The following is a 232,590-nucleotide window of genomic DNA, read 5'->3' on the forward strand; positions in this document are numbered from 1 at the left end:
TATTCAAATATTGTTTCCCATCAATTTCGAACACGAGGCACGTTTGTCATTTGCGTCTTCGTATTGCAAAAAAAAATTTAAAATTGGGACTTGGTCGAGCACACATTGGCCACACACGTGTCTCTTTGAAAAGCCGGCTCGGCTCCTCATTCAGCAACCTGTTCGGCGGGTGATTGACTTTTCCCTCGGCGCCCCTCCAGCAGATGAAGGAACAGAGCTTAAACCTGTTACTGTCCGCTTCTCACCTGGATCATAAGAGCTCCTGCTCAGAGCATGCAAACCAATATCCTCCCATTCTTCGCACCAGCCGCCCAGGATTCACAGCAATAGCTTTCCACAAAGACCGGGCCGCTGTGCCGTCCTTGTTATCTTATTGAGTTACCTGTAGCTAAGCTCTGAGCGAGCACACACAATGGCAGGCAGTTAATGACAGCGCAGGGCCTAACCCCTCGTCCCCGGCCTTTTCCCGAGCCTCATTTCCGCGCGGCGGCTGCCATTTCACAGCTGTTAGCCACAGACTCTCTTTGTCATGATTAAGGACAAATTAATAGATGCCTCCTGGTAATCAGCTTTCATTAGGGCTGTCAACCCGTCAGTGGTGTTCACTCAGTGCACTGGACACGGGATGATCACCTCCCAGTCGAGAGGCGCTGCAGCTGGCTGGAGCGCCGGCTGGAGCGCTGACTGTGCCCGCTGCCTCTCAGCTGCCGTATTTGTGCGCTCGGTGTGGCTAAAGTGTGGGTAACCAGTGCATTAGCACGCTCCTTCGTGGCACAAGTGCTTGTAGTTGGTGCATTAACGGTGCTCCGTGTGGAGCTGCGAGATGGAGGTCATCGTGGGAATGACATAAAGAGTAGTCTTTCTGCTGGGTGTAATTGGCCCCAGCATGCTGAAAATGGACTGTGAAATGTAAGGGGGGGTCAAATAATTGATTTTCCCCCGAATGCAGAATCCAGGGCAGGGCTGTTTAGTGAGTAATTTACAAGAGCAGTTCAGCCCGGGCTGACTGGCATATCTGTTGAAAGTTCCCAGGGGCACGGCGAGAGATAACACACACCTGAGACCCCGGAGCAGATGGACAGCAGTCACTGTGCTACTCAGAGGGCAGAGAGGATCCACATCAAACTTACCTGCACACACCGCTGTATGCAGAGGGGATATAAGGGCACGCACACACACACACACACACACACACACACACACACACACACAGGACGATGGACACAGTCTATTGTATGTAGAAATAGAGTCTTTCCTCTCTCTCTGTCCATCTCTCCCTCCCTCTCTCCCTCCCTCCCTCTCTCTCTCTCTCTCTCTCTCTCTCTCTCTCTCTCTGCAGCATTTCTGGAATTGATGAAATAAACTCATCAGACTTCCAGCAAGTTTGGCATTGTGCGAGAGAGCTGAAGTCATTTCAGTATGTAGATTTCAGACTTAAACCCATAACCGTGTTGCGTGGTGCATGACCACCCCCACCTGCTGGAGAGAGAAGGCTGGGGTGTGCATGATGGGATAGGGACGTCTGTAAGACAGGATATTGCCTGGCCCTCTGCATGTTTAGTGATTTTTTTTCCCCCTCCACCACAGCCTAAAGGAATTAAGACAATAGCCTTATGTCAGATAGCGTAATCTAGTGACAAAATGGCATTTTATTTGCTGTGCCAGCGACGGGCTCTAATACACGTGTAAGCTAATTGAGGAGAAGCAGCCGCTTATAGCCATCTGCATAGGTTAAATTGGTTTCATCTTTGAATTTGGAGAATTTCTTGTTAAGTAAAAAAAAAAGATGAGCGACGATCGTCGAGACCCGTGACATCTGTAATTTGAATTTATGGAAAACGCAATGATTAACTATTGTTGTATTGTACCGGAAAGTCATCGTTGTCAAAAATGTAGATGAGCTGCGGAGAGCTCACGTATTGTGCTTGTCAAAAGCAGGCATTTGTATGCCACACAGTCCGCACTCTTCAATTTTCTTAAGCATCTTGGTAAATTGCACCAAACAATTTTCAAGATCAATTCCAGCGTCGAAAAAACAATGCACACAAATCCCAATCTTCAACCCACATTGTGCTGAAGAGGGCCCCTGTGTTTGCATGAAGGTAATTACAGTGGGATTTGATGTTGTGGTGTGCCCAGAATTCTCCAGCTTTAGATCAGGCTCAGGGTGCTCCACCCCATTAATACTCCATATGGGGAACCCAGCTGTGATCAGAATTGGAAGAGCGGGAGGGGAAATCGATTTCATTTGCAGGATTATTGATGTAACCGAGATGCCGTTTGTATGAAACATAAAGTCTCATTTCAGAGGTTATGGATAAAACTGGATTGAGGGGCTGGCTGTTTGTTTTATTCAATGAAACATTACAGAAAACAGAGAAGTCAATATACACACTGCTGTACGCACCTCACCCGCATTGCACCACATTAAAGCCTCGGAGGGAGTTGCTCATATCTTTCAGCCTATACTGACACAGACGACCGCATACATACGGAGCACATGTGGAGAATCTATGCATTAAAGATGGAGAAATCAATGTGTAGAGAAATTTAAGTTTAGTAGATCGTTAATGGGGAGAAATAATAAAAAAATAAAGTGCTGTATTGCACTGCGGGAGGTTAAGAAAAAAAAAGAGGGGGTTCAAAGCAACACATAATGTTGGCAGTAAGAACTCACTGGCATTGAGCCTTTTTCACCCCTTTGCCAAACTTCCCCGTCCACCTGTTCCCTACATTTTTTAAGAGGCTTTATAAGTGAGGCTGATGTACTGGCGAGGTGCTCCCCCATATATTAAAACCAGTATCAGACTTTCCCAGGGTTCGGATGGCCCAACAGCTGGATCTTTCAAGTCAATCCATCCCTCTCTCCTAGTATTCCTCCTCCGTTTCTTCCTCCTCTGTGCCCAGGACGAGACCATTGTAGTTCCCACAAGTATAACAGCAGCAGTTGGAGCGACGGCGAGCCAGATGGGAGCGCTTTTTTTTCTTTTTCTTTCTGGGTTCACAGCATTCCTCTGATGACAACAGCGGGGTCAAGCCAAGGTAAGGTTTTCTATAAAACATTTGCACCTTTTAATTGAACTTCACGCACAAAGAGAGAAATTCTGTGTCACACAAAGACGGTTAATACGTAAACCGCTGTCTGTAAAGTTCACATAAAGTTCTTTTCCATCAAAGAGATTTTTTTTTAACAACTGGTCCTGGTCATCGAATGAAGGGATGGAGATGTTTGCGGGTAAAGTCTTCTTCCCCGACTCACTGTCCTCGTTGGGAGCAGATGTTCCGAGTGTTGGAGTGTCAGTGATGGGCAGTGTAAAAACAGGCTTACACATGTCACCATATTACGACGAGAAGAGGAAGTATGTCATCGGCCAGCTGGCTCTGATATGTGCTGCAGCGTTGTGTGGAGAAAAAAAATAGAGTTTAAAAACTGCAGGGTGGAGCCAAAACCTCCAATCTGGCTGGAGTTGCCCACCCCGGTTCTCTAGTTTTGGATTTGGAGCACACAATAAAAACCTCCAGCGGAGTTGCAAGTTTTTGTACATAAGTCGTTAAATTTTCCACAAGCAGAGGACGCACACGGTTTTGTTTTCAGTGACAATAATTACGGGGTTTAACAGTCGAGAAATGGGCTCGTTGCAGATGATAAAGGAAATTCCAGAATTCCATCGTAGAGCGTTTTGTATTTTGACAGAGTGAAAGCTGAGCCAAGTCAAGAAAAAAAAAAGAAAAACGAGAACATGCCAATTTTGAGCGGCGTGTCTGTGAGGGGCCGTTGTTTTGATATGTGCCTGTGTGGAGCGAGAGGGGAAAGTGGGCCCCTGTCTGGGAGAAAGGGCTGAAGCTCTGTTATGGAGCTTAGGTCTCCATCTATCCTAATAAAAAACACTTAAGCCAAACAGCCCCCTCTTGCTCTCCCTGTGTCTGATCCTGGGAGCTACCTGCAGGCCCTCCACAGAGCACATTTAATAACGGCCTCCACCCAGAGCGACGGGCAGTCCGTATACGACTCCGGGCTGGAGGCAGCAGCACGGTATTCTGGGAAGGGACCAAACGTGAAGGGTGTGGTCCCGTCTGTTTCACAAACCGCTGAAGTGTTTCCAATAATGATATTTTTTGACATTTTTCCAAAACTACTAAAAATGTAGCCATATTTAAACTGACACATTTGTGTTTACCCCCCCTCCCCCCTCCTTTTGCTCTTTCTCACCCAGGCTTTTCAAGACGCCGCTCTCTGATGGTGTTTATGGAAGCAGTTCGAAGTGGTTTTCCTTTGCCACCGTAATCCCTGTTCTGTTCCACACAGACCCTGGTGTGAATGAGCGGGGAGCGTAATGAAAGACTTGTGCTTTCGAAGGTGTTAAACCGGAATAAAAAGTGGCGTTTTTTATTTGTTTTTGCCTCGTGTTTGATTCTTGGTAACGCAGACAATCAACAGGGTAGAGGAGTTAAGTGCATTATAAATTACTGAGAGGGAGCCACCTCGCTCTTGGAGCTCATCCTGATGCTGCTGCTGCCACTTTGGGTTATGTGAGGAGTAAAGTACTTTAGCACAGACCGTGGAGCTGCTCCACAGCACTCCTTTGCATATCAAATAAACAGCAGGGCATGATGGCGGTGCCAACCCAGACAGCTATGTTATATGTGGCGATGCACATGCAGATGCCTGCAAAGGTGCCATTGATGTGTGTTGAATATCTCCTGCGATACAGATCATTGTGACATGCTGGCTGAGGTAGACGCGTGTGTGGAGTCCTGAAGAGACGTTTCATAATGGGGAGCTTTACCTTCGGGCTGAAATGTTTGATTTAAAGCATCACAGGTGAATTAAAACCCATTCATAGAGAATATAATTTGTTGTTTTACACATTTCATATTAAGACTAAAACAGGTTCCTGATCATTCATGTTTTTTTAATTACATTTGGTTAATAAATAGATGTATTTCAGTGCATTTACAGTAAAAATATATATACATATACATAAAAAAGATCAGGATTTCCATGCTGCGATTCCATGTTTATGGTGCCCTTTTCTGTGTCCTCAATCCGCAAGGAAAAGATCCATGACTCTTATTTTCATCACAAAGCGTTCCAGAGTCCAGCAAACAAACTGTTGTATGGATGTACTATTGATTTCACATTCACACGTCCGGACTTAAAGGGACTATGGGATTGCCCGTGAATCCCAAATCTGTGTGCTACTCACAGTCTGTCAAGTTGACATCCACTCTCTTCTGTAAACTGGCAAGATTATTCACTCAACAGGATCTCTCTCCCTTTCATCCTGCGAACTACAGGCCAATGCGGCCGCTGACAGCCAAGTGATAGCATACAGATGGAAATGAAGGCGAGCGGGGGAATGGTGCTGTTTGTCAAACACTCGGGGAGAGCTTCTGGGTTCAGGCTGCTGCTGCTGCTGCTGCTGCTGCTCCTCCGACTCTGACTTCGCTTGCTGTGAGGTTTCAGCACCCGAAATATAACACATGTTGTATGTAGGCTGGAGTCAGAACTCTAAAGGATCTGATTACCACAAGATATGTTGTAGTGTCATCAAAGTGATGGAGAGAATCTCACTTTTTACCACAACGCTTCCGCTTGCTGTCCCATACACTTCCTTATAAGCGACGATAAAGCGAGATGCTACAGTGCCGGTGGTTTTTTCGGCACAAAGGGCTGATGTATGCACAAGAATGTATTTTCTCCCTCGGACACCCTCCGTTCTCTCCTTTATGAACAATCCGTTGTGAGCCAAGGAAGAAGAACTCACAGTCCGCTGAAGGGATGTCATTCACGTCACGTATTTGTGGAAGAAAATGACATACAGACACTACATTGATAGCAATCAACGACTAAACTGGTCTGAAAAACAGATATGAGCCGTGTGTGCTGTGAAATATAAACTCCCCTTTCCTTGGGCAACAGATAAGATGCATTCTTCCATGTTGCAGGCGATACAAAGAATGCATTCTGCCTCTTCAATCACAGCATTGGCTCCTGCAAGGAGATGGTTATTGTGCTCTCTGTAACAATTCACAGTCACCGCGGATGAAACCAATTTGAGCTCCTTTCAAGATAATGCAAATAAATATCAGCACTGATTTACCTGTTTTTTTATTCACAACTCCCCCCCCCCCTCTCCCCGCTCCCTTATCAGCACACAGAGCATTTCTCTTTTTTCTTGAGGGGTCGAATGAAAGGTCCCTCTTTTCTTGAGAATCAAGGCAGAGGAGAAGCCTGGTCCAGGACTGATTCATGTCGCACATACTGGTGGGATGTTATGCATGGATAATTGATTGTCGAAGCAGCATGGCCACTGTTGGATCTTGATGGTGCTGCCGAAATGTCACCTTACTGATGTTACAGCGGCGCCGATATTAAAAAGGCCGGTCTCAAAGGCTTCCATCTGAGCGCGCTCCTCTCCCACTGCGTCTGAGAGAGACAGCGCTGTTTGTCAGGCTTCTATTTCAGAGAGACAGATCTTGCATTTGCAACCTTATCTGCACAGGACAGTGCACCCACTTCCAGAAGTGTATTGAACATTTCCAATCATAGGGATATATCACTCTGCTTTTAAAGTGGATATCAAAAGTGTAGGAATAGTGAGGGGAAGAAAAATAAATAAATAAACAGACAAAATTGAGATTGCATAGGATTTATTTATTGGCGGTTTGTCTCCTCCAAAAAGCCTAAAAATTACACTCGGAGCTGCAAATACCCCTTCCACAACAATAAAGAAGCCATCATTTTTATGGGAATGTTTTCATACCAATTTGAAGAACTTTAAAAGAAAAATTGTCTGGAAACGTTTCAGACATTAAGTCAGATAATGCATTTATGCATTTATATAAAAAAGTAGGAGATTAAATGAGTAGAATCCGGTAAAATTTCAGAGTTGGGATAGTGTACGGAAAGCAGGGGCTGGTAAACTGTGTTAATCTATAAAGGCTTATGCAGGTAAAAATAGACTACACCTGCATGTCTTTTTAACGCCATAAATCGTTGCAGAGGGAGGCTATTGAGCATCCATTTCCATTACCAAGGAATGGAAAAAGGATATTTTATCATCGGTTTTCGGAGTGGCTGGTCCATTGTTCAAAGAATGAAGCATATTGCTGCCATCAATTCAGGGGCCTGAGCGGGAAAAAGCCTGAACAGAATCCGAAATGTGTTGCCGAATTTGTTGCATCATGAATTATGCTCAGTTGTAAATACATGAAGTTATGCGACATAAGAATACAACTGCTTTACTCGAGGTATGATACATTCATGAACCGGTATTTAAAGGCACAATAAGTAGGATTCTCATATTTTTTTTTAAACTATGTATCGGTGTTGTAGTACTTGAGATGGGTCTCGGTCTCGAGACCACTTTTTGAAGCCAGAAGAACACAAATGCGGGACATCACTCAGTTGCCTGTGCATTGTCTGATTTATTTATTAACATCATTATTGTATTTTGTAATAGAAAACATCTCAACTCAGTCCCGACCTCGTCTCAACCCCTCAAAGACTCATTCTGGTCTTGGTCATAACGTGGTCTCCACTTAGGTGGTCTTGACTGCATTGCAATGTATAGACTCATATAAAAACGATCCTTCTGACCCACTAAAAGTGGTCAGAAGGTGGTGTCTGTATCTGCAGAGACTCTGCCCTCTGCCAGGATTTGATCTTTTCTTCTGGGCATCAAAACCTATAAAAATCCAGGAGGAGGCTATAAAAATGGCGGATGCTGTGGCGAAAAAAAAAAAAATGCAAATATAACAAGGCGAACCGCCAAGGGGACGAAGCCCGTTCCAAAACCAGAGTGAATCTGGGGTTGGCGAGCAGCGTAACCCTTGTTGAGCTGGGAGGAGGGGCCAACTTTGTGTTTACAAACTGCAAACGACAGATCCTACTCATTGTGTCTTTAACTGTGTTTCGTGAGAAGTTCTTAATTTCTTTTTTTTTAAATCATGTTGTTCTGTTGTTTTTTTGTAAGTTCCTAAGCAAAGGTTTAAGGTTTAATTTTTTTCGATACATTTTTTAACCAAAAGTATTCAGGAAAATAATATAACAATGTTTTTAAGTATTGGATTCCCATTGTTAAAGGGATAACAGTTCCTATATATGTTCCTCTCTGACATACTGAAACCATTCAGAACTCAGGGCTTCCCCCATAATCAAGTGTGAATGAACATGTAAACTTAGCCAAGTATTAGCAGAACTTGGCCTGTCCTTCCGCACGCAGCAGTTCATGCTGCTGTGTGAATCCTGGTCGGCGTGACAGAGGTAAAAACAGCTTGAAGAGTGAAGAGGACCCAAAACAGACAGGCGGGAACAGACCATACAGTTTGGCAGAGGGCGGCAGCTGAAAAACGGGGGAAAAGGAGCATTAATAGCAACCATATGTCTGCATATTCCGGGGTCTCCAGAGTAAATTTCATTACCCGACGCACAAAGTGGACCATCTAAAAGGCGTGTGTAACGTGGCCTGAGACAGCTACCGTGTGAAACGCAGAGGCCGTTGTGTGTGAGAGCCGCGGCCTGATCTGTCACGCTGGGGTTTTTTAAAAGGAAAAACGGGGGGTAGCAGCTGTTTGGTTCACCTGTCCTGTCCTGTACACGGCTCTCCATCAAACCCGACGCTACTGTCCTCACGGCCCCGCCGTCCTGCTCCTCCACAGTAATCTCCGATGTAACACTCCCGTCTAACGTGACGACATTTACAAGACCACAGCTCCTCCGTTTATCAGACGTGTACAATTATATGGTGTTCAATTTAAATAAGCATACTGGTTATAGTGGGGGAGATATCCATAAACACGCCGCAGAGGCCTTTAACCTGCCTGTGCTCCGTGTCCAACCATGTTTTTCCACTGGACGGGGATAAGTCAGCACAGGAAGACACATGTTGCTCCGTAGGCTAAACTACATGGTCATGCTTTTATTCGTTATCATTTTCAACCACCTACTAGTCGAAAAAGTTACAACTTTTTTTTTTGTCTTAAGTTCACTGTGGGAAAGTCTTTAGTGAAAAATATGCACAGCACGGGTATAAGATTGAATTAAATTTAACTGTTTGCACATATGTTCCCTTGTTTTAAGGGGGAAAGTTACTACAGCACTGCTTAAGCCATGGATTATCTGTCTGCGTCCTCTGCCTCTTTAGCATCAACATGAATTCACCCACTCAGAGTCTATCACACATCCACAGAGCTCCCTGAGAGAGAGCGGACCTTAGGGAAGCCCAAGCATGGGGGGGTGGGGGGGGGACCTCGACAGAGCCGAGTGGAGCCGAGCAGGGTTGCGGTTGAGCCCATGGGCATGGCCCTCTCACTCTCTGGCAACCACTTTGTTAGGCACACAACACTAATCCTCCTTGTGTCTTTATTGCCCTCTGTGTAGAGGAGCAGGCCGGGGCTGGGACTGGGGGGTGGCGGTGGGGATGGGAGGGGGGGGATCACCGCTGCAGGGCCAGTATCATCAGCATTCCTGTTTGAAGATAGGCCACGCTGTACGGCATTAAGGCATCTAATAGAGGCAAGCTGAGAGCGAAACACACTGATACTCACTGAGACAGAGGGGGGAGAATAAAGGAAAAGGAGAGTCACTTTTGCCCCCGTAGAATGGCACGGGTGGGGGCATAATTTAAAAGGATAGGCAGATTATTGCAACTAGAAATGACTGTGAGGCACTTTTGGTTGGTGTTGTCAAACACACTCAATAATCTTAACAACACGTTAATGTGTCGCCTTCATTTGTAAGACTGCCTCTGTAGCTCAAAACAATTTGTCATGCGTTGGATCTCATTTTGAGTAATTCTAAAGCATTTAAGACGAATGGATGGTGAGACATATACTTCCAAACGCATCTTTGTTCAGTTTATCTCGTGGGTTGACAATATATACCTGAAATATATCTGAAAACTTTTGATGGTTTGATAAACAAGAGAACTGATTGCCTTTGTTGCAGCTTCACAAAGTCAACTTTTGTTTTGTGTCATTTTCTTTCTATAATTTGCAGAGATTAATGTTGAAAAATGTTCTCACACACGTGGCCTTGCATTGAGAACTAGCCATACTCAACTGGCGCCATCTTGTGTCTGTACGGGGCTGCTGACTGCCGACACAGGTGCATAAAATTCAATGTCACCTTCCCCCCCCCCCCACACCCCCGGATCTCCTCACCATCCCCCAGCTGTCACCTGAGCGCCTGGCATCATAAGGTAATAGCATCAAGATGCAATCAAGATTATATGCTTGTCACTCATTCCATGCGCTCAGTGGCTTACAATGTGTGAAACAGACACAAGATAAAGCCGGTGCACAGATGGGAAGATAAAATGCTTCTAAATATTCATCAGTGTTCTGACTGCAGCGATGTAAGCCCTGAATTCTGCCATTAGATCACTGGGAAAGAGAGAGTAAGCGGTTAGCAAAGGCTCGGCCCAGAATGAGTTGAAATGTGGCAATGCAAAGAATAAATAAAGGAGAAAAAAAACATCTAAAAATTGTAATCTATCCCCGTAGAAGCAAATTTTCTGTAACCACTTTTGAATTTTGTGGCAGCCGTCCTTACTGGGGATCTGAAACAGGGTTGGTAGCTGTATATCTCAAATGAACAGAGTCTCTGCTTGTAAGCTACATCCATATTAGCAGTTTATTTCCATGTTTACACCGTTTCATATTCTTTGCAATAGTAACAGGATTACTTTGTGACAAACGGTAATTTGCGGAATTCCCTCATTTCAGTTTGAGGATTTTCTTTTTCCTCTGTCCCCCGTCTTATAAAGAAATGTTTCTGTATCCGTCTCCCCGGAGGTTTGATTCCAGAAGCCCTTCAGGTTTTCGAGCAGACCTCTGTGAAGGGCCAGATAAAGCAGAGCAAGGCCTGGTGGTGCGGGCATGAGGGAGCACGAGAGAAATAATAATATGCAAAGGAATCCACTAATGTGCACCCTTTTACTCAACAAGCCAATCTCAAATATCCCAAGAAGAACATACTGCACCACATGCACAATATACGCTAAATGATCATTCTGTACCATGCACAACATATGGCCCAAACGTTTCTATACTATCCTTACATGCAAAACTGAGCTTTAAGAGCTAAACATTCCCCAAAGCATGCAGTGTTTTAGCCTTTTTAAAGGATAGTTTGACATTGTTTTACATTTAAAGGACCAAAAACAAATGCGTTCGTTTGTTTCCCTTTTCAGCCATGGATGAATATGCATGTGTGAGTATTCGTGGCATCGTTGTGTATGTGGGACTGATTGACTGAATAAACTACAGTGTGTTTATCATGATAAATACATCCAGTGCAACACTGTAGCTCATGTGTTTTTAGTTCTTGGACAGCAGTGGTCATCTACAACACAGTTATATTAGGCTTTGGCTATACAGACAATATGTGTTGGTCTGATTTGTTGACAATAGTTAAGATATCGGAAATTCCCAGACATATTCATTGTTTTCCAGGCATTGTTTTGACCTAAAGAATTGAAACTTGAGATGAGAAGTTGAAGCCCTGTGCAAATAGTTCTATCATTGTCAGTTAATAGTCAGACCCTTTGTTTTCATCGTCATTCACAATGTATATCGTCACTTTGAAATACTTCCTCAGTGTGATCCTGCACTTTAAGATTACGCACTGAAAGGAATTAGCAAATAAACATAAGTGAATTAATGTATGGAAATTATCTTGAGTGCCACCGCGGGTCTGGTTCAGTTGATCCCCAGCTGCATATGTTGGTAATCACCGCTGCCTCTTGGATTCACTCACAGGCACGCAATAAACAACCTGCTGCCAGCACCCCCTACGCTTCTGTCTAATCTGCCGTTTCACTGGGCTCTAGTTTGTCGCACAAATATGAAAGTGGATCTCAGCAGCAGAATGCACAGAGGCACATTAACTAGGATGGGTGCCTGCATGCTAAAGCCCCAGACATTAAGTCTGGGATTTACACTGGAATACGGTTCCCTAACTGTCTTAAGAGTTTGGTGCAGAAGTTCTCCGACAGATCATGAAGAACTTGGTGAACTCGGTGACCTGCTGCCTGGTGTTGTTTTCAAAACCACGATCATTATGTTGCTCAATTAGCTGTCTGATTAACTGGCATTAACTGTGCATGATTTCTTTTAAAAATAGAAAGAAGAAGAAGAAAAAGAAGAAGTAGAAAACAAGAAGAAGACAAGGCTGTGTCTCCACAATGTCCTATTAACATTTTCTTTGGCTTTAAGACAGTCAACATTACTGTTTAATGCAAACTTCTTTCTCAAATTCCCCTCGACATCTCCTCGAGAATCTTTGGTGAATGTCTCCACCTACTGGAGGAAAGAGTGTAGTGTCTCTTATTTAAGGCCTTTGCTTTTGATTCCTGCTTGTAGTTGAACTATCTCTGGCAAGAAAAGGGTTGTTTCCAGAGGTATAGTTTATATGTATATATATAGATGTCCACTACTTACTTTATTACTTTATTAAAAAACACTGAAATTGACAAGGCTGTCAGTTAACTTTGCCCTGTAAAAAAAAAAAAATTGTATTACTGCATGGAGATACTTTGCTGGATAAACCATTAGCTTGTTATATTTCTGCCTGGAAAGATCCAATAATAACAATGACAATAATAATTATAATAATAATAACTGTCAACTTGTGTTGGATGGTTGAGCTCTCAGTTTTGAAGCATTTTACATTTGTATTTGCAGGTGTAAGTTATTTGTATTCGTGTTACAGTCCACGTTCCTTTGGTTCATACATTGGTTTAAACCTCGAAAGTATTTTAGGTAAGACATCATCACGCGTTCTGTTACTAGTGTAGCATACACATAAAAGTGGACAAAGGGGCACCGTCATTGAAAGGGGGGATAGAGGGACGAGGCCTGGCAACCCACCTGCTGTCAAAAACGTCACTGCATTGCTTCTGGAAGTTGCACATTGAAGTTAGCGTCTTTGCGCCTGACCGGAGTGTAACTGCAAGCTAACCATGGCAGGCAAGAGGGCGTTAGTGATCCTGGCTGCAGGTGCAGAGGAGATGGAGACGGTCATCCCCGTGGACATCATGCGTAGAGCCGGGGTACGTTCACTTCCTATACGCTAGCTAGCCAGCTAGCTACCTAACTAGCTACCCGATCAACAGTGTTTAGCTAGCTAGCTTGGGTTTAACATGCACGTTAGCTACTCCTTCAGCCAGTCCACAGCAATATCACGACTTTTAAGTTTTATTAAGCACAACAGGCTTATTAAGACACATCGAAACCACAGTGTCAAGTTGCATTTGTAAAATAAAAAGATAAACTTTACCGAACCAACAAGAGCTATATCGTTACTGACGCTACATGATGTTATAATAATAATAATATTTTTTATAATTATAATAATAATTGTATAACGATGTTCAATAGGTTATTTGAGTCACAACCTTTAAAGTGAGTGCAGGCAGAGGCCAAGTTAAATGTCAAAGTCCAACGTCATTTTCTGCCATTTGATAGCCTTCAAAATAAAAGTCTCCATCAGCCAGGATGCCATGTCATGCCTTCTAAACTAATGCTGTACTTTTTTTTTTGCATTACCTACCTAAATATGTAGATTGCAGTGACGGTCGCAGGACTGACGGGCAAAGAGCCAGTCCAGTGCAGCAGAAACGTTGTCATTTGTCCCGATGCCAGCCTGGAGGAGGCCCGCACACAGGTTGGGCTCAGCGTCCGCCTACAGCAATGTCATTACACGTTAATACGGCAGCTTACAGCCACATTCACTGTTTGGTAATGTATGTATTAAACACCAAGACACATTCTTTGTATGTGATAGCTAGGCAAAAAACCTGTTTCTGATACTGATTCTGAAAACTGTCAGTTTCTCAACTCTATTGTGGTTTGTCTCCCAGGGCCCGTACGATGTGGTGCTTCTGCCAGGAGGAATGCCAGGGGCCCTGCATCTGGCAGAGGTGAGCTATATTTACAAACAAGCGGATGATATCATGTGCACATGAGCGAAAGTAACATTCTCCTCCTGCTCACTTCCATTCTATGCGAGCTAAGAGGCGAGCAATTCTACATCTTCACATTCACGTGGAGTTTAACTTCAAACTTTATGCACAAATATCGCCTGGACAGGGGATGGTCAATCACCTGCATTTTGTATTCATCATAGTAAGAAGGTGATTGAGAAATTTTGATTTATTTATTTATTATTTCAGGACAATGCACATTAATTAACTTATACAAAAGTACACGTAAATGTTCCAGATTATAGCCCAGGGGCTAATTTCCATCTGTAGTCCAAATTAGGCAGGTTGATGTACAGAAAAAACAGGAGATAAACATAGTAAAACTAGCTATACAAAACGGCAAGAAACAGAAAAAAAGAAAAAACAGGACAATTCATTAGTATGTTTAGAGGTGGTTACATGGTTGATTAGCTCTTAGGGCCTTAGCGTGGCTCTTGAAAGTGGCCAGAGTGGGACATTCCCTTATAGTTGGTGGTATTGTATTCCATAATGCACTACCTTTAATAGATAGTGCATTATGGCTGAATGAGGTTTTCCTAAAAGGAACCTCAACGTCCCTGTTTTTAGTGTTTTGAGGACCTTTAACTTTTACGTTACTCAAGTTAAGATGTGTTTGTAAGTAACTGCAGTATATAATGCTGAAAACACAATTTTGTAAGCTGAGTGTCATGTATTCATATGTTGCATTTATATTTATATTATTTTATTTTTCGATGATAAATAATAAATGACTGCCTTGTGCCTAGTGCATGCTGGGATTGGCAGCAGCCCTTTTATGACCCTGAAGAGGATGTGTGGGTGTAGAAAGTGGATGGAAGGAAAAATGAATGATCCTAAAAGCAATATCAGAATGTGTCAACATGTTTGAGTGCATATTTAGGTGTATATATATATATATACTCACATTTGGGGGCTTCAGAATTGAGAGCATCTGGTAGATGAGATCTGGCAAAGACCATGTTTAGTTGAAATATCGCGACTGTTCTTGTTTAATAAATCTTCGGTTGTATTTAAACATTGATGGGTTATTTTGGATGTGTTTAAAACATTGCCTTGCTGTGTTAAAAAAACATTGCCAATTTGTGTCAATGAGGCTTCAGTCGGCATACACTGTGCAATCCTGCAATGGCCTGCAAATGACTCCCAGTGCATCTGGTTTGCATGCTCTCTTGCAGTCTCCTGCTGTGAAGGAGGTGCTGAAGGATCAAGATGGCAGAAAAGGGCTGATTGCAGCCATCTGTGCAGGTACAGTTTGTGAAAACAAACCAGAGTCATGATTACACAGTAGCGACCTGTAATAGTGATTCCTTTCCATGGGTTGAAGTTTTAATATGACCTCAGATGTGACCATCATGTTCTTGCTTTGAACAAATAGATGTAAATTACCCAATCTACAGTTTATTCGGATGCTTATAGTAATGGAGCAGTACATGTACTGCAAATCAGACCCGTTTGACAAATCCAATGATATAAATGGATAAATCATGCTGGGCTATGCTATTATGAGGTCTGTACACATGCTAAATGTATGTGTGATATTGTGCTTTTAAATCACCAACCTAATGTTGTGTCAGTCGCTTGCAAATAGAATTGAATTTGCAAGTAGTTTTTATATGGCACTGGATTTGTGGGTGTTTTGGTAACCGGATGTCCCCTTGAAAGACTTAATCATATACCTTAACAGCATTGTGGAAGATATACAGTTGAAAAAAAATATGCCTCATTCAAACATGGTCATGTCTGACCCCTTTTTGAAATTTGAAAATTAAAGGGTGGATGAGGGTTTGATAAATGACTGTCCTTGAGTGAACCTCCATGCAGCGACATTTAATTTGACAGCCTCGGTATGCAGAGAAAGGACACTGGAAGGACATTTTGAATAGGGTCGGGGACCAATGCGGCAGAGTGGATTGAAGGATGTCCTAGAAAATTACTGAAATCCTCGACGGAATATATACAGTTTAATGAACCTGCCAGGAAGCAAAACCTATTATTCTGCCCTAACATGAAAGTTATTATCTTGACATGTGGGGGGGGGGAAAGTCAGTTGGAAAAAAGGACTTAATTGAAATACAGAATATTAACGAGTGCTAAAAAAAAACTAGCAGGATGAGTATACGATTGTATTTTTCCCTTTTGAGGTAATAGTTATTGCATGCATGCTCGAAAAAAATAGATTGGATAATTTTTAGGATTCATGAGAGAATAGGAAGATGGTCATCATCGCTGTTCTTTCCCCGTCTGCCTCGCTGTCTGACTCTGATGCTCAGAAGGTCCCTCTCTCCCAGACTGGCGTCCTCTGGGTGTGGACTTGCCGTAACAGGAGTAGCTTGGCTTTAACTGGCAGTCTGCTGTTCTGCCAGGGGAAAGTGTAATGTTTAGACTGCATGGGAAGGCAGCCAAGGAGCATAATCAATAACTTTCTATTTATTAACGGCTTTTTGGATGAGCTCACTGCAGTGGTAGGACGATGCCAAAGTTAATGCAGCAGTAGACAATGTCTCTCAGCCTCTCCCCTTTTTACTCTGTTGCCAATGTACTGCAGAGTCTTTGGAGAGAGGCTGGAAATGTACACTGTCTGTGTATTCTTAGAAACAGTGCCACAGGAACATCACCATAGGAACACCATGCTGTGTACTAATTGCAATTCCTAATGTTAAAAGCAGTATTGTCTTTTGATTTGGTGTTTAGTGTGAGGGAAGTGATTCAGGGATACAGTATTTTACTCCCCACCATTCTGTAACTTTTTTTAAACTACATAAACTGGAGTGACGCAGGCGGCAGAACAAGTGTCACCTCATCACAGGAAGCAGTTAAATACTTTGCCCTTCTGCAGGTCCCACTGCTCTTCTGGCACATGGCATCGGGTACGGCAGCACCGTCACTACACATCCTGCCATGAAGAAGAAGATGATGGCTGGAGGTAAAGAAAAAACAGAACACTTGAAACCATCTTGCAGAGGGATCACACCTGCCACTACGCCAAATCGGATTGCGGTGTACCGAGGGGGGCGCCAGTGCCCCTTCGCCACTTCCTATCCTCCTACTTTTGGCAAACAATACCCATCTTGTGACTAACATTTGCAGCTCTCACTCGGAACAGGAGGAGGTGTAATAATTTGTAAAGGGCAGCAGATGGTGCTGTGCTAACTCTTTCTCGCCTATAAAAAAATAATTTGAATTTGACAGAACATACTAGAAATGGGTCAGTTTAACTGCTGATAGATTATCTCTCTGTAAGGGCTTGTATTACAGTGTGATGTCTGATATGTGAATTACAGCCTATAGCTTGTGTTGTCATGGTATGATTTTCCTTATGGTATTTCTCTTTGTCTTTTTTTAGACCACTATAAATATTCAGAGGCTCGAGTACAGAAGGATGGACATTACATCACCAGCCGTGGGCCAGGAACCAGTTTCGAGTTTGCCCTGACTGTCGTAGAGGAACTTATGGGGGCTGAGGTCGCAGCTCAAGTCAAGGCTCCTCTTATGATGAAAGACTGACTGTAGCCGTGTGTTCACTTACATCCTGCACGCAGCACTGCCCGCTATAGGATTTTTTGCACTACTGAGGCAGCTAATCCAATATAGCTGGCACAAAGAGTCAAATTCACTAATGACAAATCATTCTCCCCCTGGGACATAAGGATGTTTTTGTTCTGGTAGGTAATTGTCTCCCTTTGTCTTTCTGGGTTGACAATGAAAAGGCACCCATTTGTTTCTTTAACAAAGAAATACAATATGAACTCGCAGGCATCCAAATTAGATTAAATTGATTTTGTTTATTATGTGACAGTTTTCCACAAATTGCTCTTTATTTCTGACTGCTTTAATTGTTTCACTTGACATTAAAACATGAATGTGCTGGGAAATAAAACTGCGTTTGTCTTAATCTACTGGAGGTCACTGTGACTTGTTTTCACACATCTGCAGTTGTTGAAACCTAAATATAGGCTGCATCGTGCAATGTATTGCGAGGACTGCTTGGAACGCGGGAAGCCGAATCCGAATAGATTGGCAGGTGGTCCGTCCAATAGGAAGCCTTAGCCCGGCTGCGGTTGTATCCCAACTGGCGAATGGCAGCTCGCCCGCAACCAGCTGGGCGGGGCTCCGACGCAGCGCGTGGTAGTTGTGTCAGAGCAACAAAATCCAGAAGGTCTTCACATAGTCGAGAGAAGGAAGAGAAGGATTTCGGCAAAGGTAAGACTGTTTTTGCGTTCTCCGGCGTCGTGTTGGCTGTTTACAATTCACAACAATGGTGGTGTTCTTCAGGAATGGGTTTCAATGAGGGCTAATTCGCTGTAATTAACGTTGGCAAACAGTTTACTCAACGTTAAGCGCGGTAACTAACGTCTGCCTGGTGTCGAAGACGGCGTTGTAACGTAGCAGATAAGCGTTTTAACACGGACACAAGTTACGTCGTGAAAACCCCGTTAGCACTTCAGGAGTCATTTGACGTGATTAGCTCGTTAAGTGTGTCGAGGGTTTGACGTCAAGTTCGCTGCGATAATCAATGGCTGGATGGACGTCAGCGTTTCAAGCCGCCCGGGCAGAGTAACGTTCGAGTGAGGTAACGTTCGCTCGCGCGCCACGTTACACGTCGACAGCTGTAAAGACGCGTTCGGCACTGAACTTAAAAAAACACCACTGTGTCTTCACGTTTAGAGGTCGAAACCCGCAGCTCTCCATCCTCCATCCAGCCACAGTGAGACTGATGCTGCGGACACTGACCGGTGCCAACAGTACGGCAGAGGCCAGGTTAATTCCTCCATCAGTCGTCACCGTGACAACGAGCAAAGGTGCCGTAAATGATAACGCTAGAAAGCATTTGTGTGTGTTTTGCATACATTATACTACATTGAAATGTCATTATAGTGAAGTTAAGGTTGGAATAGGTGTAATTATTTCAATCAGAAACAGATTTATTACCAAAGAGGAATTTGTCTTGGTGAATAAGGTGCATACATTGTACATACACATACAATAATAAACAAACAATGACTATGATGTATGCAATATAAACAAATGGGCACATAAAGATGTATCCTCATAAGATGAGCAGTTGTGTTTCTCAATAATCTAAGCAGAGCACTATCTAAATTGACTGGAAGCCTGTCGGAGATCGTGATCTAATTTGCGTTTGAGCACTTATGACAGGAAGTACCAGAGGTGTGACAGTCCCCCTCTTTCACTTTGCAGAGAGACAGGAAACGCAAAGCGCTTTTCTGGTACACTGCATTTTCAATTGCTGGAAGAACCGCCTCTTTTCTTAGCAAAGCATGCAGAACCACAGCAAGTCAAGGGGTCGTCGTAATGAGTGGCTCCGTTCCCATCACAGTTTACCGAGAAAGCATGGCTTCAAACCTTCAACATGATTAGTGTGTGCATCTGTGTGTGTGGGGGTGACTGATATCTCTGCACTACTCTGCAAGAAGGTTTAGGATTATTTGATAGTCTTCAACCTCTTATGCCTGTCATGTTGAGCCAACATGTGTACTTTGGCTATTAGGTTTTTTATTGCTGTTTTAAGATAAAGAACCAATCAATGCCACTTCCTGGAAGACAAACGGCAATGCTTAAATAGTGTCTCGATGACACATTTTATAGCACAGTCTTGTAAATGCTGTGTTTTTTCAGTTGGATATTTCTGGAATGCTAACATTTTGCACTGTTGCACATAACATGTTAGAATTATTCTGCTTGAGCAGCTGTACAGTAAAGAGCTTGAGGCTTGGCTCCCTATTTCTGGATGGGGCAGGGGAAGGGGGTGGTGGGGGGGAGGGGGAGTCTGAAGTCACTGTGACTGAGTCATTGGTTTAGCTAATGATGCAATTAGAGAGCTGCACTTTGCATCTCCCGAATAGATCCCCGACTTACATTGGCCTGCATACAATGAAGCCTGAATTAGCTTCCCTGAGTTGCTTTGGCAGACACGTTTCAAAAGGTCATTGAAAATTTGCAAGCAATGGGATTTCATCAAACTTCAATATTTTTTGTGTCATCAGCAATGAATGAATGGATAGATTTGTCGATCTCTGGCTCTCTCTCTCACTTCACCCAATGTGGAATCTGAATAAGAAGTACGAGATTGTATAGTTTGACTGTAGGTCAGTGATTCCTATTCTCACTTATGGAATATAATAGACATTTTATGCCAAACGACAGGATAAGCAGTTGATGATGGATGGATTTTATGCCAAACTGGGCTTTAAAGTTTGCATGATTTACTCATGCAACATATTCTGATGTCATTGTGCCATTAGTATAATGAAACGGAGTCACACCTTCGTCATTATGAAACTGATACTGAAGAAGGTGACTTTGTGAATGATGCTGTACTATCTGGGTTTTACTCCCTAAAATATTTAAGGTTTTGTTTTAAGCAAACATGTAACCCGAATAAATTACCCTGGGAGAACTTGTTTGCCAGAGTTTATTGCTCTGATGGTACTGTTGGTTTATTGTTAGAAGGACAAAAAAACTTTAGATTCTTTTTAATCTGGAACATTTTCAGTTACTGAGAAATGCTGAGCTTGGCTGTGCAAATTAACACTCACATTTCTGTTAATAGGTTGTCTACAATGCTCTTGTAATTAGTGTTTCCATAAACAAAATAGGGCTCCAGGGCTATATGTGGGCACCAGCTTGCAAGCTTTAAATCTTAATACATCTGTTTTTATGTATCGGATTAACTGGATCTGTATTTTCACGACCAATACTGATTGAGTCATTGCTTTCTGCATTTTATTGTCCGTCAGGTAAATTACCCTGGAATGGCAAATCATTAGAATATGTCACATCTGCTGTCTAATGTCAGTGGCTGTATGGCATACCTGAATTTGCTTGTCCACTGTATGTTAATAAAGGTGAGAAGATATACAGACAAGTGCAGATGCTGTGCAGTCCCATGGTGACCAACTGTTTGACGAAGCTCCTTCAATCCTGGGATAGTTGGTAATCATTCATACCCTGCATTGTCAAGAAAAACAGATCCACTAGGGACCCACTGAAAGCAATATTTGCTACTATCCTGTCCACATAATATTATATTCCTGCAGTCTGGTGGTGCTTTAGTGTAGCACAATTTTTTGTTGAAGTTTTGCAATGTATCGTTTAGGGATGTCCCGATCCAGCTTTTTGCACTTCCGATCCGATACCGATATTGTAGCTTTTAGTTCCAAGCATGTATTAAAGATTAAAAATGCCGGTTGATGGAAATTATCCAAAATTAGGGGCTGGAAAAATATGGCTGGAAAATGATGAGCATCACATTAATAGCTACAGATACTGTAAAACACTATAACGACATATGAGTGCATATATTGTCTTATTTTATCAAGTAAAATATAAGTTATAGGTTTACTCAACAGCCTAATAGTTCATAGAAATTCAGGTAGAAATAGGTTAACTCAGAGTTCCACAGCTTATCAAAAACAATCCTCCCCCCACAGGGGGTCCCTTGCTTTGCATTCACACTGCTCCAGCCCAAACCGGCTTCAGCCCGTACACACGTCATCACGTCCTAATACTACACACACAATATGGCTTGATGTTGTTTTGAAGGAGTGCATATATTTATCGACAACACTCGACCTGCATCAGCGCATGTGCGCACGAGCGGATCTGTGCGAGCAGGCAGCGCGGAAGCCGGTCCGGTGCCGGTCCGGTCCCGCTCACACCACGAGTCTGAAGAGTGCAACAGCTTATCAAAATACAGTGTCAACTCCGTGTTTCAAAGTAGAAAGCGACATCGTGGTGGTTTAACGAGGCGGAACGGCATCAGAACAAGCGCGTAAAGTACGAAGAAGAACGTAGCGGGAGCGCGCGGCGAGGATTGTTGTGGCTGCGCGTCTTGCGGAGCAAGTCTACTGTGCTGCGCGGAGGCGCTCCTAATGTAAATGATTATTGATTTATGAATGAATTGATAGGTGGCTTATTTTTGGCATATTGATTTTATGGCCTGTACAATGGTAGGGGAAACACTGGACATGCACACAAGTCCGTCTTGTTGTTGTTTAGTGGATGCTGGACAGGTCGCGAGGTGTGCGCTAGGTGTGCTGGAAAACGCGGACCGGATTTTGGGGGAAAACAGAAAAAAAATGGAATGGATTACTACATCGGTGCGCTGGAAAACAAGGACCGGAGTTTAAAGGAGTCATCACCTGGAAATCGCAATTTCTCTTGTTAAAACATGCATATCTGTGTTTGACCTCAGTTGAAACTTGCCTGAAAGGCTGGAGTTTGAAAGTGGCGCCGTTTTTTCGCTTCTGCTCTTTTTCCGAACAGGAATAGCACACAAGGGTGTGCATTCCTAAAGCACGAGATTTTGATTCTGCGCCTTCGGTGACGTCACCGTGGCGGCTACTTGCATAAGCCCACCCCTCTTTCACCACCCAACCCCGCCCCGTCCGCTACCTGAAATCGCCGAAGCGCCGCCATTATGTTTTGGAGTCTGCATGCAGGCAAGCCCCCCCGGCTCTGTCCTTCCTGCGGCGAATCAACGCGCGCCTCATTACATATTATACAATGCACATCCGGACCAGTCAAAACCTCGCGCGTAATCTCGCGTGATAAAATCGCGGTACGAAAAAGGGTCAGAACAAGCTCAATGTTTGATTAAAATTTTTTTTTTTTTTTTCTAATAAGTTTTACGAATTGATCCAAAGCGATCCAAGGGGGGCTGGATACGTATAAAACCAGGTGATGACTCCTTTAAAAAAAAAACTGGATCGGGAGTCCGGATCGGGATTTTCCCGTGCAGGCCGATCCGATATCGATATGCATTTTTTGCTAATATCGGCGGCCGATCCGATCCAAATATCGGATCGGGACATCCCTAGTATCGTTGTTATATTTCTATGGCATTACCTTTTTTTTTTGCTTCTAGATATGAGATGTGAGACTAGCTCAAGGCTAGTATTGGACTGTGTATTGGAGTCCAACACTATAGCAGTAGCATGTCATCATCACCTCTTCTGTTGTCAGTCTTGCAGACATCAGTCAATACTGCATCTTTACTCTGACATACCAGTCTGGAGCTTATCTAGGATTGTGTGGCTTTTTATGTTTTACCAGAAGTTACAGACTAATTCTTCAGAGCCTGTAATTTTGTTTACTTAATGCCTGTCACTTGCTCTGTTCCTTCTGGTAATCCCAGTGGGACTGTACTGCTAAAAGCCTAATGGCCTTCTACTCGGCAATACCCAGAGGACCTCAGAGTCAACTCAATATCGGGCGCAGTGTAACCCAATGCATGTAAACAGTTAAGTGTTGTATTTATAATAATTTGCAATCTAGTTCTGTTTATCCATTAATCCATCCATCCATCATCTACCGCTTATCCTGTATTCAGGGTCGCGGGGGTCTGGAGCTGATCCCAGCTGTCATTGGGCGAAGGCAGGGTACACCTGGACAGGTCACCAGTCCATTGCAGAACATGTAGAGACAGACAACCATTCACACTCACATTCACACCTATGTGCAATTCATCAATGAACCTATCCCCATCCTGCATGTCTTTGGACTGTCAGAGGAAGCCGGAGAACCTGGAGAGAACCCACGCTTACACGGGGAGAATATGCCAACTCCACACAGAAGGAACCCGAGCCCGACCCGGGAATCAAACCCAGGGAGGCGACAGTGCTACCCACTACACCACCATGTAGCCTATCCATTAATCATTGTATATCATTTGTAGGGAAGTAAAAAAAAATAGGATCATGTAAATTGCTTAAAATATATACGTTATCAATTGTTATTGATCCAATGTTTAATTTACCCAATTGATTTTTAATTGAAAGTGAATAATTGTGGTTTCATATATACTAAAACAACTATGTTGAGCAGTACTAGCCCATTTACAATGAATAAACCCCAAGCTTGTTTCATATTAAAACAAATGTGTGGTGAGGGGGTCAAAACTAGTTTTCACTTGAGGTAATGCAGTATTGCTGTGTGCACACTGCTGTCAAAGAAAATCCAATAGTGTGAAATATTTAAGTCGAAATAAATTCTCCTCATCTCCTTGAGTGATTGCAGACTCTTGTAAAAGGAGTGGTTAGCAATAAATCAGGAGAGGCACTGATGAAGCAGTGTTTTTAGATGCCTGCATCATTCTGCGCCAACCGTAATAGTGTACAGGCTCCACCGCTTTAAACACATGGTGCAGTTCCAGTAAAGTGAAACATATATGTATCTGTGTTAGTTGAGACAGAAATATGTTGTTGGATATGAACATTTCACATTATTTACCTCTAGTTCCAGTATAAACCAGTTAAACTTCAGTGGTCTGGAGCTCCTCCTCCTGTCTCGATTTACCAGCTAATTTTGACTTCACAACAACAGCTGTACAGTGTACACTAATGTAGTCCTACGTTAAAATAATAATTCTGTTTGAATATAGTTTTTCTGACGGTGATTAGCTTTGGATTAAAAAAATAAATGCCTCACAATTGACCTTTTACTGTAATAGTTTACTAGGGTGTTTTGTCACCAGTTTTTATATCATTAATCAAAGCAGGTCGACCGCAAAGTATCTGAAACGGATCCGGCTTTATACCTTAATCTGCCACAGATAGAGTTTCTGATTCTGAAGGTTGCCGTTGACCATTTCAATCGTCAACAATTTTTGTCAACACTTTCTGTACACACCATGACCTTGAACAGGCATGGTTGAGTGTGAAGAAATGAAGGCTGGAGGTTGCCGTACATTGTTGTAAAATTACAGTTTGGTATGTTTTTGGGTTCTCAACCCACACCTAGCAAAGGCAACAGGGAGGTTTGTGTTAAAATGAATGGCCGGGTTCTTTCTTCCTCCCAGCTGGTCCTGAGGAAGGCAAACACTCAAACAGCTGGCATGATCACAGGAGGATCACCGATGCCTTATGCAGCTGTCTGGCAAAGCTTCACAGTGTCTCACGCGGAATACAGGCCTACCACATTTGCCATATGTATGACAGCGCTATCCCTCACACCATTCAGTATGAAGATGGTGTCATTGGTAGGACATTTTGGAAGGCTATTTTTGGGAGTGTGTTTACGGTTGTCTGTGGGACTATGGAAACAGTGAATTTTTTAGCAGTCTTCACGGCCATGTGCATTTTTTTTTGTAACAGATGGTGCAAGATCAGTCACCCAGCATCATTTATCCAGTTCTTACAAGGCAAAATGATATGCTTTACATGTAGTAAGTGGGTGAGGATCTCTTGCTGTGGCCCTGTCTGGCAGGCCGCGCTTGGTGTCATGATTCTGGAGCGAGCTGTGGAGCCATAGACTGGCTGGAAGCAGAGGTTGGAGATGCCGTGACTGAGCTTGAGCTCACAGAGAAAGGCCAGGGACGGTGGTGCGCAACAGTGAAGCTGTAGCTGTCCCCTCAGGCTCTGGGCAACACACACATGCAGAGTGAGGCAAATTCATCAATACAGATCTAAAGGAAAGTGATCCAAACACAACACTGGCAATATATACATAAAAATGTAAAACTTGGGCTTTGCGAAGGCGCCATCTCTGAGCTCAACTACCTAGCTCCATTATTCATCTGTTCAGTTATCTGAAAGCAATCCGGAAAAACAATTTGAACACATCTTCAACTGTTCACGTATTTAACTGTTCTTTACAATATTGTATATTATGTATTTAAAATCAAAAGATGACAAAGTACCATGAATTGACTGTTTCTCTTCTCTCTTCTAATAACCCTCTTTTATACAGAGAAGAAAGTTTAGCAGAGCATAAACTTTTGTCTCACATTTTTGTGTCGTCAGTTCTTTATATATATCAAGCTATTTCGAGCAAATAACATCCGATAACTCACGATGGCCGATCGATCGGAGCATCCTAATCGCCACCTCTCTTCCTGCCCCACACTCTTTCTATCTCTTGCTCTTACTCTTCAATCTATTTAGGAGTAGTCAGTTAGTCGATTACAAAAATGTTGTTTAAATATCGATAACATTAACGGAATTTTCCATCCCTGCATTTTCAGAGCAGTGCTTTCATAGCCCATTGATTTGTGTTAGCATCACTTTCAACGAAGCGAGGTGGGGTCACTTTCACAGACATCGCAGTACTAAATCTAATAACAATACTTTTATTTATAAAGTACTTTTCAAAATAAGTTGCAAAGTGCTCCACATACAATTTAAAAAACACAGTAAGGTAACGTTTAATAAAAGATAATAATACAATAGTAGAATCAGTAAAAAGCAAGTCTGAAGTTTTTAAAAGTGACAAAAAAGAAGATGTCTTCGCTTTCCTGATCTCCTCTGGCAGGTGATTCGACAAATGAGGGACTGAACAGAAAAGGCCTGGTGAACTTAAGTTTTAAGGTTTTACAGAAGAATGGCCTAGAGTTACCTACCAGAAGATCTCCGGTTGCATTCAGGCTCATGAGGTCAACTATATATTCTGGCTTAGCCTCTACAAGCCTTTAACTTATTTTAAAATACACTCCAATGAAGTGATTTTGAAACTGGTGTGATGTGTTCTCTCCTGGTGGACTGTATGAGACTTGAAACGACTGCATTGCAGTAATCAAATGCATTAATTACCATTTTTAAGTTCTTGGCAGATAAAAATGAATTGATTTTTGACATTTTTCTGAATTGTAAAATACATGATTAGATAACAGAATGAATATGCTGGTTGAAGTTGAGGGGGTTGTCGTAGATACATACTACTGTAAGGATGCACAGTAGTATGCATTATGTAACAAGTTACATACAAGTAATTCACTTGACCCCTCCCCTGCCACAGTGAACATATACTGCCATACTCAAAGACACTACAGCACCTACAGGACCTGCTTGTCAGAGCTTGAACCAGGTCCTGACAGAATTCTGTGGATGCAGTGTCGATCACATACTGTGCATAATGGCAAAGAGGATTTACGGGTGTTTGCATAAAGCTTTGCAACATAATGCACCCCCCCTCCACTCGGAGCTATAGCCAGCTTGCTGAGCCATGTTCATGAGTCAATCAACTTTGAGTCACTTTCAATGGAAACCACGCATCTCATAGTGCAAGAAAGGGGTGTCATGTCGTTGTATCCACCCTACTTCTCTTTTTCCATTTGCAGCTCACTTCGATTCACTGAATGCATGCGTTCTCAAATGCTGACAGTGCAAAGGGAGGTGTGTGTGTGTGTGTGTGTGTGTGTGTGTGTGTGTGTGTGTGTGTGTGTGTGTGTGTGTGTGTGTGTGTGTGTGTGTGTGTGTGTGTGTGTGTGTGTGTGTGTGTGTGTGTGTGTGTGTGTGTATGCGTGTGTGCGTGTGCACGCAGAGCAAAGAGGGAGGGGCATTTCCTTTCAGTGCATCTGCTCTTCTCAGTGACTCTCCAAGCTCACACACTATTCTGTCTCTTCTCTCCCATCTTTCTTTCTTTCTGCCCGTTTCCCCATTCCTGCTCTGTCTGTCTTGTGTCACTTTTTTTCTCTCTCTTTCTTCTATTTCTGTCTTTCTCATGTCAGACACACATGCTCATCTCACTCCGGCACGTAATTCTAGTCACACAGGATCGCACATTCACCAGTCGTGTATCAGTCTTCCTCCCTCTTCTCTCTCTGCTCAATCTCTTGGATATTGGCTGCTGGTCCTCCCATCATAGCTACTGTATTCTGCATTTACTCCAGGGTTGTGCTCACTGCGTCAGGAATCAGCAGCAGACTGAGGTGGGTGTTTGAGCATCATCATCGCTAGGTCTGAGGCTACATGTCTTTGGTATCTCTCTCTCTGTCACATCCTCCTCTCTCTCTCTCTCACCCCCTTCTCTTCCTGCTTTTTCTCACTTTGCTCTGTTAGTGAGTCGGGATGATCATGCTTGTCTCCTATAAGGGAGTAAATGCCATAGTATTTGTGTGCAGCAGAATTTAACATAGTCACACACTGTGCTGGTAGCATATCTATCTCTCCAGATCTCTCTGACTGTCACAGAGATGTCAGTGCGGTTGATAGTACTGCTGCTGCTACTGCATTGAAAACAGTCTTTGCATACATTATTTCACTGGCATGTATCCCCCCCCCCCTCTCTTCTGCCTCTACTCCATTCCTCTTCTCTGTCTGAATGTCTGTCATGTTTTATGCATGTCCTGTCCTTTTGAATTCTTGCCAGAGACTTGGCCATGCTGTTGGCTTTATAAAGACCTACCTTAAAATAGTCAGGGTGAAAGACTTTTGCAGGCTTTCGGATAAATACACATGCACCTGAACACAGGAGGTTCAATTCCTTTTCACCTTACCTGCCCCACTGCTGCTGCTGCTGCAGTTCCATCTGTTGCAGTTGCCACAGCCAGGGACACCCTGCAGCTAGGCTGTGTGTGTGTGTGTGTGTGTGTGTGTGTGTGTGTGTGTGTGTGTGTGTGTGTGTGTGTGTGTGTGTGTGTGTGTGTGTGTGTGTGTGTGTGTGTGTGTGTGTGTGTGTGTGTGTGTGTGTGTGTGTGTGTGTGTGGCCGAATGTGTTGCCGTGTTATTTAAATAGTGTTTTTGTGCGTGGGTGTTGCTGTGGCTGATTGTTGAGGGTCAGTATCTCTGCATGCATGCGTCTGCTCTTGCACTCTTGTATACGGTGTGTGTGCGTGCTTGCCTATGGGCTCTCGTCCAAGAGGAGAGCACAGGAGAGGCAGGCTTGCAGGGTTTTTACTTTGGTGCAGTAAGCTGTTGAATGCTCTCAAACGAGCTAAAAAAGGGCAGCTCCGTGTGCTGGTGTGTCCTTTCACATCGATATTGCTGAATGCATGGCTTTTCTGAAATGTCTGCACTTCATATGTCCTTGAGAAGGCAACGATTGCTGTTGTTGTTAATACACATTTTATTCTGTTTGTTGTCTTTTATTTTTGGGAAAGGCACTAATGAGGCCCAACAAACAACTGTTCATAACAGCACTTAACACATCCAATGACAACAGGATAGAAAGATTCATCTGGGATTTGCAGAAGTGCTTTGGTTCATGCCCAATAGTTGTTATGCAGGAAACCAAGGATACACTTGATGTGGCAATTATGCTGGGTATGCTGATTTTAAAGTGAGCCACAGACGCATCTTTTTAACAGTAACTGAACCATGAAGTTTGTATTTTTCTGGGGAATTGACAACTTTAGTATAAAAACTATTAACTAACTGTGCTGCTGTTATTGTTCATCTCAAAATAAGTCGCATTGTGAGGGTAGATGTGAGCAGATACTACAGGACAGACAATTCATTCTTACAGTGTATCATCCATCATTCTTGGCGATATATTGATAAATATTGATGTTGTGAAACTTGAAATGTCTGCATTTATCTTTTAATTATCATATTGTGATATTGTGCTCTTCTGGCCCGGTTGTCCTTTGTAATTTAAGAAGCAACTCAATCCAGTAATTTCCTAACGATGTCTTTGTTCGTATTTTTCTCACAGAAGACATGAAACAGCCAATATTGAGAAGGTGAAGTGCAATTGTTAATCATCTATCAACATTTTTTGCAGATTTTCTGTCGATCAACAATTACTACTATGATTTGACAGATTTGTGTTTCCTCTAAGCATAAAAAGGCTGAGTAACTCACATATAATTCTAAATGGGCCCCTTCCTATTCCCCGTTGCAACATTTGTTCTGACAGGAAGTAAACTCAGACATAAGAGGTGGCCCTACCAACAGAATATAAATGAAAAGGTCTATAGATGGCTATGATGGTTAAAGTGGATGTGTGTCAGTTTTGCATGTGACATTTAGCCTCAGCCCTGTCAGAAATGAAGGCCCTGACCATCTGTAGTTTTTATACAGCTTGGTCCGGGGGTGTTTCCTAAACCGAGCTCAGTAACCATTCTGCAGTTGAGGTTTCGCAGCCTGCCTAGCTTCATTAGCCCTGTTTTGGCGCTCTCAAGGGGCATCACACACAAAAAAGGCACACAGGCATAGGCGCACATACACACACCCAAGAACTGGATGAATTTATCACACATTTGTTCAGCAGGTGTGTTATCCTCCTCCTTAGTTCACATATTTTTCACTTAGGACAAGATAGAAGACTGGTTATATAGGACTTGATAGGAGCTAAACGTTGCTAAAACCTAAATAATGCCGTTTGTGATCTTCTGACTAATTTGAAGTGGGCGGAGCTCAGTTGGAAAAAAGGCGATGTCATGTACTTCTGTGCATCAATCAGGATTTGGCATTATTTAAATCAGGTTGTGATGACTGTTGCAGAGTTTGCTTCTGGTACCAGGCTGCTACACCCACACTGACATAATGAAGCAGCTTAGCTGAGTTTTTATAATGACCCATTTTTAATAAGTAAATATTAACTAAGGAGCTTATTTTTCTTGAATAATTTTGGCGTCAGTTACGATCTGGTTGTATTGGATAGTTTTTAGACATCAAAGTAAGACTTTTGACTAAACTGAATGTTTTTTTCCGTTTAAACACTGCAGTTATGACTGTGTTGTCATTAACATTCTAGTTCTCAGGCGAGGCAGACAGCTGAAGTTTGGTTCCAGTTATGATGGATTACCTTTTTGTTATTACTGAGAAACATTGACTCTCTGGCTTATAAATGAGTCATTTCTATGAGATGTAATGTCTCACCAAAGGAGAGCGTAGGCCTACAGAGTGCACAGAGTTCAGATGTCAGAACTTGGCAAGTTTATGACAGGAGTCCACAATCCCAAGGACAGGAGGACAAGGTACGATCAACTTGCATCTGGGACAGCAGCATTCCTCCTGACACCACTAGCGCAGCGTGCCTCTGGCGATTACACCTCCATCACCTGATGTTGGATAAGGAGGAGGACTAAGGGGAGATGGAAGGCAAGCCTTGCAGATTTTGCAGAACGCCTTTTCGTCTCTGCACCACAGGCAGTACGTGCAGTAGAACGATGCCTGGCCTCCCAGTGCCGACTTTTGCCGGCGGACTGCCCGCGCTGCAGTGACACACAACTTGGTTGAGAATCATCAGTTTCTCCTGAATGAATTACACCCCAGGCACATGTTTTTGGAAATGAAAACAAAGCTTTTGTCCACTCATACCCTCCCACACACATCTATCTGTGTCCATGTTTCTCTTTCTGCTACTACGTTCCAAACAACGTGAAATGGGATGAAATATGACTGGTGTGGCTAGCTATTTGCCAAATCTCATTTGATTGGATGAATTTAACAAGTAACGTAAAATAAACAAACTATAACTACTATAACTATAAGGGGCACTCTGTATGTAGGTTTTGATGTTAACAAAAGTGACATTTTGTTGATCCATCCAGTTGTTAGGATCCAGTCTTTAATAGGATCTTCCTTGCTGCACCCTTCCACTAGGGATGGGACGCTATGCATTTGTTCCAATCCGAGAATAAAGTTTATGGTTAAAGTGTTTTGAGCTCTGCTGAAATTCGCCTTCACATGACATTTTTAGTGTTCTGCCTGCACTCCATAAACAAGCCTAAGCTATAGCCTAGTTCAGGAATTATCAACAGGTCAGTCTTTTGATCATTACAGAACCAGGCATACTTTATTTATCCTTCTGATTTTGGAGGAGGCCCGCCTCCGCTTTAAAGCAAGCAAATCTTTGACATGCAACCAAAGACGGAGTGAGCTACTGTCTGCATAGCCTCCTTCTAAGTGCTGACTACAAACATCACAGGCTGATGGTCTTGAATAGCACAGTGCACATTTTCACACATTCAGGCTACTTTTCGAGCACTTGCGTGCGGGTGTCAGTGGTGATTTGTGACTGTAGACAAAGCAACAAAGACCAAAGCGCTTTGATCATGATACATTGCAACACAATGCGGAGAGCCCCTGTAAATTATGGCAACAACATTGCAGGTGTAAATAACGATTTGGGGCTGACTGTTGCTGTTGTTGACAAGTCTAACTTATGAGATGACGTGCTGTTCGTGATAGCTGAGTTATTGGGGTCATGTGTGTATTTGCTGCAAACAATAATACAAATATTAGAATGCATCCATCTGAAGCTTTAGCACAGTGTGCTTCATGTTTTTCCTTCTTATTATTGACTGCTACATTAAAGGGTCTGGACTGTATTGTCCATTTAGAATGCCGATCACTAACTTGCTTCCAACATTTGCGTTAAAGGATGTGTTAAAGTGGACACTTATGTGTCTATATCCCTTTAAAATAAACAAATGATTATTTCCTTAATGTCTTGAAACTGGTTATTTTTTTCTAACAAATCAATCAACAAAAGGTAGTCTAGAAAATTTTTAATCAGGTCTTCAAAATGTTAATCCTGTCTATCTCAGTCCAATAACTCAAATGTAGTAAATGTACTGTGATATGAGTAAAGAACAGCCCCCACATTGGAGAAGCCAGAACCAGCAACACTTTGGGATTTATGAGCACACGACCTCTCGTACACAGAAAAGACAGATAGACTCACATGGCTGAGTTGATATAACAATAATAGAGTAGCCACAACTGACCTCAGGGAAATGCACATGGATGTTACAGCACTGCTATGAGCAGTATTTCACAGCTCTCCACGTTGCCTGCTGTTAGCCTCACAGTTTACCAAGGTTAATGTAACAGTACAGCTGACACACAGGATCAAAACAAGTACTATTACCTTAATACATGGTAGCCCTCTCCTCGCAGAGCGTAGCTGCTGTTGCCCCGGGGACACAGAATTCAGTTGGTAAACAAACACTTGAACTTCCACAATGATTGTCTCTGACACAGACTATGGACAGACCAACGGCCATGAATAACCAGTGTGACAGTAACCCTTTATGCCTCAAAAAAACATGAGCTATTCTCACGTTCGACTGCAGAAGAACTATGGCTTTGTATGGGTCGTATGATGTAATGTTTTTTCCCAGAAAAGCAAAAAAAGGACTAGAATATTGGTGTCAATCATCCTTCTGTCTTCCTATGGAAACTCAAATAGCTAGTGGCTACTATGTTAACGCATGCTTAGATGGATCCATACACTAGTCACTTGCATGTACCCATTAAGTTTGTCCTACTTGCGATGGAAGGCTGTATTTTCTATGCTTGCTGCGCTGCGACTCCCATGTTGGCTCAGATTATGTTTGAAGGCAACTCTCCGCATCCATAACGCACATAAAAACAAGCCAGTTACTAGTTGTTGGAGAGGCGAGAGGTCTGTGTTTACAATAGGCCTATTCAGTCATGCTACATGTAGACTAACTTTATCAACCAATTAGCAGCAGTGCCCTCTGGAGTACAAATGCTACAGTCACAAAGATGAGGGAATGATGTTCCCACTCTGGAGCCACTTTAAGGAGCTGTGCTTTGTTAGAAAAGAGCAGCTGCATAAGTGTCCTGAGGTGGTATGTGTGTGTGTAAAGTAACCCAGCCAAGTCATCCATGACTGAACCTACATAAATATAGGCACGTAATGCAAATAAACAGGAAGATTTTCCCTGTAGTCTGCATGTAATTCCATGGTTGCAGCGATGGCTGAAGGAGGACGTAAAGCAGCAGAGCGTCACTGCCTCACAGCTAGGGGTGTAACGGTACACAAAAATCTCGGTTCGGTACGTACCTCGGTTTTGAGGTCACGGTTCGGTTCATTTTCGGTACAGTAAGAAAACAAAATGCAAAATATAAATGTGCTAGTTGTTTATTACTTTTGTGCTTTTAACAGTAGGAACATGCACTGGAGCTAGAATGCTGCTCAAAAATATAAATACAAGTATTTAAAATATTTATTTAAAAAATAAAAATAAATAAAAATAACAGACTGTTTCTTTAAAAAAAATTCTCCATCTGATGTGCAAAATTGAACAGTTGCAACACTAAATAGTTTCAAGTTGTTGCTCAGATTAAATAACATGAATAAGGCTCAGACTGTTTTTTAAAAAACAAATCTTTTCTCCATCTGATGTGCAAAATTGAACAGGGCAGGGAGAGGCTGTTTAAATGCGGTGGGGAGCTGTGTTTGCACTAAAGGCGGGTCCACACCGGACCGAAAATCGGCGTCTTTGAGAGAGTAGGCGTCCGTGACATGAGTCTCCTTGGTGTGGTCGCTCGAATCGGCCCACGTCGGCGTTCATTTCAGCCGATTCAAATGTGTAATCCGCCATTCGAGTCGGCCATATTAAGTAGCCCGACTTCATTTACCGACGCGAGTCGGGCAGTCGGTGCGGTGTGGACCCGCCTTAACGCTACGCTCGTCTTTCTCCTCGTAGCGATGTTCACGTGGGGGTGGTGCCGTTTCAAATGCGTCAACAGGTTTGACGTGTTGCCAGAAACATACCCGACCTCACATGAACAATGTCGGCAAACCGCTTTGCCGAAGTGTTCCCAAACGGGAGACCTTAATGTCGCGGGAGGGTCCTCCAACTCTGGCGTGTTGCCAATGCTAGCGGCATTAGCCATGACGTCCGCTACTACTGCTGTTTATTGTGTCGCGGTGTGCGCAACTGCGCATGTGCGGCTGCAGCACGCTCCACAAATGCGGTCCTCTACTTAATATGTCCGTATGGAAACTCGTTCGGTACGCCTCCGTTCCGAACCGAGCACCCCGTACCGAAACGGTTCAATACAAATACATGTACCGTTACACCCCTACTCACAGCTGATATCCACAGTAAAGGCCGCATCTTCTCTGGCTGGCATTTTAAAGTCTGCATGAGTCACACCCGTAATGTTAGACAGACAGATTGTCCTCCACAAATAATTTCTAAGGCACAGACGGCACCGAGCTGGATTTATAATCTAGCCTGTCGTCTAATTGTGTGTCTACGTTGACATCATACTGTTGTTTACTCTTTATCTGTGTAGCGACGTGCCAAACACTAATCCACATCCTTTGATTGCGAGTATGCTCAGATTAGGGATGCGTGATTAGTTGAGTAAACATTGCTACCCTCGTTAGTTGGCACCAGACATATTAGTCACCCAAATATTGATAAGCTTTGATGATATCAGTTTGTTTTTGGTGTAATCTGTTATCATGTTGCAGTGCACATCTCTGTCAGCGCTGAGCGCCTCCAACTACACATAAGAACATACACTGAGCAAAGTCAGCTGACAGCAGAGCAGAGAGGCCACAGTGGAGACGATAGTGTGAACCAGGTGAAGTTAAAATAAACTACTTTAAAAAACAAAAAATGCGCTGAAACTTTTTTTTATTTTGAATCATCACATACATAACTAAATTAAATATAACCCCTGCACTTAACCTGTCCTGAGCATTTTAAGAGCAGTGTCCCGCTGTAAAGTGCAGAGGGAGCAACTTGGTTCTCCACTTCAGCTGTGAGAACATCTCCTCAATCAATTGTATTTATTCAAATGTCTTGCCAAGACAAAATCTTACAGAATTACATTTGATAACGTTATATTTGACCTTTGCTGAGGTTTCATCTACGATAAGTATAATGACAGGAAATTGTGGAATAACAATATGTAATGTATGTGCCGCAGAACTAAGGTGGCTGTTTTTATTATTCATTTTAATTATTAATTTATATTAATTTACCTGCACACAAATCTAATCAATCAAGTTCTGTGTGTGTGTGTGTGTGTGTGGGTGTGTGTGGGTGTGGGTGAGTACATTGGTCATCCTTGCTACACTGAGTGGGGAAAAGGATGGACTGTGAGTGAGGACTGTGGGTGAGTGGGTGGTTTTACTGTGTAAATTGCCAGTCCGTCACAATGTCTCTGGTTAATACTGTGATCCATTGACAGCCTATGGGGGTATTGCAGTGCAGTGGACAGAGGAAGATGGGCATTTTTGCAGGAGGAACACGTAACCATTGGTGGGAAGTGTGATTTTATTGTTCTCGTGTGAGTGAATGGGTGAATGTCAGTCATTGCTGTAAAGCGCTTTGGACAAAACCGCTATATTAATGAGGCCATTTACCATTTTTATATGTTTTCCTTTTTAATATGCAGTCACAGATTCACCCAACTGAACACTTTCAATTTGCTCATTTTTATTTATGTGATCTGCCCCACATTTCCCTCTGATATTATATCTAGGGCAAAAATCCCCAAATAACCTTTCAGCATACTGTTATTCATGTAGTCTGAGAAAAAAAAAATAGACTTTTGCACCTCCTTTTGGCTCTATATTCAGGCTTTAGAAAGTCTAGCCTGCGATAGAGTTTTGGTCAATCAGTCAGTTAATTTCAGAGAGGGCGTTCGTATTGGCGAATGTCCCTCCATATGGTAAAAACCTGATCTAATGGTGTATTCTTGCTTGCCGCCAATTGCCAAAAAGTGCAATGAAGGTTTTTGATACTAAAACACAGCATGGGTATTTCCATGGTGTTCATCAAGGGCTTGGTGTTTTAATGTGGTATTTTGGAGAGCTGTTTCATTATTTCTATCGTGGCAAAGAAATGGTTTAATTTACAATTCTAAGTAGCAAATGGGGTCAACCCAAAACCTGCTTCAACAAATTTATGTATACCTTAAAAAAACAAAAAATGGACTTATGGTGAAGAGGGGTCTTACTAGCACATCGATTAAAATCGATATGCCAAAAAATTTGGTCATGGATTAGTTACGATGTTATGTTCCATGACATGAGCTGCTGCAACGTCTCTGTGTGGGCAGTAAACCAGCCAATGCCAAAGCTTTTGTAGCTCACGTCATGAATTACAGGAAATAACACCGTCTCTAATGGACAGATATGATCCGTCGGTTTCCTCTCATGTTTTGTGATGGATCAATGAAGCTGGCAGCCCGGGCTGTCCTTATAAAGCTATAGACCATTCCAACGGTATTGCATTATTTGGCAACATCTTGGGTCCATGTTTACTTACGGTCAGATTATGTTATTAACATACAGTGCAAGAGGAAATAAGCTTGAACACATTTGAAATATTTATGCTTACCACTGTGAAATTGTCGCACAGTTGTTTTGCTTGATAAAGCTAAGACCCGGCTAAATTGATTCATCACAACACAGATGTAAGAAGTAGGAAATGGAATTAAATACAAAATAATTTAACTGAAATTGCACATGCATGTTATTCACACTCATTCACACCGTTTATACAGCTATAACATTAGCTTCTGTATGATCCACAATGATCATTTCTTCAAACATTCATACAGGATATGTTCCCAGTCAAGTTTAAAGCATTACCACAGGAGAAGAGAGCAGGGAAGTGAAGGTTTTCGCATTGTTCTAGGTAAAGCACTGCTGTTCTGCGGCATGGGGCCTCCCTGGACTAGCCTGCTCTCCAGTGCCTACTCAGCATTTTCTCCAAAGCATCTGCTCAACTAGAGTTTTCTCTTCTCCTCCTCCTTTTCCCATTCCTTATTTTTCACTTTTTTCTCTCCTTTCCTCTCCTACTCCTCTGAAGGTCTGTGTTACTTGCCGCAGGCTGCTTCTCCTGGGGCCGCTCACAGTCTGTTCCAAGAGCTGCCCGGCAGTCACTGCATCCGGGTTTCATTAGGAACTCTGGACCATACTCGCCGTTTTCCCCGCCAGCATCCATCAGTAGCACCCCAAAGGAGATGATTGAATCCTGTATGGCTGGAAAATAGAATAGTAGAGGCACCAAGATCTTGTGTACAACAAAGTGAAGACATTAGGAAGATGCGTAAAATACCTCGTGAATTATTGAATAATCTATTTAAATGATCAGTATAATTATGGAGAACCAGCAACAGAAGTATTAAATGACTCCTATCTGCTGCAATGGCTCTGTTCCATCTGCACAGACTCCAAGGAATGCTTAGGTGACATGTTAACTACATTTAAAATCTTTGGTTTTGTGTTTGAGTAAGGGTTTTAGGGCAGTACTAAAATGTCACCTGGTATTTGTCTGTATTTACTGATTTTAGAAGCTCAGCTTCCAGTCTGTAGCCACTAGAGAAGACAGCATCCACAGTTCTATCCATTGCCTTTGTGGACAAAACTGATGCAGTTTTCATATTATAGTACATATTGTATATTCTTACTTTGGCTACAGCAGCACAAAAAGTGAGGGCATTGAGTAATGTTACTGTATGTGCTGCGCTGAATTGATTTACTATTAATATAGTTTTACTGATCTGCTGCTGTCCTCTTGATCCTCTCTATGTCTGACTGGATTTAGATGTATTGATCGCCTTCACCACTCCGTGCACCCCTGCCTTGCTATGTTTTGAATCAACTTAATGAGTTCTGCTTACCTATGCACAACTAAATATTTAACTCTGTGCAGCCTGCCCAAGCCTATGAGTCATTACGTGTGCAGTGATGCAGATAGAACTGATAGTGACGCATTTGAACAAGGGTAAAACAAACTGGGTAAGCTATGAAGGAATCTAGGGTGTAAAGCATAGAGAAAGTTATGTGTAGTGGAAGAATTTGGCAGGCAAACTGTATTATTCATATTTTTTTCATTTTTGAATGGGTGCTTACAGTTGTGCTTTTAACAGGCATGACAATCTGCCAGAGAGGCAAGGGCACAGTTCATAGTGGTGCTTTAAATGTCCCATACTATGAAAATCACGTTTTTTCTGGTCTCTACACCAAACTGGTCCTCCCTGAGCCTGTCAACTCCCAGAATGAGGGGAAAACAAGCGACTCCTGCATGGTCTCTGCAGCCTATCCGCTGGTACAACGGCGCCTACGGGCTGTTCAGATTCAGCTCCTGTCGTTACGTAATGAAGGGAGCCATTTGCATAGACCGAACTCCTCTGCACGATGATAGGAGATATCCCAGAGGGGGCGTTCATCACGAGATGAAGTTCAGTGTGTCCTGCGGTGAGACAGCAGTGAGATAGCGGTGTTTCACAATGTCATCGCTCAGAGCTAGACACGCAAATTGCTCTGTTGTTGGTTGTACAAATCAACATAAGTGCTTATATTCCGTCCCAGCTACAGAAGAACAGAAGAGACAGTGGTTCCGGTTCATTTTTAATGCCAGTGTGCCGGCTACGGTTCATGTTAGCTTGTATGTGTGTGCTAACCACTTCACATCGGGCTGCTTCAGTAACGAGGGTCAGTACAAAGCTGGCTTTGCCTCGACACTGACCCTCGTAGGGATCTGTCCCAACCATACGGGACCCAGCAACTTCACCTGAGACACATAGGGGACACATAGGGGAGCCATAGCATCCACGGTAAACATTGGCGCATGCTGCCGCTAGCATAAGCAGCATCGTCTCCGTCTCTCCCCAAATAGGCGATGACAGACGGAGCTCATTAGCATTTAAAGGTACAGACACAGAACCAGCTTGTTCTCAGCAGAGCTCATTTGAGCAACTTTTAGACACCTGAAATTCAGGACCATGGATGGGTTTGGGGCAATGCATATCGAATACAGTGTTGTTGGACTTCTGACAGCTGTGTGGAATTGATGAAAAACAGTCTAATAGGGAACTTTTAAAGTGTGATGGGAGTGGTCTGAAAGCACTATCTATTGAAGTTACCAGGTCTGAGCACACGGTAAAGAAGTCAAAGCTCCTCACTCGTTGTCCAGTCTATATGGACACTTTCAGTACCATTTGCCACGTGTAGGGTTGTGAAGCCGGCATAAAGACAGAAACACTTCTAAAATTGTATTTCCTTTATTTGTCTTTGAGTTCAGAGGGAGAGCTGGGATGGACCCAGAACAAGAGTAAGGTCTCATATTTCTACTGCAGTGAGTTGCTCTGTGCTCCTGGTACACTGCAGCATCTTCTCTCCCTGCAGTGCCAGCAAAGACTTCATTTCAGCTTCACAGGCTCAAGTTAGCGGCACAGTCTCTTGGCAATTGGCTATATAATATATTTACCTCATTCAATTCCTACTACAGATGGTGTGTAACCCTGATTTGTGTTTGTAAGGGGTATTATTTTGTTTGTTAGCTTCTGTAGCACCATGTTTTAATGTTGAGGGGTTGATGATAAATCAGCAGAAGAGTATAAAGGAAATGTTCAGCAAGGACATAGAGGTTGCTGATTCATCTGTATGCTGTCAGTGATACAGGCGACCTGGGACCATACGTCTCATACTGTATAACAACCAGGTAGAGGAGGATATGTACTCCACTTCATGAGGATACATCATGAAGGTTGCCATGTTTTTGCCTAATTTTTGAGGTAGGTTTTTGTACAATTTGAAAAACTAATGGAACAGGATCAAAATGAGCAAAAAGCATTATCTGACCAAAAAATGTACGCAGGCATAAACTGCCCAACAGGCCACACCTGACTACTGCATCATTGAATGGCTATTGATGGGGTGGGAAAACAGACCAAAGATCAAATAAAAATGTGAGGATTACAACCTCAATGTAAAATCCCCTACATTAGCCCTTTGCAGCTGAACTCTAAGCTATGAATGCCCAGTCCCAGCAGCTGGTGATGGGTATGGCTTAAAGTTTGACCATAATGTCATAAACCACTGTGTATTAAATGGCAGCAGCTGTCCAAGAATTTAATTATTCTGACAGCAGAGCTCTCAGTTGTGCTTTTAACTTCTTTTACTGGGGGGATTTGTATCAGAAGTTCGCTATATAAATAGGCTATTTATGCAAATTGCTTTTTTTTTCTCTGTTGGCATCCAGTGACCTGCAATGTTTTTGTTATGAAGGGCCCTTCACCACTTATCAGAGGAGACCATTTATCAAACCACAGACTGTCTGATGATGAGAGTAAAGTTGGCGCAGCAACATGAATTCACTTCTTTACATGTTTTTGACTTTCATCCTTTTGATAAATTCATCAGAAGAGGAGATTCCGTCTCAGTCCTCTTTGTATCCTGACGGAAAATGAGGCTGGGTTGACTTCTCTCTGCCTGACTGATCTCCCATGTAGGATATCCCCGGCAGTTCTCGTCTGTTAGCCTGTCTCCCTCTACCGCAGCCATCTGCTCAGGTCCGTGTGTTTTCGGCAGCTGCCAACATACTACACAACACCGTGCTGTGCTTTCCAGGCCAGCACTGCCTGCCTGCTCGCCTTGCTCACGTAAGCCCTGTCTCAAGAGGGAATTCACTCAGGCTGGGCGTAGGTGGATTTATGGACAAAAAGCATGAAGAGCAGCCTTTTGTGACTCAATTTTGCATTTTGTTTGGAAGAGATTTAGGTGTAAGAGACGGGTTTAATCGAGGCTATGAAGCTGCAAGTTTTTCAATGCTTCCACTTGTCAGGTAGGACATGGCACCATCTCCCCTCTCAGCCAGTCTTTTCTCTGACTGTCCCTAACCAACTGAAATAAAAGTGGACTGGTACAATTCATGGGCTTGAACACCAGGAGGTCAGAAGTCAGTGAAAGTAGTAGAAAACAGTTTTGTGTTCTGGTGAGCATGTGGGCAGCACTGTTGTTTTGTTGGTAGGTCTGTGAGCAGGGAATTGTATTAGGCATTACAGCCCGATTGCATTTTTGAACCGACACTATGCTCCGATAGAACAAAAAAAAGTGTACCCCTACGTGCACGTAGACCCTGTTGTTTGTTTTGCAAAAAAACGACAGCGCCTGGATCATCCTGTCCAATCAGCACGCAGGGCTGTGTTCGTCCACACAGAGCCCCTCCCCCCTTGGGTCGTACCACTATCACAGGGGGGAGGCGGAGGGAAGTAGCAACAAGCTTCCAATTCCTGGGTTAAAAACCGAAACGAGGAGGTCGAAAACAACCAAGGAAAAAAAAACACCGGTGGAAAATAAGGAAAAAAAGAAAGATTGCGACGGTGCCCGCGATAAAACCAGAGTCAACATCGGACCCGCGTTTCTAAGGTGGCGTGATCTAAGGGATTTCAAAGGGCACGAAGTCGAGGGGGAGGAGCTCGGTGGTCGTGGGGGAGGAGCGTGAGAGTTGTAAACATTCAAAATCTGACAGAGTGACCTCGATCCACCGGACTTGCCGACTGGGACTTTAACAGTTCACAACAAAATTAATCATGTAGTGTTTTAACCCAAATTACATGAACAGACATAAATTCCCACAAATTCAGTTAATGAAATTAGGATCTCTACTTAACGGGACATTTGATAATATTGGACAATATCATTTTGATAATTAAGTATTATTTATTAAGTACTGCAAGTATGTTCATTTTTCATTTAAATGTAGGTGTTGGTGTGGGCAGGCTGGTAATAACAACAAGGTGCCAGTGAGAAGATAAAATACAGGAAGTCCATTTAATGCCTCATCAGATGCCTTGACACGGATGGATTCTCTGTTCCTGATGAAGCCAATTTAGTTTGTACAGTTCTTAATGTAATAAATAAGAATCGTTAACAGGAGCAGATGACATATTTGTTGTTTCTGAACAGCAACAACAGTGATACTTTTTTAATGTTGAATGTTATAACTGCCTAATCAACACACAGGGAACAGGAAGGTTCTGCTCTTGCGTTAACTCCTTTCTCTCTTCACTGTTCCTTGCTCTCTCTGTCTTTTTCTCTCTCTCCCTTTCTCTTTCTCTCTCTGCGCTGTTTTAATCTGCAAAGTGCACCTTGGACCATTAGTGCAGTAAATCTGAGCCCTTCTAACTTCAGCCAGGACGAGTTTGAGTTTACCGCATTGCTGCAGTCAGCAGCAGCAGCAGCAGCAGCAGCAGCAACTCCATCTGCAGCTCACTACAGGCATCTCTGTGAAAGGCTGGTGCATTGCTCTACCGTGTGCCAGAGTCTGTGATCAGGTGTAAACACAATGTTTTGTACAGCCTGCAATTAGGCTAATACAGCTGATAACCTACTACATTAAGCTGCAGAATGGGCGAAAGTAGGCACTGGAGCCTTCGGGCCCCATGTGGTTGTTTTCCTAATTTAACGTGCACTAATTGCCTTATTGGACAGGTCAGGTTGTACGCTACCGTTCACTTCAAAAGCACTTCACTGTAGGATTTTTGTTCTCTAATGTACTGGGGCTGGCAATAGCCTTATTCAAAATGGGTTGGCTGTTGAACAATAACTGTTTTTCATCTGACATCGGAGAACAAAAAGGCCTCAAATGCAACTTCAACACAACATGCATGAGTTGTGTGTTGTTATGTTTGTGAATTAGCTTTTTTAAATCGTGTCTTCAACTTGGACCTATGCGTCATGACTTTGCTGTCTAAAAATTCAGCTTCCCTGTCCCCTTATCTTTTTATAGTGTGGGGCTGCCAGCGGTGGTTTGTGCTTGTGTGTGTGTGTGAGATTGTGTGTCATTAAATTAGTGGATAGTTTGAGCGCTGTGTTTCTAGGTATTTTACTCCTGTCCCTAAGCCACAGTGTCATGATCATTTCATACTTGTTTAATAGAATCAAATGCAATATTAGAGCCTAAAGCTGGACGACAAGACATTGTAGTGACACGGACTCTATTAGGGACAGGGACTTTCTGGATCGCATTGCAGTCTGTGCTGTCAGCAGTTCTGAGGGTGAGGCCGGTCCACGCCATGCCCAAAGTCACTACTGACATCCGAAGTTGAAAGATAAAAACTACATGACTTCTTGCCGATCTATCCCCAATTTCACAATGGCCAGTCCGCCCTATCACTTTATTAATGCTGTGGTCTACAAAATAAATCCAAGAAGATTTAATCAAAGATGCATGTTTTATCCAATCAATAATCCAATCTGCATCAAAGACAGATAATCAGGCAGCTTTTGCTGTGCTCTGTAGTAGATCTACCACCATGCATTTTACCCGTTGGGGTCATGCCATCGTAATCACCTGATATCACAAGTCTGACTGGTGTCTCATCATGTCGTGATTGAAATGGATGGGCAGTGAGTGTAAAATAAGTCCTTGGGATTATGGGGACACCTTATTTGCAGCCTGGGAAATTGATGGGAAGGGAAAGTCACCTTCATGTTATCATTACAATGTCTGTCATGAGCCATGACTCACGTGAGCGCAGCCACTGGTGAAATAGCGCAGCGTGAGCGGCTCAGCTCCCAGCTTTGTCAGGGTGACATAGATGCCACTCTCTCTGCGGCTCGCCTCGTTTGATTTTATTCACTATATTGAAATGGGCTAAAACATCAGCAGCACCCCTCCCCCTCCCTCTCAAGCCAAGCTATTGCCTTGAAATGTCCCGATGTGGTATTTTACATGTGTGGTAACGGCTTCTGTGTATACCTAACCAACCCGACCCTCATTTATGCCCAGCTCTGCCTGCCATAGCCCTCTCTACAGCAGTGGCCTGCTTCTTGAGCAGACACTTTTAATTATTCATAGAATCAAGTCGCTTTTTGCAGTGGATCAGCTGCGGTTTATATTCATACACAAACATGAAGAGAATACAGGACGATGAAGTAGGATCAAGATCTTTTTATATGAGATCTTGTCGTGGGACCAGAGAGTTTATCTGTCTTGTGATCACACCTCTTTCTAAATATATAGTTGTTATTCTAGACTGGTCTGCCAGCCGTTACAGTGAAGATGTTAAAATCTTAAACTAATAGCTGTGGTTAACTCCAGAGGTCACATTGGTCTGATTTATTCATTCAGCTCATGTCCACAGATTGAGGACATGACTCCATCTAGTGGTGGAGGCATGTAGCAGTCCTTTAGGAAAAGGTGATACAATGTCAAATAACTTACCCGTCTTCTTCTACACTATAATTTTTGATTCATGGTTTACATTTTATATTTAGGTTAATTTACAGAATTGCCTTTCTGCTACATTTTAAATTTGCAGCAGTCTTGCGGTCTTGTCCCTTATGAGGTTGGCTAATAGACTTTCTGGTCTGGACATCCTGCACTACCCTTGCACTACCCTTTGCTTAGGTTTGAGCTCCACCTTGCTTTAGACTGAGTGGCCACTGATCAACCGAATGGCTGATTGTTTCATTCCAGGGTCAATGCAGAGCTCTGTCACCCCTTTGCTGTGGGAGGTTGGGCGTGCCATTGTTCAATTACCCTCTTATGCTCCGGGCCTTATCTGGGCCATGTATTATTGTCAAATAAGCATGATATTTTAATTGGCAGTCTTTCAGTGTTAGCGGTCGAAAATGCTTGACTGATTACTGTAGCCAAAAGTAAGCTGGAAATTGTGGTCAGTTAATAATATGAAAGCATAATATATAATAGCATAATATGTTGTGGCCTTCCTTTTTGCCTCTTGTCTTCTTCAGTCTATAAATTCATCACCATGACACATAATCTCACACTATGGAGAATTAATGGGTGAAAATTATTACGTTTGACCACAATTCTTGCACCCAGGTGTCAAATCTGTTTTGTATGGCATATATTATATTGTATATTAAGAATAATATGGTGTGTTGTTGAAATGATGGTTGATAAATAAATGGTAACTAAACTAAACAACTTAAATTTTGGGAATCACAGGTTATATTGTTGCAGAAAAAACTCCCCACCACCAACTGACATGAGCGTACTCTCTCTCCTTCCCAGAGGCCCTGATTGGTGATCGTCTGTAGGTCCTGAGGTCTCGGTGAAAGAACACCACCCCCGGCAGGCTGGCCACATCCCCTCCCTCCTGCCTCCATGTATCCTGAATCTACCACAGACTCCCCCGCTCGCCTCTCCCTCCGACAGACTGGCTCGCCGGGCATGATCTACAGGTGAGTTGATGGGTGTTTATTGAGTGCACAGACAACACATTTCTGTTACTTGTGTACCAATTAACAGACTTTTTGGATTTTACATGAGAAATGATTTAATAAGCACATTATCATGCTAGTTCTTCTGCACTTTGCCAAGTTGCTTGTTTGGTAAATGCAACACTCTAACTTATTTTCTTGTATCTGGTGTGCAAAACTGTTTCAATAGAAAGAAAAAGATCTTAACAGCCTGCAATTCAATTATTATTGGTGAACTATTTATAGGAAGTGTGCTGTGATCTCGACAAGCCAAACCGACTATAAAAGAGTTTAAGTGCAACCAAGAACAAGTACACCAAGTATCATTGTGTCACACATACCCATACACACACTTTCTCTATGTCACATCCTGATTGATGTTTATTCCTTGAAGATTTCACTATTGCTTGTCTTATCATAACCTTTATAAAACCTTTACCAAACCCTGCTGAAGACACAAACCATTGAGAGTGTGAATGCATTGGGGACAACCAATGCACTTGCTGTCCCTAACTGGTTGTCTGAAACGGTCCCAGAGATTGCGACATTATGACAGCATATTTCATGTTCACTTGACTATCCTGCACTCTCATGTTTAACCAGCATGTGGTGCCAGAGACCCATCAGCTTAAAAGGCATCTGTTTCACTCTCCTTCTCAAGTAGCTTTTTGGCTGCGTTTCATATCGCCTCCCTTATGTCCAGATGGGGTGCAGTGGCTGCCAGCTGTAGGTTTTCTGATACTTTATTAAAGCTATTGACTACTCTTGTCTTTTATAGACTTAAGTAACATAACAATAAAAGTGGATGAGAGTCTGACTTTCCACTCACTGGTATTTGGAACACAGTACAGCAGCCCGTTCCCAGTGCATCAATACCATTTAGAATGTTCGATGCTTGCAAGTCGATGCACAACCCTGCTATTAAACTAAAAGCTTCAAATGGTTTGCTCCCTTATTCAAAGTTCTTCTTATCTTAAAACATCAAATATTGCTGCATTTGTGATGGTTGATTTGAGCAACCTATAATGCCTGGGTAACATGAACAACCTGGGAGACCTGTCACATATTGATAGTGAAAGTAATGTTATATTATATTATTTTGTTATTTTTTTCCTGATTTGTACTCTTTGTATAACCATTTTGAATTAGCTTAGTTTAATAAGCACATTTTACTTTTCAAGTTATTTGAGGAAAGCAAAACAAATTAAAAAAGGGCAAAGGGAATGGATGTCTAATTTTTCCTATTAAAACAGAGATGCAGGTGGAAGATGTAACTATTAATTTGCCAAGATGAGTTATTTATAGTCTTGAGTCAATTCTATTTGATCTTTTTTGTTATAACCAGTAACTGTGCAGTGTGCTTGGAAATGGATTCATCAAAATGATCAGAATATCTTTATTCATATTCTCAAGGATCTCAAAGATCACAGCTTGTGTTGTTGGCACACACTTAATTTCAAAACTGTGAATAGGCTGCTCTTAGGCTAGTGTCTGTACCTTACAGACAAGCATTAAAAGAAAATACAATATCTTCTAATGTCTATGTAAATTGTAACAATATCTTAAATCATTCTAAATGTTTGATAACCGTTTTACCCCCTCAGTTTTATCAAGTATAAGACCTGTATCCAGAGTAAACAGGGATATCCATTTTTGTTTAGTCTACAAATTGCACGTTTCTAATACTAGTTTCTAATACAGTACTTTCCATTTCCTACTGTATGCTTCATCATTTTGTCGCATCTTTGGCAAACAGTCAACATTTTATGTCACTTTAATGTCTGTCTCAAATTTCCCTCACTCCTCACTTCTTCCTTTTCCCGCTTATATTAATGAAAGCTTTCCTGTTTCCTCCTTTCCCCTCATGTCTTCAGCGCTCGTTATGGGAGCCCCAAACGACAGCTGCAGTTTTACAGGTACCTGTCTGTCTCCTCTGCCAATCACTGTCTTGTTGTGGCAAAGCGGGGTTTTCTAAGCGAAGTATTTTCTTTCATACATGTTTTTTTAATTTGAGTGTGTCTAGAGTATGTCTTTTTTATATATATGTGTGGAATGCATTTATAACATTGTTTCCTTTGTTTCATTTCAATATAATAACCTTGCTAAGATTTGCTGTTCTGTCTTTTAAAACCATACATCCATTAGTGAACCTCTGCAGCATAGATAACACTTATCATCTGATATTCAGCTGGCGAGGCACTATCCAGCTTGAACCTGATAGGGGTGATGATGGATTTTGTTGCAGGGTTGCTGACGAAAACCTTTGAATCAACAATAACTGTCTGAGTTTTAGCGTTTTGTCTCTGTTTCTTTCCGCAGTGACACTCGAGACACCCACTGTTCTTGTCAAACTTCAACATGTGACTAAGGAGCTCCTTACAGAACTGATTTCTAGACACTTTTTATTGTCTTTTACTTTGGCATGATAAGCAGATAAACATTCTCTTGTATTCAGCATTTCTATATTTAACCACAAAACCAGTCAGTATTAGTTATGAGATGAGTACACACTCCACCAGTAGTGTGCATTTTTAGATGGTCAGTCTTTCTGCTGCTTTAGAGTAGGATCATGTTTTTGTCTGATATCAAGCCTTATTCTGCTGATCCAGTTATAAAAAAAAAAAACCCTGACTATGTGGAAGTGCTTGTAATGAGCTCACTATCGGATTTTTATCTTGGCGCCTTGCACATTTCTGTCCTTTTTTTAAAGTGCAAACCATCCCACTAGCGACTCCCCTGGCCTGTGTGAGAGGGATCGATGAAGCCCCCTATCTCTGTCTGTCTATCACTCTGACAGCTTAACAGGCTGATGCTGGGAAAGGAAGTTTTATTCTTTCTGTCATCTCAACATTGTCAGGCATAAAGTGTCTAGTGTCTAGCACACTTACTGCTACTCAAGAGGATGCAAATTAAATTAAAAAGTCTACGATCACGTTGACAATATTTGGCAGTATCTTTATGGTGTGTTTTTTTTCCAGTTTTGCTTTATTCTCCAGCACGAGATGTAGATTCGGTCTGTCAGCCACGGTATATGCAGAGCCATGTGTGTTTGTCTTTGTGACGTCTGCGCTAACAATGCATTATTGAAGTATATCCGGCGTTGGCTATCATTAAACTATTTTACGGTCGTCAGGGGAGGGAAATGCTTTCTGACGGTGAAGGTTGTTGACTTCTTGCCTCTATATGTCCCATGTGTATGGGCTATGGATAAATGAATAGCATAAAAGAAGAAGCAAGTGCTTCATTTAATCCTCCACAGTTGTCTTAGGTATATGTACAGTTTAGAGTCCTTTCAGCTCATATTTCAATCTCTTGAGCTTGCTGATATTTGAATACGTAATGTCTACTATGAATGCCACAAGTTGTCTCAGAGAACTAGGTCGCACCAGTGTGGTAAATTATGAAATTAGTTTTGCTCCTATCATAATGGCCGTCTCAAAGCAGGAGATCATGGGGGCAACGACAGCATATCTAAACAGACGCGCTATTTTTATAATGTACGCTATGAGCACGAGATTGGGTGGATGAAATATAGTGAGGTGTGGTGATTATTATCATTAATCATTCTTTACAGGGGCACCACTGTTCTCATGTCCTTTAAACCAGCCAACTTAGCTCACCAGATGGAGAAGTCGTGAGTAGGAAAACCTTGGGGTTGGATTGGTAGTGAAGAGAGAGTATCAGCAGGTCTTAAAAAGCATTGAACTACATTTCCTCAAAAAAGGCATTCAAAGGTGTAAAAGATGTTCAATTTAATTTTCAAAAGTCTCTTGCCTGCCGTTGAGAGTTAGTTCTGAAATGTCTGTGTATCTGATTGTGGACTGTGAGTAGATGTTGCACACTTATGAACTAAAAGTAGGATTGTTTCGACAACAAACAGTCACTTCTGCTGTCTACAGTAAAAAGGAAGTGTAGCAGAAAATTGTAAATTAATTAAATGAAATGAATTAATCATTTTGAATAGGTTAATCCATCCATTAATTGTGGCTGGATCCAGGTTGTGCTTATTTTATTAAATATATTATTAAGAATTCTATAATGGTGGAAATTACTGAAAGGAATTGATTATAATAAGTCAGTTGAGGTCATATCTTCTATACTGTTTCCGCATCATACTTTCATACAGTGAAACAGGCTTTAAATTGCATGTGATGTGGTGTTTTTTAAAGTTGTTTCACTTGGCGAACCCTGCAGAAATGAAGGAGCGGCAGCGGCGTGTGTATGCACTGCAACAAAAATATGCAGCGTAAGGCAGATGATGTGCTTTTAGTGTACATTTGAGCTATTGATATGGATTACTTAGTACTGCAAAATATGTCTGAAGGCAGTGGCTGTAATTGTATACATTTATATGAATTATACAGATGTACAGATGTTTTAGTAATTGTGGGAATGAGATCATGATTAAATGAATTTGATGTAAGTACACTGGATTCTTAACATTGACCCTTCAAGGTCAGACTCAAACACAAAGCTACGTTGTTAGAGAGACGCAGCGAGGCGTGCTTATCTGGTGTGGTTTTCATAATCCTTTGTTTAGAAAGTAATTGAACATGCTTGGTGGTTTACTTCTTCAGTGTGCGTGTGTGTGTGTGTGTGTGTGCGTACCCTGCTTTATACTGTGTACGTTTGTGTGTGTTTCATGTGCACACAACACTCAGGGCCTGATTACTGTCCAGCTCTAAGTATTCTTTCCTGTGGAACAACAATCAGAAGCTTTTAGTGCAAAAGCTTTGGTGAATAATTCAGGGCTGATATTATTTGCTGCGGTTTGCAGAAACAAGGCGGGCCACTAAACGACATAAATGGATTTCTTCCACGAGATCTCCCAGGGAGGGGAGGAGGCGAGGTGTTGGTTGTGGTGATAGAGTATGGGCCAAGTGGTGAGGGGAGGGAAGGATGCACTCTCTTATTCACTAATTGGTTTAGACGCTTCCTAGTAAGACACTCCCAGTTTGGGTGGGCCCGCTTCATCACTGTCTGCAGTGTGTGTTTATAAGAGCAGAGTGGCACCTCACAACCTCGCTCATGAGCCGACCCCCAAGAAATCGGGTGAGTTCGAGAAAAAATTTGCTCTCATGACCACATCGGGAGTTTGTGTGTGAGGGGTAGGCAGGGTGAGGAGGACTGTGTGTGGATGCATGCTGCCTAGCTTGCCTCTGTCTCTAAGCGAGGAAACCAACTGTACGAGAGATTAATTTGTGGGAGAGATCAAAGTCATGGCATGATGGCGTCAGCGGTTTGACTATTTTTTTTTTCTTCCATGTTAGAACTACAGACAGGTACTGTTTTCAGAGATTGAGATTTTGTTTAATACAACTTAAAGTCTTACTTTTAAGTGGAGGTTTGATGTCAGTGTTATGGTATCTGTGTGCTGTTTGTGCAGGGAAGGAAAGTGTTGTTCATGTGTTTGTGAATATATTTTTATAGGATCAACACAAGTAATCTAAACAGTTTGTCAAATTAATACAATTTCCTTATTCTCGGTTAGTTATAAAGAAGGAACTTCCTTAAGATTAATTGACAGTGACAGTGATTTAAAAAAGTGATACTTCTTGATGGGATTGTTATATAAGTTGTATTTTTATTTTAGTGATTAGTCAAGTTACCGTTGTTAAATTGCTCCTGTAAATCTCACTTTAAGTAATTGGATCGATCCGTTATATTGGGCCAGAAAGCGTCTTGTGTCATGTTAATATTCAGTGAATAATTTGTCTATAATCTCACAATCTGCTATAGTATGCTATAATGAGATATAACTAAGAAAGAGATTTCCTGTAATGTAATGTAGTTTCAGCGTGTGAACTTTTCCAGAATTTTCTTTAAATGCATTTAATTAAATTAAAATGTTAAATTTAATTGTTACACTTTTCGCTCCATTTATATATACTATATTTGTATTTAAATCACATCCCTTGCAGGTCAAAGTCTGATATATATTAATAATGTATCTAATAACGAATATAAAATTGCAGTCTCACTGTCATACAGTACATTGCCTTTATCAAGAATGTGGCGTTGTTGCTGGTACTCAGTAGTGCATTCAGCATTAAGTTGCATTCTTGTAGTGATGGTGGGGATGTCACAGTGCTGCCCTCTGTTGATTAAATTCAGCACAACACTCTGTAGACCTGCATCTTAAAGCTTAAATCTCCTGGAAACTCCTGAACCTGAAATAAAGTCCAACTCTACATTAAAGATCCATGACAAGTGCATATCGTACAGTTGTTTAGGGATCATTTTTCCCCTGTGCCCTTCTGTGAGAGCTACTCTCAGAAAGTTTGTCTCTTGGCTCTCCTCTCTTAGTCCAGTTAGAATCAGAAGTGAGACCCGGTTATCCCCCTGCTTGGTGCATGCTTTGAATGCTTACCCTTAGCAGATAGCATGTGCCCTCTTCGATCCTGCTCCTTGATCACCAGCAAGTCACCTGAATGCTCCCTATCAGTGTAACCCTGCCATTGTGTACCTGTCAGGGGGGGGTGGTGCGGGGCTATCGTGTGCGACTCTGATTACAGGATGCATGGCCGGGTGCTGCCCCAAGGAGGAGAGCTGTTTTTTTTATGGGAGCAGGTGCTATTTAAGGAGGTGGCTGTGCTCTGCTGGCTCCTCGCTCCGCCCGTGTCCTTACTTGTGTCCCTACTTCAGTCTTCACTGCACGGGTCGCCTGTGCATCACAAGGAGGAGGAGAAGTTGGGAGGGGGCGGGGGGGCATGTTTGCGGGAGGGTACGCAGGTGGCCCCGTGGGGCCGCCCGGCAGGCGCAAGTCCAGTTATTGTCCTCCTGAAAACCTGCAGATCCCCAAACCGGCAGTGCCAAGCAGTGTTCGAAAGAGCAGCAGCAGCGGCAGCGGAAAGATGCTGTCTATGTCATACAGCGAGAGCATCCGGAGCGGGATCAACCGCTACCACTCAGACCAGGGGCTGAATCAGCCGCCGGCCAAGCCCCCCGACCCGGCTGAGCTGCGGAGACTCCGGGAACAGAGAGTCGCCGCTCAGATTAAGAACATGGAGGACTTCCTTAAGATGAATGGCCTGGCCCTGGAGGAGTGTGTGTCCTATCAGACAGGCATGAAGTACAGGTAAGAGAGGGGCAGAGCTACTCCTGAGACCTGGACAGTGGTGGGGCTGAGACCCTGCAGGTTAGAGCAGCCTCGTGGTTGAGGGAGGTTCGATACTTGAGGGTCTACTCAACAGGTGTGTGCCTTCATATCCTGTTTTGGTTGAACCTCAAAAAATCACTATTTGTACCTTCTTTCCGTTGATTTTATTTCGTTAAATGCCGTCATCAGAAACAGATATACAGTCAGGAACGTATTTATCTGCTTTCTTTGTTACTATCAGCATCTTGCTCTGTCCTCTGGTTGTACTGCACTCATGCAAAGGTACAGGGGCTCAGGTTTTATTTTAATCATCTAGGTCGGTGGCATATTTGCCCAACTACATGGGAAGGACAGAGTGCTCCATAAGGAGTTAGCTGACCACTTAAAATCTCGCTCAGACTTTCTTTGCTTTACCCCCTTGATCACGAAGATGCTCTCCTTTTGTAAGATGAAGATGCTTTCCTGTTTACTGTACAGAGAATTCTAACCCAACAAACAGAAATACCTCCTTTCTGTGTGTTCAAAGTAGAGGTCAGGAGATGTCAATAACAAGCATATAAATAATAGTACATTAGATAGTGTGTGTGATTTTTTATAATATTTTAATATATGTCTAAATATTGTCTTTTTTCTGTCTTATTTGAATATTGCAATTGAAGGTGTGGAGCATGCATTATTGGTGTAAATAGTGCCCAACTACATGGGAAGGACAGACTACTCCATACCGTCGCCAACTAGCCAAGCTTTAGTTTAGAAGTCAAAGGTCAAGACTTAGGTTTATCTGTATATGTATATATATTTTATATCCCCAAAGATTACTTATAGATTCACTTACAACAAGTATGAAATGCACTGTCAAGGCAGAACAAGAGATTTGAAACATTTACTCATTTTGTCTGTCGTCAACACAATGACCGCAAACCAAAAAGCCTATTTTATGGGCTGTTGCTGTTCAAAGGACTGATCCAGTGCAGCCGGCTGAGCGTCTGTTCTGTTGGCTAATGAAGCCTGTTAAACTGATGTTGTCGTTGTCATACACATGGATAGCTTTCCTCACACACAGGCATGGCGGCTGTTGTTTTTGTGACTAGAACGCAGGTATGGTCGGCTGCTGTTACCACGTCTGGGGTGACCAAGTTCTACTGCGGTCTGCAGGCAGTGTTGTGTGTCACCTCCGTGCTGGCACGTTAACTCGGCTGTAGTTGCGTAAAGCTCAGTCACCGGCCCATGACGACCTGGGTGCAGCTGGTACGTGTGTAGAAGAGGAGTTTAATATTGCAAAGGGCATGTGGTTCTTTATTTACCTCGCAGAGAAACCATCAAGATGACCAAATATCACTAACAATGAATCTTTTTTTTCCCTCAGTTTGATCTGATGGACCTTGTAGGATACATAAGTGATTTATGTTATTTCTTTGCGGTGTTGCATTGAACCATTGGTATCGGTTTACCACAGATAGTAGCTCATCTAATGGAGGATGTCCCGTCCGGATCCTCCGTTTCTTGTGTCGTGATCTCCTGCAATCCTGTAATTAGTGCTGCAATTGGGTCAGCAAGTACATGTGAACTCTGACTGAAACTCATCATTATTTCAGGTGTTTGGTCAGGAAGACGTTCCAGCATTGCCACTAAGCTGCATTTAACCATTCTTGGCGCTGACAGCATCATTTCCCAACCAAGTAGTATGAAAATACTTGTCCCAGCTCTAATTAGAGTATAATCAAGAGTACTTGAATAACATATGAGTAATAGTTTTTTATGTAATACTCTTATTCTAGGCGGTGTGAATTTTCCTAATCATGTAGTTTTAAGATTATAAATATTGTGTAATGAAGGAAAATGAAATCTCTTTTCCCATTGTGTTGCCCTTGAAACACAATACTCCTACCCAGCAGGCCCATCTGGACACCGGGAAACTTTCCCTAATGTCCGTGTCCTCCCACCTGACCGAGCCAGGCAGCAGATGAAGGAGCCACAGTTCAGTGAGGCGAGACAGGAAACCTTGTGTCTCCTGTGAGCTATATGGAGAAGTATAGATTTCTGGAGTGACTTAACACTAATGGACATGGTAATGATCTCCACTTAGACATACGTGCAAAACGACGTTTGACCACAAGTGTTCCTCAGTGCCTCTCCTGCTCATTGTGATAAAATCATGTAAACGTACACATATACACATTATAACTTGCATCCTTTGAATAAAAAAAAGGGCTTTTCACCTTCATGTAATGGAATGCATCTGAATTAGTCAAGACATGGCCACTAGAGGACAGAAGAAGATCAAAAGCTGTGACGTGCACAGTCAGCACCACATTATAGGCTCATTGACAAAATCAGAGGATCATTAGCATTTTTGTGTATTTTAAGGCTACCTGATGAATGTAAGTAAGTCCACTATTCTCTCTTATTTTTCTGAATTAGATAAAACATATTTAGCAGTGAGGTCATTTTGTCAGTCAATTTGTAGGCTTCAAAGCGAAAACAGTTTGCTAAGAAAAAAGGATAAAATGATTTGTAGAGCTTCAATGTTGGTTGTTAATTGTCTGTGATTTTTTAGCAGTTTGACTTCTGTAATGCAGTCATTTTATTCATTGTTAGTTGGGGGGGGGGGAGATCAATTAAGGTTAGGGTTATAACTTTATGTTATTATCTGCTGATCATTTAGTTGAATAAATCAGAGCTCAGTCCAGAAACAAAATTTTGTTTCAATCAGATAAAAATTAAAGAAGCAGCGCATCCTCATATTCCAGCTCCAACACAAGTTTAGCAAACAGAAATTCTAAAATAAATCTATATTGATCTCTTCAGTTTCTCAACAGAACAAAAATATATATAGTTTATAAATAGCTGGGGTTTCAACCTGTCTGTTCAGTGATCTGACGAACACGTTCACAGCTTGCAGAATGTACTGTATATTACATCCACTCAGTATGAGGGGCATCTCCTTTTGATGAGTTCTCTGTTAATAACGGCTAGTCTCCACTAGATGGAGTCAATGCTCCACTTTAAAGGTTGGTACACTTACCAAAGGCCTCCCACTGCACAGCGCCATAATGCATTCACTGAACATAACACATCGCTCTATGCACTCCTACACTGCTGAACATCCTGGCCAACTGGTTTTAATATTTATCCGTTTCTACTGAGCTTAGCCGGATATTGAAGCTGAACCAGCTGGTGTCTAAAACCATGTAAAACAGCAGTCCTGTCACCAGGTGGCAGGAGGCAGCATGAGGGCTGTCCCATTTCTCTATCCCAGGCTATATATATCGTTATTATATTGATTTTGTGACATGAGACCTGATATTCAGATATTAGCGTAATATGGCATAAAAAATGTCTTTTCCTGGTTTAAAGGCCGCCACTGGCGATTTGAATTACATGAACTTACCAGACTATTCTAACAGTATTTGTATTTACCCACATAGACATTATATCCAGTCATTACTGATGGATTATTTATCCAAAAATCAATATTGATACAGTTGCAATGTTAAAAGAGATATTTGGTGAAATATGGTAGATTTTCTCCATGCTGTGTAGTCGACCCCACTTCAAAGCATCATTCAGATGTGTTTGTGTGTTTGTGTCTGATTTACGTCTCCCTCCTTCTTACTTTCTTACTTACACAGACATTACCAATCTCTTTCAATTATTTCTCATTAAACACACACACACACACACAAAGCTTTTGAGTAGGAAATCTAAACCGAGTCACTCTAAACTGTAAAAAAAAGAAAAGAAGAAATCTCAGTCTCAGCAGCACTGCAGCGTGTGTGTCAGCCTGTGACGTTTTGCTTCGGGCGATTCCCTACTCAGAGCTAAATTTAGCAACAGACTTGAATCCACAGCTGCAGCTGGATAATGCAGCTGAAAGAGCTGCAACCTAACCTGTGAAGCCACTGTTCTACCTCAAGCCCACTGCCTCGCAGTCTCGCCGCATCCAAGAGATCTGCTGAAGCGTTTCTGCTTCTTCTTTGTCACAGGAGTGGGAGATGATGTTTAGGCGTTTGGATAGACATTTGGTCTCCAGCAGTGACCTCTCCAGTTCCTCTCTAGTCTGAAGGCCTGTCAAAGTGTTGTAGTCAGAGATGTTGTGTGGGCACAAGAGGTGGGAATGCCAGGGATTACACAATTCTATTTGGTGTTCATTGTTGTATTTAAGTCTCTTATTGCTGGCAGCTTAACAAGATTGTCCTCATGATCACAGTTCAAGGGTTGGTACGTTGTTTTTCATTCCATGAATAGCCATGTGTATAATTTTCCCTTTAATTATTCCAGAAGAGGACAATTGCCACAATTGGTTGTTGTCATCATTTGTTAATTAGGATGTTGATTGCTGATTCATAAGCCTTTATTTTTGGTTGTGTCACACCATAGTTTATACTTTATACTTTGTTAGTTGCTGTTGCTTTTACTTGACATGTTTCAAGTGAGTTCTTGAGGAATCTGTCTTTCAAATGCTGCCCCTTCCACTGATTTCTATTTATAGCCATCCCAACTACTAAAGCATCTCTTTCACTGTAAAGCTTAGTTTATATTGCATGATATATTATGGTGTGCCCCACAGTGCATTTTAGAGTTAAATATGTCGATCTAATGCACTTTGAGAGGCTGGACCTTTGAAAAACGTACATTTTGGGCTCTAGCAAACAACATAATCATAAACACAAGAGAAGAAAAGCCACATTTGCTCTCCCAAGTCTAATAGTGGTGGTGCAGCTGCTCCTTTGCTCAGGAGGCCGATGAATATTGCTCTTCCTCACATGTACTTTCATGCCTGTCTGCATTAACCGTGTGTTTTTTCTTTATGTCTGAAAGAGTGTATGTCTGTGCGTGTCACTGGAGGCTGTAGGGGATTGCTGTGTACTTTATGACTACCCGGTAGTGACAGGAGGTAGGAGGCCCTCTCCACTGTCCTCACCCTTTTAGAGACTCAGGCTTTAGAATTGTGCTGTTGTCGCTTTGGATCCCATGAAAGTTTTTTACTTAAACATTCAGCACATATTTCCTAAACTGTCAAGTACAATCTCTAAATAAAATGTGAATTTATTTTTTTCTTTCGGTTTGCTTTCCAAGGGGAAATGTCTATTGCTTTCCTTCTCTCTTGTTATTTAACATCAGTTCCGCATCACTGTTGAATTTGTCAGGAATCCTCCCTTGAGTTATATTTTCTATGTTGCTTATTATAATACATTGCAATTTATCCTTAAGTAACAGAAAATATAATGGATAAAAGTGTTAATATGCAGTAAAGTAAATGTGGTTAGGGAATATTTAACCAAAGTGTTTCTTATTCACATTTCTGAGGCTGTCCTGCTGAAGAATGAAAGTTCACCGAAGCTTTTAGTACATTTCTGTGGTTTTGGGGTCACTCTTGCAAATTTAATGCACGGGGAAGTTTTCTATTTCACGCTTGACTGACCTTTTCAAAAAAGCAGCTAAACCAGCAGTTTTGTCTCCTTTCTTTTCTTCACATTGCTCGTGGCACCTTAGTATCAGCTGATGGAATATTGATCTTTTTTGAGCTGTTTACCCTCCTATGGTCTTTATTTGGTTTTATAATTAAGAAAAGACTACTTTTAACCTATTTTCTAACACTTTTCCTGTCGTTTCATATTTTCTGTCTCTCATTTCCCTTCTTGGTTTCTAATGTATAGCATGTTATAATATATTCTATTTAATATTTCCTTTCAGATCGTTCCTTTGTGTTTTTTATAAGGCATTGGGTCGTAGTGTTGGTATATATTGTCAGTATAATAGCCAGCAGGGTAAAGGTATGGACTGGTCTGACCTCGCTCTCAGCATGTCTGGATAAGGGATTTACAAATGGCAGTCTGATCACATTATAGACCCGCTGTCCTGTTTCTATAATTGTACAGCTAGAGGCCGTTCAGGGTGATAATCAGTAGCCGGGAAATAAATAGGAACCATCTGTTTCATAAACATAACTTGTTTGACAGGACCATCTGAAGCTTATGATCAAAAGGCATTTGCTAGAAAGCGACGGGTCATACGCTGTAATAGATCCGTGTTGATCTTCAGAGCTGTGACTTGTCAAGGGCGTCACAATACAAGTAGATCTCCATCAAGCATTTAGGGTGACGTTGAGTATTTTTGGTATTTAAGAAAGACAAAAGTGGCAGCAGCACTGTAGATAGGTCTGTATAGCAATGACAACGGAGATGAACACCCAACACTGAACTAATACAGGAGCAAGCAGCCACATCTTCCCACTGAAATGCATGCAATAGAAAGCATATCTGCCTAGCAACGCTCCTCTGTGTGAAGCTTAGGTATGACAAATGCACAAAGGCAGGCGGGCGGATCTCCCGTTGAACAGGACAGATTATTCTGCTTCCTCCACTCTCCCTTTTAGTCAGAAAGTGAGCGTGCTCCCTCCGACTGTGTAACTCAGCCCTGCTTGGTGGTTTTAGAACACCGTGTTACACAAGCCGGGATGCTGAAATTCCCTACATGGCTGTTTTATAATGGTCAACATATTTACTTAAACTCATACTGTGCTTTTATTCCATCGCATATATCAGAAACATGTTTTTAGATATTCACCCGGCTACATGGAAGCCATGAAATACACAATAAACATTACAGATGTGTTGTTTATAGTCACTATTTATGTATTTATTAATTTTAAAATCACATATAATCTCTATTATAGCTGAAGCTGAAAGGGACTGTACTGACACCGTTACATAATAACGGGGGATTCCTATCTGCTGCCTTTGATTGTCTCAGCTCTCCCGCTCCGTTAGATGTGTCAGCGGGGACAGCTGACACGGCATCTCCTCCTGAGCCCTGCTGTCTGCAGGGAATCTGTCACATTCACTGGAGAATTATGAATCGTAGCACTCGCCGCTCACAGATGTGACCTGGGTCTCTCTGTTTCCTCAGGAATTCCCAGAAAAATAGAGATAGTATTTAGCCTTTGTGAAACCCTTATTTTTAACATTCTTTGTGACCACTATTTAAACCTTCAATACCTCCAGTTTTTTATTTGTTTATTTTTACAGATTAGATCCTTCAGTTTAAATTGTTTTAATTATTTAGCTATTTGACAAAAAAGGACAGAAACTAAACAAAATGTCGATGCTAAGATCACCTACACACAACAATGTGGTAACATATTTTTCTCCTTCAGTTAGCCTTTAGAAATGTTCCGACCAAGCCTCGGGATGCATCAAGCTGCTAGAAAATCATTACCACATCTGTCGATCAACGCCGTCAATCTGTCTGCCCTCACATCACTTTCCATTAACTCTCTTAAGCACTTTCACCCACTCACTTACACACACACACACATACACACACACACACACACACACACACACACACTCACTTACACACAAACACACACATACACACAAACACACACATACAGACCCACACACACATACAGACCCACACATACACACACACATACACACACACACACACACACACACACACACCCACTCACTTACACACAAACACACACATACAGACCCACACACACACACACACCCACTCACTTACACACAAACACACACACACACACACATATACAGACCCACTCACTTACACACACACACCCACACCCACATATATACACACACACACAAACATACAGACCCACACATACACACACACACATACAGACCCAAACATATACACACACACACACAGACCCACACACACATACAGACCCACACATACACACACACACACACATACAGACCCACACATACACACACACACACACACACACATACACACATATATATACACACACACACACAAACACACACACATACAGACCCACACATATACACACACACACACAGACCCACACACACATACAGACCCACACATACACACACACACACACATACAGACCCACACATACACACACACACACACACACACATACACACATATATATACACACACACACACAAACACACACACATACAGACCCACACATACACACGCACACACACAGACCCACACACACATACAGACCCACACACACACACACACACACACACAGACAGACCCATATATACACACACACACACACATACACACATATATATACACACACACACAAACACCACTCCTATCTCAGGGATGCTATTCCTTTCACTCAAATCCTCCCTAATGTTGTTCAATTAAACCCCAGTAAGTGGAACTTAAACTGCCATTGGACAACTGGCCAACAGTTACACATGATACAGCTGTGGTCCTCTACAGCCGGGTACACACTGCACTAACGGTCAGCGCCTGCCACAAACAACATTGGCCTGATGCCCGTGGATACGCAGTTTCTAAAGTTAACGGTAAGCCGAGCTAGACTCTTTTTTTTTTAAGATGTAATACCTCTGTTTAATTGCAGAAGATCTCTGCAATCGTACCCACAGAGGGCAGAAAGTCGGTGCTTGCTAAACTAGCTCAGACAGATCCGGCTTCGGACCCTACAGCAACTCTGCATGCCAGTTCATGTGGCAGTCTGAGCTTGATGGAGGTACCCAGACTGCCCCTGAGAACAAATTAGTAAATGACCGCATGAGACACTCGTGAATATCACGTTTGGGAATCCTTTTCCCCTTTCAGTAGCTAAGGGCGTTCTTTGTTTTTTGGCTCACTGTGTAGGATTGATTCAGAGAGCCAGTGACTATTTTTGGAGCTAATGCTGCCGATGTGGTGAAAGGGTCCCTCCTTGTGACGTTGCCCCACTCTACCTCTCTGGTCAGAGTAGCTTCTCACGCTAACGTTAATGGTGGAAATACAGTCGTTACCTTCAACTCTTCCCCAGCTGCGTAGCTGCAGTATGTGGGCTGTAAGTTGGGATGGGTCAGCTGTCCAAGGAAAACCTCCTGCACAGCCAGGACGGACTACTGGGGCTTCATTACGGCATGGCTTCATTGATCGGCAATCCTTCTTCCCAATCAAGGCAGCGTTAGCAGAACAAAACCAATCATCTTAAGTGTGTTTCTGCAGCCTTTCTAGTATTGCTAATAAGAGATGTAGGTTTATCAATAAGTGAGATGCATTCCCGCAGCTTCTTATTACACAGTGTCCTTGTGTGTGACTATGTGGTGAATTTTAATGTGAGTTTTGGTCCCTTCATTTTCTCCTTGTCCTTGTGCACACCCCCTGAAACCGAGAGTGAATTTCCCTCAGCTGCAGTCGTGATCGCAGAAACACACGTTCAGCCGTACGTCTCCAGCTTCGCTCTCCTCTTCCTCCCCCGCACATTGAATGAAGTGCAGGGTCCGGGCCCTATCTGCTTCTCTGCATTCACTCACACTGATTGATTGTCTGAGAGGGGTTTTAGCAGCTCAGTAGATTTTGGGATAAACCACAAATCAGGTACTTAATCAAAGCGAGGAGATGAAGGCCATGACTCAAGGGAGGACATTGTGATCATATGTGGAGTGGGAGGAGATGGATTTCTTTTCTTTACACTGAGATTTGTTCAGCAGCGTCTCTCTAACTGCCAGCCACTGAATCCAGCTCTTGACAATGGTAACTGATAGGATTTGGTTTTCAGGTATTGTTCAATTGTGTCCCTTTGCACTGTTACAAAAAGTACTTTTATGGTAGAAGAACAGTCACGCATTGGGTTGAGTCACCCTACTGTGGGCACCCTGAGCACATTGTCATTAATTAGCAATTTAACAGTGGCACTCCAAGGCATTATGTAAAGATCAGAGTTTCATATTCGTAACTCAGCATCCTTTATGACCGATTTATCTCGCGACTCGCAATGAATAGAGGCTAATTTCAAATTTGCTCCAGCAGACTCTCATGAATGAAGACTCTTCACTCAATAATGGCATTGAGAAGAGAAGTCTCGATGAAAGAGTGCATGAAAAGACTAAATGAGACGGTAAATGTGTGGGCATTGTTCAGATTGACTTTGACTCTGGGATCACCAGCAGGCCAGGAGGCGACGTGTCCTTCGCCACGCGGTTTGAAGTGTCGTGCAAATGAAAACTTCATTGATGAAATTAACACGGAGGGAGTTTATAGAGCGAGATCTGAGTGTCACGCAGATGAGAGGGCTTCCCTTCAGCATTGTCACGACTGCGCTGCATGAGTGTTTAGTTAGCTTTCTCGCAAAAGAGATAAAATATGTTCCACTAGTCATGTTTGCACTATAAGCAGTAGGTGTGGACCTTTGAAATCTGTCAGGCAGCAACGCCTGCTAACATTGTGGTTTCTCAAAGAGAACCATGCACGTCACCATGCAGTGATAAAGGTGCCAGTCATCTTTAATGATCGCCTTTTTCTGTTTATCAAGTTTTTTGGTCCCTTTTTGTTATCCAGATACAATCAGAGTGGATTAAAAGCATGCTGTCAATCTTAAGGATGTTGGCAGATGTGCCCGTTGTGAATTATTACATCTTAGAATGTATGGCAGACATGGTTTATTGGATTGAGCACATTTATTGTTCACTCTGTTGGCATATTTTGTAGCAGTTTATAGCCCCTGGTGTAGCTGGTGTTGTGTAATTCATATTGTATATATTTTTGCAGGGCTGTTAAAGTGAAGATTATACATAAAAACCGTAGCAGTGTGGTTTGCATCTGGTGAGGCCAGTCAGTCAGCTGGACAAAATGCCACAAGGAGCAATACTTGAAAAATGGTTTTTCCATGGATCCATTTGGCTGATGGATCACTAGTCTGTCGGATGATGCATGCTTGTATTGATTGCTGTACCTTGCACTGCACAACAGTCAATAATTGGGTAGATTTTCAGATGCAGATAAATCAAGGGTCAACAAAGGATTAATATGGTTTATTATGACAAGAAATCAGTCGTCACATGGTTTCAGTAGCCATGAAAAGCTGTGGCAGGATTGTAAAATTCTGAAAAATATACTGTAGGATGAAGGTTGTACTTAAATAAATATATTTTATTTTACTCCATTGCTTAAATATCATAAGGTGTGCAGTTGTTCGGATATCTAGCTGGGGCTGCGGGATTTTTGTCAGGCTTATTTTGTGGGGTTTTCATGTGCAGCGTGAGCTCCTGTCCTCAGCCTCTCCCACTCTTCAGCACCTTCCCTATGTCACGACTCCTGGGGGCCCTGGAGCAAAGCCGAGTGGATCGCAGCATCACGTTTCCCAGCACTGGCAAGGGAGCGCGTGCACCGTACCCCCGGTGATAAAGGGACGCCGGGTCAGACTGCTGTCACGCTCAACTGCTTTGTTGAAATGAGCCGAGGGTGAATGACATGAGCCCCAAATGTGTTTCTCTTCACTCCGACCCAAAGTGCAGGAAATTACGGTGCAAAGGTGAAAGGAGTCCATACATCCCACCCATACGCTGCTTCGGCTGCCACTGTGGGGGTGATATACAGATTCATGATGGTTCAGGGGCTTCCTTCTAAACCCCTCCCACACTTATTTAGAGGAAGGGGCATTCGGGCAGTCTTGAGCTCTCGGCACACGTTGTGAAATTTAAATCAGGTTTTAGTTGAATTAAACCACCTTTCCCCTCAGGCTTCTATTTAAGTCCAGGAGACCAAAGGTCATAGCACCGAGAATAGAGCTGCCAGTTAGCAACAGCCTGTTTGCTGGATTCCTGTGATGGAGGTCGCTACTGTGACTGCTGTACAATGCACGTCTGCTCCTGATGGCATCTCTTTTAATTATCTCCTTGGCATACTAGCTGGTCCACTCAGATAAGCGTCACTATTATATTACTGGGAGCGTGTGTCTAATCTACTGTCTCTTCAATCTGCAGCCACTGTTGCGTTTAGTCCAATTACCGTGGTGTTTACTTTCAACCTCCGACCGTTATCAGATTTTTACGACTCACCTCTTCACAGTATGCTTGCCTTGTTCATTAGATGAGTATCCCATAACCGTTTATAGCAGATGTTATACAGTAGCGTCCAGACACTGTATCCTACAACATCATTTCTTTTTTCTCAGTTGAATAATTTGCAAGCTCGGATAATTCAATTTAACCACAAGGAAAAAAGCAGCATAGACAAATGCAGCGTCTCAGTTAAGTCTCAGACAGCCGTGCCTTTCACATATATTGTCACAGATAAAGTTACATAATGAATATTTCATGGGCAGTTGAACATGCCCACGTGAGAGCCCCCTTTTCTGGGACCATAGGCTATTGGAAGGTCCCGACCAGTGTGCATTCAGCTTCCCCCTTTAATAAAAATACATTATCACACTGCAGGGCAACAGATGGACAAAGAAGAGCACAACAATGCACTACCCTTTTCTTAAGAGTGCCTCGCAGCACATTTGAATGCCTTGCTCTCTCGGGCTGCTGTGGCTCTCTGAATATTCCTCGTCATAGCTTCTCTTCATAACCCTCCCACCACATGTCCTCCCTCCCTCTCTCTCTCTCTCTCCTCCCATCTCTTGCCTGTACACACCATGCAGCTTTACGCTGAGCACAAGGCATACAGATGTAAGTTTGGTCCAGGCAACGTCCAGAGCTGGCAAGTGAATATGAGGTTGCCCTTTTGCTAACATGCAGTAGTATCCGGTAGACTTTTTTTGCAGCCAGCGCTACTGTCAAGGCGGACTCGGAAGGGGAGATGAAAACCTCCTGGAACTGTGTGTTCGTGTTTTATTCTCTCCGTCCCTTTGTGTGGATCTATGCGTTTCCACTCTTAAAGCTTGGCAGCGAGAGGTGTTATCTCTAGCACGGAGCTCAGCTTTAAAGGGAAATTGCAAGACTCTAAATCTGGCTGTCGGACTGATGAGCTTCTGATTAAAAGATAAAGTGAGAAGAGGACACCCGGCTGAATCGAGGGAAAAACGAGCTCTGCTTTTTTCTTTTTTTTTAAGTCATTTTGATCATTTAGATTTGTCTTTTATTTCTCACTTTGTGCTGGACTTGCGTTTTCTGTGTCTGAAGCCTGCGGTGATTGCACATTTGTTTCTCACCCCAGCGGAGACAGAGATGCTGTAATGTTGTGCTTGGATTTGGACTTCCTTTGAGCGGATTTTGTTTTCACCTGATCAGCGATCCTTCACTGTTTGAATCTATTCTGATCTGCCCTCCCACCCTATCCCTCTTTTTTTCCCGACTGAACATTGTATGCTTAGTCACTTTAGCGACTGGGCAGTGATTTCTAACGGGGGCACTTTGTGCGAGGCTAGATTCGGAGTAGTTGCCTACCGCAGACTGAACTTTCTCACGATCTTTCAGGACCTCCCGGGAGTTTTTCTTACCTGATTTAACCAAAGGAAAGTAAAAAGAGTATCTGCAACTGGGACAGCCAGCCAAAAGCCAGGATGCAGGTGTCATTAGTGTGCACGGACCACCGTGGGGGGGTGAGCCGCACCACGGAGGACCGGCTAAACCGACAGAATGCCAACAGCCCCAACACGGGCACCCGCAGCAAGTTCAGAGCCGTGGCGATGGTGGCTCGCAGCCTCGGACAACTCTCTGTTCAGAGCGTGCCTTCCTCCAGTGAGCAAAGCATGAGGACTGGCATGAAGTATAGGTAGGGCATGTCAACTGTTAACTGGTTGCTATAAATTATGCCCCCAAACCTTTCAGACCTATAAGAAGATTTGAATTGATCTTGAACTCAGGATTTGTTTCCCCCTGCTAAATTAGATTTTGAATAATCGAATTCTTCTTGGCTCGGGCGACAACACATCAGAGAAAAGACTGCCCTTTTGTCAAAATTGCTATTTTACACCAGTGTTTCTTCCTTATTCATTCCTGTTAGAATTGCCAAACCCTACCTAAAATTTTAATATTGATGACTGTAACTAATTAACCTCCCCAAACTCCCATGAAAAATAGCAAGAGCCCAAACGGAAAGATTTGCAATTTGATCCAATCTTTGTATTCAAGTGGAAAAACCCAGCGGCTGGCATGTTATCTAAATTAATGTTAGTGGCCATTGATGTCTAATCTGTTTGCAGTGCTTGGTTGTCACTCTGGCAAAGAACAAAGTATAGTAATCTGCATTTGTTCAGCTTAAAAGGGGAAACTAATTTGTATTTTTTCCCCTTAATTTAGTCTCTCCAGTGCAAGAATCCTGTTATCATCATAAAGCATTTTTGTATCTGTAATTTTGAATTCCACGTGGCAGGGGCTTATATCTTTTAACTAATAGCAGAAATATTAAAATCACATATTTTCAATCATTGACTCAATGGAACAACCATTTATCTCATATTAAAGGCCGTCCCTGATATGCAAACACTTTACATAATGATAGCTTTTGCCCATAACATTGTATGTTGACATTGATTATGTTTCTGCCCGTTCAATCAGTTGATTACTGATTACTGCTCGATTGTAGTATTTTCACTTCTGTTGCTTTTACTCTGAATTAAAGGTAAATAATGGGTTTAAAATGTAATTCAAATGAAATGATAGAACCTCAATATATCTAGGAACCAAAGGGACATGAAGACAAATGACTGTGTTTTATCTACCACACATTTCACTTGAAGTTATACTGAGAGAAAAACATCTATCACAAATGCAAATGTCTTCTATTTGTGTGTTTGAAGAAGCAGAGTATACAGTGGAATATCTTTAAATCCATATTTAATCACTGAGGGTAGAAGAGTGAATAGCAAATGTAACAGCAGCGGAGGAAACCCAATCTGTAGGCAGCGTTCACATTACTTTTAGTGTAGTAAGGTACAGCACTTTATGATCTGCAGCAAGCTGTGCATTTATACTAAGTCGCCGTCAGCAGTTATTTGGCAATAATGAAAATGTATTTCTCAAACCTCACATTGCATAACATTAAAATGAAACGACTCGGTTTTACTGTAGGTGAAAGTGCGTGATTGTCACAGTGGAGAGGGGAAGATGGACAGACAGAAGCAGGAGAGAGAAACAGATGATAATGTTAACATGAACTGTTTCTGAAAATGGGGGGGGGGTAGATATTTTCTTGCACATAATGCACAATTTGTGTCCAAGTATTTAATGTAACCTACTATAAAAGTACTGATTTCAAAATACTCAAGTAAAAATACAAACAAATTATCATCAATATATACCAAAAGTTTGTAGAATGGCTAATTTCAGAATTATATAAATTATATTGGATTATAATTATTGATGCATTAATAACCTTTTATCTTTTAAAATCATGTTGTAAAACAAAGTATAGACATGTTTTTTTGTTGCAGGATTAAATATTATTTGCATGTTGTCTGAGGAATTAGGATTGGGCATTCACTTGAGGAAACAGATTAGCCATCCTCACTACCGTTGTCTGAAGGAACATCACAATCCTTTGCGTCCGATTTGCTAGAGGCAGCCTCACCATGTTGGCGCACTGTCATTATTGAGGCTAATGATATTGAATGAGTAAAAACATTTTCAGCTCGCGGGGCCAGCGGCTGTTTGTGTCTCTTTTTCTTTTCTTTCTTTTTTTTTTTAACTTTGGCAATGAAGTACATAACTGGCTTTGGGTTTGTGAACCCAACTTGCATCTGATGTAAGATGAAAGTAATGTATGCCTGAATGCAACGTGAGGCTGAAAGATGCATGCACCAAGGCTACTGCACTGTTTGGTTTAGAAGAGATGTGAGTGAAAGGGAAGAAAGGCGAGTGAAAGAAAGAAAGGAGAGTGCTAAGGTTATGTTGGTGTAGGCAGTGTGCCCAAGAGGAAGTTCAGTAGGCTGGAGTGATCTGTGCTCATGTCACTGTGTATCTTTCAAACGTGTCTCCCCGAGTATAAGCTTGCAAGCCTTTTAACATGGCCATGCATTTATCTCTTCATCCTTGAGCACAAAGATCTTTTTGCCCCCGTTAAAGTCAGAGTTTTTTCCCATTTTGACAGCAGAAGGTTCACAGTTTTATAACCGTCCCCCAAAAGAATAGAGTTAAAAGCTTATCCACCCAGCAAAACTTTCCACCATAATCCACACAGCAGAGTCGCAGAGTGAAATTCAGATCAGCCTCATTTACATACAGTCCACCCGGTTTCCTTGAATGGCAGCCTTGAGCTTGAATCAAGTCCGTCAGACTTCATCCGTGGGAAGGATGCAGGTTAGCTGGGGAGTGACCTCCCCCGCGGGGCCGAGGAAACCTTTAAAGTGAGGCTCTTTTCGAGGTGTACGGAGGGATTGCGGCAGCTTTAGCGGGCTGCCTTCATCGCAGACTGAGCCGTTCTGTAATGTGACACCGGGCCCCGCGCGATACGACTGGTTAAAATCATCAAGCTTGTCTGTGAGAGCCTGCACCTCCTCCGAGGAATGATTAAATGGCTTCAGTCAGGACTGAATTAATGATGCACACAAAATGGCTTATGATTATGTAAAGTAGTCTTGCTCAGGGAATGGAAGAATATCTGTGGGATTGAGAAAGCAGTGCAGGTGGAGAGTCAATCCCATAAAGCCCCTGTTTTTCACAGTATCAGCTCTTCTCTCAAGCAACCACATTTAGGAAGGGTCTAGAGTCACGTTTTTATGAGGGGCCACTTTTATTAACTTAAGCGTAGCAAATAAACTGCTGCAAAGTAATGCTGAGGGTGAATAACTGAATCATTTTTCTGGCTGGGATGCATTTTTGTGCAGACTAGGAGCTCAAAATACACTGCTGCGGACAACATTTGTGCTTATGGAGGATTTTTAAATGTTTTTTTCCGTCAACGCATGATCTTGTTCTTTGTCACAGTTTGTGTCATCTCCTCACACTTGTGCTGTGTTGCACTCAGTATCGTTTACTGCAGTGGCCATCTAAATCAGAGCTGACTCACCTCCTCCCCTGGTGTAAATCTACAAGTAACCCGCCTCAGCCAAGACTGTCAGTAGGATTCCTCACATCTCTCAAGGTCCACTTTTGGTTGTAAAGTTGACAGTGAATCACAGCCAAAGTAAATAGCTCCTGGCAGTGTTGTGTAAGCGGATGGCATTTAAATCCCTCCGCCGTGTCGTGTGAAGCTCTGATGTATCATTATAAATCGCAGAGATAAGACGCTACTTAAAAAAAAAAAAGAAGCCTGTCTGACCAGTTCTGTTTTCTTGAGTGCACCTTCAAGTGTGTTGATGTAACAGACGTCAGACAGGATTGAGTGCAGAAGGTCAAAGATTTTGAAACATCTCCACAGCAATGATCAGTACAGGTTTCACATTTCATCTGCATTTAAATCAAATCCTGAACAGAAATTGTATTATTAGCTGTAACTGCAGTAGTGAAATTGGTTATCCTTAACTATAGGAATGATGAAGAAAGGTGAAACTGAGCATCGCTTTTTTTTTTTCAATATTTTGTTACACGGATGCAAAAGCATGCACCACTCAGGCTTTGGGTGACAAAAGCTGTGGGTGTGAGATTCGGGGCGTCATGAGTGTGGGTGCATGCTGGGATGTTTTCCTGCATTCTGAGGGCTCTTCACGAGCGGAGCCAGCTTTCCACAGCCTGCACTCCCCCTTGAAATATGAATCACAAATAGGCGGTGGTAGTTGAACAGAACACGCATACAGGAGCCACTCTGATGTAAACACTGAGACTCATCCGCAGCAAAGACTTCAGGCCCACGGTAGCCACTCCGGTACCAATCTTAAATGTGCACAGCACACTCGCCATCTGTTTGCTCTGGGCACTGTGGAGGGGAAATGCCAAACAGAGGGATGGTTCATTTATTGATGTAGGCCTGCATTTCACTGTGTGCGTGTTAGTGTGGAAGAAAGCGAGTGAGATGGGAGGGGTCGTTGTGAAATATGTTTGCTTATGTGTCCATTAAGAGTGTCTGCATGTCAGACACACTTGTGTTATGTTGAAAGAGAAAACGAAGACAGCTGCTTTCTTTCTTTGCCTCACTTATAGCTTAATTAAAACGTGTGTGTGTGTGTGTGTGTGTGTGTGTGTGTGTGTGTGTGTGTGTGTGTGTGTGTGTGTGTGTGTGTGTGTGTGTGTGTGTGTGTGTGCACCACTTATTTCTTTCTGCATGGGATTTCCTTAAATGCTCTAGAAATAGCCCTGATTAATCATTTCTGTTGTGCACTGCCAAGTAGAGGCTAGCCCTGTATTCACCAACTATCTGAGCTCCAGTCGGTTCGTTTGAACTGTTTCATAATTTATGCGTGCAGGGATTTTTATTTAACCATCTCATAATGCTTTAGTCCAAAGCTGTATATGGTTATTATAAAGCTGCCACGCTATGCTGCTATTCTGCGGGTTTTCAAATGAGTGCTGAATCAACAGACTGGTTTTGACAACAAAATTTGCGTTAAGCTTCACTTTCTGCATGAGCACTTGAACTGCGTGTTATGTAATGTGTGATTGAGGAAGTAATGTAGCACAAATAGAAGTGATGCTGTACTGTAGCAGGAGACCGGATCTTTAGCTTACTTCTGAAAGTAACAGAGGGGAGGCGAGCAGGGGAAAATCCCATCTACCCTGCAGCATCATGCTCAGTCATGTGTAGCATGAATATTTAACCTCAACAGTTTTTTAATTAGGCAGATGGCAGCAGGCAGTTTGCTCTAAATCGATTCAGTAACCAACTACTTTTCATCAGCGAGATGGTGTCTTCCAAGCTAATTAGAGCTAGTTAGTATTCTTTGACACAGTACAGCTTCCAATGCATTAATTACATTTTGTTTGCTACCTTTTTAAAGATATTTACTTTTCCCCCTATCATATTTTGATTTATAAAATACATTTATTCTGTTGGCATTGTCAGTGAATTGAGTCTTGCGGTATCCATATCAATTTAAAAGCATGTCAGGATGTTGGAGCACAGCTCAGTGTGACATTAAAGATACAGTATTAAAACCATTGCTAAGACTCTGAATCCCCCAGGTTATAGGAAGTTTTTTCCTTGTTCCTCTCAAGCGTATAGCAGAAGATTTTCCATCCCTGTGGGCACCGATAGATTTAGCCACAGACAAGAGCCTTTGGAAACGCCTGAGTTAAGGGAAAAAAAACAAAACAAATTCAGCTCCAAGAAAACGCTTTGAGCCAACAATCTGTTTATGCCCATGTAAAAAAATAAACTATTGACATCTTTAAAATCCCAGTGAAAGGGAAGAGCGTATTCAGCTTTTGTAACATATGTGACATATTCCCCAGTGAAACAGAATATTTGAGGGGTGTACATTCACATGAGGGATTTAAATAGAATCCTGAGCATTTGATTGGAGTGCTGAGAGTCGATATGGAGCTGCAGAGGACCGCGGCGCCACACACGCCTGCCTTGTCACTAAAAGTTGCAGGTTGATTGATGGATTCTGGCTGCTGTGCAGTACGTATGAAGTTGGTCGCATACTGACAAATGAAATTGCTTTGGATGTGTTCTCCGGCTGCTGTCCAATACCAGTATACTGTGTACAGTTCACTGGCAACCTCTAGTAGTGAAAAGTGAAGCCAAGACTGGAGTGCCTTTTAACTTGCATTCTTCCCAATAGCCAGCAAAGGGCAGGTGCCTTTAATAGAAGTGTATGTGGAAATTACCCTTCTTCTCACCTAATTTTATTACTTTATTTTATGTATTATTTAAAAACACAGACACATCGGCATAGCAACATGCTATAACACTGCTATAACATTTCAATTAGTGAGCTGAGATGCTGGTAGATCTAGTTTGGACAGAGCAAGACTAGACCGTACATCCAGTCTTTGTGGTGAGCTAAATCGTTCCCTTTATCGAGGATTTTCTCAACTAAGTTTTGGCAAGAAAACAAATTGCTGTATTTCCCAACAACACTTTAACTCAGGGAAAATTCTTCCCCTCCAGTCACAACTCATAACTCCGCAAATCCATCTTGGGCTGAAACAAGAATTTCAGAGTTTTTTTGTTGTTTTGTTTTAAGCTACCAAAAAAGGTCATCCAGCTGGCAGCAAGTGAACGGAGGCTCACGGCAGAATGCTGTAGGATTTGCACAATGACTCTCACTACCATTCATGCTTCACACCACTGAAGTGAGTTGAGAAGCCTTTTCAGAGCAAAGTAGCTTAACACCGTTCCTTCTCTTACTTATTGCCCTGTCAGGACATTTCTAATTCAGTATTTTTCAGCGTCGCTCCTTCCTTAAAGTGGAATGAATATTACATAAACCTGAATGGAGGAGGAAACCACCTGCAGCCAACACGAGCTCGTGGCAACCGGTCTGTGTGTTTTTCTGAAGTCGAAGCCACGTGTTGGGTTGTATTAATAGTTCCGCTCAGTGAACATATCTCTCAACACGTTCCTCTTTACAGCTCTGTGACCTTGTTTCCCCATTCATCACCCTGTGCTGTCCTGTCCAGTACGCTGACTTCACATTGACACACAACCACATCATGGATGTGTGAACCACTGGGTTGCAGCGCGTTACGTTCCTTTTATGGAGGCTGACATTTATTTGCTGTAGCCTTTTCAGGTGGCCATATTTTTAATAGTTTGACAACAACATCGGGAGACATCCTGCCCAACATCTCAAGACATCTCAAGACAACCCTGACTGTAGTGGAGGAAATGTCAAGGGAATGATGCATGTCATCGTGTCTGTCAGGATTTTTTAGATTGTCTTGACTGGTCTGAAAGGGAGTGAAGAGTGCGTATCAGTCATGGGAAATGACACTTTGATAGAGACCTTGATAAATGTTATGTCCTCTAACTGTTTGTCTTTGTTTGGCTAGTAAAATGTTTTTCACAACCCAAGGTTTGGGGGAAAAAGGCTGAGGCAAGAGACAATAATTGCAATAACAAACAATCCATCAATAATAAATGCCTGAAAGGTTGCTCTCTGGCTCTGATATGCCCCGCCCCTTTTGACCTTGACGGAAAATATCCTACACTATTTTCCACACGTCGGTTTCCATCAGCGGTGTCCGAAGTTGTCAGCAGAGCTGATTGATTGACTTAAACAAGCATTCATTATGTCCAGCTGAAGTGAAATGCAAACCTGTGTGTAAACAAACCCTCGAATAGATCTCCGAGCTACCCTTAATCAAATAAACATACCAAAATGAAAACCCCTTCCCTTGCCCACTTGGGTTTCAGGCTGTCGGGATCAGAAGGCTAATGTTAACCCGGAGAAAGGTTTCCTCGTATTTCAAAGCAAACAACCCGGACTGGACATGTGCAATGGTCACCCCGTGTCTCATCAGGCTTTGTCCCTGCGGCTGCAGAGCCGCTGCCGTCCTGTTCTCTGCCTGTCTCCTTCATTATTGAGGAGGGTGTCAGAGAGATGACTTCACTGTTGTGGTTCACGTCTGCTGAGGCTCAGCGGGAACCTGACCCCTGCCTGCTTACAGGGCCTGGCAGAGGGTCATTGCAGCAGTGCACAGTGCGGCATTCAAGGCCGGTCTTGTAAAATATAGAAGACAGCAATATGCTGACAAAGGGACATCCTTACAATGAGAACAATGGCAAGGGCAGCGCGGTGTATTCTGATATCCCGGTTACTTATTTTCAGGGTAGGAGAGTGCTTAAATATACTAGTACTGAATGTGCAGTATTCATGTTTAAAGCATGCTTATGCAACACTTAGTAAGCTATGCTTTGTGATAAGCCCCAATGTACGCTGATGAAAATGGCTCAAATGCATACGCTTGCTCCTAGTTTATCTCATTACACAGGTTTACCATGCATCTTGCTTTGTGGACGTGCTTGTGCACCATGTATTAACATAGTGAGCAACATTAATTCATTTAATCACATTAGGAGTTTTAAATCTGGAAGAGTGCAAGACTCCAAGGGCTGAATGTACAGTTGCACTCTACAGTTTTAGAGACAAACTCTAGGAAAAGGATGCAGTCGAGCAGAATGTCAAATGCCTCAGTCGACCATTAAAAACACTCTGGCAAATATGCTTCAGTAGCAATTTCGGTCAGTACACTGCTTTTGGTTTCGTTATCTCTGTGAGGTTGAGCAGCAGCAGCCCCCCCCCCCCCCCCCCAACCACCCAAGGGGGTATTTTACTCATGCAATTAAGAGGCAGTTAATTGTAGATAAGCTCCAGTGGCTTGCCAGAGGGGACTTGTGTTAACCTTGTCTCCGTGGTGCACCGTCAGGGCACGTGGTCCCAGTGGATGCTGTTATTCTCTCCCTTGTCCCTCGCGATGACTGACTGTATTTGCTTATAAGTCAGCTGGCTCCTATAAGTGATGTCATCGTGCTCTCGGGTTCAGACTCTAACAAGATTACAGACTCAACTGACCAAATCAGATCGTTTTAATGAGGTTTTTGTTGTGAATAAACTTGACCCAACTTCTTAACTTGCAAAATACGACTTGATATGATTTCATTATTTTTCAATATCACACAATCTCACGGAAACTCTGAGGGCTTAAGGTTGACCTATGATGTGATTTGATATATTTTGGATCAGGAAACAAAAAATGTAAATGACTGGAGGGACTCTGCCTGCTTCCATGGTGGTTCAGTGAAGAAGAAATAATTATGTTGGATGATGAAGTGAACATTTTACCAGATTGACTTTTCCAAAATAGACATTACAGAGAGCCTTTTTTGTATCACTACAACTGAAATGTAGCCCGCTTAAAGAAGATGTGAAAGTGCTGAGATTTCATAATTCATATACCCATATTTATTTTTAAATGCATTTGTCAGGTTTTTTGGGACTCTGTGTTCAGGCCACATTGAATGAAGTGTTTTGTTCGTCAGCACAGCAATTCAGCAATCTTATCATGGCCTCACAAAACCCCCACCCACACACACACACACACACACACACACACACACACACACACAGTCCCGCTCACACATGCATTCCCAAGCAGTCATATAACACACACATCTGCACACACAGCCACCTATCCTCTGACTCCTTTTCATTTAAACTGTATTTCTATATAAAAACATATTAGATATATCCTCCCACATGCTCACTTTGACTCCTGCAGATGTTACATCACCTCTGATGCCACATTTCTTTTATCTCTTTACACTGACAGCTTATCTCTTGAAATAGGTTGACCAGAGGTAGCACACCTCTTTTTCTTTATTTAATTATTTGTTAAATCAGTGATATCTGATGCAACAGAACTAGTATGGTTTGAAGGTATATCCTAACTTCCTGGGGAACAGAAAACAACAAATTCAATCAGATTTCAGCATTGCCTTTTAACTAGAAGCCATAGATGCCTTAAACACGTTCAAAAGCTTCCACAAAAGAACCAAAGTGCCAACCAAAGCTGTGATTGTCAGCGGAGGGGTCTGTCTGCACTGCGATAGGCTCAGAGATGCCAGCTTTAGGAGTTGCTGTGAGGGGCCAGGCTCCCGCGTTGCTGTGGGAGGATTTTAGTCGGATGGCGGCTGAGAGATCCTGGTGGGCTTTGAGAAATTTCACTGGATTTCATGGCGCGCTTGCTTAAGACCCTCTTCCTCTCTCCAACTTTCCCCTGACATTTTACTGCACATGTTACTGCTCTTCCTTACACATCCAGTATACAAACCCCTGTTCTTCTCTGCTTTCACGACTTTAACCTTCCACTGCAGTACGAGGTTTTCCTCACATTACAGAACAGCTGTAGGGTTGTTTATTTATTCATCACTCAATCAAAATTCAAAAAGAGGCTAAAAGTTCTACTCTGATGGTCGTCGTCACCGCCGGAGAGCAAATGTCACCAATCACTGCCAGCTGGGTGCTGCATTAATGCTAATGTAATTCTCTCTGTTTTGACAGAAACCTTGGGAAGTCGGGTCTGCGGGTGTCATGCCTTGGATTAGGTGAGAATACACTATGTGCAGTACGACGTTGTGCAGAACATATAGTATAGTTCACTTGCTCATCCGTGTACACCTGTGTTTATGTACTTACACTCTGACCCCGCCTCCCTGTCGCCCTCCACAGGAACCTGGGTGACATTCGGTGGACAGATAACGGATGAGGTGAGAGCAGATGGATTTTGTCATCCTCCATCGGTCAAAGCTTCGGGAAAGAAAACCCTTCACATGATTCTGCGTTGCTCAAGAAGCCTATTTTTACTGAGAGTGAAAACATGCTGTCAGAGAGAGCCAGCCACAGAATAAACACAAGTTATGGGAAAGCAACGGTCTTCTTTAGCCTGTAAAGGGGGGTTTAATAATTGAAAAGTCTTAACACCTCACATCAGTGGTGTCTCACCCCTCTCTGTTCCCCCTAATCTCTCAACAGATGGCAGAGCAGCTGATGACTCTGGCCTATGAAAATGGCATCAATCTGTTTGACACAGCGGAGGTCTACGCTGCTGGGAAGTGAGTATATCCTGTCGACAGGTCACTGAGCAGTGAGCAGTAACACTAAATATTAATGAAAACCATAAAAGCACCAGGTAGAGATTAATAGAGGTATGGAAAGGTTCTCCAGTCCACCATGTATAGACCTGCATTTGAGATGCATAATCCTGACCGTAGTTTAATTTCAGCTCAGCGCGAGTCTTTAAAATGTTTTGTTGTCAGGTCCTCTCGCCTTTTCGACCCCGTCCTCTGATCTCTGTTTGCTAACACACACGTGGAGCAGAGACTCGACCCTCAGCAGGCCGCTAACTTGTTGCTCTCATTACCAATAGTAGCTGCTCGTTGTCAACAACGGATGAAAAAAGACCGTGCGGTAAAAGTAAACCGAGGTGTTTTGTCGGGACATGCAGTGACTTAACACAGCTCTTCTACTCTGACTTGGTGTAAGTCCACTAGCTGATAGTGCCGAGGACCTAACTTCAGTGTAAAAAGGCATGACTAAATGGTCACTCCGATACTGTAAAATTATGAATTTTTTAAAGCACTTTCTAAATAAAAAGGGAGCTCAGATTAATTTTATTAATTGATGAAAAAGTGTGCAGAAATGTAGAACATTGAGGATGTAATACACTGAGTTGAGATGAACTGTGCATTCAAGTCTTTGAAGTGAAGATTGACACGTCTATAATATAGTACTCACAGCTGCCTTGCTTGAGTGCCACGTGCTAGTGTGATTCACAGTGGTGCGCATGCAGACGTTAAGGGCATAAGAGAGGATGTAAATACTACACTGCTACATCCAGTTAAGTTGTGTTGTCTATAATAGTAAATATGTACAACAGTAATAAATAAAAAACAACACCTTGGATCTGAAATTAGGGTCGTCCTTTTCATCAACACCATGTCATTGCTGCATCCATACGGGTTCAGATATTCATAGTCATGGTCTAAATTTACAGTGTTGATATTTTTAACCTCAGAAAGCAGCCGTGTACTGGATGCAGCGATGCTTCAAATTCCACCGTGGATTAATCTGGCTTTATAGTAACTTTAAAAATAATCTACGGGATTATCCTTTGCAAACACTATCTGTCATTAACAGCACCAAGTCCCATTTTTTTTAAATCCTCCCAAGAATAGCCTATTGCCATTATCTCACCACAGTGTCACAGGAGAGAAAATCAAAGTAAAACAAAAGGAAAACATGCAGCCGGTCTCAGTGGTTTTCCTCTCATCGAACGCCTCAGCAGCTGTTGTCTGCTCAACGTCGTCACTACATTATCCTGGGGGGCTTTTCAGCAATCTATTTCCCTTGTTGTTCAGGACGGGGGGGCCAGAAAATAGTTTATCTCTGACTCTGACTTTAATCTTCGCACCTAAATAGCATAAAACCGACATCGGTTTGACAGAAAGGACAAATCTGTTAGACACGTGCAAATGTTGTGACAGCGCGTCACACACTTGAGTATGTGTTGCACAGGTGTTAATCCTGATAACTTGCACCGCAAAGCAGCGAAGGGGAGCTTATATTACACACATACACACGGGAGTAGAAACAAATCACACACTTTGCATCCCAGAATGGGAAAAAAAAAAAAAAAAAAGAACAGCTTTCATGTGAAGTCCTTGGTTCTGGCTTACTGCAATTCTTTCATCAGTCAGCCTTATAGAACATAAAGTGGTTGCTCTGTACAGTCGGCTGCTGTGATGTTGATTCTCTGTTGCCGGCGTGGACGGATAAACACGGTCTGTACACCGTGCACGCGCTCCTCGTTGGGCTCCACGCATGGCAGTCGGCGGTTCATGTGACAAGCTTGTTCCAGCCCGACAAAAGAGAAAATGTCATACAGCATTCAGCACATTGATATCTAGATATTAATTGTGATTCCCAACCAGCGAATCCATTCCAATATTGCAGGCTATTGTATCTCAGAAGTATAAATACAAATATGTAATTGCACAAATAAACATCTTCTGTTTATCCCGTTTAGCTGCCGTTATCGGCAAACACATATGGCAGCAAAAAGTATGCAATTAATTGGCAGAACAGAATTTCTTCATTTTTTTTTTTCAGGCTTAGACGTTTTGCTCATTGCGTGATATTGTGTGAGACCAGTGACAAATTGGGAGCATAATTGCAGAGAAATCTAATATTATATATGCACGAATAATGCGGCATTATGTTGTTGGCCATGAGTCATAACATGGACTTGGTGCGGGAATAAAGACCTAATTACTGGATAGATGAGGGAAGTAGACTTGCTCAAGGCACGCTACCTTATGTTTGGGCTCTCGGATTACTCACATTCAGAAGGGCAACACCGTGCGCTGTGTGGGTGTTCGCAGAGACACACACACACACACACTATTATGCACAGAGACACACACATTATTGCATCAGTGCTCGTTGTTTAAAAAGCTGTGGGTCCAGCTGGCAACGTCTGAAACGGCTAACAGTAGTTCAGCTCCTTCTGTACTCGGGCTGCTTGTTGGATCAGCAGACCGTAGCAGTATTCTTTCATAATGACAGACGAGAGGAACAAAAGTAAATAAATCCAAACACATATGCAGTGTTTAATATTAAAGCATGACCCGCAACAATATCATGTTGCACCCTCGATAAATATGTTCTTTTCATAATTAATTTCTTATTCTTCACAAGCTTTGTTATTATATTTGGTATTGCTATTAATCCGGTATAAACTCATGTTCTGTACTGTTTATACATAAATAAGGCCTGTCTGGTGACATTTAACTGCATGACTCAGCAGAATGTGTGAAGAATCACGTAGAAAAATATATTTCAGTTAAACTCCAATAAATTGTCCAGTTGGTGAACAGAAATGTACAGGGTGGTGTTGGAGGGAGATGACGGTAACTCTGCAATCTGCATATAATTTGCTTGATTTAATCTGTAAAATACCAAAAAAAAGTATAAAATATCCACCGAATACCTTGGAAAAAGTCCAAAACACCAAAAATATTCAGAAAAAGTTTAAACTAGTGGATGTTTTGCAGCTTTGCTGAGAGCATTTCTTAAAAATGGATTATGGCACTAAAGTATTCCTTCCTCTCCTTCAGTAACTGATCATTTATCCAGGCGTGGTCACTTCTCTTGTCTGTCTCAGCCACCTGTATGTCTGCTTTAGCTGATGAATCGCTGTCTGATTACCACGGTCACCAGTCAGACTGGCTGGAGCACTAATGTGCTGTGTCATAGGTGAGATGAATTATGGTCCTTGTAGGTTCCAACAACACCTCTGACTCTCAACAAAACGTCATTTATTTGAAGACTGCATCGATTAGAGCAGCTGGCTTTATCCGTCAACATGAAATGTGGTCCGTCACATTGTTTCACCTCCAAGCAGCATACCGAAAACGACAAATAATGAGTCACGGGGTGAGAGAACCGGCGAGGCATCCTACTGACTGGTCTGTGCCGACCCCTAATGAGCCCCATGTTGATCATAATGTCACTCATTAGCACCCCTGTAGCTGCTAATGAGTGGCATAGTGGTGGCTCCACAGCACAGCTGGTCTCAGACTCCGCTAACTCTCTGACCTGGAAGATAATTCCCACGCACCGGTCGTAAACAGATGTCTCTTTTTTTAAGGTGGTACAGTATGCGTGCGGAGTCGGGTCCGCTTTCTTTAATTTAAAATGCTTCCTCGGAGAGGCAGGCGTTGATTTAATCTTCTCTCCGTCTGCTTCGCAGGGCAGAGGTGGTGCTGGGAAACATCATAAAGAAGAAAGGATGGAGGTATTTTTTTTTTTTAATTTCCGCCCCAGCCAGCCTCCTTAATCTTGTGCCATCAGCTTCCTTGTACATATTGTGTGGCTGTGTGAACTGGAACAGTAAGGTAGGAAGATGTAAGGTTAATGTGGGCGGCCGTGCCCACACGCCTGTGTCCCTCCTCAAAGACGCTGAATAATGGATGAACTCCTAGTGCCTTGGTCGGCCCTGGATTGGCACTTCTATAGCTCTGTGTCAGTTTATACACCTACAGACATTCATTCACTGGCGCGACTCGAGTTCAGACACAGTCAGACTTCCTGTAGCATGTGGTAATGTAGAAACACACGATTGCCAAATTGTGCTTTTCTGTTAATACATATAATCTTAGGTTTGTGCAGACGTCACCAGCTCCTACGTAGGCTTTTTTTTATTCTCTGTTTGGCAGATGTTGTAACAGATGTGCTTTCATTTTCCATTTTCAGACGTTCAAGTCTGGTGATAACAACAAAGATCTTCTGGGGTGGAAAGTAAGTTTCATCCGGCTGCTTCTTGGAATGAGAAACGATCCGCTTGTGTAATTTTCCTGCGTGACGCTCCTGGTAATGGGGTCATGTGTCATCCTGATCTGTTGTCGGGTCCTTTCAATAAAACATTTATTAAAGGACGTGTGCTATTATATGACTGCGGAGAGGGTCGGCCCAGGGAGTTTTCAATTAATCGTTTAAAATATTTTTTTTTTTTTTGCAGAGCGGAGACTGAAAGAGGTTTATCCCGAAAACACATTATAGAAGGTAAGTAAGAGCGCCACAGGTTATTGGGTTTACCGCTGACACTGCAGCAACTAAATACTTCCTAATTAGATGCTTTGGCTTTTAGGGGCATCAAAGGGCTTTTTTTTTATAATAATAATAATTGACACAGTTGGGGCTGCCAAGAAAACTTTAGGGTACAATTAATAGTTTGAGAATTGAGATTGAGTTTTTTCAAAGAACATAATGATGTAGTGTAACAGAGTTTAAATGCTCTTTGAATGCTCTGTTACAGCAGCACAACAGAGACCCTCCATTACTTACCGTGGTGCTTATTTCTAGGTTTAAAGGCTTCTCTAGAAAGACTGCAGTTAGACTACGTGGACGTGGTTTTTGCAAACAGACCGGACCCTAACACACCTATGGAAGGTAAGTCTTCTGTTGTTGCTACTTTTATTGCTTTAATCACCTGTGTTTTCTTTCTCACACACCCTGATTAACTTATGTTTTGTCATATTGCACACACTTTTTCCAAAAAGTGCCTCTCAGGAAGACTGAGCTACACAAACCTCTTGTAACGAACGTATCTATTTTTAAATGCTGCGTGTTGTCTTGGTGATTCCACCTCCACAGTCAGAATGAGGATATATATACTGCTGCTGGAGACCTTTAAATGGCAGAGCGCTAACTGTGTGTGGGCTCAGCTGGTCGCATAGTTTGCATCTGCTCCAGTGTCGAAGTTTCCCTTTGGGTTGGAGTTCGGTCAGAGGTCATCCTCCTGCCTCCAGTCGAATGCTCCACTGGCTCCGGCTCTTTCACCACGCCTTCGTATTTTGTGGGTCAGAAGGAGCCGCCGCTGTTTGATGTAAACGTCGAGGCAATTCTTTTTGCTAATCTGCCCTTTTAAAGATTGCAGTTCACACACGGACAGCTCCGAGCCCGTGTCTTCAAAGCAGCGGCGGTAGTCAGACCATCTGGTGTGTTTTATTCTGGAAGAAACTACGGTTCAGTCTGCAGGCTGAAGAAGTGGTGACCTGCTGTTTTTTGTCAGTTTACAGAAAAACCCTCTTAAGCCAAGACAGCCACTAGATGCTGGGAGGGCTGATTCGGTTGTCAGAGACTTTTAAGAAGCGGCGCATCAGCGAGGTGGATGGCTGGATGGAGGATTATTGAGGGTCAACACACCCGTTTTATTGTCCTCTGGTGCTCCTGATCTCGTCGCTTGATCGTTATCTAGTGTGCTTGGTATTTTGCCGTTTTATGTAGCGCTACTTTGACCACCGCAGAGACGGAAATGAAAGTCAGGCAGTCACACGGGGTAGATATATCTGTAAAATGAAACTCCTATCTGATGGCTTCACAGAATAACAAGAGATAATCTGTTTAACTCTCAGTCGACACTTTGATGAAAAGTAACATAATCGCTGATTTATTTTTTAATTTTTGATAGAACCAAACATAAGCTGTGTGGAAGTGAGTGGGATCATTCTTTTATGTGTAAAACAACATCAGGCTTGACTTAAAGATTGATTAATACATTTTTACAACAAAATATAATACAGATACATGTACTAAACTGTTAACTATTAAAATAATGGCAGGCTATACAATCGTAATTATATCAAATATCGGTATCGCTGCATCGCTACGTTAACGCATGCTGCAGAAGAAAAAACCCCAAACATCTGGATTTTTTCATCAATGCCATTCAAGTGTGCCTTGTCATGAATAGGTATAATTCTCATCAGAATGAATCACGCAGCATTCCTGTTAACATAATCAGCTTTCCTACTTCCCTCCTGAATGACTCAGTCTGTGTTGATTGATATCAAATGCATTTATTCTATAAATACAGAGCAGCTCAGATACACACAGACTCCCAGCTTCATCAGCTTTGATGTTTTTAACAGTCTTGTGTGTTTTTGACTCCAGAAACCGTTCGAGCAATGACCCATGTGATAAACCAAGGCATGGCCATGTACTGGGGAACGTCCCGCTGGAGCCCGATGGAGATAATGGTGAGACTCAAATAATGAAAATAATCAGGGATGCATAGAGTAAATACTGTATTCATTTCCAACATGACACAGCAGCCTTTGTCTTTCATCACAGAGATTTTAATTTATTTCTGACCTTGGTATGTTACCTGTTCCTGATCTTCATTTATTTATTATGACTTCCTGTACTCTGCCTTTTTAAACACTTTGTCATGACATTGTTTTTGGCATATCATTTATGTGATGCAATAAACAGCTTTATGAATACACGTTGTTTTCACAGCAATATAAAATATATACAACCTGCAAGTTAAAATTACCTGTTTAACTTACTCTAAGCAGCTGAGAATTCTTTTATCAATAAATAATAAATACATTTGTTTTTTATTTCCCTTATCATTTGAATTGTGTGTTTTTATGCAAACAACAAACAAACAAAGTGAAAGGACAACATTTAGATAATTTGATGGTTTATACAGACTTTGAATTGGTTGGAATGATTTTTCAGGTGGTGGGGGAACAAAAACAATGTGTGTCTGCCATTGTGACTGTATACTCTGACCTTTGTGACATGTTTTATGGCATACTATGACTTTTCCTGACATTTCTCATGGCATAGCCTACTATTCTATGACATTTGAATGACTTTTATGACGTTCTGCTGTATATGAGCCCACTTCTCCTTTCGTACATGTTTTCCTTTAGGAAGCCTACTCTGTGGCGCGACAGTTCAACCAGATTCCTCCCATCTGCGAGCAGGCCGAGTACCACATGTTCCAGAGAGAGAAGGTGGAGGTGCAGCTCCCCGAGCTCTTCCATAAGATAGGTGAGCAGTGATGGATTTGGGGCTTCGGTTGAAGTCTTCTCAGGCCACGGGTGAACTGCTTCAGAGATCCAGGATTTTAACTTGTGCAGCAACGACCTAGTGTTTAGTTGTCCAAGGACGAAATAAGAGCTACATGTCTCCGATGGCGTCATGATGACCCCATGTTTTTCTCTCAGGCGTGGGAGCCATGACGTGGTCGCCACTGGCCTGTGGGATCATCTCAGGGAAATATGACGGCCGGGTGCCTCCCTACTCTCGGGCCTCTCTGAAGGTACTCAAACCTTCTTTATCTGATCCTCTGTCACCGTTGTGTGTCTCCCTACTGGTTGCTGGTTTGTTTGTGTGTTTGTTTGTTTGTTGTGTGTCTTTCAGGTCCCGTAACTCTGTGCACACCTCACGCATCTCTGTGTTCAGTGCCGCGTGCACCGGGCACGTCTTCCCCAGCCGTGCTGCTCCACAACGTTTGCCAGCTGATGTTAGCTGAATGCATTTTGGCATCCACACATATAAACATACAAACAGACCATTGTTATTAAAATGGTCTTTTTATTTGACACATTTTATTTATGGATACTTTGATGTTTTAAACTAAAACGAAATAATTTAATTGGTAATGAAATAGTAGGTGAAGCAATACAGCATTATTTCAGTGAACTCACATTTTTGATTTAAGCACAAAGGAACATCAATGAGGAGGAGTTTTAATTTTTTGATTCAGTGAGCAGTAATAAACCCAGTGGAGTATTTCATGAGGCAGATTAACTTCAGTTTTCATTAGAACAATTATGTTTTGGGGGGGGGGGGGAAGAGAGAATTTGAGCACAAAGCGCAGCGTTAGCTCTAACAGCAGCTAACACCTGCCTGGATGTGTCTCTGCAGCGGAGCGGCATGTTGTGTGTCTGTGGGATTCTGTGTCCGTGACTGTGGAGTAGAACGCCAGTTTGGTGTTGTGATCTCGTTTGGGTGACTTGTGTGCTGTTTGGTTCAGTGTTGCCTGTGGATGTTTGTGGTGGATTCCTCTTACTGGTTTCTAATTTGTTAGTTAATCATGATATATATTATATATATATATATCCTTGATGCTATGTGTAAAGATTTTCACTCAGCTGAGCACAAACCTTCAGTAAATGACAGTAATAGTCAGGTTAAATGGAGATGTTTGTGACTTTGTAATAATAAAACTGAACTAAAACCTCTGCCTTTCAGTAACTGTAGCTCTAGCCACGTTTCCCCCGGCTGAGGTGTAGACGGCAGGAGACAGAGTCACGTGTTTAAAAACGGGCCCTGGTGACACCGGAGCCGCCGCGGCGCGGCCGGGTGTGAGCAGGGCGGCGTTTTTGAGCAGGTGTGCTGTGTTTTCGACAGGGTTACCAGTGGTTGAAGGACAAGATCTTGAGCGAGGAGGGCCGGCGTCAGCAGGCGAAGTTGAAAGAGCTGCAGGCAATCGCGGAGCGGCTGGGCTGCACTCTGCCCCAACTCGCCATCGGTACGCAGATAAACTCTGCCGCTCTCTCTCTTTCTGTCTGTCTGTCCGTCCCTCTGCCTCGGACGGGCCGAGGTCAACGCCGCTCTGGCAGCCGTCTGGTGGTGTGTGTGTGTGTGTGTGTGTGTGTGTGTGTGTGTGTGTGTGTGTGTGTGTGTGTGTGTGTGTGTGTGTGTGTGTGTGTGTCTCTGTGTGTGTGTGTGTGTGTGTGTGTGTGTGTGTGTGTGTGTGTGTGTGTGTGTGTGTGTGTGACTACTAGTTTTTTAAAAAAAGCACTTAATCAGAAAAAGGTAACAAGAAATTGAGTAATAGTAAATATTGTATATTAAATGGACTTAAACTCATCTATAACCTTTCTCATTGTGACCAACATTAATAATAATAATAATAATAATAATAATAATAATAATAATAAATGGAACTTATATAATGCCTTTCAAGGATCCCAAGGATGCCTGGAGCATACAGAATGTCCTTGAATACAACACAAGAGTAATGTGAATATCAACATATGGAATGTTTACAGTATATATTTATATACACGCAGGCCCGTGGTGTTAACTGGTATTCAACAGTTTCCAGTGTCAGCGTTAAAATAGCATCCCAGCACATAAATCCAGCGGGTGACCGATATCGACTCACCGCCGGGCAGGGAAGTGAGAATGTGCAAACCTCAAAGCTGGCGCTCCAGCGAGGGTCGTTAAAGCGTCAGACGTTAGCGACGCGGGGCGAGTAAATCTGGGTCTCCCTCTCCATCTCCACGCCCATCGCGGTAGATTTTTCACCCTCCCAGTGATGCGGCGTCGTAGATCAGGTTTCACGGCCCATTAGTGGACACACTCATCTCCCCCAATTACCATAAATCCTTCCAGCGCTCCTGAAGGCAGCGCGGGAGATTTATCGTCCGTGGTGTAGTCCTCTACATCACCGTGGCACTCACGTATTGAGTAAGAAGGATATAACAGTGATGGACTCCTTCCTGCCTCGGCCCGGTTCTGCTGGAGCAGCTGGTAGATTCAGGTGGTGGTCGTGACGTAATGGATGTTGATGGATGTCGGCGGCCCGAGGAAAGAGCCCGACTTGAGTGGAAGAACTCCAATCGTGGTTTTCTGACCATATTTTCATGTCGCTCGAAGATTTGCTGAGCATCATAATCCCACTATTTTTACAGCTGAATTCTACACCCCATCAGGCTGTAATCTGTTTACAAGCATATTTTCCAAAAGCATGCGCTTGTGTTGCATAACGCGGCTCACAATTATGAAAACACACCACACAAAGGATTGTGTTTGTGTCTCATTTCAGAGACAGATCACAAAATACAACCTGTTTCATCCTTACGATGCAGTGTTAAAGTCTACAGAAGGGTCAGTTTGAGGTACTTGTACTTCCATTTGATTCTACTTTGTACTTATACTACGCTGCATTTCAGGGGGAATTATTGGCGTTTTCGCTCCACAACATTAAGTTCACATGGGGGGGGAGCACCGATGTGCCGGATTGGCAATTAACGGATTAAACGGCTCATAATTCAGCCACAACATGACTGATTAATACAGATTCTTTGTCATTTTTAATTCTGTGCTGCTTATTCAGTCTTGGCACGCTGCCAACTGGCGTTATAAGAACCACAGAAAGTCTCCAGTTATCTGTTTAAAAATCATCGCAGCGAGCTCCACGCAGAGACAGATTTCACATTTAGGAAAAGGAACTGGTACATGGCCTTTATTAAGTAGTTAAACCTCCTTTCAACCATCTATGACCTTCAATACTTACATTTTAATCCAAGAATATATAAATATATAATATAATAATCATAAAATAAAATATGACATGAGTTTTTCTGATAATACATCTGCATTTTAAGCAGCCATGTTGCTTGTAGTGGAATAATTTAATATTGTGACGTGCAGGCGGTCTGTATGCGTCTCCTTCCACCACGTTGTGTGTGATGTAAGCTGTAATTTAATTTTATGTTCATAATTTAATGTTGCAGTAGCTGCCATGTTTTATCAGACTAGTGTGTTTGTGTGTGTGATTCTATTAGTGTGTGTGTGTGTGTGTGTGTGTGTGTGTGTGTGTGTGTGTGTGTGTGTGTGTGTGTGTGTGTGTGTGTGATTCTATTATTGTGTGTGTGTGTGTGTGTGTGTGTGTGTGTGTGTGTGTGTTTCTATGAGAGTGTGTTTGTGTTTCTACTGGAGTGTGTGTGTGTGTTTCTATGAGAGTGTGTGTTTGTGTTTCTACTGGAGTGTGTGTGTGTGTGTGTGTGTGTGTGTCTGTGTGTGTGTTTCTATGAGAGTGTGTGTTTGTGTTTCTACTGGAGTGTGTGTGTGTGTGTGTGTGTGTGTGTGTGTGTCTGTGTGTGTGTTTCTATGAGAGTGTGTGTTTGTGTTTCTACTGGAGTGTGTGTGTGTGTGTGTGTGTGTGTGTGTGTGTTTCTACTGGAGTGAGCGTGTGTTTCTATGAGTGTGTGTGTGTGTTTCTACTGGAGTGTGTGTGTGTGTGTGTGTGTGTGTGTTTCTACTGGAGTGTGTGTGTGTGTGTGTGTGTGTGTGTGTGTGTGTGTGTGTGTGTGTGTGTGTGTGTGTGTGTGTGTTTCTACTGGAGTGAGTGTGTGTGTGTGTTTCTATGAGAGTGTGTGTGTGTGTGTGTTTCTACTGGAGTGTGTGTGTGTGTGTGTGTGTGTGTGTGTGTGTGTGTGTGTGTGTGTGTGTGTGTTTCTACTGGAGTGTGTGTGTGTGTGTGTGTGTGTTTCTATGAGAGTGTGTGTGTGTGTTTCTACTGGAGTGTGTGTGTGTGTGTGTTTCTTTCTACTGGAGTGTGTGTGTGTGTGTGTGTGTGTGTGTGTGTGTGTTTCTATGAGAGTGTGTGTCATGTGTGTGTGTGTGTGTGTGTGTGTGTTTCTATGAGAGTGTGTGTGTGTGTGTGTTTCTACTGGAGTGTGTGTGTGTGTGTGTTTCTACTGGAGTGTGTGTGTGTGTGTGTGTATGTGTGTGTGTGTGTGTGTGTTTCTACTGGAGTGTGTGTGTGTGTTTCTACTGGAGTGTGTGTGTGTGTGTGTGTGTGTGTGTGTGTTTTTCTACTGGAGTGTGTGTGTGTGTGTGTTTCTACTGGAGTGTGTGTGTGTGTGTGTGTGTGTGTTTTTCTACTGGAGTGTGTGTGAGTGTGTGTTTCTATGAGAGTGTGTGTGTGTGTGTGTGTGTGTGTGTTTCTATGAGAGTGTGTGTGTGTTTCTACTGGAGTGTGTGTGTGTTTCTATGAGTGTGTGTGTGTGTGTTTCTATGAGAGTGTGTGTCATGCCTGTGCTGGTCTCCTGCAGCGTGGTGCCTACGGAACGAGGGGGTGAGCTCCGTGCTTTTAGGGGCGTCGAGCACCGACCAGCTGATGGAGAACATCGGAGCCATTCAGGTGAGAATGATTCCTCTGCGTGTTCGTTTCCCTGCAGAGCCAGTCGGCGGCCTCGTTTGTGACATGTGACCTGAGCGCTTTCATAACGGCCGTATTCATGCTTTACAATCTGTAGCAGCAGCTTGCTCTCGTGGGGACGGCTCGGCCTCTCGGGCAGTTTGCCGCTGAACGCTCGGGTGCTTTACTGTACGAGTTAATAAGGTCAGCGGAGGATCGTTCGCCGGGGGGATCGGAGACGAGCTCGCAGCCATTTCTTCTTTCTTCTCCTGATAACATTCACTCTTTTTAATGGGGTTTTCAGACCGGCGGGGGTTTTACTTCCTCTCCTCACATTATGTCTGGCCTGCAGTAAAGAGCACACTCTCCTCTCCTGACGCTTTGTGTTTCAGTGTGCACTGTGTGTCTCCTCGGCCGAGGCAAATTTGATATTTCAGCTTTTGAAATGCTACGCTCGCATGACCAAAGGGCTCTGCAGTTTCCCCTTTTACTGGGAATTTACTGTGACACATTCTTTATCTTCAAAAAGGGAGAGAACAAATTATTATTATTATTTTATATTCTCCAGGTGTTTACTTTGCAGTTTTCTGGATTCCTGTAGAAACACGGCCGTCTGCTGCTTTTACTTCAAGTTTTTCTTCACCAAAAGATATAAAGCATAGGTGTTTAAAACAACCCAAAAGATGAATATGTATGTGCAATTAACAGTTAAAGCAGCAGATCAGCTTTATAACTGTTCTAACTGGTGTTTTTTGGGAGCAACGAGCTAGAAGCTGCAGATCGGACGGCACAACCACCGAACTGACGCCTTCATCGCTCCCGTCTCTCTCTCTCCCGCAGGTTCTTCCAAAGTTGTCGTCGTCCATCAACCACGAGGTGGACAGCATCCTGGGCAACAAGCCGTACAGTAAAAAGGACTACCGCTCCTAACGGGCGGCGCGGCCCCGCCGGCAGGGCTGCACCCGGGCTGCCACCGCTGCAGCAGCGCCCCACCTGCCTGATCCTCTGTTTGCTTGAGCTTTTACTGAGTGAGACCCTGGCGCATGAGTCTGGCTCACCGAGGCCACCCAGGGCGCCTCATTTAGAGTTACAGGGATAAGATAAGGAAAGGGGGGGGGAAAAAATACTGTCACCTCCACCGGAAACAGGAAGAACGACAAACGTGGAAGAGAGATTAGGGAAACGCGCTCATACCTAAATCAGTTATACATTCAATTCAGCTGAACGTATTCAAACAACCGTAGATACAAATACCTTTTTAAAAAAAGCACACGCTTGCTTGGCAGCCAGATTTAAACATTTTTGTTGCTTTTTTTTATTTTTTATTCTAAAACAGAATGCAACTAAAAGGAAGATTAAGTTCATACTGTACAAATATACGAGAACTACTCGGTTGCACATGTACCATAGCCATGCATTTGTTCCTTGGCCTGTTCTGTTTACAAAACACCCGTGTACTGTACGAGTCCGTCAGCGGTCTCTTCTGTCCGTGTCGTGGTCGGTGTGTGAGCCTCCTTCGTGGGCTCCAACAATCAGCACTTTAGTATTGTCAGTATCGCTGTTGGGTGGGTTGAGGGGAGGTACAGTCGTCTGAGCTCACAGCCATCGCACTATAGATTCATATCTTCTCCTGAGAATCCCCTCTTCTCCTCATCCTCCTGCTGTCTCAGCCAGGAGGATGCGATGAAGCTCCTCCTCCGTCCTGACCGTAGGCCGATGTGTGTCGACTGGCCTGCCTCCGAGGAGGTTATCTATTGGCTCGACCCAGACGTCTGCAGGCGAGTTAAATCCAACGCAGCGTCGTCCTTCCCTGCGTGGCAGGAAGTGGTCATATCCCTTCTGCTCCGCATCTCACGGGAACGTCTCCTTGATCAAACGTTTTGCTCGAGTATTTTTTTGCCTTATTTACAGTTGCATCCGACTATGCTGTGGGTTTTGTTGGCGTAGACGAGCAGCTCGGCGGCTGCCCCGTTTGGCCGACCGATTCCGTGTCCCCCCCGTAAATACTGGAACGGCGAACTGGTGGGAAGTGACATCGGGAGGCGTCGTGTTCAGCCAATCGGTGGGCGGCAGCAGCTCAGGGAACAGAGCAGGTGGTTTTTTGTTGTGCGTTGGCGTGCGCGCGGTCAGGAGGCTGAATTTCCTCGTCTGTCTTTCTTTCATGTTTGGACACTGTGTCGGACATCTTAGTGGCTCGAGCCAAAGATCTTCTTCTTCTTCTTCTTCATCTTCATCTCTCTTCGATGACACACACCGAGTGTTTCACTCTCACGTCCCACAAGACTATCAAACTCATCTTGGCGCATGTGCTGTCCAGCTTGTTATCTATCTATGGTACGGACGTTACTCCACACACACACAGATATATATATACACACACACACACACACACACACACACACACACACACACACTTGACCATACTGTTATACTACTTAATACGTCCTTCATATACACGATGCATAAGTACAGCTACCTGCTTTTAGGATCGGTAAGGTTCGTTTCAGGCGACACTCGGGCCTGAGGCGTTCAGAATTATAACTGCAGAATGTGACGCCACCCTATATCACCCTTTCTCCTTTGGGTGCTCTCTTACTGTGATTAAAGCACAAGTGGATAGCATGTGATGCATGGGCCCCCTTTTTTAGCCAGCCTGAAGCACCTACGGGGACGAGTAAGGTGACGCTACTCTGCTTACTAACGCGCGTAGGTAACTCAAATCTTTACTAACAGCCGATTTAAACTATCGATTCTTAGCCGAAAATAAGTAAGTACTCATTTAGAAAACTCATAGTAGAGCGAGTGACGACGTGAATGAGGCGTTAAAGTGGGGATGATCAGAGTAAACGTTACTGTGTGGGCGAGGTCTGCTTCGTTACTCCTCCTCAGTGATTTTAAACAGCGGCAAAGTGATTATATTGCTATTGATCCGGTGTGTGTGTGTGTGTGTGTGTGTGTGTGTGTGTGTGTGGGTACAGGGAGAGGGGAGACCATTAAACTATTCCCTGGCTTTAGCCCGTTGTATTAGTTGATCCCTGTATTCGTTTGATTTGCTGTGTGTCTGATTGTTTTCTCAGAAGAAGTGAGACAAAAAAAACAAAGCAAAGAACATTGAGTTAGCGTGTGGAGTTCCTGTGTCTTAATATTTTCATCTGCAGGGAGCGGGGAGGACGTTCTAGACTAAAAGGTCGACATTTTGGGAAATGCACTGATTTCTTACTGAAAGGTAAAATCTTAAAAAAAAAAAAAAAGATCGATGCTGCCAGCAGCTTAGCGTAAAACTGGAAACGGAGACGGCTGTCTGACCACCTGATCCACCTCCCCGCCCCTCTCAAGCTCACAATCCCTGTTGGATCTGGTTTAATTCATACTAAACTGTTAGGATGCTAACTCTTTATAGGGAGGGAGCAAACTTACACACATTTTGTCCCGTAAAACAGCGATGTGACGCGTTTCTGTCGATGAAACCCCGATGTCTTGACTAGAGAGCTCTAGAGGTGCTGCTGGGTGGACTGGGTTCCCTTCGTACGCCGCCAAACTAGCTTTCATCCCACTCCTTCCTTAATGCTAAGCTAGTTAGCCTGCTGCTGGCAGTAGCTTCATTCGTTGTGTGTGTGTGTGTAAAGGTTATTGATCTTCTCATCTAAATCTATATTAACTTGCCCTTTAAACGGTGTCGCTGTGCGTTCTGTTCGCCCGTCGGTGTTATTTCACAGCGTGCTGACCCAACAAAGATCCTAAACGCTTTCTGCACATTGTAGAAAGGACTCGTTGATGTTTTCAGGCTGAAGTGTAGTAAGTCATGCTTTAAAGAGGTCGTCGTTCATCCGCCGTTCTGACCACGGGCTCAGAAGTGAAACGCGCCCACAGATGGATGGAGCTTCTTTCACAGAAGGCTCTACAGAGAATATATTTTTTATGTTTTAGCCTTTGATGCAAGTAGAGAGACTCAAAAGAAGAGTTTTTATTTCTGTTTTTCCATCACGCTGCATTTTTCATATCAGTATTGTATCGACTTTAAGACAAAAAGAAGCAATTTCTTTGTGTTGTGTATGTGAGGAATGCAACTGAATTCACTCTGAAGATGACGTCGTGAGAGAGAGCCTGCTATCTCCTGTACATAGTTTGACCCTTGTATATATTTTTGGTTGTGATCACCTCTGCCTTTTCTTTGTTTTTTTTGTTGTTTTCTTTTGCAGGCGTTGCTATCTGCACTGTGCTTGACTCGGAATTTAGACAGGATGTACAGCTTTGACCTTCAATGAAAAAAAAAAGATAAAAATAAGAATGGTAAACAAATCTTTCACGTGTCTGTCTTTGTTTGTTTGAGTGTAAAATATCATTCTGGGTTTTTTATTGGACTGGAAGTCTCTTTTATCCAGTGGAAAACAAAGAAAGCATTTTAAACTTAGTCAATTCAATTGTATACAACTGTGAGAAAATATAAATATGAAGCGATTTATACACAATTAAAAAGAAAAATATTTAGACTCTTAACCTTAAAGAAGGTACAAATACATCTTTACTTAGCTGGAATTTTACAGTTCAATATGACTGTCTATTAAGGCGCACTTAAAGGGAATTTTCTGCACTGTACAGTAAAGCACCATCGGACTAAGGGTACAACTTCATATCGTAATAAAATCATAGTACAGCCAGGTAATGAAATATGCTTCCAAAAACTGAGGTTGCCTCATATCTTTTGCAACTTTTCCTTTTCAACACAGTACCTGCAAAAGGTGTTTCAAGGACAAAATATTAAACACAAAATACCAAAAGTGCAGTGAACCCAACCACAATCTCCTGACTGCACTCTGCTGGTGAAGTTGTTGAGGAGGATTTTAATCCTGAAGAGGTTTGATGTTCCACTTCGACCACAGCTCAGGCCGACGGTTCAGAGGACACAAAAACAACAACAAAAAACATCCTCCAGCTCAGACCCGAACATGAAACGGCGGTTCTCATCAGAGAGTCTGTTTCCGTGAAGGTCTACCAGCTGACTGCTACAACTTCCTGTCACCTCAAACGTGGGCTGATCCGGTCCAGGTCGTAGTTGGACTCTTCCAGCTCGGCTGCAGCACTATGACGACTTGTCCCTGCTGTTGGAGGCGATGTGTGGAGGTCCACCTGAGGAAACACACATTTGATATTTGGTGAGGACAAAGAGACACAGGAGCAGCTGGCTGCTCTGTAGGATCTGAACGCCGTCAGCACTTTGAACTAGTTATTTCACAGTCAGCTGAAATGTCTCCTGTTCTGAGTCAGACCGGCTCGCCGCCTGCTGCCCACGTGGACGTAACCACGAAGTGAGTCACGTGATGAGACAGCAGGGACGCGTGTGTCACCGCCATTACCTTCTTGACAGGAGAGTCCGATCCAGCTGTGCAGGCAGGCACAGCGGCCGTTGCGTCGGTCGCACTGCGAGCCGTTGTCACAGCCGCAGGTCTCGGAGCAGTCCGGTCCGTAGCGGTTCGCTCTGCAGGCTGGTAAATATACAGAGGCAGGTTAACGAGACCACGTCCAACGTGAAGTCCATCAGATGAACTGAGAGGTATGCTAAGGAAACAGATTGCTTGGTTTATGCAACTTGAGAGCCAGCTACAGCAAAACTGTAAGGAAAAATGGAAGTCATTACATTTTTTTTTTTACTTTTTTTATAACTTGTTTCCACAAACTATATTTTATACTTTATTCCTTGTTTCGAAATACTATTCCATTATTTTTTTTGCCATACTATGCTACTTTTTTCTGACTTTTTCCAAAATACTATACTTCAGACTTTTTTATAACTTTTTTTCGACATACTATATTGACATTTTTATTACTTTTTCCACATGCTATGTTGACTTTTTTTTTAATGATTTTTTCAACATACTTTGACTTGTTGATGACTTTTTCCACATACTATATTGACTTTTTTATGACTTTTTCCACATACTATATCGACATTTTTATGACTTTTTCAACATACTATATCGACATTTTTATGACTTTTTCAACATACTATATTGACTTTTTTATGACTTCCCACATACTATATCGACTTTTTTATGACTTTTTCAACATACTATATTTACTTTTTTATGACTTCCCACATACTATATTGATTTTTTTATGACTTTTTCCACATACTATATAGACATTTTTATGACTTTTTCAACATACTATATAGACATTTTTATGACTTTTTCCACATACTATGTTGACTTTTTTTTATGACTTTTTCCACATACTATATAGACTTTTTTATGACTTTTTCAACATACTATATAGACATTTTTATGACTTTTTCCACATACTATGTTGACTTTTTTTTATGACTTTTTCCACATACTATATTGACTTTTTATGACTTTTTCCACATACTATATAGACATTTTTATGACTTTTTCCACATACTATGTTGACTTTTTTTTATGACTTTCCACTATATTCTGATTTTTTATGACTTTTTCCACATACTATATTGATTTTTTATGACTTTTTCCACATACTATATTGACTTTTTATGACTTTTTCCACATACTATATAGACATTTTTATGACTTTTTCCACATACTATATTGACTTTTTTATGACTTTTTCAACATACTATATAGACATTTTTATGACTTTTTCCACATACTATATTTACTTTTTTTAATGACTTTCCACTATATTCTGATTTTTTTATGACTTTTTCCACATACTATATTGACTTTTTTATGACTTTTTCCACATACTATATAGACATTTTTATGACTTTTTCCACATACTATATAGACTTTTTCCACATACTATATAGACATTTTTATGACTTTTTCCACATACTATGTTGACTTTTTTTTATGACTTTTTCCACATACTATATTGACTTTTTATGACTTTTTCCACATACTATATAGACATTTTTATGACTTTTTCCACATACTATGTTGACTTTTTTTTATGACTTTCCACTATATTCTGATTTTTTATGACTTTTTCCACATACTATATTGATTTTTTATGACTTTTTCCACATACTATATTGACTTTTTATGACTTTTTCCACATACTATATAGACATTTTTATGACTTTTTCCACATACTATATTGACTTTTTTATGACTTTTTCAACATACTATATAGACATTTTTATGACTTTTTCCACATACTATATTTACTTTTTTTAATGACTTTCCACTATATTCTGATTTTTTTATGACTTTTTCCACATACTATATTGACTTTTTTATGACTTTTTCCACATACTATATAGACATTTTTATGACTTTTTCCACATACTATATAGACTTTTTCCACATACTATATTGACTTTTTTATGACTTTTTCCACATACTATATTGACTTTTTTATGACTTTTTCCACATACTATATTGACTTTTTTATGACTTTTTCCACATACTATATTGACTTTTTATGACTTTTTCCACATACTATATTGACTTTTTATGACTTTTTCCACATACTATATTGACTTTTTTATGACTTTTTCAACATACTATATAGACATTTTTAAGACTTTTTCCACATACTATATAGACATTTTTATGACTTTTTCCACATACTATATTTACTTTTTTATGACTTTATCAACATACTATATTTACTTTTTTAAGACTTTTTCCACATACTATATTTACTTTTTTTAATGACTTTCCACTATATTCTGATTTTTTTATGACTTTATCAACATACTATATTTACTTTTTTATGACTTTATCAACATACTAAATTTACTTTTTTATGACTTTTTCCACATACTATATTGACTTTTTTTATGACTTTTTCCACATACTATATTGACTTTTTATGACTTTTTCCACATACTATATTGACTTTTTATGACTTTTTCCACATACTATATAGACATTTTTATGACTTTTTCCACATACTATATTGACTTTTTATGACTTTTTCCACATACTATATTTACTTTTTTATGACTTTTTTCACATACTATGTTGACTTTTTTTTATGACTTTTTCCACATACTATATAGACTTTTTCCACATACTATATTGACTTTTTTATGACTTTTTCAACATACTATTTAGACATTTTTATGACTTTTTCCACATACTATATTTACTTTTTTTAATGACTTTCCACTATATTCTGATTTTTTATGACTTTTTCCACATACTATATTGATTTTTTTATGACTTTTTCCACATACTATATTGACTTTTTATGACTTTTTCCACATACTATATAGACTTTTTCCACATACTATATTTACTTTTTTATGACTTTTTCAACATACTATATAGACATTTTTATGACTTTTTCCACATACTATATTTACTTTTTTTAATGACTTTCCACTATATTCTGATTTTTTTATGACTTTTTCCACATACTATATTGACTTTTTTATGACTTTTTCCACATACTATATAGACATTTTTATGACTTTTTCCACATACTATATTGACTTTTTATGACTTTTTCCACATACTATATAGACTTTTTCCACATACTATATTTACTTTTTTATGACTTTTTCAACATACTATATAGACATTTTTATGACTTTTTCCACATACTATATTTACTTTTTTTAATGACTTTCCACTATATTCTGATTTTTTTATGACTTTTTCCACATACTATATTGACTTTTTTATGACTTTTTCCACATACTATATAGACATTTTTAGGACTTTTTCCACATACTATATAGACATTTTTATGACTTTTTCCACATACTATGTTGACTTTTTTTTATGACTTTCCACTATATTCTGATTTTTTATGACTTTTTCCACATACTATATTGATTTTTTATGACTTTTTCCACATACTATATTGACTTTTTATGACTTTTTCCACATACTATATAGACATTTTTATGACTTTTTCCACATACTATATTGACTTTTTTATGACTTTTTCAACATACTATATAGACATTTTTATGACTTTTTCCACATACTATATTTACTTTTTTTAATGACTTTCCACTATATTCTGATTTTTTTATGACTTTTTCCACATACTATATTGACTTTTTTATGACTTTTTCCACATACTATATAGACATTTTTATGACTTTTTCCACATACTATATAGACTTTTTCCACATACTATATTGACTTTTTTATGACTTTTTCCACATACTATATTGACTTTTTTATGACTTTTTCCACATACTATATTGACTTTTTTATGACTTTTTCCACATACTATATTGACTTTTTATGACTTTTTCCACATACTATATTGACTTTTTATGACTTTTTCCACATACTATATTGACTTTTTTATGACTTTTTCAACATACTATATAGACATTTTTAAGACTTTTTCCACATACTATATAGACATTTTTATGACTTTTTCCACATACTATATTTACTTTTTTATGACTTTATCAACATACTATATTTACTTTTTTAAGACTTTTTCCACATACTATATTTACTTTTTTTAATGACTTTCCACTATATTCTGATTTTTTTATGACTTTATCAACATACTATATTTACTTTTTTATGACTTTATCAACATACTAAATTTACTTTTTTATGACTTTTTCCACATACTATATTGACTTTTTTTATGACTTTTTCCACATACTATATTGACTTTTTATGACTTTTTCCACATACTATATTGACTTTTTATGACTTTTTCCACATACTATATAGACATTTTTATGACTTTTTCCACATACTATATTGACTTTTTATGACTTTTTCCACATACTATATTTACTTTTTTATGACTTTTTTCACATACTATGTTGACTTTTTTTTATGACTTTTTCCACATACTATATAGACTTTTTCCACATACTATATTGACTTTTTTATGACTTTTTCAACATACTATTTAGACATTTTTATGACTTTTTCCACATACTATATTTACTTTTTTTAATGACTTTCCACTATATTCTGATTTTTTATGACTTTTTCCACATACTATATTGATTTTTTTATGACTTTTTCCACATACTATATTGACTTTTTATGACTTTTTCCACATACTATATAGACTTTTTCCACATACTATATTTACTTTTTTATGACTTTTTCAACATACTATATAGACATTTTTATGACTTTTTCCACATACTATATTTACTTTTTTTAATGACTTTCCACTATATTCTGATTTTTTTATGACTTTTTCCACATACTATATTGACTTTTTTATGACTTTTTCCACATACTATATAGACATTTTTAGGACTTTTTCCACATACTATATAGACTTTTTCCACATACTATATTGACTTTTTTATGACTTTTTCCACATACTATATTGACTTTTTATGACCTTTTCCACATACTATATTGACTTTTTATGACTTTTTCCACATACTATATTGACTTTTTTATGACTTTTTCAACATACTATATAGACATTTTTAAGACTTTTTCCACATACTATATAGACATTTTTATGACTTTTTCCACATACTATATTGACTTTTTTATGACTTTATCAACATACTATATTTACTTTTTTAAGACTTTTTCCACATACTATATTTACTTTTTTTAATGACTTTCCACTATATTCTGATTTTTTTATGACTTTATCAACATACTATATTTACTTTTTTATGACTTTATCAACATACTAAATTGACTTTTTATGACTTTTTCCACATACTATATTTACTTTTTTATGACTTTTTCCACATACTATGTTGACTTTTTTTTATGACTTTTTCCACATACTATATAGACTTTTTCCACATACTATATTGACTTTTTTATGACTTTTTCAACATACTATATAGACATTTTTATGACTTTTTCCACATACTATATTTACTTTTTTTAATGACTTTCCACTATATTCTGATTTTTTATGACTTTTTCCACATACTATATTGATTTTTTTATGACTTTTTCAACATACTATATAGACATTTTTATGACTTTTTCCACATACTATATTTACTTTTTTTAATGACTTTCCACTATATTCTGATTTTTTTATGACTTTTTCCACATACTATATTGACTTTTTTATGACTTTTTCCACATACTATATAGACATTTTTATGACTTTTTCCACATACTATATAGACTTTTTCCACATACTATATTGACTTTTTTATGACTTTTTCCACATACTATATTGACTTTTTTATGACTTTTTCCACATACTATATTGACTTTTTATGACTTTTTCCACATACTATATTTACTTTTTTATGACTTTTTCAACATACTATATAGACATTTTTAAGACTTTTTCCACATGCTATATAGACATTTTTATGACTTTTTCCACATACTATATTGACTTTTTTATGACTTTATCAACATACTATATTTACTTTTTTAAGACTTTTTCCACATACTATATTTACTTTTTTTAATGACTTTCCACTATATTCTGATTTTTTTATGACTTTATCAACATACTATATTTACTTTTTTATGACTTTATCAACATACTAAATTGACTTTTTTATGACTTTTTCCACACACTATATTGACTTTTTTTATGACTTTTTCCACATACTATATTGACTTTTTATGACTTTTTCCACATACTATATTGACTTTTTCCACATACTATATTGACTTTTTATGACTTTTTCCACATACTATATAGACATTTCTATGACTTTTTCCACATACTATATTGACTTTTTATGACTTTTTCCACATACTATATTTACTTTTTTATGACTTTTTCCACATACTATATAGACTTTTTCCACATACTATATTGACTTTTTTATGACTTTTTCAACATACTATATAGACATTTTTATGACTTTTTCCACATACTATATTTACTTTTTTTAATGACTTTCCACTATATTCTGATTTTTTATGACTTTTTCCACATACTATATTGATTTTTTTATGACTTTTTCCACATACTATATTGACTTTTTATGACTTTTTCCACATACTATATAGACATTTTTATGACTTTTTCCACGTACTATATAGACTTTTTCCACATACTATATTTACTTTTTTATGACTTTTTCAACTTACTATATAGACATTTTTATGACTTTTTCCACATACTATATTGACTTTTTATGACTTTTTCCACATACTATATTTACTTTTTTATGACTTTTTTCACATACTATGTTGACTTTTTTTTATGACTTTTTCCACATACTATATAGACTTTTTCCACATACTATATTGACTTTTTTATGACTTTTTCAACATACTATATAGACATTTTTAAGACTTTTTCCACATACTATATTTACTTTTTTTAATGACTTTCCACTATATTCTGATTTTTTTATGACTTTATCAACATACTAAATTGACTTTTTTATGACTTTTTCCACATACTATATTTACTTTTTTTTATGACTTTTTCCACATACTATATTGACTTTTTATGACTTTTTCCACATACTATATTGACTTTTTCCACATACTATATTGACTTTTTATGACTTTTTCCACATACTATATAGACATTTTTATGACTTTTTCCACATACTATATTGACTTTTTATGACTTTTTCCACATACTATGTTGACTTTTTTTTATGACTTTTTCCACATACTATATAGACTTTTTCCACATACTATATTTACTTTTTTATGACTTTTTCCACATACTATATTTACTTTTTTATGACTTTTTCCACATACTATGTTGACTTTTTTTTATGACTTTTTCCACATACTATATAGACTTTTTCCACATACTATATTGACTTTTTTATGACTTTTTCCACATACTATATAGACATTTTTATGACTTTTTCCACATACTATATTGACTTTTTATTACTTTTTCCACATACTATATTGACTTTTTTATGACTTTTTCCACATACTATATTGACTTATTATGACTTTTTCAACATACTAAACCATTACTTTTTTTGACATTCTATACTACTTTTTTGAGTTTTTGCAGTCGTGAAAAAAGTCAGTGTGCGTTGTCAGAGTTGTAAAAAAAAAAGACAAGAAGATTACCAATGTCACATCGGAGTCCAGTCTTCCCCGAGGAGCAGAGGCATCTTCCCGTCACGGGATCACATGCAGCGTCGTCCTCACAGTCACACACCTTGGCACAACCATGACCGTAGCTTCCCTGTTTACACACTGAGGGGGGGGAAACGTTTTCAAACGGGGCATGCATCAGGCTTTCATAAACCTGTGGTCGTGAACAGTGATTTGACAGACCTCTGTGGCAGCGAGCTCCCTGGTATCCCGGAGGACAGATGCACTGACCCGACGCTGGGTGACAGGAGGCTCCATTCATACAGTCGCACTGCAACCGGCACAGCAGGCCGTGGAGACCAGGAGGGCAGGCTGAGGACGAGGGATTCATGTCACCAGATATAAAGCAGACACACCTTTATGGTTTCAAATTCACCCACTGGATTAATTATTGTTGTTCATAACAAGCATGTTCCCTCAAGAGGAAGGATTCCTCAAGAGAAATATATAGTTACTTTTTTTTAAAGGCTACATAATTTCACACAAACTCTGTAGTTTCTAAACAATAAAACATGAGTATTTACTGTATTTATTTAGGACTGTCTTTAGATTTACTCAGAATAAACTATAGCAGCCATTTTCATTATAATGAAGGACATTTCACTTAGTGAATTGTGTCGCTCATTGAGGTGTTTTTAATAGATTTTGGAAGACAATGGAGCTCAAGGCCAAGAAGGAATAAGATATATCAGCGTGTAGCTTAAAAGAGTTGTTAGAATCATTCAATCTTTTTTTGTCTTTATGATGACTCTTTAATAGGATATTACTACATTGTGACCTTTATCATATCATTTTAACTTCATACAGCTATTACATTTGTATAACTTTTGCATACAATACTTTTTTATAACATATACTATGATTTTTTTAAGAAAGTATGGTATTATACTCAGGCTTTTTGCATGATTTTTTTTATGGCATTCTAAACTTGGCATACTATGCTGACATGTTTTATGGCAAAATAATAATTTTTCAGAAATTTTTATGGCTAGCATGACTGACATTTTTATGACTTCCTTTGAATGTTTTAATGATATGCTATACGATGACAGTTTTATGACGTACTATATATTATACATTTATGATAAAGCTTTCTTAAAACTTGGAATGCAAACTCAGGGCTGAAAAAAGGTGGCAGAAGTTTTTCTTAATAAATGGTGCATTCTGGCCAAGATTTTGTATCCCTGGCAAAAGCACCAATTTTGGAATAAAAAATTAAACATTTTCTCATGATATGCTTGCATACTAATGGGGTATATTAATCCTTAAGACGCCTCTGTCTCTGTGTGTGTTCAGTTCTCACCGTGTTCACACAGATGTCCATAGTATCCTGGACCACACTGACACGCCCCCGTCGCTCTGTCACAAGTGCCGTTGTTTTGACAGTTACATTTCAGCTGGCAGTTGGCACCGAATCTGCCCACAGGACATTCTGGGAGACAGACACAGGATGGCACAGTCAACAGAGAAAAAAACCTAACGATCAGCATGTATGTGATAATGAAATCAGACACAAGATACATGCAAGCGTGTCACCTGTATCGCAGTAGGAGCCGGTCCAGCCCAGACTGCAGGTGCAGTTCCCCGTCACAGAGTCACACACTCCACCATTACTGCAGTTACAGTGTTGAGAACAGTCGGCCCCAAACCAGCCTGGAGGGCAGCCTGAGGCAGGAAACACTCTTAGAATTAAAACATTCTGCTTCTTTGTCAAAACAGAGCAAAACACAAGATGACAAGAAAGTTGTTTTGACTCAAATTCTTCCCGCTGTCAGATATCAGGAGTTGTTTTCATCCCATTCAGCTATTCACTGCCCTTCATTTTTGTACAAATTATACAGACATGAAAATTGCCCGGCCGACATAATCCATCACAGTGAGCATATAATCCCGATGACACTAATAAAAACCTAGAGAGTGGAGCTAGACTTTGAAAGGAACAAAGGGCCTCTTCTCAGAAACCTGAGGTTGTCCACACACTCATAGAGGTCAAGAGGTCACAGATGAAACAGATAGCGGTGCATGGAGGGTTGGTTCACTATTCACAAGCAGGGACACACACTTTGCAGGTTGTAGCAGTGTGGTGGAGTTGAAGAGATTAAGCACAGTAACTATAATAAACCTGATAACACACACACACATTAAATTCACCATCTCACATGAATCCTACTCTTACACTATTTTTCTAGGACAGAAAAATGACACGTAGTATAAAATTCCTGCTGTACTTGCTCTGGAGTGTGATATCCTTCATTTTTACTTACTTTCTATTCCGGTTATTGAACAAGATTCATATGGGAGACAAAGCTCTCACTATAAAGCGTTTTACATCACACTTTGAGGAGCTTCGTGTGGAATATAGAATATTCCGGTGCAGGTTATTGCAGCATCATTAAATAGCACATCAAAGTGTATGAACACACCGTGTCCACAGCCCTCTCCTCTTCGTCCGGGGATGCACTCACAGTGGCCGGTGACCGGGTCGTTCTGGGCTCCGTCCCCACACAGCACCACCCGTGCACAGTCGAGTCCGTAGCGGCCCGCTGGACACGCTGCAGCCGAGACACACACCGGATACTTGTCATCCCACGCTATCATTTATTACTGAATCACTGAAACTATTGCAGTTATGGACTCACTGATGTTGCAGCGTGCGCCTATAAATCCTGCTGGACATTTGCAGGCTCCGGTGGAAGGAATGCACGTCCCTCCATTTTCACACTGGCACTCGCTTTCACAGTTTGGACCATAACGACCTTCTCTGCAAACTGAAAATACAACGGAAACAGCAGAGAATTAGTACGTTTTAAAAGCTTTTATTTCAGTTTAGTGTGATATGTCCAAGTTATAAGTACGTACTTTGGTCACATCTGGGGCCATGGAAACCTGGAGCGCAGTAACATGATCCAGACACCGGGTGGCAGAGCTGGTTTGTCTCTGAACACTGGCAGACCTGGTTACAATTCTGTCCAAATGTTCCTGGGAGACAAGCTGAGGGAGGAGGAGGTCCACATGAATAGTTGTTAGAGATGTTCTTTGTCTTTCATGTATTATTTATGTGTCAATGTGTTTCATTTCATTTAAAAAAAAAAACTGGTCATAAAAGTGCCTTCACATTCTTAATGTTAGAGGTTGGTCCTGCAGCACTTACTCTGCTCACAGCCATTTCCTGTGAATCCAGGGGGGCAGCCGCAGTCTCCAGAGACGTGGTGGCAGGATGTGCCCTGAGCACAGCCGCAGTGTTGCATGCAACCCTCTCCAAACATACCTGGCAGACATGCTGAGAGGAAACAGGCAAAACAATAAATTATATTTATAGTAACATTTTGAAATACATTGTGTTCTGCACATTCACATCCTACTTGTAGATTCATTTTATAAATGTATCTTTAAATCATTTGTTAGTATATTCAATCAATTTTAATAGTTAAATTAAATATACAAATTATTAATTTGCCACAGAGGGCTTTAAAATCTGATCAACATTCCCAACACTCTCTATTCTATATATCATCATCATCCTTTAAGCCTCAACTAGTGGGAGAAAAGAGAGACAGGATCACGCTTCCCAAACAGACATGTACGGAAGAGGATAAGGGCCACATGTGAATTTTGTTTTTGAGTTCTGACTTTAAAGTCAGAATTCTGAAATTAAAGTCAAAATTCTGAGAATAAAGTCAGAATTCTGAGATTAAAGTCAGAATTCTGAGATTAAAGTCAGAATTCTGAGAATAAAGTAAGAATTCAGAGGAAAAAAAAGTCAGAATTCTGAGATTAAAGTCAGAATTCTGAGAATAAAGTAAGAATTCAGAGGAAAAAAAGTCAGAATTCTGAGATTAAAGTCAGAATTCTGAGATTAAAATCAGAATTCTGAGAATAAAGTAAGAATTCCGAGAAAAAAAGTCAGAATTCTGAGATTAAAGTCTTATTCTCAGAATTCCGACTTTAAAGTCAGAACTCAAAAACAAAATTCACATGTGGCCCTAATCCTCTTCCGTAGACATGTGTCATGTATTCACAGTAGAATTACAACTTAGAGAAACATAATGACAATATCAAGTAAATAAGGGCAGAACACATGAGAAACAAGTTTTAGCAGAAATGTTTAAGGATTCTCTGATGCTGCCCATGCAAGCAGAAAATGTACCGGGGTCGTTATCTAAGTAGCAGGACATATTCTGTCCAGCAGGGGCTGCAAGATCACCACAATGTCTGCAGGTTTGTACCTTTGTCACAGAGTTTTCCTCTCCACCCGGGTGGACACTGGCACTCTCCAGTGACGTGGTGGCATGAAGCCCCGTGCCCACACTGACATCTCTCCTCACAGCCAACCCCAAACAGGTCTGGTTCACATGCTGAGCGAAAAAAATAGAGGTTATAATTAACAATAATACACAATATTGCCAGTCTGTGGAGCAGTTCTCACGAGGTCAAAGTTTCTGTTGGTTCATTAGTTTTGCTTCACTTGTGCAGGAGAGACTTACTGGCTCACCTTTCTCACACAGCTCTCCAATCCAACCGCCGCTGCAGCTGCACCGTCCAGTCTGTCTGTCACACTGGCCGCCGTTCTCACATTCACACTGCTGCTGGCAGTCTGCCCCGAACCGGCCCGCCACACACTCTGTACAAACATCCAGCAGCATGCACAGGCAGGAACACACGTGAGACAAGAAAACCCAAACAGAGACACCGTGGAACCTGCGTTGTCATATTTCTGCAACATAACGTATAGTTGGACAAAGTATAGAGTTGTAAATCAGAGGTTAGAGGGCAAAGACATTCCAGCAACTGGATTAGAGGTTTCCTGAGCATGAAGAGGGGGCCGGGCCGGGCACAGCTCGACAGCGAAAGGTTGTAACAGGCACAGTGTGTGACGCGGAGCTCGGTGGGAGAACGAGTAGGAATGCCATCGTCGACTTTTACAGACCAGACTTCGTCTGTGGTGCAGAAACAAACTCTGCCAGCAAATAACCAGTCTATGAGCAAAAACAAATGAGCTAAGGCAGCAGATTGAAGTTGGACTGATGTATTTCCTGAGCACAAAAAACAACCACAGGCCACTGTTTGAAATGTTCACTTCAGGGCTCAGGTAATGTTATTCTTCAGCGCTGCTGTCCAGACTAACCAGCATCATTATGGCTTTGCAAGACGAGGCCAAAATCAGCAAATTTGTATAGCTGGGGCAAACAAAGTGTGTGTGTGTATACTGTATATAAATATGGATTTATTATCAGACTACCAGGGTAAATGGTAACTGTTTATAAATCAGTGTGTGTATTTATTTTGGCTCCATTCCGATATGTTTGTCCTGTTTAATTCAGTATGAGTTGAAGATCTATTCCCAGATCTGAGTATGTTATTATAAATGGTGGCCAAATGTCCAAATATAACATGAAATAAACGAGAACTTTCCCTAAATTACTCTTTCTGGAGGCGGTTTTGTTGTCACACATGTGGAGACTCTCACTAACAGCGTCTGAGTCTTACCCAGTTCACAGGCTGTGCCCATCCATCCCCTGGCACATGTACATTTTCCGCTGGTCTTGTTACAGGTGGCTCCATTCTGACACAAGCAGCGCTGCCGACAGTCCGCTCCATAAAACCCGTCAGGGCATTCTGGGGAAAAAGACGCACGGACAAAACGGTCTTGTGACGCCCTCATTGAGCAGTCAAATTGATGATTACTTATCTGTGTGTGTTGTGTTCACTCACCGTCTGTGCAGTTGGGTCCGGTCCAGCCGGGCATGCACACACACTGTCCGCCGGCCGGGTGGCAGATGCCATCGTTACGGCAGCTACAGGTTTGGTTACATCCTTCCCCATAGAAACCGGTTGGGCACGCTGCCAGGAGAGGGACAAACAATATCATTACCTCCTGGTGAACTTTGCTGATCAAAAGTGGAAATTCCAGTGTCTGGTAAGTGATACAGGTCGTAGCATGGGGAACATCAAGTCGGCGCTTTCTCATGTGCGACTGAGCTGGATTTCCCCAGATAACTATGAAATCAAGCGTATTTTTGTTCCACTGTGAGTCAGCTCTACGAAGATGTTTTTTTTTGCTGCTATGCGCCTCTAAACTTCATAACTGTCCGTTGTGCACACGTCACTCACTCAGGTTGCAGAACGAACCGATCCAGCCAGCAGGACAGGAACAGACGCCGCTGACGTGGTCGCAGCTCCCGCCGTTCAGACACAAACATTTGTGCTGGCAGTCAAGTCCGTAGAAACCCTGAGGACACGCTGAGGAACGGACGCAGATGTGAAGACGACTTGTTCGTAGCGTATACCATATACATATGTGAAGGAGCTTCTCTTACGCTTTTCACAGAAGGTTCCGGTCCATCCCATCCGGCAGGTGCAAGCTCCGCTCACGTGGTCACACAGCGCGTTGTTGTCACACTGACACCGATGGCGACAACCCAGACCAAACATACCTGATGGGCACTCTGAGGGAAAATCACACACACATATATGCACTTACAGACTCCTGATAATGTTTTATAAAAGGTTGGTTGTAAGATGACACATTTCCACAATACAAAATAAGTACCGAACAAAAACTAAACAAAAATATTAAAGCTGCTGTGTGTCGGATTTGATATAGTTACTTTAGTGCCCTCTGGTGGTAGCACCAAGAATAACACTGTGCAGAATGACGGCAACACAAACTGCCAATCAATTAATGGACTGAAATCACATTCCATTTTTCTAAAATAATAAAGGTTGCACAAGTGATATTTTGGTTCTTTCATGTCACGTGACACATTTCTTATGTGCATTTTTTTTCTTGCAAAATCTTGAAACATGCTGTGATCAAAAAATTGTACACGTATGAAGTTAATATCATGACCGATTGGTTATATGATCAAACATGACTACATACTCTGGTGGCAGTGTGCTCCCGTGGAACCAGCCTCACAGTTGCACTGGCCCGTCACCGCATCACAGCTGCCGTCCCCGTTCCTGCAGTCGCATGTTTCTGCACAGTCGGCCCCCCAGTGGCCAGCATCACAGGCTGCAACAGAAACGTCACCTTCCAGTGTCGGACGTAACCACGGACACGCTTTGCTGATTTGCAAAATCAGCGTGCATGCATGCTTTTCAGCATTAGGAGCTGTTCGGCGATAACAAATCTTTTCCAGTGCTCTTACCTTTCCTGCAGTTGTGTCCAGTCCAGCCAGGAGCGCAGGTACACCGCCCACTCACTGGATCACAGCGGGCATTGTTCTCACACACGCACTTCATTTGGCATCCTTGACCGAAACGTCCGCTTGGGCATGCTGCACAAAGGGAGAAAAAAAACAACCCTAAACCATCAGGACTAATCTACGAGAATTTACTCCACTTGTTTGAAAGCAACGTTCCCATGAAAGCTTTGGTTCTGTGATTCAGCCGTCAAACGAGGCTTTAAGAGCCAGAGGTTGTTTGAATGGAATTATCCTTGTTCTTCCCAGTGAATTATGTCTGATGGGTTTCAGCTTAAGACCTCAGAGGAAAAACTGCCACTCTGTCTTCTGACATGTTGCTCTATTTCTTGTCCAAACTGCACCGCTGCGAGGTTTCCATATTCCATCGCTCTCAGCTGATTGAAGGTTTTAATGCACGTTGCTGTGGAAACCGAAAATGCACACTGTTCCTACTCACAGCTCTGGCAGACTCTGCCCATGAACCCTGGAGGACAGTTGCATGACCCGTTGTGTTTGTCACACGCGCCTCCATTCTCACAAGCTGGGCAGATTTCTGTGCAGCCTGGACCCCAGAAACCTTCCGAACACACTGGAGGAAAAAGATGTTTCATTAATGTTATCACCTAAAATGTGTGGTTATTTATATTCAGCTGTATGAAAGTCTGCACTCACAGTTCTCACAGTGCTTTCCTGACGTTCCCGCTGGACACTTGCATTGTCCCGTCACTTTGTCACATGGGGCGCCGGTGCAGTTACAAGGCTGTACGCAGCCCGTCCCGAACCTTCCCTCTGGACAGTCTGAAACACAGGACGCACCGCAGAAGCTTGTTTTAACACACGGACAACAATGTGAGTGAGGAAAGAGTGTTCTCTGGAACGCCACCAACCCTGATCACAGTTCTCTCCATGACGACCAGGAGGGCATTTTCGTTGGCACCCTCCAGTCACATGATCACATGACACTTCTGGTGGACAGGAGCACTTCTTCTCACAGCCAGCTCCATAAGTACCCGGGTCACACTCTAGAGACAGAACAGGACAGAGCATCACCATTGTGTTAACGCCATGGTAACATAACTGTAGTGTGAGAGAAAGGAAATCATCCTCCTCTCCTTTTAAGTCTCTAAGTGGCTCGGAGATCTTTGTTTTCTGTCTTTATGGAGAGGGGATTTGGTTCTGCTACACTGACTAATACTACATCTTTTTACCATAAAGAACATGGAAAGTCATTGTATCAAGGGTGGAGGTTGATGAGCGGAGCATTGTGACAGTGGGCTCACCTTCCTTGCAGGTGTTGCCCTGGTAACCTGATTTACAGACACAGGAGCCATGGCGACGGTGACACTCCTGAGTGTTCTTCTGGACACACCGACACTCCTCAGAGCAGCCGGCGCCAAAGGTCCATTTAGGACAAGCTGAAGAAGAAGAAACGAGAAGGGATAAAAAAAAGGAGGAGAAGATGATTTCACAGTAATTCACAGAAATAAATATGATACGACACAAGCTTTTTTAATGCATATGGATACTTGCAAGAAATGCTTTTATAATCTAGGGTTGCCGACAGGTGAATAGAAGGGTGAGACTGGTAAATGTAGGACAGTGGGACTTACGGAGGTGGCAGAAGCGTCCGTAGAGGCCAGGATCACACAGACAGGCTCCGTAGGTCCGGTGGCAGCGCCCGTTATTGGCACAATTGCACTTCTTATTGCACTGCTTCCCATAGTAGCCCTTAGGACAGCCTGCACACAGGAAACAATCTTCAAACATGTCTTTCTGACGATGGGAGGTTAGGTTTGGGTTAAGGGACAAAATACTTGTGTCTGGGACAAATGGGGACAACTCACCATCCTGGCACACGTCCCCACTGACCCCGGGCGGACAGCGGCAGCTCCCTGTGACCGGATCACAGCTGGCACCATTTTTACACTTAGAGGGGAAGGAGCAGTTTTTCCCAAAATATCCCTCGGAGCATGCTGTGTGATTGAAAAAGAAAAAAGGTCTATAACGGCTAAAAACGTAGCAGTGTGCATTTGTATTAATGTATGCTCAGTCAGTCCTCACTTTGGTTGCAGACGACGCCCATCCACCCATCGGGACAATCGCAGCCATTCTTCCACGGATTACATTTTCCACCGTTGGAACAGTCGTCGCATGTCAAACTGCAGTCGTTGCCAAACGTGTCATCCAAACACACTGGAAACAACAATGAAGGACACTCAAGTTCACACTGATCTTTATCACACACATCCAACTGAGTCATGACAGTTGAAGGACGGTGAAGGATTGATTATTATATCTTTCGATATTCATTTGTTCAGTAACTCCCTCATACTTTTAGGGCAGAACATCTCCTCATTGGATGTGAGAGGCTATGAATATGTTCAATATTGACAGAGATAATAAATTTCAGTGAGCGTAGTTAGCCAGTAGGCTGAAGGCTATTGGAAATCAGCATCGATGAAAAGTATTGCACACTGGCTCCAAACCACAAGTGTATTTGTACTGACAACAGTTCCGTCCCAGTGGAATATTTTTGGCAGGTCAATAAAACATAATATATCTAAATTTGTTTTGCAGGTGTTCTCTCAACGTTCGGCGACGTAACATTAAACGTTAAATGTTCTGCTGTTGTCAAAAGAGTCCAACCTTGGGCAACAGAAAACAGAGCCTTTGACTTCCTGTTACTGGCTGCCAGGACATATAAGCCTCAGCATTCCTGCCAAAGAAGCTGTGGTGTTACAGTATGTACAGACAGTCTGGGCGCATGAAGCACAGTCATTAACCCCCGACATGTGGTCTGTTCCTGCCTGCACTAAATGAGTCTGTCACACAGCTTCACCTCCCAGGAGTCAAGTATTCAGATGTGAGGTTCCTCCTCATGACAATGAGTCGTCAATAGTTTGGCAAGTCACCGAATTTCTCTGCCAGGTTGCTCTCGGCCCTCAGCTCCCCCTCGTCGTCTTCGTAGTCGTCGTAGCGCTCCAGGGGTTGGTTGTAGTCGTGCATCAAGGTGAGCAACGGTCGGATGAGAGGCAACTCGATGGCGCCCCCGCTGGACAGGGCTTCAATTGCTTCTTCTAGAGCTGTGGATGGGTAGAAAGTAGGAGGAGCACTTGAATGTCATGGTTAGTAGGGCATTAGTCATTAAAGCAGCATAATCCCCCACCATGAGTCATGATGAGTCCACGACGAGTGCCATTTTTATGACTTGCCGAGATATACATCCTTATGTGGACTCTATATCCTACTATTGCAGCTCCCTGCTCAAATGTTCAGGCTGTATCATAATTCATACTACTGGAAATTATTCCAAACACTGTCGGATGTTTTTGGGGAGGTGATGAAGGCCTTATCCTTTGATTTCCATAGCCGGTGTCTCAGGAGAGGACGGTCCTCTTTGAAGAGCTCCTTACAAGATCTTGACCTTTGATGATGATGTTAGTATGCAGGCCAGTTCTGCACACTAGTACACTGAATGTTGGTATTATGTGTCCTTTGTATTGAACGTAACCGTAAAATTAAAAGCCAATAAACTCGGCTTTGAACAGTTGATTTTCCGTTGGCGTGTTTCTGGTGTGCTTTCATGTTGATACTCACGGATGCAGGATTGCCGGTCCTCGTCCAGGCGGAAGCCCCGGCGGCAGAAGCACTGAAAGGAACCGGCACTGTTCTGGCAAGTGTGATCGCAACCGCCGTTAGAAGCCAGACACTCGTCTACATCTAAACAACACAAGACACAACACAGACTCAAAACACGTCGGCCACATCAAGATGAGAGACGCCAGGGCATTTTAACAGAGCAGCTCCAGATCTACACGTCAGACTTGGTTGTGTTGACATCTTCAGAGGCAGACTGGAACTCATCCACATTCCAGCCACATTATGACTACGGTAAAAACATACCGTCACAGTTACATCCGGCCGAGTTGAGTCTGTAGCCTGCGGAGCAGTAGCATTCATAACCCCCGGGGTAGTTGGTGCAGTCCTGCTCACAGCAGGAGCTCTGCTCTGCACACTCATTGATGTCTGCCAAACACAACAACCAGGGAGACTCACATTAGGAACCGCCTGTGGTGACGTGCTTCCCTGCTCATTGACAGAAACCTTTTACATGATCGTGAATTAAACAGGTTTAATATTAAAACCACCCTGACCAAAGCATAATAGATTAGAGACCCACTATGCCCCATAGTCACAAAATATTATTTTGTATTTAATCTGCATGTGTGGGGCTGTGTAGAGGTATTTTTTTTTACTGGATTGTCTGTTATCTAGTTGTATTTAGACATCATGTACACTGAGCTGTCCTTTGCAGTAATAACAGAATGCATTTTTGAAAAAATATATATTATAAATATATATATATATATATATATTTAATAACAAGCTATAGTTAGTAGATTAGATGTTTTGTACTGAACATATGTCTTCACCAAACACCAATTTACTCTTCCACAAACACATAAAACACTAATAATTCAAAATATATAATACATTCACAAATACAACACATTCAATCCTGGAATGTAATGGTGAATAATTGGTGATGTAATGATTATGCCTTATAATTTGTTATAGGCAGCTTACCAGCACAGGTTTTGAAGTCGTCGTCTAGCCTGTAACCATGGTTACAGGAGCAAACAGGCCCATTCGTTGAGTGTTGGCAGTGGTGCGAGCAGCCGCCGTTGTTGTTCTCGCAGCTGTTCACGATCTCCATCTCGATTCCTTTTTAGTTCGCAGTGAGAGAACGTGTGTTAATAAAAAGGACTAGAATATCCTGTAGCGGCTAAATAACAATATGAAGGGTTTAAACTGACTGTAACAGTGTTTTCCATCAGATCCCAGCTCATAGGCAGCGTTGCACACACAGGCGTAAGAGCCCAGTGTGTTGTGGCAGCCGTGAGCACAGTTGGTCGTTTCTATCTCACACTCATCGATATCTGTGACAAAAAAAGGGGGTTAAAAAGACTAAATGTGGTGTGCAAAGGTTCTTTTTATATTTCATGTTTGCACTCCAACTTTCACACTCTTTTAACTCTGTGTCGGTCGATACAGACAATGGAAACGTTGACAGTTTTCGCTTCATTTTTCTTTTCTTTTCTGGAGCTTTTAACTGTATTACACGGTTTTTGTCACACGAGGACCCACTTTTATTTTGGGACAAATGGTTTTTTGCCTTGTGGCCTTTTTCTCTTCTCCAGGCACCTTGGAAATAGGTGAAGCTGTGCCAGAAATCCCCACTGTGCTTGTATAGCAGTGTGATGGCCACAGTCACGCATGGTAACGGCCAGCAATAGTAATAGTGTCCACACTCTCACCTCATTACTTTTTTAAATACAGTCAGCCACACCCTATAAAGTAATTTTCACATTGAAGTACGCACTTTATTTTATATGTAATCCATTTATTTACTTTTAGCCATAAACTGTTAAAATGAAGTGCACGCATTCTCACATTGTATTAATCCATATTTCTTTGTCCTTTGAGTTACCATGCTTGTGGAGAGGATATTACGTTATTGGTTTGTATTGTTTTGCATTATTGGGGTAAATAAAAACCCTATTTTTCTAACAAAACTCCACTTTTCTTCATTGCCTCAGTGCTTGATGGAAAGAAGATGTTCAAACTCTTTAAAATGCTCAGAAATATTAATGTTGAACTTCTACAGTTGCCTGCCAGTTTTTACTCCATGTCAACCAGTAAACTTAATCTGCTGAGGAAAAGAGTGTGATATGATTAAAAGCTCATGAGCAGCTACTAAATGTTATTAATATTGTTTTGTAAACCATTTTCTCTTCAGTGTCTCAATTGTCTTCACTTCGTTGACTCTGAGCTACATCAATCTTCATGATAATGGTACTATTCTTGTCACCGGTCCATTTACCTTCACAGGTTTTGCCGTCTTCAGCCAGGATATAACCAGCTTTACAGTCACAGTGAGCTCTCCCTCCATCAACCCGACACTCGTGCATACAGCCTCCATTCTGATCTGCACAGGGATTCTGCACTGCAACCCAAAAAGCACACACACACACACTCATAAGCATAAATCTTGGTGGAGAAAACTGTAAAACGTGACATCTTAATGCAGAGCAGGAGGAGAGCTTTAAATTCACGCTGCCATCCTGCACCTCGACCTCATCTCTTTTTTGTTCTCCCTGCATATTTGTGTGTGTTTGACTTGTGTAAGCCTGTCCAGCATCTGGGATGAGAACCTTCAGCTCTGCAAAAATTAGAGGAAGCTGTTCTCAGCCAACAATTACAAAGTAAAAGCATCTGAGAGACAGCCATTTAAAATACATATTTGTCTGATTTCACGACGCGAGAGAACCGTGCTCCACGGCCTCAGAGATCACAGATTAAAAGAAGTAAGGACATCAAAATACTAATTTGAGGGAGGATGAATGAATGAGCAGACTGCAGAGATTCACTCCCATGGTTGACAGTTAATCCTGCTGCAGCACAGACATCCTGTCAGATAATTACAACTGGCAGCACATGCAGAAAATGCGTTTTTAATGTTATGATCGAATCACACTTTCACTTCAAACACTTTTTTCCCCCCAAAGTGCTCCGTGTTATTGCCAGTTTTTCTCCAGTCACCGATCCATGTACGATTCCTTCCTTTTTGCCTTGTGCCTTGGGTTAATGTGTGTTTATTGTTGCCTTCCACCAGAGTTTGGACACTCACATGTACAATGCTTGCCATCCTCTGCCAGCACGTAATTTGCCTTGCAGCGACAGCGGAAATGAGCAGCAGACTGCTGCACACAGTATTGTTCACATCCTCCGTTGCTGATGGCACACGAGTGGACCGCTAAAAAGGCAAAACAAAAGAAAAACTTTTCAGACAAGACAAACGGCGAGAGCAACTTAACGGGACAGAAAGAGTCATAGGGAACGAGGAAAATCTGCCACATTTTCAGAAAATAATCAATCCAAATCCCAGATTAATGTTGCCTTTTCTGACATTTGATTTGACTGCAACAGCACATCCACAGTAATACTTCTCAGAGAGGTCACGACCACCGCTCTGACATTCCTACAATCACCGAATACCTCAGAGAATTGCTTTGCTCTGAGTCACAAGAGATCCATCACCACAAAAGAGCCAAAAATCACAGAAACATTTGAATGGCAGGACCTCTGTGGTGGACAACGCTCGTCCACTGATGAGATCGAGGGCAGAGCCAGCTCAATCATACTCCCTCCGTCTGCATCACTCTTTTTTTTTTTCATAGCAACAGATGAAACCCTGGTAGTCTGGCCCGGACTCGATCCCTTCAGAGAAAACAACAGGTTGAGGCCGAACAGCCGGTCCGTTCTCAGAGGCGGTGTTTTTCATACTCGAAGGCAGGAGTCAAGATCCATCCATCACGAGTACACGTCAAACCCAAGAGAGCTTTCCAACTCAAATATTATTCAGCCACACGCTAAGTGTGTGGGATACATCTGACCTGCGCTGGAAGATAAAGAGCTGGATAAGACAAGCAGAGCGGAGGTTGAATTGATTTGAGGACATCTGGTATGCGCTGTCCTTTTTCAGTATGTATTTGGTCACGCTGTGCATAATGCAAAGAAAAGAACATAAAGAACCTTTCATTCACTTGTTATAAAGTACGTTTTCAGAGTTGATTTCAGCACTTGATCCTTTTGTGAACATGAACAAACTTTGCAGGTTGCCTCTAGACTGTCAGCAGACGGAGAAGCAGCCTCACAGTTTAAGCTTCACCTGGGAGTCGGTTGAGATGTGCGCTATGATTACTGGTGCAATCAGTCGTTTCTTCATGCAGCAGCTGCTACACAAGGGCCTCGCAGGGACAGTTGGGTCCCAGCTACAGTGTCTGCCATATAAGACACGAAACAACTTTGCTGTGTGAAGCCAAGAAACACGTAATGAGTTCCACTCTTAATGCCAGGACACTCTGTATACATTCCTGACTTCAGAAGGTTTATACTCTTTTCACTATCAGCTATTTCTGAAAAGTCTAATATATGAAGCTTTTGTGAGAGTTAAAATAACACACAAGAAGAATTGAATGGAGAATGTGTATGCAGTTCCTGGATGAGATGCCATTTACTGGACTGAACTAAACCAACGCCACCAAGTTCCACCACAGACTGTCCAGGAGTCCACTGATGCCCTGATCCAGGTCTGGGAGGAGATCCTCCAGATCCTCCAGATCCGCTGACTGATCAGGAGCAGCCCAGGCATCGTGGGGAGCCTCATCAGGCATGAGGGGACCATACACACTGCTGAGTCACATCCTGAGTTGCTGTGATTGAATTCAAGCAAGTTGAATCAGCCTGTGGTTTTATTCTTTGATTTGTGGTGTGATTTTGATTCCAGCCCTCAATGGGTTCATGATTTTCTGTTTATCAAATGTAAATCAGTAAAGACTTTCAACTTGAATAATTCATTCATCAAGATCTGATGTGTGGTTTGATTGTCTCCTTCATTTTTTTGGAGCGGTGCTGATGGGAATTCAAAACAAGACTGTAACTTTGTGTGGCTTTGCCAGCAAACGCTGAATCATCGTGTTTTTTTGTCGGAATCATCTGCAACATAATGAACGTGGTTGATATGATTAAGTGCCCACGTCAAAAAGACCATGTGGCTAAACTTCAATTAAATAATGAACAAAAAAATAAAAACTCACAGTTTCAGCAGACTAGTTCCACCGAAAACAGCGTTTCGTTATTTATGTGAGTTTGAACAAGTGGGGACAGTGAAGGGCAAACTTTGTAGGATTCTAACTGGATTAAAGGAAAGACAAAACTTCACATCAAGCTTCCAGTGTAGAAATATTTCAGTATGTAGACTCTTTTTTCCCCCCAGTTTGTACAACGTAAGCACCGCCACATAGCTGTAATGTTCCTTACCGAGGCAGGTGCGCCCGTCCACGTGCAAACGGGAGCCTGGGTGGCATTCACAGTAGTAGGAGCCCCTGGTGTTAACACATCTGTGCTGGCAGCCTCCATTATGGACCTGGCACTCAACAATATCTGTGGCCACGGAGGGAGAAAATAAAAAGACAGAAGCAGACAGAAGGAGAGAGACAGGGGAGAAATTAGTGCAATTTTGACTAAATCCTCTCATTATGGGGAGAAAATTGGTCAAAGAATAAAGCCCAGATGAGCTGCCAAGCTGAGGAAGGAATTTAACGCAGGTTTTAGGATAAAGATGTACTCGGAGAGGAATGGAGATGATGGATGAGAAGGGTACGTATTCTACAAGTGCATTGCAGCTCACACAAACAAATCCCCCATGTGGTAGCAACTACTGGGCATTTAAACCCACATTTAAATTCCTTTGCGTCAGGGTCCCTTGGGTGCAGCAAACATATGGAAACCTAAATCAGAGGATGCTAAACATACACATTCCTCTTAGTCAAGCGTTGAGATTATAAACAAATAAAAGAAAGTGTCTGGGAAAGTGATGGTGAGGGAAACATGACTTCCTCGCCATGTGACCAGATTTGAATGAAAGATTCTTTATTTTAGGAGTTCCACGGAGACCCCCAGTGAGATCAGAGCTGGTCTACGAAGCCCAGCTCTGTTTGGACTTCTGCTTAACAGCCCGTCTGCTGCCATCAGGGAAATAAGGATTCAAGCCCACCTCACCTCCAGTTACAAGGTACCCGTTTGTTTCAACGTTACTATAGTTATCGTGGTAACTGGAAATGTGGCTGAATAAAAGAAGTGATGTGATGCATTTAAAAAGGTGAGTGTGAATTATTTTGGCGTCTATAAAATCAGCCAGCACATCATAAAAGACTATTAGTCGGCCCCAAGTTAAACGGCTGGTTGGGAGACGTGTTGTTCAGTCTAGTCTCGACTCCAGGCGGCGATTTCCTACAAGAAACTATTTAAAGAATCCCAGTGAATAAGAGCTAGTTTTCTCAACCAGTTGAATCATTTGATTTGTTAAGGTAGAGTCTAACTTTTATTCAATCGTCTCTTTTGTTTTCTGTGTGTTGTTTTGTCTCACTTCCTGACCACACATGTGTCTTTGGGAACTGTGTTGTAAACAAGGCACTAAACAGTTCAGTATTAAACAGAAACAACAAACATAAATGATTTCTCAACATTCTTCACAGTAGAAAAACAAATAAAATAAAGTCTTGTAAACTTTGCTTGGTATGACCATTTGAAAATATATACATCCGCCTTTATATCTCGTCTGTGGTTTTTTTCCCACAATGGAAAGGCAATCCTGCAAAGAATAAGCTATAAAGATAATGGAAGGATAAATATTATTTTTCTAAATTATTGTATCGGCAGCATCACATTTTTGGCACTTATTGGCACTTATTTGGTAATAAAAGTGAACGGAAACATGATAAGCTGAAAGATGCTGAAACTCTCCATAGGGCTGAGGTTAACTGCACAGTTCATCATTAGTGAGCCCTTTAACATTATATATACGATATCAGTTTAACATACAATACATTTTTTTAGCAGTTTCTCGTCAGACTCTCCAAAGCCAGAAGACTCCTTAGACGAAAACAGTCATTTTCTTTGTGTAATTGCGTGACTTTGGTTGTACAGTTACGCAAACAAATGTGTTCGATTGAGTCAGAGGTAGATCAGCAACTAATCAAAGGAGTCTGGTGGCTTTGAAGAGAGCATAAATGACTGCTTCGGTTCCCCGTCGGGAAAAGACAGTGAGAGCAAGGTAATATAATAATATTCTAGCGTTCATTCAAAATAAATTTGATTTTTCTATGTGGGAAAAATAAAGTTTTTATGGCTCAAATCCACAGCCGTACATTAAATAATAACCCGTTCTGGCACTCCTGTCTACTTCTCCAGTCTTGGGGGGCTCTGAATGTCCTCTACTCTTGGTATTAGTAACTCATACCACCCCACTTCAAAAAATCCAAACAATCCTTTTAAAGTCAGATTTCTTGTGGCCACTGGTGAAACGGATATCAATCTCAAGAGTCTCTGCAACATAAGGAGTGAATTCAGCCTCCATAGTGCTCTTGTTACGCTGTGTGGGACGGAGGCAGCATGGAAGTGGGACAATCTGCATCTGAGCCTCATCATGCACATAACACACCACCACATCACAGTGTTCATGTTCCCCGCGGTGCACACAAGTACACGCAAACAGCACACCACCACTGGTTTCATCACAAACCAGGTCTTTACGAGACCCATAACACGTAACCCTAGAACCTGATGGGGAAGCATGTGAATCGTGAAATGTTAGCCGTTAATGTGTTTCATGAAACATCGACTCTATTCATTATAATATAAACAAGGAATCGCGTTTGGATTGAACAGAAACGCAGTGAATGAGCATTAAGGGACTCAAATCTACTTGTTTATTAAATCTACTTGGTTCCAGCAAAACCTGCCCAAGACAGCAAAATTATACGAGTATCCTTCCGCTGAACTCATCCACTCATGATGATATCCAACGACAACTTCAAATATAGTGTTTGGGGGTAGAATTGGGTTTCTAAACTTTCCTCTTCTTTGTCCGTCCGCTGCCAAACTCGGGCTCCACTTCATCCAGGAACGCTGGCAGCGGCAGTCCCTTAGTTTTTCCATCCGTGCCGCATGCCGTGCTTTGGTTTGGTTTCGCATGAAATAGGTCCAGCACTGTGGTGCTGCTGTTCTTCTGCTGACTGCAGCACACAGTCAGTGAAGCCCATCCAGCCTAGTTTCCATCTCCAGAACACAATCCCCCCCCCCTAAGCTCAGAGCCATCGTCTTCATGGAAAACTATTTCGGTCAACTTCCGAAAGGTGATTTATTTTTTGTGTGAGCAGAAGATAAATGTGAACAGTCTTGATTTATCTCCAAGAATGACATCGTAGTAACACAGCAGATCAGAGGCATTATCAGCAATGTGGTAATAATACATGTGAAACATGTTTCATCCTGTGCATTTATCCCTGAGTGCTGCAGTCCTGCCAAACATGAAAAGAAATATTTTGCCAAAATAATATTGACTTAATCTGTCGTCAGTGCATCTGGCATCAAGCCCCGTTTGAGTTAACGCGTGTCTCGTGATTCATAGTTCATGTTTTATGTGCTCTAATCTTAGTAAAAGCGTTCCTCCCCAACTCTGATCAGAGAAAAAGTGATCTGAGCAGAGCCAGACATCACATACAGCAGACACGTTATCCGTGTAGCTGATAAGCCAGTCTGTAAATAACTCCCTGCTAATGCATGCAGGTCCTACTGTTTGGAAAAAGTGACCAAACGCATGTAAAAATCCCTACTGAAATTAACTTTATCTTCTTTTTGAAAAGAGTCAAATAACATTTTTATAATAATCATGTTTTACACACTAATACGGGACCCTGAGTGGAAGAATCACGGACCGCTCACGGCTTCATCTGCATTTTGGCTGTGAAATGATGACTTACCTGCTGCCGGATAGCCACCGTTGTAGCCATGGTATCCATGGTAACAGTGTGGCCTGTAGCAAACCCTTCTATAATAACTCTGTGGATAGTTTGAAGCAGATGTCAGACATGCCATCGCTCCAATTAACACCAGAGAGAAAATCCACCATCCTGATGACAAAGCCATGGCTGCGAGTGAAACGGGATGCCTCACAGAGAACTTTTTTTTTAAATGGTTCAAAATGTTCTGTAAAAAGTCAAAACATTATTTTCGTCATGCACATTATGGAATGTTAAAATAATGACCAGTTCGGCAGGTGCTGAATCCTGGTCTGATGGTAACTACTTCTTATTCACTCTGCCTCCTGATTTTCCTCCATCCCTCTCTCCGTATCACCCTCCCATCTACTAAAACTAAATGTCCATCACATTAAAGCTGCTCCTCCCTCTCCCCTTCTCCTGAGACTTCCCTCTCACCCCCAGCCTAAACTCTCTCTCTCTGCATTTTACCAGCCAACACTGATTGATGTTTTTTCCCCGATGATGACCTTATTTGTACTACTGGGCCACCGTATTTTTTTATGCGCTAAAAGCAAGATTTGTGAACATTGTGATTGGACTAAAGGATGTTTTGTCTATTTTTCCCTTTTGATATTGACCACTTAAGGAAAACCAAATATGAAGTGCCAGGTATCAAATTCACAATTTCTAATCCAAAGATCTGACAAAAGGAATGAGCCTTGCATTGAAATCATCTATTCAGGCGCTAAGCACTAAAGGTGCTCTCATCTGTTGCCAACACCTCCACACAAACACAGCAGCAGGACCGTGACAGCCTGTTATGGAGCTTTTAAAGAGCAAAGCACGTTCATGGTCACAACCCTCATTGGAACAGAAATGCTCCTTAAGAGAGATGCAACGACTGTACGCTTCACTTCTGATGACCTTTTCTTCTTAATGCAAACTTAAAGCTACTGTAACATACACCTGCACGGTCATTACATCAGGCCACAAGCATCTGAAAGGTACTCAAGCTCAGACAGACCAGCAGTAACCGATACAGGTTGTGTTTTTGCCACGCCGCGCGCCAACATATTCACAACTCGTCTGCACACATCGCACATAAATATGCCTTTTTGAGATATCTGTGCAGACTTCAGGGTCATGTGATGCCAGCCAGGTGAGGAGGGAAGCAGCCTGCTCCAGCATGGAAGACAGATGATTGGCAACGCATCGTACAGTTATGGCTTTGAGCTTGAATTTGAAAAAGAATCTGAATAAAATCCCAGAGCTACAGATTAAAAATGTTTTTTGGGAAGTGTCCAACAAGAACCTCTAATACCTGCTGATTTTGGAAGATGTTACTCACGCACTGCTAGAGCACACTATTAAAACAGGTGCCAAGTTTTTGGCATGACGGCTACTATGTTGACACTGCTGCACTAGGCTGTACTCAGCACAGTTGGTCTCTTCCACTTTGATCAGCGCTATTTGTATAAATGCTTCTTATTTTAGGGGAAAAAAAGAAATGCATTAATGAAATGGAATTCCACCAGGAGCTAAAATCCAGGGAACCGTCCATAAAGGATTTCTTTATGCGTTCAGTATTTAGTTTTTTTATATATATATATAATTTTCTTTCTTTTTTGCACTGAACAAAAGATGCATTTGTTCTTGTCTCGTCCATGCCAGGAGTATTCACATATTAACATCCCACAGCAGATGTCTTTCATTAAAAATATTATACCATGTTGCCAAGGACAGGATTACCCCTAAGTAGCAATTCAGTTGCGTCCCATCCAACAATCCCCAGAACCATTTATTATTTCGTTAACAGCTAAAATGAATGGATCTGGTCTCTTATCTGGACTCATGCGGGCTTCGACTCTGCGGCCCTCCCACCGTCAGTCCGCCTGACGCAGAAGGAAACCTGATCACTTTCTGCAGACGCAGTGCCACACATGCAGCACTCACTTAAACATCCACAACTTTCATACAGCTTCTCTGTTAATGCTCCTGCCAATTACAGACAATTAGAGCATTAATGCTGCGGGTAGCCGTTTTCCTCCAATATACACCAGCGGTTAAGGGTAGAGATATATTAAAGCCAGCTGTGACAACGTTTCCATCTACTCTGCTAACCGTGACCTGGATCAGATCTCTCACTGGTTCCTCCAGCAGACGGCCGTGCCGCAGAGCATCCAGCGTCTTTCCTCTGGGCTTGGCTGCCGCACAAAGGAATCATTATTCTGATCGAACCAACCACTTGCAGAGATGTCCTAATCAGAAACATCAAACTACGATGGGGCAAAACAGGAATCTCAGGGGGGAAATGTTTGGAGAGAAGCTCAGTTTTGGTGAGCTGGGTCTCAGAGATGCAGGGCCTCTTTGATAGACTGGTAGCTGGTACTACCAGTTGTAAATAACAAGAGGCCACATCATTTTATCCTCCAAAGTGTACAATTTAAAAAGATATAATCCTGCGGTTCACTCGAGCTACTTGATCCGGTTTTGATGTTTACTGGTTGCAGAATCTACTTTCACTGAAAACCTATTAAAATGAATATACAACTCCATAAATGTCAACATAATGTGCAAAACGAATACACAATAAAAGACCAAAAACAAATGAATGTGGTTCTGAATATTTTTGCAAGGGGGACCATTCGAGGCTCAGTATGTTTAATATGAAAAAGGTCATTCAACATGTCAAATAGTGTATAAACTAACATTTTACAGCTCTACAATGTGCTAATAAGAACTACAGCTGAGGCTGATGGGAATAACATACGTTTTGTAGTTATTTGGTCATAAACCGATCTATTAGACACATTTTTATGATGGCGCTGGATGCAAAGTTGATGCCTCATCAAAGATGTTGCAATTCCGTCTGAGGGGAACGTTCGTGTCTGAATGACATTTCATGGTAATCCATTTAAATAGTAAGATTTTACACAAAACCACAAATGTCAACTTAATGGTGCCGTCACGGTATTACCAACATCGTTAGGGTCCATCCGCCACGAAGCATGAAAGTCTGAACCAAGTTTGAACCACCGACTGCTAAGAGATGTCGGCTTGAACTGAAGTGATACAGACATTGCCATCCTTAGAGCCACACCGCTAGCATGCCGAAAATCAATTATATGGTGGATGTTGTGTGGAGGAAGGACATAAAGCCGGATTTCAGTGTGAGAGGTCGAATTAAGTGCTGTCATCGCAAACGAACAACATAAAATATAATGTCTATTTTTTCTTAATATCTGGGTTCATGTTACTGATATTTAAATATTAATACAACCCAGCTCAACAACCAAACAAATGTCGTAGAGCTCTCACCTTGACAGGTTTTTCCATCGTCGTTCTGTTTCTGTCCAGGAGGACACCTGCAGTAGTAACTTCCAATGGTGTTACAGCAGAGAGCCTCGCAGCCTCCGTTGGTCTCCTCACATTCATTCACATCTGACGGGAGAAACAAGGACAAAGTTCATCTCGCATGTTTGCTGTTTTTATGTCGCTCTATGATCGAGGACTGCGGATGGAAATTACACAAAGTGATGTATTTGCAACAAGTCTTCATTAATATGCATTATCCTCCCCAAATAAACAAATAAATTAAATGAGAAAGAACAAAGACATGTTGCAGTTAAACAATCAAATATGTTTAATAAGATTAGTGTTTTTTTTAGCAACTAACATGAAGACAAAATGTGTCTTTGTTCTCACGCCAGTCTGATTAAAACAGATGGAAAGTGCTCAAGTGCTCCGAAATTCATGAAGAAAAATGACTGCAGGAAACAGTTCCATCCTGAAACGTGTCAGCCTAGCACCAACTTCAAGAAAAGGAAAAATATATGAAATATCCAAAACGGATTTCCAATAAGTAACAAATTGAGTGGAACAAAAGAAATAGAGTATTATAAGGATGTATTTGCATGCTGTCTTCTTCGTCTCCAACGTCCTTCAACATGAACCGGGATTGCCATTTATCGAACATGCAGAACCTCCAAAACGCTTCCACGAGAAGTCACAGTTTTTCCATCTCATTTCCATCGGCTGAATATCCTGCCAAACCTGTCATCGGTGAGATAAAATCTCCCCTTCCAGTTCCCAAACTACACATAATGGCTGGGTTCAGATAGAGGTGCTGACAGTTCACCATATACCATAATTTGTGTGTTTGCCTAATGAGGAGATTTTGAAATTGAAAACTGAAAAGAAGTTACGGGCTGTTTTACGCTGCAGTTTGGGGCTGAGGCTCCACACTGCCTGCATGAATGTTACATTTCCCTTGATGACATCGGGCTGTTTCGTTTGACATGAAGAAGAAGTCTTGGACTGAAAACTGAAGGCTGTGGAGAACATTAGGAGGGGGGCATTAAGTTGGCACTAATCAGCTTGTAAACTTCCTCTGTGTGCATAAAAGAGGAGACTTACTGTACTTACTGTTACATTTTCCCCCCTCGAGCACATTTTGGTACATTGTGATGCCAACGTTTAACCAGCAAATTAAACCATTTCCCTCTCAGTTTACAACATCTGGAAATGTCTCAAAAAAATCTCATAAAAAAAGAAAAAACCTGAACCTTAAAAAAACATAAATGGCGTACAATTTGTAATGAAATGATACCTATAACACCAAGAATACATTTTATTATACTATGAAACGTAATTCCTCATCGAGCCTATTACTCCAATCCGTCTTCGCAAGGCTGGAAACATTGCAGCTTAAGATCCACTTTGGGATGCTCCCAGAGTTTTACTTGGACACTACACCACGAGAGCTTGATTTAATGAGTCTGGGTCCCGGGGTGAGCGAGAGTGCCTGCCTTTTAGTACAGTTCATTTAACTCGCTAAATAGGAAGCGTGATAACAGCAGATTTGAAGAAAATGATGCAGACAAGTGATGGTGACCTGAACTGAAGGGCAGGATTAAAGGCCCGCGGGGGTCCTGTGGTGAGATCACAGCACAAGTGTGTGTGTGTGTGTGTGTTGACGTCCATCTCCCCCCTCTTTCCCCCTGAGGCCACACACCTGTGTGGCAGCTTCAGCAGGGGTCTGCAGGGTCAGGGTCATGCTCATCATCCCCCGAGTCTTTCGGCCCAATAAGCAGTGAGGAATGTTGAACCGCTACAGGTCAGAATACACAACGCAACCCTGGAAACCAACAGCTGATCGATATCGTAGCATGTTTTTAGTGAGGACAGTTGTTTTTGTCTTTTCCTCCAATCAGGGAAGTTTGGTCAAAGTCGTGCAAAGCACATGCATTACGTCTTCAGATAGAAATGAACCTTTGCTGTGTGCCTTTAGGATGCTTTTATTGAGTTACTCTCTCGAATAACACTGTTGTTGTTTTCATTTCCAACGTGAACCACATTGGAAATGAATAAATATTTCCAAAAAACAAAAATACAGATGAACCAAATTATTATATTAGAGATTATGAGCATATCGCTCAGCTTTTTTCAAAAACATTTCCTCTGAATGTTAAACTCGATGACCTCAGAAGACATGAGTGAGTCTGCGGCTCGGAGCAACGGCTGCACCTTCGCCTGACTCCGGGGGGCATCGCGTTTTGTGTCACCCCCACCCATCCATCACAACAGCTGTAGTGTCCATCAAAAACAGATCGGATGCCTTAACCAGAGGCTGCGGTAAAATAGTCAAAAAATAAGGTCCTTACTCCTATTCCTAACGCATTTATCCTTAACCTCGGAGGAAAACGTCTCGGGGTTAAAGGAAAGGTGGAAGGAGAACTCAAAGGGATTTAAGAAAAGACGACCGCTAAGCTACGTCATAGAGCCTAAGATGACGTCTTGATGAAAGAGAATCACCACAAATTTGGCCAACTTAACTGTCATTTATCAAAATCTTCACTCCATCTTTGGGCAATGTCCCATATGTACATTGAAAGAGACATGAATAAACCTGAACCATTCAAGGTCATAGCTAACTTAAACCATCTTGTGAGTGTTTATTTAGTACAATCTATACACGACTCTTTACTGGCCCAAAGGAGATTCCTTCCTGAAGTGATTTAAATGTAAGTGACCCACAGTAACATTAAGTTAAGGTGAAACTAATATGTGGCTTCATCAACCTGACTGACAAATCCAATGGATATTTTCCAAAAGCCTTCATGGTCTAAAGTTTCGAATGACTAATTGCTCCAGCAATAAAAGCTTATCATATAGAGTCTTTGTTAAAAGCTATCAAAATGTTTATTTGTCTGTTTTCTAACTTTACAGGCTGTAGTTTGTGGTGTGTATTTTATGGTGGTGTTTTATAACAGTCAAACAAAAACAGAAAACTTCAACATTTGGAAGGAGATTTCACAGCCAAACACTGACAAACAAGAGTGTTATCATTGTTTAGATATTTACTGACTAAACTGATCACAATCTGAGCGGCTCATGTGAATAATTTCATTATGGAAACCCTATTATTCCTACCCTAATATAACCCTATATAGTGTTTCTCATATTCTAACATTGTGGTGGAGTTTCTGTGCATTGTTCCAATATTGTGCCAAATTGGGTTAGGGTTAGGGTGCTGTTATGTCTTCCTGTAAGTGAAATATAAAACAAACTTGTATTATGTGTATTTCCCTGCAGGCGACACTCTGTTCCAAGCCCATCAGGAAAATAATAAAAAAAACAACAAAAGATATGTTGATTTGAAAACAAAATCTCCTGATTGTGTTTCTGCACGTTCAGCTGCAGCAGAGCTCTGAGTTTACATTCCTCTGCTGTATTGTGTGACTTCCTGTGATAAGAACGACCGCCACTGCTCCCAGGACGACGGAGCCCATGTCCCGGTAGACCAGGAGGGGCCAAGAATTACCACCAGACCCCTGATATTATCTCAAGGGGGGGTTATGGGCTGTAAAATTACAGTATTCATCAGGGGGGGGGGGGGGGGGGGGGGGGGGGGCTGCTGGTGTAATAACGTGCTCTGCTAGTGTTCATTCCTGGTTGCATTCCCTGCCGTCCTCACAGCTGCTTCCATTTACCAGGTGCAATAAAGATGGCGATTGGCTAAAGGTTTCATTCAGACGAGAATTTCTCTGCAACCGACCTGCACATGCAGCAGCAGGACGGTTCATGACTGCATCCTGTCTGACTGACTTACAAACCATCTCCATGAACTGGAAGTAACGATTTACTTCACACTCTTACACAGGAAACTCAGCCTCACCTTTGACCTCTAGTATAACTGACCCGTAAAACGCTTTTTAAAAGGGCAGTTGGTGGTCGACTATAAGACTGACCATTTATTCTCATCTGTATTGTAATTGCTGTTCTACTTTTTGTCTTGTCTTAATGCCTGTTATGTCTTGTGCACAGCACTGTGATTTGCCTGGTTGTTGAAAGGTGCTATATGCAAATAAACATGCCTTGGGTTCCTTTATCCGTCCCACAGGCAAGGCTGCCTGGCAGACGCTCAAATGAAACAGACGAACTGGGGAAATATGCTCACCCAAGCTCCAAAACGTTATTGTAAAAGTTATTTTATGGACGCCATAACTCCTCCTGGATTTCACGTGGCTGTTCTTCCCGGAGTCAGGTATCATAAAAACCCCAAAGAACCATTTAAACTGTTTTATCCAAGCATTACCGCTGCAGATCGGGGTCACTGTGAATATACCTTGCACTGCTTTTCTGCCAAACTATTGTGTCTGTGCTGTGTAACATTTACAGACTACAACACATGAGAGCAGCGATCAAGACGTGTGCTCACTTTACATGTTAGGTGTAGGAGGATTGGTTGTATGCTTCAGTTCAAAATTAATCAGTAAAAAAGACAATTTAGAAAGTAAGAAAGCACAAAAAATGTGGTTGGTCTCAGATGAAATATTACATTTAAAACTAGATATAGTGTGATAGCCTGTGATTTTATGCAAAATAAGCCAAAAGTCCAGGATTCATTTTTCCCTTCCTTCTCCTCTGTAAGGCACCAGCTCAAATTCAACATTGCCCCCTGCTGTTAATCTCCTGCTACACCAATAACAGCCCAGATGTGCTGCTGGATGTTTATCAAGTTAACACTATGGGATTCTGTTCTTATTCATCATGTAAAAACACAGCTGCCTCAATATAATGATTTTAAAGTCAAAGAGAACCACACTTTCCTTGTCAAAGTGCCCGCTCCGGTTCACCGCACTGACTTACACCAGAAAACTATGTACGCTGCATTTAGCGTCCAATCATTCCACCCCAAGTCCAATTTGATGCATTCTCTGTGCCAGTTTTGGGTATGAGTCTCTAAAGCACTGTATTTTGGCCAGCGCAGCAGCTGATGTGTTGTTAGGTGGCACCGTCATTTGGATGTGGTGAGTTTTTTTCTCCTGAAATCAAGTTAAAAAATGTGTCCTGTTAATGACAAAGGACCACACACACACACACACACACCCACATATCCTCTGATGTTTCAGACGTCTATATCTCCTTTTACGAAACCTCTAATGTTTCCATGAAGTCATTAACATCTGTATCAAGTTTGGGGCAAAACAATCTTACCGCAGATTATTAGTCATTGAAATGCGCTTACATTTCCTCTTATTAAAATATAAACCATGGAACAACCACACATCACATGTGTAAGCTGCTGTGTCTCTAATGAATCTAAATAAACTGTTAACTTATCACAATAATGTTAACAGCTCTTTTGAAATATAAAGTCAGACGTTAAAAATGTTAGAGGATATAATGAATCGATGAGTAATTTAACAGGAAGTAAATTGCCTTCTGTTTGAATGTTTCTCATGTGAAAATGCGGCTGAACCGAATCTAAATTCTCAGCTTATCTGTGTGTTTTTAAACACTTCTTCTTCCCAAGGCATGTGTTGACAAAAAAGCAGCAGAATGTTGTGCTGAGAGAAGCACTTTCTGGGTAAAACTATCAATCAACTGTTGTCTCCGTACTGGTTTATTAACCAGCCCACTGAGCCATAACTTATGTTTTTCTTGTGCATATTTGACCACATGGATTTATGTGAGACCTCAAAGACACCAAAAATCCAGTTTTTGAGTTTGTTTAGTGAACATTCTGCTCCACTGAGTCCTAAACGCATCTAATCTCTGTTTTGATGATACAATCGGCTGCACGGCAGGTACGTTTGTGTGTGTGTGTTTCATGTGCACATACTTGAGTGTAGGCACTCGTGTGTTTACGTGTTATGGGATACCCCATTCTTAAGAGCCAGCTGCTTCTCAGACCTGTAAGCATTAATTTGTCCCCTTGTCTTCACTACAGCTGACCGCAACAGCAACTCATTCATTCCCAGACAGGCAGCACCGGTCGCCTCGGTAAGAGTATACCGTTAGTGTACACTGCTCGTGAGAATCCCAAAGATATTTCCAGTGATTGTTTTGACTGCAATTTGATGGACGGTGCCTGCAGAGCAATACATCTTGGGCAGGCTGCGTCCCTTCAACTGCCTGTGAATAGCCAAAAGGTTTCTGACTTCTGTCACGATTTTTTACTGTCAGTAAAAGCAACAGACATCACAGAAGAAAAGTAGGCCAGCTGCATGAACTATGCATGTCTCCGGAATAACATTTTATGATCTACACAGACGAACAGGAGGAACAAATACCTCGTGGACCTCGGGGGATTCGCCCTCTCACCCTTTTGCGTGTTCTCTCTGCGCTCTACCTGTTACGACCTGCGTTTTTCCAACTTTGACCCTGGAGTTTTGAGTACGCGGGACGACGCATTGGAGGCTGACAGGAATCCAAAAAATGACTTGTGGTTTTCCAGCCTGCCTCCCCTCTCGGTGGCATGTGTGAAATATGCTGCTGTGACATGTGCAGGGCCTGTGAGTGGATGGAAAGTTGCTCAGAGCGGTTTCATCTGCAGGGCACGAAGGTGGCAGATACATGACAGACCGTCATGCTCAAGGTGCACAGGGGAGAATAATCTTTAAGGCTCCGATTATAGCTTGGCGTGTTCAAGTGTGACACTACACGGTTCCACAGTTGTTCGAACTTGAAAGGAACAGCGGTGACATTCACCACCCACTGGGTACCTCTAATTTAGAGGCTGTGGGCTCTGCTCTGCACAAACCTGCTCAAGTATTTTCCTGACATTGAAATGTCCCGGGTGTTTATATATATTTATATACTCCACGTGGCTTAAAGGCAGGACAAGATGGGAACCTCAAAGACGCGGTCTGCTTTCAATGCAGGGTCTTTTAGTTGATAATAATCACTAAGATTGCATGTTCACATTTGTGTTTGCTCAGGGATAGGATCAGTTTCCAGAGTTTAAAGTAGTTTAAATGGCGGTAAATCACTCTCTAGTGAGATAAGATAGGATGAAACAGCCATATGAGTAAGTGGACTACAAATATCGATTTTTTTCAGCCTTGACATGTGGAAGGCAACTGACCCTGTCTCATTACATTTCTTTCAGATTATCATTTGCGTTTTACACCTCACGAAACATCTGCAAGACGCTGGTGTAAACGTCCCCAAGGCTTAGTAGCGTTCCATATGGAGATAATACGCAACAGAGGAGATTTATGCAGAGGAATTATGTAAGTGCAGGAGCTGATAAGGAGGAACAAAGGCTGCAGACGCAGATTTAGAACAGATATGGAAGCTTAGTAGAGTAAAAAAAGGTGGGAGAGATGAGAATCGCCACCGGCGGATGAAGGGATCAGTCCACGCTGATTATTCCTCTAATTGTATTTTGCAAACTCTTGTCACTGCCAATTTACACAAACTTGATGCCCTCGCCCCCAGCGTGACCAGGAGCGACCTTTCATCAGGAATGCTGTAAAGAGCCTAATGAGACTGGTTGGAAGTCTAGACGCGGCACAATTATGGAAGATTAGGGTGCTGTGCAGGATGCAATGGCAGGTAGGTGGGCAAGGATGTAACCCCACCCCTCGGACTGCAATGCACTCCCTCTCATTAGAGGTGCCTTTCCTGACCACAGCAACAGGACCGTGTTCTCTCTCTCACAGTTAAACCGAAATATCTCACACCGTTTCAGGATGGGAGGAGTGGAGACTGAATTCAAGGCAAATAATTCCTGCAAAATAAAAAATAACCCCATCTTGTTTGTCAATGTCTTTGTTAGTTTTATCATCAATTTTTGGGCCACAAAGTAAGATTTCCCTTCAGTGTATTTTGACAGTATTAGCTGAGCATTTAGCAGTGAGGATTATCTACATTTTTCTATTTTATGATACTATTTTCATATAACTTTTCACAGACAGACATATCACTACTGTCTATTATTTCGCTTTTCTTGTCCCTTACTTCACTTTCTCTCACTAAAGAGGTAATAAATCAAAGAATCACAGAGTTCAGAACAAAAAAAGGGGAGAAGGTGTGAGAAAACAGGGAGCTTCTGGTCCCCGCATCTTCATTTCAGCTGCTCTGGAAGTCACGCTATGCTGACACCTAACAATACTCAAAGAACAGGATTTAACCTTCAAATGGCAAAAAAAAAAAGAAAAGGTGTCAGTGTCTCTGTGAATGGTCCATTTGAAGTCAAATTTATGGCTGATATGGGCGAGATAGTGTTGTAACAAAAAAAGAAAAGGTGTGAAGAGCAAGATTATGTTACCACCTGCCCTTGTTTACTGTTCCTAAAACAGATCTCATTACTACATTTTTCACATTCTGTGTTTTTAGGTTAGACATCGTGATCCCCTCCAAGTAAAGTAAAAAAGCAGACGTCAACCTGTTCTTGACTATTACAGCTGCAGCCTGTTAAACCCATCAGAGAGGAAAAGGGAAACCCTGAGAATGATTTAGACTGTTTGTGATCTTTCTCGACATTTACTGCCCCATTATCAGCCCTTTCACTTTTACAACTTTAAAAGAAAATGCTCTTAAAGCATAACAGCCATATTTGGAGCAGATAAAACAAATGTGTTCACCTAATGACGTGATGAGCAGCACTTTTTTGACCTCTTGGTGGTGGCTGGACACACCAATAATCAGTGACAAACCGCTGCAGCTGGGCATGTCACAGGTTTACACTCTCATGGCCTTACAGTCTTTCATGTTGGTGTTTAACTCTGGGCAGCTGACTACAATAACATATAATCATGTGAATTATGGTCGAGCGTTAAAGTCTTTAAGCCCAGCCAAGAGTTCCCGGTCCTTATGTACTGTAATGCACTAAAACTCAAGGTGTGATATTTCCGGAAACATTTCTGTGATGATGGTGAAAGTGGATTTAAATTGGTTACAGCTCCTTTGTAATCAAAGTGTCTTATTACAGCGTATTAAAAAAAAGTGGTACCTATCAAGCATTTTGCACAGCAGAAATGTAATAAAACTTAATTATCTCCACCAGCTTTGTGAAGGGGCTCCCAGAATTAAGTTTCAGCACAGCTCAAAACATGCTACTAAATGTAAAGTCCAGCCTTCTGGGCCAGCGCTGCTGATCATATAACTGGCCAAGCAGATGTGTCGTCACATCAAAACAAGCAAACGTAATCCCGATTTTACTACTGCGTCAGCATCAATCAGGGGAACTTAAAAAAAGAAGGGGGTCTCCAGAGAATGCTGGGTGGACAAACAAAGATCACCAGGCCCCTCATTAGTATTTGGGGGAGGGGCATGGCCCATTCACAGCAAGATTTAGTGGCTGGAAACACAAAGGTGGACCAGGAGACTTCTTAATGTCACAAACAGACACAAACAAGCTACATTACAGGATCCCAATGAGCCCAGTAGAGCAAACTGAAAAACTACAAGTGGTTCAAGGCATTAAATTCCATTAAGGGCCACCAATCAGCTTCTGGAAGACCGTCAGCATATTAAAACGCATTAAAATAATACAGCCTGTCCTGTATTTGTCTTTTTAAATGGCTTACCGAGAGTTCAGGTAAAGAGAAGCCTCAGATTAGAGGTTGTTCGGCTACACAGAAAGTTTCACATTCTTTAAGGCTGACATGAACATATTCATGTTTGGATCTTTTCCACACCCTCTTCTTCACCAAACCACTTACTGGTTTCCAAAACACTAAAAAACTATACAACCTTTTATTGTCTTTCGTGAAGCAAAGCCTGCTCAAATTATCAGCCACACTGGCTAATCATCACAATGAGGCCACGCACCGAGGAAGAAAGCTATCCCTATCTCCAGCCGTAAGGACCGGGGCATGCACGTGTGTCTCGTTTCGAAGCACTTACTCACTAAGTGCATGTGTGGAGGTTTCTCAAATGTTTTTCTTAATCCTGAGTAAAAAGCATTCAATGGGACTCAGAGTTCAGGGATTTATTTTTACAATAGGAAAAGTCCCAGGGCCGACACACTGAAAGCATCCCGCTCATCACATTCCTGTGGTCCGGAACATGAAGGGGGGCACATACACTATATATTATGCTTACTTTCCTCGCTAATCAATCTGACAGTCAAACCTGTCCCCTTGGCAGAGTGAGAAGCATGTGTGAAATGGTTTAACCATGCAGTTAAGGGATGTTCTCTTTTACTACACGGCCCCATGCAGACGGGCGTCCTTTGACAGATACCATCTGTGTCGCTGCTGCTCCCTCCTGTCACTGTCAGTCTCTAAACGGCTGGACGAGCAGCGGCGATGATGGCAGTTACTCCACATTTTAGAATAGGGTTAAATGTCGCGTAGTCCTCCTGCTGTTCATTACCCCGTGAGTGCAGTCATGGGAGTTCGCAGCCACTCTGAAGTGGCACATACTGGGTCCACATGCTGGCTTCACCTTTGATCTATCTGCTCCCCTCCAATCTTCGCCGTGGGAGGGGACACCAAAAGTCACAACTGTCACATAAATCAGCTTAACTAAGCACAAAGTTATGCTAATAATATAATTGCGGGTGTTCCTTCACTACGCAAGACTAGAAGAGATATGGAAACACTAAATCATTGGATGTCGCAAGTATAAAAACACAAAGTCCGTGGCAAGTTGGAAAAGTTTAGCAATACTTCTGACCAACATGCCATTAATGTGTTCGCTTGGATTCGACATCTGGGAGGCATGAACCACCCACATTTTAAGTTGGCCTGAATGTGCTTCAGTGGTTACCATGACTAAGATGGAATAAACCTCGCGAGCGTGCGTACGCATTCATCAAAATTCAACAAACATGGACAGGTTGGAAAACTCGCCCCATCGGCTGCTTTAAAGGGAATTGGCTATGTCTATTTGTGTGTGAGGTGAGAGGAGGGGTGACAAAAGGCAGGTTAAAACAGGCCACTGGCCTGCTAGTCGGAAGAAAAGGCCACTATTGAACTTTTAAGTATTTGCAGAGTGTGACAGCTTTTATAGGACGGACTGCACAGAGTAACATCTGAAATCACCCTCGCTGACTGCAGCGTTACACGCAAACTCATACCAGTGTTCAGAAAAACGGAAGCACATTTTACCAGACATTCTAGGAAGCTGTTCAACTCAAGGAAGACAAGAGAGCGAGAGACGGACGACAGCAGCAAAAGTCAGCTGGGAGCGGTCTTATGTGATGACCTGATGACCCGCCGTATTTGTCTTTAGTTATCTTTCACTCAACCAGACGGCCCTGGTTCAAGTCTGAGTACTTCAAAGGTTTTGTGCTGCTCGACAAGTGTCTCTTAACAAAAGAATGAATTCCCACAATAGTTCCAGGGTTGCTGTCCCGACCTTGCAACCATGTTAACAAGCATTCCGTTTCAGAATGCAGCTCCAAAATAGAACCAGAATCACAAACATCTTCACCATAAAAATTAGGTTTTACAAGCTTGGTCTCATAACTTTAAGTTGTTATTCAGAGAACTGTATGCCATGTTGACAAGGGACAAATAAGTATTGTATTCAGAATGGACTTAAAGTATTATTAGCTAAATGCACTTCAATAATCAAAAGTAGAAGTACTAATTAACATTAAGTAACATTTTAGTTGACAGAAGTGGAGATAACTACTTGTTGGGAAGTTAACCTTTAACAGTGCTTTATATTTTATGAATTGTTAATTTGTTTGGTGAGTGAAATCTTCATCAGAACTAATCAGTAGCTACAGTTGTCGAATACATTAAAGAGAGTAAAACGTACCACAGTTGCTCAGAAATGAAAATGGTATACAAGTTAAATAGCATGAAATGGTAGTACTGAAAGTGGAGGCACCTCTAAATTGTACTTAAGTACAGTACTTCATTAAATTTACTCAGTTACTTTCCAACCACAGTCATTACGTGTTCCATGTAATCAGCTATCAAACAACATCATAATCAAACGTCTACAGAATCTGTGAGAAACACCCTGAGACGTGTAATAATCTCTCACGAGGCGTTTGATCGGAGGCAGATCTCCGTGTGTCGCCATTTCTCAGCCCCTCGACCAGCAGACTGTGGCGGACTCACGTCATGCACCGACAGGCTCCATAGAAATAACTGACCTCAATATTTAGAGCTTCGGTCAACTGTTTATAAGCCTCCTGAAGAAAGCATAGTCACTACTCGGGTTCCTAACTCTGGATTACAGAAAGAGACTCTGTTACTGGTAAGGAAGGAGGAGCTACTAATGCCACAAACAAGAGTTTTATATATGATGTTTCTGAGCGGGAAAAAACTGGAGGGGTTATTATTTTCATATAGTTGAGAGTTTCAGAAGATAACAAGATATATAGCCCTCTGCCTCTGAGTGCAACATTTCCAATAAAATATTAAAAAAAGCATCAGTAGCACTTATTTTCCCAGATATAAGCTGTACAAAATGGCAATACAAATCAGACTGAGAAGCTTTGTTTTGACCATCATTTTGATGTATGGCGATAAGCTTCATGGCCAGCGGGGCTGTGGCTGAGCCTGGGAGCCTTTGAAGAAAACATTACAGAATATAACTTATGATGATAGCCATCAGCAGAGGGTCTGTCTTGAGTGATGTCTGGAACAGGCTGGTCCTTCTTGGCATTGCAATGACCCAAAACACAGCCAAGATATGAGCTTACGCTTCAGGAATCAGTTGCAAAGAGCAAATAAACAAGTGGGCACCAAACAGAACTGATATAAACACCTATTAAACGAGCGGGACAGAAAAATAAATACCCGATTTTCTCGTGTAGGCTTACGTCTGTTTGGAAAATGTTTCACTCTGCTATCAAGCATTTTTTATGAGTGACTCCTTAGTCCTCCTCCTTATATTAGTTTCAAAGAACTCTTAAAAAGATATTAGACTAGTTTTATGGATTTGAGATAACCTCTCAGGATCGGACACAAAATTCTTGAACTAAGACGCTGGTAAAGTTTCATGTTACAGAAAGTCCGTTAGTCTGTCTGTCTGTGGGTAAGTCCAGATGTCAGCTGGTATGAAGACATCTGCCATGCCAGAGGTCTAAAAGCCTTGGAAGCTCTTGATCCCAGAGGATACCACTTGTCTACTGATGACAGGCTGGATACTGAGTACATCAGGCACCAAAGTGATGAAATCCCACTGGATATAGACTAGGCAAAGAGATTTAAAAGGACTTCAGAGCAAAAACAAAGACAAAACCTCATACGCACACGATGGGTAGGGTTGCCAGTTCTGTCATAATGTCATTATATTAATTGGAAAGTAGATATTATAACTTAGAATTGTGAAGCAAATCACGTATTTCAAATAAAATTCAGAAATAAATATCCAGAGTAGATCAGATTTTATTGACAGTGTCATAGAAATTACCCCATGATCATTAAATTCAAATGTTAAGTCCTGATTAGTGCACAGAAGCACACAAAACAAGTGAGAAGCCATCAAATGTGACAACATGTGCTCCGTTTTTGTTAAAAATGCTGCAGTCTGGAAATGAATTTACACAAGAACTATGACTTATCTTCAGAAATCTCCATCACTCATGTCAAATTATACAACCCTGAATCTTACAGCATGATGGTATCATGGTTTGGGAAGAAGGAAGCTGAGGCTGGTGACCCATTCAAATGGGATTCATTGTCTTTCAAAAGGACTAGAGGAGCCTTGCAGTCCTGACTTTACCTCAGAGTAAAGGCACAAATAAAAAACAAAAACAGTAATTACTGTATTACACATCACTGAGACACAATGTGACTAAAAAAATCAAAACAGATGACACCTCCATGCAACTATTGAGTGCAGGGCCGTAATTTACCCCTTGCAATGACATAAATACGTCACTCGCTGTATACAAACACGTACGAAACCACATCAAAAGCCCTCCAGGGAAGTATCACCACATGCGCCTGCAGAGGATTATTTACATCGCCGTCTCAAGTGATTAAATGATGAGTGAATCTCTGCGGCTCCACACATTGGTCCTCAGCCACATCCCTCACTGTGGTTCAAGCTTTACGTAAACACGACGGGAGAACACGCAGTGGCTGACACTTGAGTGCAGCATGTGGACCGCAGCAGTAACTGAATTATAACAGCAGCTTGAGTGAGTGGCGCGCTCTCGTCTACGCAGTCAAGTTATTTATCTGCGCCTCAAGAATGTGACACTTATAACAAAATGGTATTAGCCTGACCACCTCAGAGTGGTCTTCACAGTGGCTGAACTATACATCAGAGCCGTTAAAAGACTCATTCATTAGAAGTCATGTTATTGCTCTTTCTCCAATGAGACACTTTTGACTCAGGCCACATTTTATTCTCATTTGCCCTCAGGACTCGACACTGAGGTGACCTGTATTTGGCACATGCAAGACCTAAAAAAAAAAGGGGACAGCTGTGAGTGTATTCCTGCCGGTGTCCCACTCTGATAATCTCAAATGTTGCCCCCCCAGTCAGGCAACAAGAGTCACTGACATCCCCACACCATTCATCCTGCCGTCTCATTCTATGCCAATCACAGGGCCATATAACTGCCAGATACTTTACGGGCTGTTAGCCTCCAATGGAGGGAGGGTCAAGGAACGGGGGTCTGCTGCATAGCCCTCCACCAGCAAGGGCCTCTAGGTGCCCATTGATAGCAGCTATCATTCACAATGCAGGACAATGCCGGTGGATCTCAATGTGTGGAAAGGGAAGAGGCGTAACAGTTGATCTGATATCAAACATAGCTCAGGGGCTGCCTGGAAGCTAAACTGAAAGGTGTGGGAACCTATTATATATAGTGATGGGATACAAAGATAGATGAGTGGCCAAGGACTGAATAAAGACTCAAATGTTGTTATTTCAGACTTATACCTACAACAAATCCAGTGTGTGTGTCGGATAATGTGTTCTCAATACTACAAAATGTTGCTAGATCTTTCAAGACTGCTTCCTTTCATGCCCATACTGCACTTAGTGCTGGAAACACAACAGAATAAACTCAAGTGTTAGACGAAGTCTGTATTAACCATGATTGATGTTTTATTTTATATTTTAAAACATGAACAGAAAGAAAGATTTGAGTTTGAGTTTTGACATTGTATATTTTGTAAAGTCAAAAATGCAGAGTAGAGGGGAGATTTTATTTGATTAGATTTTTTTTTATGTATTTTGGAACAGGATTTCCCCCCATTAATTTATCTAACTGTATCTGTGAACGTTCGTAACGGTTTTGAAGTCAGAAACAGGAACTTGTCTTCCTTATGTCACCAGATATTAGGAACTCAGACCCATGAATAAGATATGGTTTTCCTTCCTCTTTCCTTTTTGTGTGTCTGTTATAGATAAGCTAATATTTAGACAGTTTACAGTTAACGGACACATAATGACAAACTGTCTATTTCACTAATCTTTCATTTGCTGATGGTCGGGAGTTTGAAAGACTCATTATTACATAATAGACGAATCCATTGCACCAATTGCAATAAAAGGGTGTATTTATTCTAGTCAAGAGACCTCAGATTTATGTTACAAAGTTATTTTTCAACAAAGAAGTTTGACGGGGTTTTAGGGTTAGTGTTGAAATGCTGTCCTGTGTTTCATGACTTATGTCTGTATGTGATTGTGTATACTGCAAATGTTGCATGAACACTGATCAGCAAACATCATGTTCAGCAGATGGCTTCAATTCACTATTCTCTCATTAGACCTCCACTAGGAGGACCAGCTTTATAAAGTCGACCGATGGTCTTAAAGTGATGGTTCGGAGTGAAATGCACCCTAGGTCATTTCCACCATGACATCCAGCCAAAATGGTAAAATGGCCAAATACCCCCTCAGAAGCATTTTTAGCGATGGTCAAAATTGGTCAAGATAGCCGCTATCAGCCGAATGGCTTAGTACTAGCGCTATAGTACATAGTGTATAATAATGCATGGAATGTTACCAAACTTCTGCAGTAGTACACATGGTGTCTGTACTCACAAAACTAGGCATTTGAAAGTTTGTAAGTACACCAGGAGTTTATTTAAAAGAACACTTGTCTGATAGCTTCTATCCTCTGCTGCTAAAGCTAGCGCTGCGCCAACGCCACTTCCGTGTTTAGCTCTTGCCGTCACGTGAGTTTCACGCGAGAGTATGACATTTTTTTTTTTGTATTATCAGGTCAACACATTTTTATAAATGCTTGAAATATCAGGTCAGCAAGTGTTGACAAGTGTTCCACCAATGTTGACCATCGCTAAGACTGCTTCTGAGGGGGTATTTGGCCGGATGTCATGGTGGAAATGACCTAGGGTGCATTTCACTCCGAACCATCACTTTAAACAGCACCTAAATGGGCATGTTTGTTCATGGTTTCACTGACCATATGATTACTTCATGCTTGAATAAAAGACTTAATCAGAAGTAAGTCAGGTCAGCTTAGCTACCACTGAGTGCTCTGGTCATATAGATTGGCTGTCAGTGCAGCTGAAATTCCCAAGGCATGTTCATGAGTCCTATAATAGCAAACAAGGAGAAGAAGGTAAAGCTCAAAGGTGTTATGAAGCTACGTCTGTTGCACCAGAAAGCTTCTTTCTGAGAAAACTGTGTGTGGATGAAAAAGGTGGTTAGAGATGAACTTTGAGCTCCTGGAAGCTGACCAGAGAGCATAAATATATATAAATATCACACCACACCACAACATGATGTTCTGAATTCTCACTGCAGATTGAACCATTGCAACAAAGTGTCTAGAAGGGCCTAATTTGAGGGACAGATGGATGATTCTGGAAAAATAGTTGACACTTGAGGAATTTCCTGTCGTGTGGTGTTATCAGAAAAAACAACAAAATCCTCCGCTGTTTTACTTCAACAGCTCAAATTCAACAATGGAGTTGCTGATTAAATACTTGGACTGCGGGGTAAAGAAGCCAACTGCTGATGTGAGGAGATTCTCCCTCACTTGTGGAGAAAGGCGATCACTCAAGTAGAGTTCAGCGGGGAGGCTTGGAGAGCTGACTGAAGGCTCCAGAAAAGAGCCAGAAAGGTGTTTTTAATCAAAGGGCAAGGTCCATCTGTGAGGTTTTTATTATCCCTACTTTTACTTTAACTACACACTGCATAGACTCATGGAAAATGTACTTGTGTAAGAGAATATTGTTTGGAAACAATGCTAAAGTGGCAGGCTTCTTTGAAAAGAAGAGAGTTTGAATATGAAAGGATTTTTCGACTCACCATACTGGCAGCTGGGTCCGTTGAAGCCTGCAGGACAGTCACAAAGCTGGGTGGATCCGGCCCGACACTGGCCTCCATTGAAGCACACGCCGTAGCTACACACAGCTTCACGTGTCGAAAAAGGAGGAAAAAAAAGAATAAGTGAAGCAGAGACACCTGGCTGTTGTCATCACACATCAACATCTTGTTTCAAACGCTGACCTCTTTCTATCAAAGCCTCATCATCGGCCTGTTCACTCCTGACTAAAGAGGAACATTGATTCTCCTCCATTCACACCAACCAATGAAAGAGGAATCCACCACTTGGCTCTCTGTGAGCAGAAGCGCAGGCTTTGGGCCAAGCGAAAGACATTTCATAACTCTATTTTCACAGTGTTAAACATTAGTGGCGGCGCAGGAAAGTTGGCCTCTTTAGTGCAGGTTTACCTCAGGATGACCTTAATGGATTAACTGCACTTTGATCATTGTCGCGAATAGTGATCATACAGATGTTCATGAGTGAGTCATGGGATACAATCAGAGAGCCACAGGGCGAGCGCGGCTCATCCATCTCTCGGAGCCTGCAGCCATGTGCCCATAAATCCCTGTAAGTCAAACTGCTCACGCTAGTTAAGACGGGAAATTCAAAGAATCCAGGACATATAAACCAGGTAGCATCCACCTCCGAGGTGCACCATCACATTCCCTACACTAACACACAAGACGCACATTCATCATGGCAGTCCTTCACCTAAAAATGTGTGTGTGTGTGTCTGTGTGTGTACAGTGTGCTGAAGTCTCCCTGCCTGTGTGCTTATCTGATGTGCGTCGAGGCTAATATCCCCGAGTTAGAAACAGCTGTTTAAGCCGGGCCTGCTGTTTGCGCTCTCTTCAGCAGAGTGCGGTGCTTCGTGATGACAGGTCCAGAGGATTGATGTCTATCATTGACTGGCAACATCAAGTGAAAACAACACAGTCCAGCTAAGAAGAATCTGAATGCCAATTGCTCCTTCAGATGACTGTGAAGAAACCGTCTGCATGCCAGTTAACAGCCAGCAAATTTTAAGCAAAAAAAAATGTGGCTTAGGCACATCTCCATCAACTGAGCCGGAGCGATTAAACTCAGCTACAAATGGTCAGAAGTTGGCCCGATAAACTACAGGATGGCTGTCATCCATCAGTAAACGCAGAGTTAGAAGAGGAGGATGGAAACAGAAGACACAAAGTCGGCGTGGCCATCTCAACAATTAGGAAAATCATTTAATTATTCATTCATGTCAGCTAGTATTGGTTAGGTTTAAACCTCCGGAGATGAAAAGCATTCGGAGGTTATGGGAATATCTGAGAAGAACAGCCAAAACAGCTCATAAGTCATGCGAGTTAAAACGTTCCCTACATCAGAATTTAATCCGCAGAGGCATTTCCACGACCCATTCAGCACATCCACTCTTTTTCGACAAAAGGCAAAAAAACCCTCTCGAGCAAGAATATTGTTTTGTGCGATAGAGGACGTTTTATTTCATTTTTCCATTCCCATACAGCTTACAAGCGGTTACTTCAAAACGCGCATTAAAAGTACATATGTGAATGGAAACACAGCTAGTGTGAGTTTAGCATAATCCCTCTTTATATTTTTGCTTTTTCTTCTTGCCTTTTCACTCCGTTGTGTCTGTATTACGTGGATATTAACACCATATTTAATGATTTCAATTGTTACACTTCAATAAAGTGTATCTAAAGTCTGAGCGTTTCATGTAAGCAGTGGAGGATAACATAATATTTCCAGCCAAAAGATGAAGGACATGAGGTAATGATCTCTTATAATCACAGATGAGCCAGAGTTATTTCACAGTCTAGATTCTCAGAGCTCCTCGGAGACTCAGCCTAAACAGCTGCCTGTCATCTGGCTCCATCCTCAGACACCAGCTCACCAACCAGGGAGTCTACACTTCCTTTGGTAGTCTCTAAAACACACTCCAGCAAACAGGGGTTCACCAACCTGATGCACATTGCCAAATACATCCATGTGTTTGTTTTCTGTATCTATTAGTGTTTGTGAAGCCACTGAAATCCGACTCCAACAGGAAGACCATCTCACCACAGACCCTGCGATGACTTCTAGTTCCTCAAGACTGTGTGGCTACAGAAGTTATGATACACTGTAGTGGAGCGACATACAGCTACATAACTATCCCCACTTCTGTGATTATCTAATGTGGGGGAATAATGGCGTGGTGACAGCTACGGATGACAGACGAGCAGGAAAAAAAAGCATTATTTGCTGGTCCAGGTTTGATTGCAAAAAAAGATCTAAATTCTTCAGGACAATTACATTACGGCCATCTGCCAGAGATCAAATTAATGGGACAATTCTAAATTGTGGTAAAAAAAAAATCGAATGAACTTAATTACTAGCAACATAGTAAAAGGTCAGATGTCTCAGAGTCACTTCGGGGTAGCATGGCTAAGCGACAACAAGGGGAATTCTGGGATGTGAAACACACAGGGTTGTTGGCAGCCAACCAGGACATTTTTGGGCCGCCCCCGTCCTGAGCTCCTTACGCTGCTTAATCTTCCCTGAAATAATTTCTTAATGTGGCATGCAGCGTGGCATAAAAACTCACTCTCGTCGGTCGCTGTGAAGGCCTCCACTCTATTACAAAGACACCTTCTCTGAGAGGATTAGCAGCTCCCACAAAGAGAAGAGACAGGCGGCGCAGGGGTCGGCGGCTGGTGCAGAGAAACCGACAAACCAACAAGCAGGTGTCACCCTTACAGCCTCTGATGAGGATGACCACGGCTATACAGAGGGCAGCTCGGCGTTTGTTTAGGCTCCGTCGATCTGTTTAACCCCTATGGGGCGACTCGGAGGGAGACCACTTTTGGGGCGATTCACAGACACAAAGGCCTGCGCTCAAGGCTCCGTTTGGTGCCGCAATCGGTGCCGCGTGGAGGCGTGCACTGTATTTTGAGGCAACAAATCATGGTTTGCTACGCAGAGGAATGTGTCATTTCAAAGCATCGGTGTGAATATGGGGGCCAGCTATGTCGGATGATCTCTGACAGGCTCCTTTTGAAAGACTTTAAATACCATTTGAACGAGACACTGGGTCGGTTTGACAAAGCAGGCACAATAATGCTTCGTAAAAAAATATGTCTGCGCGTGCAAGAACCTGCAATTAGAATATCTGGGGCATTTCACTGCACCCTACATCATACTGTCGAAATGACAGGTTACTGTGAGAGAAATATATTTTCATACTTATTTTGCAAATATGTGGATTCGAATATTAACATTTAGTTCAAATAGAGCGAGCACCAGGGGCCTGGTCATCCTAATAATAATAATAATATAATACATTTGCCTACCGTTCATTAAAATCTAAGAATGTAGGACGTTAAAAAAAGAAGTGTAAACCTTTGGCCCACTGCACTTGTCCTCACTTTAATGTGAGATGTGGATTAGACATCCATCTTTATAAATTCGTCCAGCGAGCTTCAAACAGAACTCAAGATGTTCGGAGTGAGTTGGTATTTGCTCTCAGACTCATATCTAACAGCAGTCCCAAAAAAATGTGGCAGTTCCAATTTGTTTTCCGTATTCTGCTGACCTTAAAGACCTTTCCTCATCAGCTCAAAGAGAAAAACGTGTATCCAGAGGCTGTGTTTTTGATGGAATCGAACTCACACCACAGTTTTGGCGTAAAATGCACCATGATTTCTGTTTTAGCATGGGTCTATTTGTGCTCAGCTATGCACGATATCATCCCCATGACCACTGACACACACACACACACACACACAGACCACCCATGGATAGACAGAGGACCATTTCCTCTCCTCTGACTACTGGGCCTATTTCACATGTAGCTACCTTCGCCAGCCTGCTCCCACCACAAAAGGGGGCCGGTTCCCATTCAGCAGTTAACGAGGACGACAAACTGGAGGAGCCATTGTCCTTGCTCCTCAGCCCCTGTCACAAAGCTTATTGTTGCCGTCAATCAACGTAACTGTTTCGTTTCCACTCCCTCCTAACCCTGTCCATCCTCGCCCGGCCCGTGGCGACTTGCTGGGGTAAAAAGGTTTAACACACTGATTGAGTGGCCCCTTCCAAATGTTTAAGTGGAGGAAGTCGCCATCACAAAGTCAAGAGTTCTTCACCTTCGGGAGAAAAAGATAGTCGGAGGGCCAATTGGAGTCTTTACAAAACACACAGAGGTCACGTCGCGTGCACATGATGGGGGTTTTCAGAAAATGCACTCCACGAGTTACCTGCCTGCTTTTTGTGGACAAGAAGTCAATTGTAGAGACTTGGAATAGATGTGGCTCTGAGATCTTAAATATAACTATAATTTAAAAAGTGGATTGATTGATTGGCGCAAAACAGGGAAAACCAGACGTTTGCTTTGCTGTGGTATATTCTTTTTCCAAATATGTGGGAGAGCAGAACAACCGAGGCCATTGACTGCCAGACAGTGACAGGATGTCAACATGTGTACAATGGGTGGATATAGAGGCAGAGGAGAAACACAGGTGAACTACAGGAAGGACAAACTACTCAACTTCAAACCACTTCCCAGCCACTGTGTGTACAATACGGTGAGACGCTCAATAATGCCTAACTACCTCAGAATGTCTACAAGTCATTTGGCTAATTACCTTACACTGACATTTTATAAGGGAACACACACACACACACAAAGAGGAACAACATGAGAGAAAACTCATGAGTGCCAGACACTAAACCACTATCTCAAACACAAAGCATTCCAATCTTCTTCTTTTGGGGGTTTTCAGGGGATTTGCTAAATCTGTACATTTTGCGGAGCAGATTTTCCCTTTTGGATGTCGGAGGCGCTGTTGAAAACAGCCCCACAGATTGCATTGTGCTGACTGAGGTACAGTGCAGATAGTGCATAGCAAGAGCGCGGGGGTGAGAGACGGAGGATTGCGGTGTGAGCTTTCTTTTATCCCGGTTCAATGGCTCAGAGAAAAGGGTGATTAGTTTGTCCCATCTCAAAGTGCTGCCGCGTCTTTGGTTACAGAGATAAAAGCCGTGTCTCATGTCGAAGAGGGCAGCCATTGTCGCGCGAAAAGAGAAACAAAACCCCCTGTCTACTTAGGTCAGGGGAAACACTGGGCCGGCCTGAGGAATGTATTTTTAACAAATGTCTTTATGGGTGTTTTAAAACAAACCCATTGCAGAGCAGGCGGTGTATTGCTTCTTTGTACTGTATAATTTAATACTATAACCTTTTCCACCAGAAACAAAGAGCTCTTTGAAGGGAGCCATAATAAGACACCGATGACAGGCACATCCAGGAGATCTTCTCTCGCTCCACGTCCCAGCCACTTGCCATGAGGAGGCTATCCCAGAATGCAATGTGCCTGTACCGGTGGGTGTCAGCGCTGGCTATTGAGCATGCAGGTCCATTCCAGGTAGGGCAATGAGAGCAAGGAAGTGGGAACTTTCTTGTCAGTCAAGCGGACGGGGGACAAACTGTTTACAAGAAGGCTTTGCCAAGGGTCTGTCCATGGTATGCAGGCTATGCACTCTGGATCACTGACTGTAAAATCCCATCAAAGGAGGCTTCTTGGTCTCAGCGGTGTGAACCTAAGCTTATCCACCGGGAGATGAGCTGCTGGCAGCCCCGGTGTGACCGTAAGAACATACATTTCCATACATGGACCCGTGGATTGGCACTTAAAAAGGAGGGATTCATATTTTCTTTTTTTCTTTTTGTGCAAATCAGCAGGTGGTCCCCCCCAAACCAAGAGCTGGTGGTTATTGTTCTCGGGGCCTTGGCTGTGATCGGTTGGGGTAAACACTGGATGGGCTTGTCTGTTTTCATATCCATAATGCTATCCCCTGACCTACCATGTCACACCTCTGAATGAGAAGAGTGGCATGAGGACCACAGCTAGAGGGGGGGTATGTAATGTATTAAAGTACACATCCAGCCAAGTAAAAGCTAACTTCCAGACAGGCTATCTATCATAAACTACAGAGCCAATACCTCACTGAGATCTTCATTGTCTTTTTGCTGAGTGTAGAAGAAGAAACTTCAGTGCAAACCTTGGTTGAGAGCAAATGTCAACACTTAAAAGTCTTTCAACACTTCTTTTCCCCACCGTCCACATCTGAACCTTACTGTTGAAACAACACAAGTAGCGGAGACATGGCCCTGACTGATAACATCTGCTGAGGAGTCTGGATGGGCAAAAGCATCTCTTGACCCTTTTGACCTTTTTCTGAAAACCTTTCATTCAGAGGTCTGTGCCAAGGGTGATATTTGAAGCACCTTTCCTCCTGCTGAGTCAGGAAAAGACATATTGCCTTTGAGTAAACACACCTACCAGCAAAACGTGATGAAAGTGATTTCTTTTTCAGCTTTAAAGAGTAGAAAGTAGAAAAATGGATAGTTGAGGATACTTACGGTACAAACAGCCTGCTTCTCCATTAAGTTGAGACCATCCAGGGCAACACTTGTACACGGTCTGATAATCCTGTCTGTACACTTGTCTGTATGCGGTGTAGTACGCTGTCCTGTTAACATGACAAACATCAAATCTGTTAAAAAGGTAGTTACAGAACACATCTTAATAAAACAATAACTGACAAAGAGAGTTTTGTTGAACAGGGCGAGATAAGGAAAAACAAACATGTAATCTGACCCAACGACGCCCAGTTGTTTGACTAACATACAGGATAATGTTCATCAAACATGTTCCCAGACTTTCAGGGCGTCATTTTAAAGTGCGAGGCTGGCAGACTCAACTTCAGAGAACCCTGCTTATCCCTGTACTTTGGGACCCCTCTCATTGCTCCACGGTCATTACTTATTGTGGAAACACGTTTTGTTTACAGCGAGTAATTGTGGCCCTGGCTGCCTTCAAAGCAGCCTTTGACTTCGTAACTCGGCATATAATGCCGTGAAAGCGAGCGTGAGCAGCAAAGAGAGGCTACAATGTTAGCATTAGTACTGTACTTCAAAAGAAAACGGTGTTAAATAGCTGGTAATCCAGGTGAAGTGGGGCTACACCTTGCACTTAACAGTATGAGATGTTCAAAGATGTAATTATAGAACAAAAGCAAGGGGGATTGAGAGGAAAGAAGAGGTCAAAGAGCTCATCCTGTTTGATACTGTTTGGAGGTGGAGTCAAATGAAGAAGCACACGCCCCCCTCTCTGATAAATTCTTTTGGTTTTATGACTCATGAAGACGTAATTTATACTTTGCTCTAACCGGAGCTTACTCAGCAAAGCACTACATCCCCTGCATGTGAAGATGGGCGTGTTTGTATGAGAAGAGGATGAGTAGAGGTTTGGACTACAAAGAGAAAAGAGACAATAAAACGAGGTGTATTTACTCGCCTCCTCTCGTATCCCATGCACCACGACTGTCCCACGCAGCCTTGCTTCCACACTTTAACCATGCGTGTGAAGGCCTGCACACACGGCTGCCTCTGGGCGACCAACGTCACCTCCCTCTCCACGCACACATTGGGCCTGAAACAAAAACAGTGACCAAAACTTAATACTTAAGGCGTCACAACGTGTGTACAGATGTAGAGATGACAGTGGGGATGAATGTTGCAGGAATGGACCGAGCTTCAGAGGCCTTTTCTCAAAGAATATACAACTTAATGCCTGTGAGGAAATTACCTGTGCTGAGGCGTGCGGCTGCTTATGATGTCTGGTTTTGGTATTTTTTTAAAGACTTGGGGGAATTCCTCATGCATCTTTCAGAAAGATGAGCTGCTAAAGATACCAGTAGTTCAAACTAAACTCAGTATTCCTCAGTAATGTGTTACCTGGAACTTTAGAGGGCACTGACATGAAAGTTGAATTTATTATCTTCTACTCCAAATGTCATAACAGAATCAACAAAATGATAACCAGACAAAATCTTTTAGATTCGAGCCGCTGGTTTGCCGGGAAACAAATAACAATCTCTGTAACCAGTTACCACCTCGCTACATATTTTCAAAATAAAAGAATACAACATAAACACGCCACCGTTTTCCAGGCACCTGACATGTTTAATGTGTTTCCACTGGACATACGGCATGTTTTCACTTGTACGTACGAGACTGAATGTCAGCAGAAACAGGAGACAGGCATCATTTTTCGCCCCCAGGTAAAACACGATAAGCCTTTTTAACTGTGATGTTTTGTTCTTCTTTTACACAAAGTGTGTCTGGGTTAACGGGCAGACCTGCCACCGATGTAGTTCACACCATTTACTGCAGTGCACACAAAAAAAAAGAAGTGCAACATGATCTTTGAAATATTTACTCCTTTGGAAACACTCCAAGGATAGACCGGAAAGCTCTGCAGAAGATGATCTGCAGGAATCTTAAGACAGCATCCAGCTGCTCATCTCAAACAATAGCGCGATCACCTCAGAATATTGCATTAATATCTTATTATTAGAGGCAGGTAACCACAGAGAATCTTCTCAAGCTTATTTATTATTTGGGGGTTTAAATAATTGTCTTGCTCTTCACTTTAAGGGCTTTCAACTAACTTTGACAGAGGTAGGAATGCAGTACAGACCTTCCACATTGCGCTAATATGTAATCATGTAAATTACAGTGATCTCAGCATGGAAGACAGCAAAGACCCCGATGAGAGTGCACAACAGTTAAATGAATCATCCAGCATCTACACATTAGATCCTCCAGGTGCTGTTGGATAACTCTAGCAAAACTCTTCATGAGCAACAGATTTCTGTCCTGTTCTGTTGAGACATGAGTCACATGGGCAGGTGATAAATACTTAAACTAAAAGGAGAATTTGAGGTGGTAAAAATATCTTATTAAAGATGTAGAGTCATCCTTAAAGAATCAGTGTACTGACAATAATACAAATGCAACAAAACACAGGACAAAAGCTTACTCACATATAGGGTTGGAGGTTGTTGGTGATGCCATAATGCAATGTTTGCGCTTCTATAATAAATATTAGATAAAAAGAAAAAATAACTCTATCCATGTTTCTTCTTCTTGGATTGGAGTTTCAAAAAATAGATGGATTTTTCGCCAACTGATTCATGAGTGTTACTCAGCAGTTAAACCATAAAAAAGAACTTATATTTAACGAAATAAAAAAAAATAAACAATTGGAGCGCTCAGCCGGAAAGGCGCGTAAAAGATCTCACTCGTGGAAATGAATCAGTACTTTCCCAAAAGTGACCCGGCCATCACGCGCGTCGTGTTTTTTTCTCGTTGGCTCTCTGTGCGCGCGACAGTGCGTGGAAAAAACCAGCAGCTCACCTCCGCGTCGTCCCTGCAGATGTGAGACTGAGTGACGGGCGAAGGAGTCGTGGAGGCTGAGCGCGCTCTGCCTCTCTCCATTCACTTGGTAATGATGGCAGGAGTCTGGAGGGGGGGAGGATGGAAAGGCTGCCATTTATTATTCACAGCTTCTACACACACACACACACACACACACACACACACACACACACACACAGACACCCTGCAGTCTGCGGAGCACACACACACACACACACACTTTTATATGCCGATATTCACACATGCGCATTTAAATGAAATAAAACAAAATTTAATTAGCGCACGTGCTGGTCAGAATTCGCGCATGCGGACATTAAAGTAAGTGAATGAGTGGTATAACACCGTGGTTGCAGTTAGTGGTCACTCTGCAGGCCAAACAGCTGATGGTGCGGTCACAGGGTCAGCCGCCCAGGACCGACTACTGCCGCTCTCCAAACAAAGCTTTCATTGCACACATGTGTAGTCGTGACCCTAAAGAGTCCCGGGTGACTGCTGTCTGTGTGCAACCTCCGGAGGAGACCCAGCTCTACAGCATGCTGTTTGAATCAGGTCGGATGCTCTCAGACATATCAACGCTCATCTGAGATGTGTGTTGCCAATTAGGGACAAAGAACATGGGTCAGCACCTTGTGTTCAACTGTTGTCATCAAGTACACATACCCGGCTACACATGGCAGCCTCATTATGCCCAGAGACAAACGAGTTTCAAAATTAGCTTCACATGAATCTGATACAATACACCAAAGCATGTTTACTAGTTTATATGAATGGAAACATCCCCCCGATTCAAAAACTAGTTTTAGTACCTTTAATATTTCAATTGACATTATGGTTACAATAAGTACATGCATCAACAAATATGTGTTGTTTAATTGAACTATCCGACAGCAAACCTTGTAAAGGGGTTTATTCAAGTGTCAAAGTAGCCTACATTTAATGGGGTCTTTAGCCAGTATTCACTGAAAAACTATACATATTAATGTTTAGCAGCAGTATTAGTTCTAGTCTACATTGTTGGATGCAGGAGAAACGCCATGATGAGCACGTTTTGTAAAAAAAAAAAAAATGAATGAAAAAATGGTGATATGCTGACCTCCTGTGGTCAAAGTAAAGAATTACACGCTACATTTACAGAGGAGGACAACTGCTCCATGATTCAATGAAGAGACAAATATTAACTTGCATGTCTACAAAAAAAACAGGAATTTATTCACAGAAAACGCAGTTTGGCCCCTTTGAGTCACATGCTAGCATGCGGTGGCTAGTGATGCGTTATGAGGCTTTTGTTGAAGTTTTGACACTTGATCCAAAAGTTCATTACTCGAGGCTTCAAAGGACAGCGCTCGAGCAGGACATCTAGTGGTCAATAAAATGAAGTGCAGCTGTGACGTGTATTACTGTACTGTATACGTCCGTTGATGGATCTCATTGATTTGCATGGGCTTGCGTCCCATTATGCCACAATAAATTGTGGGTCCCCTCTGTTGCATCACATGTGTGAGAAAGTTGAGAAAAGTTCAACTTTTCAGGCGCCAACAGATCCGTGAGCCAATCAGATCGAGATAAAAGCTGACTGCGTCTAAAAAGGCACCTGCCCTATGTGCCAGACAGGGAAGGCGTGTCTGGCGCATGGGGGAGTTGCATAACATGATCTGATTGGCTGACTGATCCGTCGGCGCTTAGGTTTAAAAAGTTTAACTTTTCTCAACTTCTTCAGACAAGCAATGCAACGGAACGGACCCACAATTAATTTCAGCATAATGTGACGCAAGCCCATGCAAAGTCAACGAGATCTGTCAACAAACGTGTACAGTGTGAACGCAACCTCAGGACTGTACATGTCTGTTGACGGACATGCCAATGGCTGACGGATCCTTCAGAACCTGAAAAGTTGAATTTTTCGCAACTTTTCCCGAAGCAAGCGATGCAGCCGGGCGAACCCACAATTCATTTCAGCATAATGTGACGCAAGCCCTTGCAAAGTCAATGAGATCGAAGGCGTGTCTGGCGCATGGGGGAGTTGCATTACACGATCCGATTGGCTGACAGAGCCATTGGAATCTGAAAAGTTGAGGTTTTCTCAACTTTTCCAAGCAAGCAATGCAAGGGAGCGGACCCAAAATTAATTCATTTTTAAGCAAGCCCATGCAACGTCAATGAGATCCGTCAAGGGACGTGTACAGTGTGAGGCCGCGTATACGTTGCAGGCACTTACGTTGACGGACTGTTGCCAGATGAGGAAAGCGTGTCTGACACATGGGGGAGTTGCCTTTGCGGACGAAGCCAGCTCTGTTCTCGATGTGATTGGCTGACGGATCCGTCGGCGAAGAAAAGTTGAACTTTTCTCAACTTTTTCACGCAAGCTACGCAAGCAATGCTACGGAGTGGACCCACAATTAATTTCGGCGACTGTGACGCAAGCTCATGCAAAGTCAACGAGATCCGTCAACGGTCTGTCAACAGAAAGGTGTAGTGTGTACGCGGCCTGAATGCGGCCTCAGGACGTGTACACACTACACACATAGGTTGACGGCCGAGGGAAGGCATGTCTGGTGCATGGGGGAGATGCCTTCGCGGATGCAGCCAGCTCTGATCTCGATGTGGTTGGCTGACGGATCCATTGGCGATGAAAAGTTGAACTTTTCTCAACTTTTTCACGCAAGCAATGCAACAGCAGACCTACAATTTGTTTCGGCATAATGTGACCCAAGCCCATGCAAAGTCAATGAGATCCGTCAACAGAAAGGTGTAGTGTGGGCCTCAGGCTGCGTACCGACTGTACATGTCCGTTGACGGACCGTTGACGGACCGTTGACGGATGAGGGAAGGCGTGTCTGGCACATGGGGGAGTTGCATAACGCGATCTGATTGGCTGACCGATCGGTCGGTGTCTGAAAAGTTGAACTCTTCTCAACATTTTCAAGCAAGCGACAGTCTGTTCAGTCTGTACGCGCCCTGATACTGCAACTCTGTCCAGGTTTGCACAAAGACTGCTCTCACGTTCGCCGAGGTTTAGGTCTCGCCGAAACATGTCGTCCCAGACTAAACGGCCGGTTTCCTTACTGGGAACTATGGCGTTCGGGGGCCAAGCCGACGCCGAGCAGAGCCAGGAGATGGTGAAGACTTTCCTGGAGCGAGGACACAACCAGTTGGACACAGCCTTCGCTTATGTGGTTGGGAAGTCAGAGGCCATCATAGGGGACATGAATCTCCCCAAAACAGGTACAGCAACCGTTAAGTCTTTAAAGGCTGTGAATGCAGGAGGCATGTTGTGAACATATGTTGGGAATGCAGGAAGCGTTCACAACATATGTTCTTCTGCACACAAATTCTTTATTTATTTACTTAAAATATCTTCCGGGTCAGAAAGTTTGGCCCTTAAGTCCTTCAACATTTCTCACCGCATTCACTCCATTCATCCATCCATCCATCCATCCATTTTCTACCGCTTATCCTGTATTCAGGGTCGCGGGGGGGTTGGAGTCGATCCCAGCTGTCACTCCATTCAAACACAGAATATTCATCTCAATTTGGAATTGGCCGCGTCTATTTTTCTAATTGATATCATTCATAATTTCAGAGATATTTGACATTTTTCGGACATATTTTCCCATTCAAGCAGATTACAGAATCTTAAAAAAAAAGAAAAAATCCTCAATATTCACACTTTTTCTAGCATTTTCAAAGCGTATCTAGTCATTGACACTTCCAGATAGAGACTCCATTCAAACTGTGAAACATTCACAAAGATTAGGACTTTCTCACATGAACTTTGTCACAGCATTCATATATTTTGCCCAGTCGCAGTTCAAATATTGGTCACTTTTCGGGCACTTGGTGGAGTGCTGAGTGGAGGGGAACTCAAAGAAATTCAGAAAACCTCCTTGAACTCACCTTCCCTTCCACAATTTTCCCTCCAGCAGAAAAATAATGACATCACCTTGAGCATTTAACTGACAGGAACACCGACCAACTGCCGCGTTAAGTCCCATTTAACTGAGTGGAAAAATATCTGGAGGCAGGCAAACACATCCACTTCTAAACTGCTCCACAGACACATTTCACTTTCTGTGTTTAAATGGAGTGAATATGTTGAAAAATGTTGAGGGAGTTAAGGGCCACATTTTCTGACCTGGAAGATATAATACCGACAAGATGATGTCATTATTTTACTTTTTAATTCATCATGTCAACAGTAAGCATAGCTACCAAGGCCAACCCCCGGGATGGGAAGACGCTGAAGCCAGAGAGCGTGCGCTTGCAGCTGGAAACCTCCCTCCAGAGGTTGAACACGGACAGTGTGGACCTTTTTTACCTCCACGCTCCTGACCATCAAAACCCCATTCAAGACACACTCAGGGCCTGCAATGAACTCCACAACGAGGTGCCATATACCTCATTATTCTATGAGTTATTTCAAATATATTTAATGTTCCATTAAATTATGATTCAATGTTAAAATATCATCCTCAGGGAAAATTCAAGGAGCTCGGCCTGTCGAACTACGCATCGTGGGAAGTGGCCGAAGCTGTTACCATCTGCAGATTCAACAACTGGATTGTTCCCACTGTGTATCAGGTATTGTGGCACTTAAAAACAGCCTTGTACATTCATCTGGTTTCTATAACACTTTAATCCTACGTTCTGCCACTTACAACCCTCCACAGGGGATGTACAACGCCACTACCAGACAGGTTGAGACCGAGCTGCTGCCATGTTTGAGATACTTCGGGATGAAATTCTACGCATACAATCCTCTAGCAGGTGTTGCATATCTTCCTTCGTGCACCGTTTGAATCGTTTCCTTTAACAGGCTATACTTACAGTTGTTGATTGGATTGCAATCAAATCTCGCCTTCTACAGGTGGCCTTCTGACAGGAAAGCACCATTATCAGGACAAAGATGGTTCCCTGCCAGTAGGACGATTCCTTGGTAACAGCTGGGCTGCAGCATACAGAGACAGGTCAGCAACGGGCCTTTTGCTTTTAATATTTTTCAAACTCATTTGTTAAATGTTGTTGCATGTTTTATCGCTTGCATGTACATTGTGAAGTAATAGTACAGAAGGTAATTGTGCTGGTCCTCTTTTCTGTCAGATACTGGAATCAGAGTCATTTCGAGGCAATAGCTGTAGTTCTAAAGACCTTGGAGACGGTGTACGAGTCAGAGACACCCACCCTCACCTCTGCTGCGATGCGCTGGATGTACCACCACTCCCAACTTAAGGTACCTATTGTGCATGGAGCACTGCAGTGGCATGAGATTGTTGTTGTTTTTTTATCATCAAGGGGAGATTACAACAATATTTTATTAGAAATCTTCACTGTAGGTAGCTCACTCTGCACAATTTTATATAATAAAAAAAAGCTTTTTATCAGTACTGATCGATATAGTACTGTTTTTGTCAATAGTGAACCAATAATCAGTGGTCAAGCACATCAATAAAGTTATTAAATTAAAATTAAATTAAATGATCTGCTGTTCCAGGGCGATCTTGGTGACGGAGTCATCATCGGCATGTCAAGTATGGAGCAACTTCAGCAAAACATGGCTGCTGCAGAAGAGGGTCCTCTAGATGAGCGAGTGGTTGCCTCCTTCAATGAAGCCTGGAATCTCGTAGCCCACGAGTGTCCAAAATACTTCCGTTAGGGAGTCAAATTTCTCCTTAAGAGTCTAATCAAATGACACAGATACAGGGTGTACCCTGCCTTTGCCCAATGTCAGCTGGGATCACCTCCAGCCCCCCCACGACCCTGAATACAGGATAAGCAGTAGACGATGGATGGATCATAAAGACTATAGATCTGCTAAAGCCCAATTCCCTTATTTAATCAATCAATTGCTGACCAGTATGTATTAACATGAAGAGAACTTCATTGAAAATGTACAACTGTAAAAATTAAAACAAAATCCACAAAATTATTTTTTCTTGCACATAAAACTGGTAGTTTAACCCATGAAAGATAAAGTGCATTTATTTTGGCTGAATGGCAAAATACTTGAAATCAATAAATAAAAAACTTTTTTTCCTCATTATGTTGACCAAAAGAAGTGGCAACATCATAATTACATATAGGAGATCACAAAGTCTTTAGACACCAGTCACGTGTTTACTGAACAACCACTCAGTCAGAAACTAAAATTCAAGGTGACGGACAGAAGTTCATGTTTTGTGGTGAAAAAAGGAGAGAGATGAAAAACTCCAGGGGCACAGGTCATAGAGCTCATCCTGTTTGATACTATTTGGAGGTGGAGTCAAATGAAGAAACACGCCCCCCCCTCTCTGATAAATTATTTTGGTTTTATGACTCATGAAGACGTAATTTATACTTTGCTCTAACCGGAGCTTACTCAGCAAAGCACTACATCCCCTGCATGTGAAGATGTGTTTGTATGAGAAGAGGATGAGTAGAGGTTTGGACTACAAAGAGAAAAGAGACAATAAAACGAGGTGTATTTACTCGCCTCCTCTCGTATCCCATGCACCACGACTGTCCCACGCAGCCTTGCTTCCACACTTTAACCATGCGTGTGAAGGCCTGCACACACGGCTGCCTCTGGGCGACCAACGTCACCTCCCTCTCCACGCACACATTGGGCCTGAAACGAAAACAGTGACCAAAACTTAATACTTAAGACATCACAACGTGTGTACAGATGTACAGATGACAGTGGGGACGACAGAATACTTAAAACGACACATTTATATTCTGATATAGACCGATATAGTTCCATATGCTGTGATAGACTGCCGTCCTGTCCAGGGTGTAACCTGCCTTCGCCCAATGACAGCTGGGATCGGCTCCAGCCCCCCCGTGACCCTAAATACAGGATAAGCGGTAGAAAATGGATGGATGGATGGATAGTTCCATATGTGCATTTGATTAACAAAATTTTAAAAAATGTAATTAGCGCACATGCTGGTCAGAATTCGTGCATGGGAACATGTAGTTAAAGTTAGTGAATGAGTGGTCTAACACCGTGGTTGCAGTTAGTGGTCACTCTGCAGGCCAAACAGCTGATGGTGCGGTCACAGGGTCAGCCGCCCAGGACCGACTACTGCCGCTCTCCAAACAAAGCTTTCATTGCACACATGTGTAGTCGTGACCCTAAAGAGTCCCGGGTGACTGCTGTCTGTGTGCAACCTCCGGAGGAGACCCAGCTCTACAGCATGCTGTTTGAATCAGGTCGGATGCTCTCAGACATATCAACGCTCATCTGAGATGTGTGTTGCCAATTAGGGACAAAGAACATGGGTCAGCACCTTGTGTTCAACTGTTGTCATCAAGTACACATACCTGACTACACATGGCAGCCTCATTATGCCCAGAGACGAACCAGTTTCAAAATTAACTTCACGTGAATCTGATATAATACACCAAAGCATGTTTACTATTGCATATCATCATTTTAACAAATACTAACTAAAAAATACAATGCTGGAATAATATAGAGAAAATGTGTTCAGATTTTGGGAGAGTTCATGTTATATTTTACTGGTGCAAATTGTCATTACAAATGTCCAAGGGCAGGGTCTTTGACCACTCCGCCTGGTTGGTTAACCATCCAACACCCCTTGAGCTTTAGTTGCATAACTATTTCAAGTAGAGCTACCACTACCTCTTTAGGTTGCACCTGCATTTGCATCCAGTTAAACGTGATCTTACAGGCGTCCTGGAGTCAAAATCTAGGTTTAGTACCTCGAATATTCAGGTTGACATTATAATTACAACTAGTACACTCCTAAACAAATACGTGTTGTTTAATCACTTTTAATGGAGTCTTTAGCCAGTATTCACTGAAACACTATACATATTAATGTTTAGCAGCAGTGTTAGTTCATCCAGTCTACATTGCTGGATGCAGGAGAAACGTCATGAGCACGTTTTGTAAACAAATAAAATGGCGATTTGCTGACACCTTGTGGTTAAAGGGAAGAATTACATCTAGCGAGAACGACAAGCTCTATGATGCAACGAAGAGACAAATATTAACTTGCGTGTCTACAAAAAAAAACAGGAATTTCGTAACAGAAAACGCATATTGACCTCTACAGCCTAGCAAAGGAGCAGCTTAGCAAAACAGCTAACGTTTTTCGGTACGTTTAGCACGGTTCGTTTTACAACCGGCTGAGTAACTGTAACTTCTGACGACCTTTACCCCTTTAAGTCACATGCTAGCTGCTGCTGTGCTGTAGCATGCGGTGGCTAACGACGGGAAGACTGATACCGCGACTCTGTCCAGGTTTGCTCGAAGACGCGCTGCTCTCACGTTCGCCGAGGTTTGCGTCTCGTCGAAACATGTCGTCCCAGACTAAACGGCCGGCTTCCTTACTGGGAACTATGGCGTTCGGTGGCCGAGCCGACGCCGAGCAGAGCCTGGAGATGGTGAAGACTTTCCTGGAGCGAGGACACAACCAGGTGGACACAGCCTTCATGTACATGGATGGGAAGTCAGAGGCCGTCATAGGGGGCATGAATCTCCCCAAAACAGGTACACAGCACAAGGACCCGTATTAGCGGCGACTCGGTAAACTCTCTAAAAGCGAAGCTGCCGCTCATTAGACGACGTATATGACGGTGAATTCTCTTTAGACAGCGTTGGCAGACAGGTTGGCATCTGCATGGAAGTATGGGTACCAAGCCCCCCTCTACCCTCTTGGTAACAGCATGGAATTATGGGTACCAAAACTGGCACAAGCCCCCCTTTAACCTGCCCGTCATGCTCGTGCCAACCGTTGGAAACCGTTTTTAGCAGCATGGAATTATGGGTACCTCCTCTCTCTAACCCAGGGGTTCCCAAACTTTGCCATGCCAAGGACCCCCGTATAGCATTAGCCTCTGACAGGAAAAGAAATTGTAACAGCCCCCCCTTACAATTTTTTTTTTAACTACGTGAAAATGATGATGGCAAACATATCAAAAACATAGTTTCTTCCTTATGTTATTAATAATTAACAATCAGCCTTTCCTCTGTCATAAACATCCCTTGGCATTACTGTCTTAATATCCAACAGTGATATTAACAGTAAAAACATTTTTCTCATTATTTATTCAGCTGACACTGACGGGATGGATGTTTCATTGGCCCCTTGACAGTAGCAGCCTAATTACCCATACTGGGCGTGTTACACCATTTAATGACAGCTGTCTTTCATATTGCACCTACAGAAAATGCCAAGAATAAGGCAGTGATTAATAACATGTAAAATATGTATATATTAAAATATTGTCATATCCCCCCCTACTTTGAAAATCAGTGCATTAAGCTTGGTGTTTGCTGCAAACATACTTTTTAATTGATGATTTCTGTGCAACAGTAAGCATAGCTACCAAGGCCAACCCCTGGGATGGGAAGACGCTGAAGCCAGAGAGCGTGCGCTCTCAGCTGGAAACCTCCCTCCAGAGGTTGAAGACGGACAGTGTGGACCTTTTTTACCTCCACGCTCCTGACCATCAAAACCCCATTCAAGACACACTCAGGGCCTGCAATGAACTCCACAACGAGGTGAACAGCCCAGATACCTCATTATTCTATGAGTTATTAATATATTTAATGTTCCATTAAATTATGATTCAATGTTAAAATATCGTCCTCAGGGAAAATTCAAGGAGCTCGGCCTGTCGAACTACGCATCGTGGGAAGTGGCTGAAGCTGTTACCATCTGCAGATTCAACAACTGGATTGTTCCCACTGTGTATCAGGTATTGTGGCGCTTAAAAACAGCCTTGTACATTCATCTGGTTTCTATCTCACTTTAATCCCACGTTATTCTTCTTACAACCCTCCACAGGGGATGTACAACGCCACTACCAGACAGGTTGAGACCGAGCTGCTGCCATGTTTGAGATACTACGGGATGAGATTCTACGCATACAATCCTCTAGCAGGTGTTGCATATCTTCCTTCGTGCACCGTTTGAATTGTTTCTTTTAACAGGCTATACTTACAGTTGGTGACATTTGTGGTTTGAGTGAAATGCCTCAATAACTAACTATTGGGTCGCAATCAAATCTCACCTTCTGCAGGTGGCCTTCTGACAGGAAAGTACCATTACCAGGACAAAGATGGTTCCCAGCCTGCAGGACGATTCTTTGGTAACAACTGGGCTGCAGCATACAGAGACAGGTCAGCAACGGGCCTTTTGCTTTTGAGATTTTTCAACTCATTTGTTATATGTTGTTGCATGTTATGCTTTATCGCTTGCATGTACATTGTGAACTAATAGTACAGAAGGTAATTGTGCTGGTCCTCTTTTCTGTCAGATACTGGAATCAGAGTCATTTCGAGGCAATAGCTGTAGTTCTAAAGACCTTGGAGACGGTGTACGAGTCAGAGACACCCACCCTCACCTCTGCTGCGATGCGCTGGATGTACCACCACTCCCAGCTTAAGGTACCTATTATGCATGGAACACTGCAGTGGCATGAGATTATTGTTGTTTTTTTATCATCAAGGGGAGATTACAACAATATATTATTAGAAATCTTCACTGTAGGTAGCTCACTCTGCACAATTTTATATATTTAAACAAAATGCTTATTATCAAGAGTCTAAACAAATGGTACTGATTGATAAATAACTGTTTTTCTTAATAGTGAACCAATAATCAGTGGACAAGAATTTCAATTAAATTAGTAGATTATATAACCAGAATCCTAGTTTTTTTTCCATCTGAAAGTGCCAGGTAATTTGTTGTAGATGGAACTGATCATTATTCTCTGTGAGCATTAAATGATCTGCTGTTCCAGGGTGATCTTGGTGACGGAGTCATCATCGGCATGTCAAGTATGGAGCAACTTCAGCAAAACATGGCTGCTGCAGAAGAGGGTCCTCTAGATGAGCGAGTGGTTGCCTCCTTCAATGAAGCCTGGAATCTCGTAGCCCACGAGTGTCCAAAATACTTCCGTTAAAGAGTTAAATTTCTCCTTAAGAGTCAAATCAAATTTAATTTAAGTTGATTCAGACCATAGCTCTGCTAAACGCCCATTTCCCTTAATTACTTTGACCCTTTTCCTGAAATCACACTTGAATATATTTTTTACATTTTAAATGACTGGCCATTATGTATTAAAGGAGTCATAACCTGGTTTTATACGTATCCAGCCCCCCTTGGATCGCTTTGGATCAATTCGTAAAACTTATTAGAAAAAAAAAAAAAAAATTTAATCAAACATTGAGCTTGTTCTGACCCTTTTTCGTACCGCGATTTTATCACGCGAGATTACGCGCGAGGTTTTGACTGGTCCGGATGTGCATTGTATAATATGTAATGAGGCGCGCGTTGATTCGCCGCAGGAAGGACAGAGCCGGGGGGGCTTGCCTGCATGCAGACTCCAAAACATAATGGCGGCGCTTCGGCGATTTCAGGTAGCGGACGGGGCGGGGTTGGGTGGTGAAAGAGGGGTGGGCTTATGCAAGTAGCCGCCACGGTGACGTCACCGAAGGCGCAGAATCAAAATCTCGTGCTTTAGGAATGCACACCCTTGTGTGCTATTCCTGTTCGGAAAAAGAGCAGAAGCGAAAAAACGGCGCCACTTTCAAACTCCAGCCTTTCAGGCAAGTTTCAACTGAGGTCAAACACAGATATGCATGTTTTAACAAGAGAAATTGCGATTTCCTGGTGATGACTCCTTTAATGTGAAAACTTAATTGAAAATGTACAAATGTAAACACTTAAATGCAAGATATTTTTTGGGGAAAAACAAAATTTTGTTGAGTCTGCCTTAATTAAAAATTTATAAAAAAAAACCACTTGAATTGACAAAATGTATCTTCGTACACATAAAACAGTAGTTTAACCCATGAGAAGAACATGTGCATTTATTTTGGCTGAATGGCAAAATACTTGCAAACAATAAAAAAGTTTTTCCTCATTATGTTGACCAAAACAAGTGGCAACAGCATGATTACATGTAGGAGATCATTAAGTCTTTAGACACCAGTCACGTGTTTACTGAACAAATTCAAGGTGTTGGACAGAAGTTCATGTTTTGGGGTGAAAAAAGGAGAGATGACAAACTCCAGGGGGCGCACTTGCATTCAGGGTAAATGGTTTCCACATCATTGTCCCTCTAGTTAGTCAGGTTGGCAAAAATAGATGTGTACAAGCTTCTTCCTTTGCAGACGCTTTATTCTGCAACATCGTCATCTTCCTCTTCGTTGTCCTCCATAGACTCTTCCACAGCTGTAATGTTCTCAAACTCACCCGTTTCTGAGTTCCACAAACATTTGATCTGCACCTTGAACTCTGCCATCTCGATGCCAAAGAGTTTCTGTGGAGCCAATTTGAACACATCCGTCACCTAAATGCAACACGGTACTGGATGTCACGGGAAAAATGTTCTTCCGTCAAACATTCAAGCACTCACCAGAATACGAGCCTGCTCAGGAGTGAGCACGTCTCCCTCCTTGCACACTTCATGGTCCTTCAGCAGTGTCACCACTCCTGTAATAACAGAAAGATACACAACTCTTACCATCACGTGTCATATCCAACTTAATGATGTGAAAAAGCATCTCCTGTTAAAGGGGCAACCATTCAGAGAAGAAAGACTAATCTGTTATAGTCAAACATGTTTAAAGAATAGGGCATTTCCTTTTGTTTGAGTGACAACTGCTAAAAACTACATTATCCAGCTGCTTTAAAAAAATAAATAAACAATGTGTGGTTTCCAACACCCATACTATGTTATATGCCAGAAAAATACTTAAGTCTCAATCATATAAACAAGACTACAAGAGACACGGACATGCTTTCCACTGTCATTTAACAAGTTCAAAGAGAATAGTGGTTCTGGTGAAAACACACATTAGGAACACAGGATAGTCATCAAAATATCCTTATAATGGCCCTAAAACATACTGGAATCACTTAACATTTTGTTAAGAAACAAATATTTAAAGAATTTATTATGTCACAGAAAAGACTGAACATTCTTTTTTAGTGAAAAACAAGTTATCGTAAATAACGTGATCATAAATCATATGGTACCCTGCATAACCAATGGATCGATACTTTTTATTTTTGTATCCGGCTCAGTTTTCAATTGTCTATGATAGTAAGGTCAACAGCTTTTTCAAGTAACTGCTGACAATATTTCTGATCATGAAAATAATGATGACTTATTGCTGGTGTGTTTTTAATCTCGATTTGTGATAAAATTGTCCCATCCCTGCCAGTTAGATTTGTATCAAACTTGATCCCTGCACACACAGGCAACGTTAGCCTCGTTATGCCAGTCATATCCTGTCATTTTACCTTTCTTGAGAGCGGTGGGAAGTCCTAATTGCCTCAGCTGGGGCTCCATTGAGTGAGGAAACTGTTCAAGGGGTCCCTCGTCCAGAGTTGTGTTCATCCGTGCACGGTTGCCTGCCCGTGCATAATCCATCTCTTTGAAATGATCAAAATACCTGCAGATAAAGAACACACACATTAACTAATGAATAATATTCAGAGAATAACGGCAATTGTAGTGCACCAAGTGACACCTTACTTACTCTTGTACTTCATCCTTTGTTTTATTAGTGAATAGTACTCCCACTTCTCCTCGCAGATACTTGCTGACCTGCAAATTATCAAAAAGGCAATAAAGAATCTATTGCAATAGATTATCATATTTTCGGGCTTATCACCCAAGATCTCACCTACCTTGTGCAAATTATCCTTGTATTCATCGGTTTCTCCTTTACCCAAGGCAACACCCATGACTTTATTTTTGCCAAAGAAGAATCTGTGGGAAAGATGATGGTCAAGCTCTTATCTAAGACAAAATGCATATGAAGCAAATGGAAAACTTAGTAGAATTGATCACCTGCTGTGTTTCCATGCCGTCCTGATGTCTTTCAGTTTGTTATTCCTCATATTTGCCACAGAAAATATGAACAAATGTCTGTAGGTGTCCACACATTTTCGAAACTAAAAAAAACAAAACAAAAAAAACTCACAAACAGGTTCGTGATTTAGAGTTAAATACGTCACTTCGGCAGCTTCAACTAGCTGTAGTTAGCATAGCACAGCTGACAGGATGCTCACCTCCTCAATTAACTTCTGTTTTGACTCCAGTCCTTTCTTGACCGTTTTCGTTAACGAAACTGGGGGGAAGATCGTGTGAAAAGCAGTCAGTTAGCAATAAGTTAGTTAGTAATACGTGGACTCAGCCAGTAGGGACACTTTCAACACCTCCAACGTATGTTAACTGCTATTAGGAGACGCTAACGTTAGCTTGTTAAATAACTTATTTTCTGTCGTCGCAGACAGCTGTTACATGCGAACAACCAGATAATATGCTCAACCGCGTTGTGTTTGTAAACATAACGGCCTTTTAACTCACTTTTCTTGTCCCTCTTTGACTTCGGCATGGTTTCCTCTCGTCTCTACACGATGGCAGCGCAGCAGACAGACGCACGCGTGAAGACTAGAGAAAGGACCCCCACATGTTTCTGTTTGGCGCAGCTGCCCCTCGTGGTGCCTGACTGCAAAGACAAAAAGAAGAACTTTGTATTTAAATATGTATGTCCTCTGTCTTGCTGGTATGCGGAAACGCGCCCCTGCTCCTGCATAAACGTACGAGTTAGGAGTCGCGGTAGCTTTATTTATTTATTTTTTATTTGGGCTAATGTTTTGATAGGCTCTGCTAAAGACATGGCCATTAATATGGAGCTCAATATGGGACCGAATGATTCAGTTGAAAACGGTCGCACACCGGTATTATTATGATATGGCATTTCACTTGCAGACTCACTTAGGTACATTTGCACATTATTGGCAGTCAGGTGTCAACACACTTAGGAACACATTTACCTCTCTTGCCCTGTGAGTAGCCGAAGGATGGCATGAACAAAAACATACAGCAATGTGGGTACACATAGGAAGTAGGACAACTTTACAATAACTTGTGATTAGAAAGCTAACAGTATGACGTAGGCTACATATAAACACTATACAGCCTATATTTACTTATTTGTGTATATATAAAATACAGCCTACTATAATATATTACCATATCCCTATAGTCATATAAGGAGGAGTAGAATACACTGAACGTTTGAGAAAGTATTCAACTGTAAACCTATAACAAGTTAAAAAAAACAAACTTAATATGCTGCACGAATAACATGCGTCAAACAAATAAATGAAAAATGCATTGTTATTCTGGGCCGCTTTATCCTATTAGCGAGGCTTATGGTTCTGCCCTCGGCGAGGTGGGAGGGGCCCGATGTTGGCGATAGTGCCGAGTTTAGCACTTTGCAACATGATCCGCGCGCACACCACAGAGAGGCTCGCGCTCCTCCTGCGTCCTGCCGCGTCCTCCTGCTGCGTCCTGCCTCCTCCACCGACACCACCACCACCACCGCACCACCACACGAAGACACCAGACGGAGCCACACGGTGAGCGGGGAGGGGATGATAAGGAAAGAAGGTGGACCATCTTCATCCGCCGGCTGGCTATATGAACCCGCACAGCATCAGCAGCGACTGACGAAGCAAAGGCAACCGACAGCGATGAGGGCGACGGGGAGTGCTGCTGCTGCTGCTGCTGCTGCTTATTGCGGTCTGCGTCAAATCTCTCGCTCCTTCGGAAGATAATGCCCTCGGTGCCTCTTACAGGACTTCGGGTTTATTGTTTGCCTGCGGCGGGGGTCCATGTCAGTAGCTCGGGGGTAGACATCCAGCCGGGACAGTGATGGTCACCCCTTCTCCAGCCTCCCAGTCACTCCCAGTATCTGCATTGTAAGGACAAACTCGTCCTGGGGGGGTGAAGCAATATGCAAAGATAAAAACAGCTATTTTTGTTGTTGTTGCTGCTGTTGTTGTTGTTGTTGTTGCGTACACACCGGACAGAGCCATACTTGGGAATACTTGTGATTGTTTACCAACATGAACTCGCTGTTTTACTCCGACTCTCCGCCCGGGCCGGTCTGCAACGTCCCCGCCGGGTCGGGCGCGGTGACCAGCGCCCTGCGTAACGACCTGGGCTCCAACATCCACGTGCTCAAGACGCTCAACCTGCGGTTCCGCTGCTTCCTCGCCAAGGTCCACGAGCTCGAGAGGCGGAACAAGCTGCTGGAGAGCCAGCTGCAGCAAGCCCTGCTGAAGGCGCAGTACCGCCACCTTTACGCCCGCGAGGTCGCCGTGCAGACGGACGGACCCGATTCGCGGTTGCCGGGCACCATCTGGAGTTTCACCCACGTCCGGAGGCAAGGGGAGGGCTTTGAGACGCTGCGCGGACCCGGGGTGTCGTGGTCGCATCCGGACGGAGTCGGGGTCCAGATTGACACCATCACCCCCGAGCTGAGGGCTCTGTATAACGTGTTGGCCAAAGTCAAACGGGAGAGGGACGAGTATAGGAAAAAGTGAGTAAAAAGCTGATGTTGATACTAAAGCTGGCAATGTATGGTATTTCTTTAAAGCCTGATATATTTGACATTCATCATTTGCAGGGGAGTAGCGCGAGGCCCTGAGGGAGTGTTGCTGGGGGCCTCCCTTTTCTTTTCTGGGCCCCCATCATGGCTGCCCTCACACAAGCTAAACAGAAAAATAAGAATGAAAGTAAAAAATAAGATCTGAGATCACTTTAACAACAGGAATATTCAAGTCATTTCCCATTAAGCGTGCATCGGAGACCACACTGCAGTTAGAAGGGCAGGGGTTGACCTGTTGGAGATGTAGGCCGAGCAGTTTAGAAGCCCAGAAGTCGTTCTGATGTGGGGCTACATTGAGTCGCGGCACTTAATCAATATGGCTGTAAAATATTGTTTTAGCATGTTAAATTGTTCAGATGAAAGGATTAGATGATGGACAGAAATCAGCAACTATTCTGATATTTGATTATTATTTTGTACATTTTTTGAAAGACAAAATGTTCTCCAGTGTTATGATTCATTGCTCTGCTCTGGTTGAGTATCTTTGGGTGTTGGACTTCTGGTCGGACAAAACAAGCTATATGAAGACGTCACCCTGGGTGGAGAAATGTCATGATGGGCCTTTTTCACAGTATATGACATTTTATAGACCAAGCAATTGATCGGCTCTCGGATATTATTTCTAAATTGGCTGAGAGCTGATTTCATCTCCCTTACTCCTCCGGTGTGGGTGCGCCAGCGTCACCGGGTGACAGTATAGTGGTGACAGGCATGACAGGTGTCAGACATCATAGCGATGGAGCATTTCACATGAGTGATGTCAGAGCTGAGCTCAGCATTTCACACACATGCTCCTTATGAATTGAACCGATACCGTTTCTCACAGTCTTCTGAGGAAATTCCTTTTCTCCACCAATTGTTCTTAATAAGAGGCGTTTATTGTTTTTCCTTGAGGACTCACTGCAGCGTCCCTGGCTGACCCACGTCACCGCTGGCCTGCTTGGCCGGCTACTGGTGGGGGGGGGAGACATGCCAAGCAACCGCATGCTTCTGTCTGCTGCCATGAGTCAAGCAGAGAGGCATTTTAACAGGCCTCTGTCTGCTCAGGGAGCTCGGCTCTGACGAACGCCGGCTTCCCTCTGCCGGCGCTGACTCAGTGACACAGAATGTGCGTCCTCTCCCTTGAACTGGATATCCTGTCCAGTCATTCTCCGTAACACTAGCATATCCTTTTTTGTGCATTTGGGCCTGAGAAGCCTGACGGCAGTGACTGGGACGTCGGCCAAATTAAAGACTGCTGCAGCTGAAGCCCAAAATGTGGGGTCTCCTTTGGCAAAAAATGGGAGCTCATGACTTTATGAGTCATTTAAAGAGACATCTCAGTTTGAATTAGAAAGCAAAATAAAGAAATCTATACTGCACTGGTGAAACCACCAAGTAGTGGCTTTTGAGTGGTTGGTAAACTGATTGTTTTTGTTCATAATTTTTTACATCCATGTAGTTGTTATCTGGGTTTACATTTGGTCTTTAACAACACTAACAAGTACCAAAATGTCAAACACTTTACATCCTGAGACGTGAGGGACCAGACATTTTTATTGGCCAGTAATCAGAGTAATCAATCCCTTTCCCTGCGTCTCACATTCTTTCTCCGCTCTGAGCTCAATCATTGCATCACTGCCGACTTCACCTCCCAGTAGTTTTCTCTCAGCCTTAATCCTCTTCCCCATAGTCACGTTTCAGCATTCAGGCCCGCGAGCCCCATCCTGCCTTTGCCTGTTCTGTGCTCTTTGTGTACGGCCATTCCTTCGTCCTTCACCCCACCCCTCTACAGCCCCTCCGCCCCTCTCTGTCATACAGACTGCTTTGTAAGGCTTCCTATACCCGGACGGAGGGCCCCTATGCTCCCACACCGCCCCGGTGATTTATTAAAGCTATACGAGTGTGGACACACACAGGGGAGATGGATGGCTATAGCTGGTCCATTTCTGATTCGATCGCTTGCATTCGTCCCATCATGTCACTCGGTGCCGTCATTTTACAACACGCCTCTTTCTGATCCAGACACTATTATCTGAGCCTGAGGCAGAACGGTGTGATTTCACACACATTGTTGTGTCACTTCAGACGTTCAGGGGCTGCTTGAATACGTGGAAAGTGGCATCAAAGTACAAGATAAACAAACTGCATTGTAAACAAGCATAAACTTGCCTGCAAACATTATAGCAACATATATGTCGTCCATCTTCTCAAGCAGAATTTCCCCAAAAAAGGATATGCTAGTGTTACAATGACTGGACAGGATATCCAGTTGGACACACATTCTGTGTCACTGAGTCAGTGCACTCACAGGGAAGTTATATATAGAGAGTCATTCAATTATTCTTAACTTCTATCTTATAAAATCACTGTTTAGTACCCTTTTCTGATTTGGCTTTTTTTTATGATAGGTTTAAGTGTTATTTTTGTTTTCTGCTTCTTTTAAGAGTGCAATTCTGTCATGCGGTTTATTTCCCTTCAGATATTTCCTCAACCATCTACAGACAGTAGCAGTTTCTCTGATTAGAAAAGTGAATTGCTCCAACAACATAAATTGACATTAATTATATATTCCCAAATAGTCTTTTTCTCCATTATACAACATCTGGTGTAGAGAACAGTCTGTGAGTGTTCGCTCTCAACCCACCGGATGTATTTTTGAATCTGGGAAAGCTCTTTAACTGATTTAGTCCACATTCTTAACACATTTATTTGATTATTTTGCCATCAAATGGTGAACATGTGCTTGGCCTCTCATGCACACACACACACACACACACACACACACACACACACACACACACACACACACACACACACACACACACACACACACACACACACACACACACACACACACACACACACACACACACACACACACACACAACAGAGGGCACATACACAAACACTTGTCCAAGCATAGGCAGCATAAATCAGACAGCCAGCTCATATGACAAACCCCTCACGCTGACAAACGACCAAGCAAAGGTAAGGTTAATGCCAGCGCCCTCGTTCACACTGTTTTTATATCCCTCTGTTTCGCATCACTGTGAAATGTTTCACTTGGGGGTGACTGAGTCTTTGCCAGTAATTGCCACCGGCATGCAATAGTGCTAAAAATGTTGCAAAAACAGCGGCTGACATTGACAAACGTGTTTGACAGCTGGCAGCAAACTGTGTGTTAAGTGAGAATCGAAACTGTGTTTGCCTGTGACGGATACCTTTATGTGGCCAAGAAGGGAAAGTTCACCTTTGTTTAGTATTTACATGTTAAACTGATGCTGCAAATATAATGCTGACCGCTCTCTCTATTATGCATATTACTGACTAAAAGACACGTGGTATAAAGATATGGGTATTATTTGCGTATTCCAAAGAACTGAGAGCATAGCGTGCCGTTGACTGCTTTACATGCATTTCTGTGAGATAGAGGCAGCTATTGAGATGAAGGTGGCACAGACAGATGCAGAGAGGATGATGGTTTACATTATAATACAATTTTCTAGGTGCAATGCAGTGTTTTAGAAATACTGTAGTGCTAAAGGGCACATCAGCTGTGAGCTCTCCCCCAGCTGGGACTTGAACCAGAGATCAGTGCTCTGGCCTCTCCTAATTGGCTGTTTATTCCGTCAGTGAACGGAGTACAGCTGTCCTGCTGGATGACAATGTTGGCGATGCGGGACGTGAAGAGAAAAGCCTCTGGGCCTCCAGTTCTTGCTGCATGAATAATTCCCTTCCAGGTGAATTTAGTGGATCAATGCTATGAAAATTCACCCGAAGATGCTTTTTTCCGAGGCTTTGATCTTTTCTTCCCGCGATTAAAGAGAAGTGAAAGGGAGAGCTGCGTCTCTTTTGAGCGTAGGATTCAGGGGTTGTTCGTGCTAATGAACTGACTAATTACAGGGCGAGGTGGAGTGTGCTTCCAAAATCTGACGGCTGCATTGTGCTTCCAATATCATATTTCCCCACACTGATGAGCTCTTCAGTCGGCCTCTTTTCTGACTGGTGCTGACCTGCCCCGTGCGTAATCCAGGCCGTCTATTCAGGAGAGAGCTTTTCTCTAAGCTGTCTAGCACAGAGGCTCCAACCTCCTACCGGCTCTGCGCCATATCCTGGCACGCAACCGCTGCACTGAGCCGGGCCTCTCGAGGTGGAAGACTCCCTGCTGCTGAGATACAGAGAGAGAATTGGTTCACTAAGACCATTGAGCTCCAGATGAGAGTCTATATTGTTTCACTTTTACTCCCTCTTCCTGTCTGGTGGGCTTGGCTTACAAAAAGCTCCCAACATGCCTTTGAATTTATTTGCAGACTCCATTATTACTTCATCTTTATTGCTTGGACAAAGCATTTATTTTATAGATATCATCATCATTAAAACGCTGGGTGGTTGCCAGTGGAAACGTTTAAGAATATAGCTTATTCCTCTGTGTCATAGATCTCCATTGTTGCCCAGGAACACATCAGGTTTCTTTATTACGTTGACCATGGGCACTGTAGTTTATTTTGAGTGAATCCCACATACGCTGTCTGGCTGCTGGAAAGAGCAGTGGTTACCAACATGGGTGTCAGGTTGCTCCAAAGACTTGGAAAAATAAATCCAGAGGGGTCGTGAGATGATTAATGACTGAGGAGAAAAGAACGGACGCATATTTCTGCACAAAATGTTAAATTATTTCTGGCTCTCTTATAATCTTTTTTAATTGTGGAGCATTTAATCTGAATTTGTGATGAGAGGTCATGGGTGTTGTGTGATAAAGGTTGGCAAGCCAAAAAAGATTAAGAACTAGAGCACCAAATGTGTGCTAATCCGCAGCTGAAAATAGTCCCCAAGGAATGCACCGATGACCTCTTTTTGAGTAACAGTTGCTAAAAAACCAGACCAACCCTTCACTTTAGTAAATTGCAGAGGATTTTAATCTAAATCTATACATTTGCGACATGTTAACACTACTAATACTGAAGGATTTACATCTTCAGACGAACACATTTTGGGGGTTTTGTTTTCATGGGATTGGTCAACAATAAGAAAAATATAGAACAATGCCAGCCTTATCATTTAAAGTGATGGTTTGGAGTGAAATGCACCCTAGGTTATTTCCACCATGACATCCAGCCAAATACCCCCTCAGAAGCATTTTTAGCGATGATCAACATTGGTAGGGCTATCAGCCAAATGGCTAAGTACTGGCACGAATGGTACACTATGTATATCTCGTAAATTACCCCACTAATAATGCATGGAATGTTACCAAACTTCATTTCACTCCGAACCATCACTTTAAGGAACACAGTTGTCCATGGACTATAGATCATTATCTACAAACAAAAAAGCCAAGAAACCCCCCCCAGAAACGTGGTTTGATCTAACTGGAAAATCTGGTTGCTACCATGAAGTGAGTGCGTTTCCGTCTCAGCTTCACGGTGCCTTTGTTCCCTCTGAGCTTTTCCTGGAGCTGCTGCTGTGCTGCTGCGATTGATTATTCATGGGTATCGATACAGCTGAGAGCAGTGGCGCGTTGCCATATTTAAAAGTGCAGGAATGCACCTGTCTTTCGTAAGCACCGGCCGTGTCGGCGAGGTGTGCTGTACGGTTGGGGTGGTGGATTGTTTTTGGAAAAGCACCGCTACTCCTCCTTGCTGCATTTGCAGACCCCGAGGCAAAGCAGGAGGCGTGGCATTTGATAGGTCGAGTAAATCTCACTGCTAAGTACATAATGGTCACACCTAATCCTTATTCACACTTTATCATTTACATTTGTGTTCAGACCTGCTCCGTTTGAATAGATGTTGCACCTTCTCTAAATGGCCTGGATGTGCTGGCACAGCATCCTGACTTAATAACCGCTGGATTTCAAAAGCTTATTTCCGAGGAAATGTTATTTCGTGAGGCACCTTGAAAAACACACACACGCACCACTGAGCAGTAATTATGACTTACATGTGCCAGATAGAAAGATGGTGTGCGAGTATAAATATACCTCTGTGTTCTTGCATACTTGACCTTAAGGTAGACCAGGGCCCTATTTCAGCAAGCAGGTTTAACTAACTCTGAACTCTGAGATGGGAAACTCAGTTTTCGGTTCCAGAATGGCTGATCAGATTTTTTATTCCATTCAGTTAATAGAATGGTCAAAATTAAGACAAGGAATAAAGTAGACAAAAATTGATAAAAAAAAATAAAAAAAAAGGTGGAGATGAAGCATCAAACATACACAAAATTATAAATGATAAGGATAATTATGTATACTACTGAAAAAAGGAGAATTAAAATACATGTCATCAGATGAGAAGCACACAAGGCAAGATAAGAGATGTTAAAAAAGCAAGGACTGAGAAAAGTATGTGAACAGTTTTTAGCCTTACTGCTAATTTCATTTCATTTCATTTAATTAAGTATTTGGCCAAAAAGATGGAGTGCCATTCCACTTACAAGTATGAATATATTTGCCCCAAATAATCAGATTACCAGTCACTGATATACTAGTATCCTAGATGTCCATAAAATAAATGGCATCAACATCAGTAAAAGATGGAATGTGAGTTATTTCCAATTACATCCAATTATGGATATCAGTCCAAAACAAGTTAGTGAAGCTGATCAGAGTCAACACTGTTCACTTCAGGTTAAGTTTGAGAGTGGGGAATGAAAAAAAGCCATCATCAATAGAGCTCTTATACCAGGATTCACCATGGCAACAGGTAAATAAAAGCTTCTATTTTAACCCAGTGGAGATATATTAATGTAGGCTATATTTGGACACATTTATATTTTAGAAAGCCTGAGTCATAGCCGGGGCAAGTGTCAATAAATTAACATTTTATCAGTGTTAATTCATCATTTATCACTATTAAACTTGCTTTTATTTAGGCTACAACTGTCTAGATTAAATCTATAAATATATATATATAAAAAAAAACACGAAATGTCCCAAAGCCCAAGGGGTCGTCTTAAAAACTCAAAGATATTCAGGTCACAATCATAAACGAGCAAATACACTAATAATATCCCCTTTTTAGGGCTGGACCATGAGAATTTGATGATTCAAAACAATAAATCAATCGACGAGTGTATTAATTGACTGGAATTGGCTGTGGTTCGGGAGGTCGAGTGGGTCCGATCCATTAAGGGTTGGTTCCCTCCGGTCCTTGAACCCTGAAGGTCAGTGTCTCTATGGTGTAGCTTACTGTGCTCAGTGTTTTGAGTGTGAACGAGAGCACTAAATGCCAGTAGTCAATCAATAATATGTAATAATAATAATTAAAAACAGTTCAGAGTTCAACATACAGGGGATGTTATCAAACTGGATGTGGCCCGGTGGTTTTAGATCCCTGTATGAGGTTGAACCGAAACATAATTGTGGTCAAGAAAGCAGATTTCCTGTGACCAGAGCTCCCGGGGTTCATCCTGCAGGTGTGTGTACCCAGAGGTACAAAAGACGTTTGTCTGGTGGCGGCGGCTCAAAGCTCTGTTATGTCTCACATAATTCGACTGAACACACCCAGGCTGGTTGGGGATTTGTGCCAAAAATGAACATCTTCATCATTTCTTCTTTAATGTCACTCCCAGTGCAGCTCCACCCAAAACAGGCATGCCGGCTGTTATTTGTGCTCTTGTTTCTTTCTTGTTTCTTACAAGGAATCTCACAAATCCACGCCATTATTTGTCAACCGGGACGTCCGACTCAAAGCCCCTGCATTATGGGATTGTAAAGAAGGCTCTCCTTAGTTATACTGTACGAGTATACGATTGTCAAGTAAACAGCCGGAGGCTCAGAGTTATAATGATGGATTTGGACTGCAGTGAATTCATTCATCGGGGGGGAAATAGCTACTTAACAGCACAGTTGTGTGCATTGGGTGGGGTCGGTTTCCAGCGGAGACTGCAGGGGGAAACTGATTTTCTGTCACAATATCACTTTCCAGGTATTAGTCATTCGTAGTTTGTAATAAAGTCTTGTTGACAGAAACTCTTGACTTCTTGCCAGTTCTGCCAGCAAAGACATTTAACTGTCAGCCATTAGAAATCTTAACAAACCATTACGTTAAGGGCGGTTTCACTGATGGGCAACACCTTTACATGTCCCTGCAAAGATTCAACACTAATAATTACCATCGTAAATACCATCAGAAGTTCTTTTGAAAGCAATTTTTTTTTCCGGGTTGATCACATGGTGGTAATTACATGTCAACACTTAATGCATTTGTCTCCTCTCTAGAAGATTTACAGCCATGCTGACATCAGCATCCCTCCGGCCAGAGAAAAAAAGAGGGCAAGGACAGGCTTTGGGAATTAAGCAATTAGATAATGCAAGTGCACAAACGAGTCAAGCTCACACCCATATTGTTGGGAAAAGTCAGTGCAGCGAGGTTGCGGGGCCAGGTCAGGACAGAGGATCAGACATGTTACAACACCGGCTTCCAATTATCTGTCACTCCGTCAGTATGAAGGGAGGATCCGCTGGTGTTCGTTATAGTCTCACCCTGTTCTAAAGAATGTCAGGAACATGATTTGTGTGCACGGTTTTTATTTTTAATTTTTAATGTTTGCCTCGTTTTGTCGCGGCTAGTCCTTGTTGTACAAGAGTTTAGTCTGTCTGAACTTGCTTCATAGAGCTGCTTCAGTGTTTACTAATCGTTCCAGATCACATTATGTTTTAGCTCGTTAATGATGGCTGGAATGATTAGCTCCCGACACAAATATGAAGCTTATGGAAAGATTACTCCGCTTTTTAAGTTGTTGCAAGAACTTAAATTAAAGGTCATATTGATAACATTTTTATGTAAAAGAATAATTAAAAAAAATAAAACATCCACAGAGCTTTTAGAAAGGTGCAGAAACAAAGTATCACTTCTTGTGAAAAAATGTTTTGATTGTAAATTAATAATTTTCAAAAATTTTGACGGGTCCAAAATTAATGTTTTGTTTACCTCTGTGTAGATGTGTGGCTGCGTCTTCTACAAGGCTTGTGAGCCAATAGAATAACGACGTTGGTGTCAGGTGGTATCTCTGCGTAGTCAGGGGTCAGGAGACTTTGGGGTTGCCAGATAGTGTGGAAAAAATGGAAATTTTGAAACACCATCACACAAAGTAACCCAAATGTACAGCTGCATGTTACAAAATGAATTCATACCACGAAAGATTCATCACTTGACATGAGTCTGTCTGAGTGTCACTCCACTCGACCATGAAAACGCAGGTTGTGCAACGAACTGGCAACCCATTCGAGGAACAGCTGTGTTGAGACAGAAAGCAAAAAGCAAAAAATGTTTTTAGATAAACGCACATATAGTATGCACAAATTGTATATTTGTACCTCTAAAGACACACACACACACACACACACACACACACACACACACACACACACACACACACACACACACACACACAGGGTATATACTTTTCCTATCAATATGTGGACACTTCACTTTGTCATGTCATTTAGTGGGGCATTGTATTTGCATTGTAAATAACATATCTAACAAGCATACAGCAGTTATATGGCCAGTTGCTTCATGGTCATTAGCATAGATAACCTTGTATTTATATATCAGACGCTCTAATGTGAATAGACCTGCATTGATGAGATGATTTTATTGCCGTTTAAGCGAAAATTAAATTACTTTGATGAGGTCACTGGTCACAAGACAAAAATTCAACACATCAAATCAAAGATAAGTGACACTAAAAAGCTATTAAACGTGGTACAGACATGTTGAAAATACTCCAGTTCTATCCTATAAACTATTAAATAATTTATGTGCCATTCACAGTCAGAGAGAGATATCTCTAACAACGTCCAAGCCTTTAGATGGTGGGAGGGATTAACCACTAATGATGATGCAGTCGTCATAGTTTACAGAGAAGCTGACCTCTTACAGTCACTGTAGTCATAAACTACAACCTGAAGGTCTGAGTTCAGCTTAGATCATCCTGGTTTATTGGAAAAGACACAAAACGGTCGGCTCTTAGGAAGCAGAGTGGTGTCATTTATTATACTTGTGTTCAGTTCACACTCAAACATGTAGTTACTGCAATCTCAGCGCTAACAGCCAATTATCTGACTAAATACTTCCGTTTACTTTAATATACTGGACAATAAAAAGTACCACTTTGTAGATAATTCCCTGACTTTTCCTCTAGCGCCCACATGAGGTTGACTTTTTAGTTGTTGTTTTTTTATTGCAATAGCTCAACAACTACTGGATGGATTGCCATGGAATTGTTGATACACACATTCATGGTCCCCAGGGGATGGATTGTATAACATTGATCCTCCAGTGGGCAAAAAACTGCTAAACTAATGACATTCGGTGCTAATTAACGTTAGCATGCAAACATGCTAAATTGTACACCTGCTAAACATCAACATGCTAGCATTAGCGCAGTGAACATTTTAGCATGTTGAAATTAGCATTTAGCTCAAAGCACCGCTAGTCCAAAGACTATGTTTGGGCTCAGTCACCCATCGGTGTCTGAAGAGCCGTGGTGAAGCTCAGGTTCTGGCAGCGACGACACAGACTAACTCGTGGCTAATCCAAAAATAGGCAAAGAGGTGAGCCAAACTAAGAGACTACAGAGACCAAATCTGTTTTTGTACAAGGCAATATAGTTCCGTAAAGTCAGGCATTTTAACACGGGTCTGTTAGGAACCACTGAGGTGGTTTGAGTAACTGCAATTTTTAGCACTTTCCTGTTTCCTGCTTCACTTCTCAGCACCGGATATGTCTGCTTGAGCTGGTCCCAAGTACAACCTCAAAGAGCTGCTAGCCTGTCAAAATGTAATGTAAATCACCTTTTATTGTCACGCAGCTCACCTCACAGTGACATTTAGCCACCGCATTAAACCAACCTAGTATTAGGGGCAGTGGGCTGGTACAGCAAAGGCACTGATGTGAGAGTCTGATGCATTGCTCAAGGGCAGCTTGTTAGTGTCCAGGAAGAAAACTGGCTCCTCTCCAGCAACTATCCCACACTGTATGGCAACTTGGTCTGTGCAATCCTTCAGTTCACGAGCCAAGTCCCCCTATGGACTGAACCGTCTCAGTTACTGCCTGTAAAATACACATAATTCAATGTAATCAGTTGGGAAACAAAGAATATTCACGCCTATTACATGCTATATATCCGTACTTGACTACTTCTTTCAGGAGTATAATGTGTATGTATTTAAATACTGTCTCCTATATTAGCTACTAGCACAATGTACTCCCTCCCGAAGGGGTCAACCATAATGGTGGCTTGGGAACATTCCCCCCATGGTCTGGCGGTGTGTGCTGTCTGAGTTAGCAGCGCTATATTAAGTCTGGAGATGCCTGCAGAACATCAAGCAGAGGAGTCGCCCGTCGGAGAACGATGCACAGTTTACACCATTTAGCGAGCCACGAATTAATCTGCGTGCACTTCCGATGACGCGGTTTCCATGGACACGAGATTGTAAAAGAAGACGGGGGAGAATGTGTGTGTGTGTGTGGTTGTGTATATGGATCGAGTTCAGGGAGGGAGGTGGAGCAGAGCACTGAAATGAGCTTTGACCTTGGTGCATCGTCTTGTCAGCGGAGACCCTCGAGCAGCCGGACGGTGGGCTCCACCTTTACCTACTGGTCTGATCCGTATCACATGACTGACTCATCGGCACGCCACACGTGTCTCTGTGGAGTCTGGGGAAGCTATGGTTTCATGGCATTAGATCGATGACCTACTATAGTCAACCCCCCCTCATCTTCTCTCCCTCTCAGGAAAGCCTTAATATTTCACATCTCCGTGCCACGGATGCTTCTTCCCATCACGCTCCTCCTATCTGACCAAGATTATTGGAAGAATCTGTCCTGAGAGTAAATGATGGCCCCGGTGTGTACGCTGTATAATTGCAAATAGAGGGTGGGGAGAATGCTGGTGTCATGGAGAAGACATTATGTCGGCACCTATAGGAGCCATGGGAGGAATCTTATGCCTCTGGACTCTCAGACGTGATCCGTCAAAGCTGTCAGTGATCCTCATTACATGTGAGCCACCGAGCTGAACGGGTGTTTGTCCTGCATGTAGCCAGATGTATCGATCCGTCAATCTGTTATCATATAACACTTCCTGTTTTACTATTGCCTGCCCTCATGAGAATGAATTGTAATGGCCCTATTAAAATCTCTCATGTTCAGACTAAGATGCTATTTTACGGAGCGCTGCTTCGTTTATTTGGTCCACAAATATTAATATAGGCTCTGCTGACAAAGCATTTTTATGATGATGATGATTATTATTATTATTAAACTTCGGGTGTTGGCCGGCTGAGCATTAGTTTAAGGACTACTCATTATTGTTGTGAATATGATTACATAGTAATATTTTGTTACTAGAGTAGACATTATAATCAATTGTTTCCAGTGATCTCGAATAATAGATAAATACTTTACTTTTTCACCAAATATTCCCAAAATATAAATGTTACCATATTTCTATTTCAAGTATTTATTCCTGATGTTTGTCGGGGTTACGGACACGCATACCAACAGTTCAATATATACCTGCACAAATACACACAGTTTATTATTTATTATAATTATTTTTGACTGTAGTCTTTGGTTATTGCATTACACTGAAGAGTGTTCTGTTTTTTAGCCTCACTGATTAAAATGGAAATGGAAATAACTGAAAGGACAAAGGGGACATAGGACCACTACAGCATTTTGACCAAAAAAATGCCACCAAAATACAAATACGTTTAGGAATTGCAGGAAAGATGTGCTTAATCTGCACTAGAATCCATTTTTGAACTTGTCATTTGATATATAGTAGGATAGAATTTCCATTCAGTAAGTAACACTTCCCAGGACACTGTAGGGTTTAAACAGGGCGTTGTCTGAGTCAAACTTTTATTTGCAACAAAGGCTTTGTGGAATGATACACAACCACGCCTCTAACTTTTCCCTGCGCTCCTTCTGGTATTGCCTGTGTGTTCCTTTGGTATTTACCGCCTCTTGCATAACAGATCTTTGGGATTTGTCCATCAGAGCAACTTTCGTTAATTAAGAAATAATAATCATTTGATAGTAAACATCCAAGATATTTTTTTTCTCCATTTTAATTCTGGCAGCGATAAATCAGCCTCAGCCATAAAAATATCCTCATGAGACCTGTCATTAAAAAGCACAACAAACGTGTGCCGTGGGTTTTTGGATGTGTCCGGCAGCGTGATGGGAAAACAGCAGCTCGCGTGCAAACTCCCAGACATACCACACCAGGCAGGGAGTGTTGGTTGGCAGGCGCTGCAGGAATGCTATTGTTCAGCAGACCAAAATCATAAGAGAAAATGTCTGTTTGATGTGAGAAGATTCATTTTTCTCCCTCAGTGATGCACTAGGAGCCTCTGATCACAGAATGTGTGAATATTGGCATCCATTGAAATGTGTTTTTTTTCTTCTTCATTCATTTAATTTGACCAATTCAACTTAAAGAAATGATGTCAAAGATTTAAATATATGTCTGTTAAGTCTCTATCACCGAATGAGATAACACAACGGTGTGGCCCGTCCTTGCATTTGAAGCATTACAAACTGGGCGTCTGTGAAGACATTCCTGGGAAGAATCTAACCGTTTGGATCCAAAAACAAACCTGCAATCACTTCCACAAGTGCTGCCAAAGAAAAGAAGATTTTTGAGACTTTACTACTGTAGTCACACGTGCTTTACTGGAGAAAACGTGGCTGAAATGAGCAAAAAACTAAATACAGATGATTCTTTCTTTATAGGGCTTTTCATTTTCTCATTGAAAATGAGACAGTCTGTAAGTCCCTCTTGTAACATATAATTACAGTTTGGCTTTGCTTACTGTCTATTTTCCTTTATATTTGCCTCCCAAAAATTCTCTGAATTCTTTGCAGCTAGATTTGCCGGATGAGCGAACGCATCTCTAACACGGCACAGTTAGTGAGATTACAGAGGATGTGCCTGGTGGAAAACAGACATCCGTGAGTTCACACAGGCTCCGACCCTCCCGCTGGCTTTGCCCTTGTAAGGAGACTCCGGGTGGGTTGGTTTGACTCGGTCCTGCCAAAGGTTCAGCAAAACCAGAGCCACAGTTATGGCAGACAAGTAGAATACTTTTGCTGTGCGGTCGTGTCATCTCTGTTTGGATTGGCCTTTTTTTTTTTTTATCCGGACGCCCGTCTGGTTTTTCCATTAGACTTTTATGGATGGCTGAATTGTAGCTGCGACAAGCAATGTGGAAGCAGTGGCTGCTTCGTTTCTATCAATGACTCCATTACGTTTGATGGATGACTTAAATGGCCTTGACATATTGTTGACAGAGGGAGGCTGTCCCTCCATCGGTCGATTTAATCACGTTGTCCAGTTATCGCCCCGTAGCATTGGGGGGAAAAGGGACTAGGTGCTTTCTTCGGGAAGTGACCACAGCGATGCAGATGCAGACAGATTTGCGTCTGTGATGTAGTCGTGAACCCCGAAGCCCTTAGCCAGAGTGCTGCGGCACGGAGGCGGAGCGTTGTGGCCACGGTGAAGCCGCTCTGCCAGCGTTTTTTAACAACAAGGTTTCAATCACAGCGTGAGCTGGCGAGCCCTTCCATGGAATACTTCTCACTAATGACACAGTACGAACCAGCTGGTCCCCAGTGGAAACAGGGCTGAGTTTTGTTGAGAAAAAGGGGAATCTTTTGGTAACGTTTGTCGGGATACTAAAGCAACCTCTTGCTGTGTTTGTTATCCTCCTTGGTAAACGGCTACAGTGACGTCCCAGAATGCAGCAGTGGTCATCAAATGTCAGTAAACATATATGGACAGGCATGCTGTACTTACAGTTCACACACATATTCTCACTGTCACACACACACACACAGAGAGAGAGATAGAAAACCCCACTGTCATCGTCCATTTGGCCCTCGCTGGCTAATCCTCACACGGGTGTCTGACATTGTGCGGTTACGTCACGTTGCTGAATGACTTCCTCATCCATTCTGAGCCTCAAACTCTCTTTTGGGAAGCGTCCATGACTCAGCAAGCCCGCCGTCTCGTATCCCGGGGAACAGGACGAGTGTGCGTTCGGAGCAGCATTGCTGAACTGACTGATCACGATGCAGAACATAGCCTACTGCACGGCCGATACAGAGGATCCTCATTTAGTTCGTACTCAGCTGCCATGGGCAGATGACTGATGCGAACTGTCGGGGAGAGGGAAGCTAATTATAGCTAGTAGCCTATTGGGGGGGGGGGTCTGGCACTTTTATTTTTAGCCATGCTCATGGTATGGTTAAAAACATATTCATGAGAAATGTTTGGAGTGTTGGTTAAATGGAGGAACTCCCTTTTCTGCATTTATTGAGGCAGTGGGTGTGTAAAGATGACTGCACAAAAGAGGAAGGAGACAAAAGATGGGGAGGGGAGGGGGGGCTGAACGTCAAGGGCGTTTTGTAATCAGAGACGGGAGTATTATCCCCACAAAAGTACCATTAACCTGTCTCGAGGCCCTCGGGGGACCAGGCCTAGCGGTAACTGACCCACCTCTGTGCTCTGTGTTGCAGATGGGAGGAGGAGGTGTCCAGGCGGGAGCAGCTGGAGTCCACGGTGGAGACCATGCAGCAGGTTGGGAAACATAAAGAATGGGATATATATTTCACTTACACGCACAGCTACTTGATCTCTTGCCAAAGGCCATTCATCACATACAGACATGGAGCACAAATCTTTATACAAGGCATGTGTGTACACACATTTTTTAAACTGCTACTACAGAACACATGTAAATATTTATACATAGCTCAGTTCTTTGGGGTGTGTACTTTGGGTGGACTCAGCAGATCTGCATGAGAAGAATCAGGAGGATGTGGGTCAGATTAGAATATATATATATATATTATCAGGAGTCCTTTGGCCCATAAACATCAACTTTAATCAGCAGTCTAGCATTATGTTTCCGTCCAGAGCAGGCCATGGAAATAGATTTCGAGGCTAAATCAATTTAAAGTGTCACGCCGTGAGGCTGTATCACAAACATACCTCATCTGGTCAAGCAAGGTCGATCAGTGACAGCATGTGGGCTGGACTTGGATTCTGGGTCAGCAAAGATAGAGAGGTGGAGTGCCATCCCCACGAGGGCTTTAACCTTTTAGCGGACGCCTATGTGTTTATGGAAGGCCTGGAAAAGCGTTCAGCGAGAGTACATTCAGTGCAAACAGCCATTTATTGTGAAGGGCTCAGAGCCAAAGGGATGTTAGGGATGGGTTAATAACCGGGTTATTTATCCTTTTAGTCTTTGTAAAATGTACACTGCTGAGTCATGTTTAGTGGTTAAATAGGATAGCCCTCTATTTAGTTGGGAAATGATGGGTAGTTTATTTTGCAAGCTCCAGAAAAAAAGCAAGTTTTCTTAAGAGTTAGACGTGTTTACGTGTGTTTAAGACCAAAAGTGAGGCTGGACCATGAATGTGTGGTTTGTAAAAAAAAGAAGTCCGATCAGCAGCTGAATGTTCGATGTTTTAAAGTCTTGTGAGGTCAGGAGGGAAACAGCCTGCCTGACTCTGTCGGATCGGATCAATATCTACCAACCAGTCCATGTAAAACCACACGCTGTGGGTTTACGGGAGGTTTCGTACAGGACTATTTCTGAAGGCATGCTGCACGTATGTACTTAGTCAGGGCAGCTGCATTATGTACTAAAAATACAAAGTATGTGATTTGGCAGCAGCTATAGCGAGGCACATAACTGCCTGTAAAACCCCAGACAGAAAGAGAATAAGCTGTTTTCCCAAAATGTTGAACTATGCAGTTTTAGCCTATTGGACCTTCTTATGTAAAACACATGCAAGGATTTTACATAGTTAACTCCCGTTTCATACCAAACACCCCAGTTATCTCCCAATGCTTTTAGCAGTGGGTCATACTTATCTCAGTTATGTAAATATGAAAAAGAAAGTAAACTGACGTCTGGGCATTGATCATAGAAAGCTACACAGTAACCAATATGAAAATGTCCCACAGTATGAAAGCTTTATTTGACTGAAGGACCTTATCTGAATAGAAGAGTTATCTACCTGAATGCATGTTATAAACGGTATAATAAAGTTTTATTGACCTATTGAACTTTATTCTGCAACAGTTATTGTGGTTAAGCCTCCACTAAACCCTATAGTGTCTTTTCTTACTCGTCACGAGTCTCATTTTAATTCATGATAACTCTCAGAGCGCCCAGGAGTCCACCGAGGTCCAGGACGAGCTCAGCGAAAAGGTGGACCGACTGAAGGCTGAACTCGTGGTCTTCAAGAGTCTGATGACCGATGTGAGTATTTGTTCAGGGTGACGTCAACATAACTTTCCCATAAGTCCGACAAAGTGTTAACTCCCACACGCAACTCACGTTTATCAGCGTTTGAAGAATGTACAATCCTTTTCCTGCACATTACTAAGCGGCTTTCTGATAAAGGCTATTCATTCAGGGCTAGATTATAAAACTAAACACACACCCTTCCTTCCTTCCTTCCTTCCTTCCTTCCTTATTTGGGAGGAATATATAAAGCCAGTAAGACTCCTAAGAATTCATTGAAAAAAGCTCAGATAGCTTGTGGATCGAGCACTTCCTGTCCTGTGCGGCCGTGTTTTGTTTTCTGGCAGGTTCTGCTCCAGCGATGGATACACTTCTAATATACTGCAGTGGGCTCGGTCACAGCCAGTGCTTGCTCAGGGATAAATAAAGCCAGACGCTTTCTTTTTTTTTTTTTTGCTAAGCTTTTGTTGTTTCTCCTGCTTCTCTTCACTTCTGGCATCTGTAGAGTTGTTGACGTTATTTTCTGTGCTTGACTTCTCCCCTGATGTGTGAATCCAGAGGCAGGTAAGCGGATCTCCTAGTTAGACATAGTGGTTAGACGTCTTAGATCGTTGGGACCCTCCTCTCTTCGCCCCTGTTGTTACAACATTCACTGTAATAGGAAGAACCAAAATACATGTGACCTATTTACATCATCCATATCCACCCTATTACATATTATCCAAAATTATGATGCATTGGAATAGTTTTAGCACTCTATATCTTTTTTTTATTTTTACCTAAAAATATTGTCAAGTGTCTTGGCTAAGATAGGCAGCAGTGAGAGTGACAAGGACATTATAAAGTTATGAATTAAAAAAAGCAAATTTAAAAATGATATAATTGCATCTTAAATGTAAATATGATTTGAACAGTAAACATTTAGATACATATCAATTTACAGACGTGAAATTAATAATTAAGAGTGAAAAAGACAAGCTGGTATGGATGATTTTATCAACACAGATTAATTATTATTATATTTCTAGTGAGCAGATTAACTGAACTGACGTAATATTAACAGTGTGGTCAGTTTATAGCAATCTAGTTCTTCACCTACCACAGTGAATCCTTTTTGTGTGTTGTGCACAATGAGAGAAGGCGTTTGGACGACACGTAGCCTTAAAACAACTGTCCTTACCCGCGCAGCAAATGTCTGACCTGGACACCAAGATCCAGGAGAAGGCCCGGCATGTGGACATGGACATCTGCAGGCGGATCGACATCACGGCCAAACTGTGCGATGTGGCTCAGCAACGCAACTCAGAGGACATGTCCAAGATGTTCAGCATCAGTCCGGCCCGGTCGCTGCCAGAGAAGGTGGGCACCCGTCTGCCGTTTCACCGCTTGACAGTAAATCGCAGCAAAATATATGAATTATTCTGTGAAGGAAACAGTCAGCACTCCTTGAAATGAAATCAGAGCCGCCGCCGGCCGAATGTGCGTAGTAGCTTTTTCTATTTTACCGGCTGATCATGCACTCAGTGACCCTTCTGAAAGGGGCAGGAAAGCATGCATGTTTGTAAACACACATATACAAGCATACAGAAGACTTAAGGTAGTAACTCACACACACACACACACACACACATAAACACACAGAAAAATGCTGATGTGTGGCAACTCTTCACAAGGTTATCATATTGCTCCAACAGCGCTTGCTTTAGCCCAGAGTATAAATCCACTGTTAATCAAGCTGGTGGCTATAAATATTATATGTTGTTGTGAGGTGTGTCCCAACACAAAACCTGTGTGTGTGTGTGTGTTCAGATGGTAATCAATTCTTCAATAGCACATAAAATTATTTTTTTAATACGCTATGTGCAACTAAACACGTTTTCCCACAGGTTACATCAGGTCCCTGGATCCTCAGGCAACACGTTTATATTTCTGCGTGTGTGTGTGTGTGTGTGTGTGTGTGTGTGTGTGTGTCGCAGGGTGCCATGGCCTGCTGCAGGAAAAAAGAGCGTAAAGTCGTGTCCGATGAAGAGAGTTCAGAGATGGACGCCGAGCCCAGCCCTTCGGAGGAGGACGTCCCCGGGTCGCTCAACATCACAGACGAAATGAAACGCATGCTCAACCAGCTGTAAGCCCCACACACACACACACACACACACACACACACACACACACACACACACACACACACACACACACACACACACACACACACACACACACACACACACACACACACAGATTTCTCTATTATCTGCAGTAACAGTACCAGTACAGATGTTTCCATGGAATTGCAGTGTATTCCTTCATCTCCCTCTAGTGTTTATATGGAGTATTGCAACTAACACAGTATGCTCATTCAGCAAAATGCAGAAGATATAAATACTTTGGAGTCCATTTGCTTTGTTAAAGTTACAGTAATTAATTTCCATGTGCTCTCTAATTGTTTTCACTCTTTTTTTCACTCTCACATCCATTGACTATGCTGGAGTAGCCCATTTACTAATCATGAACCCATAAAATACTTTGTAAAGAAAGTTCTCAGTGACTGCTCTCGTCTTTTCCGTAATCTCTTCCTTCTGTTTGTCTTCTTCATAAGGGCTTTTTCCTCTTGGCTTGTTATACTCGTTCTTCCTCTCCCCTCTCTCCTGTTCTTTCTCTGCCCTTGTCCCTACGCAGACATTGTTCAGATAACTCCTTTGTTGCCAGGCGCGAGACGTTTGAAATTGACGACGACTGCGACAGCCTGACGTGGGAGGAGAACGAGGAGACTCTGTTGCTGTGGGAGGACTTCACAAACTACAACGTGCCAGGCGCCGTCACCGCGGCGCCCGGCGCGACCGCCTGCGCCTCCAACGGCAACGGCAGTGAAGCCGCTGAGCCGGTGAGTCCCGCCTGCGTTTATGGTCCCTTTGCACGCCATCCGTTTTTTTTTAAACTGGGCGTGTAGATCATTGCTATGGTTGCTGTGTCAGACGTTTCCTCATGCATGATGAATGAGACTTCTGTCTGTGCTCTCTAAGGACTCCCAGGATGGAAGTCTTGGCAGCCTCATCGATGAAACGGAGTCACTATTTAAGACCAGAGAGGAGGAGTACCAGGAGACCATCGGCCAGATCGAGGTAGACCAACATAGACTTCAAAGCCAGATTAAAGAATACCAAAACAAAAAGGAACATTAGCCGTGATTTACAGACACTATTCTCCCATAATGCAATGCACAAAGGCATTGGAGAAACTCCATTTAAGAAAAAAAGCCATTTAAAGCTATTAATGCAGGTCAGGAAATTACCATTTCACAAATGCAACTGCTCCCTTCTCTCAGATGGAACTGGCCACAGCCAAGAGTGACATGAACCGACACCTGCACGAGTACATGGAGATGTGCAGCATGAAAAGAGGCCTGGACGTGCAGATGGAGACCTGCCGGCGGATGATCAAAGGCGGCAGGAACTCTCCCTCCACCAGCTCTGTGGCGAGCAGCGACTCAGGGAACACAGACGAGATCCAGGACGAGATATCGGACAAGGACCCGGAGGCCGAAGTCCCCGTTAGTTGATGGCCGCACAGCCGGGGGGCGTTGTCCCATCTCTTCCTGAACGGCCCTCGTCCCAGGGGTCAAATGTGTACAGAGCTCCATCCTACTAGAGGGGTGGAGAATCCCAAATCTGGGCCTTTATGACCTGTTGAAGTTCTGACGGTCGTGCTCACTGACGCAGGCCCAGAACTGGTGCTTTTATACTATTTCTTTTGTTTATGGGGGGGAGAGAGAACAGAACAGGTGCAAATAAGAGTCCGAGCTGTGCTCTCTTCCTCATTGCTGCCTCGCTGGATCCTCCTCCAGAGCTTCACATCATTTAAGGGGACAGAAAACAAAAAAAAAAATCGAGAATATTTTAAACTGGCTGAGAAGTATTTTGTAAGAATTCTTACCCTATTAATGTCCTTTTATTCTAAAGGAATTGAAAATAGTACATATTGTGCTCCTCCACGTAAAATCCATCCCTCATATACATTGTGAGATTTAATTTAGATTGAAAAAGCGCCTATATTGGAGCGCTATTTTGTTTGTTTGCGTTTGCAGTCCAAATTAAAGTCTAAGGGGGCGTTGAAGGGTCTTCTGCCAAGGAGACAAAAGGAGGGGTGGAGACGAATGGTGTTGGAGTTCTGGTGGTTTCTGGGGGAACTCTGCAGAGTTGCCAAAGTCGACGGAGGAAAGGAGCACAGCCTTTCGATGCATCGGTGTACTACTGATGTCCTATGCAATTTAGCTGGCCTTACTTTTGGACTGGCTTCACCCTTTCTTGTTTCCCTTCAAACCAATACGATTAAGCCTTTCAAGCAAAGCAGGTGTTTTCTACGTATCGTTCTGAGAACTCTTTTTGTGTGCGTGAAATAATCTTAGGCTGGGAGATTTTGTTTTCATAGACATCAACAGTAAAAACCGGAACAGGGCCCCCTCAACGAGGGACTAATATCTTCATTCACGACTGTAGTCAACATTTGCCAGATGCTTCTGAAACAGACAGGGCGTTCTTCTGATTCTGATGCACGACACGCCGTTCTCGTCTCGTGCCGTTAAGACATGTAACGTGTCTTAACTGCACGTCTTAAGAAAAACCAAAGGACACATTTTGAAAAGCTTCACTCATAGTTGAACATCCATCTTTGTTTGGGTGTGGTTTCTTCGTGTGCTGCCACCTGCTGTCCTGCAGGGGACTCTGTTCCAGACAGGTTGCACATGTTGCTTTTCTCTTATTGGAGCTAAATAAGTGTCAGACTGTACATAGAGGGCTGCAGGCATGTGATCGTATACCCCAGAGGCCTTTTTTGTTCATATAAAGTCTCTTCGCGACAGAGCGAGATGTCTCACATTTTGCTTTTCAGTGCTTTTCAGCGTGGAAAGTGACCGACGCATGGGGAGAGAAGTGATCCTTTTTTTTAATCACCTCTTTGTATTATAACGTCTGTGCGGTTTGCTGGATCAAAGATTAAATAAGTGCTACTTCTATCGTGAAGTTTTATAACGGCAGAATGTTAAAAATGCAGGCCCTTTGTTATTTCAGCATGTTTGTTTGGAGAAAAGGAGCTGTGAGTCTTTTTTTTTAACAGTTTTTTTTTTTTTTTAACTAAATAGCAATGCAGACCGTTTATCTTAATCATTAATTAATTGTCTTTGTGGGATAAAAAAAATGTATTTTTCACTGTTTTGTAATCATTCTACGTTAACCAAAAAGTGTGTTATTGTCACATTGTTCTGCTTTTATTCATTTTGCAGAACTATTACATTTGCGGTCACTTACTGACCATATCAGATCACCTATAATAGAAACGAATGACATAAGACAAGGGTGAGGAACCGTCGTAGACACAGAGAGCCTTTATATCACTTTCTGTTTGAGTTGATGTAAAACCAGCCTGATGAGTAACTCGGACATTACTTTACTGGTACTGTACGTCGTATCGACATCAAGCGCTTCATTCGATTGAACGGCTGTGACATCCGGAAGCAGCAGGCCTAACACCACAGTCCACTCTCTGTAGCCCACACCACCATCACACTAACCAGCCAACCAAAGCAGCGTGTACAGTGACAAAAATGTAAATCAAGCTATGAATCCTCGTAACTCTGGAGAGTCTCCGTGTTTGTACATGTCCACCACCACCACCACCACCACCACTACGCGATTAGTCTCCGTTTCGTTTGCAGACGTTTACTGGATTCGTTTTCTTACGATGAGTGTATTATCTCCATGTTCTCATCGGAGCAGGTCGAATTCAAATGGCTTCCAGTTGATAAAAACTGTAGCTCCCCTCCTTAACGAATGTAGCTTGATTGGAAGCCTCCTCTTAAGACCTTACAGGTAAAAGCTGAGGAAATAAATGTAGCCGTTTAAATCCAGGGATACATGGTGTGCTGTTATTGGAGACCTTGGTATGTTTCGCTCTTCTTAACGGGTTCTTACCTGACCAACTTGGAGTATATGTGACCTTGATGTATGTTAAGATCCGGGTGGATGTGAATGTTTCATATGAAAAGGGGGTTTTATAGGATTTCTTTTGTTTTATTTTTTATCAGTGTGGCACTGGGATTAAACCGTGTTAACTATTATGTCAACATACAGTTCAAGGCGTTCATTGGCATACCTCTTTGCTGTTAAATGTCATTATTTCTTATATTTAATTTCATAAACATGACGGGGAGATAAACGGTGCAGCAATACTTGTGGCCATATTTCAGTAAAATCTACTGTATTGGAAGCTGGTCTTTGTGTTTCATTTGCATCACAGGAAGCGTCCTCTTGGTTTCATTTTAAGTGGTTGATCTGTCTGCTTTAATTGAATTGCGTTCTCTCTTAGATTTGTGATTATTATTGTTTTAACTATTGATACAACGTATTCACAGGGGGGTCAGGGGCAGATTCTTTAAAATTATGAATGTACTCGATTGATATTGGGGGGAAATGAAATAAAATGGTGGATTGGATAAAAATTCTGCCTAATTTGTTTCTTGTTTTCCACTCATTAAAGTCTCTTTTCATTTTAAGTGGAGGAATCATGTTTTCAGCAAATATTGTAATATGTTGTATTTGTTGTTTTTGTAATATATACCATAATGCTCTGTTTACAACCATTATTAATTTTAAAGAGGAACATATTTTTATCAAAACACTATTTTCTGTTAACAATACTTTTGCTTGGAATTCAAAAAAATGTGAGTTTGTTTGTTTAAAGAACTTAGTAGCAGTAATTCATATCGCTGAGAGTAGTAGAGCTACATTCTGTTACTCTTTTTGGTTAAAGGCTACCTCAAGGCCTTTCTCCCAGCAGACACATTCTTCCTGTGACCACTAGAGGTCCTCTTCTCTCCTCTCACACACTTCATACAAGGCTGAAGACTCACTTACCGTTCAAATAGTTTGTTCAAATAAGTAGGGAAGTACAATACATATAAAACAAGAGATTTATTTCAAATTGTAAAGCAGTTGTGTTTAAAATCGTATTAAACTACTTTTAATGCAATTAAATTAAAAATATGAGACACATTAAGAAACATCTAAAATATTATTTTCAAGCTGAACACAAAGTGATGGTTTTCAAACAAATGGTATGGAACATGGCACAAAAAAATCAACCCTCCTTAAAACGCTAAATAGTTCAACGCTCTGATTAAATGTCTTTGATAACTCTTAAAAGTTAGTCTGGGAGGAGCAGCCGTGGAGGAGAGGATCAGCAAACCAGCTCAACTATTTCATACTAGTTAGGCGATACAATACGCGGGTTTAATCCTTATGTCCAGATCTGCTACTCTCCTCCTTTCTATCCGTACTTACCTGTCTTTCATTTTCATGCCTCTACGTCGAGGAACATGATTCGTTTGGCCACTTCCTCCTCGCCGTATTTCTCTTGCAGCTGCTGTCGGACCACGGCTCCAGCCGAGTGCAAAAGTCCATCGTCGTAGCGATTCCAAAGTGGTCCTGAGGACGAGGAGGGATTCAAAAGCTGCTCCAGAGCAGCAGAGAAGTCTCCGTTGGTCTTCAACAGGGCTTTGGTCACGCTGACTAAGTCCTGAAGCAAAAAGGGTTTAGAGAAAAAATTGGTTGGTTATACAGAATATAACCAACAAGAGCATAATGCAGATTAGTGATCTCGACGATGGATCTACTGCATCACAGTCCTCACCTTGTTTGTCTGTTTCATCAGCTCTTTGAGTCGCTGCTTGTCCTCTTCCAGCTGGACCTGGGTCAGTGACTGTGCAGCGTCTTTGTTCACTGTTGGCTGCGTTTCGTCTGGAGCTACGTGATTATCACCAATGATGGACTGAGATTCTTCCTCCTGAGATTCGCTGTCAAATATGAAGAGGTGAACCTTGGAGGATGCGGCGACAGCCACGGTGGCGGCGGGCTCAGGGCTGCCCGTCTTTGGTGGGCATTCGCTGCTGGAAGCCTGGGTCCCCTGCAGGTTTTCCTGGAGGCATGGACCCCCGTGTTCAGGGTTGGACCGTGTGGAAGCAGCGTCAGCAGCTGTGTCTGAAGTGGGGGGCGGAGGTTCTGTTGATGTGGGTTGTACCGCCACCGTGTCAGCCGGGTTCTGGAGATCTGGAGCTCCGTCGGCATCAGACTGAGAGACGTGACAGTTTATATATTGAACATAGAGCTCAGGATGTTTCCATGTGATACTAATACAATGGTCTTTGACTGATCACTGCAACTGAGAATAATAATACTGTAAAGCCGTATACCATCATATTTTCTGAGGTGATCGTACGTGAAAATGTCCCACTTTTGCAAATATACAATGTTAGTCCCAGTTGTGTCTTACCTCACTTTCATCTTCAAACTCCTTTGAAGCCAACTCAAGAATCCCCAACTTCCTCTTTTCTTTCTTCTTCCCTCCTTTCTGTGGCACTGAAACCGACTCTGTATCTGCAAAACAGCAATGAACGCAGAAAAAAAGAGAGGAAATATCATCTCCCTCTGCCTGACTCAACATTCAACCCGTTGTGCGTTTTGTGTCCCGGCCTGATGGCGGCATGACAAACCTGCTTGTGTTGTTTCAGAGACGGCAGCTTGTCCAGCCTCCACCTGTGGACTCTCGGCCTCGGCCTCCCCACTCCTTCCTCTGGCTCGCTTAGAAGGCGGCTCGTCTACGGTTGCGGCATGATCAAGAGAGGATTTATTTGATTTAGCTTTCTTTGTGGCCTGAGGATGTGGTGATGGTGGTTTCCCTGGAGAAGATGTTGATGATCTGAGTTTTTTACCATAAGGTTCAGCCAATGGCAACATCTCAAATATAATCTGCCTACGCGTTACTCGACGCTGTAGTTGTTCGGGCTCGGGGGAGCCTTTCTTCTTCTCGTTGGGCCTTTCCTGAGACTTGGGTTCGGCTGGTGGAGCGCTCACACCCTCTAGCTCACTTTCAATGATTGTTTGTGGTTCCTCCAGCTCTGGTTCTGTGGCCTCGGCTGGAACAGTGCGAGGATCTGTCTTTGGGTCCAAACAAGGTCTCCCAGGTTGTGGGGAGACAGATGTTTCAGCTTCTACAGTCTCTACCTGTGTGCTTTCAGCAGGTTGTTTATCCGTCTGTGGATCCACATACACTTCATCTTGTGAAAGGATGGATGTTTGAGCTTCTACAATTTCTGGTTGTCGGCTTTCAGATGGTATTAATTGGTCATCTATCTGTGGAGACACCACATACGATGTGTCATTACTGGTCATTTGAATGTATTATTAAATCACATGTAAACGTATTAATCAATACTTCAACTGTGACATTCTTTGATAGCTTGACAATGTGGTGTTTGCAGTCCAATGAAGTGAGGAGAGCACAGACACTAAAACAAGACGGTTAGAACTGAAGAAGCCTCTTGGATGAGAGGAGAAGCTTCTCCAAAAACATTAAGCAAGTCCAGTTGTCTTCGGTAAAGTTCAACTGCAGCATCGTTGCAGTAGGTGAGTTGTGGTTACTACCTGTGTTAGGTCTGTTTGTGCTGAATGTGTCTGAGGAGAAGCAGAATCTTCTGCACTGGATCTTCTTTGACCTTCTGGTTCTTGAAGTCCTTCTTCCTAGAGGACAAAGGAGAAACTTGAGAATGAGAATGATGTCGTCTACATTAGACTGTATGTTTTTTCATGATTACAAAATGTTATTAAAGCAACAGTGTATATAATGTATTTTATTCGGCACCATCCAGAGGTTGTATCAAGAACTACTCATTGACATGATCGAGCGATATTAATATTACATGTTTTTCCCTGTATAGAGCTTTTTTAAACATCTTGATACCCCTACTCTGATACACAGAGGCAAACTGGATGTCCTGCATAAGGTGGCACACAATGTAAATTCTAAAAGAAATGTGTGATGCATATATTACAAAATAACTTCTATGTAAATTACCTTGGCCTCTTCCTCTGCTCCCTTGGCATCTTCCTCTGTTGTTGCCACCTCCTCTGCCTGTTTCCTTGTCAGTAGCAGTCTATGACGGGTTTTCATAGACTGCCAGCTGTGATTGGTCACACACTGCTTCTCCATCGCTTTCCAAAGTGTGTTTCCCCCAATCTCCGTCTTGTGCTTGCTGACATAACTAAAAATGGCAGCATCTTCTTCAGCGGTGTATGTAAGCCTGCCTAATCATTATGAAAGAATAACAGATAGAATATTCATCAGTAGATTTAAAACAAATAGAATATTCATCAGTAGATTTAAAACAAATAGAGTGATAACGACTAATATGAAACTAGTACACACTTTTCATTTTACGGCTATTTTTCATGACAACACTTTGTGATGCTCCTCACAAGATAGTTAGGCGTTTACGTCATACCTCCCAAGCGTCCAGGTGAGATCCCTTTCTGTCTCGCAGACTGTCTCAAGACCACTTGAACATTTAATCTGTAGTCCTCTAAATTCAGCTGTTCGTCCTTCTCAATACAGTCAAGAATGTACTGGGTGGACACGTACCTGAGAAAACAGACAGCAGCTTCATTTCCATGCTCTGAGTATCGGAGTAACTTACCCAGTAACAACTTTTGCTGAATTAAATGATCTAGCTGATTACAAACATAAACATAACAATTGTTTAGCTTGTCGTGCTAGAACTTACAAAATGCTCAGTCATTAGACAGGAGGATTAAAATGTATAACCACGTTAACATATAGAACATTTCTCTGGCAACAGTATTAAATCTCTCCCTTACAGAGAAAAATGGTGTTTAAAGGGTAGGTTTCAATGAGTATGTAGTTTTTATTCTATTAAAGCGGCAGTTGGTCACTTTTATAAAAACAATATTTATTTTATACAATTTGCTCAAACTGTAGAATGACAGCAGTGCATAAGACAGATAATCTTTGAAAGAATCAGGTTCCTCTGCCTAATTTATGTCTCCTCATATTAGTATCATGTACTACTACAGTGGTGACAGTTTGAGCAAATATTAAAAAAAAAATGCTTTTAATAAAAGTTACCAACTGCAGCTTTAATTGAATAGACTAGAGGTCTTCAACGTCTTTCAGGCCAAGGACCTCGTGGCTGATAGTGACACGATGGAGGGACCCCTATTACATATCGTATACAATCATGTTGCTTATTAAACCGGGCCAATAATAATGTGTAGTGCAGCATATAGTGCCGTGTATAACAGTAATTTGTAATGATGTATTTTTACAATGTGAATCCATTTAAATAATAATTGTTGACAGAACATATTGTAATTCTATATTGGCATTTCAACATCACAATTTCACATTAACACAACAATTAATATTTATATATGCTTATTAGACGTTGTATTAAAGTTAATGTGTATTTTTGGACATATTTAAAATGTTGAAAGAAAAAAAGTTTGGGGTCAAATCATTTTGGGGACCCCCTGCTGACCCCGTCAGGGTCCCGAACCCCCATGTTGAAGATCTCTGGACTAGACAGTATTCCTGCTGTATGCACACTTTCTAAAGGCGTCGTAGTGCCGCGCCTACCGGTGAGCACCTGCTTCGGGAATAGAGGCTCTTTCCTCGGGGTCCATCAGCAGGATGGCCCCCGGCTGCTGCACGTTGCACATCACCCCTGCTCCGGCTGCGATGAGCGGCTGGAGCTTGCGTTTAGCGGGACCCGGTCTCAGGTAGAAAGACATAGGTACGCCGTCCACAGTCATGAACAGAACCGGGGAGATGTTGGGTTTGGCCACACCCTGCTGTTCGGACGGCATGATGGAGATGTGTCACCTGGAGGAAGAGAAGACTACCAACGGTCACATATCAAAGCTGGTGCCAGGTTATAACGTACACACGTGTAAAGTAGCACCAGAACCTGTAAATCAAGCTAACACAGAGGGATAACTTGATTATCGATTCATTTTTCAGCATGTAACGATTGATCGTGTGAAGAGTTTCTTTCATTTTAGTAAAATTAATTGTTTATTTGTGTGCCTTTTTTCACTGCTTTGAAACGTTTTACACACAAATGGTTTAAATAGTTAAAATGACTATTGCACACTTTAAAAGTAGTTAACTGCCGTCTTCGGCAAAGGCTAGCTAACTTTGCAACTCTCACGTCAACAGCCGTTGGGTTACGTATTACGGTAGTCTCGTCAGACGTTAACAGACGTTAAATGGCGGCTTTGAGAACGAGGTGCAGCCTAATTAGCTGATGGTGTGTTAAACTTTACATTAAAAACTGCTGTCATTCGATATTGAGCTCAAAACGTACCGTTTAGCATTAGTTTGTTTACTTCCTCGGTGACCTTTCCCGCCTCGACAAAACACAGTCTACTTCCGGGGTTTTCTTCCTTCTCGGTAGATTACACGTAGCGAGTGTCGCATCAACGCCCCCTATTGTTTGTATCTATTACTGCACTACTGCCACACTACTAGGTGCAGAGGCACACTTTTCCTTTTCTTTATTACCCCGTTGCTTTTAACACTTTTGACATTTGTGTAAAGCCATTTTAGCCTTAAACCCTGTCTCATGGAGATATGGAAAGATAGTTAAGGTAAAAAAGAGAATACATGAACTTAAAGGTACACATATGCCTACCCTGAATCATTCATTGCAAGAATAGAAACAAGACTCTAAAAAAATATAAAGGAATCAATTTCAATTAAAGTCAAAGCTCCAACATGGTGTGAAAGGGCCTCAGATAGTTTCACACATCATAGTAGGACTAATATACTAATAATAATATACTAATGACACCAATGGCTGTTTTATTTAAACGTTCCAGTAGGCTGTGATAAAATATGGCCCAATTTATGGACCAAGAATTCAGCCATTATTGATTTGACTTTTTACACCTGTGTTTTGTGTGATATGTTAAAATATAAAAATGTTTAAAAGCTGATGGGTTTTAACCTATAAATCTGAAATGCTGATATAAAATGACTTCTTTTCTATTAGCTCTACCTTTTAAATGAACACTTCCTCTGGACTGCAGAAGTTGCAAAGTCTTGGACTTTGTGGTGCCATCCTTGAAAGAAGTACAAGTGTGTTACATGAAGTATGTCCTCTCATAATGTCAAATAAACTTGTCGAAAATAAAAAATAAAAAACAGTGATGATATAGGATGGCCTTCCTCTTTCAGAGATTAATCGCTAAAATGCAGCTGAATCTGCTCTGAAAATATGTTTACACATTCAGAACACAATGTGCAACGTTACTTGAGTAAACTCAAAACTGCGTTTCAGGCCGCGATAATGATGCACAAGGTCAGGACCACACACAGTCCGTGTCGTTGTGATGTAATGTTCACAGAACAGCAGACTAACAACTCAACTGAGCTGTGAAAAATGAAATCTCCAGAATCAAACACATAAACACACACAGTCCAGTGGGAGATATTACTCCCGATCAGTTGATGGTCCCCCTGAGGCAGTGCAGAGGCCCTGCACTGATTTCATCTCCTTGTTATGAATCCCATAGTGGTCACAAAAAAGCAAGAACCCGATGGGTTCCTCTATTAGCAGGGTAGCAACAAAAATAACAACCGTTCATTCACATATTTCACCCATATTTTTGTAATGTAGAAAGCAAAATGTCTTAACCAAACATGCTCACATCTTGAAGACTAATCAATTTTGTTTCCAGATTGTTGCACAAATATATTTCACGGGCAGAAACACAAAGAGAGAACAAACCTCTAAATGGCTTGAAAACTGTGGGAACTTCCTGTCAGGGTTCGCCTGAGGCATAAGCAAACTACGTGGCTGCCTGTGGCCCCCTGACCACCAGGGGGCTCCCAATCATGTGTGGAGATTTTTAGGCTATGAATTTGAACAAATTTAGATATTGCCATTCTCCAGCTGGCACCAGAATACAGGAAATCACATCTACAAAATTCAGATTTTTTCAAGGGGAGAGACCCCACAACCCGCCTCCCCCATTTGCACCCATTTTTGCACAAATAGGGTGGGGGTGGGGTCTTTATGCATCTGTACAGTAGTTCATAATCTGTGACTGTATTAATACAATTTATAATGTAACATTATAGTGTGACATTTGTGTCAATAATGGTCATGCACAGGTGACTCCACGGTGGTGGGAGGGAGGCCCCAAATCAAATTCTGCTTAAGGCCCCCAAAAAGGCTTGGGCCGGCCCTGCTTCCTATGATATCGTGCCACAAAGTGAATGTGGTTATTTTGTGTTCATGTACAGCGTTATGACCGTGATACGTGTTCTATATTTTATCTTTAAAAAAAAAATCGTACTAAGTTTGGTTTAGTGATTGTTTTGGTAGGCTAGCTCCTTAAATGTCCTCCGGTCAACAACAGTAACGTCTGCCGGAGCAGAGAATGAAGTCACTTTCCCTCAGTGTGTGTTGTAGTCTCAGCTTCTCTGTGCTTTGTTCACATAGCCGGCCGGGCCGCGCATACATTTTAGTGCATGGTTGTGTGGAATTTACGTTATTATTAATAATAATGTAGTTGTTGTTGTTGTTGTTATTATTATTGTGAGTGAAGGAGCACACACTAGGTGGTTTGCAGTCGTTTTTAAGACACGTAAAAGCTTCAAAATTCACAAGAGGGGTATTTATGGACATATTTTAAGTGGTAGAACTGTCTCAAGCTTCTGTTAACCGCAGAATTTTTTTCAAACATTTAATCCCCAATTCAGAAAAGTCATTGATTTCAAAACAAGGGCGGCGTTAGCTGCTCGCCACAGACTGCTATGTTGGGAGCAGTGTGGAGGCCCAAATTTCCAATTTAGCCCCATAACTTTACAATTTTGTTTTTTATATGTTTTAAAAATGTCCTTAAAACTAAAAAAACCTGAAACAAAGAATGAAAAATAACCTGGTATTTTAATGCTTTTGATCCTGTGTTGGTCCAATTCCCTCTTAAAGGCTTATCAACATTTCCTTACAATATTAGTTACTCATAATTACTTTGTGAAATCCAGCTTTCTTTTTCACTCATTTGAGGAATTAAGGAAGGAATTGGGCCGGCCTGTTTACTGTATCATTTCACCGACCTTGCCTCCCTCACATTCCTGACAGCTACATTATTGTTATTGGCCGCTATTGTTCCTCTCCTTCTTCGCCCCGACCAGCTGAAACAATACAACAGCCAACCGAGGGGCCGCAACTCCTCCAAGTCAATGTATATTTGCGGAAACGCCGTAACTACTAGATGGATGTGGTACAGATTCACTCCTGCACGTCGCCGACTGTGATCCATCCTCAACCTGAACTTCTGCCCTGGAATGATCATCTCATTCCTGAGCCGTCGTCACACCTCTGATCTGCTGTTTTCATGTCAGTAAATGATTGATGAGTATGAGAGGTCAGGTCACCACCGCGTAACACAGTGTGGTTTGGTTTGGCTCATGAAGAGGGACTACAGGAGGTTCAGTAGGCGTTTCCATCCTGCAGAGGGCGCTGTTACACTACTTTACAGAACACCAGGCCTGTCGATCAAACAATATTACTGATCACTTTTTGTCCAGAATAATGGATTGATATACTTATTGTACCAAAATAATTCAATGATCTGCACAGACTTCACAAATGCACTTTCTTGGAGAGATCAAGATTCCAGTACTGATGTGTTTCTCTGTGATCGTCCCTGTGGACGTGCTGCATGCTGCTTGGGTAAAACCAAGCTAAATCACTGCAAGGCTTCAGATTCCTCCACATAGAGCCACATTTCTACCCATGACAACGAGGCAAAATAAAACAAAGAGAAAATATAATTTTTGGCTCACATTTACCCGTCATGTCATGTTACTGCCAAGCTGTCCCGAAAGAAAGTTTGAACACGTTTCAGCCTTTCTTCCCACGTTCAAGCAATGGAGACTATTCAAATTCTGTACATGGGAGCGATAAGCAGCATGTCTGTGAAGGTTCTCAGTCATCCAGGTCAGTTCTGAGAACGGAGGAAGCCGCTTGGTTGAGAGGCGAAACGTCTACGACCAAGCTTTCCCAGAACGATCAGCAAACGTACTCTGTGAGGAAATGTTTAAGACCAGAGTGAGACAGAAACGTGTCAGTTATCAGTGAGAGCTGAGAAAAATGCACGACACTTTGATGGGTAGAGATAGTGACGATCCTGTGCAGGCGGCATTATCCACTTTCCTGTCAAGATGAGAAGATCGATGTCACTCTCACATGTGTCCTCAGCATAGCAGGGCTGATACAGCAAGTCTGTCCAAAAGTAAGAATCTTCTTATGTTAACAGAAACTCAAGGCTAGGTGGGTTTTGTGACCTTCTGACAGCCAGGATCACGGTTTCCCCTCTGTTGATAGACTCTATGTTAAATTAAGCCAACTGTCACCGAGGCTACAGGAAGGCTGAATCTGGACCTTCGATGGATGACATATGGGAAACTTGTCTGGAGTATGTACAGCGATAATTATTTAAGATGCTGTAGTTTCTAGGCATCAAGAATAAAAAAAATAAGAATCCTTTCACTCGAAGGAACAAACCACGTGCAGCATTTTCACCAGCGATGTCCTCACGAGTCTTATGACAGAGGAGCTGAAACCAGGCCAACGTTGCGACACACGGCTCTGACTCCGATCCCCAAGAGTCAATTAACGGCGTTGAAGAGTTGAACGAGTGAATCACTTGGAAAACATCCACCTGACAAAGGTAACGTGAAGTGGTGTGGGCCCGACCGGTTGCACACAATGTCTGAGGGCGGTGTGGCGCGGTGACGTCAGAGGAACGTTTCTACATTCAACAAAAGAGGATGACTGTTATTTTTACGGCTACTTATCAAGATCGCAGGTTGTTTTCAGGTTTGGTAATATTTAATTAGCCATTAATCAAATCCAGGGAATGGGCACCGTTAAATAATGCATTAAAAGTCCAATTGATATCTTTATGTGGAGTTTTGATTCTATTTATGACAGTTGACTATATATACCATTGTTATTGTAGGATTAGAGAAAGTAAAAAGACACTTTCCCCTTTCATGCTCGTGAATAATCCACAATTTACGATCAAGTGTCAGTGAAATGCTGAAAGGCTGGGGCATCGAGTCACACAAATTTGGGGGAGTTTTTCCTTTACAAATAGTTTTACAGCGTGACAAATATCCCAGACGCTTTATGTGATTTCTTTTGTGTCTAAAATGTTTTCCTTTAATGCTCAGGAGGACATAAAGTCTCATTATGTGGTGTTTTCTGTATCAACACTAGATTGAACACAAATATTTCTCGAGAGCTGTATTGGTCTTACAGCGGCAGGTGTATCGCTTCAGAACCGAGGCTCGTTCGAGGACCCCAACCCCACATATCAGGTATCACACCCTGGTGGGAGTCAAATTCCTCTCCGACACCAAAACAAGAAGGGAATAAAAGAGCAAAGCTGCTGTTTTTTAAGCAGCTCAAGCAAAAACACAAACTTCCTTGTGTAAATCACGGCCGCTATCTTTGGACTTGGCTCTGTGCGGACGGAGAAGAGCAGAAAATATACTTTATGAAAATTATTTGGCAGATTAGCTCAGGAATCTTGGCAGGGCTCGGTCAGCGGAGACCGGGCCGTAACAAAGTGAGGATATGCTGACTCGACATAAAGAACACATTTAATTACCATCATCATCAACCATCCAAGAGGACCATCCGGGTCAGAGCCAGAAATCCCCCCCAACATCATCTGCCAACTCCAAGGCTTATTTTTAGGGGCCAAACTTCTCCTTAATCTGCTTCATTCTCACGGCCTGGCTCCCTCCTTGTCTCATATATTCTCCTTTTTTACAGCTCACACATGTTTCTCTTATTCCTCGTCAGATCCTTCTGCAACCATCATTTTTGTTCAAACCTGAGAAAAAGACCCCAACGATGAAGTAAGAGAAATAAGAGACACCACAATGCTGCCCCGAGGCAACAAGATGGCATTTTGACTCCGATTTCCAGACATTTGAATTCTCACCTGTTTTGTCTGTGATATCAGTTTTCTGATTAATCATGTTTCTGTCATGTTTCTGATTAATCCAATGAGGAGCAGAAGTGGATGTAATGGGGTTTCATTTGAAATTGTACGTTTTCTTTTGGTGGAAGTATTTCCTGGACGTGCCTCAACATGAATCTGAAGACATTTTTTAAAAATCTGTCCAACCAGCTACATTTTTTTATGATCTTCAATAAAAAATAGAAGTGTAGGGATTTTCATTGGGGATTACTATTCATAAAAATCTGACTTATGATGCAAAGGTGTACCCTTAGATACTTACCCAAATTAGGTCCAAACCAGATTTCAAGACTTTAGACCAATCAGGATAAATGTTGTGGCATTATATTCCTTAAGATACTAATTATAGTCTTTGGGCACAAACGGACAACCTATATGATGTAAGAATGATACACGAAAGTGTCTGTAATCAATATATTTATTGTATTAAGAGTGTATATATATATATATATATATATATATATATATATATATATATATATATATATATATATACACGCACACACATATTCCTGAACTATTCTTTTCCATTTGTTGCCTATTCTATTACTTGTTCTTCAGATATCTGGTTTTGACTGATAGGTTTTCAGAACTTATAAACATCTTGACATCGTATCATTTGAGCACATATGGGTGGTTTTTAATGTGCCTTATAGGTTCTACTGACTCCTATTTACAGCTTCACCCTTATAGTGGATTTTATTGACATTGCTCCTACGAAGGCAAGCGTTAAATGTAAGTTTGCGTGCTATAAGATTGTTAATTTGGCAAAAAGCCCAGATGAAAGCTCGGCTGTGTGTCAATGAACCTGTGGAGGTGTGTGTGTGTTGAGGTGACCTCGTGTCTCAGCGCGCTACGCTGTGATGTCCTGAGTTTGACTCTGACCTCGTTGTTGCTTGCTTTCCTCCTCTCTCTATCCCATTTCTTCTCAGGTCTCGTGTCCAAAAAACATTAAACTCTTGAAAAATAAAACCACCTCCCCGTTTGCTGATCAAATATGTATCCAGACTTTGGTTTTCTGGCACAGTTCAGCGGAGTTCAGATGTTGCAATCGTTTCAACAGGGTGTGAGTGTGTGTTTGGTAAGAGACACTGAGGACAGCTGATGTAATGACTGCAGAACAGATTTCCAGAGTCTGTGAGGGAGGAATGCGTTGAGGAAAGACGTTCTTAGAAAAACGCTTTCAAGTTGATGTCAAGCAAGAGACAGATTTCAAATAAAAAGTTAGAAAATATTTTATTTACAACAACCCCCGAATACTATTAACCCAACACTGTTACCTGTAGACCCCCCCTCCCCCCCAATACAGCTGATTGATCAGACATAGTAGACTGCATTGCCAAAAAATAATTTCATAGTAAAAATTGGGACTTTAAGAAATTCAAATAAAACAAGCCTGAAAAGCGGGTTTGACAAGACACTTTCATCCATACAAATATAATACATTTGGATATATATTATACATTATACATGTTTAATATATCTTTTTTAGATGGCATTCATTCCATAAAAAAAACAAATAGCAAATCTTAAAAGGCACAATATGGCGTATACAGTTTCATTGTCATGCTACTGTATCTTTTGTTGGCTTCACTCGTTCTCACAGTTTCTGCGGGTGGTTGAGACTAAAATATGCCATCGGCCATAATCTGATTTCTGTCTTTTGGATGAAGCTGATTAAAAAGAGATAGCAACTTCACCCCGATACCGACACAGAACATGGCCGTGCATTGTTTTGTGCTTTACGTGTGAGCAGTCATGCGCTTTGTCTGCGTTTATAGGAGGTATTGAAGCGAGCACCGACGACGGCTATCAAGCTGCACGTGAACAATACGCTGCCGTGTGACACTGACGGAAAATATTCACAGTGATTTCTCCTGAAAGGCACTCGAAGCAGGCTGCGTTGAGAACTCAACATTTCAAGCTTCAGCTCGCCAATAAGAAAGTCCCGACTCTTTGAGTTAGTCACAGGTGCTGGTCTAGATAAGTGACCAGATGACTGTGTGCCGCTACTTTCTCGCATGCTGCCGTCTAGACACGATCACTCAGATTCTCTCTTTCTTTCCTTGATTTTCTCTCTTCCTGTTCTTCCTCTTCCTCTCTTTCTCAATTTCAGTCAGCCTGTCTGGCCACCTCCCTTTATTTCAACACACCAGCAGCACAAAAGTGCTTCATAGTTCTAATTTCCCCAAGTCATGATTTTAAAAATAAAATCTCTTTTATTTCCCCTCCTCTACTCGTCCTAATACAAGTCCTTCATGATCTCCTGCAGCAGGGGGTGTAAGCACATGTCCACCTCCGTCTTCTTCAGCAGCTGGATGAAGTGGACGTGGTCTGTGACGATCTGACGCAGGTCGGTCATTTTCTGGAGCAGCTTGGCAAACAGCTGCAGAGAGTCTGGGTGGTTGAGCTTCAGCTGCAGCTCCAGCGAATGGAGCACCGTCTCCTGGAGCTGCTCGATGGGCTTCACGTTCAGCAGGCCTGGGCGGTCTGCACGGGTCACAGAGACATTATGCATCTATTAGGTCAACACCTCTGTTGGCTGACAAGCATTTAATTAGGCGACCCTTTTATCCACCCGATCTGTATTATTGCTATTTACAAAAGCCCTCTTATCTTTATTCCAGGCTACAATCGTAGTCATTTACGTTAATAATTGACTCAAATGTCAGATTTTTCATCCCCATCAGGTTCAAGGACAGACTTTATCAAGTGGTCACACGCTAACCAGCAATATTAGACCTTTATGGCTCATTCTCCAGCACTCTGATAGTAGAAACAAGCAATGTTGAATGAGTCTCTGTGAACGTTTACCTACTTTTTTTGTTCTGACAAAATGTGTTTTTAAATCTGAAGATGATGTAGTTGCTGATTCTTGTTCCCACGTGTAAGCTCCCAGCAAATGGGTAAAGGCTGGCCATGATAGTGTGTATAATGCAGTGGCTTCCAGTCACGTATTAAATCTATTATACGTAGACCAATCTGCAATATAAGGCTGAGTGTGAGCGTTTTTAACTGGCAGGGTGATGGGAAGCCCTTCTTCCACAGTGAACACACACGCTGTGAAAAGCTTAAGCTTAAAGACTCTAACTGTCTCCTTGCTGCAGCTTCAGACACACAAGTGGAACTAAATGATTCCTTGAAGACCACTAAGGCCAGGCCGCTACGATCACTCACCCCCACTGAGGATGATGACGGCCAGAAACAGCGCCATGTCGCTGTCGTCCAGCTCCAGCGTGTTGAATTTGACTGAGAACTCAAACTTTGGTTCCATCATTTGACAGAAAGGTTTCCTGAGACTTTTGAGGAATTCCCGCGTCATGAATATCTGTCCGTAGGAGATCAGGGTCCCGTCTTTGTTCATCAGGGGCGCCATCATGATGATTAAGACCTCGATCACACCGTACTTCAACAAAGTCACCTGAGGAAAAGGGTTTAAGAGTTGAGATGAAGAGCGGATGCTGATGATGAATGACGGCTAATGAGTAATGTGTACAGAAAGTAGAAATTTTGAGCATATTCTAGTCCTGCTCAATGTGTTAAGTGTCCTGAGATGACTTCTGTTGTGATTTGACACTATAAATAAAATTGAATTGAATTGAATTGAATAGTGGTAATCCTGCCTCTCACCTGATCGTTGAGATCCAGATCGATAAATCCTGGAATACTCTTTGCGAACTCTGTCACTTCTCTCACTGCTTCGGCAGAACGTGACTGACAGCTGTGGAAGAAACGCAGCTCCAAAGCGTCTGATGGCGCCTCTCCGCTGTTGCTCATTCCCAAAAAGCCATACTCTGACCCCGGGTGAGCTCCCATGATACCTGGAATTGGATGAGATGTGCATAGAAAAAACAGATTTTTATCGTTTTTAAATGATAGCAAAGAAAATAATACAAAAACAGAGCGAGAACATCTCCACGTCATGGCAGCGTATTTTGTATCTCTAACCTCCATGTCCAGCTGTGAGGGCGGATGTCTGCTGCTCCTGGATGGGCATCTGCCTACAATTAATAAACTGCTCTCCTTCCATTAGAGACTTCATGTCATGGATGACGAAAGGCTGCAGGTGGAGAAGAAAGACGATCATCATCATGTGGGAAGAAGAAAAGGAAGCAAGAAAGGAAAACACGGGTCTTCTGAGGACACGTGAGATCCAGATAAACAAATATACTCTGGATGCACTTTGGTCACGGCTCTTTCTTAAGGCCTGCGAAAGCAAACACCGCACGTCTCACATGTCTGATGGACAAAGTAAATCAATCTTGGCTGCAGGCGGAGGCAGACAAAAATATCATTAAGAGGTCAATAAAGCATAACTAAAAGTGAAGTTGCTGTTTGGTAAAACACCGGCAGAGACATGCACCGACCCGAATGATGAATAGTATCATTCAGACACTTAAATGACCTTTTCATGGTGGTGAAATGATGACATCCCACGGGGAGAAACAACCAACAACATGAACAAAAATGCAAAAATAATGTCTTATGTGAGTGAATTAAATAGATATATATATGTGCTGCAGTATTCACTGTATGTACAGTGTGTGTAGAAATTCAATTAGGTAATTTATAGCACAACTACATCACTTTTGAAACAAATATTTGCATATTCATCCTTTTAAAAATGAAAAGTTGAATTCATAAGGATTAAAATGCCCCATTCAGTACACTCAGGGGTTTTTGGCGCTACAGACTTATTTAGTGAACAGACTTCTAAGTTGGCTAATGTTAGCTAACTTTACCAAAGTACAAAGTGTTCTGTCAAACTAAAACATCTTTGTTTTCTTCCTTCACCTCTGACGGTGCCTCTGGAGTGCTGCTGGAGTTAAACGTCGATTACATCAACGCATATCAAGGCCGTATGTGTTAAAAGAATGTAAATATTCTACAAAAGTAAGAATAATTCACTCCCAATTTGTATCAGGAGGTTCACTGTGGTTTAGTAAATAAGCGAGACTTCCTCAGACCAGCAGATAATGCAGAGCCATTTGGCTGCTACCGCCGTGATGAACAGTCATAACAACCAGAAGAAAGAGAGGCCAGGCGGCCTTGAACTCATCTGACCTTCCAGAGGGCAACAGCAGTAAAGGAAAAGACTCGGATGCTGCTTGAACAGCAACAACAACAACCACAGTAATCATTACCATTACTACTAGAGCTGTAGTTATTTTCATTACTCACTGCACACTATTCACATCAGAACTACAATTTAATTAAATGGAAATATCTTTGTAAGTTTTTGGTCCATTTGGTTGGTTGTAACCAATCAAAATCTATCAAAAGCTACGGATCATTTACAGGAAGGTAGGAAGCATATAAAGGGATCTATCAGCAGAAATATAAGCAATAAAGTAGTAATAAGTATAGATAGATAGATACATTTATTAGTCCTTACAGAAATTCATCATACCGACAATGAAAAATACGCTGCCATTGGTTAAAATAGTCTACTAATAAGTTTTCTTTAGTGTCCAAAAGCCTGGAAATAAGAATGAGTGAGACGTTTATTTCTACATATCTTCCCTGAGGACGCCATGTTTATGCTATGTGCTGTTCACGCTTCGGTGCTGCCAATGGAATAGATGTCACAAAATCCCACACACTGCACCTTTAATTCACTGCTCCTACTAAAGTTACTCAATCGGTTCAGTCAGACAGATTAGGTTATTTTCCAACATTATCACAGACAGGTTTAACTCATAAAGATTACCTTATCACAGTTACTAGTTATGTGTAAACATATTGAACATATTTGCAAAGGAAGATTACACTTTTTTTTTTTTTTGGTTTATCTTATTTTAACCATTGAGCTTTAATAACTATTTCAGTCACTGAGTTCAGTCACAAGACTGAAGTCATCACCGCAAACGCCGTCGATCATCATCAACTATTCACCACAGGCTCCTTTTGTCTGCCACTGGTAATTAAGTTGACGTGTGTTACATGATTAGGTCTCTTTTGAAAACTGAAATCAATATCTCAAAACCTCAAAAACACAGAAGTAGATGATATCTCACATTTTCACGTTTCGTGGCCAACACATTTTCCTACTGTCCACTTGTATAAATCACCGACTGTCTTGATCAATTAGTTTGACTTGTTGAGAAGGAATGTTGAAGCCTTTACTGTATATATCCTGTTGCACAACTTGACCACTGAAATCTGAGGTGTTTTCTAACAGCCAAGACACGGAGAAACCAGAAAATCCACTTTTCCTGTTGAAACAATCGCCTGAAAAGACCTCATATGAACTAAACTGAGTGTGGCAAAAATGTTAGGACATGCACTGGGTTCAAGGGATTTAACTACTTTAAGTTTAAAGCTTTAAACTCTTATTGTTAACCATTATATTTCCCTGAGAAACGGCTTGTTTCATTTAAAGCTTAAGGCTGCACATCAGAGAATATTGTGTTAAATCTGTGATATCATGCATGTGTAAGTGAAGAGACACTTTTCATGTCCTGTATTTGATTTTTCAAAGAATATGAGATTGCGTCTGCTTTTGATCATGACGATTGCTTATGTTTAAGTATAAATGTACAATATGTGCTCTTTGGTCGGTATTTGGTGGTTGGCTTGCTTCATTGGATTGGCTGAAAACACCATTTACTGTTCTGTGATATCCCCCCCACTGTTTTATATATAAATAAATAGAGGCAGAGTAGAACGGAGGCAGTGCTGCTTACCACGTTGTCTCCAGTCTTCCCAGAGAGGATGGCCCTGGCCTTGACCTTGGTGAGGGGGAAGTATTTCAGATAGGCCTCGTACAGATGCCGGGCCAGAGCCCTCAGATCCGCTGCCTCCGGGTGCATCTGCACCACGTCGGATGAAAACTCAGCCAGCAGCTTCTCCTTCTCTGCCTGGGGCATTCGGCCAAAGCGAATGGCTGCGAAAGGAAAAAGACAGACAGAAAAACACTTTAGTGCACAAATGGACACACAAAGACGCAGGTTGCCACACAGGCAGATATAAAGAGCACACGCAGAAACACTGTAAACCACAATCATCATACAGACAAACACACATTTGTCCTGATGTTACGCCAAAAACTCCAAAACAACTCATGTCCGTTAAGCTTGTTTTTGCTAATATGTTGTAATGAATGCATGATTTTTTTACAATAATAAATAAAACATCTAATCTTGTGTTTGTCTACCTCTGACTGCCAAAAGATCACTAAAGTATTGACTTTACTTCGACTACAAACAAGCACCCCATTACTAAATACAGGAGAATAAATAATGAAGAATAAAGACTGAAGAAGATTTCTGGGAATCACTAAATAATTCAAAGAGAAGCAAAGCACGACTCAAGTGAGTCGCAGCTCGTGCCGTCCCTCAGTGAAAGGGAATCTGGCAACAACACACAACAAATGTTCCTCCTGTGAGTTTATAAGGCGTGTCTCATGAAGCATTACAAAATGTAGTTCTCTTTAATAATACAGTTGTGCATTTTTATGTTTCCACAGCTCATTGCAAAACCTGAAAAACTGTCTCATAGATTTACACAATCTCTTGTATCCTCCCTTCTCCACCTGTCGCTGCAGGTCATAGAACACTGGTATTTACATACACCAGACAAAGAAGCCACATTCCCACTTATAAGAGGATGGGTTGTTTTTTGTGTAAGAATTTCCAAATATTTACTGATAACCCATGTCCTCAATTACTATATATTAAGTTACAATACACTTCACAAAGACCAACCTGTAATATAGATTTTATGGTGAATGTTATTTGTTATCTAACTGAAATTTGATGCTCAATTGTGAAACGGTTAAACCCTCTTCTTTTCTGTCAGTGGAAGTCATTAATTATCCTCCATTCAAGCCTAGTGTTCAGCGTTTACCGAGCATTGCACGGTGAGTGTTCAGCAGCGTATGTGATTGTGTAATGCCGAGTGTGGCATGAATGCACACCTTAAGCAAATGAATACAGGCTGAAGTCGCCCTACCACCAGCTGGCAACGAGCCTGCAGCAGTGACACAGCAGACTGGAGAATCAGTTGTGGTTTATGTACCCTGAGATGTTAATCATTGATAAATTAGAAAGCCACACAGCGCAAACTTTCAAAGAACCGGCTTTACCTCATGAAATAACAGTAGCGTTATATCAGGATAGATACTAGTATAACACTGTAGATATAAAGCAGTTTTGCAGTTGAGTATCAAATCATTAGCACTGTGATTCCAGTTCAACTCTTCCATGGTGGACTAGAAAATGCAACATCTTTTCTAGCTCACTGAAAAACTTCAGAGCTATATTTCATATAGTGCAGATGGAGAATGTACATTCATTTACAGACACGCAGTCCAAACAGATGTGGGTATAAAAGGTGTTATTCTTCTTAAGCTGCAGTCATTCTGGGGTTTTGCAGTGCAGACTGGGAAGCCAAGTCGTGTGAAACTATACTGACAATCGTCATGGCTCACTAAAGGTTTTATGTCAAAAGAATGATGGCTGTAAGTTGTCCCACCCTAACAGGTGCAACAAAACGAACAGGAGAGTCAGGGAGATGTCAATAAAGCACAACCTGTGCTCGCCCACGCAGTCATCAGGTCCAGGCTGAAACTCCACCGGGGAGGCGGAGTCAACACTCCATATAAAAAATGGACTACAGCTGTGACAGATGATGCGCTCCGGTGGCCAACAAAGGCTAACAAAAACAGGCCATTCTAGAGCTGAATGATCGCAGGTGAGGCCAAAGAACAAATTGATTTGTTCAGGACACGATTGTCTCCGAGGAAATCTGGAGGTCAACGTTCAAATGAGTTCAAATGAACAAACTATGATACCAAAACATATAGTCAAACAAAAACCTTTTATAAGACCTAGCTTGTGAATCTAAACAGCAGAAACAGCAGCAATAAAGTGAATCTGCATTGACGGCCTACAGGCAGCTGAGCGTTGGAGTATTTAAGTTACTTTTAATCTTCATGTATTTTAAAAGTGACTATGAAATATTTGTTGTGGGACCACAGATGAAGCGGCCTTTTCACGAACCCTGACGCACTTTACAACAATGATTTCACAATGAAAAGATGAAACAAACTGCAAATAAAGTGGTTAAAGTCAGCATCATGGGCGTTGGGTGGCAGGTACATTTCATGAGCGATGGAAGCCGACACGTATACGACACAGGTGGAAGACCACAAAGGAAGCAGCTGGCAACAAATAAGGCAGTGGTTTACACGGCTGCATATTTTACCAGCAAAACTCAAGAGACCAAACTGACAGCTGTGTGGTGAAGATGCATCTGCTGTTACAGGCAGCAGATTTGTCTGTAGGCTTCCTGGTCCACAATTTCAAAGAAGAATCGGCCCTTTTAACCAACCTCTGTTTATTTACAGTGAAAGTAATCGGATGATTCATTCATTTCTGAAGGCAAGAAAACGAAAATCCCTGAACGTACAGAAGCTTTGACGTCTACTAGCGTCATGAGTACACAAACAACACACACGCTGATCGTTCTAGAAAAGGGCACCATCTTACCGTTGTGCGACATGCCAACATTGAGGCACTTCTGGAAGCGACAGTATTGGCATTTGTTGCGGGACTTCTTGTGAATGCGACAGTGAAGATCACAGTGATCGTACACCAGCTTTAATCTGATTGTGCGTCTGAAGAAACCCTACGAGAAAGAGAGAGACAGTAACATCAGACATCGGTGCTTAAACATCCCCCCCTTTTAACATTTGCTCTCTAGATTTTTTTGAGAAAATGGAGATTTGTATAAGTACATATTGTACCTGTCTTATAAATATAAATATATCTTTATTACAGTCAACACATGACAGGAGAAGGTGGACCAGAAAATAGCAGCGAAGAGAGTTTTCGTTTTTACATTTTTATTTGATTAAAGTGTTTTATTGGTGGAGTAGCGCCACGGAGCATCTGTTGCCTGAAAGGTCCAGATTAGATACCTGGCTCTTTCTAATCAGAGGAAGGAAATAATACAGCCCACGAGCATGTTTAGAAGCAGATTGCATTTCAGGGTGGATTCATGCTTTGATGTTTTCAACCTTAGGACCAAAGGAGTCACAATACTTGTGCTTATCTCAGCTAATAACTATGCAGCCGTGGTCAAACTGCCAACACACTCTACTACACGCAATCACAGGACTGTCGATGACTGGTGGTGTTTGTCAACGCTGACTAAGAAAGTAAATGGAAAGATGAATTGACAGAAAAAGAAAAAACCTGAAGGAAATACCTCTTAAGAGGAGAATTGCATTTGAGGGTTTTTTTTTTTTTAAGCAAACAAATCCTCATCTGGATTTGTGCAACTTGAAGGCTATTTGTGTTTGGCATCTGCATTCCTGTGATCCACAGATGTTCCTTTTTTAATCGTAGGATATTTAAAGAAGGAGGAAGTTAAAGGGGGTCAAGGCTCCACCTCAATAAAGAATGTTTTCTGTTTTGAAACAATTAAGTGTTGGCCTGCTTGGCTGACCCCCCTCTTCTGGTGCGTCTCCCCTGAGACCTGAGCAGAACAATGACTACTGTACCTTACCTTCATTCAGCCTCCGAAGTGTGGATTTACTACAAGTGTCCTTGTAGTAAATCCAACACAACGGTCCTGACGGTGTCAGAGAGGTGCTGATTCAACCCAACGGTCATGGTCAAGGCTGTAGTGAGTGGTTGTGTTGTGGTGTAAAAAGGGATAAGGCTTGTGATATTCTGTGATTTACTTATTGTTAACAAAACAAAAGAAAAAAACAACAACAAACTACTCATTACGCATGTACATACACGTACATTTACTACATTCCTGTTTATATTACAGTTATCTGTCTGTAAATGATTTTAGATTTTAACTTCCGCAACATTTTCATGTTTTACTCTTGAGATCTAAGATTTCCATAACCAACGACTCTCTGTAATTGTTGTGTATATACAGTAAACAATACAAAGCTTGAACCTTGAGGTTTGGTTTGTTGGCAAGTGAGATCGAGTTCAAGTAAACCACAGTACCCACATTCATGGTAATAAAGAAACATGTCACCCAGTTTAAGTGTGGCTCACCGATGTCTTGTTAATTGTTTTTGGGAGGAATACGATGTATCGATCTTTGGCTACAAATGCAGTACTTTTTATGTAATATGTACTATGTAGTATAATAAATACATTGTTGCTTTTTGACCGGTCATGGGATTTGTTGACAAAGGGAATAACACTTTAAGTAATGTTCTCTATGCTATCAATGTAAATAAATGATGTGCTACATTGAGAATATAAGACTGTTGTATGTGTGTTTAAAAAAAAAAAAAAATCACATTCTATTAAAAGTATTTGTGTTATTGTGAGCTTTTCTTACACTGCAGGAACTTTTTGAAGGTGATTCAAACACAGTGCATGTTTAGTAACTTTTAGACCAATTTAGTTGGTATATAAATATTCTTGGAACCAAACTGAAACAAAGTCATGTAATACTGCTGCTGTTATTGAAAATCCATCTCGCAACAATTTAAAGTTCCTCTTCTCATAATGTCTCGGTGTTTCAAAGAAAATGGAAATATGTGTGAAACTTCCCCCACACTCTATTAGTTATTTATACTACCGACAGACCAACTGACAGAGAGTTTTAGGGGCTGGGTGTGCGCTCAGCCCTTGCAAAGTGGAAAATGCATGGGACTTGTGGTTAGGGTGACAGACATGAAAAGGATGAAAAAATGCATTTCAGAGTAATTGAAGACAGTGAAACAAAACTCAACGATTTGAAGAAGTGGCAGAAGAAGCATTACCAACTTCTGACATGACTGTCAATTTTCTTTTCTTGACTTTTTGAGGGCAGCGATCATTTCAGAAAAATCATTCAGAAATCAGGATTTCTAGAATTTTCTTGAACACCGGACAACAATATGACAGCAGAGCTCTGCTGGTTATAATGTGTGAATGACAGAGTTATATCAATATAAGCAAAACCTAATAAACTTTCACGTTTGAGATGTCCCCTCCACATCATGAAACACATTGTATGTATGTATGAAATCATACATACATACAAACATAAGAATTTCCAGCCTCATAATTGTGATGATTTTCTGCTGTTTTCTGTGACAGTAAATGACACATCTTTAGGTTTTGAACTGACTCATCCAGTGATTTAAAACACTGGTTAAACTCGTACTTTTTCCATCTCCACCAAAGATAAACGTTCAGTCCTACCTTACAGCCCTCACAGGCATGGACGCCATAATGAAACCCTGAAGCTTTGTCTCCACACACTCGACACTCGATGTTTAGAGCTGCCGGCGATGCATCGTCCTGAAGCTTGGAGAACACGGGGCCTTCAGAGTGCTGTGGAGGTGACTCTGGCTCCAGTTTGATCAAATCTGAGGGCAGAAACATCATCAGGCAGGTACTGTAGGACAAGTAGGCACACAGATAGAAAGCCAAAACATTCTTCCCCTCTTGTATCCAGTTTTAAGTACCGTCCAAATGAATATGTGGTACCTGTGATGTACATTGCATGTTTCTTCCTCCTGTAATGGAGTTTTGCTGCTAAGCTTTTGCAATCCATTAAACAGACTGGACTTACTGTGCGTGTGTGGCTCCATTATGTAGCTGTGCATGTTTGTGTAGTCCATGTTGGTCAGTTGTTCTTCGTTCTGCAACGGACTGGGTTCATAGGCCACGCCGGCAGAGGAGATGGAGGACACAAGCGGGGGAGACAGGGAGGATGTGATGGGAGACAGGGAGGATGTGATGGAGGAGGAGGTGATGGAAGAGGAGGAGGAGATGGAGGCGTAGTCCAACGTGGACAAATGCTTCATGTCGAGGGAGTGGGAGCTGTCGTCCAGCTCTGGCAGGTCCACGGCGCTGAGACTGAAACCGATGGGCCAGGCCAGGAGCTGCTGTGTGTCCACCATGTCTACTGTGAAGAGAGAGAGATGAAGCAGTGACGCAACAGCTGATGCAATATCCTTTGTTGACTGTATGTGTCCTTGTTAAAGGAAAACAACACTGGGAGAACTGAAAAGAGGAGGGGAGGAAGAGGAAAAGTTAGAGAGAGGATGAGATAAAAAAAAAAATGAGTAGAGAAACAGAGGGAGAAAGAAAGATGACAAATACGTCCGTTCAGAAAATCCCCCACCAAAATAACACACACACACACACACACACACACACACACACACACACACACACACACACACACACACACACACACACACACACACACACACTCCAGCCGGCCCTCCAGTTCGTTCCTGCAGTCTGTGTGTTATCTGGTAAACAGGGAGGCAGATTGTGTCACAGCGGGTACAAGACGAACTCTGGGACTGAGGAACGTCGCTTCTGCTCAAAACACTGTCTTCCTCTGTTGCTGTTTGGGTGGCTTACTGTGTGATTGCCCAGCCAAAGGACACAGAGAGCAGGACTGTTTGAGCCTCAGTCTGTCTCGGGCCAAGGATGTACCACAAACTGCCCCTTGAGTGTTCAAATGTGTTACTGATTGTTAATTTTATGAACTGCGCTGGTGAGGACAACAGCTCTAACACTGGAGCCCTTTTGCACTTCTAGGGCTTCTTCTTCTTAGTTCAGTACAGAGGTCACAAAAAGCAAAAAATAAATTAAAATAAAACATTGGGAACTATTTTTAGCTGTGGATTTGGTGAAGTATTTACAGCAGCAGGACAGTGTATTTGTAGCTGACTCAAAATAAATTACAGGGCCTGATGTTTATCAGAATCTGATCCTAACGATGTAACATGTCAGCCAGCACAGTTGTGTGTTTTTAATAGTCTTTGAGCAACAAACGGTACTTGTCAGTAGGATCAATCATTGTTGGTGTTGGTCTGATCTTGGGATTTCCTCACAATAAGAAGAATACTATATCACAAGCATGTTCCTTTAATAAACTCTGCTACAGAAAGAAAAATAAATACATTTACCAGAATAATATATGAAGAGTTAACTTATCATTTAGAAAGTCTTGGAAACAGATTTCTACCACACAGCTACCTCTACATTTTCAGATATTTGTTGAATGAATGAAGGACTTTTAGTCATTCTAATACAGTATCTAACTCAGATGGTCCGCCATCGCTGAAAAAGTGTGCCGAGGTCGACAAAGTCCAGTCATCAGAGGTTACTATAGTCTATACCAAAGCAAACCACACACACGGCTATATAATCAGGGGGAAGTTTGTACAGGGTTGTTTGGTGATGCATAAAGTTGAATAATAACCTGTATACGTGATGCGTTTAATTGCTAATTGGTATTTTCGATACTTTAAACTATTGGACCAACAGCTAGGGCTCTAAATAGTTTGATTAGTTTAAATCTTATATGTGATGGGATGGGATGCAAAAGGGTTAAAAGGGCATTTTTAATTTAAAATAATATATCACCAGACTTATACTTGAAGATATGATGATTATTGTTCTTTTCATATCAAATTTGAAGACAGTTATTTTTCGAAGAAGGATGGCGTTTTTCCGAAAATCAATACTGGAAACTATTTCGTTTTCCCACGCCTTTTTCATTTTTTTTTTTTAAGAAGGAGGAAGCCAAGCTTGAATCCTGACCTTGATTCGAACTAAAGAAACTCTGAAAAGGAAAAGACAAACTAGGAACAGTTTATAAATAATCAATAGAGTAAAAGTTCTGTGCATGAACCACCTGGCCTGCCAAACAACCTTTTGTGACCAACATGAGTTTTAAAAATACACCTCCTGTAATCAACCCTCGAGTGCCTGATTTGGAAAAAATGTAACAAAGAATACGATAAATTATGCAACAGTGCAAAACTAAAATAGCAATTCTCGGATGGCACAGCAGCACATGGTATGATAATGGCTTGAAATGGCTCCAAATTACTTGGCAAAACATCCCGCATGCAGCAAACATCCTCTTCTCCCAACTGCTTATTGTTTCCTTTTTTACTTGTTTGGACCGTGGCGATGAAAATCAGCGGGTGATCCACTTAAAATTCACATTTACTGTGACATTGTTTCAGAACAAGAGAGAGAAAGTGTGTGTGTGCGCACGTGCGTGCGTGTGTGTCCGCAGGCTGCAACTTCCACTGTGTTGGAAGCTGCTGCGGGGGAAAATGCTGACTATTAATAACCAAAGAAACCTGGTTATTTTTCCATTTGTTGGCCAGTTGCCAGCCGATCCCAGCCTAAAATAGATGGGAGCTATGGAGCAACTTGTGTCCTGGTTGGCATCACATTATCATATGGTTACAGGAATAGTAGGAGAAAGAGCTCTAGAAATGAAGAGTGAGAGAGAGAGATGAATGGGGTGACAGAGCGCCAGTCCCCAGACCACTTCAAGTAATGAAACTGCGCCCCAGAGGCTTCAAGACAAACCCTTTATGTTAGGAAATTATGCTCTGTACTTAGCAGGCTATTGAACACAATTTAGAAAGTAAAAAAGGGAGGCGTCTGCAGCCTGGCAGTTAAACGAAGGTGCCTAGATTATGTCGTTATTGAAGGTGAAAACAAGTTTGTACTATGACTTCTTTTTCAAAGAAACACTGTACTAGAAAACCCACTGATTTCAACGTGTTTGTATCTGTGAGGGCAAACAATCTGTCAGATGTAATAAAGGGTGACAGATGATTTGTAAGGTTTATGCGGTGTGAATTGTGTTTGCAATGGTGTGTGTGTGTGTGTGTGTGTGTGTGTGAGCACGTGCGTGACATGTATGCCGGTGTCTCCGGCCTGTACTCAGATTTCCACATGTTGGAACCCGTTTTCCAGGTAAGAGTAGAGCGTGTAGGAGGACTTTCTAGCACCTATTACCACAGACATGACATAATAACAAAAGGCCAACGACAAACTGGCAGGCAAGTCTGGCAAGCTACTGTACTGACGAGGCGGGCTGGCGCTGTTTGTGTGAGTGAGCATTCAATATCAATCTTTGAATGGACAAAGACATCAATTGAGGCAGGAGTTAAATGTAAAATAGTATAGACTGACCTGGATCATTAAACAAAATTATAATAATGAAATGTTAACTTCAGGAGATGGAGCGATGTAGTTCTCCCAGTCTGAAAGCAGGGGGGGGGGGGGGTGAAACCAAGAGGTCAAACAGAAAGATGTGAAATCTTTCCTTCGGGGACAAAATTGCCAAACAAATGAAATGTTTTTTTAACTTTCATATTTCCTCACAAGAGTAATGATTCAGTCCAAAATAGACTGAAACAAGGGCTGGGCATCACATTACTGCAAACTCCTTATTTGACCATTTATTTGGGTTTTTATTGAATTGGCTTAAATAACTTTTTATCAGAATGCACATACACAAACTCAACAAAAAAAAAAGCGCAAGAAAATGCAAAAAAGCTTACAATAAATAGTCCCCGCAGACAGAAAAAACATCCAGCCTCATCATAATTTCTACCAAGAGTGTAGAAGCCTTAAACACTCCTACACAATAAGTCATTCGAGAGTCAAGCTGAGAAAATGTACAAGGTGAGGAGTTTAGGACACAAGAGAAGCCAACACAGTAGTCGCCTGGTATATTTAGTAAAGTGGGAGACAAAAGGCAAAACCTGCCCTGCTGCATTCAGAGGCTTTACCACTCTTATCTCCTCTGTTTGAATAAAAGCTACGCTCCCTCTCTGAGGGTGAGAACTACGCTAACTCACTCCATCAGAACCACTGGAAACATTTCAAATTTGGATATTTGAACGTATTTTCCTGGAAGTTAACTTAAATTAAAACATATTTATGTTTTTCCTACGTCGTAAAGTAAATAAGGTGAATACGTGCCCCCTCGTTGAGCTAGATGTAATTAATTTAGTTCAGCACGTTTTCTTGCTGTCGCCTTTATAACATCCTGATAACAAAATGACATGTCATGAGTATTTCCCCTGAAGAGGACGGTGTGTTTTTTTCTGCACTGTATTTGTGTCAGCACAGTTTTTCTGCATATATGAATGTCTACACAGAGACAGAGAAGAGTAAGTGCACACAGCTCCATGACTTCCTGACCTCTTCGTGTAAAACAACATGTGGTTTAGACTGAAACTGTTCAAAAATGATGTATGCCCGCCTGCACGTCTGCCTCACAGTTTCTTTGAAAGGATTAAGCGTGCTTGATTTCTGCCTGGTTTGTACTGCATGAGGGGGCACAGTGGAAACATCATGTGTTGTGATCATGCTGCGCTTTATTTGTAACTGGCTGATTTGACCAGATTCAGCAGACACTCGGCGCGGTATAAAAAGCTACCTGCCCCACTCTTCAGGAAACTGACGATTGAATTCTTCTTCTCTGGTGATGGGAAGTCACTATGGGTAGAATTACCTGAGAGGGCATTCCCCTTTCTACACCTAAATGATCAAACAGAAGAGCGACGGAAAACAAATTGCGTACAAAGTGACAGCCAGAGGTCTAGACTGCCCTCCCGACTGAAACGAGAGTCTGAAATATAAGTCTGAAAACCCACTCGAGCTGTTGGTAGTGAATTTACTCATGACACTTCAAAGCACAGTGGGAGGTTAAAAGCTCTGAGTAAAATAGCACCCACTCATACACACATTTTTGTGTTTCAACTTCCAAAGCTGGGAAAGTCAAGCACTGAAAGTCAGGTCAGCCTATGAGGTCAGATTGAGGGGGAGGCAACACTTCTTACAAACGTGCGCAAATTGAAGGAAATGCTTCTATGTATTTTAAAAGCGTTGCCATATACATACGTCACAATCATGCATGCACAGGTTTTAATTATTATACAGCTGAGGGGATTCTTTAACCCTAAAATATCCCAACTGCTCCGTGTCTAATTCTTACCTAAACCTCTTTATTTTAAGTGTATTTTAATCACACTTGCTTTGGGCATTTACAAAAAACGCACACACAAGAACACAAAGTAGAAGACAGAAGACTGTCTTTTACTAACCTAACTATAAATATTTACTCATATTCCCCTTAAAAGGTGAAAATCGTCGATGAAAATGCCATTGGCGCTACCAAATAATAGAAATCTTGCACACAAACCCAAACAAGCTCACGAGGTGAGAGAGAAAGCATCCTCCATATCAAACAAACATGGTTGACCAGCAGTATGTCAGGGTAACCACTGATGACTAAAAGTGGAAATCCACTCACCACACAATGTATTCATCGCAGCAATCTGACAATAAAGCCTTCATCAGATGAAGACGGTGACACACACACGCACACACACACACACACACACACACACAACACACAGTACAGGATAGTCCACTCACCCTGTTTGAGTTCAGAGAGTGTTCATAAGCAGCTCAATGACCAGCGACCAAGTGATAGTGACAGGAGAAGAAACTGGTGTGTGTGTGTGTGTGTCTGTGTGGTCATGCTTTTCCTCAGGAAGTGATGACCAGTAGAAAGGGAACTACACACACACATTTCTCTCTCTGACAGAGTCTGGGCTCAGCAGAAGTTCAGACAGCTAACTATCATGTGGTCTCTCTCTGTGTGTGTGTGTGTGTGTGTGTGTGTGTGTGTGTTTCATTCCTTATTTTTATTTTATGGCTGCATGTCTCAGCATAATCATACCGAATATACTAGTGTTGTGAGCCCATGTAGGTATGTTCTTGTATGTGTGTGCTCTTCTGTGTATGTGCTTGAGAGTGTGTGTGTGCGTGTGTGTGTGTGTGTGTGTGTGTGTGCGTGTGTACACTGGTAGACATCAGATGCAGATGATTTCCTGTTGCTTCAGTCTGACAGGCGACCTCATCATGCCTCTCTGGTTGCACTTCTCTCCCTCTGCTCAGTCACTCTGTCGGTGTGACAGCGGTGACGCACTCACTTCTGCCACCTCATGCAATGCCAACACAACACAAGCCAGCAAGGTCTCTGATTTAATATAAAAAAAAGACTGATGGACGGAATGGTTAAGCATAGATATTAGTTTCTAATGTCATGTGATGTACGTCATTCTTCTATGACGGGCAGTATAAAAAAACATCCTGAAATTGCCTGATTTACCTGCTTTTATTTCTTGTTTTATTGTTTGTTCGAGAGCTGAACATCTGGCTTGGGGACAACAAAAGTGATGTTGTTGAATGTTCATTCACTGCCCTTACAATAAATAAATACATAAAAGACTACAACAACAAAAAAATGCATTAATGCCTGTTACCAGAACAAACAATTGGTTGTGACTAGACATGGGACGGTATGCAAATGTCTTATCCTGGCCAAAAATAATTGTGATTCAAGACATTATCCCAATTATGAGCAAAATGTGCCTTTTAACTCTTAAAATAACACTTAAACATACTTGTATCAGTTTACACTTCACACTGTTAAGAAACAAATATTATATTCTGTCACAGATAAGACATCTTTTTTTAAGTTAAATAATCAAAGATGATCATAAATCATAAGGTCTCCCTGCATCAATAAAGAATAAATAAATACATTTTTCAAAATGTAATGTACATTTTTGTATCCTGTGTTTTTAAAATCAGAGACTATTTTTCACTTCTCGACCAATATAGTGAAAAGATGACTTTTTAAAGCCACCCGTGACGATATTCATGATTATCCCGACTAACCAGATTGTGAGTGTTTTTATAATCCCAATTTATAAAATCTAGTCATGTGACAATGGGATATTTCTGCCTTTATTCCCATTTGTAAATAAGTTACGTGACTACACTGGGATGCACAGAAAATGACAGAGCAAAAGGAAACAAGACAGAAGGGAAAGACTAACCGAACAAGACTAACATCAGCTCAATCATTCACTCATGTCTGTGTTATTTCACCCAAAAGGGTCAAGGTTGGACAGGTAGGGCCGAGTGGTCTCACATTAGCTCTCACCACTCTCAAATGTCAACGGGGACGGTTATCCTTCCAGGAATGCAGAGACAATTAGAAGGAATGTTGAACTGCATGTTGTCAAAGATGGTGCATCATCAGTTCTGCGAAAGATTAGGATGCAAAAAAGTTTTGATGATGTTTAGATGAGGCGACTGGTTGGACGAGGTGACTGCTAGGTATCTGATAGGTTATCCTTAGGTTTATGAATCTGAATTTGTTAACCACTGTACAGATTTAGGAGTAGCAGTTGCATCCGTAGACGCCGTCCCAAAACAACTCCTTGCTATGGGGCCATTTCGAGGCCATGCAAACGTTAACCTAAGGGCCCACACAAAGTGGCTGCTCACACCACGACAGATCAACCTCCATGTTTTACAGTAGCAGAGGCAGTACTGTAGGCCGGAACATAAACCTCAGTTTAAAGGTGCATCTTAAAAAACCCAGGTGTGAGGACAAACTGTGAAAAATACACGTTTATGTGCATTCTTCTCCGTTTTTGGTGTATTTTTGTAGCAGAGACAGCACCACATATAAGCCTGGAATATGTACTACAGCGTGCCGAGTTGTTTACAGTGGATTCGCTTGGACACAGATTTTCTTGAAACGACGCCAAGGAAAAAAAGAGATTTGTGTGGACGTGTGTGGACGAGGCCTAAGATATCCCCTCTGATGAGCTTCAGCAACTGAGCTTATCAGTTTTTTCTGTGTTCACACTAAAAGATTCATAAGTGGGAGCAGGTGCTGTGATTGTTGGCTGCTTGCCGCATCGAGCCGTTGTCCTCAAAGGGCTGCGTCATGCTTGTTGGGGAGCTAGTGGGAAAGTGAATGTAAAGTACTTTGTAAGGCTGGGGGACAAAGAGTCTATGCAGAAGGAAACACATACTTCTGAACGAGTAAATACAGAGATACAACTTTGGATAAACAGGAAGGCTACAATGTGTGATGGAACTTTTTGTCCAAAGTTTAATATGAAATACACATCTAAAGCTTACCAGTGAACACCAGTGTATTGTACTTAATTATTTAAAATCAGCACGGTTGCCGTAGTTTGTACTGTGAGCCACCAGCTCAAGGCATCTCCATGTTGAGAGCCTTAGAGAGGAAACCAAAATGCTCTCGATCTCAATCTCGTATTTGGCACCTTTAAACACCACGCACAGTTTGATTTTATCTTCCAACTGACCAAGATTTGAACAGACTTGGTTGGACTTGATCTGCTTAGTCATCATGCCAAACTCATGGTTATAATCAGCTCAACAATCGTAACACATGTCCCTGCCCTAAAAGAATGTTTTTTGCTAAATCACACTCACACATCTACAGCAGTTTTTTAAAACAAAAAGGGGCTTAAATCTGTCAACCCAGCTTTTGATCATTGTCACATTATTTTTTTCTTAACTGATGGTATTTGTGGTGACTAATTGTTTATCTTATGTTACTTTATATTGTACTCACTTTATAACTTTTTTTTAAATGTGCTATGGAAATAATATTGTTATCTAGGCCTTTCCATTGTGATGGGAATGTTGGGCTTGCCAGATTTACACACAAGCGCACGCACACACACACACACACACACACACACACACACACACACACACACACACACACACACACACACACACACACACACAGAATGATGTTCAGGATATGTTCAGCATTGCTATCAGAATCATAATGTGAGAGGAACATGAGGTGGGCCTTGTGAACTCCAATGAACAGCCCTCTGGGGGATTGTAAAGAAACATTTAAGGATATTGCTTGTGATGCATATATTTGCACACAACGGCATGTGAGTGCACCAGAATTAAAATAAAGGTTTATTATTCAAACTCGGATATGTGCGACACACATGAGCAAGTACATGCATGGAAAGAGAGAGAGAGAGTGGGAGAGTGAGCACCCACTGTGTTAGTATATATCTATGTGTGTGTATCTGTTCCATATGTTGCTCTCTGGGAATCTACAGTTTTAACAATAATCTGAGGACACAAACTTTCCCCCAATTCCTTTAAATAGTTATGAGTTAATGGTTGATGAGTCTCTTGAGCCTCAAGAGCTTCCTCGGTGGATAAGGGGAAGGAGTGGTGCATGCCGTCAAGGTCTCACACACACATACATGCATGCACACAACACACAGATACATGTATGTGCCATGCTGAAAGAAAAATGTGTAGTGTGAGGACGCACGTGCACAGCATAAACAAAGCGTAGTTTGCTACACTCTTTCCTTTTATGACGAGAACAAAGTCAAAATCTATCGGTCTCGTACACTACATGCACACATACACACACACACACACAAAAAGAGGATGACAGACATGGGAGATAAACAACTGATTCATTCTATGAAATTGTAATTTGTGATGATGCCACGTAGGTTAATGATCACTTCATGTCGATCTCAGCTGTGGGAGTCGCGTGAGAAATCGCAGCGGTGAGGATTTACGGCTAAACTTGTGTTCTGACGGCGGCGGGGAGTGAGAGGAGGGCAACGCGGTAGGAAGAGGGAGAGGTGCAATGTGGGATGGGTCATACCCTTTTCCTCGAAGCGGAGAGGAAAAGACGGGAGTGTTGGCAGCTGCTGTTTAGCTGGACAATAACAAAACAGCCCGTGACGTGACTCGTAATCACAGAACGTACTGTAAATAAGCGCACACAAAAGAAACTGATTTAGAATTGTCTGTGCAAAAGGAAGGTCCAATCAAGGTTTGATATAAGCAAAGCAAGTGTAAGAGTTGGCTCAACAACCGTTTAATGCGTAACCCCTTCCCCGCCATTGTCCACTCAACAGTAACCAGGTAGAGCAGACAGGTTTTGCCTTGGCCACATCTTGGTTTACTGGGGCTGTAGGGATACTCTGCATTTAAAGAGTCATTATTAGCTATTTCAAAAGGTAATTCACATGAACAAAAGAGTCGTCAATGTCCTCTGTAACTAAAATTGCTCAATTTATCAAAAAATATAAATAAAAATATCGCAAAATGACAATGAAATAAATGACAAGCACAACGGAAAGAGGGAATGCTATTTCAGTCTCTGTTCCTGTTTCATTTCCACAAACGTTTGGAATTTTAACATTATCAGACCATTTTAAATTAAGGGGGCGGATTACATGCAACATACATCATCCCCAGCGAAAGCTGAATTTGTGATGTCTCAAGCAGTGCCACATCCAGCGTACCCACGTAGGACCTTTTGCACAGTCTGAATCAGTCCCACGAGAGACAGAGATCGTGAACAGTCGCTGTTTGCTCCCACATCTTTCCTAAAGGGAAATTAGGGCAAAGGTTTCTAGATATCCCTACTGTCTGTTGACTAATATCTATGTTAAAGTTTATTGGCAAGGAAAACTCTTCTTATTAAAGGCATAGTCATTTGGAAAAAACGCAGAATTTGAACGCATCACTGAACTGAAAAAGTCCCGCCCCCTTCGTTCAAACCTCTGTTCAAAGCCGCTCCCTAGGACGTCAAACGAGTTTGAGTATCGGCAGAGTTAGCATTGACAGACAGGCAGGCCGGCCGGACTATTTTGATTGGACAGGGTTTAACCATCCTGCCACGGCCACAGATTACATTTATAATTATTTTTTCATGTCAGACCATTTCATTCATTCATAGCTATTGGTATGGTACGAGGATTTCAAGTTATATAACAGAAAGTATTTCTGAATAGAATCACCTACTCAACCTTTAAGGTACGAGTGTATATTTGTATGTTGACATGCAACGTGTTTGCATGCGGTTGGATTACCGAACTGCCTCAAAAGCTCCTGCTTCATTTTATGGCAATTCAATTAACAGAGTTTATTTGAGAGGATGCAACGCTAAAGTAGCTGAACTGATCTTTAGATTGGTCCTAACATCATCATAAGATACCTAATGCTATTTAAGCAAGTTTGGCCATTTTGTTATAATGTGCTGCTAGTTGCTAAGATCTGAAAACAGGGTGACATTGTTACAACAAAGTCTGACAGAACTAAAAACAACCTCACAAGTTGTAAAAAAAAAGGCAGATTATCTAAACCACTTTATTTCAAGGTAAAAACAAGGGGGTGGTGGTTAGTCACACACCACATGGGTGCAAATGCAGCGATTCCCTTCCCACACATTTCCTGTCTCTCTCCGCTATCACCATCAAATAAAGGCATAACATGCCCAAAGAATAAAAATAAATAATAACAATAAAAAAAAAAGTAGTTGTACCCAAAATTACAATTACTGCACAGGATAGTGGTTTGCATGCACAGCTACAGTAAGTACAGTAGTTCATAATCGGACCAGAAAGTTGGTCTATATACTGTGATGTTTACTATGGACAGTTGAACACCTGATGATTGTCTGATTGCTAGCGTTTCTTATCTCAACTGAATTATTATAAGTGATGTTTCCAGATCACAGGAGTGATGTGATCTTCGTGAGTAAAATATAACAATATGATTGCCAAAACAATTATTATATCTCTATTGTAATACACCAGAAATATCTTTCTGCTTTTTTTAACATCAATATACCTCTACTGTCTTGTTTAATCAGGTCCTCATCTCTTTTTTTTCTTAATTATTTCGCACTCTAACTTGCATTCTCTAACCATGATGCAGTAGTTTTACACATGTACGGCTTATTTCTGAGTCAATAATGAAAATTACTGTTAGTTCTGGCCTAAGATCACACCATTTCAAATGTCCACAATCCGAAACAAGCTACTCGTAGGGGAGGAGTTGGGGTATTACTAAACACCCTAGAAGGGCCAACGGAACAGAAACAATCTTAATTTGTTGCTACACTAATAAAGGGGTCAATATAAGGGGCGACTCCATCTCCATCTCCTGTTTGTAGACTTTTCAACTATACGGTAGCTGGATGTGAGATCTAACTCAATACTGCAACAAATGATTTCACTGAAAATATCCTGCTAAAATAAACTGTTAATATGAATCCTGATCCCCATGAATTTCAATAAAATAAGAAGTCAGATCCAGAAAGACTCTTAATAAGATTGTACTGTTAATAAGAGAGGACTTTGTTGTTTGCCAGAGTACGATGGAGAGACGTCAAAGATTTACTAACGGAGCTGAATGTTTTTGTGTGCATTTGTTTGATGTCAAAAGAAATTCAATTCTGCATCGAAAATGCTGCCAAACACCCAGTAAATATAAGTAGACAGTAAATGGTGAAATTATTGGGATTTGAAGATAATAATTACACCTTATTTAAAAAAAAAATGAATGGATGACCTTCAGGCTTAACTACGTCAGCATGGTCTCAATGTCACCTGATAAAATTGAAACAGGAGGTGTGCATTTTCACAATAACAATAATAAAAAGGTAAAATTAAAGTAAACATACCAGGATGTCAGCGGTGCAAAGTGGTTAACTCTCTGTGGGCTGAACCGTAGCACGTTACTCTCTTGTTATACAGACAAAAACGCGCAGTTCAACATTTTCCTACCTTTGATGCGGTGATTATGTGCAGCTCTCAAAGTGGTCATACCCATGAGTTTTAAAAGCCACTGCAAAAACCCGCTAAGAAGATTGAAAACGGTTGCTTCCTGTATTATAAATTAACACCGATTTTCAAAAACCAAGATGAATCTCAGAGTGTAGGTGTCTTTAAAACCCAGAGTTTTGTCGACTCACACAAAGATTTGGGTGGAAGTATATTGTCTGCGAGTTAAACACGACTTTCATGCCGTGTGAGGGACAACATAAACATAGCAAGGTATCTCGAGACACTCCTTTCATTTACGACAACAGAGCAAAGTCCATATCTGTCTCATTCATTAACACACACACACCTCTCTTTAGGAATTACAACTTGATAAGAAATAATTTTCCTGACTGGTGCTTTAACAACAAACTGAGTCAGGCTTTAAGATATTAAGGAGACAAATAAAACTTGACAAAGAGCTGTAACACTGCTTGTGCTAAAAAGTAAAACCACGGACTTTGCTTCCGTAACACTAAACAATTCACGCACAAAGACTTCCTACATTTGGTACATAAAAGGATCCAAAACTCGTATTTTTTGTTCTTATTAAGATGAAAGTTACGCAAATGACTGCATTAAATTGTGAAAGGTACATTATGACATGAATCCGGTTTGAGCATTGTTAATCAGAGAGAAATGACCTTTTATAACTTCTCCAAAGTAGAGGTTATTTCTCAACCACAGATTCATCATATGCTCTCCTACTTTAAAATAGCCAAATTACATCAGTGGGGACATTTTAACCTTTAATAAACTTAAAAACCATCATTCACAGGCACGCCTGAAAGGTTATAGCATCAGTTTGATGGGTAATGTCCCTGTTACTAGTTCATTATGGGGAAATTGGTAAAACCTTAAAGTACGACGTTCTTTTTTTTCTGTTATTTTTTTTTCAACAATCTGGGGGGCTTTTAAGGAAAAAGAGTTTGTTATTTCTGGACAACTACTTGGTAATTGTCTGACATTTTGTCAATGTTTTAATATTTCCTATATTTTTACAGAGCTGTTCATTTCTGTTAAATTTATTATCATTCTGTATTTGGGTAGGCAGCTATTTTCCAAAGCGGAGACTTTAAACTTACTCACCAGATAATAAATAAAAGCAGACGTAATAGAGATATATATTTCAAACACATTTATGTAACATAAGTGGAGCAAAAAAAAAACTATGATGAAAGGAACATAATCTTGCTTAAATTGAATAGCTAAAATAATTATCATAAAAAATGTCCCTGCTCACTGTGTGTGATTATTGACATTAAGATCACACAAAGTGATGAAGAAAGACTTGAACAACTATACTCACTGTTGGCACTCACATGTCTACACACTGATAAGCTCGCTTTCCAAGTGCCATTAAGGTATCATAATAAAACCACGTCAGGGCCAGTTCACATCAGCCACCAACGGATGCACGCAGCAAAACCTCAGACAGAAAATCAGTGTTGGTTCCCTGAGCTTGTGTGCAGATTATTGCTGAGTCATGACCAAGGTTTTTTTTCCAGTCACTTCAAAAACACAGAACTGCCGGAGCGTTGTGAAATATCTACAAATCCCCTCACATGACACGCAGAAAAATAAAGCACGAGTGGAAGAAAGAGGAGGAATAATGTGAGTGTGAGCCCGCAGACATTTGTCAGCATTGTGGGCTGTGAGAGATTTTTTTACTCACCTGAGAAGTTGTGACCACTTAGATGGTTAAACTCTCCGCCTGGTGTTTGCATGTCAAACTCACATTCACTGTGGGCGCAGACACAGTGTGGACCAACACCTGACTGTGTGCCAGTTGTCAGTCCTGTGACCGCCCCGCCCCCCCAAACACCACCACCACCACCACCACCACCACCACCCATCTATATGCCCCTGGTAGTGTCACACAGTCAGAAAGGGTCCACCATAACAACATAGACCACAACAGAGGAAGTGCACCTTTAAACAAGAGGCACACCGGGATGGCTAACTCAAGAGGTTTTTCCTGTTTGAATGTCACTATTTCAAGTTCACATGCCTGTTTGTTTCTTCCACAGAAGGAGCAGAATGATTTCATATCACTGTCAGATTGTGTTATATTCATTTTAAAGCAGACTCATTGTTACAGCCGCAACAAATCAACCGGCGGAGCAAACGGTGAAGCGAGCGGAAGGTGACTGACCTGATCGTTGTTTTGTGCAGCGCAGCGCGGAGAGCCACTTGCTGTTTCTTCTGGGTAGTTTAAAAGTTGTATCGTCTCCTTCGGTTGCGTGAATGTGCGTGTCAGCCTCGGACACCTCGTCTCGTCGCTTCCACGGCAGCGCGGTGTCAAAGTGTCCCGGTCTGTTTGTTCGCCGTGGAGGTTTCTGGTCATGCTGCTGCGGTCGCTGCGGTCGCTGTCTGCCCGCCTCCCGCCTCCCTCTCTCTCGCTCTCTCCTCGCCCTCCTCCTCCTCCTCCTCTCCAGCGCGACTAGCCCGGGGATCCTGAGGACACAAGCAGAGGCATCAAATTACCGTTTAGCCGCAGCTATGATTTAACGCTACTTCGTTTGACCTCCATTCGAGGGGTGGGGGAGGTGGGGAGAGAGGATTTTTGTTGTTTTTTCATTTAAAAAAAAAACCCAATTCGTTTAGCAATTAGCATGGATATTTAAGATGCGGTCGGCTAACTTTGCTCTGCAAAACCAGCAAAGTGTGTCTCCAAGTGTGTCCAAAAGTAACTAAACTAATCCTAAAAGTAACTAAGCTGACAGCTCACCCAAAACTAACACGTTATATCTCGCATGTTTATATCTACACAACGCCAAAACGTTAGTTTAGTGGTTTAACGGCCGTTAGCCGGGGTGCTAGCTTGGGGCTAAGAGCTAACCAACAGACAGCCGTGCTAAGCTAGCTAGCTACATATTTAGCTAACAAATAAGTATCTCATTAATTGGATTTCCAGAAACGTCTCTCACCTGTCAGTGAATGACAAATGTTCCCCCCTTAGTCAACCAGAGGACTAATGCTGACCTCAGAGTCACATCTCTGGGGTCACAGTTATGTTGCCTCTGACTCATTGGGAGAGCCTGAATTCAACCTGCTGACAGACAGACAGTAATAGTGGAGACTGTTTTAAGTCAGCAGTGTTTCAATGACTACTCTGTTTAGTGGAGGACTGACTACTTCCTACTGCAAGTGGAAAAGTTTAAAATAAAAAAAAGGCACAATTACTAGTTAACCCAGAAAAAATCCTTCTAAATAGTAATAGTTCTTTAATAAAATTGAATCTGGACTGTCAACCATTGAAAGTAATTTTACAGGAGCAGAGATAAACACAACTAATAGCACTTTGCCTATGTGACTCACTTTATTTATTTGTATTTATTTTTTTTATTTGTTTTGGCTCTGTTCATGTCAGAAATCTGCTGCTGTTTTGTTTTTGTGTCTTTAATGTTTGTGTTTTAGTTGTGTGTATGAATGATAATGCTGCTGCCTGTCTTGGCCAGGACACTCTTGTAAAAGAGATTTTTAATCTCAATGAGTCTTTTCCTGGTTAAATAAAAAAAAAATCATGATGAGGATTTCCCAATTTTTTTTTAAAAACGCACTTAACTGGAAGTAACATCTTGTTGTCTCAAGGTAGTGTTTGTTTTAATGTAATAATTTAATTCACACAAGCTTGGATCACACATGACGATGTTCATCATTGGACCTGCTTGTGCCACTTTGTTGTTCAGACTGAAATGTGACGCTGGCTACATATTCACCTGACCAGCAGATTCTGGTTGGATTTGGTTTTAAAACTTCCGGCAGCACACACACACACACACACACACACAGACATGCAACGGGCAGCTGAGCAGCCTGGTGATTTAAAACGTTTCCATGACCAAAAAGTCCAGCCCATGAAGAAATCACTGTTCCTGTTTTGTCGTCAGTGTCACTTGACCAGCCTCTGACCTTCTGTCTGCTCCTAAATGACGATGAAAGGATTTAATCATTACTCTATTCAGTCAGAGGAAAAAGGATGGGGAAGAAAGAAAATGCATGAACAGATATATAACATGTCACAGTGATGCTTGTCAGAAAGCCAGGTGAAGTTTAACTCCTGTGTCTGTTTTTAAATGATTAAAACAAAAAAAGACACAAAAACGTTGCTCTTGTCGCTGTTTTGAAAGCTAAGTCGTTCAGTTATGCCACTTTCACTGAGCGGCAGTCAGCTTTGTTTCAGCTGCCTTTGATCTATAATAACTTAATACTATGAACTAAGACAGCTGGCACACTTTGCTTGTTTACAGATGCACACACACACACACACACACACACACACACACACTCTAATCTGTCCTCCTCAGGCTGAATGACACTCTTGAGAGTTTTGCTAGTTTTGCTTTGCCAACAGCGAGCAATAATAAGCAATGCTTTTTGATTGTTTATACGTCTGATTTCCATGGGACTGGAGCTCTGGTGTCTAAAAATATTCCTCATTTAAGTTGCTGTGTATATTAACAAGACCTCCCTTCTAATGATGAGCGTTGTCAGGCCGACGAGGGGGAGCAAGCTGTTCAAAATCACTGCGGGGACATAAAATAAACCATTAAAATCAGCGATGGTGCTCGGCAACACTGGATGATATAAGAGATTAGTCTGGACGTTCCAACGTAATGAACCAGTGTACTGATTGGTCCTTCCTCCCAACGACTCCCTTGCTCCCAGTCTGGC

General features: G+C 42.0%; 10 protein-coding genes across 17 annotated transcripts; 6 read left to right on the plus strand and 4 right to left on the minus strand.

Moving 5' to 3' along the window:
• Nucleotides 1-12,877: 12,877 nt before the first annotated feature.
• On the plus strand, nt 12,878-17,868 carry park7 (parkinson protein 7). The gene is made up of 6 exons (XM_084035768.1): nt 12,878-13,058; nt 13,571-13,672; nt 13,869-13,928; nt 15,167-15,236; nt 16,828-16,914; nt 17,335-17,868. The coding sequence occupies exons 1-6, from the start codon at nt 12,969-12,971 to the stop codon at nt 17,493-17,495; spliced, it is 570 nt and encodes a 189-aa protein (XP_083891894.1). The 5' UTR covers nt 12,878-12,968; the 3' UTR covers nt 17,496-17,868.
• A 27,381-nt stretch (nt 17,869-45,249) lies between these two features.
• On the plus strand, nt 45,250-93,052 carry LOC311030091 (voltage-gated potassium channel subunit beta-2). Of its 3 annotated transcripts, XM_084035644.1 has the most exons (15): nt 45,250-45,392; nt 47,285-47,326; nt 76,109-76,152; nt 76,277-76,314; nt 76,580-76,659; nt 80,358-80,402; nt 80,861-80,905; nt 81,126-81,169; nt 81,470-81,556; nt 83,060-83,145; nt 83,830-83,950; nt 84,127-84,221; nt 85,316-85,436; nt 88,753-88,841; nt 89,679-93,052. In XM_084035644.1, the coding sequence occupies exons 1-15, from the start codon at nt 45,316-45,318 to the stop codon at nt 89,766-89,768; spliced, it is 1,104 nt and encodes a 367-aa protein (XP_083891770.1). In that variant the 5' UTR covers nt 45,250-45,315; the 3' UTR covers nt 89,769-93,052. The 3 variants fall into 3 exon arrangements, with proteins under 3 accessions (XP_083891770.1, XP_083891771.1, XP_083891769.1); XM_084035645.1 differs by lacking the exon at nt 47,285-47,326 and having other exon boundaries at nt 45,268-45,392; XM_084035643.1 differs by lacking the exons at nt 45,250-45,392; nt 47,285-47,326 and adding an exon at nt 65,771-65,997.
• LOC311030188 (uncharacterized protein) lies at nt 50,310-52,526 on the plus strand. Its single transcript, XM_084035818.1, has 2 exons — nt 50,310-50,462; nt 52,205-52,526. Exons 1-2 carry the CDS (start codon nt 50,439-50,441, stop codon nt 52,490-52,492), a joined length of 312 nt encoding a protein of 103 aa, XP_083891944.1. The 5' UTR covers nt 50,310-50,438; the 3' UTR covers nt 52,493-52,526.
• Nucleotides 91,976-151,058, minus strand: megf6b (multiple EGF-like-domains 6b). Of its 2 annotated transcripts, XM_084035374.1 has the most exons (38): nt 150,679-151,058; nt 149,148-149,282; nt 148,211-148,320; nt 141,795-141,899; nt 124,674-124,796; nt 117,853-117,975; nt 115,661-115,786; nt 114,854-114,976; nt 113,787-113,909; nt 113,557-113,694; nt 112,873-112,995; nt 112,567-112,689; nt 111,882-112,052; nt 111,031-111,162; nt 110,814-110,942; nt 110,580-110,708; nt 110,250-110,384; nt 109,857-109,991; nt 109,642-109,767; nt 109,427-109,558; nt 108,934-109,062; nt 108,666-108,797; nt 108,100-108,228; nt 107,894-108,022; nt 107,495-107,623; nt 107,270-107,398; nt 106,275-106,403; nt 106,009-106,137; nt 104,934-105,062; nt 104,642-104,773; nt 104,422-104,550; nt 104,206-104,334; nt 103,319-103,447; nt 103,086-103,214; nt 101,966-102,094; nt 101,756-101,884; nt 94,193-94,321; nt 91,976-93,965 (listed from the first exon to the last, which is right to left on the minus strand). In XM_084035374.1, exons 1-38 carry the CDS (start codon nt 150,768-150,770, stop codon nt 93,919-93,921), a joined length of 4,779 nt encoding a protein of 1,592 aa, XP_083891500.1. In that variant the 5' UTR covers nt 150,771-151,058; the 3' UTR covers nt 91,976-93,918. The 2 variants fall into 2 exon arrangements, with proteins under 2 accessions (XP_083891500.1, XP_083891501.1); XM_084035375.1 differs by lacking the exons at nt 124,674-124,796; nt 141,795-141,899; nt 148,211-148,320; nt 149,148-149,282; nt 150,679-151,058 and adding an exon at nt 121,356-121,675.
• Nucleotides 151,059-153,446: 2,388 nt separating this feature from the next.
• akr7a3 (aldo-keto reductase family 7, member A3 (aflatoxin aldehyde reductase)) lies at nt 153,447-156,750 on the plus strand (the record flags this gene model as incomplete). Its single annotated transcript, XM_084031427.1, has 8 exons — nt 153,447-153,523; nt 154,050-154,294; nt 155,269-155,456; nt 155,546-155,650; nt 155,740-155,836; nt 155,937-156,036; nt 156,170-156,299; nt 156,561-156,750. The coding sequence occupies 8 exons, from the start codon at nt 153,447-153,449 to the stop codon at nt 156,720-156,722; spliced, it is 1,104 nt and encodes a 367-aa protein (XP_083887553.1). The 3' UTR covers nt 156,723-156,750.
• A 2,321-nt stretch (nt 156,751-159,071) lies between these two features.
• On the plus strand, nt 159,072-162,408 carry LOC311030107 (aflatoxin B1 aldehyde reductase member 4-like). Its single transcript, XM_084035672.1, has 7 exons — nt 159,072-159,566; nt 160,393-160,580; nt 160,673-160,777; nt 160,867-160,963; nt 161,102-161,201; nt 161,339-161,468; nt 161,825-162,408. The coding sequence occupies exons 1-7, from the start codon at nt 159,272-159,274 to the stop codon at nt 161,984-161,986; spliced, it is 1,077 nt and encodes a 358-aa protein (XP_083891798.1). The 5' UTR covers nt 159,072-159,271; the 3' UTR covers nt 161,987-162,408.
• A 440-nt stretch (nt 162,409-162,848) lies between these two features.
• Nucleotides 162,849-165,500, minus strand: mrto4 (MRT4 homolog, ribosome maturation factor). Its single transcript, XM_084035716.1, has 8 exons — nt 165,407-165,500; nt 165,109-165,167; nt 164,888-164,991; nt 164,725-164,806; nt 164,574-164,641; nt 164,335-164,486; nt 163,445-163,521; nt 162,849-163,348 (listed from the first exon to the last, which is right to left on the minus strand). The coding sequence occupies exons 1-8, from the start codon at nt 165,432-165,434 to the stop codon at nt 163,205-163,207; spliced, it is 714 nt and encodes a 237-aa protein (XP_083891842.1). The 5' UTR covers nt 165,435-165,500; the 3' UTR covers nt 162,849-163,204.
• An 870-nt stretch (nt 165,501-166,370) lies between these two features.
• On the plus strand, nt 166,371-191,231 carry iffo2b (intermediate filament family orphan 2b). Of its 2 annotated transcripts, none has more exons than XM_084035610.1 (8): nt 166,371-167,429; nt 183,014-183,074; nt 184,672-184,767; nt 185,941-186,111; nt 186,729-186,877; nt 187,429-187,633; nt 187,773-187,871; nt 188,075-191,231. In XM_084035610.1, the coding sequence occupies exons 1-8, from the start codon at nt 166,954-166,956 to the stop codon at nt 188,306-188,308; spliced, it is 1,491 nt and encodes a 496-aa protein (XP_083891736.1). In that variant the 5' UTR covers nt 166,371-166,953; the 3' UTR covers nt 188,309-191,231. The 2 variants fall into 2 exon arrangements, with proteins under 2 accessions (XP_083891736.1, XP_083891737.1); XM_084035611.1 differs by having other exon boundaries at nt 166,378-167,429; nt 187,459-187,633.
• Nucleotides 191,232-191,705: 474 nt separating this feature from the next.
• terf2ip (telomeric repeat binding factor 2, interacting protein) lies at nt 191,706-197,037 on the minus strand. The gene is made up of 9 exons (XM_084027610.1): nt 196,961-197,037; nt 196,231-196,476; nt 195,080-195,216; nt 194,653-194,882; nt 194,223-194,318; nt 193,292-193,931; nt 193,072-193,175; nt 192,433-192,870; nt 191,706-192,318 (listed from the first exon to the last, which is right to left on the minus strand). The coding sequence occupies exons 2-9, from the start codon at nt 196,458-196,460 to the stop codon at nt 192,097-192,099; spliced, it is 2,097 nt and encodes a 698-aa protein (XP_083883736.1). The 5' UTR covers nt 196,461-196,476; nt 196,961-197,037; the 3' UTR covers nt 191,706-192,096.
• Nucleotides 197,038-203,940: 6,903 nt separating this feature from the next.
• Nucleotides 203,941-230,296, minus strand: pparg (peroxisome proliferator-activated receptor gamma). 4 transcript variants are annotated; one of them, XM_084036923.1, is made up of 9 exons: nt 230,069-230,296; nt 215,202-215,537; nt 214,829-214,995; nt 212,153-212,291; nt 209,348-209,547; nt 206,610-206,721; nt 206,292-206,482; nt 205,839-206,082; nt 203,941-205,151 (listed from the first exon to the last, which is right to left on the minus strand). In XM_084036923.1, exons 2-9 carry the CDS (start codon nt 215,530-215,532, stop codon nt 204,904-204,906), a joined length of 1,632 nt encoding a protein of 543 aa, XP_083893049.1. In that variant the 5' UTR covers nt 215,533-215,537; nt 230,069-230,296; the 3' UTR covers nt 203,941-204,903. The 4 variants fall into 4 exon arrangements, with proteins under 4 accessions (XP_083893049.1, XP_083893048.1, XP_083893046.1 ...); XM_084036922.1 differs by having other exon boundaries at nt 215,202-215,534; nt 230,069-230,093; XM_084036920.1 differs by lacking the exon at nt 230,069-230,296 and adding an exon at nt 229,589-229,674.
• Between the last annotated feature and the right edge of the window lie 2,294 nt (nt 230,297-232,590).

The sequence above is a fragment of the Eutrigla gurnardus genome (assembly GCF_963514095.1).
Source record: "Eutrigla gurnardus genome assembly, chromosome: 2".
NCBI classification, from domain to species: Eukaryota; Metazoa; Chordata; class Actinopteri; order Perciformes; family Triglidae; genus Eutrigla; species Eutrigla gurnardus.

What these genes read in the sequence shown, in the direction of transcription:
- park7 (XM_084035768.1), top strand. Translation starts at nt 12,969, where the DNA reads ATGGCAGGCAAGAGGGCGTTAGTGATCCTGGCTGCAGGTGCAGAGGAG. An exon ending in ACATCATGCGTAGAGCCGGG is followed by an intron (nt 13,059 to 13,570) that starts GTACGTTCACTT and finishes CTAAATATGTAG; the next exon opens with ATTGCAGTGACGGTCGCAGG. An exon ending in GATTGCAGCCATCTGTGCAG is followed by an intron (nt 15,237 to 16,827) that starts GTACAGTTTGTG and finishes GCCCTTCTGCAG; the next exon opens with GTCCCACTGCTCTTCTGGCA.
- LOC311030188 (XM_084035818.1), top strand. Translation starts at nt 50,439, where the DNA reads ATGAGCCGACCCCCAAGAAATCGG. An exon ending in GCCGACCCCCAAGAAATCGG is followed by an intron (nt 50,463 to 52,204) that starts GTGAGTTCGAGA and finishes GAAAACCTGCAG; the next exon opens with ATCCCCAAACCGGCAGTGCC.
- LOC311030091 (XM_084035643.1), top strand. Translation starts at nt 65,786, where the DNA reads ATGCAGGTGTCATTAGTGTGCACGGACCACCGTGGGGGGGTGAGCCGC. An exon ending in CCCTAACACACCTATGGAAG is followed by an intron (nt 81,557 to 83,059) that starts GTAAGTCTTCTG and finishes TTTTGACTCCAG; the next exon opens with AAACCGTTCGAGCAATGACC. An exon ending in TCTGCCCCAACTCGCCATCG is followed by an intron (nt 85,437 to 88,752) that starts GTACGCAGATAA and finishes GGTCTCCTGCAG; the next exon opens with CGTGGTGCCTACGGAACGAG.
- megf6b (XM_084035374.1), bottom strand. Translation starts at nt 150,770, where the DNA reads ATGGATAGAGTTATTTTTTCTTTTTATCTAATATTTATTATAGAAGCG. An exon ending in AACAACCTCCAACCCTATAT is followed by an intron (nt 149,283 to 150,678) that starts GTGAGTAAGCTT and finishes TTTTTGTTTCAG; the next exon opens with GCCCAATGTGTGCGTGGAGA. An exon ending in TGGGGACGTGTGCCAGGATG is followed by an intron (nt 110,709 to 110,813) that starts GTGAGTTGTCCC and finishes TCCTGTGTGCAG; the next exon opens with GCTGTCCTAAGGGCTACTAT.
- LOC311030107 (XM_084035672.1), top strand. Translation starts at nt 159,272, where the DNA reads ATGCGGTGGCTAACGACGGGAAGACTGATACCGCGACTCTGTCCAGGT. An exon ending in GCAATGAACTCCACAACGAG is followed by an intron (nt 160,581 to 160,672) that starts GTGAACAGCCCA and finishes TATCGTCCTCAG; the next exon opens with GGAAAATTCAAGGAGCTCGG. An exon ending in TTGTTCCCACTGTGTATCAG is followed by an intron (nt 160,778 to 160,866) that starts GTATTGTGGCGC and finishes AACCCTCCACAG; the next exon opens with GGGATGTACAACGCCACTAC.
- mrto4 (XM_084035716.1), bottom strand. Translation starts at nt 165,434, where the DNA reads ATGCCGAAGTCAAAGAGGGACAAGAAAA. An exon ending in GTCAAAGAGGGACAAGAAAA is followed by an intron (nt 165,168 to 165,406) that starts GTGAGTTAAAAG and finishes TCTTCCCCCCAG; the next exon opens with TTTCGTTAACGAAAACGGTC. An exon ending in CTGAGCAGGCTCGTATTCTG is followed by an intron (nt 163,349 to 163,444) that starts GTGAGTGCTTGA and finishes TTGGCTCCACAG; the next exon opens with AAACTCTTTGGCATCGAGAT.
- iffo2b (XM_084035610.1), top strand. Translation starts at nt 166,954, where the DNA reads ATGAACTCGCTGTTTTACTCCGACTCTCCGCCCGGGCCGGTCTGCAAC. An exon ending in AGGGACGAGTATAGGAAAAA is followed by an intron (nt 167,430 to 183,013) that starts GTGAGTAAAAAG and finishes TCTGTGTTGCAG; the next exon opens with ATGGGAGGAGGAGGTGTCCA. An exon ending in CGGTGGAGACCATGCAGCAG is followed by an intron (nt 183,075 to 184,671) that starts GTTGGGAAACAT and finishes GATAACTCTCAG; the next exon opens with AGCGCCCAGGAGTCCACCGA.
- terf2ip (XM_084027610.1), bottom strand. Translation starts at nt 196,460, where the DNA reads ATGCCGTCCGAACAGCAGGGTGTGGCCAAACCCAACATCTCCCCGGTT. An exon ending in CTCACCTGGACGCTTGGGAG is followed by an intron (nt 194,883 to 195,079) that starts GTATGACGTAAA and finishes CATAATGATTAG; the next exon opens with GCAGGCTTACATACACCGCT. An exon ending in CACAAACAGACCTAACACAG is followed by an intron (nt 193,932 to 194,222) that starts GTAGTAACCACA and finishes GTGTCTCCACAG; the next exon opens with ATAGATGACCAATTAATACC.
- pparg (XM_084036920.1), bottom strand. Translation starts at nt 229,640, where the DNA reads ATGCAAACACCAGGCGGAGAGTTTAACCATCTAAGTGGTCACAACTTC. An exon ending in AATGGAGCCACACACGCACA is followed by an intron (nt 214,996 to 215,201) that starts GTAAGTCCAGTC and finishes TTCTGCCCTCAG; the next exon opens with ATTTGATCAAACTGGAGCCA. An exon ending in TGTTGGCATGTCGCACAACG is followed by an intron (nt 209,548 to 212,152) that starts GTAAGATGGTGC and finishes TTCCTTTCGCAG; the next exon opens with CCATTCGCTTTGGCCGAATG.